A 288,358-nucleotide genomic window follows, 5' to 3' on the forward strand; every position below is an offset into this window, starting at 1 on the left:
ACATAAACACGTGACATACTAAAACAGTGGAAATGAGAACACCTGTCAACTGAAAAACGTGAGTTAAAAGTGGGAGGAGCAATAAATTGATCCCATAGAGTGTTAAGTAACCAAAAAGTATATAAACCACACCCGTGGGATAATTACGTTCATTTCAAAGAATCAATACAGGCGTAGAAACTATGAGCAAGGTAATGATTCGGGACTGAAGAAGCATCTTGAAAATATCTTTCATTTCCTCAGAAGAAACATATTGTCAATGTATATTTAAAAATACATTAAACATTATCTTCCTTCCAGAGGAGTTGGATGAATTTCGACAGAGGAAGGAAAGAATATCGAAGAGAGGTAAATTTTCTGAATGGGTATATGTTTGATATTTTTAAAAAAGAACGCAAAATAATTTAAATGATTATAGAATGTGGTAGGATTAAGTTTAAATGGAATATAATAACAAGTTGACGAAAGAACCTTTACAAGAAATATAAGTTAATTAAGGAATTACTACGTACAAAGTAATAATTAGAAGCAACGCCATCATCTTGAACTTATCTTCCATTTCCACAGAGGGATCATATTGTTAATGTATATTTTAATTTATATATAACTTTATGATCCTTCAACTGGACTTGGATGTCTTTCAACAGAGGATTTCAAAACATAATAAATAATATTTTTATTAGTATGCAAGTATTTCTTAATGAAAAAATTAGTATAAATAAACTATCGACGAAAAAACGTCTTGTTAAATGTAATATTGAAATGAAATGTACATAAAAAAGAAAGATGAATTAGTGAGGGAGTGTTTGTCGTAGCACTTCTATTCTACTTTATCTGAAAGTAAAAAAAGGCCAAACATTTAAATAAAAATGATGGGAGCAACCCTTTTATAATGTAAACATAAGGAATGAGTGCTTATGATAAAATAAAATAAATGTGGTCCAACGCGTGATACCAATGAATGAAAAAAAGATTTTGCATTTCACCCATGTGATGAATATAAAAGACTCAATAACAAATATTTTAAAAACTTGTGCATTTTTCTTTCTAGGATGGTTTGAAGAATTATACATTTAATGAAAGGACAAAGTACTCCACGCTAAATGAGAAAAGTCAGCACAATTATGATAGAATAGAAAATAAAATAATATTTTTAAATACCTTCACAGTCAACAAACTCGTAAGCACAGTAGACAGTTTAAATTAAAAACACCCTACCACAACTGGGGGCATATTATCATGAAGGGTTTGAAATGCATTGTAAAATAAAGTGCGTCACAAAATGGGCTACATACATGGTGAGGGTATCGTAACGTCACATAGAAAAAACAAGCCAACCAACATTAGGAGCAGGAAGTTAGAGTTAACCACACAACAGCCAATCAACTGTTTTTCAAAATCTATGCAAGGAAAGGGATTGGTTGGTAATACATCTTCTTACAATGCTTCACAAGCAATGAAAAAGAGGTGTAGAAAGTTTCTGTTTTTAACATACAAACAAATAAGATGACCTTGCAAGTACAGCCAGCGAGAGGCAATTATTAAAGATGACTTGCTTTCGCAAGACCCCGAAAGGCTTCTTGCAGAATAAGTACTTATCTGCCAGACCCCATTGAATGACTAACCAGGTTCTCAAGCCGAAACACGTCGGAAATCATCTCTCATCACTTTCTCTTCTTCCAGGTTCACCGTTAAAGTGTGTGTCTCCTTCTCATTTAACTCCTTTCTTTTTCATAGTAATTGATACTCATACACCTTCCAACAAATACCCCATAGATGCAACCCCCTGGATTTGCAATACTAATTGTTACTCATACAGTATCCAACACATACCCTACAGATGCACCCTCCTGGAGTTAGAATAGTAATTGTTACCCCTACACTAACATGCACTTACCCTACAGATGCACCCCCCTGGACTTAGAATAGTAATTGTTACCCCTACACTAACCTGCACTTACCCTGCACATGCACCCAGCTCTCTCTTTCAAAATCCAAACCAAATTTACAACACCCTTGCACCACTTTCACGTCACTTTTCCCATCTTAAAAGTAATGCAATAGTAATGCAATGAACTTGTAAACCTGCCCTTATCCACATTACGAGCAAAACAAGTACACAACTCATTCACTTCTTTATCGATCACAATTAGACAGTGTTGTTTCACGAATCACAATGCCCTTCAATAAATACTTTGTGCCTATTTAAATCGAAGACGAGATTGTCCACATTACAAAACTTAGTGGCATATTTACAAAGACAGAGTTAAAATTGCCGTCGCTTTAACACCTGGAAATAACAACAAAAACACTGAAAATGAACTTTAAATTATTTTGTTATCTTACCGGATGATTTTCTCAGCATTGCTGTTTCCTAAACAAAACTGAGAGCCAACCCCCGGGGCTATAAAACGAATAGTTTTGGGGGCTTCAAGCCCACCCCCTGCAAGACTAGAAGTGTAGGGACCTCAACGACCTTCCTCAAGCCCCAGGAACCGCCATCCCTGGGACTTTGTGTATTGTGGGAGGCAGACTGCGTGGCCCTCCGCCTGGAGCCCTCGAGGGCCCTGGGGACCACTACACCCCAGGGCCGACTCCTGCACTCTCCCGGGGTGCATGCCCCCAAGACATTTTTGTTTGCTATGATAGGGTGGGAGTCTGCGTCTCCCGCCCTCCCATACCAAAATTACTTTGGATTTTGAAAGACACAGCAGTGAAATCTATTCTCACTCTCAAAATCCGAACCAGATTGCTTTTCCACATGCAACTTAGCATCTCCCCATGTGGAAAAGCAATACCAGCTCCCGAGGACGCGAGGAGCCGGCGGGACCGTGGGGACATTGTGGCTCCCCCCACGGTCGAGTATGTTGAAAAGAAGAGAAAAATTGAGCGACAGCCCAGAATAATACTGTTACAACTATGGCATGTTCATATACGTAATCAGTAAACATTAAAGTTTACATGCCCAGAGGAGGTAGCGAGGGTTGGTTATTTCTGGTTTGATAATTGTGGGGCTAACACTGACACCTGTTAGATTACCAGAAGGAGTTTAATGTAAAGCAACGTTAGTGTTGTTCTGCGCCCAATTGTCCAGATAACAATTTATGAACTGAGTCTTGTTACTTTTTTTATATTTATAGTGACCCCTGAAGAAGTGCAACTATGCTCGAAATGCATTGGGTTTTTAAACAAATAAACACTGTCCTGAACAAAGAATGCTTCATTCGTGTTTTCACTGAAAGGTCTGGATGGACATGGTGGGAACATTAGAAACCTGGATAAATGGCATGATCAGTCCAAGTGAGGAATATGCTAATATGTGGAAAAACCAATATTGGAAGAAGGATGACTAATTGGAATAAAAAATGGTATACGTGATGGATAATGTGCCAGTAGGCATTGTGATGCTGTGCGACGGATTGGCGCGAAATGTCGTTCCATAATGGTGTTGTGTTCACAAAGTGCATTTGGACATTGCACTTAAGAAGTCTGCACGCTTAAAAAACAGAAAAAGAGATAATGATGGTCTAAAAATGATGATAATGTTTAGCATGGGTGTGCATCCCGTCTTTACCTATGTTGAAACACAAGAATGTCCTACCCGGGACTGCACCCACTTGAATTGAGAGACTACCAAAACATACGAAAAGATTGCAGTATTCACTCATTTTGGTCGTAAAACATCGTGATTCAGGAAGGACAGAGACTATTTGATTTATATGATAATAATTTTATACTACAAGTTAAAACTTGGAGGTCACAGAGTTTGCAGATTGGTTGTACATGCTTTATGTGGAATTGTGGGATATGTAGTCTTTGATTTCAATGGAATAGGTAGCCAGTAACTGCAACCCAGGAAGAACGTTTTTTTAAACTGAAGTGAACAGTGGGAGGGCTTAAGGCGGGAAGATCCAGGGAGGGCGATCGTTAAAGTATTTCAGCCGTCGAAGAGACGGGAGGTGTTTTGTAAAAGTTCAGCGCAGGTACGTGAAACAGCATGTAATGTTCTCAGGATCTAAGTTGATGAATTAGCTTAGAGGCTTGTCAATGCACGATAAATAATGAACTCTGCATGTTTTTTTAAATGTTCCGGTGAAAAATATGTGGGTTTGAGAAAATAACAGAGGGCAAGCAAACGTGAGTTAGTTATCAGCAGCTAGGCAGACGTATGAAGGTCAAAGGCTAGGTAGATGCGTGATACATTTAAATGTTTAAAAAAACGTGTTCATTAGCAAGAGAAGTTTAAAAGTAAATCCCTCGAGTATGTTGAAAAGAAGAGAAAAATTGAGCGACAGCCCAGAATAATACTGTTACAACTATGGCATGTTCATATACGTAATCAGTAAACACTAAAGTTTACATGCCCAGAGGAGGTAGCGAGGGTTGGTTATTTCTGGTTTGATAATTGTGGGGCTAACACTGACACCTGTTAGATTACCAGAAGGAGTTTAATGTAAAGCTACGTTAGTGTTGTTCTGCGCCCAATTGTCCAGATAACAATTTATGAACTGAGTCTTGTTACTGTTTTTATATTTATAGTGACCCCTGAAGAAGTGCAACTATGCACGAAATGCATTGGGTTTTTAAACAAATAAACACTGTCCTGAATGAAGAATGCTTCATTCGTGTTTTCACTGAAAGGTCTGGATGGACAAGGTGGGAACATTAGAAACCTGGATAAATGGCATGATCAGTCCAAGTGAGGAATATGCTAATATGTGGAAAAAACAATATTGGAAGAAGGATGACTAATTGGAATAAAAAATGGTATACGTGATGGATAATGTGCCAGTAGGCATTGTGATGCTGTGCGACGGATTGGCGCGAAATGTCGTCCATAATGGTGTTGTTGTCCGCCCACGGTCCCCAACATTTTTTATAAGACCCGGGGGATAGGGTCCCCGGGGATATTAGAAATTACTGATAGGGGCTATTTTTATGTTAAAATTAAAAGTTACGCACCCAGCACAGCGCGGCCCCCTGGTATACAGGCGCTGGATGCACAACTCATAATCTGTAGGGTGCACGACGCCAGCGCCTTTGGTGCACAACTTCTACATGTTTGGGAGCCGGCATTTCTTTTCTACATGTGGAGCTACTAACATGCAGCTCCTGATGTGGAAAAGCAATCTCATTTACATTTTGAAAGAGAGAACACATTTCCCTGCTATGGGAGGGCGGGATGGACACCCCAGAACACTGCAGGAACCGGACCTCCCACAATACATAAAGCCCCGGGGAGTGGTGGTCCCCGAGGCTTTGGAGACCTTGCAGCCCCCCACAACCGTTTTTTTTTTGTAGCTGTGGGGGGTAATGGGGCCCTCGAGTTCTCCAGGAGGGGGGCCACGTAGTCCCACTCCCACAATACATAAAGCTCCGGGGTATAGTGGTCTCTGTGGCTTTGGGGACCTTGGACACCTCCCCCCACCATTTTTTTTTTAGGTCCAGGGGGTGCCGATTCCCAGGGCTGGGGGGCCCGGTATTTACCCCCCGTGGGCTAATTATAAAAAAAGCTCTGTTTTATTTTATTTGTTTTACGGCACCCTACACACACCTGCCACGTTTAAAAAAAAAAAGTGGGCCCTCGGGGTTCTTCTGGGACCCCCTTCACAGGTCTAGAGGGTAAAATTATTTCTACCCAGCCCCCTTTCTCCGTTTTGCACACATGTTTCACTGACTTACTCAGCCTCTCTTCTACCAAGGCGTGTGATCGGAAGGGTGTGCTTATGGTACGATGACAATCCTCGCGCACTCACCGGATCCACCTCGCCCATAGATAAAAAAAAACTTTAACTGTAATTTTCTCAGGAACTACTGACCAGAATGACACCATATAAGCAAAAGGCACAAGCCTGAACTGAGGGCTACCTCTTTGCCAAATTTGGTGAAATTCCGTTTAGCCGTTCGGGCTGTAGCTGTGGCTAAAGGTCCTATGGGAAATTGAATGGGGAAAACACGTTTTGGGACCCCTCTTTTTTCTCGGCCCCCACTTGACGAATCACCCCAAAACTTTCAGGATCGGAGCGGACCAGAGCTGGCCAACAGTTTGGAAAATTTCGCAAAGATTCATCATCGGTGCCAAAGATATTGGGAATAGAATGTTGCGGATTTCCTATGCATAATAAGTCCTAACTATAACAGGATATATATATGTCCACCTTTGAGTAGCACATGAGCAGCAGCTTGATTTATGTGTAGGTGAGGACGGGGATCCGCTTGTAGATGCCGCTCCGTAATGGATCTGCCCGACGCGTTTCGAAGCTCCATCTGCTTCTCTTCAGGGGCTTTAACGGAAGCGGTGTGCGCAACCGCTAACCCACTTCTCCATTTTCAATATGACACACCCACCGATGGGAGGCTCAAATGAGACTGTGTATTATGGGAAGTGTGGTGCGGAAAGCACATAATCAAGTCCTGTATGGACCCCGCAAGTGGGCCCGTCCTCGATCCCATGTACGGCAGCTGTTTCACTTCCATGACCCCCAAGGATAACGGGGTGGTGCATACTCCGCGGCTGGACTGCTGCATGTAAGTTGTCGCTCCAGGTTGTCCACTTTTGAGTAGCACACGAGCTGCAGCTTGATTTATGTGTAGGTGAGGACGCGGATCCGCTTGTAGATGCCGCTCCATAATGGATCTGCCTGATGCGTTTCGAAGCTCTATCTGCTTCTCTTCAGGGGCTTTAACGGAAGCGGTGTGCGCAACTACTAACCCAAGTGGGCCAGTCCTCGATCCCATGTACAATCATGTACAATGTAAGACCTTAATGATCTTCTTTTTACCAACGATTATCGGCACTTGACTTTCCAACATGGCGGCCGTTTTTCCCAAATTGGTATCTCTCTAGTAGCTGCATGTACTGCCAGGTGTGCCTTGTTTCATCGCATCACATGACTGGGTCCTCGGTCCTCAAAAGATCGGTTTGTGAATACCATGGTGCTTGGCGTTTTTCGCGGGGGCCGGTTCGTCTGTCGTCATAACGTGAGGTAAGCCTTTCGTGTGGGATGTTGTTAATTCTGGACTGACTTTTCGGTTTTCGTGATTAGATTTAGATATAACCCTTTTTAACATCAAAGTTGGGGGTTCTTTAATCCAAAAGCTTGGCAAACTTGGAGTGTGACTTTCTACCTCCTAACTTACTCGTTGTTCGATAACTTGGAGTGTGACTTTCTACCTCCGAATTTACTTGTTTTTAGATATATTGGTGTGCTTGTCTGATTTAAACGGAACATTTTCGATACTGAAGTCGGGGCTTTTTCAAATACCCATATGTCTAGTAGATTCGATGTGGAATGTCTTACCTGCTGACCTATTTGTTTTTCGTTATTTTTATTTTCATTTCGAGCACTGTGTTTTAAATAAGGTTGAGGTTCCTGTTTGTGTACTTGAAACACAATTAGAATGGAAGGGGTACGGGTGATTTCTCCACCTTTTTTTAATCTCAAATTACTTCTGCACACATGCTGGGTTTTGGACATCTACCCTTGATTACATTTCGGGGATGGCATCTGTGTATGCTAAATCTTGTAGTGACTACCCAGACCGAAGTATGGAGCTTTTTTGCAAATATTGCCCCCCTTTTCCTTTGTCATTTCCCATTTCCCATTGAGCTTTCTGTTCAATTGACGGTTTGAAATATGTCTCTTGCAGCTAACTGACGCATGTAGTATGTTAGTTTGTGACATTTTTCCAATGGTGTTTTCTGTTTCAGACCCACTAAACTGTGCAGCTTATCAAGGACAGCTTATCTCCGTGACATTCTGTATATTAGTCGATATGAATATGAAATATATGTAAGTTATAAAGATGTTCTGAAAACATATTCCTAAATTGATTCTCAATAATTCTTTATGAATTGTAGCATGTAACCTTTAAACTTAGTTTACTCTGACTTCTCTTCGACCGTGATTCTCTACTGTTTCTCTGGGATTTATTATTTTCTCAAATGGCGTGAGGTTTGCCTGTTCTTTCAAACTGTGATGTCCTGACTGTTCTTTGAGAGACTACATCATGGGTTATGGGCACACTTTACATGTCCTTTTTGGTTAGCTGCATAGTTCTTTAATTCAGCCATGTTCTTCAATACCAAGGTGTGGGCCCTTAGCACGTCTCCTTTATTTTTCAGGTGACATCCATAGGAACTTGCATACTATTGCATTCTGACTGTCATTTACTACGGCCTCCGTTTGGACTTACAAGTGGAGAAATTAGTCATTTCTTCCTTTGTTTCCCTGGTGAGGTTTTGTAACGTATGGTATATATTGTGTCTTTCATTAATTATTATGGAACAGTCCCTAATATCTGTATATGTCTTTTCTGTGTTTTTTCAATTTTAAGAGCAATACCTTTGTTCAACTGGATTCTGTTCAATTCAAAATATTGATTTTGCGCCTATCAAGCCATACTATTTGACCTAAAAAATCACATAGGTTTCAGTTCACTTGACCTTGGTGAGACTTTTTTTCTTCTTCGTCCTCTTTTTGTCACTTGTTGTAACGTCTTGCCAAATTCGTAATAGGATTTGTCTTTTTTTCTGTTTTTCATCTCTCTTCCTTCACCTTGACTACCTCCTCTTGCCATTTTTTCTCTTTCTTTTTCTTTTTTTTATTCTGGCCTATTTTTCCAAATGTTTGACTTATGTAGTTATGTTATGTGATAGTAGGATGTCATTTCTTATGATTGTTCTATTTTTATATTTGTATGTAATGTTCTCTGATGTTTATCCCGAGTGCCATCTCTCTCCGCATTTGCTGCACTAAGTATTATTTTTAATGTTGTTTTTTATGTCTTGTAATTTTATATATGTTTTGTATGTATTATTAATGTTTTTATATGTTTCACATTGGTTTCAGCCCTGACGAAGCTCCCAAGTTTGGGGAGCGAAACGCGTTGGCTGTCTTGTGCACCTTCAAAAAGAAAAAATCAATAAAGAAAAATATATTTTTTATATGATTCATTGCCTCTGGAAATTACTTTGATTTTGGTGCTGCCTCCACGTGTCTTCGAACTGTTCTCTGGGAACCCAGTGGGACCCAACCACAGCACGTCTCGGAGGTTGAACAGCACAAGAGACTTAATATTATATGGGATTTTGAAGTTTGAGGTGCTTTCTTGGTTGGTCCGCTGTGGAAAATTGTTTCTCTGTGCATAAACTTTCTTTAAGTGGTGACTCAAAGGGTAACAAAAGAACTTTGGACTGTCCTACCACTTTATATTTATGGACTACCTGTAACGTGTGCCATTCTCAAGGAAGCTTTATCATGTGTAAAGAAACATTTGTTGGACGAATTTTTGTGTAAATGTTTTTTGTGATTTATATAAATACATGTTGTAGTCAGGTGGCAGTATGAAATATTTTCACATATTGATATACAAGGTGCATAGATACTCAGTGAAGAATGAGGAGATTAGGGCATGATAAACAAAGTATTGATTTGTTAACACTGAGTAGAATAGAATTCACAATGGCATCTTAAAAGTCATTAGCGCATTGTTGATATTTACTGTGGGAAACCAATCATATGTGATTGTCTATGACCCAGGGTTAATTAGAGTTATCAGGAAGCCCCTTTATTATTCAACTGAAGTTAGAGTAAGGCAACAAAAACTCAGTGACTATTTTTTACACTCTTAGTCAGGAACAAATTCATAAAATGACGAATGTAAAAATGGAATCAGCACATCTGCAGTTGTTATGAGCCCCAAAGTACTCCAATCTAAGTCTAGGTAGTTGCCCGACCTTTTACCTACATTTGACATACCTTGATCAACATAATGGCTCTGGTGCTGACCTTTAGCCTAGTTAGGTGCTGAATAAATGTTGTCTGCTTTTCTTCGAAAACTAGCCTAATTTATTATGCATGAAGATTCTTAGTATCACAGCATGATTACCATCTTCTGCATAATAACTCTGTACAAAAGTCTACACTATCGTCATCCTTGGGGAACAGGCCCACAGTACCACAACACATCTAGGTAGAACCCCTGAGAGTACATTTTGGGTATATAAGTATCACATCTTCACTGGGCAAACCAGAGGAGAAGCTTCTATGCTGACAGGAGACTCTGAAGTCCCTGCACGCAGACACACCAGCACGCAGTGGGCTGACATCCCTTGCGGGGTGTCCAACTCGAGACCAAGAAGGGGCTTTCATTCTCTCCCATCAGGTAATGAGGTTGGCTCTTCCCAGGTTCAAGGCTGATTTGCATATGGCCATGTCTGAACTGGGGTGATGTGGAGTGCAAGAAAAGATGGATTTAGGCCCAGATCTCTTTCCTGGGGTGAATGTATGACATTGTTCTGCATTCTGTCCATCAACTGTTATTTTTGCATTTGTCACCCCGAGTGGGATGGATATGCTCAGACGTGAGTCCCATGCTCTCCACACCACTGGAGTCAAGCTATCCTGGCTGAAGACGGCTGATAGCCAGAAACCGGTCCTAGGATGCTTGATTCCGGTCCAGGAAAGACATGGCTTGGCAGTTCGGGCTGGACTGTTCCAATGAGGCACAAGGTCAAGGCTGATTAACATATGGCCATGTCTGAACTGGGGTGGTGTGGAGTGCAAAAAAATGATGGATTTAGGCCCAGATCTCTGTACTGGGGTGAATGTATGACATTGTTCTGCATTCTGTCCATCAATTGTTGTTTTTGCATTTGTTAAGCGAGTGGGATGGGTATGCTCAGATGTGAGTCCCATACTCTCCACACCACTGGAGTCAAGCTATCCTGGCTGATGACGGCTGATAGCCAGAAACCGGTCCTAGGATGCTTGATTCCAGTACAGGAGAGAAATGGCTTGGCAGTTCGGGCTTGACTGTTCTCATGAGGCACAGGGTCAAGGCTGATTTACATATGGCCATGTCTGAACTGGGGTGGTGTCGAGTGTTAAAAAAACCATGGATTTAGGCCCAAATCTCTGTACTGGGATGAATGCATGACATTGTTCTGCATTCTGTCGATCAATTGTTGTTTTTGCTGAGTTCTTGGAACAGCACATCACATAGGACACTGTCAAATGAGAGTAAACTATCTGAATGAGAACAAAAAAAAGTTGATGGAAGGAATTCGTAAATAATCTTAGTCACTGACGATTCCTGATCTGCATTCCATGTATTGGTTTTTACCCACCGTGTGACTCTAGGCAGAGACCTGACATGTGCAAATCAACTTGGCCTTGATCCAATGGGAACAGTCCAGCCCGAACTTCCAGGCTAGGTCCCATCCAAATGGGAACACAAGTAATACCAGACCTGTCCTTCCCATCACCTTTTGTGTGTTATCTGAACGAGAAGTGCTTTAGTGGAGATGCACCAATTGGTGTAACTAGTTTCCCTGCAGAGATCTGTGCTTGTAATGCCCTATTCACAAATCTATTTGGAGGTGTAGTTTAAAATTACACATACTTATGGCTTGCTATGCAATTGCAACCGTCACTTTTGAAATTCACAATATGTGTATTGCCACTCTCAATGAGATGTACCCATGCACAATATTACCTCCGTAATGTCTACCATTAGGCCTGTTGAGGGACAGGAGTGGGAACGTTTATGCCAAAAGGGTTTCCCCGACCTGTCACACCCAGGTCAGGAAACAGGGAGCGATTTACTTCTGTTTAGAACAGAAGAAGTTCAGTTTCTAGAGTGGGAATGTAAATGGAGGATTTTCTTCGGGAGAAAATAAAATGTCTGTGACCAAAAAGAAACGCCATTTGACAGAGGTATTTTCACATGCACAATTGTACATTTACTCATACAGAGCTGGCTACATATAGGTATAATGGGCAAAAAAATCACAAATATTGCCCTTCAACACTCTTGGAAAACTACGATTGTCGCATTTTTCCAGGAGTACTGTTGAAAAATCCTTGAAAACCTGTTTGAATTCTAAAAATTTTAAACGTGCAGTACACCCAAACTTACCTAGTGATGTAGATTCAGATTTTTCACGACCTGGGTCGTAATTGTAACTTTACATTAATCATAACAATTTCCTTTTTAGTGCAGTCTGCTTTCTAAGATTTTAAGGCTATAATATTTTCCTTCATTACATTTTTTCAGCCGCTGAGAATACTTTATTTTATTTTCTTCTAATTATGGAAAAGGTAGTGGTGTGTATCGACAGCAGCTGCTTAGAAGTAATTGTTTCTTCTGGTTATGATTACATTAGTAAAGCATTTACAAGAATGCAGAGACCATGGAGACTGCTTCTGGGTTTCTAATGCAGCCTGTATAATAACAGAACTTGAGCCGATTTTTATTGCTAAGCATTAGCTGTTAAAATGCATACACCGTTTTTCAACTTTGGTTTGTTTTGAGATGTTGTTGTTCTAGATCAATCATTTTTCAATGTCATACACTGAAGTTCATTTTGGTAATTATCTGGCTGACAAGGGTATGCATTGCCACCCATTTTTCTCACTACAAGGTGCCTCATTTATGCAAATGAGTAGGCTTTCACAGTGTAAGACAAACCTTTACACTATTGTTCATTATCCGTGTTGTCCTTTGTTTTAAGTTCATATTACCGTTTGTCCTTAATATAAATCGTTTTTCATTGCAAACTCAGAGTTTTCGCTTTAATGTTGACCAATCTTCATTAATAATTTTAATCAACTATTATTCACGTAAGTTATTGAAATTCGGTCAAATCTCTTTCAAAAGAATCTGATGTATTTAGGGCTCAGGTCTGCCTGCAGTTCAGGATAAAAGCACTCTGCAAATCTTGCTCTCTACATATATATCACTTCTTTTTTATGTTCAACATTTTTTATTGGCATTTAGATTACTATAGTACAGCACGAAGATGCATAGGCCTTGTGCCATACAGAATGCATAACATAGTACAAAATAATTCATTGAATTACAATACATAGAAAAACGTAAGAGCATAAATATAGCATATTACCAAAAATAGCATAGTACAAATAATATAGGACAAGTACAAGTTGCAGCCCTATATAGAATTAGATAATTGGTACCGATATTGAAGAGCATGGTATTGGGAGACGGTAGAGTTGTGCAAAGGCGTATACATGAAATCTCCATAAAGCAATAAGGTATAATGTTACGTGCCTTTAACAAAACCTTTTAATAGAGCTACTTAAGGAGGAAAAATCTGAGGACATGGACAGAGGTGGTATGAGGTCTAGCACCAGACCTTGTAAAGATAAAAATGTGTGAGGTGAAGAGGGAGGAGGAGAAGGGGGGAGTGCATAGCTAAATCCCATATGTATTGTCTGGATCAAGGCAAGTGGATAACCCATAATGTTTTAATTTTCCTTTTGATGAAGCAAATTTGTCTAAGGTGACCCAGACAGCAGGGGATATCTGGGGGAAGAATCATCTTTTTGAATGTGAATCATGAGAACTTCTCACGTATGAGACCCACACCCACCAAGAATGATAAATAATGTGGTTAAATGATTTCCATTCAGGCAGAATAACCATCACATGAACCGAAAGAAGTAGGTCCAGCCGAGCCACATCAGTACAGCTTAAAGCAGTCATAGATTTGGATGTCCAATGAGCCAATATTACTGTAGGGTAATCTAGAAATATCAGGAAGTGGAAAATTGCTGACGATTAGACATTGACTTGGTCCCAGTAAGATTTGAGAAGTCAGCAGTGATAGAAAATATGCTGGTGGGAATCAATATCCTCTTTGCAATTCCAACATTTACCATCCTCAAGAAGCTCCAGTGTACGTAGTTTACCAGGTATCCAGTGCAGAAGGTTCATACTTCAAGTATTTTGCCTGGAAAATAGATGGGGCAATTTTGTCCCTCAAGGCAAGCTTTTTAATGTTTTGCCATCCTTCTCCTGAAATGTGTCCAAATGTTTCTGTATCGAAATGACTGGCCCATTTATTAGCAAGAGACAACTGTGGGGATGGGCGAGAGCTAGAGAGTGTCCTGTATATTTTAGAAGTGATGTAACCTAAGCCGGATGTACCATGTTACTCCGCATACTTTTACTCCGCATACCGTTACAACGCGACTTTTACAACGCATACCATTACAACGCATAGCGCTTTGGGGTGCTGGATAGTGGTAAGTATAATTTACTATTCTAACTCCAGTCCCCGTGGACCCTAGGGAAGGTGTTGGATAGTAAATTATACTTATTCCCTATCCTAGAGCGCCCCCCAGCGCAATGCGTTGTAATGGTATGCGGAGTAAAAGTCGCGTTGTAATGGTAGTGCGGAGTAAAAGATGCGTTGTAACGGGTGTATACCCCTAAGCCAGCTCAATCTCAAAATCTCAAAACTATAGAGGTCTAGTGCAGAAAGATTATAAGTTTGAGCTAAGCTAGAGAAGGGTAGGAGTGCTTATCCAGCCTTTGAAGAGCCCCTATAGTGTTGGAAAAGATCGTCTGCAACTGAAGAGGTTTAAATTTAGGCATTGTGATGGTTGCAGTAATATTAAATGGAGCGCACAAAGAAGTCTCTATTTCTACCCATCGTGGCGGGCATAGGGAATGAGGAGTGAACCAGAGAGCTCCTTGATCAACTAAAAATGATGACTGATATAAACTCCAGTTGGGAAGTTTGCAGCCCCTTGAAGAGATATAATTCCTAAGGACTTTGTATGAGATCCGGAATCTCTTATCTCTCTAGAGAAATTTAGAGGTTAATCTATCAATATCTTGGAAGACATATTACAGGGGATCATGCCCGAAACAAAGTTTGCAATAGGTGTGATCATCATTTTGAGGTTTTTTGGATTCTCCCCCACTACCAGATTAACTTAGGAGACCATGAAGTTAATAAGTCTTTGATTTTAGAGATGGTATTTGTTTCATTCAATGCATGGGTATCAGCTGAGTCTTTATCAAACCAGATTCCCAGATATTTAAGTTGATTTAAGACAGGATTCACCAAAATGGGAGGAGAAGCAAAGTGGGTTTAGTGGAAAAACTTCTGTCTAGTCCTTGTTTAAGCACGAGCTTGAGATTTGAGAGAACTCCTGGATAATGCCTGAGATGCAAGGGATTTCCCTTTCAATATCCTAGCTGAAAATTAGATTAACATCCATATACGCTGTGGTTTTGTACGATTTCTACCCAAATTTCTCCCACCTTATCTCTTGTGATGAATTCAACAAGGTAGAATAGGTTCAATGGCGAGAAGAAATAACAGAGAGAGAGGGTAACCATGTTACATGCCTTGATGGAGATAAAAAAGGAGGAGGTGTCAATATTGTTCCTAATCGTAGCTTTGGGGTTCACGTATGGGACCATGATCATAGTGTTGAATGACTTACCCAGATGATGTGATCCAAGTACTGCATGAAGAAAGGGCCAAGATACCTTATCGAAAGCCTTTTCGGCATCCAGTGCAATGGGGAGAGATGGCGTAGTGGAGAGAGGGTCTTTATTAATTACATGGCAAATGGTTCATATATCAGCCCTAGTGAGTCGCCCCTTTACAAACCCAGTTCGTGATTCATGCATTAGAGATGATATAATAGGCTCCAATCTCTTGACAAGAATTTTTGCAAAAATGGTTGCCTCTATTTTCAATAACGATATGGGCCAATAATTTTGTGGATCAGCGTGATCCTTATTCACATTCGGGATAACCACTATTGTGGCTTCGTTTGCCATACCTCCGGGTGCCTCCCAAGGGAGGGCAAAGTGGTCCAGTGCATTTTCAAACGCACCACAAGTGTGTGTTGAAATGTTAATCAATGGTGAACCCTTCAGGGCCCGGAGCTTTACCTGACCAAATTGATTTTACTGCGCTAGTAATTTCATCTAAGGAAATAGGATCATTCAGCAATCTCGCTCAAGCTCAATGACGGAACACATAGGAATGGATTTGGGATGGGCAGATTTATCTAAAGGGTTCTGGGTGCATATAGTTCCTCGTTAAATTTCTAAAGATCTTTGGAATTTAATTAGTTTTAAAATTGTGTGATCTATTAGTATCTTTAATTGATGACATTTGATTGCTGCTAGTTTTACATTTCAGTGCATTAGCTATCATTCTACCAGCTCTGTTTCTGAAGAGGAGATTTTTAGATTGTTGTGCCTGAACTTGAATATGAGCCCTTTTTCTGATGAAAGAGTTAAACGTTTATTTAAGTTGTTAAATTTCTTGTAGTAAAGTTTTGTCTTTGGATAGTTTAAAATTGTTTTCTTTTTGTTTTATTTCTGACTCCAGGGCTTGTAGTTGGTTTTTAATATCACAGTTCATTGTTGTCATAAGCTTGATAATTTACTCCGATCAAACCTTTAAACGAATCCCAGAGGATAACCGAGGATGAGACCAATGCCTCATTTCCTTAAAAAATAAGTTTAATCTCATTTTTAATATCTGACACATCAGGCTCACTCTCCAGAATCTCCAAGTTTGATCGCCATACTCAAGGTCCTGAGTTATTTGGTCCTCTTTACATCAAAAAGGAGATGGCAGTATGATCTGAGATAAGAATGGGAAGGATCTTAGGATCAGCAGTAGATTTGAGAAGATCTGCATCTACAAGAAGATAATCAATGCGAGAAACAATTGCTTGTGAGTTCTAGATGGTCTGAAGTTGAAGGCAGATCAAGAATTGAGACCGGATCCCAATCACACATTCCCAACAGGTGACAAACGTGACTCAGCCGTTAAGGTACAAGGTCTTCCTTACTTTTTTCTCAACTCAAAAGGAAGGTGCAAGTGGTAGGCAGTCCACATCTATTGATCCTACTTTGAAAAGAAAGACCTATCTTGGTAGCAACAAAGACAAAAGCACTAAGTGTACTTAGAGTTAATCCAGAAAATCTGAGATAATTCTGCAGATCTAAGAGATACCTCTTAAGTATGTGCATCACTGAGGAGATTCGATACAAACAAAATCAAGGGTTAATTGTAGCCCAAATATAACACAAAGTAAAGTCATAACAAGTATCCAGACGGATATTAGTGTGGAGTAAGGAGAGAACACTAAACCTGTACCCCTTTTAAGAGCAAAAAGGAGTGTGTCAGCAGTAACAAGCAAAACATCACAACATTGTGAATAAAACATATTCAATTTTCCGATAAAGATCAAACAGATGCACCAAATGTGTCAAACAGGGGATATATATCCACAGCATCTTGAACCTGGAGTGATTGGCATTTCAACCACATGTATAAACTTAAGGCACAACTCTCAAAATTGGACCCACTCCTCAAGCAGCAAGCTGTTAAAGTACAAATGGTTGACGTAAGAAGTATAGAATCCCTTTATGAAACATTAGGAGGAGAGCCAGAGTCCATTAGAGTTTAAGTTTTATTACCTAAAATGTGGAAAGATCATTATGCTCTGCAAAGACGTGCTGTTGACTCATGAAGGTGATTCTTGGGATGGACCTGAGAATGAAAAAATAATCTGTATCTCTGTGAGTCTTTGTAGAAGAGCCAAAAATCCATTGGGGACAAATTACAGTATCTCATGCGAAGTCCTGTGAAATTGCGATTCTAAGGCACCTCCACGTGCTGAATCTGATCTTTCTCATTCGCTCCATAATTTGTACAGTATGTTGGTGGCATAGCGAATGAGAGGTAGAGGAACCATCACGTTCTTGTTTCTGAATGCTGGTATCCTATGAGCTCTCTCGATCTCAAAGTCTTTAACAAATGTTATTTGGAGGACTTCTGGGATTCAGTATATTAGGTAGTCAGCGAATGAACTATTACAATTTTCCCTGTCTTCAGGCAGCCCAAAAACGCCCTCATTACTGTGCCTATTGCAGTCTTCCTGGTTGGTGAGATCTCTTATTAATGCCAAGAGAAAGTGTTCTAGGTAATGCATCCTTTCTGTGTCCGGGCCAGGTGAGGTTTCCCGTGTTGGCTCGGAAAGGATTAACAGATTGATAGCAGTTTCTCGATTCTGTGGGTGGTGGTGCATGGCTGTTCTTAGTTGGTGGAGCGATTTGTCTGGTTAATTCCGATAACAAACGAGATTTCTCCATGCTAACCAGTTACACGACCCCCAGCGACATTAACAGAGGAGAGAGCTTGAATGAATCATTTTCCATTGCATACAGTTCACCCTTTGGATATTTACCAATAACCTGTTCTCAGCACTCACCAAGATAGGTTATGGTCACTTCACTGGGGCTCACATTTCACTTATAAAGTGCCACTAATTTAAACATTCGAATTTGCCCCTGTATAAGGAAATACATACGTGGTAAAATTGTGATTGCAGAATAAAATTCCATTTACTTCGGATGAAATAAGCGTTAACTGTTGTGTTGGGCTTTTTAAGAATCCATGTAAAGTATTGTGTGCAGATATTCTTAGGTATCTTTACTATAACCCCTTTAGGAAGGTCGTAATAAAAATGTATGATTAACATTAAATCTAAGCAAGTAAACTTCAGCTTGCATATAGTAGAGTGCTTTGATAAATGAGTTCCTTGTGAACATTGTTCTCTTGCATAAGTCAACTAACCTATCACATATATTAAATGTTTTCTAACTTTTGATTTTCATTATTGCCATCATTCCTTGTAACAATCGGAAATTTATGATATAATATCTAATATTTGATTGCAAGGCCTTGCAAATTAGATGCTCATTACGTAGTACAAATAATGGGGTGTGCACAATTGTGAAGATTTCCACATGCAGACCATATGCAAATGTTTTCATGACTATGTAATCTTTGGCTCATAAGTGAAATATGTCTCTTCCCTTGCACTGAATTAAGACAATTGTACATTTTGCAGAAATGCAGAACCTAACAAGTTAATAACAAGTCGTGTTTTCCCATGAGAAACACACCAAAGGGATGCACAGGTAAATATCACAAATATCAAATTCTCCGATTGGGGAGTGCCTTCTTCATTGAATGCACAAGTTTGTGCATCAAAGACTCCAAAGGAGGTTTACTATTTGACTTCTTAATTACTTAATTTGCTTGGATAATTCACATGCCAATGAGGGAATCCCTGATTTCCTTTGTGCATATAATTCTTATGGATCATTCCCAGTGGGTTTCCTCGCTAAACATAGTCACAGAGCGGCCTGTGATTGAGAGAGCAAGGATTAGTCATCAGAAGGAAGGAGAACGATGTATCAAAATACAGAGCTTAGTGATTAATAGGAAAATAATAATCTAAAAATACAAAGCTATAAAATGTAATCAATGGCAAAATGTAAAGAGTTAACAAAAATTCATTTCTAACTGTAATCAATTTTATACAAAAAGGAGAGAGAAGAAAGAGAGAGGAGAGGAATAAAAAGAAAAAGAAGGTGGAAAGAAAGAAAAGAGTGAGGTGCTGAAATAAGAATAGAAATTAGTGCAAAGACAAAAAGGTAGTGAAAGGTAATCAGAGTAAATCAGATTTAATTTTCTAAGATTACGATGTAGAAAAAACAGTAGATATTCTGTGCTTTTCACAAATAAGATTCCACTATGTTAACGAACATAGTTTAGAATGATCTTTCCAGTAAGTAAGTATAACTTTAAAAGTGAGTGCAATAAAACGATCGAATAACAATGGTTTTGGATAATGGTCATAAAAATAATCAATGCAAAAATAACAATTGATGGACAGAATGCAAAACAATGTCATACATTCACCCCAGTGCAGAGATCTGGGCCTAAATCCATCGTGGGGTGGAACGGTGAGCAAAAGAATGATGGATTTAACCCAGATCTCTTGACTGGGGGTGAATGTTTTGATTTGTTCTGCATTCCGTCCATCAATTGTGTGTCTTTTGCTTTCTCGCCCTAAGTGCATCGGGTATGCCCAGACGTGGGTCCCGGGCTCACTGTGCCATTGGAATTAAGCTATCCTGGTTGATGAGGGGTGAAACCCCGAAACTGGTCCTAGGATGCTTATTTCCGGTCCAGGGAGGACCTGGCTTGGCAGTTCGGGCTGGACTGTTCCCATGAGGCACAGGGTCAAGACTGATTTGCATATGGCCATGTCTCAACTGGGGGGGCAGAGTGAGCAAAAGAATAATGGATTTAACCCAGATCTCTTGACTGGCGGTGAATGTTTTGATTTGTTCTGCATTCTGTCCATCAATTGTGTGTCTTTTGCTTTCTTGCCATAAGTGCGCCGGGTATGCCCAGACGTGAGTCCTGGCCTCACTGTGCCACTGGGATCAAGCTATCCTGGCTGATGAGGGGTGAAACTCCAAAACCGGTCCTAGGATGCTTGTTACCGGTCCTGGGAGGACCTGGCTTGGCAGCTCGGGCTGGACTGTTCCAATGAGACACAGGATCAAGACTCATTTGCATATGGCCGGGTCTTAACTGGGGTGGCACAGTGAGCAGAAGAATGATGGATTTAACCCAGATCTCTTGACTGGGGGTGAATGTTTTGATTTGTTCTGCATACCTTCCATCAATTGTGTGTCTTTTGCAGAAAAATAATCAACCATAGTTCCAAGGAAACAAAGACACATAAGTAAGGCCTGGGGAGGTTTAAAGACCAGCAGGGTGTGACTCCCCTCTACCACAAAGAGAAAACACAAAAATGAGCCCCTGGGTCTGACAATCAAAAGGAGTGCGGAAGTCCATTTTAAAGGATGGTTTCCCTTCATCAGGTGGCATGCTTCATCATCGGGTAACCTCCTCGCACTGCTTCACCTAGTAACAGTGCGAGCTACAATCTCCTCTCTGAGAGGGAGGAGCTCAGGGATGTTTTGAATATGACAAAGAGGTATCCTAAAACCTTGAGATGAGCATCTTCCCTGAGCAGAGACGAGATGTTAGCACAACATTGTATAATACATTTCATTGCGCACTCCCATTCGAAGCACCACGCGTGCATGCTTAAAGAGGTGCAGCCGTAAGTGGAGTAGAGTAAGGAGGAAAGTTATCGGTCAGTAAAAAAGATTGAAGTACAATAGAAAGTGTAGAATATTGGGAAAGCAAGAATTGGGTAAACTATAACACTCTTGTAATAAAGTGTGGAGGGAGTTTAGTGAAAAAATGAAAGTGAGCTAAAAATTAGGTTATTGTGTGCCGAACAAACCTTAATGAGACAACCAGAAGTCAGGATTAAAAGCGTTGAGCTATGGCAGGCAAATTAAACCTTTCATAGGCTAATGGTCGACATGTTTCAGCCAAGTACCCTCCGTGGAGGTGTTTCAGCTTTCTACAGGACCAAAACATGGACAGGTGAAATAACCACACATACCAAATTGAGTAGGTGGTAAGAAAGATATACAACCAGCTTTGGATATATTAATCACTCAAATAAGTCGCTGGTCAGCATCTTCCCTGAAAAGAGACAAGATGTTAGCACAGCATTGTATAATACATCTCACTGCACACTCCTATTCGAACCACCACGCGTGCATGCTTAAAGAGGTGCAGCCGTAAGTGGAGTAGAGTAAGGAGGAAAGTTATCGGTCAGTAAAAAAGATTGAAGTACAATAGAAAGTGTAGAATATTGGGAAAGCAAGAATTGGGTAAACTATAACACTCTTGTAATAAAGCAAAAGGGAGAACAGAATTGTGGGAAATTAATTGATGAACATATAGGATTCCCCTTTATTTCCAGTGTTTAAAATAGAATAACTTATGACGAAACTTAATGAATTTGTTATACCAAATAGAGGACGCAAGAAAAGAATGGCGTACATCAACTTAATTTTTGGGTCTAATTAATTTAGTTAAAGCAATACAAGCATTTTTGTTATTCCAGAGAAATTTTGTACAAATGGGTTCATTTTGTTGAAGTAATAATTAGGAATTTTGAAGGGTACCATAGAAAGTAGAAAAAGGACATGAGGTGCAATCATCATTTTATTAGTGTAAAAATCTACTCCACCAGGATAAGTGAAGAGTGGACCAAGAAGATAATAGGTTTTGGATTTTTAGTGTTAGAGCATTAGAATTATGAGGGAGAGTGTGCGAGATAGTGGAGGAGAACCAGACACTCAAATATTTGCTGTGACACTCTTTGGGGGCAAGCTCCTACACCTGCTGACTCCCGAGACCGGTGCAGGATCTCTCTGTGTCCCGCACTCCCGCCGCCGCAGTTCAGGTCTAGCAGCGGCCGCAGCGTGGAGGGTGGACCGGCTCTGCACCACAAGCCCCAGACGCCCCAGTGGCGGAACCAGCCGCTACTCGTCATCTTCTCGCCAGGAGGCGCACAAAAGGGAACGTAGCCCCGGTGGAGCGGGAGACTGTGACACTCTTTGGGGGCAAGCTCCTACGCCTGCTGACTCCCGAGACCGGTGCAGGATCTCTCTGTGTCCCGCACTCCCGCCGCCGCAGTTCAGGTCTAGCAGCGGCCGCAGCGTGGAGGGCGGACCTGCTCTGCACCACAAGCCCCAGACACCCCAGTGGGGGAACCAGCCGCTACTCGTCATCTTCGCGCCAGGAGGCGCACAAAAGGGAACGTAGCCCTGGTGGAGCGGGGGACTGTGACACTCTTTGGGGGCAAGCTCCTACACCTGCTGACTCCCGAGACCGGTGCAGGATCTCTCTGTGTCCCACAATCCTGCCGCCGCACTTCAGGTCTAGCAGTGGCCACAGCGTGGAGGGCGGACCTGCTCTGCACCACAAGCCCCAGACGCCCCAGCGGCGGAACAAGCCGCTACTCGTAATCTGCGCGCCAGGAGGCGCACAAAAGGGGACGCAGCCCCGGTGGAGCGGGGGACTGTGACACTCTTTGGGGGCATGCTCCTACACCTGCTGACTCCCGAGACCGGTGCAGGATCTCTCTGTGTCCCACAATCCCGCCGCCGCAGTTCAGGTCTAGCAGCGGCTGCAGCGTGGAGGGCGGACCTGCTCTGCACCACAAGCCCCAGACGCCCCAGACGCAGATCCAGCCGCTACTCGTCATCTTCGCGCCAGGAGGCGCACAAAAGGGAATGTAGCCCCCGCGTCGCGGGACGCCGAGCGAAGCCCAGGCAAAGGGCGGGCCCTCTGTGGCCCTCAGAGGCTGGAAGAGGCTGGGCTGGGCCACGAACTTTGGCCCTGCATCAAATGACCTATATACCCAAGTGAGACCTTTTGTTATCAGGGTAAAGTGCTTTTGAAGTTTGTTCTGTCTTCCCATCCAGTACCTAAGTGCAAAAGCAAGTTTGGACGATGTCTAAATCCAAAATTGATAAAACTGCATCTGGGTTGGGCACCATGGACAATTATTTGGTTAAAATGGTGATCAAATTAATAACGATCGAAGGGTCTCGCTAGGTCGAGGGACCAATCCTGTTTTACACGAAGACATGCCTACTCCACTGATGGTTTCAGCTGTGGTTGATATTCTTGATGTGAGCAATAGGGCTGTCATAACTGCTGAAGCGCAGGTTCATGCCGAGTTGAATGAAAATGTACCTGATATACCTATCGAGGCAATAGAGCAGCCACCGCCTGCCCCTAGACCAGTGAGAACTTGCAGAAAGTTACAAATCAAACGCGGGGGGAAGTACAGTAAAAAAAGAGTAGAAACAGTCCAATTAGTTCCAAACGGCTCTGCTATTGGAACTGATTTACATGAAGGTAAAAGTGTAGCTGGTACAAATATAAACCCGGAGCAATTTGCCCTATTGATCCGCACTATAGAAGCTAAAATAGAGGCAAAGATAGAAGAGCTGATGAAACCCTTGACATCTAAATTGGATACTGTGGCCCTAGAAGTTAACAGATTAGGTGGATTGATAGCAACACACTTGGCCTCAGCCTCGGCTGAAAGATCTAAGGCTGGTCCTGCTGGAGAGGGGCAGGGAACTGGTAGAGTGATCTCACAGCAAACTAGCCAGCAAATCACTGTAATCGAAACTGCCTCACCTGATCTCACACCACCAATCGGCCAGAATAAACAGTCTACAGAAGACACAGAGGGTAACCCGGATACTAGACAAGTAAAGAAATGTCGCAATATTAAACTTCCTCCTGATTGTGCACCTTATGTGGCTGTTCTAACAAATGTCCCGCCTATTGATTGTCACTCTGCTCAGTCCTTTGAGAAATCCCATGATTCACTAAAAAATAAAACAGTATCATGGTTGAATAAAAGATGTGGCTTTCCAATCACATACTCCGATCAAATATTGTCAACGAGAAGGGTGAACTGGATTGGCCCGTCCAGAAAGACAACTAGTGGGGATTGTATCATTGTTAATTTCAAGTATCCCCAACACGTTGCGACAGTCTTATTAAGAGCGGCCTCCTTAGTTTACAATGTGAACAGTGTATGTGTACGCCCACTTGGTTATTTCTACGCCCATCTAATTGAAGACCCTCTTAATCCTAGGAACGTTAGACCATTTATTCCTATTCAGCCTCCGGCCCCTGTAGTAACATATCTGTATAATGTTTATAGACAATGTATGAATGGGCTCAATGTTGCAACGCAGAATAGATTTGATTTACTCTTGGGTCTGGAAGCGTGCGATTGACGTGAGGAATCCGAGAGACAGAGAAAGGAGAGACTGGCTGAAGTGGGATGTACGGAGATCACACGGGTAAAAATGAGTCAAAACAATGTAATCTCTTGGAATATTGCGGGATTGGGTGCTAAAATGGAGGATTGCAATTGGATTAGGTATATCAAGCAGTATCAGATTATCTGTTTGCCGGAGACTTGGTCAGTTGAATGTGACCATTTCCTTGAAGGGTAAAAGGCATTCTATGTCCCTGCAATAGCAACTATCAGGGGAAGACCTAAGGGGGGAATGGTCACGTTCATTTCTGTTGCATTATCTTGTAAAGTACGCAGAGTCTTAACAAACAATTCTGGAATCATTGGTTTAATTTTAACTGGAGAAAACTGTATGGCCGGTTTGATCAATTTTTATAATTCTGTCAATCCGTGCTCAGTTTCCAGTCAGATATTAGCACTGAATGTCTTTATTAGTATTTCAATGAAGGTTTGCCTCAACAATCTTATGATCATGGGTTATTTTAATGTTCACCCTTGTGGTGACCCTCTTTTGAAAAGTATTTCGGATTTGCATTGTGCATGGTCCGAGGGTTTGCATTTGGAACACACGACTGAGGGGGAACTCTTTAATGATCTACTGAATGATCTGGATTTGACGCTGACCATGGCATTGATGGATCCTACCAAGTGTTTTGTGACCCCGACTTTTAAAGGGCATGGGAGGGGAACTTTCATTGATTATGTATTACTTACATCTCCAATGCAGTCCTTTGTGGATTCTTTCATTATCGAAGACAGTGAATTTAGTGATCATAACCCGCTCACTGTTCACTTGAGGGGTCCATGGATAGCTAAAGAAGGACTGAATCATATCACTGGCAGGGTGAGTACAACTGATGGGAGACGCCGACTAAGATGGTATAATATCACCCCAGATCTGCTGTACAAAGACATTAGTGCCATTGGTGCAGATGAAATCATAGTTTGTACTCAAGAAGGATCACAGCTGAGTAAGGTCCTCAGTGCCTTCCAAAGTCTATCGGACAAGGTCTCCCATCTGCTGTCGGCTTCAGCAAAGAATTTAGAGAATGTGGGACCAAAATGGTTTAACCATGATTGCTCTAAAGCAGCAAGAAATTTAAGGTGGGCACTGGTAGCTAAACCAAGAATAAAGGCGACAGTTCAACTGTGCCGGAAAGAATACAAATCTACCATTGCCAAACATAAGGAATCCTTAAGAGAAGAGGCATGGAGTGAGATTCTTGATCCCACTATTTTGCGGTGTAGCTCCAGATTCTGGGCGGTAATGAAAAAACCTTTCCTGGTCCAAGAGCCGGGTGACGGTTTGGAATGCTACATACTAAAGGAGGAGTGGGAAGCACACTACAAGCAACTATATTGCTGCTCAAAGGATGAAATTTCCAATCCCGCCCCTTGTAATAATGGTGAAATAATTAGTTTCGATAGAAGTAAGGTTATTGAGGGTATTGTAGGACCAACAGCCGGGAAAGCTCCCGGTCCCAATGGGATTCCTCCAGACTTATTTAAGTCTGAGACAAATTTTTGGGCACCCATATTAGAGTCTGTTTTTAATGCTGCTGTGAAAAATGGTTGTCCACAATCATGGGGGGTTTCTACGATTGTTCCGGTTTTCAAGAAGGGGGACAAAGGTAGCCCACATTTTTATAGACCTATTTCATTAATAGACTCTATGGTTAAAATAGTAGGAAGAATCCTACTGCAGAGACTTTCAGACTGGGCACTGGAAAACAACATCATGTCCATCTCCCAGTATGGTTTCTGCAGTGGCCGCTCAACAGTAACTCAGTGCCTTAACCTCTTTTTAATATTAAGTAAGTACACTGTTGCTCAAAGGGGTACCATCCACCTCGCCTTCATGGACTTGTCCTCAGCTTTCAACTGTGTAAAGAGAGGAAAGTTGTGGCAGTCCATGAGGGTGAAGGGTGTAGATAGTGGAATTGTTAACTTTCTTGTTGATCTACATAGCAATACTAGAGCAAATGTGAGATATTCTCAAGATCTGAGTACAACAAATAATTTTGACATCAGAAAGGGTGTCCGCCAAGGATGTATCTTGGCCCCCTTACTTTTTAATTTTTATATTAATGAGCTAGATAGCGTGTTGCAGAACGTACCGGCTGACTGCCCCAGAGTCGGCAGGCGGGGAATTCCTGTACTTTTATACGCAGATGATGCGGTTTTAATTTCCAGAACTGAGAGGGGTCTTCAAGCTCTATTAAATGCTTTCAAACTGTTCATGACGGAAAGAGGCCTTTTGGTCAACAACTCAAAATCATTTGTTATGCAAGTAGGCCAAAAACCAAGAAGGAACTTTTCATTTAAAATTGATGAAGTAGTAATCCCCATATCAAAAACGTTCTCGTATCTTGGGATTCTTTTTGATACTAAACTTAAATGGGGTCCTCATCTTGCAAAAAAGAAAGGGGAACTGGTCAGGGTTAATGCTTCCATTTTTAATTTTGCATCGAAACTGGGGAAAAAACCTACCAGTGCTATGTTGAAACTTTATAATGCAAAGTCAGTGGCAACTGCTATATATGGTAGTGAAATTTGGGGGTATATTGCCGGGGAGCAGCTGCAGATTGCTGAAAACTTATTCATGAAGCGTCTCCTGTGTTCCCTGCAGGTACGTCATATCTTGCAGTACACAAAGAACTAGGGACGCAATATCTAAGTGACACTTTTTCCTTACGCCCATTGACCTGTTGGTTAAAACTGTGGTTAAATCAGGATATACCACTGACACATCTGATTGTGAGGGATTATTTGATCCAGGACAAGGCAATGGGCACCCTATGGATAAAAAACTGAAATCCAGCTTTGCTAGGCTTGGCCGTCTGGATCTGTTTGAACAGCCAAGTCAGATTGTAAAGGGGGATCTGGAGTTAACTAAACCGGCCTTCCTTATGGACAGGAAGACCCAGAGGGAAGGAGTGGAGCTCCAGAAACAAAGTGTGAGAAAATTTGTCATGCTGAAAACGTGTGAAACTACTGAGCCGTATTTGTTCGGCTCACTGACCTCTCATGAAAAGTTCCTGCTAACAAGGTTTAGGTTAAATCTCTTTCATCATTTGCTGATTAGGCCAAAAACTGACATTTTTAATAAATTTGCAGCACCCCGCGGCTGCGACGGAAAGTCTCCGCAGGATATACTGCATTTTATATTTTTATGTAGGTTTTATGAATACCCACGCAAGCGCTATCTGGTAACCCTTTTAAAAAAAACTTAATTTTACTCAGACCGACATTAATGTATTTACAACTTTTACATAGTGATAGTATTCTCCTAATTACTGAATTTTTAAAATTGACTGTGAAGCTGAGAAATTATATGGACCGGTAATGGTCCCCTGTGATGAATTATTTTTTTCCTGATTCATCTGTACGGAAGATAGCACATTCCTGCACCTCAGGCACTTTATCTGATATGTGTTTACAATTAATGTGTTTTAAATTGTTTTATTACTGCACTTTTATGGTTTGTACAAAAACCGAAATAAAGTCTTTTATTCATATATATATTGATACAAAGGGATTCATTTTGTTGAAGTAATAATTAGGAATGTTGAAGGGTACCATAGAAAGTAGAAAAATGACATGAGGTGCAATCATCATTTTATTAGTGTAAAAATCTACTCCAACAGGATAAGTGAGGAGTGGACCAAGAAGATAATAGGTTTTGGAATTTTAGTGTTAGAGCATTAGAATTATGAGGGAGAGTGTGCGAGATAGTGGAGGAGAACCAGACACCCAAATATTTAATCTTGGAAGGACACCACAGAATTCTGATATCAGAAAACATAAACTGATAACATGAGGAATTTAATGGTAATATTTCAGTTTTAGAGAAATTTAATCTATAACCAGATATTTTAGAATATGAATCACTCTCTTGTAAAAAGGGAGGTAGGGAGGACAAGAGGTTAGATGAATAAATCAAAATATCGTCTGCATAAGAGAGTTCTGTTCAAAACCTGATATAGAAGGATTACAATGAATACAATCAAGGAAAGATTCTAGACAAAGGAGAAATAGTAGGAGTGAAAGGGGACAAACCTTGTCTAGTGCCTCTATGTAAGTTGAAATAAGGAGAAAAGCATCCATTGACAAAAACACAAGGATGTGGTTGAGAATATAGTAGTCTGATAAATGAAATAAACTTAGGGCCAAAACCAAACCAATGGGGAGTGTTAAACATAAATTGCCAAATTATGTGGTAAAATGAATTTTCAGCATTAAGAGATAGCGCAGCAAGAGGAAAAGGGTATATATAAGGATACTAGAAAACCTAGCATTATCAGAGGTGAGTCTGCCTTTTATAAAACCAGATTGATTAGGTTTAAAAAGATGGGAGATAACTTCTTCTAATCTAGAGGAAAGAATGTTTGCAACCATTTTTCAATCATAATTAATTAATGAGATTGGACTATAATTTTTACAAAGGGTATGGTCTTTATCTGATTTAGAAAGTATAACAATAAGTGCATCTAAAAAAGAGCCTTCAGGTTTTAATTTTGATAGAAAATAAGTAAAGAGTTCAAGTAAGTTAGGAGAAAGAATAGATGAAAAATAGTTCAATAGAAAAACCATCAGGGCAGGGAGCTTTGGCTTTCTTTAAAGATGTAATAGCATCCAAAAGCTCCTGGATAGTTATGTCCTCTTCAAGGGTAGCCAGAATGTTGGGTATTGAAGGAGGATTAGGATGATCATTAAGAAATGAATGAATATTATATTCAGAAGAATGAGTATCATCTATATATAATAATTCATAATAGGCTTGAAAGGTATTAACAGTATCAGATTCGGAGTGCAATATAGTGTTTGTGTGGTCATTTCGAATATGTTCAATATTTTTCTTTTCCAATTTAACTTTTAGATAATTAGGCAACATTTTACCAGCTTTATTTTGACCCCCTTGGTATTTAGATTTAAATTTGAGGAGGCTGTTACATGCATCAGTAGTAGCCAATTTAAAAAGGGAGGAATTGGCTTTGATAATATCCCGCAAATGGGAGGGGGATTTAGAAGTGGGGTAAGTATGTTCAAGAGTCTTAATATGTTGTAGAGTGGATTGGTATTGGGAGTTCAATAATTCTCTCTTTTTGGCAGTGTAAGCAATAGTAAAGGATCTAAATGAAGCTTTAAAGGTGTCCCAATGTTATGAACGGAATTGTCAATTGACTTATTAAATTTAAAAAAAAATCTTTGATAAAAGAGGTGTCTTCCAAAATAAATGTTTGAAGGATAACAAATAGTTGTTAAATCTCCAATGAGCATGTTTGGTATTGTTAAGAGATAAGTCAAAAGAGGATAAAACAGGAACGTGATCAGAAATAAAAATAGAGCCAATTTCTGATGATTGAATAGAGGGGAGTAAAGATTTAGAAACTAAAACATAAACAATTCTAGACATCGTACGGTGAACATTTAAAAAAAAAAATGTAAATTCATATGTATCAGGGTTACAACTTTTCCAAACATCATAAAATGGACTAGAGCCAATAGCGGATTGGAAGGCTTTATGTGATTTATAATATTTATATTTTCATTTAGATTTCCTATCAGAAAATGGATCTAAGCAATCATTGAAGTCACCAGCAACTATAATTAGGATTAGTAATTGAGGATAGTTTTCATTTAATATTATGCTTATATTATGCCAGAATTCAGGGTCAGATTTGACAGGGCCATAAATATTGAAAAAAGTTACTTCTTTCTTAAAGATAGTGGCATTAAGCATTACCCATCATCCATTCGTATCACATTCAATTGATAAAACTTGGATATTTAACGATTAATGACATAAGATAGCTATGCCACCTTTACGATTGACAGCAGTAGAAAACTTGACCCACCCATTGACGCTTATGCTTGAATCATTCAGCATGATTACAGTGGGTTTCTTGTAAAAAAGCGATGTGACTATTAAGTTTTTACAAATGTGAGAGTACCTTTTGACGTTTGACGGGATGACCTACACCACGAAATGACATTAAACATGTTGCTGGGTACAGGAACTGTGATGACATGCTGCAAAAACAATAAAGGAAACAGAAAGACACCATACATCAACATTCGGATAATATGGAGATACTGCCAAAAAAAATAGAGAAGAGAAACAAATAAACAGTCATACAATTATAGAGTAGGAAGGAGAAGTAAAAACAAATGTGGAATAGGATAGAAAATATAAGAAGAAAAAAGAATGTGGTATTAGAATAAGAAAAAAATTAAAAGACAGATCAAGGACATAAAGCCAGATCTGAAGTAAAAAAGAAGGAGAATGAGTACAAGGTCACCGAAAGCAAATTAGAATAAATTATTTCATATAAACTAAATTAAGGTGGAAACCCGTGAGAAGCCATGTATAACTAACAGTTTAGGTGTATTGCATATTGGTGTCCATGGGTTGCTTCACAATATTTTCTAGAAACATTTTTATTTTGACCAGATGTTCAAAAGATCGAGAAATTCTACTGTAGGTGATTTTACAAAGACAGGGATGCAAGATGCCATAGCGAATGTTCAAATGTCTCAGTTGTGGACAAAGATCTAAGAATTCTTTATATCTACCACTGGTTGCATTGGAGATATCTTGAGAGATGAAGATGTTGTGACCAGAAAATGCAAGACGACGTTTTCTCTGGGGGCTTTCAAGACACTCATCAGCTCAGTAAATTCCAAAAAGAGCATTATGATGCCAAGAGTAAGTTGAGGTTTGAGATGACACATACGAAGTGCTCATTGAATATATAAGGGAGAAAGAGATTGAATGTCTAGAAGATCAGGTAGAAATTTCTGCAAGAAAGTCAGAAGATCAGAGCACTCAGGAAGACCATAAATGCAAAAAATATTTCTTCTATTGCAGTTTTTCAAGATCTTCAGTGTGAATTTGAGTTTGTTCCAACATGGGGGTCTTGGCAGCCATATCCTGAAAGTGGCCAACACATTGTTCCATATCGAGCATTTTACCTTCCATAACAATCCAACGATCTTCAATTTGTAGTAGTTTTTCATTAGTAGTGTTCATGAAAGGGTTAAGGGCACGTACCTCATCCAAGATCGTATCTAAAACAAGTTTATGAGAAGACTGGATCGTGATGGAGGATACTTTTTGGCTCACTTAGGTTGAGTGCCAGAATGTGATGGCTTAGTGGTAGTTTGGGAGTCACTAGCCATTTTGATAAAATACACTGATCGCTGAGTGAGCTTATGATGGGTCGAAGTCGACCCATACAAGAAGAAGTGGCAAATGAAATCTGTTGTGATGGTAAAGAACAAACTTATGCAAGCTGTGTTCTAAGGAAATGTGAAAATTGGTTAGCTACACATCAGCAGGTTAGAAAGAGGGAGTTTAATAGTTCCCACTGGTTTGCGAGTGCGTAAGGAAACACGGGAATGAAGACCCCTAAGAAGCTGCTTCACAATTTATAGCACCAGTCATTGAATCACTGTGTCTGCATTGGGAGTGTACACCTATTTATCAAGATGAAGGACAGGACCCTCAAAGTCAATAAGTGTGATGGGTGCCAAATTGTGAAGTCAACATTTTCCTTCAGGCACATAGAACTTCATTTCACATCCGTATCGCAGTGCCTCTAAATGTAATTATCTTTTATTCAGCATGTTTTGTCAGGAGCCACAATATTAGGGCAGTTTGAAATTATTTGGGGTAATAATCAGATCATTGCAGGCATTTTCATAGCATATTTAAAGCTACAAAGGTCTCCAGTTGACCAGAAAGTTGGAAAAGGAAGGACTAAGGGCCAGATGTAGGTACGTTCCATTTACCGATTCTAAAATACCGAATTCTACCGATTCGGTATTTTAGAATCGGTAAATGGTATGTAGGTAAGTATTCGGTAAAGTTTACCGAATCGGTAATATTTGGTAATTACCGAATCGGTAAGCCTAAAGGCCCATAGGAATGAATGGGAATTACCGATTCGGTATTTACTGATTCGGTAATGGGAGAACACATTCAAGGGTGGCAGGATGTCACATTGACACCCTGTTGCACCCCTGAATAGTGCATGGGTGCATGCCCTAAGGGCATGTATGTCTGCTACATGGCACTTTTGAAAAAGGCACAAATTTGCTTTTTCAAAGGTTTTCGATATTTACCACCAACTTTTATTTGGTGGTAAGTACCGAATCCTTAACCATGCAATGCACTCATTTGAGTGCTCCCTACATTTCAGATTTGGTAATTTACTGATTCGGTATTTTAAGGAATCGGTAATTTACTGATTCCTTAAATTACAGATTCAGTAAATTACCGAATCTGAAATGTAGCCACCTACATCTCAATAGCCTAACACCAGTCGGTAACGGCTGAAATTCCGTAATTTCGGCTGTTACCGACCGGTATTGGGCTACCTACATCTGGCCCTAAGACTTCCATAAGTGAATAAAAGGCTCACCCAGTCCATTTAGGAAAACCTCCTGAGGTTAGGATTTGGAGCGCGAGCAGCACTCAGCATGCTTAGGAAACGGCGGCAGCACACGTGTAAATTCATTTTACCAGGACAACGGGGAAGGGTCTCACAAGGTTCCCATGGCTTGCAGGAATGAAGAGAAACAAGGGAACAGGAGACAATCAGAGGTGACATGAAGTATGGCCATAAAAGGCAAGAAAAAGGAAATGTTAGCTCTGTGAAACATAAGAGCTCAGTGGTCCACCGACATCTTGCTTCAGCACGAAGCCACCCTCCCATGCACTAATTATTTTTATAGAGCTGGGAAGACCAAACACACCACAATTCACTGAGCTCCCACCTCACCACCAGGGGCATAACACAGGCCCACGCAGCCTCGCAGTGCAGGGGGCCCTCATGCTCAAGGGGGGCCCCCTCAGCATTGCACTTTGGCCTGAGAGCTCCTAATAGAGTCCGGTGGGGGCCCCTCCACATACCTGGCAGGGGGGCCCACTCAATTATCGTTACGCCGCTGCTCACCACCGCTTGTGGAGGAAGCCAACTCATGATGAGCTGTAGAGGAAGCATAGTAGAGCTGCTTCCAGCATAACTGCTGGCCTTGCAAGTGGATGAGATACAGAGATAAGCAATGCAATGCCTGATGAATGAAGTGTAAATCTGCTCTTTTTATTGGTAACACGGTCAGCCTCCTAAAATGCATGAAATCTGTTTGAAAGTGGGAAGGCAAAGAAATTGCTTTAAACTTGCAATGAATGCTTAGTAAAGGGAAATACTTGAAATGAATGTGTGTTGCAGTTAGTTTTTACATTCTGTTGTTAGATGTCAAGACAAACAGATTTTTTTAATGTAAGCAATATGAATAAAAGTGAACATTATTAGCACCAATTCTATGTTTTTTTGTGCTAAATGAAACTCACTACAGCGAAAGGCTGATCTGGCACGAATACCAGGCACCAAGGGGCATATGTATAAGGAAGCACTGCAGCACTTTTTGCAGAGCTGTGCTGTTTCCAAAATGCATAGATGTACTGTATTAACAAGAATATGGCACACCTCTGTGTTTTACCTAGCGCCGATGCTAAAAACAGCTGCCTAGGGCCAACACAGACACCCTTGAGCCGCAGCGCAAGGGTGCCTGCGTTGCAGGTATGATTGTTTATGTGCAGGAAGGTATTCCTTCCTGCACATAAACAATCAATAATGGTGTTTTGCTTGTTCTATGTGTACTACAGAATTGAGCACACATAGAAAAAGCATAAACAAAGAGAAGTAAAAGTTGTACGAATCTAATGCCTGCTTTTGAATGGCATTAGTTTAGGGCGCTGCCTCAGATTTACAATTCCTTGTAAATATGGGGCAGCATCAAAAAGCAATGGATGTTGCAGTAGAATGCCCATTGTATGCCCCTTTCATGCAGATATGGGCGTGAAAGGGTACCATATTTACAAAGCGGCGTTAAGCCATGCAAAGTGGTGCAGGGGATTGTGCCACCGGAAGGTCGAAAAAGTGACATTCCGGTGGTGCAATCCCCTTGTACGTGAAAGGGCGTGGGCCTATTAGTTCAGTTGTCATCCAATGTCGATCCTTTGATGGTTCTTTTTAGCAGAATGAAAGTGTAAAGGGGAGCAAGATTTTGTAAATCAATTTAATATACAGTGTGACTCAATATGGCTGCACAATAACCCAGGTCGACAACCAAATGAAAGCTAGTCAAGTTTTATTACAAGTTTAAAAATAGTTAGACATTTACGAATCTCAGCATAAGGGTATAACAAATACAAAGAAAATAGAAGAAATCTAAATCTCCCAAAGTGATTTACTCAGTGCAACAAGAAAAGAATAACAAGTTTTATGACTGTAATGCATGTAATCAGAAAGTTTAGGTTCCCCTGCATCGGCACCTTGTTGGAGAAAAACATTTAATTCTATCCATTCCTACTCTAACTCTACAAATGCCATCCCTAAAGTAGCATATAAGGAAGAGGTTCGAAAGGGAAAAGGTGTCAGCAGTAAGATTCTTCCTAAGACGTAACTCAAAAATCAGATGGGTCAAACAGCATAAAATATCCTGTGGGGTGTGGCACACTATATAAGTGTAAACCAATTTTGTTGTTCGTTGTGAATTCTTGTTCACTTTGGTGCTAGTGGGTTTCTCCCTCTGACCCACGGGAGTGAAACCTTGAACCTAATGTGAAGTGTGCTGTTAACTCAACAACAGTGTGCCCATCCAGCACTCCCTACAAGATGTAGTCTTCTTTGTTTTCTCTGATTTAGATCAAACGTTCTCAAATAAACGCAATATACTAACTTTGACTTGAACGTTTTTGTATTAATCTTTTCATTTTTTTATCTTCATTGTTTCATCACAATAATTCAATTCAATGCGGATGATGCCGCTTATATTTCTCATGAAGTCACAGTTTGTGTATTGGAATCCATTTAACACTGTGAATCCGTATGCTTTTGGGGACTGAGCCCTTCTTCAGGATAAAAATTAGAAGATTAATACAAAAACATCAAGTCAAGTTAGTTTATTGTGTTTATTGAGAACGTTTGATCCAAATCAGAGAAAAATGCGAGCCACAGCAGCCTCAATCATGTCCTGGACCTCAGAAGCTGACAGCAGGGCCGCAGAATCCCTAGGACCCTCGGACCGAGTCCGGCGAGCCGGAATCGGCTCATCAGAGGAGGAGGAGGATTAAACATGACTGCATTTGAAAGCACACTTAGCCATAATGACACAACAACCAGAAGCATAGTTGAGAGATGGTTAAATAGGGAGCAGCTCAACTTGCACGAAAAACCGGGAGGTAACCCCAGAAAACCAATCAGAAATGAGAGAGAGCGGATCCCCCTGCGAACATACAGAAACCAATCAAAAAACACACATGAAAGGTTAAAAAACGGCCACACACGTGGCCCTTACTGTAAGGAGGAGCAGAAACAGCCAGCTGAGGATTCCAGTCGACCCCACTGCTTCCCTTTCCGACTTCCAACCCGGAAAGACAGCCCTAGCCACACCGGGTCGGTGACTCTGTCAGGCGGACCCGTCCGTTCCACTGTCAAGGGTGCACCGCACACCAGACATGGTGAGGGAAGGCACAGCGCTGCCCAGGCTGGCTCCGCCAGGCCCCGCAGGCAGAAAGAAAGGAGGGAGAGGACCTCCCACGAAGAAACAATGAAGAATGAAGAAGAAGACTGCAGCACCTCAAACGGCCAGTGCGTGGTATGCGCGTCTCAACAGGTGAGACAAGAAGAAAAGAGGAGGTTTGAGGGGTGTGTGGGCTACTTATAGCTCCGTTGTGATAAATCACGTGGTATGGGTGTCTGGTGAGACAGGGATGCCTCAAATGTGTAAGTAATGGAAGTGAGGGAGTAGGTCTCAGAGTAATACAATTACCGGTAAGTAATTGAAGCATTAGTACATCTATTTCAACTACATCATTGGCCTAAAAAACATTAAAAATACATTTAATGTGTCAATGAGTCACATCACTAATGACCTTATTTAAGTATGTTACATCGTTTATACTCAGCCAGAACAATTCTATGAATCATTTGTTAAGCTTCACATTGAATTGTGTTAATTTCAAAAGAACATGTTACTTGGTTTACATTTCCTCTAACATCTAGTTTCACCAATAATGCTGAATAATATGTGAGTGCATACTGCAGGAGGTTACATTGCACTCCTAACAGGTATCCCATGTAGGATATGAATTTCCACTGTATCATACATATGCCTTCAAGTATTTGGTCCTTGGTTCTGATTTAACAACTCACTTCATTCTGGAGATGCACTCTTTAATTGTTGTATTTTGAACCAATGCATGTGATAACAAGGGCTTGTATCTGGAAAATGCAAGACTGGAAACAGAATGTTTAGTGTACGTGGAGCAGTATGGGAAACCTAAACTTATCTTATGTCAGTAACTATGGAAAGGAAGGTACTGCACTGCAGAGCTTCATTCATAACAATGCAACACTGCAGTGCAGATTATCAGCACAGAAGGAGAAGTAGAGTTAAAAATAAATGACTCATCTTTGACCTAGAAATAAACACTTTTTTAGGAAATAAGGATCCATATTAATTGAGGAAGAGGCAAAAAATGAGTGCTCCTGAAGGCAAAGAAAAAAGGGCTGAGTTCTGCTATGCCGGTCCTTTCTATTTAGTTGCGGGGTTCTCCACCCTGGCTTCGGAATCTCAGTAGTTGTAAAGTTACTATAAAATCGTAGTTGGTGAACACTGAAAAAGAGTTAACTTCCACAAAAGTTTAAGTTTATCTTTGTGAATCATGTCCGGTATCTTTCAGGCTATTATCGAATCCTGACCGTGCTTCCAGTTCAGACTTTTGTGGGATAAACTAATGCATTTTGGGTGTTGTAGTCTTGTTTTACTTCTATTGAACTTAATAAACTAAACTAGCAGGTGCCCAAGCTCCCCACTTACATGGACTGCTCCTCTGACCAATCATGGCCCTTTTGAACCCTATTCTCCGCTGTGCAACCGCTGCTCCTCTTCGTGAGCCCCTCCCTCCTCCTCATTTCCACTTCTGCTCCTCCTGTTCTCAACCTCCTTGTCATTTCACTCCTCACTTCTGCATTTCTTTTTGTAGTGCTCTTTTTCATTTCGTACTCACACCCTTTGTTGCTTTCTATATTGTTCTTTTTTCATTTCTCACTCACACCCTTTGTTGTCTTCTATATTGCTCTTGTTTCATTCCTCACTCACACCCTTTGTTGTTTTCTATATTGCTCTTTTTTCATTTTTTACTTACACCCTTTGTTTCCTTCTGTATTGCAATTTTTCAGTTTCTCACTCACAACCTTTTTCCTTTGCATTGCTCTCTTTCCTTTTGTCACTCGGACTTTTTTGCCTTCTGCATTGCTTCTGTTGCTCACTCGCAACTTTTTGCCTTCTGTATTGCTACTCTCTTTGTTTCTCACTTGCATTCTTTGTGCTCCTCCATCTTTTGTTTGCACTTTTTCTGACCCCCTCCATTCCCCTTAGCTGCTCCCTCTGCTGTTCACCCACTTCGCCCTATAAGCCTCACTCCTTACCTGCTCTCCTGCAAATCTTCCCACCTCTTCTTCCTGCCTTCTGCAACCATGACCCTGTGCCACTCCCATCTCCCAGGACCTACTTAATGGAAGTCGCACACAGTGGATGCACTGCTGGTGTGCCAAATGCAAGCCTATCTGCACCCATCCATACCCGTCTGTGCCTGGACTGCATCCAGTGCCACAAACACTGGTCCTTCTGCCTGCCACAGCTATACCACTGCCTACCTCTATGCCCGCTACAACGGACGCCACAATGAACGCTGCTGCCTTGCTGATCCACACTCCACTGTAGCACCATTTACCTGTACCCACTGCTGTTTCACCTGCAACAACATGCATGCCAGCACGCTGCCCAGCCCTTTCCTGACAACTCTGGGGTCCGAACCTGCATGTGCAGACCAGCTCTCATGCGCCCTTCGTAATACACCTCACTATGCAAACAAGACACCCAGATTTTCAGAGAGCCTCATCCCCACCATCGCACCTGACGTCCTCTTCCTCACAGAGACCTAGCTCAACCCCACATCATCGACCGACATTGTCACTGTAATACCAGAAGGATATATGATCACCCTCCACTACTGCATTGACAAGCAAGGTGGAGGAGTAGACAACATACACAGGGAATCCATCCACTGCACCACCATGACAGATGAAAACGCCCCAGCTAAGGAACACCTGAACTTCTGGCTTCAGGTAGATGGCAAAACCACTATTAGGGCCACTCTCTCCTACCTCCCCTAGGACCACAACCACGTTTCTGCAACTTCCTTGCCAAATTCATTGTCCCCCCTTGTCATAGACTCCAATAACTACATAATCCTTGGTGACCTCAACTTCCATCTATTAATGGCCACAACAATATCACCAACCTCCTTAACAGCATGAACACCCTCACCTCACCCAACTTGTCCATGACCCCATGCACACCGCAGGACACAAGCCCAAAGACTTCCTTTACCAGTCTGCCCAACATCTCCACCGCAGATGAAGCAAAGTCTCAGAAGATCAATGTCCTCTACACCTCCCACCCCATGCGCACCAACAACCTAGACCAGAACGTCAGAAACATCAACATATCGATCACTAACTGTGCCAACAATGTTGCTCCTGGCAGCAACAATAACACATACAGAAGATCCAGCAAGCAGGAAACCTGGTACACCGAAGACCTCAGAATTGCTAAAGGCTACTGTAAACATCTGGAGTGAAAAGGAGCATAGGCAAAGATACCATCGACAAGACCTTCTTCAGGACAGCCCTCAACTTCAAAAACTGACAGATAAGAGATTAGAAGAAAAAAGCCATAGTCTCACGCAACAAAAGAAAGGAACTCTTCAACACTCGTCAAGGAATTCTGCCACCCATCAGCTGCAGAAAACAAGATCAGTCCCTCACAGGAACTCTGCAACCAGCCCACAATCTTTTTCCATAACAAGATTGCCAGAATCTACAGGAACTTCATCCCCCAGTCCAAGGCCACTGACTTTTTCAACCAACATAATGGCCCACTACCACCACAGACAACTGACTGACTAACAGGAACCAGCTCGCCCCACAGTACACCACCTCCATCATGAGCTCCATACACTCAGGGGACCAGTGTCCACTCCACATCTTCAAACTAGGCGGAGCCAGAATCAGCAATGAAATCACCATCCTGTTTAACACTTCAATAGACACAGCCACCTTCCCTAAAGACTATATACATGTAGTGGTCAACACCCTCCTAAAGAAACCTTCAGTGAACTCAACAACTATCACCCAATTTCCCTGCTTTCATTCCCAGACAAAGTACTAGCAAAAACGCCATCAACCAACAACGCTGCTCAAATCTGGAATGAAGCCACCTGCTCAATACCTACCAATCTTGATTCTACACCACAACACTAAGATATCCTTCATTGTGGCCACTGAGGACACCCAAGCCCTACTCAACCGAGAAGAGACAGTTGCACTGATTTTCCAAGACCTCTTGGCAGTACTGGACCTGGTCTCTCACCACACACTCATGACAAGACAGGACAACATCAGTATCCAGGGTGCCGCTCTCAGATGGGTCGCCTCCTTCCACACTAGAAGAACCCAATAAGTCTGCCTACCACCATTCACCTTTGAGCCCAAATAAGTCACCTGTGCAATACTGAAAAGATCCTCTCTCATACACTATTTTTAACACGCACATGACAGTACTGGTCAGATTACAGCAACACTGTGTGAGATGGATTTATCCAGGGACATAAACCTCCAATTGTGAATACTCTTTTATATTATAAGAAAGAAACTTGGAACTTAATATACTACCAATAGACTGTATGATATCTGAATATTACAAACTAGCTTTGAGAAATCCGAGGCTTGATTTGCCACATAGGGCGAAACACGTGTCGGCTGTCCTCTTTTGTTAAACATCCTACCATTAAACATGGTTAAAAAAGAGCAGAATGGCTTCAAAAGGTGATAAATGGAAATAGAATATCTTCCTTCATTTAATTTTAACTGGACTACTGTGTTGTGTTACAAAACAAAGGAATGAACCTAATGAAATAACTGGCCAGCATTGTCAAAACCCATGGACTCGACACAATATCCTATGCCACTGACACTGAACTTATTCTCTACGAAGACAACACCAACACCAAGAGCAACTTCTGCAACTGCATGACAGGCGTTGTGAACTGTGAGTTGGACAACTGCCTGAAATTCAACATGGACAAGACAGAGGTACTGATCTTCGGTGACCAAGGCTCCCCATGGGATGCCTCCTAGTGGCCCATGGAGTTCAGACTCATGCCGACCCTGAACGACCACACCAGAAATCTAGGCATCATCCTGGACAACATGTTAATCATGATGGCCCATTTCAACTCTGTTTCCTTCTCCTGCTTCATCATCCGTTGCATGCTTTGCAAGATCTTCAAATGGCTACCCCAAACCTTCAAACACCATCACTCAGGCCCTCATTTCCAGCTGACTGGACTACAGGAATGCTCTCTACACAGGGATCATAGCCCAACACCTCCGAAGACAACAGATCATACAGAACACTTAAGCTAGACTCATCCTCGACCTCCCACGACGAACCCACATCACCCAATCAATCAATCAATCAATCAGGTGAATTGTAAGCACACTACTCACCAGTGAGGGTCTCAAGGCGCTGGAGGTGCAGGGGTCTGCAGATCTCTTTAGCCGAAGAGCGATGTCTTCAGGGTTTCCCTGAAGGTGTTCAGGGAGGGAGTGTGTCTGATGTCTGCAGAAAGTTCGTTACAGGTCTTGGCTGCAATGTGAGATAAGGAGCTTCTGCCTGCTCTGGCTCTGAGGATGCGCAGAGTTTCCGCCAGTGCGAGGTTGGTGGATTGGAGGTTTCTTTTGGGTGTGTGGAAATTGATTCTGCTGTTGGGGTATTTGGGTCAGAAGTTGTGTAGGCAGTTGTAGGTGTGAGTGAGGATTTTGAAGGTGACTCTTTTCTCCACGGGGATCCCCCCACCTCAGGCAACTTCACTGGCTCCTTAGTCAGAAAAGATGCAGGTTCAGGCTCTTGACCCACGCATTCAAGGCCCTATACAAGTGTGGACCTGCCTACATGAACCACCACCTCAACTTTCACCAGACCACCGGACACCTTCACACTGCCTCCCTCTCGCTGGCCCACAGCCCCGCATCTGATGAAGCAGGAGTGGAAGACCCTCTTTTTCCTACCTGGCAGCGAAAACATGGAACAAACTACCTCTACATCTCCGGAACTCCCCACCTCTTCTGCAGTTCTGTAAGGCTCTGAAGTTCTGGCTCTTCAGCTGATCACCTGGACCCTGAGACCACCTGGATACCCTCAAAGCTGTGGTCTACAGATCGAATGTTTGATTGATTGAAAACACTTGATTGTAGGTAAACACTTTCAGGACTGAAGACAGTTGTCATAATAACCTTCAATGAGGTAGTCACCCCAAGTGAAAGTGAGATCCAAGATGTAGTTTTCTGGGTGGAGGATATTTGAAATCTGAAGGGTTCGATCAATAGAGATTTTTGAATATAATCTTACTCCGTCAAAGATGGGAGGCAGATTGAAAAGGACAGAAGAGTTGGTATTGTAATTTTTTTAAAAACATTTTAATTACATTTTAAAACAATAAAAGAAAACAATAAAAGAAAACAGACAAGAAGTAAATGGAGTTCATTGGTTTTGCAAAAGTGTATGAGTAGACATTAAAAATTCATGTTAGGCAGTGTGAAGACATTGCTGAGCAAAACATTAAAATTATAATATGAGAGGCACGTAAAAACATTTGTATTATATATATAATAAGATTTGCGTCACAAATCAGCAAAGTTGTCAGATCATCGAAATTCATTAGATGTTACACCATTTGTGGGAAGCTCGCATATTCAGAAATTAACAGAATACTTCTTGTGTGAGGAAAAAGTACAAAGGAGAGGAAAGTATAGGTTAAAGAGAGTAGTAGTAAGTCAGAAAAGAAGAGAGAAAGGGTGCAGGAGGAAGGTGGATATCCAAAGAGCCTAATCGTGGGGAGAGAGTTGTCGGGTAGGAATTGCCTAAGGTCCCTTATATAGGAGCTGGTAGTCTGTATGTAATCATCAAGGGGTAGCCATAGGAGCCTGGATTAACTGTGATTTAAATTTTGGTTAAGAATATTGTTGTCCAAGCTTCTGAGGAAGCATACCAAGGTCCACCAAGTTGGTAATAAATAGATTTGAAGTCTTTCCAACCACAGAGGATTGTTTTGACTCCTAACATGAGTAGTAAGCCAAATAGTAAGAGCTCTGTCTTGTTAAGTGATGGGGGATCTAAATGAATCCAGGGACCTAAGCATGTGAGGACTGGAGCTAGAGTTACAATACAGTGGAAGATATTGTTTATGGTTTTGTTCATATCTTCCAAGTATGAACGAAGCAAAGGACAAGAAAAAGGCATATGTTCGAAGTCACCAAACTCAGTTAAGCAATTCCAGCATTTGGCCGAGCTTATTAGCCCTAGTCTAAAGACTTTGTCCAGGGTCCAAAAGTACCTATGTAGAAGTCAGATTCATAACCTATGGGTAAAAGGGGGTGTTCAGTTCCTCAAGACTTGAAAACGTGGGAGAGATTAGAGTTCCAATAGGAGCAAGGGCCCTCACACACCCAGAAGGGTGTCATGCCTCATCATTTGGCTAGCTCCTTGTCGGGCAGGTGCTGCAATGCCTGACAGGCACCACCTAGGGGGCTCTGTGCCCGAGATATTTTTATAGCCATACGGTGAAGTGGTGGTGTGTCGGCTCAAGTGGTGTGTGTAGACTGATATAAAAGAGTGGGTTAAAATAGGTTTGGTGATGCTCAGTGTCAAAATATTTAATGATTGAGCTCAATAGCCTAATTAAAAATATAGTGCTCAAATAGGATATAATAGTCCTAAATAGCATGGAGAGTTAGTTGGTCCAAAATAAGGTCAATATGTTTCTCACTTATGTATGTACAAACAAATCAAGTGGTGATTCTTCCGTGCCTAACATAAGAAACCTATATCACATTCTGACTGGATTGAATAAATGATAAATTGTATTAGAGTAATCATTCACACAACAGGTCAAGCAGTAATATTGTACCTTAACCTGGATGAAATAACCAGGAACACAAAGAGGGGAAATCACAAGTAAATGGTACACACATTTAGACTTATAAATCTTCATTTGAGCCCAATGACATGGGTGTAGAGGTCTGGCTGCATCTCCTAAGTGTGCAGCTCCTAAGTGATACATAAAAACACACAAATTCGCCAACATCCATACTATGGTGCCAGAGCCTTACTAATGGAACAATTTAGATTTAAGAAAGTTTTAAAACTCACCATAATAGGGTTTCAGTCAGACACTATGAGATGATAGCAGAGAAAACGCCTTTTAGCATTCTACATGAGGTAAGGAAAATGCTTAGTCATAAGGAAAGAGTCTTACCATGGCCCCGATATGGTATGGAAGACTTAGCTTCATACTTACTCGGACACGTAGGGTCTACCGTGAGACCTACCCCAGCTCTGTTTCCTTTAAGGGAAGCGTGGTCGGCAGGAGGGGGCTATTTCAACTTGGCTAAAATGTGCCTGTGTTCTAGTGCGACTGAGGGAGACTTATGGAATGTTAATCTCAGTCGCCATTTAAGGAGATGGAAATTTGTATCGGGGGAAATTGTCTTTGAAGCCTTATGGCTGTAAAACAGATAAACATTTGAAAAGAATGATTTGCTTTTAACCTTAAAATGCTAACGAGGTCACACCATGGTAGAGGGGAGCAGGGAGCAACAAATAATGCGGGTAATACAATACAACCCAGGCTTGTGTAATGTCCAGAATGCTCGTATCTATAATAAAGTTGGACACTCGAGGAAACTCGAGTAATTCTTGTGGTGATCAGGTGCATGTGGTGGCTCAGTCGTGTTTGGTTCGCAATAGTCAAAGTATTTGATTGCACCTGTGTAGCCCACTGGAACCCCTAAGGAGTCAAAGGAGACATTGTTAGTGTAAAAGTATCTCATCTTACAAATGGCAGCGGAGGTCAAATCATGTATATTTACCTGTTATTATAGTTTTCAGTGAAACCTGGTACAGTGTAGTAATATTCTCTCATCGTCTCACATTGGAAGTTTATAAGTTCAAATCTACCCAAAGAATGTCATCATTCATGCCCTCCCCATGTGTAACTAAGCGGAAATTCCAGTTCTGTTCTTTAAAAAAAAAAGATTCTTGTCTCATATGAGGGTGGGTTTTGAGGACAGTCCATCTCAAGTCATCTGAGGTATTCCCAGCTGTGAGAAGGTGTTTTATTCATTTACTCATTTCGGTGTTAGATTTTTTACACCTTATATTACTGTGATGTTTTTTGATTCTCACCTTACCTCTAGTGGTCATCCCTATATACTACTTCTGATAGGGACAGGTGCTCATATATATGCAATTCTTTGAATTAGAATTAGTGTGCTTTTTCTGTGTCCACATGAGGGTGTCATTGAACTGGATATTCTTTTTGGCTTCAGTTAAGGCACACACACTGGGAAGAGTCCCACTACTGGGGGCATATGCCATAGTGGCTTCTGTGAGGCGACTGAGAGTCTCTTGGGCCTAGTGGGGATGAGAGTATCCTTTAAGTTGGCCGTTCTTTTAAATGCACACCTTGAGGGAGATAACATTTGGTTACCAGTTTGCAGGATTTTCCACTGTTTCTTGAAGATTTTCTGAAAGATGTTGGACTCTGGGGTAAAAGTTGTGATGCAAATTAGTACATCAGCGCTTAGTCTCTCACGGGGTTCAACTTCTAGTAAAGCCTCTCTGTTGTTGTTGTGTGCACGTATTTGTGCAGTGTTTTACACTTTGCAGGATAATGGCAATTCTCCAACTGGCTTGCTAGTTCTTTGGCTTGTTCATTGTAGTTGCTTGAATGAAAATGTTGGTATGCAATCTACCATCAGTCAAGGGGATCACCAAGTCCCAAAAAAGGTAGTTCGGATTCAGACATATAAAGACATGCCAGACTAGGGGCCAAAGTACTGCCCATCCAAGTCCCCTGAGTTTGGTGGAATAGTTTGTCCCTATACCGGAAAAAGTTTTCTGTAAGAACCAGAGATGCACACTCCATATTGAAACTTATTGGAGCAGGCAAGGTCCAGTCATTGGACTGCAAATTCTCTTCAATAACCTCAAGGGTAGCCGCCTGAGGAATTTTGGTATCCAAGGTCTCCACATCGAGGGTGACCAGGAGGTTGATATGTGGTCTGTCATTGGTGGTCAACTCTATTAGGTTCAGTATATCTCTTGTGTCTTGAATAAAGAATGGTGTCTTTTGGACCAAGGGTTTTAAAAAAAGGTCACAAACTTTGAGAGTGGTTATAGTAAAGAACTTATCCCAGACTCAATCGTTCTTTCAGGAGGGCGCAAGATACCCTTATGAATTCCAACTTCAGCACATAGCCAGCATTTTGCATGTACCTCACAGTGTTCAGATTCAGCCACTCTCATCATGGTAGTTTGGTAAATAAAATTGCACCACAAAAGATCAGTCATTCCGAGACAGAAGTGCCATGCCTCAGCCATCTGGGGGAAAAGTGTCAGTGATCAGTAATCTTCTGCAAACGGGTGGCACAGTCGCTCCCTTAAAAGAAATCAGATATATAATTATGCAGCTCACTCACGAGCTGTGTACTGACAGCTTGATGATATCTCTTTCCTATGCATGCTCTGATAATTAAGAAGAAGCACATTCCAACAAACACAATAGAGCAGCACAGAAACAGGACGTGCTGTGGCTGTCTGGCTGCAGCCACGGCATCTGTAAATGCTTTGAAGTTTAACTGCAGTAGTGGCGGGTGTGTTGCTAGAGCAGAGAGGCGGGGGTGTGGGGATGCTGGGGGTGGACAGACGGACCAGACAAATAAAGACAAGCATTTACAATGCAACGGTCTCGCCTTTGCTAAAGTTAGAGCTATTGGCATTGTAAATGACAAAAATGTTATTTATGTGTTGGTTTTGAAAACAGATAAATAAATGGCATTGTCATTTACAATGTCAATAGCTTAATCTCTTGCAAATGCAAAACCTATTGCACACACACACACAAACACACACAGAGCCACACACACACACACACAGAGCCACACACACACACACAGAGACTCAGACACACACAGAGCCACACACACACAGAGCCACACTCACACACACACACACACACACACACACACACACACACACACAGAGCCCCCCCCCAAACACACAGAGCCCCCACACACACACACAGCCCCCCCACACACACAGAGCCCCACACACACACACAGAGCCCCACACACAAAGCCCCACACACACATAGGGAGCCCCTAAATTAAAGGTATGTGTGTAGCATGTAGACTTGAATGCTAGTAACAAGAATCACAATTCCTAGAGCTAAAGAATAGAAATAGAACAGAGAAACATCATTTAAGGTGGAGACTGAAGAGGTGAGTCTGATGCTCCTTTGAGGTGGGTTGCACCTTGGGGTAGTGTCATTTTTTTTTTGGTAAGCTATTCTGGTTTTACAAACGTAGTTGTAAAGACACAGTTTTCATAGTTTGGAATATCCGGGAATCATACTTTGCAATCAGTGATGAATCCGAGCAGTTTGGCGTTCGGATCGCTGAAGGAGATATTCTGATTTGCGGTAGTATCTCAAGCTATTTTGGTACTGGAAGTAGAGGAATCATTGAAGTAGTGAAGGTGGCGTTCTTTCTTAGATGGATTCAACTTAAGGAAGAAGGAGCTCATCTATTCAGTTAGTTTTTGAGGAAGTTTATTAGAGTTGAGAAGCTGGATGTCTTGAATATGTCATACACCATTCTCTTTACTGCTGGCTCCCATTCCCAGTGTGTCATAGGTCTCCCTCCATCACTGCCCCATCCGAATATGTTCCACACCTCTATCGTTGCTGCCACCTCCCTCCATCATGGCTACCCCAGTAAGGGGTACCTTGTCTGGTCTGAATGGGGCACCAAGTTTGGCTAATCTGGGTGCTGACGCTGGAGAATGTGTAACACCTGGTCTGCAGGGATTCCTTTCTCTGGCCTGTTCTTGGTCTCGCAGGGTGTCCCACAAGTACCATGCACAGGATGCTGTGCCAGCAGGGTATCCCTTCCCTCCTCACATCAATTGGCCTTCTCAGGGCGCTGTGCCAGCAGGGTGTTGTCCCTTTGTTCTAACATCACTTAGCCTTCTCAGGACGCTGTCTCCTGTGGCTGCCCCTTGCTGGGTCTGCACAGGGCTCTGCGTTTCAAGGGAAATTCAAGCCATGGGCAGCAACAGTGCCAGATACATACGGTCCTAAGCCTGATCTGCAGGGGGCTCTACATGGTCTCCCACACCCGGCACTGGGCATGGGAGTGTTCGATGCCTGCCAGGCACCAGGCGCTACCTGGCTTGAATCAGGAAATCAGACAGCAGAGTGCCCTGCTTCATGTGGAGACTACCCTGTCCCTGGCCTGCACCGGAGGGACTTTCACAGTAGAATGTCCCACTCCACTCCTGGTCGGTACATGGCTGCAAGGCCCCACGGCTAGGCAGCGCTGAGTCTGCAGGGTGTCCCGTGCCTAGCATGCTAGGCATCTGCAAGATGCCCTAGGTCTGGCTTGCACTAAGCCAAGGAGCCACATGGTATCCCACGCCTGCAGCTTCAGGTTACTCCAGGCCTGGGCATCACACAGGGCAGATAGTTTGAGGGGTGCCCCGTACCGCTTTCAAAGTCTGCAGTGATGGCGAACACACTGGCATTTACATGACGGTCTATCCGCAGGGTGTCCCACCCAGGTGTGACAGGTGCTGGACGGCAGCAGCCCTGTGTCTTAACGTTAGTGTCTGTGCAACAGATCCTTGCTCGGCCTGTAGACATTGCTGGGTCTTTGGGATACCCACATCTGCATTATTCAAAGAGTGCTGAAGAGCGGCTCTATGTTCTTCCACGCCAGACCTACAGCGGGCCCTCCACATGGCCTGTCTGGGCCCTGGGTCTTTCTGTGTGCTCCTCCGAGGCACTTGGTCTGCAGGTTCTCCTACGCCTGGCCTGCGCCGGGGCTGGACCTGCTATGTCTCCTATGCCTGACCTGCATCAAGGTCACTCCCACGCCTGGCCGGCACAGTACCAGTGTCTGCAGGGCTCCCTTCCTGGGTCTCGTCTAGCGCTGGGTGTACAGGCTGCCTCTTGTCTGGACTGCACAGGGCGCCCTGCCTGGGTCTCACCGAGTGCTTGGTTTACAGGCTGTCTCTCGCCTGGACTGCACAGGGCGCCCTGCCTGGGTCTTACCGAGCGCTGGGTGTACAGGCTGCCACTCGTCTGGACTGCACTGGGCGCCTATCTTCAGCGAGGGAAAAAGCCAGAGGATTGATGGGGAGGTGGACGCACAGACGGCGAGGGCCTGCCTGCTTCCAATGGCTGGGCCTAGAATAGCTCCCGCCCGGGCCGGCTCCCGTTAAAGCTGACTGCAATAACACCCATTGTCTGGAGCTGCAGACGGTTACTGGGGGGCTAAAGGTGAAGGCAGGAATCTACAATCTGAGACCAGGAGCAAGGACTAGGGGGTGGGGAGGGTGAGGCGGCCGGAGGAGGTTCCGGGAGTGAGGATAGAATGTGCAGTGTGACTTGCACAAGTACAGACTGGGACACTTTTCATTACATTTCTAAGCTAAGACACATTCGGGACGCCACTCCCCATAGTTGCAGAGAAAAAGTAAGTCTTAGCTAGTAAAATTGAAGAAAAGCGTTCATCATACTAGAATTGTCAGAAACGCACGGGTCCAGGCAGCAAAATATGTCAATGCACGTCATCAAAATACACACCTCACCTAAAACTTGGTCTTCAGACCAGCCTAGAAACTGAATTCCTCTTGCTCGACAGACTGATAGTTAATATTTCTACATATTACTTTACCAGCGCTTTTCTGACTTCGACTGTCCAGACTTTGAAAACCAAAAACCGTAACATTCCACCAACTTAAAGTAGGACTACACTTTTCCGTCGACAGAGAGGCACAGACGTAAACAAGCCGTCAGGAGGGCAGTTGAACACCACCACGTTTCTCCGAGGCGAGGCAGAAATGCCTCGGAGAAACCACTACCATTTTCGTGATTGGGGGGCGTGTTTTCGTTCTCTCCTCTTCCCATTCGCTGGAAGGTAAAATTCCAGCCAATGGGAAGAGGATAGAAAGAAAACAGAAAGAAACTAAAAAACACACCCCTCAATCCCGTCCTAAATGGACGGACAACCCTGTTCTCCAATGACTGGCCTCCGTTTAGGAAGCCAACCAATGGAAAGGAGGGGCGGGTTCAAGCCCCATACTGAAAACATCAGTTTTCTCCCAGCGAGAGCTACGCAAGCGCAGCCTTTGCTAGGCGAAACCTAAAAACACTTACCTGCCACATCGCTGCATCCTCACATTGTGCCCTTCTCCAATCCAAGGTGACTCTCTTCTTGGCGTAACTATGAACGACGTGGGAGCTTGCCTGTCCGTTTCCCTTGCTGACGACTGCTCGCCGCTCCCGCTGTGCGGGAGCCGCTTCGCTTGTGGGAGGAACAATCGACCCACCAACGCGGTTTGCACCTGACTGGTTGCCGAGGGAGACTAACACCAGAGGAGGCTGCCGGGGTAAGCGCGGCAGGGACTCACTATCCCAGGAGTCCCTGCATGACCACGTGACATCGGTCAGCGCCCCCCTGCGTGCCCTGCCCCACCGGCAAACCGTTAAGAGCGAAGCTTGAACTTGCCTGTTTGTGACCCTTTTCTTGGCGTAACTGTGAACGACGTGGGAGCTTGCCTGTCCGTTTCCCTTGCTGACGACTGCTCGCCGCTCCCGCTGCGCGGGAGCCGCTTCGCTTGTGGGAGGAACAATCGACCCACCAACGCGGTTTGCACCTGACTGGTTGCCGAGGGGGACTAACACCAGAGGAGGCTGCCGGGGTAAGCGCGGCAGGGACTCACTATCCCAGGAGTCCCTGCATGACCACGTGACATCGGTCAGTGCCCCCCTGCGTGCCCCGCCCCACCGGCAAACCGTTAAGAGCGAAGCTTGAACTTGCCTGTTTGCGACCCTTTTCTTGGCGTAACTGTGAACGACGTGGGAGCTTGCCTGTCCGTTTCCCTTGCTGACGACTGCTCGCCACTCCCGCTGCGCGGGAGCCGCTTCGCTTGTGGGAGGAACAATCGACCCACCAACGCGGTTTGCACCTGACTGGTTGCCGAGGGAGACTAACACTAGAGGAGGCTGCCGGGGTAAGCGCGGCAGGGACTCACTATCCCAGGAGTCCCTGCATGACCACGTGACATCGGTCAGCGCCCCCCTGCGTGCCCCGCCCCACCGGCAAACCGTTAAGAGCGAAGCTTGAACTTGCCTGTTTGTGACCCTTTTCTTGGCGTAACTGTGAACGACGTGGGAGCTTGCCTGTCCGTTTCCCTTGCTGACGACTGCTCGCCGCTCCCGCGGCGCGGAAGCCGCTTCGCTTGTGGGAGGAACAATCGACCCACCAACGCGGTTTGCACCTGACTGGTTGCCGAGGGAGACTAACACCAGAGGAGGCTGCCGGGGTAAGCGCGGCAGGGACTCACTAACCCAGGAGTCCCTGCATGACCACGTGACATCGGTCAGCGCCCCCCTGCGTGCCCCGCCCCACCGGCAAACCGTTAAGAGCGAAGCTTGAACTTGCCTGTTTGTGACCCTTTTCTTGGCGTAACTGTGAACGACGTGGGAGCTTGCCTGTCCGTTTCCCTTGCTGACGACTGCTCGCCGCTCCCGCTGCGCGGGAGCCGCTTCGCTTGTGGGAGGAACAATCGACCCACCAACGCGGTTTGCACCTGACTGGTTGCCGAGGGAGACTAACACCAGAGGAGGCTGCCGGGGTAAGCGTGGCAGGGACTCACTATCCCAGGAGTCCCTGCATGACCACGTGACATCGGTCAGCGCCCCCCTGCGTGCTTGAACTTGCCTGTTTGTGACCCTTTTCTTGGCGTAACTGTGAACAACGTGGGAGCTTGCCTGTCCGTTTCCCTTGCTGACGACTGCTCGCCGCTCCCGCTCCCTAATGCTGGAACTAGAAACGTTGCAAACTTTCCAGGGCCCTCATCACCATCTTCGCCTCTAATAACGATACACGACATTCCCGCAGATTGCATTGTTCAATCACCTCCACAGAAAACCGGCAGGGCTGCCGTAAAACGGAAAAGATTAGTTACCCCACGCAAAGCCTATAGACTAAAGGCCTTAAAAAGAATTCGCAAAAATTACATGAATGTGGGAGTACCCTGTAAAGCAGTAGTTAATGACTCCACGAACAATGGGATAAATCGTAGTGAACCTGCGGAGTGTGACCAACCGCATGTCTCTGTTGGCACCGCTATGGCCATTGATTTAGCAAACAATTCTGAAGAATTACCAGCATCAGAATTGCTGATGGAACGGATCCAATCCCTTATGACATCCTTATTGCTGCCAGTAACCGAAAAACTGAAAGGGCTACTAGACCGCTTGGACAAATTCGAGCAAACATCCTTGGACAATTTCTTTGCCCTAAAAACACTGGTAAAACTCCACTCAAAGATTGGCCAAGACACTGTAAGGATGGAGAAGAGTTCAATGACCCCTAAACCAACGCAACCATCTTGCCCACCCAGGAATGATAGGGTAGTAGATCTAAGTAGGACCAACGCCGTATTGGGAGGATTAAGTACGGAGCCTCCGAAAGATCCACCGCCTAACGGCGGAATACAACTGGTTGCCCCTCCAAAGCCTGCACCAAGTAAAACAAAACAACCATCAAATACTACCACTCCTCAAACTTCGGTACCCACAAAACCAACTGATGGAATGGGACCTACAGCCAATATTAATAACATCGATGTTCAAACATCTGACTGTAACACAGGATCACAGGTGCTAAGGAAGACTCCAAATGCACATCTTCCGCCAGGGTGCCAACCATATGTGGTTGTTCTCACTGGGGTTCCCCCACTGAAATCCAATAAAAGGGAGTCTTATGATGAATTAAAAAACAAGACCTTGTACTAGCTAAGGGAAAACAGACCCCTACCCTATACTATCAATTGTCAAGTTATTCAAGTCCGAAGAGTCAGTTGGCTGGGCACTAGGACTAAAGATATTGAAGGCGATTGTATTTTGGTCAACTTCAAAGATCCATCGGTAGCACAACTTGTATACAGCCAACAACCAAGAAGAGGTAACCATGGAATTGGAACCTGCGATCTCAGCTACTTCTACCCAATGCAATGGAAGCAAGATAGCAGAGTTCCTCAACAGCCAGGTCTGATGGCCAATAGATATTCTTTTTTTGATCCCCCAACCCCAATTGAAAGAATACACTCGATAAACCAGGGTTTGGACAATAATTGGTCATGGTGGGGTCACTGACAAACAAATGAAGACTATGAACTCAACGGATTGCCCTTGCTTAACTTTAGTGCGGACCAGCATGAACCAAGCAAAATATCAAAGTCATGTATTGGGGTATTGACCTCTGAAATAGAAATGATTAAGTCAAAACAGACTGGGAGATTGTCCGGAAGAAAACTGGTAGGCGACCAAGAGCTGGTCTCAATCGTTGAGAGTAGCGTCCAGGCCCACGACTTATCACCATTGTCTAATAGAGTAGCCCGGAACCAGGTGTGTGGAAAAGAACCCAAGGATCTACTATATGAGGGGGAAACTTTGATCACATGCGATAGCCACCCAGCTAACCAAGTTCATCGTAAGCCCAATCGTGATTTAAAAATAATGTCATGGAACATCGCAGGATTATCTAGAAACCTCTGTGATAGAAATTGGAGCTCCTTCATGGAGGAGTATGACATTATATTCCTGCAGGAAACATGGGCTATTAATATCGTACATAGACTTGGCTATAAATCATTTTACTGTGGGGCAATTGCATCAGTGAGAGGTAGACCCTCAGGGGGTCTAATAATTTGGATAAGTATATCCCTGGATGTTGTTGTATCGCCTCTGTATCTTGCTTCCAATGATTTACTTGGTGTTAAGTTAACCATGAAAGATCTGGGTGATAAATGTCTATAATAGACCTTCCCCGCAAAATAAGGAATCGATGGTTATAGAACAACTTAGCTCTTATTTGTGTAATCTAGAGCCCGATTCTAAAATATTCATAGGCGGGGATTTCAACTGCCAGTTCGAGCCCATAATAGGGCTCGAAAATCTATTGGAAAATGAAGACAGGGCGCTTGACATCCCTCCCCTATATAATGTAAAGCCGGTAAAATGCACTGTGGCTGCTATGCAGATATATGAATTGACTGTATCCCATGGTTTGAGGGCATGCAACGGGCGACTAGATCCGGATAGACCAGCGAACAACACATTCAGTAAGGGGTTGTCTAAATCACTGATTGATTTTATGTTGATCTCAACCAACCTCTGGTATTTACTGCTGGCCCTTAAGGTCGTGAATAGACCAGAAAGTGACCACCTTCCACTACAACTAGGGCTGCTATCGGATCCTTTCTTGTCATATGACAGTATGGAGGAAAGTGAGAGGGAGGTGGCCGAGGTTGTTGTTTCGAACAACAGAAAAGCTATCAAATGGTCTCATGTTCTAGCAAAAGAGGAGACGCTATTGGGAATCTATAATATCTTCTCAGATATCATCCCCTTATATGAAAACCTAAGGCTGGGATCCCCTGAGGTCCTGAAAATGCATTATCACTTAGTGGAATCACTAACTCCCCTCCTGAGTAAAAGTTGTACAAACAAAAAAGATAACACAAGAAGGCAATTGAAACTAGAGACACCTTGGTATAACAAACAGTGTCATCTAGCTAAAACTAATTTAATCACTGCCGTGAAATCTAAAGACCAGTTGAGGGTTAGAGAATGTAGACAAGAATACAAAAGACTCCTGCATAATGCAAAAAGGGAATGGGATGACTCAATCTGGGAAGATCTCCTGAGTGCCGCTAGGAAGCACGACCAATGCACCTTCTGGAACCTGATAGCTACAAATAATAAAACAGGCAACTCCAACAGGGACTTCTTTTTGGATGAAAATGTCTGGTTTGATCACTTTGTGGTTTTGTTTGACCAGGCAGGGTCATTCCCCGATCAGGAAGGGTCAGCTTCTGAGTACAATGACCTCGATTTTTTAACCCAGCGCACTAGCATAGTGCAATTCAGTACTAAAGAAACTTTGTGTGCAATAAAAGCAATAAAGGCAGGTAAGGCCCCAGGCCCGGATAAATTACCTGGTGATTTATTTACCCATAACATTGATGTATGGTGCCCCTATATAAACTATTTGTGCAACTCCATTCTGTTGGGTACCCCGATCCCAGAAACTTGGAAAGGGGCAGAAATAGTAACCATCTATAAAAAAGGGGACCGTTACAATCCAGGCAATTACAGACCAATTAGTTTAATAGACATTTTACAAAAAATCTTTGCCAGACACATTTTATATCGGCTTTTAAATTGGATCGAGGAATCCGAAATCCTCTCTAAATTCCAAGCAGGTTTTAGAATTAAGGCAAGCACTGTGGATCAGGTGTATAGATTTATGTGTATATGCTGGAAATACATTAAGATAAAGAAGTGTAGTATATATGTTGCATTTGTGGACTTACGCTCAGCGTTTGATCTTGTTCCCCGCCATCTATTATGGGAATGTTTGAGGAAGATGGGTGTCCCGAATGAACTGTTGGTCAATCTTATAAGACTCCATACTGATAACTTTGCCAAGGTAAGGTGGGGAAGAAACGGTGAACTTACCCGAGCCATTCCAGTAAAAAAGGGGGGTAAGACAAGGGTGTGTTATGGCCCCAACCCTTTTTTCCCTATTTGTAAACGATATTCCCCATTACCTAGCACAATGTAATCACGATTCTCCCAAATTGTGCAATGAGGCAGTCACAGCATTGTTATTTGCGGATGACACCATCCTAATATCCCAACCACCAAAAGGCTTGCGAAACCTAATAAATAAATTCAACAGTTATTGCGAGTCAAAGGGGTTAGAAATTAATTCATCTAAAACCAAGTATATGGCCATTAATCCCCCCAAAACATTTAAGAAGAACTTGGCCTTAAATAATACCAAACTTGACTATGTGGACTCCTTTGATTATCTTGGTATCAGGCTGGACAGCAGATTGTCTTGGACAAATCAATTAGAGAAAAGCAGGTTAATACTAAAACAGAACTCCCTTCCTATTCTAAAAATTCATGGTGGGAGTACATCAAAAGCAATAACCCCTGCGATTGAGGTGTTCAAAGCTAAAGCTCAATCTGCCACCCTGTATGGGGCTGAGATCTGGGGGCCCTACACAAAAAAATCATTTGACATCGGTGAAAATATGTTTTTTAGACGTCTACTAAGACTGCTAGTAAGAACACCTTTAGTGCCGGTCTATCTAGACATTAATCTAAAACGTACAGATTATTTGTGTTGGTTGAGGCCCTTGCTTTATTGGGTGAGATTATGGTCAACCCCGGAACTTGCTGATTATAGAGCAGGATTATTGGAAGTCAGGGAGTTGGACTCTTTTAATTCAATCAAGTGGCTGAGACATATATCCCAATGGTTTAAAAAAATAGGCTTAACACACTTCTGGGAAACACTAGCATTGTCAATTACCTCGCCAAACATTTGTAAGGAACAAGTAAAATCTGCCTATTGGAACATTGTGAATATTAATGTATATGAACGTGCTACTGGTACCCTAACGCATAAATTTCTGCAATTTAAGGATCATCCCTCGTTTGAACATTTCATGGATGAAATTGAGCCACCACTGGCCAAATCTGTTTACCTCCAAATTAGATATGGGGTTTTACAGTTAAATGCTAATACCTGCCGGTGGGGAGGGGCAAACAAAGACCCAAATTGCAAATTATGTAAATCATGTGACCTAAAACTTAAAGAAGATGAGGCACATATCCTCTTTTTCTGCCCGTCATATGTATCTTTGCGTAAGAAATGGATCATACCCCTTTGTAAAAACCTGGGCACACGATCATTCAAAGAGGCAGAGCGTATACTTAGATCTTCAACTACCAAGCTAATAACATTTGGTTTGAGCAGGTATCTCCATGGTGTTTGTATAACTAGAAAGAAACTTGGAATGCTAATGTAAGATAAAATAGTTTTTAATGCTGGCATTTTTAACTATTTATAACTGTATTCACTTGTTTTTAAATACTTGGTCCTGTAAGATGGCCGGATTGTAGATTCTGTATTAATGTTTGAGTAGTAAATCACTTCACAGCTTTTGTAATGATGGTCCTGGACCTGTACCGTATGCACTTTGCACTATTGTATTCGCACACTATGAATGTTTATCATTGTCGTATTAATTTTAAACCAAATTTTTAAATGATGATCATGTTATATGTATTTTATGTGTGTGTTGGCTTTATGACAAAGTGTCGAATAAAAGCTTTTACAACAACAACAACAATGCAGGCACAGGCTCTCAGAGTGGCGTCAGGATTGGCTTGAGTGCTGATGATTTTAGACTGGGGGGCCTGTGCCTGATCTCTTCAACCTCGCAACACAGCTCAGGTTGGAGAGAGCTTCAGTGCACATGACGGTTTGGCTGGCCTTAGACAGCTGGCCAGACCATCATGTGCAATAAACACTCCACTACAGCACCATGTACCTGTACCCACTGCCACTTCACCAGCACTAACATGCATGCCAGCACGCTGCCCAGCCCTTCCCTGACTACACAGCAGTCCACACTGTTACTGTGTATTTCCATATTTTTTAATCACACCATGCGCATAAGTGTCACCAGATAAACAAGTATTTTTAATTCCGGCAACCACGTGTACTTAAATGAGGCACTTTGCCTCTATACCTGAATACCATTACTTATAGGTGCGGCTTACTTGTAACGCGTCATTTACTAGATAACACCATGTAATAGCATCCTTGTAACCATGCTAGGTTTACTTAAAAAACATTACTTTGTGCTCTTGCGGCACATTGTAGCCACGCATGGTCAGCGACTGGATAGTCATCATGCATGCTCACGCCTGTTCACATGCATTATGTTTCTAGTTCACAGCCTTATAATTTACAGGGCAACGCTGCGCACAATGGAGCACAGAAGTACGAGACACGCGTGAAAAGAATAACATGTCTACAATTATGTGTGTCCGTTATATTCTTTCTTTACAGATACTCACCGTGAAGGATCAGTAAGTAAACGATCCCACCACACTCACAGCACACTTTAGGACATGCACTGATAAGTACACTTCTGAAGTTTTTGGCCACGCTCACACTCTTGGTCCTGAAGAAAGCCTCACAAATAACGTAGAAGGCTGAAACTGGTCAACCTACACTTGGTAGGGATATTGAGGCACAACCTTTCACCTCTAATACATCCCCCTCATGTTTTAAATCATGTCCTAAAACCCTTCCATTAAAACTTATTACAAGGGCATTTCTTAGAGACATTTTTATAATTTATCACTTATTCACATCTCACCTAGCACTTCACAATATCACAAAAACCCTGCTCCGCGGTAAATCAGGAGTTGAAGCACAGCTGGATTGCATTCGGCAATCCAGCTGGGACCCGGATGATGAAGCATGCCAACTACTAGGTAGGTGGATGAAGTGTCTTCTAAAACAACCACTAGTTGTCTGTGCTCCCCCCAAAAAGGGTACAGGTCACTAACTATGACTATAACCCTCTAGGGACTTGTCCATGTTGTTTATTGCAAGTAGTGAGTAGTCATTTTAGTTGTTGCGCGTTGGCATCTCAGGTTTCTCCGGTGCTCGCATATGCGTGATTTTATTTTTCTCGATGTCATTCCCACGTAATGAAGGTCACATGGGCAGGTGGTCATGTATATGACGTTCTATGATTTGCAGTTTGTAAATGTTCGCTGTTCCCACGTTGTTCTGTCATTAAAGGTAATCTTTTTGCTGGTCTGTGTCATATGGCACACGCTACAGGTGCCGCAAGGATGATGGCAACTAATTGGTGCTTTGAATCCCTGATTGGGTGGGTTTTCATGGGATTGGCGTGGGTGTATATGGACCAACATTTCCTTCAAGTTGTGGTTCCTTTTATGTGAGAACATAGGTTTGGTCAAAATGATTTTATTTGTTTAGCCATATGATGAATGACTTTGCCGTGTTCTCGTCTCTGTTCAAGAAAACAAACACCTCATCTATATATCTCTCCCAGAGCCCAATGCTATTCAAATGTGGGTTGTTGGGTGAAAGGATCTTCTTTTGCTCGATGTGATGGACATATAAACCTTTTCCTATAGGAGCAAATGTGCTTCCCATGCTAGTACTGCGCTTCTGTAGGAACAGTTGGTCCTCAAATGCGAAGGAATTCTTAGTCAAGGCCAGATGGCAGCATTCCATTGCCAAACTGCGTGGGTTCTTGTAATTCTATTCCATGTTGAAAAGAACTGCCTCTAATGTCTGTTCATCAAACAGTAGATTATTCAGGATGTGTAGAATGTCTTTGGTATCCTTGACATACATTTCTGTTCCTTGGATGATGGGTCGCAAACACGTGTCCGCAAACTTGGAGGGATGTTCCAATATGGACCCTATCCCTGAAACAATGGGACATCCCAGTGCTTTATTTAGATTTTTATGTATCTTCGGGATAGTATAAAAATAAGGGGTACTGGGTGTTTGTTTATAAGGAAATCCCCTTCGTTATTACATAGCCAGACGTGGGCAAGGGCCTCCTTGACCATGCTCCCCACTTGTATTCTGATCCTCTCTGTGCAGTCGTTATCCAGGGCTTCGTAGTCCCGCCTGTCGTGTAATAAGCGCAGACATTCTGTTCGATAAGCCTCCTTCATCTGGATTACAATCGCACCCCCCTTTTCCGCTGGTTTTATTACCAGATTATCATTCTGTGAAAGAAAGATCCTTAATAGCTTGTAATTCCCGTTTGGAGGTTTTGTGGAAGACCTTGATGTCCTTAGGGTTCAGTTCTTCTATTTCCTTCAGAACTGCCTTTTCAAAAGCTAGGATCTCTACTGGTATGCTGGTCGCTGGGGGGTGAAAGTTGATTTGCTCCTCCGTCCAGTGTCATCGTTTTGTTCATCGATGTTTTGTTTATCCGAGAAGAAGCTCTCAGTTTCAGTTTCCTTTTAAACTTGTTAACTTCACAACTAACTTTGAATTTCTCCACATTAGAGGTGGGAACAAAACCAAGGCCCTTTTCCAGGATACCCTGTTAGATGGAAGTAAGAACAGTATCTGTCAGATTCACAACAACGCTGGTTGGTTGCTCGGTCCTGCTTGGTTGCACAGGGAGCCCGTCATGCTCCGACTTTCCCTTCGGAAGGTTTGTTGATTTGCATCCCAGTGTACCCAGTTCTATTTCCTCGTCCTCCCTCTCTGGTTGCCTGATCCTAAAAAAGACTCATAATGGTTGTCTTGTTGTAGTCTTGTGTGTCCATCGGGTGCTTGACCCTGGTTTAAAAAGGGTTGGTGCATACGCATTTGTGGTGGTGGGCCATAGAAAAATGGTGATGGATACATTGGGGGCTTGTTGATATATACCCTATTGGCCTTGAGGGCCTCTATTGTAGTTCCTCCAGGATTATTGCCTGCCTCGTTGGTTGTCCTGTTGCTTGAGCTGGAGTTTGAGTGATCTGACCCAATATCAGATGCATCACTGTCTGTGTTGTAGCCAGTGTTCTTCCTTGAGGATATATAATCCTCTCTGATATACGGATATACTTTCTCATGGCTAAAGCTGTCTGTGTTCTTTTTCAATTTGATGAATTTGCTTTGCTTAAGAGACAAATCAAAGTCATTCAGTGATTTGTTGTGCTCCTCAAGATTCTTTTTTAGAGCGCTTGTTGAATGGTATGATTTCAGACATACCTCTAGGTCTTGAATTTGGGTTTTCATTTCCTGTGCTAATTGTGTTGCAGTTTTTATGATAAGGATAAGTCAGTCTCTCGTACAGTGTAACAAGATGAGCGATCAATCCCTCTTTAAAACCTTGTCTTGTTGGAAGATGAAAGGCTCAATCCTAGCAATCAGACCCTGTGGTGACGCATTGGCACATAAATATTTGGTCATCATAATACCATGAATCATGGTCTTTATTTGATTCCGCTTTATAGTGCTAAGTTCGTCCCAATCGTTGTTTCCAGTGCCCAGAATAGAATCACCAGTTCCCGCAAAAGGGATGCTTGCTGCCAGGATGCGTTCCACTTCCTCAGCTGAAAAAATTAGACCTGTGATCTTAGCCATGTTGGGTGTGTAGTGTGTGAAGCAACATGACGTGTGTGAGTGACCTCTGTGGGTAGTGTCCACTAGGCCACGAAATGAGAAAGAGGGAATGTAAACTCCTGCAGCTGTTTGCTGCCTGTGAATATCATAACACAAGGGGAGAGTAGAGGTAGGAAAAGTAGGGGCTCATCCTCCACACGACTTTGCAAAAAAACAAAAAGGGTTCCTTCTGTGTCAGAGAAGGAGGAAAAATTACCCTGGCAGGAAGTTAAAGAAAGAAAAAAAGAAAATGCTTTCAAATAACCCTCACCCACCTTGGTTCCCCCTTGGTTCCATCCGTGCCTCTGAGAAGTGTAAGTCTGGAGGGAACTTGTCAAAACAAAGCCTTGTAAGTTGAGCCCAGAGTTACTACTGAGTCAGGTATTTCCGAAACGAAAGGATACAGACAGCAGACTCCTGGCAGATGGATTCCTGGTGGGTCATTTGGACAATACCTATTTTTCAGAGGCATGAGGTTGGGTTTGGGAGAATATGTCTACTGGTCTGTGGCTTACTTCACACTGTGTGCTATATTACCATGAATCTTGGGAAACAGAGTTTAGGTTGTGGACGTTGTAATGTGGTTGTGGTCCTTATTCAAGTGTGTGATTTGGCCTTCATCTATAAGATAATTTTATTTCTCTCACTGTCGATCTATGAGCTGTGGGTTGATTTTATTTCATCTCTAGTCTCCAGACTAGGCTGAACATTAGCATTTGTCCAGAACAGATGACTTGAACATTCCCAGACACTCCCAGCTAGGTTTAGAGTTATAAGGTAGAGGGTGAAGTCCTCCCAAATTGGGAGTCCCGTCTGGTAGAGGATTTTTCAATTGGTTAAACATGTAGAGCAGTTTGTTTCATGGTGGAACCATGCTTAGCACCGTCCTTTGCTGATATAAGGAGATATGCATCATTTTAGAAGCTTGTTGGATCTCTTGACTAATTTCATGTTGCGGACAATCCACTGCTAGATTATGAGATTATTATCTCGGTCAGGCTTTTTTACCCTGACTAACAGTCCCGGGACATTCTCTAATACTGGCATGATGTTGTTGGGGATTTTGGCCTATTAGGATATGGTCTGGATCGACCATGATTCTATTACGAAAATGTGGTTTGGTACCAGAGTGGAAAGTCTAGATTTGTTAGAATAGTATTTCTTAAACTCTGCGCAGACTCCATTCAGTGTTGTTGATACCCTGCCTAGTTATTTAGATTTCTGTTCTCCTTTTCAGAGTTTTTGGAACTTGTGGTCCATTGTTTTGGCTCAGACAAGGTGCATTGCTTATCTAGGTGTACTTATTTATTCCTTTATTCATGAGTGTGCAGTCCTTTTGGGTCCTGCACATTTTGTGTCCCTTCTGTTATCTCCTTTGGTAATTCTGTCTTTTTGGGAAGGTAGTTTGGTAATGCTTTGGTCACAACATTACTGCTCTGGCATATCCACAATTTGCAACTCCTGGCAAGAGTAAGGATTGACTATATAATGCGCCAGTTTCTTACCGGTAACCTCTTTACTTTTGCAAGAATCTCTCTCCCATGTTCACGACCTCGATCTCTGGTGTTTGCGGATGGCAAATAGATCTGGTGGTTTCCACCCACTGAATGCCCCTCATTTGAAGAGGGTAAAAGGGTGTGATGCAGAAGCAAGTGGATGGAGGGCATATGTTTTTTCAAATGTTGCAGGGTCGCATAGTGCCTAGGAGAAGGTTGACAAACCTCAATTAGTAATTACTGGGACAAGGAAGTAAAATCTGAGCAATGAAGATTACCAGTAGTGCATTTTGACTCCCACTCCATCTCCTCTATGTTCCAGAGGCAGCTCCCAGCAATAGCCCTAGTGTAACTCAGTTTGGAGAGTCTGTATTCACTGAGTCCCAAGAAAAGCCCAAGTGGTTTCCGAGAGCCAGATGTTGTACAGAGATCTGATTCATTGGTGAGCAAGATGTACTATTAGAAGAGGAAATATCAACAACCTCTCACTCAACACAATGAAGAGGAGGACTCTTGTCTGATCGCCTTTCCTCCAGGAGAGCTAGGTATTTCACTAGTTTCCATTAAACCATTACTCTTGTTGCAGAGTGACAGTGCACCTTATAGAAATTATTATAGGTTGCAACTTCCTTTATTGCAGTAAGGCACTCTGCTAGAAATACTAGGAGGAGTCAGTTCTGCATTTAAATCCCCTGCGATGCCCAATAGAAATGAATGGCTACTGTCCGAAGCATGATAACACCCAAACACGTGTACTACTTAGTTTCAGATTCAAAATGACTTTCGCCACTCCACACTCCATCTACTCCAGTCCTTTCACGATCCCAAACTCTCCACCTCTCACTCATGAACAGTGATCTTTCACACATACATACAAGCACCTAACATCCTCTACAGCCACAGTCCATTTATAAGTTAATCAGCTCTATGCTTCAACTTTTACCCTTCAACCTATTTTGATGTACACGTTACCACAATATTTTTAAACAAGCATGTGTTAATCCGACTCTGTCTTGTAGCCTGGAAATATTATACACAGCTGATGAGTCTGGGTGAGTTTTTACAGTCAAAATCCATGTTTGGTCGTGGTTGTCAGTTTTCTTACATTGCTGTCCCACACCTTCGTTCCTGAATCCGAATGTAAGGAATTCATCATAGCTGATTTTCCAGGGTGTCTCTCTATGCAGTCCTCCTTCTTCCCCTTTTCTTGGATTCCATATCAACCCCTATCACGACCACTGTTACTACCACAAGGGTAGGTAGAATTATGCATATAGTTGTATCACTTCTTCTCACACACATCATCTATGGTCTAGCATTTAAAAGATCGAGCCTGCAGACAGTGCACTTGTGCTGTCGCTTGGCGATCTATTGTGTATTAAAAGAAACTCTAAAAGGGGGCTTTTAGCCTGCCCATTACTTACCATTCGTTGGTATCATTATCAGTCGTCTTTGCTGCCTTCTAATTCGGCAGCGCGTGTGAGGCATCATTTTTTGCATCATTTCCTTTACTATCTGTGATTTGCCCAGAAACACTTCCAACTGTTATTGAGTGAGTCAGCAAACAAGTAAATCTGTAATATTTTGGAGAAAATATACAGAAGATGAGAGCAGGCCCTTCATCCGAAAAACCCCAAAGGGAGTGTTTGGATTGCTTCAGATATAATTTATTTTTTTAAACCTTACTTTTGAGTCTTACAATCATAACAAATTACAGGAATAACAAAATCAGGAATAAATACACAAGTAATCGAGAAAGATACAAATGGTAATCAGTATGTACACCTCTAAATATAAGTCCAGTAATGGGGATGGGGATGGAAATGAGAGAATCAACACCAATGACATCCATACGAATATAATAAAGAGAGAGCCCAAACCTTTGAGGCGGGTAATCTCAGGAACCACAGCACCAATCAAAACACCCAATACAGCGTTGACAAGGGCAGTTGCAGCAGAAGGACATAGGCTATGCAGACGCCCACCATATACATTTAAAAGGTAAAAGAACCTTGCCAGCAAAGTAGTCCCTTGTGGGCGTGTCTGCGTTGTGCTGTGGGCGTGTGCTGGGGGCGTGACAAACGCTGGGGGTGTGTGGTACGTTCCGCCCTTCATGCCATGTCTCATATCGTGTGCTAATCCCACCCTGCTCCCTTTAAATACCCCTGCACCCCATAATCATAACCCTCTCTTACTCCTTAAAATACCCCAACCCCCTTAAACACTAACCCATCTTAACCCTATAAATATACCCTGTACCCCAAAACCCAAACCTATCCCTAAACCCTAAAAATACCCCTGTACCCCAAAACCCAAACCTATCCCTAAACCCTAAAAATACCCCTGTACCCCAAAACCCAAACCTAGCCCTGAACCCTATAAATACCCCTGCACCTCAAAACCCAAGCCTACCCCATAGCACTAAAAATGCCCCTGTACCCCAAAACCCAAACCTAGCCCTGAACCCTAAACATACCACTCTACCCCAAAACCCAAACCTACCCCTGAACCCTAAAATACCCCTGTACCCCAAAACCCAAACCTAGCCCTGAACCCTTAAAATACCCCTGTACCCCAAAACCCAAACCTACTCCTGAACTCTCAAAATACCCCTGTACCCCAAAACCCAAACCTAGCCCTAAACCCTAAAAATAACCCTGTACCCCAAAACCCAAACCTAGCCTGAACCTTAAAATACCCCTGTACCCCAAAACCCAAACCTAGCCCTGAACCCTAAAAATACCCCTGTACCCAAAAACCCAAACCTTGCCCTGAACCCCTAAAATACCCACCTACCCCAAAACCCAAACCTACCCCATAACCCTAAAAATACCCCTATACCCCAAAACTCTAGCCTAGCCCTGAACCCTAAAAGTACTCCTGTACCCCAAAACCCATACCTATCCCTAAACCCTAAAACTACCCCTGTACCCCATCACCCAAAACTATATATGAACCCTTAAAATACTCAAATACCCCGAAACATATACCTCAGTACCCCAAAACATATACCCCTATACCCATACTAACCGTATCCAAACATTAAAAAAAAACATGCTTTTACCATTCGTGGTACAAGCATATAAAATGTAATGCCATGCGTTATAATGGCATTGCGGAGTCATGGTACTTTCGTAATGAAAGTATGCAGAGTGATGGTATTCGGAAAGAAAGTTGCGGAATAATGGGTGTTTACCCTCCCCCGGTAAGTACATTGGTGGCACGGCGGCCCACATCTCCAGCAACATGCTCATATTTTTTTCACCACCCATTTGAAAAATGTACAGGTCTCTCTCATTGATGAATAAACAAGAAGAATCCTACTACCAGTGTGTAAAAAAGGGAAAGAGGGGGGAACACTCAGTGTTGTGTAAAATACCCCTCACACACCAACAGGCCCCTTGGTGTCATGCTTCATCATCGGGGTCTTCGCACCCCGCTAAAGGGATGCGGCACGCTTCGACCTGCGACTACGCGGGAGCGTTGACAAATTAGACTATGTGTGGTGTGTGTTGAGTGTAAGTGAAAGAGGGATAGATGTGAGTGGGAGGTGTGGTGAAAAATTTAAAAAGTACCTGGCTAGTGGGTAAAATGAAAAAAACTTTATTTCGTACCCCTGGCTGGTGCTGTTAAAAAGTGTGCAAAAGAACGAGGTTTTTTGTCTTAATTAGGGACAGAACCTCTGGTGTGCGTCGACATGTTTCGGTACTGGTGTACCTTCTTCAGGACGGGGCACAACTTCCCAACCCTACTCACGTTTTTCTAAGAAAAATCGGGGTTATTTTAATTTTTCTAAAAAGTGATAACACTCATTAAAGACGGCTACAATGTGCCTACAGCGGTTATTTGGATCATGTAATCACATGTCTCATGGTCTTTGCTGTCTATTGCATCATGAGCAAGTCCTGAGCATCAAGGTAGGTAGGTGGATCCACAATGAAATCCGCCTATATTGGCCTCCTTCTACCACTTTGTGCTGCTCCGCCGTGAATGACAAGGTGGTAGAAGGAGGCCAATATAGGCGGATTTCATTGTGGATCCACCTACCTACAAATTAAAATAACCCCGATTTTTCTTAGAAAAACGTGAGTAGGGTTGGGAAGTTGTGCCCCGTCCTGAAGAAGGTACACCAGTACCGAAACATGTCGACGCACACCAGAGGTTCTGTCCCTAATTAAGACAAAAAACCTCGTTCTTTTGCACACTTTTGAACAGCACCAGCCAGGGGTACGAAATAAAGTTTTTTTCATTTTACCCACTAGCCAGGTACTTTTTAAATTTTTCACCACACCTCCCACTCACATCTATCCCTCTTTCACTTACACTCAACACACACCACACATAGTCTAATTTGTCAACTCTCCCGCGTAGTCGCAGGTCGCAGCGTGCCGCATCCCTTTAGCGGGGTGCGAAGACCCCGATGATGAAGCATGACACCAAGGGGCCTGTTGATGTGTGACGGGTATTTTACACAACACTGAGTGTTCCCCCCTCTTTCCCTTTTTTACACACTGGTAGTAGGATTCTTCTTGTTTATTTATCAGTGCCCGTGGAGTAGGAATCCTACGTTGTACTCTACCTCCCTTCTTTGTTAAATATACTCTCTCATTGATGGCCAGCACCAACATATACTTTTAGACACACCTCCCTCCACAAGTTCTAGAATTGCGAACTTTAGAGCTGGGGAGCTACGTTCGAATCTCGGCATCAGCTCAACATCCTGTGATTCCAGGCGAAGCGCTTTATCTCCCCATGCCTACCACAAATGAATGTGTTCTTCTGTAATGTAAATTGTGCTCATGCCATGTTGTCGAGTTCGCGCTATATAATATTGCAAGGAAAAATAAAGTAGGGAAACTCGAGTTCACACACTACTGAAGTCACACTCTTAAGTGCATCAGCAGTGCACTGTGAATCGGAGCGTTTCACAGGCCTGTCAAAGATAAGAAATGCTATCAAAACGAAATCCTACAAAAGAATATACTACTGGCCGGCAGCAATTCATACCCGGACAACGTCGGGACGGGCTCCTAGTGATAGTATAAAAGAAGGATATAAGACGAGAGGGAGAGAGAATATGAAATGCTATAGGGGTACCAACAAGTAGCAGGACTGTAATCCACTCCGCAGGACACACCAATAGTAGCTGTCATGATATATGCAATGCGGTCAGTAGGAAACACCCATGTGTGCTAACAAGCGCTCGCAAACATGATGATGTGAGCATCAATCTCGCCCAGGTCCCACCCCTTCTATCGGTAAAAGCAACAAGCATTGTCATAGTGGATGCCATATATTTTTGAGTCTAGAAGTTGATGGTTGTGGTATAGCATAAACATCACTTGTGGGGTCGCAGCATATTAAGTCACAGATCCTTGCCGCCACCGTTGGGGTGGTCATGCCGCCCCAATGCAAAGACACATGGCGTTTAGCCAATACCAGTGCAATAGCGGCATGACGTCCAATTCCAGGAGACAGTGGTGGAAAATAATCCCATAGCACTTTAATGGAGTTGGGGTAAGGTCAGTCTCAATCATTTGTGATAAAAGGAGAAAAAAGTCCTCCCAGTAGGCGAGTATAGGCGCACAATTCCAAACCAAATGCATGAAATCAGCATGTTCTGCAGAGCATGTGATGTAGTCGGGCTGATTTTAGCTAGGAGATGTGCAGTAGCATATGCACGATGCAGGTATTTAAAGTGCAGTAATTTATGCTGATGATTGTGGGATACAAAACAAGTCTGCTGACAACAGTAATACCAAGTAGCATCTGGCAAGGGGTTCCCCAGGTCCCTCCCAAATGATGTTCAAGATCCCCCTCCCCCAGTAGTTCTCAATAGAATAGCCGAGTAGTATAATCATGAAATCAGATGAGTGCTGTCTGGGGTCGTGGTGAGCATGGTAAGTGGGGGAAGTCTAAAGGTTCAGATGCAAAGGACGGGAGCACTGTACGAAGGGTACTGTATAGTCAATGTAAGATGAACCTGTCCCTATAAGACCCCTTCACGTCCTACCGCTAGGGAAGCTACAGATCGCAACACAGAATCCTCAAAGACGTTGCATAGTCTATGGAGTCGGTATGCATTCAAGGTTCACTTAGTCAATGCCTCTGTCGTCGTTGGGAGACAGGGGTTATCCAGGAGAGGAATCTGTGGAGAGCACAAATGGTTAAAGCCTAGGTATTTTCGGAGTTTGGTCCATGCCCAATAGATGGTTGGGCAGCGTCTGTATTTCTGTAGGAGCTCTGGATAAGCCATGTGGCATCATGCTAGAAAGGGAATATGGGTGGTCTGAGTCTCCTCTGGCTTTAGAAATTGGAGGCGTGCATCAGGATGAGACCAATAGTATGTGAAATGTGCCTGTGCTACAAGATAGTAAAGATAGAAATTGGGGACCCCGAACTCCCCACGTGTATAGGGCATAGTTAATATTTGCCAGCTGATTCTGGGCAGCCTGTCGGCCCATACCACTTGTGTGAGCAAGCTGCGCAAAGTGTCGAAGAAGTTATTTGTCAGTGTTATTGGGATGTTAAGAAATAGACATAAAAACTGGGTTGTACCACTATTTTGATGATGACAATCCAGCCAGCAAAGGATGGCGGCAGATAGATCCAATGATTGATTCGGGAAGATAGCATATTAATTGCGGTCCATAACTTAGGCATATGACCTCTTCACTGGAACGATGGAGATAAATACCAAGATATTTGGGGGGATCCGTGCATCACTTCAAAAGAAACTCAAGGGGGAAGGAGATAGTGGCGTCAGGCAGAGGGAAAATTTTAGATTTACTCCAGTTAATAAAAAGCTCAAAAGTGGACAACCTTGCGAAGTAGAGGGGAAAGGTTGGTTTTGGGTTCTCTGACAAACAGCATCACGTCATCAGCATATACAGAATCGAAAAGGGGGCCGAGGTGGAAACGTAGCCTGCGTGCCAGATGGCGCTTCTGAAAATACTCAATATACAAAAAAGCAGACCAGGTCTAGGAACAATGTGTGGCTCTACCAGTCCCCGTGGTCACATGTAGAGTGTATGCAAGTGAGGATTGTTGTCCGTGTAGATTCATTGAGAACACATTATAACAACAATTACTGAACAAAGACTAAAGCGATTCCCATCAGACCACCCTTCTTGGTGGATTTTGCGTCATGTGGGGATCGCTGAACATTCCATCCGACCATATAGTGCCGGTGTGGGAATGAGGTAACAAGGATGTAGTCATAATAAACATACCAGAAAAGTGTTGGTGAAAGAGTGCAGTGCTACAGTGATGGTGATTAATAAAAATGACTACACAGACTCAGAACATGGTTTAAACAAAAGTCCGTGTGCCAGAAGTTAAGAAAGCGCCGAGTAGTAGGGCTGCCTACTGGCGCAGTGCAGAGCGGTCGACATGTTTCAGCCGTAGGGGACAGTGCCCCGGCTTTCTTCAGGACCTAGTAACATAAAATGGCTACTGCACCTACATCAAAGTGAAAAAAATGTACTACAAACACAATATATAAATTATTGTCTACCAGGAACTCCAATACTTATGTGTCCACTGGAGGGAGATCAATGTGTTTTCTACCTATCAAAAAACATGAAAACATTTCATCAGACAACACTGGACTATACATACACAACCACATGTTTTCACAGAGACCGATTGGCCACAACTGCAAGAATAATTTGCATTCTGCATTTTTAACATTTATAACAATTATAAACAAGCATACTAGCTTCATCCCCATGAGGCATTTCCCCATGGTGATACTCACCCAGCTTTGTGTGGGTGAAGACCTCACCTCACCCGGCGACCGCTCGGGAGTATGAGGCCCCGCTCTGTAGTGTAGAAAAAGGGGGGGGGGGGGCGGTAAGTGCATAGCTTTACAGTACCCGCTCAAATTACTCTACACTCATATCCCAACAGACGTGTGCAAGCGATCCCTTCTGAAAATACCTCACAAGGGGGTCCATAGCAAGGATGAACATTAGTGGTGCAGGGGGAACCCCTGTGGCGCACCTCGAGATAGTGCAAATTGATCCGATATGATGCCCTTCACTTTCAATCGAGCCACTGGGGCAGAATACAATAAACGAACAAGGACCTGAAATCTCTTCAGCATCCCCAGTTTCCACAGCATAGCATGTACAAAGGGCCACTCCAACGAATCAAACGCCTTCCCAGCTGTCCAGTAAAACCGTTGCAGCAGGGAGACCCGGAGATATCTGATTAAGAATGGCAAATACCATTCTAAGGTTAATCGACATGGAGCGGCCCGGGACAAATTCATATTGCAATGGGGAAACAATTCTGTCCACATTTAGGGAAAGGCGGGTAGTCAGGACCTAAGCCAGAATCTTGCTGCCATGGTTTGACAATGACAGGGGTCTGTACGAAGAGGTTTTGGGTGGGGACTTGCCCGGTTTAAGTAGAAGGGTAATCACTGCCTCGCACATAGTGGCGGGAAGGTTATTACGTTCCAGGGACTCCACATAGACTTCCAATAGGTGGGGGATAACCAGCGACTTGTAAGTTTTATAAAATATGCCCGTAAAGCTATCTACACTAGGGGCTTGTGTGCCGCTTAGGTCATCTATGGCCTGTGAGATCTTGTAGCTAGAGATAGGCGAAGCAAGAAACTATTGCTGTCCCTCATTGAGCCAAACTATAGCCACCTCTTTATTTATTTATTTGCGAGTTTGTACCGCGCTAGACTCGACTCCCGGAGGAGTATCTCCGCGCCTTTGACAGCCACAGCATAAATAGGGGAGCAACCAGCTAAGAAGCATTCTAACTTTGAAATAAGAAAGTTTTAAGTTGCTTTCTGAAAGGGAAGTGCTTTCTGCATTGTCTGAGAGACTTGGGGAGGCTGTTCCATAAGGAGGGTCCCGCCACAGATAAAGCTCTGGTCCCATGTTGGCCTTTCTTAGCCCTGGGTACACAGAGCAGGCCTTGCTCACTTGACCTAAGGGAGCGGGTAGGGACATGGGGATGAATTTATTTGCCAAGTATGCTGGCCCAAGTCCATTTAGGCTTTTGTGTATTATGCAGCATATTTTGAATTTGGCCCTCTGTTTGACTGATAGCCAATGTAATTTCGCCAGCAGGGGTTTAGAAGGGGTTCGAGGAGGGGCGTTCAATACTAGGCAGGCAGCGGTGTTCTGAACCACCTGGAGTCTTGCCATTACTCCTTCATTTGCAGACAGTAGCAGGCCATTACAGTAATCTAATCGGCTCAGGACCAGTGCCTGTACCAGAGTCCTTCTAGTAGAGTCAGGAAGCAATGGGAACACTTTCCGTAGCAGGCCAATGATGTGGAAGCAGGAACCCACCACGTGGTTGCTATGTTGTTTCAATGAGAGCTCCTGATGTAATCGCACTCCCAGGTTTTTTACTACCTGTTTGGGCTCAGGGACTGGGCCAAGATCTAGTGGCCACCAGTCCGGAGTCCACAGGAGTTTGGCTTCACCGAACAGCATGACTTCAGTCTTTCCAACATTGCATTGCAAGTAGTTAGACAACATCCAATGTGCCACCGCTTTCATTCCCTGGGAAAAGGAGTTCTTAACCTCGGTAGTAAGAGCTTTAAAAGGAAAGAGGAGTTGGGTATCATCCACGTATGATACCGGGATGAAACCATAGGTTCTCATGATGTTGGCCAGGGGTGCCACATAGATGTTAAAAAGCGTGGGGCTCAAACAGGAGCCCTGTGGCATGTTGCAGCATCTCTATATGATTGTCAACATATTTGTGCCTGTGACTTTTTTCCTCTGCCAGACTGTCAGCCAGTGCATCATCACTGGCCATGCCACACAATGTGTACAAGTGAGTAAGTAAGCAAGAAAGGCAGCAATGATGTTTTCATTGCGCGAGACAGAAGAATGGGCATCCTGCTGAAGGTGTGTGATGAAAGAAGCCCGCTATATAGGGCAAAGCAGTCTGGCCAACATACGGCCAGGTCTCTCACCCTCACCAAAAACTCACTTTCATACCTATTTTTCCAGGTAGTTCACCACCTGGAGGGCAAGGTCTCGAAATTCTTGCATGAGTGTCACGCACTGGTGCAGTGGCATAGGGGGGTCACTAGACAGAGAATGTGTGTTGAAATTTTTCAATGCCCGTTCCACACTCACCAGGTATCCACCAATAGAGCAAAGTACCCCTGAGTATTTAGCAATGCACACTCCTCTGATGTACGCCTTAAATGCTTCCCAGATTATGGAATATTGTGATACGGTCCCAGTGTTAAGCCGAGGATTGCATCCCGAACCTCATCTCGAAAAACATCATCCAGCAACACATTTGTCAGAAAGCGCCAGGGCACACAAGGCAATATGATATTGGGTAGCTGTAGGGTCAGCAGTACCAGAGAGTGATCCAACAATGTCTGGGGGAGGTGTCATGAGTATTAAATTTGAAGTGAGATGCCAATGGTCAATACATGACCATGATCCATGGAGGGCAGAATAAAAGGTGTAGTCTTTGTGTAATGGGTACTTGGAGCACTAGACATCAGCGAGGAAAAGGATCAAATGAGGGACAGCAGCGCTTGTGTGGAGCGGGTTTTGGTCACCAGTCCAGGGCCAGTTGTGTCCAAGGATGGACATAGCATGAGATTAAAATTACCCCCCATTAATATGGAGTCAACATGTAGTCGGGTGAGGTGTGTGGAAATATCTACAAAGAATTTAGAGGCATCTATGTTAGGGGTGTAAGTATTGACCATTACAATGGGCGTGGTAGCCAACATGCCAAATACCAAAGGATAACGACTCTCAGGGTCAGTAACCACCTCTCACACTCTGAAAGGAATCAACCAGGAAGTAGAATGCAGACGCCCCTTGAAAACATTCTGTAATTAGCGAAAAATGGATTATACCCCCAATTTGAAGCATAACGATTAAGGGAGTTCCTAGCATAATGGGTCTCCGGTAGAAACGCTATCTGGGTGTCATACCTTGTCAAGTAGGACAAACACCTAGCACCCCTTATGGGGGTTAGTCATTTGTCTCATATTCCATGTCATACATCTCTGTGTTGGTATCTCAGGGTCCCTGATAGTCGAGATCAGACAATAAGTAGCCGGAATGTCGATACATGATAATCACACAGTGTACTTATTGTAGTGCAGTCAATTTGCTGTCTGAAGCAAACAGCAACTAATAAAGCAAATAATGAAACTAACCCTAAACCCCCTCCCACAGCGTATAGCAAACAACCAGCATCCGGTGAATCCCATTAGGATCCCAAACAACAAGGAAAAAGAAGAACAGTCTGGTGGAGTAATCGTTGGGGGGGAGGCAATGCCCAGAAGAGTGCGTCTATCGATTACTAGGTTGGAGGTGGAGTGATCAGCCTTATCTGGAACATGAGTAATATCGATAGGCAGTATTTGGAGCAACATAGTCTGAAAGCACCCAGTCACAAACAGGAGATGGCAGGTAGTTGTGACAGTGTGCCAGTAAACATATGTGGAGCAGAGGAGAAGAGTTGAGTATCATTTGTCCATTGGGTTATGAGAGGGGGATAAAGTGGAATCCCCCTGTTAGGAGAGCTGGCCACAACATGGTGCTATTTGCAAAAGTACCGGAGCATCTGTACCATACGGGCCTGAGGCTTCTCCTAGGGAGCCTTCGTCATCCCTGCTTTGGGAAGTCTTGGTGGTGTCGAAGGAAAGCAGGCTCTGCTTGGGGTTGTTGCACCCCATTTCTGACAGAGGCAGCAAAACTCTAGTAGGAACGCACAGCAGAAAATGGGAGATACAGGCTATCAGGTGGGCAGAGCAGAGGTGCACACCAGCCCGTCGCCACAAATAGAGATAAGTAGTCAGCAGGGAGAGTGCCCAGGACATGCGCGGATTCACGCTGCAACTATATATGCCACAGTAACAGGGAGAGTCACCCAAAGAATAAATTGCCGCATGGTAGGGATCACAATCCACCTACAGTCCTGAAGGGCCAGTTGGGTAGCTGCGCTCATGGAAGCAGAAAGAGCTCCAACGCCTGTCTTGCTGTTAATGGCTTTGCTGCAATACTGACAGTCCCACTCGGTGTTGCGAGTATGTGCACAGGACTGAAATAGAATGACGTTATTCTTATTAACAAGGGACAACCAATCAGGAAAGGATAACTTGGAATTAATCCCGACAATTTTCCAGCTCGTAAGTAATTTCAACTGCAGTAAGAGTTGTAATGCTTCATAATGTGATAAATTAGGTTGTTGGTTGACTGGGTTGTAAGCCTTGGTCAAGCAACAGACCAATCCCTGGTCACGCAATACAACCACAAAAAGTCTCTAAATTAACCTGTGCCTAACCCTGGGCAGTTTGGTACAAAAAAGCAGTCAGGTTTATCTTAGTGGCAATGTTTAAGGTATTTATGCCGCAAATAAACAGCAACAAAGTAAAAACACAGGAAAAGAAAAAGCCCACACCAATTTAGAAAAATAAGGTACGTTTTAATAAACTATTTGACATCAAAACAGCAAAAATCCAATCTGTAGAACTGGAGTTCGGATTTTTCAACGTTTTTAGTAAAAACAAATGTCTAAAAGATCAAAGTGCCAACCGGAGGTATCTAGAACTGAGAGACCGGGTTGAGTTGAAAAATATAGCCAGCTGCGATGAAGGGTGGTTCGGGTACAAAAAGTGGATTGGGACTAGTCAGCGCTTACCTTTGGACTTAAAATACATTTTGAGAAAAAATTATCTGAGAAGGTAATGTTCAGTGGGGCAAGGATGCGGGTAGTGTCTGAGGAGGAAGCATTGTCAGAGAGCCTTAGCTCAAAGCTATAGTGAAGATTTCTACATTCTGACTTAGTCCCTTTTTATGAAGTTGAAAATCTCTAGCGGAATGAGGTAGGGCCCTATAGCCAAAGATAGTTCCACGAAGCTTCATACCCTTTTGGCAAAGGACCACAGGTCAGGATTTGCTGCTGCAGAGAAGAACGTAATGGGCGAAGCCTCAAAGACAATCTGCCCGTTGATGCTCCTCAGGCGGATAGATGAGCGAGGGTTTTCCAAGTCTCCTCCTGGTTTTCAGAACAGTTTTTGGCGAAAAATATTTTAACTCCTCACATTTAAGATTTGGCCATTTGGGAACCTTTAACCTTTAGCACCCCAACCAAGAAGTCAGGACTGGTGGGACACCACTTGGAATTTGGGGCTCACTTAGGCTGGGTAAAGGAGCGGGTTCAAGATGGTGTGTGCCTGTGGCTCTCAACAGGAGCCCAGCAGGCCAGCCCTTTTAGTCACTCTGGTAGTCCTAGGTTCAGGTGAAGATGCAAGGCTCAACAGCTGCGCTGGCTTCTGAGGGTACAAACCAGGTTCAAGGTTGCAAAGCAGTCCTTCTAGGACAGCGAAGCAGTCTTGCAGAGTGCACAGCAGGACACAGCAGTAGGCAGCCCTCTAACAGTCCTTTCCGCAGGTCCACAAAATAAACTGAAGAAAGGGTTTAAAGGTCCTATTTTTATACCCTAGTGCCCTTCCTCTAGAAGGAGGGAGAAGATTCTAGAAAGGTTCTTTGAACTGCATGACACTTCCTGACTCCCCTGCCCCGGCTCCAAGCCGGCTGCAGTGAAAATGTGTAGTTGATAGGTCCATGTGTGAAGGCAGAGCACACCCTATTCAGTTGCAAGTGGGACTGTGCTTAGTCTGCCTGCAGATGGTCCATTCAGGAACACCTAATCCCTCTATTGTTTGACTATCTGGGAGGTATTCACAAAGTCTGTCAGTTACATCCAGTCATATGACCCAAGACAGGCTGCAGCCACATAAGGGCTGCGGGCAGGGTAATGCCAACTTTCTAAAAGTTAAGAAGTAAAGGTGCCTACACAGGATTCATAAAAAAAATTGTAATTACAATAACTTTCTCTTGAATCTAGGGACATCTAATGACACGTGTTGCAGGAGCCTAAATTAATCCAGAAAAAAATCAAATAAGAAAATCAATTTCAACAACCAGGTGTATCAAAAGATAGATAATTGTTTATCCAAAGAAAGGGGGTACAAAAATAACAACTAAGCATGGGCGAATGTTGCGAATTCGCGGTTAGCAAATTTGCGTATTCACGAATTTGCAATCCGCAAAATCCGTGAACTTTCGCGAATTTGCGATTTTTTCTTTTTTTTGTGTTCGCAAGGGTTTCTGCCAGTTCGCGAGGGCTTTATACCAGTTCGCAAACTCGAACTCACTTGTCGGGTGGCAACGGTCGCGACCATGTTGTTTCTATGTCAGGTTCATCACAGCACCCTCTGTTTCACCACTGCCACCCTCTGGTTCTCCCATGCCACCCTCTGGTACATCACTGCCACCCTCTGGTTCATCACTGCAGATTATGGGGGGAAAAGTGCACCTGCCCTTCCTCAACTAATTAATTTGGGGCTGATTAATGTGTCACTGAATTTGAGCTGGCACCTGCTTCCTTAGCTGTAAGTGCTTCCTGATTAATGATGAGCTTGAACTTTTGCACCTGCTAAGTGCTTTCAGTTTTGCAAAATTCGTTAACACACCTGCCCTGCCTCAACTGACATGAATGAATTAGGGGTTGATTAATGTGTCACTGAATTTGAACTTCCAGTCTGGCACCTGCTTCCTTATCTGTAATTGCTTTCTGTTGCAGTGTAATTTTTTTTAACAGGACCTTTGTGGCATACTTGTAGCTATTCTCTGAGCCTGCTGTGAGGGTCAGAGCAGGGTCATAGAATAGTTGCAAGTAGGCAACTGAACTCTGGAGGGGCCCCTCAGGAAGCACTACAGGGAATGGCTACTAATGATGAGCTTGAACTTTTGCACCTGCTGAGTGCTTTCAGTTTTGCAAAAATCGTTTTTCTGCAATTTCACGGGATTCGCGGGGTGCGAATTTGCACGAGATCGAATTTGGAAGCCGCGAATTTGTGCGAATATGCGATTTGTTTTTTTGCGGCATGTTAGTTTGTGTGGTTTTTTGCGTTTTCGCAAGCCACTGGTAGCAAAACGACGCGACGTTACCCTAGCGGTAGTACATGGGCGCAGCCATCTTGTTTGTGTGACGTATTTCCGTTTCCGGGCGCTATGTGTAATCTCGCAAAGTGTGCGGCTCGCTAGTACAAGTTTGCATGTGATCGCGGGGGAAATCTCGTGCGAACTTACCCATGAGGTCGTGAATGGGCCCGGCCATCTTGTTTTTCATTCATTGCTATGGTTCTGGGCATGCTTTCTGTATCCTCTCTCAATCTCTGCCATCCTTTGCTTGTTTGAAGTTTTTTTTTATCTATTTTACTTATTACCTATCCCTCTATTATTTTAGCTCTATATTTCTGGGTTTTCTGCTACTTTTGGTTAATTTTAAACTACTTTTTTAAACTCTTTTCTTTTCTTCTTCCCTATTGTATTTCTTATTTATTATTTACCTTCCTTTCTGCCCAGACCATGGTAAAGGGAGCCAGGAAGCAGCCCGAGAAGGGGAAGAGTCCCACACCCCGTGCCCGGCTCCCATGCAGGCGTTTGAGGGGGGGCTAGTGATGCCACGGGAGATCTTTAGCTCAGAGGAGGTGGCCGCACTAGTGTTCTATGTACAGCGCCGCCTCCCCACGACCATCATGGCACGTGGCAGGATCGCAAGCGGCTACGGGCTCCTGGAATGCCGGAAGCGGTGGGAGAAGGTGTGCCGGGCCATGTATTCTCACTCTCGGGTCCGGTGCACCTACAACCAGGCCACCCACCGTTGGACGGATCTCCTGCACCGGGAACGCGACCTGCTTTACCTGCTCGGCATCGAGATCCCCGGGCTTAGTGAGTAGTCGTAGCTATTTCATCACTGCTCTGTTTTCTCCTGCTTTGTGTGTGTTATTATATTGCAAATTTTTGTTTTTTCCCAAGAGCAATAATGCTGCCAATTACATTGTAGATAAATTATATTTAAAAATCTTCTGTGCATTTCAGGTGCGTTGCTACTATGCTTATTTGTTTTTGATTTTGTGTTCATTTCATTGGTCTGAGAAACTATGTATGTAGTTAACAGAACTGCGTAATGCTAGATACTAAGGGGCAGATTTGCAATTACCGGCGCATCCCAGCAAAGTAGCGGGGATGCGCCAGTAATTGTGCGCCACGCCACCACCACCGATGGTGCGCCGTATATAAAATGCGGCCTACCATGGGCCCAAAACGTCACCGAAGCATTACGCATCTGTGCCGTGAATTTGGCGCATTGCTGGAGTTGCGTCGCAACGATGGCGCAGCTCCAGCAATGCTCTGGGGTTCCCTATCTCCCCAATGCTGCGTCAAGCCGTACGTCTGCTTCAAGCAGGCTCAGGGTTTGAGTGACGCATCATTGTCCTAAAAGTGACTGATTGAAATCTTGTAGATTTCCCTCAGCCACTTTTAGGATGCGTTCCTGCGCAGGAATGCCCTCCCTTGCGCCAGAACTCCCCCTGATGGTGCAGGGCTTTACAACGTGAGGCATCTCCCATATCCTTGGTCACTCCGTCCTAGTGATGATGATCTGATCTTGCTCTTGTTCTTAGAAGTGAAGCTTCTGTCTGTTATGAGAAAAATGGTGCGTGTTAAAAAGCAAGCATTCATCAGTTGTGCCAAAAAGTGCAGCAAGACAACACCCTTCCCTGGAAAAAGGGACATTTTTACTTTAGAGTAGACAGTGACAAATTATTAGATTGGTTTCTGTATTCACATTTCTTCATTCCTAGACAAAATACTAGTGAGTGGTGTATGTCTATGACATCTAACATTCTTAAATGTACTTTGTAGGTGGAACACCTGGTGCCGGGGCCAGCGCGTAGGTGGCGGAGGATACTTCTGGGGAGGAGGCGGTGCAGGTGCCGGAGGAAACTGCTGTGCGGGTTGCCACGGTAGTGGTGGGCAGTGGTAAGCTCCTATATTCCTTACTTATTGAGATTGCAGACTGCAGAGTGTGCTCTCTGCATGGGTGTAGTATATATGTTCTATAGTTAAGTTACTATACTGTTAATTAGACTTTCAAATTTAGAACAAAGTTTTTATCAACCAGGTAGTAGCCTCCTCTAAATTTACTTCAACTCAGCAGTGAATTTTTTTTCGAGAATCCAAATCAGATCTGAGATAACTTGATGGATGGGATGAACGAAAAGCGAAAGAAGGGTGTAAGTAAGTGTGGAAGGACGAGCAAGTTAAAAGTAATGATGACTGACAAAGAAGAATGATACGTGTTTGATTGGTGCCCGAGGTGGCTGGGAAGGAATATGATGCATGGCTGGGTGAAGGATGAAGCAAGGATGGGTGGAAGGAGACCTACCTGGGTGGGTGAAATAGAAACTGTATGTGAGCTCAATATATGCTTTGGTTGAAATTCAAATGCAAGTCAAGCACGGATGTATGGCTTGCGGTTTCCCAAATAAAATGAAAAGGTTGTTTTCCCGTGAGAAAACGTAAGGTTTGTCCAGATGAGAGACATGAAGAAGAATGATTGACAAATAGTTTGAATGGATGGATGCCTGGATCATGGTACTATCTGACTCCTAGATAGCATATGTGTATCTAGAGAGAGTAGACGGTCACTGGATGAACTAAGTGTTACTTTGAAGAGCATGTAACACCGCACCCGCGCGTCCGTCCCAGTGTAGGAAAGGCAAGGAAAAGAAGTTGTAATTTTGTCCGAATACTACCATGAATAATAGCACTAATTTGTATTGCAAGCACAGCATATATCCGGCTATTACGATGGCCACTCACTACCTCTGTTAATAAGTTTAGTAGAACTCGGTCATTCATGTGTGGATGTGTCACTGTTCACTCAATAAAAAGCAAAGCACCTAAAGTCATCCCATATGTAAGCAAATACATACCATGTGCAGTGATAGATAATCAGATTATTTATCTTCTTCATTTTCCTTTTCTAGTATTCATTGGCACTGTAGGGTGAAAGTTAAAATTAATTAAGCAGTAGCCCTTGTAACAGAGTATTCTCAGTGCCACCCGTAATAGAAAAGTAAGAGCATCACCACCGGCATGTATTGGACTGGTACAGTAACGCAAGTCTGTCTCACTCATCATGGCGGGCGTCTGTTTTTCTCAGGTGCAAGTTGACTGCGCTGGCATTATGCCGGCTTGCAGAAGTTAATGTACCAATTTTGGTAAACAAGAGAGAAGAAGAAGAATAAGACTGGTGTACTGTCATAGTCGACTCTAATGGAATGAGTCCATAGTGCTCATAGAATTGATTCCTTAAACTCCCACTAATGTTAGAGCAAGGATGAAGAAGTGGGAGGTTAGATAGATACTGGCCACATTAGTTATGTACTGCGCTTGCAAGTTGATAGTTCTACTGTGACACAACTTTCTGCTGAATCATTTTGTGTTAATCTTAAAGAGCATTGGTTACAGACTATGTCTTTCTTTCTTTATATAGATGCTCCTTCCAAAACCAACACGGAAGGAGCTGGCTAAAAGGGCCTGGCAACGGAGGCTGGAGGCGACTGTCACCGAATATCGGCGGCTGGTGGCCCAGGAGGAGGGGGACACGCAATCGACCACAACATCGACCGGGACAGCTGCATCCTCCTCCAAGCTCCCTGGGTCAGCCAGTCAGCGCAGCAGGTCTCCAGCTGTACGGAGCCGGGGTACCGCAGCCACCTGCCACCGCCGAGCAGCAAACAGATCAGCTGCCCCCCACAGCAGTACCAAAAAAAGGTTGCACTAGGGTGTCCTACCTCGAGCAGGAGCTGTTGAACACCAAAACCCTGCTCGAGACCCTCCGCAAGGAGCATGCTGACCTGGCCCTAAAAGTGAACTGCAGCCAGCAGTAGGAGGAGACTGTCCCTTGCCCCTTTTTTAAAGAATTCTGGGGGTGGGAATTGGGAGTTGGGTTTTTTGGGCTTTTCACGGACATTCGTTGGGGTTAGGGATGGGCGGTGGGTTGGGTCTTGCGGTAGATTATTTATATTAGGGATATAAATATACTTCAAACTTTATCTTAGCATACATGTTTTTACTGCTTTTGAGGCTGGTGGGTGGGGGTTTAACAGTAAGTTTGTTTTCCTGAAACGTAAGTGGCATCTTGATTCAAGTTGTGTAAGTAATTACTAATTGCCCAAATGTTTTCAAAACTAAGTGCCTCTCACAGAGTAAGTGAATTCAATAGTCCTAGGACTTTACCAGTACTACCGTCAGTCTCTCGTCTTTCCTAATACTCTATTATACTACCTCCCCCCAAACGCTTATCTTACCTGTAATTTGTGTTTGGCAATAGGGCTAGGCACAGGGCTGGCTGCACGGGAAATGGCGATTAAGGTTGGCAATCCTGGGCGGATGAAATGTCATCATTGCGGTGGTACTAGTAGTGTTACACAGTGGCAGTTGCAGCATATGAAAAAAAAGAAAATGAAACCTTGTTTGTCCTTACTGTAGCATAAGAACGGTACGATAGAGAATATAGCAGGTGACAGTACACTAAAACAGTGCCACAATGTAGCCTAACAAATGGTAAAGTATTGAAAGTATAACTAGTACTTGCGTTGAATTTCTTTGACATTGGCTACTACTACAGGAAATAGTACTGAAGGTGAAGAACACAGCAGCGTAATAATTTGCCACGTCTAGGAGGATGATGTTCTTGATGCCCAATCAAGTTGATGGCGCACATGAAAATCTGCTTTCATTTGCCAATAGTGACTCTGTGTCAAGCTGAGTAAGAATATATCCTCGGATTCCTTCACCAGCCTGTTGCTATGACCTTATCCTCCCCAGCAAGTGTGTGGAATTTTTGCTGTCATTTAGTCACACATCAATCAAAACCACACAGCCCGGGGGAAGAGGGTTAGGGTTTGGAAAATGGATGGGAATGGGGTTTTTTGGGAAAGTTATGTTGAGAGAAGAAAAAAAAAGCACAGCATTGACAAACAATAATTGAAGATAAACAAATCTTTGGGCACAAAGCTATCCATAAATCTTTTAAGTGTTATAAAGGAAGTGCATGCACTACTGCATGCATGGTTACTGAAAAGTAAGTAGTACTTTCGACAACCGTGAATGAAAGAATGCGACAGTACAGGGCTGCAGTAATAATTATGCATTTTCACTTGCCTATCTCTGCACTCAGAGAAACACTTCTTACATTAAATTAGGTTTGAAAAATAGCAGAAGTAAAACCTATACAATGGCTGTAGGGATGAATTTAGAAGCAGGGATCAAAGAAATGCAGAGTCACACTCATAGAAGTTCACAGCAATAACATTACTTAAAAGATAATTAGAAAAGAACGGATACTGTATCTGTATGTTGTTGTAGTTGTCCTGTTGAATTTGGTAAGTTGCATGCATCCAACCATTCCTCTTATTAGCGGGACTCCTCCATTCCATCTGACGCTCCGTCCATCAATGTTGGTGACCAGAAGACACCCTGTCCACTGCCTGCCTGGCGGATGCTGAATTGCGGCTCGCTAATGTGAAGCCTGACTTCATCCTTTTTTTACCATTGCACAGGCTGAAACCCGGCCCGTAATTATTGATGGAAAAACAGGAAGTGATATTAGAACACCACTGACAAATATATATAAGGTATGTACGCTGTGTAGTGCAAAAAGTCACACTTTGAGTTTCCTAATAGACTGTACAATATTTTTGAAAGTGCGTACTCTGTCTGAGTCTCCTTTTGAAGGATAAATAAGTATGGGCGAATTAATTTAGCGGATCTTTCCCCTCAAGCTAGGTGTACTGTAAACTGTGTTTTAGAACAAAATTAGACCTTCCCAGCAGTGCTCCCAGACCCTTACTAAACCCAGTCGCAAAAATGTAGAAGACCCCCAATCAGATCTCCAAAAACAAGGCCTAGTAGAAAATGGTGACAAAACGTACTTTGAAAGTAAAGTTGGCCCAAATCCCCCCTTACCCACCATGGATTGTTTTCAAACCACTTGCAAGCAAGCAAAAGTATCCATACCCAGCATTGCTCCAAGACTCGCGAACCCCCCCCCACAAACACCAGGTACCCCCACAAACAGCCCCCCTAAAACGGTAGAGGGAGCGAAATCTCAGAAAATGCAAAAACTTTTTCCCCAGGGATTGTCTCCAAAACACTTCTTTCGGGTATTAGACCTTCCCAGCAATGGCCCCAGAACTGTCAACCCGGGCGAAAACAAATTTAACACCCCCAACAAGCCAAAAGGCAAAACCCGGGAAAAGCCACACTTTGGGCCTACCTGAAATGCAGTCCAAATGCGCTCTGCAGCTAGGCCCCAACTCCCCTTTTCCACCATTGATTTCCTGTAAAAAAAATGCAATCAACATTAGACTGTGCCAGCAGTGCTCCCAGACCCCAAAACCCACCTACAAAAACCTGGAAGCCCCCCAAGCAGCACCCCAAAGACAGGCAAGTGAGCAAAAACGCAAAAACTTTTTCACCATGGATTTGGTCCAAAACACTTGATTCCGATATTAGACCTTCCGAGCTATGCCCCCAGACCCCTGCAGCCACCCGCAAAAAAGCAGAACACCCCCAAACAGGCAAAAAGCAAAAATGGGCCTACCTTCAATTCAGTCCAAATACGCTGTGCAGCTAGGCCCCGACTCCCCTTTTCCACCATGGATTTCCTGAAAAACAAATGCAATCCCAGACCCCAAAACCCACCCACAAAAACCTGGAAGCCCCCCAAACAGCACCCCAAAGACAGGCAATTTTCTCTGTATAGAAAGGTTGCCACATTAACCAGGTTAATGTGGCAACCTTTCTATACAGAGAAAATTGAGTAGCTAACTCTACTCCCCACGCACTCGAGTGCAGATCCCCTCTGGATGGGGTTGTACCGAATAGCTTACCCCTCTGGATGGGGTTGTACCGAATAGCTTACTTGACGCCCACAGGAAACCCACTCGACGCCTCAATCACAACTCACTCAGTCACTTAGTAAATAATGAAAAAATGTTTATTATATATCCACAACTAAATGTATGTATGCCTTCTCTTTTCCTCCCTTCCTTAAGCATTAGAGGCTTACAACCTTGAGGCATTTATTAAATGTCCTGATGATGGTTCCCATGATTAATTAGTGGGACCGAAGCGCCGTCGACCTGTTGTGCACCTTATACAAAAACTTGATTTATATGTTATGTATATGTAATGGTGCTTGCCTGATTTTTCTGTACACCTGCATTTTTACAGGAATCGCGGCTTCTGCCTTAAAAAGCCCTGCTTTGTCTTCTGTCCACCTTCTGTTCTGATCCGATCATGTTTGGGTACAGGCTTGTGCCCCACACTGGTGATTTGCTGAAGGTCATTCTTTTGTGTAAATTTTCAATTGAAGACCTCTGTCTGGCTGGATATGTGGCTCCAAATATAGAATTGATTTTGTCTATATTCATTTGCATCACATATTCCTCTTATGTATGGGACCGTTGTTGTTTTACAAAAGAGGAGCTGCGGGCAACTTTTTTTGGGGCCATCTTCTTCAGATGTCAGAACAGCAGGCCGCAGTTGCACAAGTTGCATAGTTGTCTGTGGCCACACGTGACGTTGTGCTGCACACACCGCAGCAGGACTTATTCCTGGCACTGATGAGGAACGATGAGGCTGATGATTGGTCTTTCTGCACCTAAAAGCAAACGAAGCCAGAGGAACATCAGTTAAATAAATGTTGCATATGTAGCGCTTCAATTAATAGTTTGCAAGTAAGCATTTTTATTATAACCACCCCCAAAATGGAAAGACCAATAAAATGCACCACTGACAGAGTACCCCTGGGCGTAATGGATGAAAGCATGGCAGACTGGGTGCAGGCCTATGGCACAACAAAGCACACTGCCTGGCTTTAAAATGGCCCCTAGACCCCCACCCACATGGCCAGGCCCTGCCTTAACCAGGCCTCAAAATGGCCCCCACCCACATGGCCATGCCACATCAACACCCCAGAAAATCAAAAAACACAAAAATCTCCACAATCCAATGCCATCCATGCCCTCCATGATGTTTACATTAAAGAGACCCCACAGAACGACTCAGTCCATGTACCACTGAGTACCCCTGGGCAAAAGGCCCCAACAACAGCCAAAAAATCGAAAAACACACAAAAATCACCACAATCCAATGCAATCCATGCCCTCAATCATGTTCAAATTCAAGACACCCCACAGAAAGACTCGGCCCATGCACCACTGAGTACCCCTGGGCATAATGGATGAAAGCATGGCAGACTGGGTGCAGGCCTATGGAACAACAAAGCATACTGCCTGGCTTCAAAATGGCCCCTAGACCCCCACCACATAGCCAGACCCTGCCTGTACCAGTCCTCAAAATGGCCCCCACCCACATGGCCATGCCCCATCAACACCCCAAAAAATCAAAAAACACACACAAATCACCACAATCCAATGACATCTATGCCCACAATCAGGTTCAAATTCAAGACACCCCACAGAAAGACTAGGCCCATGCACCACTGAGTAACCCTGGGCATAATGGATGAAAGCATGGCAGACTGGGTGCAGGCCTATGGCACAACAAAGCGCACTGCCTGGCTTCAAAATGGTACCTAGACCCCCACCACATGGCCAGGCCCTGCCTGTACCAGCCCTCAAAATGGCCCCCACCCACATGATCATGCCCCATCAACACCCTAAAAAATCGAAAAACACACAAAAATCACTACAATCCAATGCCATCCATGCCCTCCATGATGTTTACATTAAGGAGACCCCACAGAAAGACTCAGTCCATGCACCACTGAGTACCCCTGGGCAAAAGGCCCCAACAACAGCCAAAAAATTGAAAAACACACAAAAATCACCACAATCCAATGCCATCCATGCCCTCCATGATGTTTTCGTTAAAGAGACCCCACAGAGCGACTCAGTCCATGCACCACTGAGTACCCCTGGGCAAAAAGCCCCAACAACAGCCAAAAAATCGAAAAACACACAAAAATCACCACAATCCAATGCAATCCATGCCCTCAATCATGTTCAAATTCAAGACACCCCACAGAAAGACTCGGCCCATGCACCACTGAGTACCCCTGGGCATAATGGATGAAAGCATGGCAGACTGGGTGCAGGCTTATGGCCCAACAAAGCACACTGCCTGGCTTCAAAATGGCCCCTAGACCCCCACCACATGGCCAGGCCCTGCCTGTACCAGTCCTCAAAATGGCCACCACCCACATGACCATGCCCCATCAACACCCCAAAAAATCGAAAAACACACAAAAATCACCACAATCCGATGACATCCATGCCCACAATCAGATTCAAATTTAAGACACCCCACAGAAAGACTAGGCCCATGCACCACTGAGTAACCTTGGCATAATGGATGAAAGCATGGCAGACTGGGTGCAGGCCTATTGCACAACAAAGCACACTGCCTGGCTTCAAAATGGCCCCTAGACCCCCACCCACATGGCTAGGCCCTGCCTGGACCAGGCCTCAAAATGGCCCCCACCCACATGGACAGGCCCCAACACCACCCCCAAAAATCGAAAACACATAAAAATCGTCACAATCCAATGTCAACCATGCCCTCATTGATGTTTACATTCAAGACACCCCATAGAAAGACTAGGCCCATGCACCACTGAGTACCTCTGGGTATAATAGATGAAAGCATGGCAGACTGGGTGCGGGCCTATGGCACAACAAAGCACACTGCCTGGCTTCAAAATGGCTCCTAGACCCCCACCACATGGCCAGGCCCTGCCTGTACCAGTCCTCAAAATGGCCCCCACCCACATGACCATGCCCCATCAACACCCCAAAAAATCGAAAAACACACAAAAATCACCACAATCCAATGCCATCCATGCCCTCCATGATTTTTACATTAAAGAGACCCCACAGAAAGACTCAGTCCATGCACCACTGAGAACCCCTGGGCAAAAGGCCCCAACAACAGCCAAAAAATTGAAAAACACACAAAAATCACCACAATCCAATGCCATCCATGCCCTCCATGATGTTTACATTAAAGAGACCCCACGGAAAGACTCAGTCCATGCACCACTGAGTACACCTGGGCAAAAGGCCCCAACAACAGCCAAGAAATCGAAAAACACACAGAAATCACCACAATCCAATGCCATCCATGCCCTCCATGATGTTTACATTAGAGAGACCCCACAGAAAGACTCAGTCCATGCACCACTGAGTACCCCTGGGCAAAAGGCCCCAACAACAGCCAAAAAATCGAAAAACACACAAAAATCACCACAATCCAATGCCATCCATGCCCTCCATGATGTTTACATTAAAGAGACCCCACGGAAAGACTCAGTCCATGCACCACTGAGTACACCTGGGCAAAAGGCCCCAACAACAGCCAAGAAATCGAAAAACACACAGAAATCACCACAATCCAATGCCATCCATGCCCTCCATGATGTTTACATTAGAGAGACCCCACAGAAAGACTCAGTCCATGCACCACTGAGTACCCCTGGGCAAAAGGCCCCAACAACAGCCAAAAAATCGAAAAACACACAAAAATCACCACAATCCAATGCCATCCATGCCCTAAATCATGTTGAAATTCAACAAAACAGTTGTATCATGCACCCATAACTAACCCCGGTCCTACTGGATACTGTGGCTACCCACAATATATTTTATTTAATGTTCTGAAAAAGTTCCAAAATTGTAGTTGCAGCAACTGTAATGCCCCAAACAAACTTACTTGTGAAATATCTAATCCAAAAGTGATCCAAAGAAAGTCAAAAAGGCCTCAAATCCAAATATCCAGCAGCATCCACAAAAAGTAATCCTTCCAGGTCAAGATCCAACTCAAAGTGACCAGGACATGAACAAAGCACTGGGAGGAGCCTGCTGGACAGGAAGAGGAAGTTGGAGACTGTGGGGCACTTCCTTCCTCCCCCCCCCCAAAATGGACTCCTTGCAAAAAAAAGTGCAGGCAAATGTCAACCTGAGGAGTTATTCTGATAAAAATCATCATTTTCAGAAGGTTTATGCTGCCTGCTGGGGAATTTCTTGTGCAGAATTGCAAATTTTGCAATTTCGCGAGCGCGAGATTGTTGCTGCCCTCCGCATCTACGTGTTTGCAATTGTTTACTCCCGCGATGCGTGATCACGGGCCTTTATGACGTACTCGAGTTGACAAACTCTCGCTGTGCAAGGTGGCAAGCCGCAATGACGTAATCGCGGTTGACAAACTCCCGCGGGATCCCGCAGCAAGATCCAAAATGGCGCAGCACACGCAAAACCTGGAGAAAAACAACTCTGCAAACGCTGAATGACGGTAAGTGAACGCAGCGCGCCCCAATATTGTATCACCAAGCAAAAAAAATCCGCTGCGTGCGAATTTGCGAATTTTCTGGACATTTGCGAGAATTCACGGATCGCGAATTGGACGAAAATCCGCAAATTCCGCAAGCGGAACGGATTTTACGCCCATACTTAATAACAACAATGAAATCAAAACAAACATTGGCAACAGGGAAAATATATGCTAAACATACAAAATGTTATGGTTCTCAATGTGTAAAAACCATCTTGAAAGTGAGTATGTCCTATACATAGGATTCAAGACTCAAGGCAATTCAATTAACAAAAGTTAAAGTCAGAGGAATGGTTTAAGCCTCAACGTTATAGTCTCTGCTGTTTCAAATCAGTGAGACCATCTCACTTTCTAAAAGTGACATTTTCAAAATAGTAATTAAAAATCCAATTTCCGATTAAAGGTGATTTTTTATTATAATTTCATGAATGAAATAGCTACCTGTCCCAACCAAAGGTTAACACTTATTAAATGTAATAAGGCAACCCAAGGTTCTTCCATAGGACCGGTAGGCCTCACAGTAGTGAAAAACGAATTAAGGAGGTTTTCTCTACCAGGACATGTAAAACTTAAAAGGACATGTTCAACATTTTTATTACAATGTAGCCTGCCCTGTGGGATACCTAGGGCCTATCTTAGAGGTGACATATATGCAATAAAAGGGGAGTTTAAGGCTTGGCAAGGGGGTTATACTACCAGCTTGATTTGGCAGTTTAAAACTGCATTCAGGCTGCAATGTCAGGCCTGGGACATGTTTTAATGTGATACTTAAGTGGGTGGCACAACAAGTACTGCAGGCCCACTAGTAGCATTTCATTTTCAGGCCCTGGGTATATGGTATACCACCCTACAATGGACTTATAAGTAACATAAATATGCCAATCAGGTGTAAGCCAATCCATGTTCAGTGCAGTGAGTACAAGCAATTAAGCACTGGTTAGCAGTGGTAAAGAGTCCTGAGGCCAACAAAAACGAATATCAGCACAAAAATGGAGGTAAGTAGGCAAACAATTTTGGGGGACGACCACCCAGAGGCTGACAGGTGTGACACAATGTATTGCATAAAGGCAAATCCTTTTCTAGGATAAGGCACTCACAATCTATTTTCCTGGGCAATATTCTGCGTGAATCAGCCTGCTGTGAAGGTTTATAGAAGTAGCCCAATGGTAAGGGAATAATGCCACCTTGCATTTTGCCGAATTAATTTTAAAATGTGAGTACATTTCTTACATAGATTGGGTTTCTAAACTTAGCAACAATACAATCACTGGCCAAACTTTTACAGGAAGATTCCACCCAATCCACCCTTATTGCCATAAGGAACTCGCTGTGTTCAAAAGCATTGAATTCTATGTTCTGAGATAACCAGTGCAATATTTTAAGAGTTAGCTGCTCCTCATCTTCCCCTGACCAACCGTATGTGTGAGAACTATAGCCAAGGTTTTTGGACAGCAGGACCGAAGCAAAGGAAAGGAGGTAAAACTACAAGAGAATTGGGAAAATACAAACCAGGGAAGGAGCAAAACAAAAAATGCGAAAGATCCAATGTGGTGATGAACTAAGTGAAAGTAGGAGCCATACAAAAAAAAGTTGCCAGGTGTCACTTTGCTAGTTCACAGCCCTTTTTAGGAACTATAGAGTAGTGTGCACACACTACTCGCCCTGACCTGGAACTGTCTGTTCTTGACCCTCTGTGTTTTTGTTTGAACCAGACGCCGAAATCTGGTCCTCCACAGTCTCTAATCCTTCCCTGATTTTTAGTGTTTCTAAAACGGAATTTAACAGTCTTGTAAGTGTGTCTCTTTACCTGTGTGTCACTCAATGACATCCTGACACCCTGTTCCTCTCATGTTCTACCCCATGTCTCTTGCACAATCTCCTTCTCTATATATTTCTTTCTTTTTTTCCTCTCTTGTTCTTTCTTTCACTCTCACTTTATCCCTTCCTCGGTAGCTCTCTTGTTAACTATATTTCATTACTTCTCTCTCACAATGTATCAGTCTTTCCAACGTTCGTCTCTGTCTTTTCATCTTTTCTGCCACATTCTCTGTCGCTCTCTCTTGCACGCTATGTATTTCTTCCTGACTCTTATTCTCCCCTCCCCTCTTTATAACACTCTCCTTCTGCCTCCCTCTTACTGTATTTATTTTTTGCTTTTCCTCTTATCTTCTTAGCTCTCTCTTTTTCTGATAAAGGACTCCTGTTATGTATGGCTGAGATACCCGCCACCCCCTCTCAACACAACCCCCAAAGGAGGGAAACCGGAAACAGTTCTTGAAGTTTTTGGAAGTGGGAGGGAGTGACCCTCCCGGCCGTATTTATTAAAACAAAAATTAAAACATGAAACAGTTCATATTATGTACAATTTCATTACCACATTGCGATGTTTGGCTAACCTTAACAGATTCTCTAATACAGAGGTTCTCCTAGCCGAACTAACATCCTACAAAACATTTTCTTGAAATATTGAAATTGTACATCCTAACGTTTAAGGGCCAACGGCAAGGTCGTAACCGGTGTCAAGATCCCTAACCAGACATACCCCCCCCACTTGGGAGGGGCGACAGCACGGAGGCGTACCTCAAGTGCAACTACTACCAATTTCCCTTGACTTGACGGGGGCACCTATAAACTCGACGCCAGTTAAAGGTCGTTCGAAGACTCGTGTGAGGTATCTAGAAGGTATCGTAGACCTCCCCCCAACCCCACACAACTTACCACATCTGCCGTCGCAGACGTCACTGGCCCCGGGAAATTCCCCAGGAGGGGGCTGTAACCCCTCCTACACAGGAAGGGGCCTTGACCGCCTTTCCTTTACTTTCGGCGACCCATCCTTAGAAGGGACCGCCTCCCCGTTGAGGGGCCAAAGGCCACCTCTCCCGAGCGCTCCCATCCGTGTTGGGTGACGCCCACTCATAGGGATCTTCCAATTAGTGCTCACCGATCATGACCTTACCGCCCGACCAAAATAAATACGACAATGCTAACTAAACCAGAAAATACACTGGCCACTATGACCAAAAAGCATGCTTATAGATGGACACTAAATCCGAATTTCTTTAATCACAAAACTTACATAAAATAGACCATTCTTTATTACACATTTAACATCAACACGATACTACCACAACCTGTAAACGAAATAGAATTATTGATCAATTTTATTACAAACAACTGGCTGTCTTCGGGGGCTGGTGGGTGGGTCAAAATTGGCTCTTCCATCCGTCTCGAGCTCACGTGCAGCGAGGAGGTGCAGCTTCAGAGCACAGGAACAAGAGGATGTCTTCTGGTCTTGCGTCCCTTTTTATCCGTCTTCAGGGCGGGCGTAAACCCGCCCCTGCCTGCCCCGAGGGCGTGGCCAGCCGCGTCAGTGTCTAGGCCAGCCCACTCTAGGGCGGGAAAAAGCGCGCCCCGGCTACGCCGCTTCGGGCATACCAGCCGAGACGCGCCTCCCGCCCCAAAATGGCTTCCCGGGGGGATCGAGGTACTCTGCCATACGTTCGGGGGGACCGAGTGGTCGCCCCTTTCCATATGGCTGAGATACCCGCCACCCCCTCTCAACACAATCCCCAAAGGAGGGAAACCGGAAACAGTTCTTGAAGTTTTTGGAAGTGGGAGGGAGTGACCCTCCCGGCCGTATTTATTAAAACAAAAATTAAAACATTAAACAGTTCATATTATGTACAATTTCATTACCACATTGCGATGTTTGGCTAACCTTAACAGATTCTCTAATACAGAGGTTCTCCTAGCCGAACTAACATCCTACAAAACATTTTCTTGAAATATTGAAATTGTACATCCTAACGTTTAAGGGCCAACGGCAAGGTCGTAACCGGTGTCAAGATCCCTAACCAGACATACCCCCCCCCACTTGGGAGGGGCGACAGCACGGAGGCGTACCTCAAGTGCAACTACTACCAATTTCCCTTGACTTGACGGGGGCACCTATAAACTCGACGCCAGTTAAAGGTCGTTCGAAGACTCGTGTGAGGTATCTAGAAGGTATCGTAGACCTCCCCCCAACCCCACACAACTTACCACATCTGCCGTCGCAGACGTCACTGGCCCCGGGAAATTCCCCAGGAGGGGGCTGTAACCCCTCCTACACAGGAAGGGGCCTTGACCGCCTTTCCTTTACTTTCGGCGACCCATCCTTAGAAGGGACCGCCTCCCCGTTGAGGGGCCAAAGGCCACCTCTCCCGAGCGCTCCCATCCGTGTTGGGTGACGCCCACTCATAGGGATCTTCCAATTAGTGCTCACCGATCATGACCTTACCGCCACAGGCCGGATAGTTGACCGGCTATCCGGACCCCCCACAAAACTCCTACCTAAAGGTCATGTTTCAACGTTTTTAACCACGCTAAGAAGTCTCCTATGAGTAACTCATTACCCACCCGAGACAAATGCACACCATCCCCCAAATACATACTGTCATCATTAATACAACCATGCGAGATAGAATGCAATGTCCTGGAACGGAACAACCTACTCACTTTGTTATTAAGCTTTCTAACAGAATGGTTCAAAGCAGGAATAGAAATAGCCCCTCGCCACACCTTTCGTGGGATCATATGGGACCACGCAATTGTGCACCCCGGAACTCTCCTCGCCAACCAACTTACAGTGGAAAGCATTGCCTCCAGGAGAAGTCGTCTACCGGTGGTGACCAAATCATTGCCCCCTAAATGTACTATAACTATAGACGGCGGTGACCTCGTCCGCCCTAACAAACCCTCAAAAAATGTTTGAAACTGGTCAATACAGAGACCGCCTCTTCCGTAGAAGGACACCCTGTACCCGTATTCCCCAGCTACGTGAATCATGTCACCTGCTTCGAATACGTCTGCGGCACGCCTCACGTATGAGTGGCCCACGACCCACACCTCCTTTCTCACAGCCGGTGATGTCTGACCGCTGGCCCGGTGTTGGGTCGACTGCATAGTCCGCCCCGCCTCGTAGGCTTGCGCAACTGAAAACCAAACAAAAAACAAGAAGCGTGAGTACATTATTACAGCTTCACAACATGTGCAACCGCACATATCTCTTATAACAATTGGAGGACCAACGCCCCACTCGTTTCACTTGTTCAACATTAAGACCCCTGGCTGTAGCTTCCGTGGCAGCCCCTATACGAAAGGAATGGGTCCCAAACTCGCCCGGGTTCAAGCCCGCTGCGGCAATTGACATCGCAAGCACCCGCTGAAACTGAAATCTCGTCAGTGGGGTGGCGTCCGCGTGTCTCAACAAGGTCCCCCCCCATGATGCCACCCTTCGTGCTAGGTAGTCTTCTAAACACTTAACCGGACACATGGAGGACCCGGGAATCCTGCGTATGATTATGCAGTCACCCATCCCTTCCTGATCGGTCTTGGACCTGACAAAGGAGACAGTCATCGTCTCTCCCCTGATCTGAACGTGTTCCTGGCACAAACCCCCCGCCACATCCAGTTTGTTCCTTGCCACCAGCTCGCTTACCCTCATCGCCCCGTGAAATGCAAGCATAAAAGCAGCTCGGAACAATACCGTCTCAAACTGAGACGAGCATGTGGCAGGGAGTGTGGCCAACAACTGGGACAACCTATCCAAACCTATCGGGCGCCTCTCGTCTACTCTGCGACCCTCAAGGCGTTGCCACCCACGCAGCGCTTTCTGTACTACGAAAGACGCTGTCGGGTCCTGGATATTATGAGCCCTGGCAACAAAGGAAATGGCGGCACGATGCCTCTGGGCCGTAGCCACCGACTTCCCAGCCCTACGCAAGGACATCAGAAAATGCACTACCCATTCCTCGTGGCCCCAAAGCCCCTCTCTGTCAGTCCCCAAAAAGGCTAAATAGGCCCGAAACGCCCCTTCATATGCCTTCCTCGTCCTTGGTGCTATACTCTCTCCCACGAGGTGACGAAGTTCGGGGCACCGAGAGACCAGAGAGCTTCGGGAAAGGGTGCCGGCTCTGGGTCCGCTGAGGGAAGGAAACCCGAGAAAGCCTGCATTTGAAAACGAGACAGTGCGTCAGCCGCCTGATTCATCACCCCTGGGACATGTTTTGCTCTGAATATCACGTTCAGTTGCATACACAGTAAAACAATTTCTTTGAGCAGTCTTAAAATCAGTTTACAACGTGCTGCCTGACTATTGATGCATTCTACCACGGTCATATTGTCAGACCAAAATATGACAGAGTGATCTTTGAACCCTTCGGGCCAGGTTCTGAGGGCCACCAAAATGGGAAAAAATTCCAGGAAAGCAATATTACTCGTCAGACCATTATCATGCCACCATGTCGGCCACCTTTGTGCCGACCATTTTGTGCCGAAGATGGCGCCAAAACCTAAGCTTCCTGCTGAATCTGTCCATAGCCCCAGCTCTTCAGAGGACACGGCTGGTTTGTTCCAGACGACTCGACCATTAAAGTCCGCCAAAAATGCTAACCAAATACGCATGTCCTGGCGGACCTCAGCCGATAGTCTCGTGCGATGATGACCCTCCTTTAGGCCGACCATCGCTTGGGCAATTGAACGGGAGAAGGGGCGGGCCATTGGTATCACCCTCAGGGCAAAATTCAATTTCCCCACCAACTGCTGTAATCGATGCAGCGTAACTTTAGATGCATTTATACACACTTGCAGGGCTGCCCTGAATTTCAACACTTTGGCAGCTGGCAAACGAAAACAACCCGCACTGGAATCCAACTCGATCCCCAGAAACTCGAGGCAAGTCGTAGGACCCACTGTTTTACCCGGTGCCAATGGCACACCAAACTGGTTCATTAATACACAAAATTCGGCCAAGGCCCGGACACATTCGAGATCCCCGGCTGCCCCAAGAAACAGAAAATCATCAAGGTAATGCATTACATTTTGGAAACCCGTCTTCTTTGTGAAGACCCATTGTAGAAAACTACTGAATTTCTCGAAATAGGCACATGATATAGAGCACCCCATCGGCATACACTTATCCATGTAATAACAACCCTGAAACATGAATCCCAGGAGACGCTGGTCGTCTGGGTGTACCGGGAGCAATCGGAACGCTGACTCGATATCTGATTTCGCCATCAGCGCCCCGGGCCCCAGGCGATTCAAAATGGCTACGGCTTCATCGAAGGATGCGTACCGCACCGAACACACTTCTGGATCGATTGCATCATTTACAGAAATACCACGTGGAGCTGACAAATTATGAATCAGTCGAAACTCACCTGGGTCCTTCTTGGGGACCACCCCTAAAGGAGAACAAACAAAATTCTGCACCGGGGGTACACTAAACGGGCCGGCGACCCAACCTCGAATAACCTCTTTCCGGATCTTATCCTGTACTACGGTCGTATGCTGCAGGACGGAAAGCTGATTTTTGCACTTCCAAACACCCTGAAAGTCCCCTACCGGGATGCGGAAACCATACGAAAATCCGTTCCGCAGCACCCCAGCAGAAGTACGATCCGGGTATTCACTGAGCCAGGGAATCATCGCCAAGGTATCAATCGGGGTTGGTAAAGGCGCCCCTCGGACTACATTAGACCTGTTTGGCGCCTCCTCTACCCCCATTCTCGCCCGTTCTGGCTCTGCACGTGGACTCAGGATGGGACGACCCGCAACCACTACATTCATGTTTGAATTTACACGATCCCTGGGGCCTAGTACATTTACCTCTGTTGAAATTAAAGCAGAAACCCCTTTTTCCTGTATTGCCGGCAGGTCTCGAGTAATCGTCGGTACCCGTACCTGACCGAAAGGGCGTCCCCGCATATTGGCGGGAGGATTCGCCAACATTGCTCCCCACCAACGGCATTTTCAACATTCCTGACTCCTTCATTTTATCCCATGTCAAAGAGTCATAACAATCCCAGGTTAAACTTTTGTTATGCTCCTTCGCCTTTCTGAAAAGATTATCATAACAGAACCAATGGTTACCCTGGTGCGATGTCGAGTACCCCATGATTCGTGACTGATAGATTGGAAACTCGGGAAGCAACTCGGGCCTACGTTCCCCCAAGATTGACGTAAAAATTCCCCATGCATTGCCCCAATTTCCAATATTCTCATTCACTTTAAAGGCGGCCATTTTTGCGCGCCAAACACTCGGATGCATGAGATCCTTCTGACCCTTAACATGCTCCACCTCATAATGATCGACAAGCAATGAGAAGATGTTCACATATTCCCCCGCCCAAATCTTTTCCTTAATTGCCAAAGGAACATGTTGCCCCAATTTTTCTCTACGAGAGGGTACTGACTCATCCCTCGCGATCGGCAATGGCCGCTTACCTGCACCGGACGCTGCCTCTGCGGTCGCAATCGTCCCTTGTGGCTTGTCTACTACCGCAGCCGGCGCGGACACCTTGGCTGCATCCCGTTTCTCGCGCAATTGTTTCATCAGCGCCTGTGCCTCGGCAGCCGTGGCGCCCTCGCTACTGTCGCCCAACCACGCTGCAAGCTATGCTGCCAGCTCGGGCGGCATATCCTCATTGGACATCGGGGTGACCACCACGGGAATCGGATTCCCCTCCGCCGGTACTGGGGTTGGCGCCTCGAGCGGGGTACAGGGAACCGGGACGTCTCCCCCGGCTGGTCCCCTCCTTGGCCTCTTGGCCTTCCCTCCTGGAGCTGCTCCAGCCGCCGGACGCTCCGGTCCCCCTTCCCCGTCTCGCTCCGCCACCCGCTTCTTCAGCTCGGTCATCTCTTTCATGAGGACCCGAACCATCTGTTCAGTCGTCATTCTCTTCCCGCCTTTCTTGGGCATTTCTCCGACAAAGTATCTGAAAGACAAAAGAAAGATTACAACGCTCAAAATTGGCTCTTCGTTCCGTCTCGAGCTCACGTGCAGCGAGGAGGTGCAGCTTCAGAGCACAGGAACAAGAGGATGTCTTCTGGTCTTGCGTCCCTTTTTATCCGTCTTCAGGGCGGGCGTAAACCCGCCCCTGCCTGCCCCGAGGGCGTGGCCAGCCGCGTCAGTGTCTAGGCCAGCCCACTCTAGGGCGGGAAAAAGCGCGCCCCGGCTACGCCGCTTCGGGCATACCAGCCGAGACGCGCCTCCCGCCCCAAAATGGCTTCCCGGGGGGATCGAGGTACTCTGCCATACGTTCGGGGGGACCGAGTGGTCGCCCCTTTCCATTCTCCCTCACATAAATGACTCGCATGGTAGCTACCTATTTGTGAACTGACTATTGACAACTATAGTAAATTCTCAAAAGGTTTTCCATTCCTTTCTCTCTACTTTTCATCTAAATCAGATCACATAACTCTCAAAGGGCTCCCAAGCTGAATATTAACAAGAGCTACATTAAAACTGAAAGTGTTGCTACTTTGATCCAAATAACGTTAGTAAATACAGCAGGGGACTCTTAATAGATACAAATGTCAATCCATCAAATAAAACAAGAAGTCGAAGCGACTCTGCATTAAGCGTGGGCGGAAAATCCGTTCCGCTCGCGGATTTTGCGGATTTTCGGGAAATCCGCAATCCGCGAGATTTGCGGATTTCCCGCAAAATCCGCAAATTCGCACGCAGCGGATTTTTTTGGCGGCGCGCGGCGTTGGTGATACAATTTTTGCGGCGCGCGGCGTTTATCATCGTTTGCCGAGTTGTTTTTTTCGATAGTTTGCGAGTGCTGCGCCATTTTGGATCTTGCTGTGTGATCCCGCGGGAATTTGCGAGCGCGATTACGTCATCGCGGCTTGCCAGCGATAGTTTGTCAACGCGAGTACGGCGAGATCACGTCTCGCGGTACTTCGCAATTGCGAGATTTGAGATGCGGCGAGCGAAAATATAAATTTGCAATTCTGCACAAGAAATCCACCAGCAAGCAGCATAAACCTTCTAGAAATGATGATTTTTATGTGAATAACTCCTTAGTTTGACATTTGCCTGCACTTTTTTAGCGAGGAGTCCATTTTGGGGAGGGGGGCAGGGGGGTGGGAGGAAGGAAGTGCCCCATAGTCTTCAACTTCCTGTTCCTGTTCAGCAGGCTCCTCCCAGTGCTTTGTCCATCTCCTGGTCACTTTTCATTCGGATGTGGACCTGGAAGGATTACTTTTTGTGGATGCTGCTGGATCTTTGGATTTGAGGCCTTTTTGACTTTCTTTGGATCACTGTTGGATTAGAAATTTTACAAGTAAGTTTGTTTGGGGCATTACAGTTGCTGCAACTAAAATTTTGGGATTTTCGATTTTTGGGCTGTTTTGGGGCCTTTTCCCCAGGGGTACTCAGTGGTGGGTGGACTGATTCTTTCTGTGGGTTGTCTTGAACTTAAACATCATGGAGGCCATAGATGAATTGGGATTGTGCTGATTTTTCTGTGTTTTTCGATTTTTTTTTTTTGTAAAATTTTGTGTTTTTCGATTTTTGACCTGTTGTTGGGGCCTTGACCAGGGGTAGTGAGTGGTGCATGGGCCTAGTCTTTCTGTGGGCTGTCTTGAATTTAAACATCATGGAGGCCATGGATGGAATGGGATTGTGCTGATTTTGCAGTGTTTTTCGATTTTTGGGCCTGTACTTGTGGCCTTTTCACCAGGGGTATTTGAGTCTAGCATGGGCCTAGTCTTTCTGTGGGCTGTCTTGAATTTAAACATCATGGAGGCCATGGATGGAATGGGATTGTGCTGATTTTGCAGTGTTTTTCGATTTTTGGGCCTGTACTTGTGGCCTTTTCACCAGGGGTATTTGAGTCTAGCATGGGCCTAGTCTTTCTGTGGGCTGTCTTGAATTTAAACATCATGGAGGCCATGGATGGAATGGGATTGTGCTGATTTTGCAGTGTTTTTCGATTTTTGGGGTTGTTCATGGGGAGGGACATGCCATGTGGCTGGTGGCCATTTTGAGTGCAGCTACAGGCACTGGCCATGTGCTGGCAGGCAAGTGGCCATTTTGAATGCAGGCTTTGTTGTTAGGCCTCCAACCATTTTGCCTACTTTTCAACCTTTATTTATGCCCAGGGGTAGTGAGTCTTGCATGGGCCTAGTATTTCTGTGGGTTGTCTTGAATTTAAACATCATGGAGGCCATGGATTGAATGGGATTGTGCTGATTTTGCAGTGTTTTTCGATTTTTGGGCCTGTACTTGTGGCCTTTTCACCAGGGGTATTTGAGTCTAGCATGGGCCTAGTCTTTCTGTGGGCTGTCTTGAATTTAAACATCATGGAGGCCATGGATGGAATGGGATTGTGCTGATTTTGCAGTGTTTTTCGATTTTTGGGCCTGTACTTGTGGCCTTTTCACCAGGGGTATTTGAGTCTAGCATGGGCCTAGTCTTTCTGTGGGCTGTCTTGAATTTAAACATCATGGAGGCCATGGATGGAATGGGATTGTGCTGATTTTGCAGTGTTTTTCGATTTTTGGGGGTGTTCATGGGGAGGGACATGCCATGTGGCTGGTGGCCATTTTGAGTGCAGCTACAGGCACTGGCCATGTGCTGGCAGGCAAGTGGCCATTTTGAATGCAGGCTTTGTTGTTAGGCCTCCAACCATTTTGCCTACTTTTCAACCTTTATTTATGCCCAGGGGTAGTGAGTCTTGCATGGGCCTAGTATTTCTGTGGGTTGTCTTGAATTTAAACATCATGGAGGCCATGGATTGAATGGGATTGTGCTGATTTTGCAGTGTTTTTCGATTTTTGGGCCTGTACTTGTGGCCTTTTCACCAGGGGTATTTGAGTCTAGCATGGGCCTAGTCTTTCTGTGGGCTGTCTTGAATTTAAACATCATGGAGGCCATGGATGGAATGGGATTGTGCTGATTTTGCAGTGTTTTTCGATTTTTGGGCCTGTACTTGTGGCCTTTTCACCAGGGGTATTTGAGTCTAGCATGGGCCTAGTCTTTCTGTGGGCTGTCTTGAATTTAAACATCATGGAGGCCATGGATGGAATGGGATTGTGCTGATTTTGCAGTGTTTTTCGATTTTTGGGGGTGTTCATGGGGAGGGACATGCCATGTGGCTGGTGGCCATTTTGAGTGCAGCTACAGGCACTGGCCATGTGCTGGCAGGCAAGTGGCCATTTTGAATGCAGGCTTTGTTGTTAGGCCTCCAACCATTTTGCCTACTTTTCAACCTTTATTTATGCCCAGGGGTAGTGAGTCTTGCATGGGCCTAGTATTTCTGTGGGTTGTCTTGAATTTAAACATCATGGAGGCCATGGATTGAATGGGATTGTGCTGATTTTGCAGTGTTTTTCGATTTTTGGGCCTGTACTTGTGGCCTTTTCACCAGGGGTATTTGAGTCTAGCATGGGCCTAGTCTTTCTGTGGGCTGTCTTGAATTTAAACATCATGGAGGCCATGGATGGAATGGGATTGTGCTGATTTTGCAGTGTTTTTCGATTTTTGGGCCTGTACTTGTGGCCTTTTCACCAGGGGTATTTGAGTCTAGCATGGGCCTAGTCTTTCTGTGGGCTGTCTTGAATTTAAACATCATGGAGGCCATGGATGGAATGGGATTGTGCTGATTTTGCAGTGTTTTTCGATTTTTGGGCCTGTACTTGTGGCCTTTTCACCAGGGGTATTTGAGTCTAGCATGGGCCTAGTCTTTCTGTGGGCTGTCTTGAATTTAAACATCATGGAGGCCATGGATGGAATGGGATTGTGCTGATTTTGCAGTGTTTTTCGATTTTTGGGGGTGTTCATGGGGAGGGACATGCCATGTGGCTGGTGGCCATTTTGAGTGCAGCTACAGGCACTGGCCATGTGCTGGCAGGCAAGTGGCCATTTTGAATGCAGGCTTTGTTGTTAGGCCTCCAACCATTTTGCCTACTTTTCAACCTTTATTTATGCCCAGGGGTAGTGAGTCTTGCATGGGCCTAGTATTTCTGTGGGTTGTCTTGAATTTAAACATCATGGAGGCCATGGATTGAATGGGATTGTGCTGATTTTGCAGTGTTTTTCGATTTTTGGGCCTGTACTTGTGGCCTTTTCACCAGGGGTATTTCAGTCTAGCATGGGCCTAGTCTTTCTGTGGGCTGTCTTGAATTTAAACATCATGGAGGCCATGGATGGAATAGGATTGTGCTGATTTTGCAGTGTTTTTCGATTTTTGGGCCTGTACTTGTGGCCTTTTCACCAGGGGTATTTGAGTCTAGCATGGGCCTAGTCTTTCTGTGGGCTGTCTTGAATTTAAACATCATGGAGGCCATGGATGGAATAGGATTGTGCTGATTTTGCACTGTTTTTCGATTTTTGGGGGTGTTCATGGGGAGGGACATGCCATGTGGCTGGTGGCCATTTTGAGTGCAGCTACAGGCACTGGCCATGTGCTGGCAGGCAAGTGGCCATTTTGAATGCAGGCTTTGTTGTTAGGCCTCCAACCATTTTGCCTACTTTTCAACCTTTATTTATGCCCAGGGGTAGTGAGTCTTGCATGGGCCTAGTATTTCTGTGGGTTGTCTTGAATTTAAACATCATGGAGGCCATGGATTGAATGGGATTGTGCTGATTTTGCAGTGTTTTTCGATTTTTGGGCCTGTACTTGTGGCCTTTTCACCAGGGGTATTTGAGTCTAGCATGGGCCTAGTCTTTCTGTGGGTTGTCTTGAATTTAAACATTATGGAGGGCATGGATGGATTGGGATTGTGCTGATTTTGCAGTGTTTTTCGATTTTTTTGTGCTCTATAACTGAACTGATGTTCCTCTGTCTTCCATTTTTTTTAGGTGCACAAGACTCAAGAGAACCACCAGTGCCAGGAAGAAGTCCTGCAGCGGTGTGTGTGTGCAGCATAACGTCACGCGACGTCACGTCTGGCCTCAGACAACTCTACAATTCGTGCAACTGCGGCCTGCTGTCTGACCTGCTCTGAAGAAGATGGCCCCGCCCCCAAAGAAAGTTCTCCGTAGCTCCTCTAGCAAGAAAGTTGCTAGTAAGGAGCAGAAGAAGCAAGTTACCAAGGAGGCTGGTGTGCCACCCGCCACTTTTTTTGGGAGCAAAAAAAAAAGTACGCCTGCAGCAGCAGGATCTGCTGGGGACCAACCTGAGAGCAGCACCCCTGCTCCATTGGGTTCAGTGCCTCCACCACCACGCCAACTTAAGTCAAAGCCCTTGAGTGCTTCAGAGGCAGTCAGTGTACTTCTCCAATCACCATCGACCAGTGATGTTGGCTCATCGCAAGAAAGTAGCAGCAATGTCCCTGAATCAACACAGGTTGTTGTAACTCATCTGACAAGTGTTGAACAACCACAGCCGCAACAACAACACCATGTGCAAGTACACGCCCAAGTACATGTGGAAGGAGAGGCAGCAAAAGGAGATGCGCAAGCAAAGGTGCATGGACGTTCACAAGTGCCCACAATAGTTGTTCCTCCCGAAGTAGGGGCACATTTGGAAATCGACAATGAAGCTGAGGTATCATTGGAAGCCACTCCTCCTGATGATCATTCATTGTCTTCCACATCCCTAGCAAGGAAAAGATCAAGGGGGGTGTCTACATCTTCTTCAAGCCCACCTCGTTCTGGTGCAAGTGATCTGTCTTGGGAACCACAACTGCGGTCTGACAGTGAGGCAGAGGCACACCATGATCTGACACCGGTACCTAAGCGTAAAAGGAAGGTCGTCCAAAAACTCAAACCTATGGAGTGTGATGAGGCTCAACAAGAAGTGACAGATACTGCTGGTGATGAAGCCTCTCACGATGACGACGAGCCAGTCATCACAAAGGTCACTGCAGCCCCACCGGGCATGCAGCAAAGAGACATTTTGACCCTATCCCGAGAAGCTGCTGAGCGTGATGATGATGTCGGCGAGGAGGCAATGGAAATGGAATCATTAGATTTGGAGTTAAGTAGTACACCAAAACCTACCGCTTCCATATTTCTTCGCAAGAAGGTACCCACCTCGTCCTCGACCTCAATTCGTGGTGGTGAAAGTGCAAAACGTACTGAAGTTCGGCAATCCACATCCTCCACTTCATCTGTCATTAGCAGCAGGACCACCACCACCAGTATCGCCGCCTCCTCCGGCCCCCGAAGACATTTCAAGTCTCCAGTTTGGGACTTCTTTAGTGTTTGCCCAAAAAAGGAAAACGTAGCCATTTGTAGCCTTTGTAAGCTTCGATTTAGTCGTGGTAAGCTTGGTTCTAACTATGGTACCGGAGGCCAGAGAGGTCATCTTGAGAGAAGGCACGCTGTCGAATGGTTTCCGCACCTAGAGGCGGTCAAGAAAGCCGGAATTGCACGTAATGAAAACGTTGATTTGTCATCTGCTGATGACGAGGAGGTAGAAGAAGACGATTCAAACACTTCACTTACACCCAGTTCCCATGTCAGCAGCACACCCCATGGGAGCCACACTAAGAGTGTGGGAGAGAGTGAGACATCAATGCGGAAAAGTTCATCAGCGAGCGTAACTGGGTCGAAGAGATCATCATCATCCCGTAAATCATTGGTCCAGGGCAACATTAAAAAGATGTTGTTTACAGAAGCGCAATATGAACGCAACCACCCAATGACCCGTCTGTATAACACTAAGCTGGCTAAAATGCTAGCTCTGGACCTTCTCCCTTTTTCTTTTGTAGAAGGGGTTGGTTTTCTAGAATTAGTGACAGCGCTCTGCCCTAAATGGAAGGTTCCTAGCCGGTTCTATTTTGCCCGAGTTGCGGTTCCAGCACTACATGAAGATGTTCTGAAGGTGATTGGGGCAGCTTTGCAGAAGAGTGCTGTTCACACTATACATCTGACAACAGACATGTGGACCAGTGGCGCAGGCGCTGATTACATGTGCATCACTGCACACTGGGTCTCTTTTTCAGGGGCTAAAGCAAAGCTAAACTCAGGTGTTGACACTAACATTGTTTTTAAAGGTGCTCGGAAACATGCAACACTAGCCATGTTTGGTTTGGAGAAACGTCACACAGCAGAAAACATTTTGGATGTCTTTAACACAAAGGTCCTTAACTGTCTGTCCCCACTAAAACGCAAGGTTGGTTATGTTTCCACGGACAATGGCTCCAATATAGTTAAGGCCATGAGGGACGGTTACTATTTCAGAGTGCCGTGTTTGGCGCACTGTATAAACCTGGTTGTCCAAAAATTCTTGGGTAATAAATGCAGTGCAGCGTACAGTGTATTGGAGAACTGCCGAAAAATTTGCAAGCATTTCAGGCATTCTTTTAAGGCCCGCAAGCAGCTGAGGAGCATGCTATATCAATGTCAAATGCCAGTGAAAGCACTCATCCAGGAGGTGGTAACACGTTGGAACTCAACCTTCTACATGCTTGAGCGTCTGTATGAGCAGTATACGCAACTCGATCAATATTTCTTGAAAGAGGGTATAGAGGAGCTGAGGATGGGTGGGCCGCAATGGAACATAGTTGAAAGCCTAACACGCATGCTTCGTCCTTTTGAGGTCTTCACACGTGCAGTCAGCAAGGAGGACTCTAATTTGGGAAAAGCTATCCCATTGTTGTACATGCTGGAGGACCAACTGAAGGAGGTGTGTTCTGTGTTTCGAAAAGATGACAAAAAGAAAGACTCTTTGCTTCTGGCTGAGCAATTATTAGAGCTCCTACAAGGTGATGAACGTCTTAAAAAGATCCACTCAGAACAGCATTACATTTGTGCTACTATTCTGGATCCACGCTACAAAAAGGCGCTGGCAGGCAGAGCATTCTTTCCTTTTGCTGATGAAGATGTTACAAAGTACAAACGTTGGCTAGCCTTGTCAGCCAAGAAGTTTGAAACAGAACGGCTGGAAATTGAAGGAAATGGCAGTACATCAGCAGGCCATCCCCAGTCAAAACAATCCACTTCTGCACCTGTGGCTGTGGCACAAGTGACCTCTCAGCCGTTAAAGACACCGGCAACCGGATCATCTGCACGAAAGACAACAGAAACATTGGAGGCTGAAGAGGATTGGCTAGCTCTGCGTGGGTTTGGTTCTCAAAAGGTCAGAGGCACAGCAAGAGCTACGCAAAGTGGAGGAACCTTGGAGGAGGACCTTGAGTCGATGGTGAAGGACTATCTGAATGACTCCACAGAGGTCTATGTTAATTCTGACCCATTGGCGTATTGGCATGGGAAAAAAGAATTGTGGCCACAGCTCACCAACCTGGCTTTAAACTACTTGTCTTGCCCACTCGCAAGTGTGTCTTCTGAACGGGTTTTCAGTGCGGCTGGTGGGATTGTAACTCCCAAACGGAGCCGCCTCTCGCCCAAAAATGTGGAGAGGTTAACAATGATCAAGATGAATCAGCACCTCATACCACCAGATATAAGAGTACGAGAGAGCGTGCCGGATGAAGAGGAGGTGGCCAGCACCATAGATGAGGGAATTTCTACTCTGTCAGGTGGCACTGACCTCACCCTGGCTGAATTCGCAGAGTATGATGACGAAGCCTTATTCTTATTCCTGGACCGTGATACCGACTTCGAGCCCTGAAAATGAGACAACGAATCAATAACTTTCTTTTTCATCCTTATTCACTTTTATTCCTGTGTGTCTGTCTTTCTTTGTTGTGCACAGTTAATATAATTCAAACTTTAATCAGATAATCACAAAAACAAGCCCATCAGCAGAACTGTCTTCACTTGTTTGCTAATTTATTTGAAGGTGCCGCAGTCTGCATTCCTCAGGTTCACAAGTTCAGAAGAACATGCTCCTCTATCCTCCTCCTCCAGACTCCTATTTCCATCAAAGCAGAGGGCTGGTTTACGCCCAATGAAGAAAGACTCAGCACTTGTGGGGGTGTTGTTCTACCTCTTTGCAGGTGAGTTGACGGGTCTGGGGCCATTGCTGGGAAGCACTAAAAGTGGTTTGTGCCAAATCCGAGGCGGAAAATTTTTTGTGTTTTTGATGACTTGCTTGCCTTTGAGGTGCTCTTAGGGGGGGTTCCGTCTGTTTGTGGGTGAGTTTCGTGGTCTGAGAGCATTGCTGGGACACTCTAATCTTGATTGCATTTGCTTTTCAGGAAATCCGTCGTGCCAACCCCGACTTATGGCCTAGCTACGCAGCGCGTTTGGACCGAAGGCCCAGAAATATTGCAAGTATGAGATTTTGCTTTTGGCCTGTTTGGGGGTGTTATGCTTCTTGGCGGGTGGGTTGCCGGGTCTTGGGGCATTCCTGGGAAGGTCTAATACCGGGTAGAAGTGGTTGGGACAAAATCCGCGCGGAAAAGCCTTTAGTTTTGGCACTTTTTGTAACTTAGGGTTCGTTAGGGTTAGCCCTAGCAGCAGGATTGCATGTGTTTCGGGGTGTTCTAGATTTTTCAAACTGAGTTCTGGGGTCTTAGAGCACTCGTGAGAATGTGTAATTTTGGTTGCAAGTCATTTGAAGAAAATCCATGGTGGGAAAGGGGGGATTTGGCATAGTTAAAGAAAGCCTTTGCCACTATTCTTAACTTAGGGTTCGTTAGGGTTAGCAGTATTTCTATTGCATGTGTTTGAGTGGGGGGGATTTCGAGTCTTGGAGCGATGCTGGCTATGGCTACTTTTGCTTGGTTGCTTGCAAGTGGTTTGAATGCAATCCACGGTGGGTAATGGGTAATTAGGGTACTTCGGCCTACTTTTACTTTCAAAGTAAGTTTTGTCACCAGTTTTCTGCTAGGCCTCGTTTTTTGAGATTTGATTGGGGGTCTTCTACATTTTTGCGACTGGCTTTAGTAAGGGTCTGGGTGGGAGCACTGCTAGGAAGATCTAATTTTGTTCTAAAACACAGTTTACAGTACACCTAGCTTGAGGGGCAAGATCCGATACATTAATTTGCCCATACTTATTTATCCTTCAAAAGGTGACTCAGAGTACGCACTTTCAAAAACATTGTACTGTCTACTAGGAAAAACAAATTGTGACTTTTTGCACTCCACAGCCTACATACCTTATATTTATTTATCAGTGGTGTTGTAATATTATATCACTTCCTGTTTTTCGTTGAATAATTACAGGCCGGGTTTCAGTCTCTGCAATGGGGAAAAAAGGATGGAGTCAGGCTTCACAGTAGCGAGCCACAATTCAGCATCAGGCAGGCAGTGGACAGGGTGTCTTCTGGTGACCAACATCGATGGACGAAGCGTCGGCTGCAATGGAGGAGTGCCGCTAATAGGAGGATTTTTTTTCTGCGGGCAACTTACTTACCACTTCCAACAGGACCACTACAACCACATAGATACAGTATCCCTTGCCTTTTTCTCTGACTGTGACTGCATTTCTTGGCTCTCTCTCTGCTTCTACATTGATCCCTTAACACATCACTTAGTCCACTCCACTATCATATCTGCACCACACATAGTCATTTGTAAGTGCTCCTACGTAATTCGCAAGTCGCAGCACGCCCCAGGCCGTAGAGGACTGGGATGGCCCCAATGATGAAGCATGTCACCAAGGGGCAACCCTGGTGAGTGAGGGGACACCTAGAAAAAAAGCAATTTCTCCTTTTCTATCTACTATACCTTCTGTCAGGTTACGCAGCCCCTAAGCGCCTACCGTACTATGAAACTACATTTCCCATGAGTAGGCGGGAGACTTGCAGACTATTTAGTGAGACTATATGAGAGTACCCTTGTATGTTAGGACAGCACTTCACTGATGCCTGTCTTGTCTTCTGTTACAGGTATCCTTTCCCTGCTGACCCTACCTTTACCCATCCCACATTTTTTATTTTAGTTTGTTATTTTTCTCCCCCCGCCTAATGCCTCGAACACCCTGTGTTTACACTTCTGGGTGTTGGTGACATTTGGAGGTGGAACCATATTTGCATCGACTGGATCACGGGGAGTAAACCTGACACCTTCCAGACCAACCCCATTGAGTGTTGTTGTGAATGGATTTATAGTGACCAGCAAGGCTCTCAGGTATCTGGCTACAGAGACCTTATGTTGAATATAGTTATCAATATTTCCACCCACGCCCTGTACTGTCGCATTCTTTCTTCCACAGTTGTCGAAAGTACTAATTACTTTTAACTGACATGCATGCAGTTACAGTAGTGTATGCACTTTCAAAGATTGATGGATAGGTTTGTACCCAAAGATTTGTTTATGTTCACAATTGTTCGTCCATGCTGTGCTACTTTTTCTTGTCTCCCAAAACCTTTCCCAAAAACCCCCGTACCCATCCATTTTTCAAACCCTAACCCTCTTCCCCCGGGCTGTGTGGTTTTGATTGATGTGTGACTAAATTACAGCAATAAATCCACACACTTGCTGGGGAGGATAAGGTGATAGCGACAGGCTGGTGAAGAAATCCGCGGATATAATCTTACTCTGCTTGACAAAGACCCATGGCTAATGTCAAAGAACTTCAACCGAATTAGTTATACTTTAACATTTGTTAGGCTACAACGTGGCACTGTTCTAGTGTACTTCTGTCACCTGCTATATTCTGTATTGTACCTTTGTATTGCTCAGGAGGACAAACCAGATTTCATTTTCTTTTTTTCATAGGCAAGCAACTGCCACTGTGTCACACCACTAGTACCACCGCTATGAGGAAATTTTATCCGCCCAGGATTGCCAACCTTATTTGCTGTTTCCCGTGGAGCCAGCCCTGGGCCTAGCCCTACTTGCAAACAGAAATTACAGGTAAGATAGGCGTTTGGTTGGAGGTAGTATAATGGAGTATTAGGAGAGACGAGAGATTTGATTGACGGTAGTACTACTAAAGTCCTAGGACTATTCAGGAAAACAAACTTACTGTTATGTTAAACCCCCACCCACCAGACTCAAAAGCAGTAAAAAACAGGTATGGTCAGATAAAGTTTCAAAAAGTATATTTTTATAGCCCTAACAAAAGAATCTCCCGCAAGACCCTCCCTAACCCCAACGATTGTCCTTCAAAAGTCCCCAAAAATCACAACTCCCAATTCCCACCCCCCAAAAGTCTCTAAAAAAGGGGCAAGGGACACTATGGCAGGGTGCTGTTGGAATTAGCAGCCAGGGCATCATGCTCCTTGCGGAGGGTGGCAAGTTCGAAGCGGAGGCCCTCCACCACGTTCTTATAATTATGGACCTCCTGCTCCAGGTAGGACAGTCTGAGGGATAAGCGGCGCCGGTGTGCCTTGCAAATCCTGTGAGGGGCAGCTGCTTTCTTTGCTGCTGGGCGGTGGCGTTTGGCTTTGGTAGCCCGGCTCCGTACCGCTGGAGCACTGCGCTGGCTGGCAGCCCGCACGGAGGAGGAGGCAGCTGTCCCAGTGGACGTTGTTGTTGTTCCAGACTGCGTCTCCTCCTCCTCCAGGGCCACCAGCCGCCGATATTCAGCAACAGTGGCATCCAGCCTCCGTTGCCGGGCCATTCGAGCCAGCTCCTTCCTCCTTGATGGTGTCTTGGATTTGGAAGGAGCAACTACATGAAAAAAGAAAGACATAGTCTGTAACCAATGCTCCTTAAGATTAACACAAAATGATTGAGCAGAAAGTTGTCACAGTACAAGTAGCAAATTGAAAGCACAGTGCATAACTATTGAGGACAGTATCTATGTAACCTCCGACTTCTTCATCCTTGCTCTAACATTAGTGGGAGTTTAAGGAACAAATTCTACGAGCACTATGGACTTCTATTACAGTCGACTATGACAGTACACCACTCTTATTCTTCTTCTTCTCTCTTGTTTAGGAAAATTGGTACGTTATCTTATGCAAGCCGGCATAATGCCAGCGCAGTGAACTTGCACCCGAGAAAAACAGACGCACACCATGGTGAGTGAGACAGACTTGCGTTACTGTACCGGTCCAGTACATGCAGGTGGTGAAGCTCTTACTTTTCTATTACGGGTGGCACTGAGAATACTCTGTTAAAAGGGCTACTGCTTAATTAATTTAGCTTTCACCCTACTGTGCAAATGAGTATTAGAAAAGGAAAATGAAGAAGCTAAATTATCTGATTATCTATCACTTCACATGGGATGTATTTGATGACATATGGGATGACTTTAGGTGCTTTGCTTATTATTGAGTGAACAGTGATACCCCCACACATGAATGACGTACTACTACTAAACTAAAGTTATTAAGGGAGGTAGGGAGTGCCCACCGTAATAACTGGATATATGCTGTGCTTGCAGTTGCAATACAAACTACTGCTACTATTCATGGTAGTCTTTGGACAACGTTACAACTTCTTTTCCTTGCCTTTCCTACACTGGAACGGACGTGCGGGTGCGGTGTTACATGCTCTTCAAAGTAACACTTAGTTCATCCAGTGACCGTCTACTCTCTCTAGATTCACATATGCTATCTAAGAGTCAGATAGTACCATGAATGATCCAGGCATCCATCCATTCAAAGTATATTGCACACATACAGTTTCTGTCTCACCCACCCAGGCTGTTCTCCTTCCACCCATCCTTGCTTCATCATTCACCCAGCCATGCACCATACCATTTTCTTACCTTCCCAGCCACCTCGGGGACCAAGCAAACACATATCATTCTTCTTTGCCAGTCATCATTACATTTCTCGTGCTTCCACACTTACTTACACCCTTCTTTCGCTTTTCGTTCATCCCATCCATCAAGTTCACCTCAGATCTGATTGGGATTCTTCTCGCCAAAAACTTCACAGCTAAGTCGAAGTACATTTAGAGGAGGCTACTACCTGCTTTTTTTATAATACACCCGTGCAGAAAGCACACTCTGCAGTCTTCAATCTCAATGACTAAGGAATGTATAGCTTACCTCTGCCCGCCACCACCGTGTGAACCCTCACAGGCATGTCCTTTTCCGGCACTTGCACCGCCTCCTCCCCAGAGTTGTCCTCCTCGTCCAATGCCACCACCTCCGCGCTGGCCCCGTCTCCAGATGTTCCACCTACAAAGTACATTTAATAATGTTAGAATACACCACTCACTACTATATAATATTTGGTCTAGGAGGAAGAAAGAAATGTGAAAAAAAGTGTACAATTTAATAATTTTTGACTGTGTACTCTAGAGTAAAAATGTCCCTTTTTCCAGGGAAGGCTGTTGTCTTGCTGCACTTTTTGGCACAACTGATGAATGTTTGCTTTTTACTTTTTAACACGCACCACTTTTTCTCCTAACAGACAGAACCTTGACTTCTAAGAACACGAGCAGGATCAAGTTCAAACCAGGTGAGAGCTCGGCTCGACCACAAGAAATGTGTCCAATTAATCGTCAGCACTAAGCACTTTTCCATTTTCAGTTACACGTTCACTTTTATGACAAACTTGAATTTAATAAATGTGTTTACTTTTAATAAAGCTTTTAAACTTAAATAGACTCTGTGGTTTTTGGTCCTCCAGACTAGAGTGGATGAGCTAAAGGTTTTCGAATTTTTGCAAGCATGAGTCCGTGCCTCTGCCATCGGTGACTTTGGGAGCTAAATGACTCTGCCACACTATCTAGTCAGTAAGGAGATTGGGGGTTCAACTACAAAGTCTGTTATCACTGAGGTATGTGGAAAGTCTAACAGTTACAGCACCTATTATAATTGATAAGCTAAGCGATGCATTATTTAGTGTCCATAGTTCTGTTTGTGCAGATTTGTCCCTGCAACAGTAGTAGAATGGATTGTCCTATCCAAACCAAAAGTAAAGTAGTATCTTATTATTTCTTGGTGGTGGTCATTCACCTTTTTATTGTTGGCAATGGTCAAAGCATAAACATTTAGAATACTTGAAAAGACATTATGGACAATCCCAGAGGACTACACTCAGTGCATAGAGCTATTGCTGACTAGAATGGGAGTCCAATGGAAATGCCAAATGTGCAATCTTAGTTAGCTACACAGACAGACTAATAAGAATAATCTAGTAATACCACACGGAGTCATAGGGATAAGAATTTAGATCCTGTCTACAAGAAGATCAAAGACGATTTAGAAAAAATCGAATGAGGAACGCTAGGAAAAAATAAGTACTCTATATTAAAATTAAAACTTACTGGGGCCAGCAAAGGAGCCCTCGACTGCCCGGTCCTGGCCTGCATCGACAACAGCACCCTCCTCCTCCTCCTCCTGTGTCCTCCTCTTGCCCCTGGGGGAAGCTGATGTACAACATGAAAGAAAGAAAAACAGAAAACATGGATGATATTTATTTCTCAACCAAATCAAACATTTAAAAAAGAACTAACAAAGTAACAAAATATTTTTGCGAAATAGCAAATAGGGAACGACTCCACGGGATATATTATTGACCAATCTCATGTGGTCGACTACGTCATTACTTTAGTATTGCTTGATTTGCGGACCGTCGAATTGGAAACTACCCTATGTAACTCACTAAACAAAGTACTAAAAAGGTTTGCCTAGGATTGGCAGGCAGCAGTCCGCAGCACGCAAAGTGACAGCCAAAGTCCATCGTGATTGAAGATCAGCGACAACACTAAAGTTTCCTACTACATTCACCAGTCATTAAAATACTCAAACTATTAATCCACCACCACTATTTCTTCTTATCGCCATGTGTACAAAGGAAGGACTGGACTTGAGTCTGTAGGGGCTGATTTATAAGGCCCTTGCGGCTCTTTTGCTCCATTGTTGCGTGACTTTTGTGACGCAGCGACAGCACAAAAGAGGCGCAATGGTGCGGCGTATATTAACAACGTGACGCATCTGGGAGATGCATCACGTTGTAAAGCCCTGCGCCAATAGGGGTGTTCCGGCGCAAGGGAGGGCGTTCCTGCGCAGGAACGCATCCTAAAAGTGGCTGAGGGAAATCTACAAGATTTCAATCAGTCACTTTGAGGACAATGATGCGTGACTCAAACCCTGCGCCTGCTTGAAGCAGACGTACGGCTTGACGCAGCATTGGGGAGATAGGGCACCCCAGAGAATTGATGGAGCTGCACCATCGTTGCGACGCAACTCCAGCAATGCGCCACCTTTACGGCACAGATGCGTAACGCTTTGGTGACGTTTTGGGCCCATGGCGCGCCGCATTGTAATACGGCGCACCATGGGTGATGGTGGCGTGACGCACAATTACTGGCGCATCCCTGCAACTTTGCAGGGATGCGCCGGTAATTAAAAATCTGAACCTTAGTGTGTAGCATTGCGCAGTTCTTTCAACTACACTCATACATAATTTCACAGGCCAATGAAATGAACACAAAATCTAAAACAAATAAGCATAGTAGCAACACTACTGAGAAGGAGAGCAGTGTACCTGAAATGCACAGAAGATTTTGAAATAAAATGTACCTACAATGTAATGAGCAGCATTATTGCTCTTGGTAAAAAACAAAAATTTGCAATATAATAACACAGCAGGAGAAAACATAGTAGTAAAGACATAGCTACTACTACTCACCAAGCCCGGGGATCTCAAGGCCAAGGAGGTCGAGCAGATCTCGCTCACGGGTCAGGACATCCGTCCAGCGGTGGGTGGCCTGGTTGTAGGTGCGCCAGACCCGAGAGTGGTGGTCAATGGCCTGGCACACCTTCTCCCACCGCTTCCGGCGCTCCCGGGCCCCGTACCCGGCACTGATCTTGCCGCCTCCCATGATGGTCCTGGGGAGGCGGCGCTGAACATAAAAAATGAGTTGGGCCACCTCCTCCGGGGTAAAGATCTCCCGTGGCATCACTAGCTCCCCCCTCAAACGCCCGCACGGGAGCCGGACACGGGGTGCGGGACCCTTCCCCTTCTCGGGATGCTTCCCGGCTCCCTTCACCATGGTCTGGGCGGAAAGGAATAAAGAAAATAGAATAGGGAAGAGAAGAAAAGAAAAGAGTTTACAAAAGTAGTTTAAAATTAACCAAAAGTAGCAGTAAACACAAAAATATAGGGCTAGAAAAATAGAGGGATAGATAATAAGTAAAATAGATAAAAAAAAACTTCAAACAAGCAAAGGATGGCAGAGATTGACAGAGGATACAAAGACCATGCCCAGAACCATAGCAATGAATGAGAAACAAGATGGCCGCGCCCGTTCACGACCGCGCGGGTAAGTTCGCGCGAGATTTTCCTTGCGAACACGCGCGAGACTGTACTGGCAAACCGCGGACTTTGCGAGATTACACTTCGCGCCCGGAAACGGAAATACGTCAGGCAAACAAGATGGCTGCGCCCTTGAACGACCGCGAGGGTAACTTCGCGTCTTGCGCTACGAGCGGCTCGCAAAAACGCACAAAACCTTGCCAACTAACACGCCGCAAAAAAAACAAATTGCATATTCGCACGAATTTGCGGCTTCCGAATCCGATCTTGCGCGTGTTCGCACCCCGCGAACCCCGCGAAATTGCAGAAAAACGAGTTTTTCTAAAGTGAAAGCACTCGGCAGGGGCAAGAGTTCAAACTCATCATTAGTAACAATTCCCGGTAGTGCTTCCTGACTGGGGCCCCTCCAGAATTCAGTTGCTAGTTGCAACAATTGTATGACCCTGCTCTGACCCTCACAGCAGGCTCATACAATAGCTACAAGTAGGCCACAAAGAAGGTCCTGGGGAAAAAAAATGCACTGCAACAGAAAGCAAAATTACAGATAAGGAAGCAGGTGCCAGACTGGAATTTTAAAACAGTGACACATTAATAAACTAACCCCAAATTAATTCATCTGAGTTGAAGCAGGGATGGTGTGCTTGCTTTTCCCCCCCATAATCTACAGTAATGATGAACCAGAGGGTGGCATTGATGTAACAGAGGGTTGCAGTGGTGAAACAGAGGGTGCTGGGAACCTGTGATGATGAACCAGACGTAGAAACAACATAATTCGCGACCGTTGCGCGACGAAATGTAAGTTCGCAATTGCGAACTGGTACGAAACCAAATCCGCAAATTCGCGAACGCGAGATCCGCAAAATTCGCCCATGCTTACTCTGCATCCTCTTCCTAATGGTACACAGCAAACTAATGTTGCAAATTAAGCTCTGCTCTATATCTTTACTGGTGATCTCTTTTATGAAAATGTGTTGCACCTATCTCTCGTGCTTATTATTTACTTATTTATTTGTATGTGCTTAGGTCTTTATTGAAACATTTAACTCAGTGTTTTATATGACACAAAATGAAGCCTTATTCCCACTGAGGAACACCATCCAATGAAACAATAGTAGTTGTGACTGGCAGGTGTGTGATGCTTATGAACAATCATATATTAAGATTGTTTATTCTGCTGCTGTCATTTACTAAATCAGTGGAAGCAATACAGTTGTAGTAGATGAAAGGTCGTTAGTAGTATTATGGGGCAAGCATCTTCAATAATTGATGGCCACCCTTCACCAGAGCCCTGATATTTGGAATTATTCGTTTCTGTATTTAGGAAACTAGGGGCCATAAGTATAGTTTACTGTCAGCAATTACCAACCGTTATTTTTGAAACCAGTAAAGAATTATAAGAACTCAACCATGCACTAATAGGCGGGTTCTTAAAAGTCTGAAACATACTGGGTCGGAATCAGTGAGGTAACAAAGGCCCCTGCAGTGCGGGGCCCCAGAGCTCCAGGGGGCCCCATCGGCACTGTGCCCTGGCCTTAGAGCTCCCAAGTGAGTTCAGAGGGGGGGGGCCTTCATTTACATTGCCGGAAATGATGGCTTGTTGGGGTCAGCCGACCACCAAGTCTGGTATTGCTTTCTAATAAGGCAAACTTTTTTTAAAACATTTTTCTCAAAGGGATCGAGACTACATTTTTTTGTTTTAAAAAAGCTTCTTTCTTAAGCTTTTAAAGTTTGTTAAAACACTTTATCAATGAGGACCATTGCCTCCTTTTTGCATTCACAAAATGGAAGTGGTCCCGAGGGCCCCCCCTTCACATCTGTGAATGGGTTACTGCCTCCTTTGAAGAGCTGGTAAAAAAAATTAATGATTTGAAACCAGATTTCCGTCGCAGGACACGCCCCTTACAGAAACTAAATTTGTATCCATTTGGAACCCCATTTTAAGACTCAGAGAAACCTTTTGGACTCCTAAAATGAGATTAGTAAATAAAGAAAAGCATTTCAGCTGCCACAAACCCTGAATTGGGGGGTTTGTGACCATTAGAATGTTTAGCATATCTGGCCCAAGATTCTTAGTCGTTTGATTGTCCGAACAGTTAGTTTTTAGCAGTTTCCTGAATGTTAAGTTGTCTGTGCTCTTGTGGCTGCACGATAATACAGCCGAGTTTACGGCCTTGTGAAAGCGTCCAGGGGCAAGATGGTGCACTGCGCAGAATTACATAAACCAAAGGAGGCTCTTTAAAAGGGTCACAGCTATGATGATGGACCCATACGGAGGAAAACTCCTTTAGTGTAGATTGTCACCAGCACAATTTCACCTGATGACAAAGATAGCGTTCGTGAGAATCAGCAAGCATCATACTCCCCCTGACATCAGGAGAGAAAACATCCAAGCAGGATAACAGTTCCAGAGTCAGATGATCTACAAGGAAGTTGGTCCGGAGCAGCTATAACAACAAAAATAGCAAAAGCTGCTCTAAGCAACCGAAAATGCAAAATTCACAAATAATAATCCAAATGTGTTGAGAAAACTCTAGCACAACAAAACATAAAAATAATCAGGGAATGAAATGTGTTGTGATGTATCCACCATTCCCAGGGGTTCCCTCTTATTAGCCAAAACCTCAGAGCAAGGAAGCATGTCAAACCTTAGTTTGTGTCGTCCTACGATTCCCAACGCAGAGATCATTCTGTTGTATTGGGCACTTTATACAGTCGAGCCCACCTCACACTGGGAGATCCTGACATCTATGATCCCACTAAGCAGAAACCCTAGTTTGAAGTACATGAATATGGATGCCCTACTCCACCACTTGCATCCCACACTATCCGCTACCTAGGAGAACGCCTCTGGGACGCTCCAGGCCCAGAAACTCCTTAGCAACTCCCGCAAACAGAAGGACACGCTTGGAATGTGGGACGGTGAACTATTATATGTGGAGTAGGAATACGCCCAAGACTCCTTCCTCTCAGAAACTTGCACACATTTTTAGCAACTTCTAGTTCTTTGTTAAACTCTAGGAACAAATGTGAGGTGGTCGTGATGCCTTTCCACTAAGTTGTTTAAACAGGAGCTTGCATTTCACCATATTATATGCTGCAGGTGTGTAGCTTCAGGGTGGGGCAGGTGTTTGGGGTGTGACACCCGCCAAATAAATGCATTCTTAGCCTGAGAGTTGGGTCTGGGGGCCCTGAGTCCAGTCTCATATGCCTTTGTTGGTTTTTCGCTTGATCCATATTTGGCTAAAAACTTGTAAAAAAAAATATCACGAACTTAGGGGCCCACCTAAGACAAATCAGTACTGAAACTCTTTCACATGGGAACAGTTTATACCAAGCCTTGGTCATCTGATCCCTTTCACCATTCTGGATTCTGTTTTTCAGTCGGGAAATTTGAGGTTCACACCCCTCGAATCTCACTAATTTAGCTACCACCCTGACTGTAGATACAGGAAATCAGAGCTGCCTGATGGAGACCTTCTTGGAAGATGAGAAAGTGGTATCTAATGTCAGCAACTGTGAAGTCCAGCAATTTTTTAGGTTGAGCCTAGATTCAGTGCGCAAGTGCTGCTCTGCAAGGAGTGATGTATCTACATAATGTGCTTTAAAACCTTAGCAGCTATGGAACGTCCAGCTCCAGTGCTGAACGTTCCATTGCGCAGGTGCAGTTGGAACGTCCAACGGCCGACTGCAGCACTCCCGAGGTAGTGGTGCCGTCGGCCGTTGGAATAGGCGCAGCACTTAAGGTGTTAACACCTTGACTGCTAAGGCAGTTCCCGCTGGGTGCTGAGCTTATATGAATACCATTGTTTCATGACGAGCTAAGCTCGTCATAAGCACACAACCAGTGTATTGCATGACGAGCTGAGCTCGTCATGAGCAGCGAAGGGGTTAATCAAGCCCATCGATTGCCATTCCTTCTTTTTTGCGCCTTTCAGAAATGCTGCCTTTGCCTTTTAGTGGTGCATGGCTTGTAATTGTCCCGCCTTTGGGTGTTTGATTCACGCCCAGATAATTTCGCTCATTGTTCCTTCAGATTGGCCATCACGCGTTCATGGTTCCTCCTGGTCTGCCATGGCAATGCAGCAGCACTTCCTCTGTTAATTCCCGCTTTTTGTGCCTATTATGTGTATTATTGTTTTCTATTCTGCAAGGAAACTACGCAGGGCAGCTTGTTGTTGTGTTCTCTCTCTCTCTCTCTCTTGAGCCTGTCTAAACTGTCTAGGAACGGCTATGAGACAATTGGTTGGGCTTGCTTTAGTTATTAATTTCACAAGATGCTGTGAATATGTTCTTAAATAAATAGAGACAAAGCACCGCACCAGTGCACGTCTAATTGGCTATTAAGTAATACTGTTTGAACAAATTGTTAGAATTACCTAAATGAATAAATCAATATGCCATGTTACTGCCCCTCCCATCTGTAAACTGATGTAATATGGAATTAGATAAGAATGAATGAATGGTTAGAATAGACTGATGGTCCCTTATTTGACCTTTAAGGGGAACTATATGTGGGTAGTTTTGTTCCAAATTCCCAGATGGCAACACCATTATTGTTGATGTTTTTACAGCACTACATAAGTCGCAGAGGCATAAAAATTCCCTCATTAGTTAGTTCATACAATTGAGCTGACAACCCTTGCAATAGCTTGTAACTAGGTTTCTCCCCTGAATATGATATTACATGGCCCAGATCATGAAAAGTATGATACATATGTGTCACAATGCTAGGAAAGAACCCATATGCCCTTAGGACACATATTTAAGAACAAAATGTTCTTTGCTTGTTTTTTGTCTGCCACAAACATGTTCTCTGGAGAGATTTATGTACTTATTATGTTAGGATTAATTTTTCAGTTATTCATGTAATACAGATCTCTGTTACATTCACAGTTTTAGAGTTTCCCATTACACCTATTGAATGAGACCATGGTCGTAAAGGGCAAAACATGGCTGTTCTTACGTAAAGAAAATAATTCTAGAAGTGTCCACAGTCCTGTACAGTAGTGGGAAAAAAATCACAAGTAGAAGAAGTGTTGTGAACTATATGATTTATGGAACACAAGCTTGCTAACAAAATAAACACCAAAGAATAGTTGTTTTGAAATTCCTTTTCTTTGAGGTTCTTCAGAAAAATAATATAGGGGCCTTTTGTTTTAAAATAGAATATCCTCTTTTGATTGATTATCTGTATGCCTTGTCTAAAGATCTCCGTTCTGTTAACCAATAGATATCTGCTGCCTTACAACCATTGCCAGAAGGGCCCGGACATCAGATCCAGCCTGAGGATTCAGTGCAAGTCCAGCTTGGAGCCGAGGTAAAGGGAACCAGCACAGGCGTTGCTGGCAACTATAACAGCAGTGAAGGTGGAAGACCGGAAGAACAGTGTACCCCTTCCACTGCCATACGACTCTTTGGCGAAGGACGGGGTTATAAATCAGGATGGAGCACTGATCATTCGCTTTGTTCCAGTTTTTTTATGCCTAGCTGAGAGAGACACAGACCGATAACAAGAGCAAGGAGGTTTTTGCTTAAGGTGACCATCTCTGAAACAAGGGTTGCTTCAGATGCTCCAGCATCAGGCCTCTGAGTTCTGGTTCCCAAGTGAAAGCAGGTCTGCACCTTTGTTTGTTGATAAGGAGGTGTCTCGGCACACTGGGTACAATCTGCGGCCCAGACGAAAGAGCAGTGTGCCAGCGGAGCAACAGAGGAGTTAGGGAAGGACTTGAGTTCAGGGTACAGGTGCCTTGTCTTTGGTGCCTGTTAGATTAGAATGGAGAATACTGGTGCACTGCCTGAGACACTGGACAGGATTGTTGCGGGTATTCGCCCCGGAGGGTGATTGCCCTATCCTGAAAGAAAGTTTTCCCTCAGCCTGGGCCATGATTGTTTTTCCTGAGTTGCAAGTTGTGCAGCTCCACCATGGGAGAAGTGAACATTTTATGAATGATGGGTGCCTACCTGTGAGGCTCAGACAGACACAGTGAGAAGACTCCCCTCCAGGACTGGACTGGTACCGGGCATTTTGGAATGCTGCTGAGCTGGGGGCTGATTTTGTTGATGGGGACCTGCGTGTGCTGAACGAAATTAGTTTTGCTTTGTTTATTTCAAAACGAACTCAGGTCTCCATCAACGAAATCAGCCCCCAAAGCAGTGACATCAGCCCCCAGCTAGGCAGCATTCCAAAACACCTGGTAGTCAGTCCGGCCCTGCTCCCCTCTGGCTGGTTATACAGCGGCTTCAATTCCCCAAGTACTTTTTAGCAATGTAACCCTTTGGTCATCCCATTTTTTAGGAGGAGCGCCCTTTGCGGCTCCATGTCCTAATTCCCATGGCCCCTTTTGGCCCTCCTGGTCTCACAATACAAAGATTGCTTTTGTGACAATTATTGCATTCATATTCGGAATATTGTTGTTTCTGCAAGAAAAATATTTTGTGCAGTCTTTGATAAATACTACTCTGCTCGCCCCGAACATATCACTGGTACCCTAGCCCTCATAAAGAAGAACACCGGAAGGTCTATCAATAAATGTTTTTATTTAGACATAGTATCAGACATATGCTGTTGCCTATTTCCAAATTAAATTAAATTACCACTGAAATCAACTAGAACTCAGGGACATGGACTTGGACTGGTTGGGTTTGGACACTGTTTTCCTTTTGGGGCTGAAAGCTATTATCAGCCCTATATATCATTGTTGCAATCCTTTTTTCCCACTGCCTTTGCATTTAATGTGACCCAATGCTCTATTACCTATGTATTTCTACTTGTATCTCACCAGTTAAACGAAATGTTCAAAATGTAAATGCCCACCTAGCAATGGATCAGGATAATAATGAATTTATGACGATAGATGTGCAGGAAAACTTCCATGCTTCTATTAATTCATAGCGGATGTCTCCAGCTAATGCCAAAACGGCCATCTGTGGAAATCGCAGAAATGACCGTTAGCATAAGCTGAAGCCGTTTTGTTTGTGGCATCCATTTCAGTTAGCCATGTGTTAGAAATGTGCTTCTTCCGTCTTCACTGTTGCCTGCTTTTCTATTCTGCTTGAGTCATCAACTATAGTTAACTCTTTCAGTACTCAGCAAGAGCACTGCACATGCCCAGAAAGTCCTGTGGCTGCTAGAATGCACCTGTCTTAGATTGTAACTGTCAGGTTGTTTTAACTGATGTCAGCAGAAATGTCTCCCCTTCCACTTTGCTGACCAAGACATGTTTGTATGCCTATGTTAGTCAATAACTGTTCCTGTATATGCGTGTACCTCCTCTTTGAGTCTCCATGCTTACTCAGCTGTAAACTGAGTTTATAAGGCCCATGGCCTCTGTATTCTATGGACTACCTCCTACAGTGCCCGAAGGTATTGTATAGATGTAGTCCCACTCATGAGAGGTTAATAAATAAATTAGTTTGATATTACAGCTTCCGTGCCAATATCTCCTTTGTTGGTTTAAGAACCAGTGGACTGATAAGGGTAAACCCCTGCACCAGTGAGCCCCTAACAAGGCTCATTTCCACAGTATAGTAAATGCATCAATTACATATTGTCACCCTGGACAGTGGCATTTTCGATTGGTGGGTTGCATTTGGATGAAAGTCTGTTTGACTTCCGGGAAATTGGCACTGCTACAATGCTTTAGGTAACTTTGGTCCGAGTGGCAGTGAGAGGTGGTGTTTCTCGTTCAGCTGATAATTTAAAGGTTTGTTCTGTGCAGGATTTATGTGCCCCTATATTTTTACAGAGAGGGATCATGACGCATGAAGAGTCTGAGCAGGTTGTCTGCTGTAAGCGGAATTGATTTCGAGTTATATTCATGGAGGATGGGATCCAAATTTGTGTTTTGATACCTCTAAAATGAAGGCAGTACAGGAAGCATTACATGTTCACATGTGCAATATTCATGCCATACGCCAGTAGGTAGTTATAGTTAGGACCTAGTTACCATAGGAAAATTGCAACATTCTATTCCCAATAACTTTGGCGCCGATCGACGAAACTTCGCCAAATTTTCAAAACTCGTGGCCCGCTCTGGTCTGCTCCTATCTTGAAAGTTTTGTGGGGATTCGTCAAGGGGTGGGCCGAGAAAAAAGGAGGGTCCCAAAACATGTTTTCCCCATGCAATTTCCCATAGGAAACTTTAGACACGGCTACAGCCCGAACTGCTGAACGGAATTACACCAATTTTGGCAAAAAGGTAGCTCTTGGTGTAGAAAGATCCCTTTTTGTTGAATGATGTGAATCTGTTCAATAGTTACTGGGAAAATGATACTTAAAAAAGTTTAGATATCTATGGCCGCGCAGGATCCGTGCACCCTCCCAATCACGAGCTTTATGCTAATTGGCTGTCAACACTCCAAACCAGGAAGTGTTGGCAGCCATCTTGTGCCTCGGTCGAACCGAGGTGCAAGAAATCAGTAAAACAAATGCGCAAACACGAAAAGGGGGCAGGGTAGAAACACCCTGACCCCCTAGGCCTGCTTAGGGGGTCCCAAAATTATTTTAATTTTATTTAAATCCACAACCGGCCGGAAAAAAAAAACAATGTGCAGACTCCCGCAATTTGTTAATATTTAGCTCCCGGGATGGCGAAATCCCGGGGGCAATATTTGTATTGTGATGGGGGGCCCACCGGGGCTTTGATTATTAACATGGGGGGCACCCAAGCCGAGGGGACCGCCACCCCAGGGCTTTAATTAATTATTTGGTAGCGGGGCACACAGCCCCCTGCTGCCCTGGGGACCGCCACCCCCTGGGGTTTTTTAAAAATATATATATTCCTGTGTGGGGAGGGCTTGAGCCCCCACCATGCTCTGGGGACCTCCACCTCCCCCGGGCACTAACATTCTAATTTGGGGGTCCGTTACGGACCCCGAGCCCCGGGGACCACCACCCCCTGGGGCTTTGTCACTGATGGGAGGGCGCCGCGCGGCCCTCTCCTGGAGCCTGTGATGGCCTTGGGGACTGCCACCCCCAGGGCCGGCTCCTGCAGTGTCCCAGGGTGCCCACCCCAGGGACACTGCTGTTTGCTATGGCAGTGCCCCTTTTGACACCTCTCTGCAACACAGCTCTGTGGCGCTTACTGTAGATACCTAGTGGGCTAGTTGGACCCAAGTTACCCTCAGGATTCAAGGAGACTTAATCTCTCAACTTAAAATGGCCACAGGGTGTGCTTACACAGTGGTGAAGGGAGGGGACTGGGCCTGAGGTGACATGTGTGCAAACACGCCCTGTGGCACGTTTTAAGTTGGGGAAATAATTCCTCTTCAAACCTGACGGCAACTGGGAGCCAACTAGCCCACCAAGTGCTTCCAGTAAGCGCATCTGCGCTGCGTTGCAGAGAGGTGGTCCAGGCCATGCCCCTTTTTACACCTCTCTGCAGCGCAGCTCTGTGGTGCTTACTGGAGGTACCTAGTGGGCTAGCTTGACCCTAGGGACCCTCAGGATTCAAGGGGACATAATCTCTCAACTACAACAGCCACAGGGCATGTTTACACAGTGGTGAAGGGAGGGGACCGGGCTTAAGGTGACGTATGCAAACACGCCCTGTGGCGCGTTTTAAGTTGGGGAAATAATATCCCTTCAATCCTGAGGGCCACTGGGAGCCAACTAGCCCACCAGGTGCTTCCAGTAAGCGCTGCTGCGTTGCAGAGAGGTGGTCCAGGCCGTGCCCCTTTTTACACCTCTCTACAACGCAGTTCTGTGGCTCTTACTGGAGGTACCTAGTGGGCTAGTTGGACCCTAGGGACCCTCGGGTTCAAGGGGGCTTAATCTCTCAACTAAAATGGCCACAGGGCATGTTTACACAGTGGTGAAGGGAAGGGACCGGGCCTGAGGTGACATGTGTTCAAACACGCCCTGTGGCACGTTTTAAGTTGGGGAAATAATTCCTCTTCAAACCTGACGGCCACTGGGAGCCAACTACCCCACCAGGTGCTTCCAGTAAGCGCCACTGCGCTGCATTGCAGAGAGGTGGTCCAGGCCATGCCCCTTTTTACACCTCTCTGCAACGCAGCTCTGTGGTGTTTACTGGAGGTACCTAGTGGGCTAGTTGGACCCTAGAGACCCCCAGGATTTAAGGGGACCTAATCTCACAATTTAAAAGGGAGGAGACTGGGCCTTACGTGACATGTGCAAATACGCCCTGTGGCGTATTTTACGTTGGGGAATTAAGTCCCCTTTAATCCTGAAAGTCCCTAGGTCCAACTTGCCCACCATGTACCTCCAGTAAGCACCACAGAGCTGTGTTGCAGAGGGGTGGTCCGAGACCATGCCCCATTTTACACCTCTCTGCAATGCAACTCTGTGGCACTTACTGGACATACCTGGTGAGTTAGTTAGCCCCCAGGGACCCTCAGGATTCAAGGGGACTTAATCCCCCAACTTAAAACGCCCACAGGGCGAGTTTGGACACATGTCACCTGAGGCCCCCCCTCCCTTTACCATTGTGCAAACGCACCCGTGGTGCATTTTAAGAGGTACTTTTAATATATATTATTATTTATATAATATGTTAAAATCATGTAGAAAAATATATATATATATATACAATTTATACATTCCGTGCAAATTCGCTCTGTGATGTGCAAATTCCGCAAAAGGAAAACATCATTGATTAAATGGGAACGCATAGTTTGGATCAATTTTTCAAAATTGTGTATATATGTATATATATATTACCTACTGGCGGTAGCCAGTAGGTATATATAGTTAGGACCTAGTTTTCATAGGAAATCCCCAACATTCTATTGGGAATAACTTTGGCGCTGGTTGATGAATCTTCGCAAATTTCTCAAAGAAGATGGCTCGCTCCGCTCCGCTCCTTCCCTGAAAGTTTGGGGGGGATTCGTTAAGTGGGGGCTGAGAAAAAAGGGGGGTCCCACAACGTGTTTTCCTCATGTTAATTTCCATAGGACCTTTAGACACGGCTACAGCTTGAACCGCTGAAGGGAATTACACCAAACTTGTCAAAATGGTAGTGTCTGGTACGCAGATCACGCTTTTGGTAAAATAGTGTAAATCCCTCCAGTGGTTCCTGAGAAAAGTAAAAGAGAAACAAATTATATATCTATAAGCGCGCACCCGTGCCAGCACCCCCGCGAATTTATGGAAATTTTTTTTGGGGGGGTGGGCTTGGGGGGCTTCTCTCTTTTATTTTTATGTGTTTTATTTTAATTTCGAGGGTGCCCACCCCTCGTTTTGCCCCCCGAGATCACCGCCGCGGCCCGAGCTGCCTTAAGATGGCCGCCGCCTGGTTGTGGGCGGGGCCGGGAGGTTGTGGTTTCCGCTTCCCCCTGCCTGGGGGAAGCCTTCGATGTCCAGTCTCCCGTACCGAGGGGGAGACCGGGTGATGCTGGCCTGAGTAGCTGGCTCGGGGCTCCCGTGTGCTGAGGGAGCCCCGGGAGCAGAGGAGACGCCGTGTTGTTTGAGAGAGTTCAAGGCGACGTTGAGGTAAACAGCGGCCCGGCTGCGAGTGGGGTGTCTCGTGTCTGCGGTTACCGTGCTCGGGGACGCAGGAGCTAGAGGGGCGCATTGTAAGACCTGCCTGCAAGAAAACCAAGGTCGTGGAACATTTGTATGCGGGGGACAGGGTGGGAGTGAGTGAGGCAGGATCGGTGTGTAGATAAGAGAAAGAGGGGTTTGTGAGAAGAGCCGGCGTATGCGCAGGTTTTATGTATAGGTTTAATAATGTTACTTATGTCTTACACCTCGATGCGTGTGCATGTGTACAGAAAGGATTTGAGTGTGTGAATTACTAATAAACATTTAACTGGGCTAATGCCTGTTAGAGCCTGTAGTTCTATATTGCTACATATTTTTGCTGTTCGCGTTGTAATAGGCAGACAAGCTGGAAGTCTGTGCTGAGATTGACCTTGTCCAAGTTCCATCCTGGCAGAATCAAAAATATTGAAGGATTATCTGCGTAAGTAATAAAGTGTAATAAAGATCCAGATGAAAAAGAGCACCCACATGCACAATGCACAGCAGAGGCAGTGCGAAAGAGAGCTCCCACATGCACAATGCACAGAAGAGGCTAACAAACTGACCAGTTGCTGTTACTGTTTGAGTGCTGCTGGCAAGCATAGGTGCGGTGGCTTTCCATTGACTCAGTAAATATGATAAAGTAACAAACCAAGCTATGGGTCAGCAAAGTATAACATTGTTATGCATTTATACTTGTCTGTTAGGGATGTATGATTAATGACATTTTGGTTTTGTATCTAGCGTTCAACCTTAGCTGCTGATATGTTTGTTATTATGGTGATAATTCGTATCCACTTGATTTAAACCAGGAAAGCACATGATGCATTCCAATATACTAGCATTTCTTTGAAGTAGAAACAATCCAAATAATTAACTTGATTTGGTAGTATGCAATGTATGTTGACACGTTTTCATATGTTGCTTGTGGAAAAAAATACATTCACACTAAAAATGCAATGAAGCCTTTACTTTTCATGGTTTGTGTTGCAATATTCCTGTAAGTTTTCAATTGAATATTCTGTCCCAAAAAAAACCTACCATTGTCTACGTCTACACTGAACAGCGTGAAAACAATTATGAAGCTAATCCGTGACTGTGTGAGTATGCATGTGTGCAGTTGTGTGTTTGAGTTTCAGTGCGTTGAGGCATGTCTGCATGTTCATGTTTGTGTGTGCATGTGTGTCTCAGCGTTTTTGTAAATCGATGCCTGTGTATGTGTGGCAGACTTGCGGCTGCATGCCGCCCTCCAGAGTGTGTTTGCAAGTTTGTATCTACTCGTACGTGAATTCAAAGGCCATCTACACTCAAAATGAGTTACATGGATTTAAGAAAAGCTGAAAATGACTCTTCGCTGATTGGTTTTGATAGTCAGTTTGACATGTAGCGCTTGGATGCTTCCCAAGTCTACTGCGCTACATTCTATTTAACGCTGATGGTGATGTATGTACTCCATGCCTGCCTGTCGGAAATTCTATATGTATCAGTGCTAAGTCGAAGCCTGTGTGTATGACTGCACTCCTGTCTGTGATCGCATGCCTCTGGGCGAGAGTACTGCTGTGTGCTGCTACTCTCCACTGCAATTTAATGTGTGTACACTCACACTCGTGCATATCCTGTTTGCTGGGTACACTGTAACGGGAGCCGGATGCCACCAGGCTGTACCCTGCCTCTCTGAGGAGACTGCGTGAAAAAACTGGCCACACAAGTTTGCATGATTGACACAGTTGTCTGATTGGGGTTGTTAAACACTCACTGAAGCCATTTCTGCATGCATGCTATTGGCACGTTTTCTGGCCAAACACGTGGGCTCTTTGCCCTATGCAGCAAATGGCCGCGGAATACTAAAACCTTTAAAATGTGGCACAATCAGAGAGTATCTTGCTCCGGTCCAAAAATCGGATCCCTAGGGCTGCTCAGGTGGTCCCACAAGGATATTAACATATTTAAACGTTATCCGCTAATAGAATTTGCATTTTCAAAACCTTGCAAATTCATTGAAAAAACCATAGGTTTCAGGCCTTATTCAGGTAGGAATTGGCATTTAAAAAACCTTTGAAATTCACTGAAAAAAATCTAGATGTAAGCATAGAAGAGACGGAGGTATCTACCTCAGAACAGGGATCCGAGACAGATACTGAGTCCGAGATAGGTCAGACAGGCCACACCCAATCCTCCACGGACGATAGTGTTCAGAAACAAACAGTCGTAAGAAGGAAGCAACAGAATATCAGGAAAACGCAAAGAAGGTTTAGTCCCAGACCACCGAGAGGCCGAATAAACTGATGTGGGATTACTCAGCTACCTCGAGGATGTACCAGGATGTAGGGGGAGCTAGGTCTCGGCATAATGGACCCTCAGGCTCTCAATCTCAATTTCAAGGTCAGGGCCCCACCATGGAGATGCTTTACACCACCCTTAGGCAAATGCAGGAAGAGGTGAGGGCCGAAGCTAAAAGAGCAAAACGGACAAGTAAGAAAATCGAGGGGTCATTGTGTAAAGTAAACAAGTTATATGCAGAGATGGCTGGTAGAATGACAGAAGTGGAGGAGAGAACTGGCCAATTGGAGGATGAGGTCTCACAGTGGAAAGAGTTTAAGACGGCGCAGGAGAAATTCAATGAGGATCTACAATGGAAAGCAGAGGATGCGGAAAATAGGCAGAGGAGGAACAATATAACACTTCTAGGGATTCCAGAGGGGGTGGAGGAGCAGAAACCCAGGGCCTATGTGGTTACACTGTTAAGAGAAACATTTCCAGAGCTCACCACTTGGAATTGGGACGTCGAGGTACAACGGGCGCATAGATCCCCGCTGACAACCAAGAAGTCCTATGGTGACTCTCAGAGTGAGACACCAAGAGCTATGTTGGTATACATAGGGAACTTTTTGGCAAGACAAGCCATTATGGATAATGCTAGACCACAAGATCGTCGGGTTTTCAAAGGAAACTCTTTCTTCGCCCGTCCGGATTTCTGTCATGCCACGGTGGAGAGGAGATGGAGATTGCGACAGATGATAGATCCATTCCAGAAAGCTGGATGTGAGGCATACCTCCTGTACCCCGCAAGGCTGAAAGTAATAATAGAGGGCCATACGAGAATGTTCTTTTCGGAGATTAAAGCACAGAACTTCCTGACTGAGTTAAAGGAGAAAAGAAGGAAATAAACAATACACACACAAAAAAAAGGGCGGGATAAGGCTGACGGCCGCAACTGATATGGATTGATATGGATTGTACATTTGTCTGAATGGGTATTGAATAGGGTTAAATAGAACCTAAAGAGGTGAAGGGCTAGATCACTTTGTATCGTTTTGTATAGGCTCAGCAGGATACAGCTTTATGAGGGATACTGTTATGTATTAAGTAAGGAGCTCCTAGAGGGGATCAGGTGGAGCACGGAGGGATTTCTTTTTCTTTTTCAAAAAGGCATATTTTCCTTCTCTTTGTAGTTCTTATTTTTTCTTTTTATTTCTGCATTTGCATCTATTATATAGGTAGGGAGGGGCGGGGCAGCTCCACTCAAGGGGATCGGAAACCAGTCATACATAGGTCAGGATTGACCTAGTTGCCTGTGGACAGTGGAAGGGGGAGGGGAGGGGGAAGGGGGCACCAATAAGGGAGAGATAAAGACAAAATATGCAACACAGATGGTACAAGTAGCACAGCAAGTTGATGTAGCACAGGTAGAAGGAGTAGAAGGAGTAAACACATACCAAATACAGTGGGAAGAGTTGAAACAAGCGAAAGTGCATAACGACTTTAACATTCGCAAAGAAAATATAATAGGAGCAAGAGGTTGTAGGGAAAGCTTACACAGCCCTCCATGAGCGGGAGTATTAAAATTATCACCATGAATGTGTGTGGGTTGAACAACAGATTAAAAAGGCAGCGACTGGCATTGCTGTTAAAGAATACTGGGGCTGATTTTGTCTGTCTACAAGAGACACACGTAGAAGGGAACAGGTCGTTCTTGCTGGAACAATTGGGGTTAAGGGTCTTAGCACGTTCAAAACAAGGGGCGAGAATTAGAGGAGTGGCTGTACTAACCAAACATGCAGATATTAAAACGAGGAAGAAGCTTGAGGTTGAGTGGGGGAGATGTGCTCTGATTGAGTGTTTTATAGGAGAGGAGTGGGTTACCATAGGCTCTGTTTACGGATCAACCGAGGATGACCCAGAGTTATTTCTCTTTTTGGATACTGAGCTACCATCTTGGGCGTCACGGGTTATCTTGGCAGGAGATTTTAATATCGACGGGGTCAAGGGGCTAGATATAGATACAACAGGGCAATACAAGGGAAGAAAGAAGAGAGTCTGCAGGGCAATACAGAGTTTAGCAAGAAACAATGGAATGTATGATGTATGGGGGGCCAAGAAACCGTCAGATCCTGGATATACATTCTATTCAGCGCCTCACCGCAAATGCGTTAGACTAGATTATTTTTTTATTTCCCGGGTATTACTAAACAATGCAGCAATTGAGAGATTACTGCGTATATTGTCAGACCATAACCCTCTAAAATTAACAATAGAAGGAGAAGGGTTTAAGAAGGTGGTGGGATCATGGACGTTCGAAAGGGGTTTGTTGAAAGATGATGATTATATTACATACATGCATGCATGGATTAAACAATTCTGGGATATTAATAGAGGGAGCACTAACATCGGGAACGCTTGGGACGCATTCAAGGCCTGTGTTAGAGGGGAGACGCTTAGCTATTCCATTGCTAAACAGAGGAGGGAAAAAACAGAGAGAGATCGTTTGAACAATGCCCTGATTTTGGCAGAAACACGCCTTGAGCTAGCTACCATAGAACAGCAGGGACTCACTGAACGACTATTAGAAGTAGCAGCAGCTAGGGCTGCAGCTCTGGAAGAGGTGGCGATCAAAGCCGCCAGATTGTACGATACGCAGAGAGAGAGGAGTTACGAATTCAGCGAAAGAATAGGACGCACGCTAGCTGCACGAACAAGACAAAGAGTAGCTAAAGGCGAAATCAAGGAAATTAAAGATGGAACAGGCCAGATAATCACTGATGATAAGGGAATCGCTGAGGTATTCAGGGTTTACTACAGCATGTTATATAAGGAGGAGTTAGACCGAGATAGGGGGGAAATAGAGCTTTATCTAGAGAACATCCCGGGTAAAGTACTTAGCGAAGAGGACAGAGAGTATCTAGATAACGACATAAGCGACGAGGAGATAAATGATGCTATATTGTGGTTACCAAATGGGAAAGCAGCTGGACCCGATCAGATTCCAGGAGAATTTTATAAAATATTCTTATCTTCAATATTCAAAGAAATAGCAAGAACTTTCAAAGGAGTACAGCAAGGGCAGGCAATCCCAGGCCGTTGGACGGGAGCAGACATTGTAATTTTACTAAAAAAAGGGAAGGACCCGACAGAACCTGGATCATATCGACCCATTACATTAATCGACGCTGATACAAAAATATTCTCAAAAATACAGGCAGCCAGATTCGCCAGGGTAATCACTCAATTGGTGAGTGTCAATCAACACGGGTTTATACCTCACAGAGATACCACAACACATGTAAGGAAAATGATAACACTGTTTGATATTCAGGAAGGGGAAGGGAACCCAATGGCCACCTTGTTACTCGACACTGAGAAAGCATTTGACAGGGTGGCATGGGAGTACTTATGGGCTGTTTTGAGAAGAGGGGGAGTGGGCGAAACGTTTATTAAAGTAATACAAGCACTTTATACAAACCCAACAGCATGTGTCAGGATAAATACAGGTCGCACGAAACCCTTCAACATTACCAGGGGCCAAGACAGGGGTGTCCCTGTTCACCATTGTTGTTTGCAATGTATATAGACCCATTAATACATAAATTAGAACAAAACGCACAAATTGAACCACTAATTACTAAGAGGGGAGATATAAAGGTTCTAGCATATGCAGACGACATAGCGGTTATAACACCCAACCCAATGGACGCGATAAGGGAAATAGAATCAGAGGCAGAGCAGTTTGGACGAATAGCGGGATATGCATTGAACAAAAATAAGACACAAATTATCAAAAATACACACACAGATTGCACAGACACACGGGTGGTTAACGAAGGGAAATATTTGGGTATTACTATTACATCAGATTTAGGAAAATTGGTGGAAATTAATATCAGTCCTATCATTACAAAAACGGAAAAAGACTTGGATAGGATACACAATCTGCACATGACACTTGTCGGAAGGGTCAATTATGTGAAAATTAACCTGTTGCCCAAAATGCTATACTTGTTTAGAACAATTCCGCTATTCTTTAGTCTGATCTGGTTTAAGAAATTAGAAAATATGGTAAATCGCTTCGTATGGGCGCAAGGGAAGACGAGAAGGGCACTGAAATACATGTCATTACCATATGACAACGGAGGATGGACTCTACCAGACCTCAGGATGTATTATTGGGCTGCGGCTTTGCAGCGAATGACCTGTTTACTGGGAGGGATGGAAGGAGAGGAGGAATTACATATAGGGTCTTTAGAAGTGTATGGTTTAATTTTGGGAGATGAAACCAATAATGCTTTCCTAAGATACACGGAGCCAAGTTACTTCAAGCGAACTAGGTTTAAGACATTGGAAGCCGCCGATAAAATCTGGAAGGCATTTAAGAAAAGTTTTGGTTTGGGGAGACTTCATGGACATACAAGACTAGCAGGGGACTCAACATTACCTTCGGATATTTTCTCTGATGTAATCTTTAAAGAATGGGTCAGACAAGGTATTGGAAATATGGGAGACTTAATGGGGGAATAAGGGGTACGCCAATTCACGGAGCTTCAACAGGACTTCGGGGTTAGCAATAGGACTTTCTTTAAGTATCTACAGGTAAGAAGCTTTCTAGGTAATAAACGTGGTGGTCAGGCGGGATTTAAGGAGAACCCAATATTACAGATGATCGAAGCAGAGCGGCCATGTACAATTAAACGGCTGTACGCAGCATTGATAGAACATAGAGGGGACGATTTAGGGAAGTATGAGACTAAATGGATGGAAGCATTAGGAATTTCAGAAGGGATATTTACAAAATCACTAACCTTTGGACATGAGATCTTATGTCTGGCATCACTACAAGCACAACATTACAAAAACTCTGTATAGACTTTACTATACCCCAGGTAGGATTGCTCAGTGGGGAGGAACACAGGGGGTAAGGTGCCCGAGATGTGACAGCTCGGAGGCGGACATAATTCATATGTTCGCAGGGTGCCCAATCCTTTCACCACTCATAAATAGTGTCGAAATGTTCTGTGATAAATCATTGGCCTTCAAAGTGAAATTGACACCTGATGTAATAATACTAGGCCTAGAGGATTGTAATGCACAACAACATACTGCAGATGGTTTCATATTTGTGGCAATGGCCGTATTACGTCTTTGCATAGCAGCTGTATGGAAAGATAAATTGGCTCCCCCTTTCCAGCAGTGGTTGGCTAGGCTATTGCATATGCATAACCTTGAGAAGGCTATCTACGCTAGAAAGGGGAAAAAAGGGAGAGCATTTGGGTTACAGCTGTGGAAGCCGATTGCCGACTGGAAAGATAGGATGTTAAATGTATAAGGGGGCAACGCAAGGTAGCAGGTCCTGAAGAAGTGCTTACTGGACCCCTCTTTTTTCTTTTTTTTTTTTTTCTTTTTTCTTTTTCCTTGCTGGGTGGTCGAGGTCTTGGGTTTAAGGACTGTCATACATAATGTTAAGCCTAACGTTTCTCTTCTTTCCCTTCTACTTTAAATACCGTATGTTTTAGTTGGTAGGTCCAATCAGGATCTCTTTGTCGATTCTGTTATTTTATACCATATTTTGTAAGAAATGAAATTAATGCAATATGTACCATCTGTAAACGAGAAATGATAAATCTTTGTCTGGCGCGGGGTGGGGGGGTAAAACTGTTGTAAAATGTCAATAAAAATATATATTAAAAAAAAATGAAATTCACTGAAAAAACCATAGGTTTTAGGCCTTATATAGTTAGGAATTAGCATATAAAAAACCTTGAAAATTCACTTGAAAAACCATAGGTTTCAGGCCTTATTCAGGTAGGAATTGGCATTTAAAAAACCTTTGAAATTCACTGAAAAAACCATAGGTTTTAGGCCTTATATAGTTAGGAATTAGCATTTTAAAAACCTTTGAAATTCACTGAAAAAAACATAGGTTTTAGGCCTTATATAGTTAGGAATTAACATATAAAAAACCATTGAAATTCCTCCTATATAGTTACCTGGACATTTTATTGATATAAAACCAATGAAATTCCACATATAGTTAGTTGCACTAACTATATATTTTGCGCATCCGCAATCCAATGCTGATGATGTCACATATTACATCATTCATGACATGGTCAGTGACATCACTGATGACATCACTGATGACAGCTCATTTAACATCAATGATCACACCGCTGATGATATACTTCATGTGATAATACAATGCACCTCCTTACACTCTAATATAACCTCTGTTACACCTAGTGTAAAATACAGAGTATCATTTTTGAAACTATTGACACACCAATACCATTTACTACATACGCACTCAATTATTGCTACGTCTACATGCACATTCATTCATTCACCCATAAGGTCACTCGTACATACAGTCACTCATCATTACAACACTATCATATGCACTCATACACCTATGCAGACACTCACACACTGCCACTCATCCATGGAGTTACTCACACACCTAGTCAGTCCTGTAAAGAATCAATCACACTTTGATTTCTTCATCTATACAGTTAAACACAGAACAGCTTACATTTTCACAGATATACTAACACATACTTACTCATTTATACAATCAAATCCTTCATCCATACTCTTATACATCCACTCATTCTTCAATATGTAAAACATATTTAAACTTTACAAAAACACACAGACACTGGATGATGTCATCAGTGATGTCATTTTTGATGTCATCAGTGATGTCATCAGTGATGTCACTGACCATGTCATGAATGATGTAATATGTGACATCATCAGCATTGGATTGCGGATGCGCGAAATATATAGTTAGTGCAACTAACTATATGTGGAATTTCATTGGTTTTATATCAATAAAATGTCCAGGTAACTATATAGGAGGAATTTCAATGGTTTTTTATATGTTAATTCCTAACTATATAAGGCCTAAAACCTATGGTTTTTTCAGTGAATTTCAAAGGTTTTTAAAATGCTAATTCCTAACTATATAAGGCCTAAAAGCTATGGTTTTTTCAGTGAATATATATATATATATATATATATATATATATATATATATATATATATATATATATATATATATATTCAATGAAAAAACCATTGGTTTTAGGCCATATATAGTTAGGAATTAGCATTTACAAAACCTTATTTTACTCGCATAAAACCATTGAAATTCCATATATAGTTAGAAGCGCTAACTATATATCGCGCACCCGCAATCCACTGCTGATGATGTCACATATTACATCATTCATGACATGGTCAGTGACATCACTGATGACATCACTGATGACATCTCAAATGACATCACTGATGACATCACTGATCACAACATCCAGTGATTGTATGTGTCTGTAAAGTTTAAATATGTTTCACATATTGAAGAATGAGTGGATGTATAAGTGTCTGGATGAAGAATTTAGTAGGTGCATGACTGACTGTATGAGTGAGTGATTAAATGTGTCTCACTGAGTCCATGGGTTAGTGACTAAACTGTCTTAATTTGTGCATCAGTATGTTTGTTGTTGTGTAAGCTGCTGCATGTGTTGATCAGTAGCTATAAGAGTGGCCATATGGGTTATTGATTGGTTGCCCAAGTATTTGAATGGGAGGCTGAGTGTGTGTGTGGGTGGCTGGGAGGTGCGTGACTCTGTGCATAGATGTGTAAGCAGTTGATTCACTAGGAGTATGAGTTCAAGAGTGCATGTGGAAACAGCTATATGGGCGGTTGACTATGCATGGGTGTGTTGGTGAGTGAATGGATTTCTCATTGCTACATGTGCAAGTAAGTACGTATGTAAAACACAATACATGTGAGAGTTGAGATATATAAATAACTGAACATAAGAGCCAGTGAATGTGTGAGTGGCTGTATCGATCACTGTGAGCTTGTATCAGGGATTATATAAGAGAATAAATATGTGTTATTATATGTTTGAATAAGTAAGATGTGTATAACTTTATAGTTGAGGAAATGGAGGTGTGATTGATTCTTTGCATGACTGACTAGGTGTGTGAGTAACTCCATGGATGAGTGACAGTCTGTGAGTGTCTGTTTATACTGAGTGTATGTAAGGTTATATTAGAGTCTGAAGAGGTTCATTGTATTATCACATGAGTGATGTGATCAGTGATGACAAATGAGATGTCATCAGTGATGTCATTTGAGTTGTCATCAGTGATGTCATCAGTGATGTCATTTGAGATGTCATCAGTGATGTCATTTGAGTTGTCATCAGTGATGTCATTTGAGATGTCATCAGTGATGTCATCAGTGATGTCACTGACCATGTCATGAATGATGTAATATGTGACATCATCAGCAGTGGATTGCGGGTGCGCGATATATAGTTAGCGCTTCTAACTATATATGGAATTTCAATGGTTTTATGCGAGTAAAATAAGGTTTTGTAAATGCTAATTCCTAACTATATATGGCCTAAAACCAATGGTTTTTTCATTGAATTTTCAAGGTTTTGTAAATGCAAATTCCTAACTATATATCCACTATAACCTATGGTTTTTTCTGTGAATTTCATTGGTTTTTTAATAGCAAATATGAAAAGCTTTAAAATGTCAAGTACGTGATAGATAAAAACATTTTCGTATTTATGCACGCTGATGTGCTTTGAACGCTGCACCCCCCCCCCTCCCCTCTTTTGTCTTAGTAGTACTCTCTCTTTGCAGATACTGAAGGGTAGTTAACGCAGGCCTTTACCCCCGTTGTAATCCGTCGTGCCTCCTTGTCTCTCCATTTGATTGATTGTTGTCCAAGCATTTACTGTTTTAGAATTGGTTCTCTTTGGATCATTCTCTATTTACAAACAAGCACAAAGTCGCAATACTCTGTTTAGTCTTTGCAGATAGTGAAAAATCGTGTAAAAAAATAAAAGTAATCGAGCAAAATCAGTAGGTCACTAATTGGATCTCTTTTTGACCTCGCTAAAATAGAAATATTAGGAACAACCCTTCATGAGAAATACGAAAATAGTGAGATGAACTGAGCTCCACACCATGAGGGCTGCAAGACAGCTCGGCTCCATCACCCATCCCGCACAAAATAACGACAAACCCTATACAAATATTAAAAATATAGACAACACACCAGCAAAGAAACAGGGTAAAACATTTTATTAAAAAACTATTTACATAACGTTGGTTTATAAGATGATGTCAGTAGTGGACCGATGTGTGAATAGATCGAAAACAGCACAAGGCTCCAAGATCCGGATGACAAGCTCCTGGATGTTGGGTGCCATAGTTTAGAGTTCTGAATTTCAGCCTTTTTCAATGCCTGTGCTTTGTTGAATCAAAATGGCGGCTTGACACAAAGCTGACTCAAGCGTTGCTACTGATGCTATGCAGACCAAAACTGGTTTTCAGTTTGTACATTTTTCTAGATTTTTCAATCCAAGTTTGGTTGACTTTGTAGAACGATGGCTTCAGATTTTCAACATACGGTGTGGTGGCGCTGACTGGGAGGGGGCGCTTCGCTCCTGCCCCCTCCCCAAGTAAGATTTTCATACGTGAAAGTACGTTAATGGTTTTGGTCCCTGAGATGCTTCGATGTCACTACCATTCTCAAATAGCATAAGTTCTGGATGTTGGGTGCCATAGTTAAGAGTTCTGAGCAGTGCTTGTAACACTGTCTGAAGCTTATTTCCACCTACTGCAGCTTCACTATTCTCAAAGTAAGTGAGTGTCGTTTGTGGACCTGACTGCATTAGAAAACAATGTGATATGTTACCTTCCTAAACAGCTTGACGGAGGCCCCTGAGGGGCGGTGTGATGGCCATGGACTCGGAGAAGACGCTTGGCTCCGACACCCTCCCCAAGTCTTATAGCACTGGTGTAGCCTGAGATCGCCCCCGACATAGGCGGCCGGCTCCCGGGGTCCGGCGGAACTTTTTGCCTTTTGATGACTCTTCAATTCTGGACCTTGTCCCACAATCCGTTTGACCTGAAGACAAGCTGTAGTGGGGCGCCCCTTTATCGTTTTAGTTGCCATTCCGCCCGCTTTTGCTACACTGTGCCTCTTCCGCCATTCAGCTGTTTACCGCCCGCTCTTGCGACTACAGCGTCTCGCTCACCATGTAGTTGAGATGCGCCCGCTCTTGCGGTGCAGCGATAGGCGGCTGCCACAGGACTCTCAAAATGGCGGCCGGCTCTTCGGTTTTGGGCCTGGTCCACTAAAATGGCCCTGGGACACCTTGGAACTCGGACGCTTGTCTGCTAGGGCTTGGGTCCCATTCTCGAAAAGCGTCCCCTCAGCCGTGAAGATTCTACAAAAGTCTTGGGGGCCTCCGACTCCCGCAGGCTTCTGGTGGGGAGCGGCTGCCATGATTGCTCGTGGAATGGCCACGACGGAGCTACGAGATGGTAGTGGTCTCATGCTGACGCCAGCTTTAGTCTGAAACATCCAGAAAAACTATAGACTACCAATTCGATCAGTTCCGGTAGCGCCCCAACATGACCCGGAAGAGAAGAACTTGCCCTCCCCTCTTTGACTGATGGTTCTTGTTGCCTGTCCCCTCTGTTGTCATTTAACAGAACTTTTTGGACTGCTGAAAGGGGTTGTGTTCTGAACGCTGGTTGGTGGAGACATTTAGACTATATTCTTGACCTACGTTGTCGCGTAATGCGTTTTATGACACGCCGCGTTAGCGCACCCGGAAGTGATCCGAGGCGCGGCGCGCAGCGCGTAACGTAAGCATAACAGGTCATGTGACTTGTTAATAAAACTTTTCATTGGTTCATTTTACTTTTGTTAATTTAATGATGAAAAGCTTGGTCATATGACCTAAAAATTACGCTTTTTATTATTTTCGAACAATATTTTTTTTTCAAACATATGTTATAATATTCCAGGCTAATGTACTTTCCCGGAAAATTTACAACTGTCTTGCAAGTAAAATATATTCCTTTTTCGAGAAAAAGGGCGTTTCTTCCTTCCATGACGGAGCCGTTGAGTAAAAGAGATTCGGCCTGCTGTCTTAGTCGCCGATACGCCTGATTATCAGATTCTTATCGATCACTTTATGTTGCAGACATGAAAAACACAACTGCCCTTGACCATTTATCTTTACTGCGTTCCTACATATTATACCTTTTATCCGTCATGTAATTGGACTGCTTTATTTCACTTGCCTTTTACTGATTCGAAAACAGTCACTAAAAGTAAAAACTTTACAAATGTAAATACTACTACCGTGTTTTGTTTTAAAAACCTTTATTGTGAAAATGTCAGTATACAAATACGGGCCTATAACCACGTGGGCCGGCCACGGAGCAAACTGAAATCGTATATGATGAGGAGACATTTACACTGTAGAAGAACGTAACGAGCGGGCCATTAGGTGACAAGAACAAAGGTGTCTAACAGTTGCGGAATCGGTGGACGTACATTTTGTAATTAAAATACGACAGGGCCACTTACAATAACATTTTCTAGATATACATTTGCGGGCAAGGAGTTACGAGTCCCATTTATACCGGCGCCATTTTGGGCGAGGCCGGGCAGGTCCAAGATATAGTCAAAATGTCTCCACCAACCATCGGCCAGACCAGAACCCCTTTCGGCCCTTTATGCTACAAGATGGTGTCTTCCATTCAGAAAATATTGGTGGCAGCATTTTGAAAGGAAACAGAAACAGCCGTTCTCCTAGTGAGTTTCACATTGTTACATTTAGGAAGAATGTTGAAGAGTAGTATGTGGAAAATCTGAAGCCATTTTTCTACAAACTCTCAATCAGACTTGGATGGAAAAAAAAAACCTGAAGAATGTACAAACTGAAAACCAATTTTTGTCTGTATAGCACCAACAGTAACGCTTGAGTCAGCTTTGTGTCAAGCCGCCATTTTCATTCAATCAATAGCGTCCCCCTGCACACATTCAGGGACCTGGTCGTGTCTTCAGATGAAACGCATTGTAGGAAAAGAAGCAGAAAGGAAAAGGAAAAAAGTTCCGCCGGACCTAGTGAAGCTGCAGCAGGTGCAAATAAGCTTCAGACAGTCTTACAAGCACTGCTCAGAACTCTCAACTGAGGCACTCAACATCCAGGACTTGCCATTCGGATCTTGGTGCCTTGTGCTGGTTCCGACCTATTCACACATCGGTCCACTACTGACATCACCTCATAAGCCAATGGGGCACCCCACGCCGACTTTCGGCGCAGCATTGTAGGATGGCCACACCGGCAACTTGCTGGACACAACATCGGGGCCATCCAGATCTCGGCGCGTTCGACTCACTGTACCGCAACAGTGACCGCAACTCAGCTGGACACGCCGTCTTTCGGCGCAGCATTGTAGGATGGCCACACCAGTGCGGCACTTTGCTGGACACCACCTCGGTGCCATCCGGATCTCGGCGCGTTCGAGTCACTGTACCGCAACAGTGACCGCAATTCAGCTGGACACGCCGTCTTTCGGCGCAGCATTGTAGGATGGCCACACCAGTGCGGCAATTTGCTGGACACCACCTCGGTGCCATCCGGATCTCGGCGCGTTCGAGTCACTGTACCGCAACAGTGACCGCAATTCAGCTGGACACGCCGTCTTTCGGCGCAGCATTGTAGGATGGCCACACCAGTGCGGCAATTTGCTGGACACCACCTCGGTGCCATCCGGATCTCGGCGCGTTCGAGTCACTGTACCGCAACAGTGACCGCAACTCAGCTGGACACGCCGTCTTTCGGCGCAGCATTGTAGGATGGCCACACCAGTGCGGCAATTTGCTGGACACCACCTCGGTACCATCCGGATCTCGGCCCGTTGTGCTGCCTTCGGCCTATTCGCACATCGGTCCGCTACTGACGCCGCCTCACGTGCCAACGGATTTTCTACGCTTTTTGTAGCCCTATGCCGCATAACAGGTCATGTGACTTGTTTATAAAACTTTTCATTGGTTCATTTTACTTTTGGTTTCCTAAAGATGGAAGGCTTGGTCATATGACCTAAAAATAACACTTTTCATTGGTTTAGAACATTTTTTTTTCCCAAACGATGAAAGCCCCACCTTGTTTCTGGATCATTCAGACTGAAGCTGGCGTCAGCATGAGAGCACCACCATCTCGTGGCTCCGTCGTGGTCATTCCGCGAGCAATCATGGCAGCCGCTCCCCACCGGAAGCCTGCGGGAGTCGGGGGCCCCCAAGACTTTTATACAATCTTCACGGCTGAGGGGACGCTTTTCGAGAATGGAACCCAAGCCCTAGCAGGCAAGCGTCCGAGTTCCAAAGTGTCCCAGGACCATTTCAGTGGACCAGGCCTAAAACCGAGGAGCTGTCCGCCATTTTAAGAGCCATGTGGCAGCCGCCTATCGCTGCACTGCAAGAGTGGGAGCAACTCAACAACATGGTGAGCGAGACGCTGTGGCCGCAAGAGCGAGCGCAACTCAGCTAGATGGCCGCCACCTGGGGAGGCCCGTTCACGCCGGCTCCCCCACGCCCCCCCCGGGCCGCCGCACGCCAATTTTCGGAGCAGCATTGTAGGATACCAAAACCAGTGCGGCAGTTTACTGGACATCACCTGGGTGCCTGTCGTACATGTTGTGTCAGCCATGTGACACTGGACACAGACCGCTACTGACGAGGCCTCCCCCCGCACCACCCGGGACGCCCCACGCTGTTTTTCTGTGCTGCATTGTAGGATCCCTAAACCAGTGCGGCACCCAGGCGACATCACCTGGGTGCCGTCCAGAACTCTGCACGTTGTGCTGCCTTGGGACTATTCGCACAACAGACCGCTACTGACGAGGCCTCCCCCCGCCCCACCCGGGACGCCCCACGCCAATTTTCGGAGCAGCATTGTAGGATCCCTAAACCAGTGCGGCACCCAGGCGACATCACCTGGGTGCCGTCCAGAACTCTGCACGTTGTGCTGCCTTGGGACTATTCGCACAAAAGACAGCTTCTAACCATTGTTGCTTTTTGTGTTGAGAAATGTTTAAATGTTTTTAGTTTTTGTTCCGTTCGTTAAAGTTAGTAGTTAATAAAGTTTTATAACCTTACTTTGTTGGAGTGTTATCTATTTTTTTAAAAACGGGTGAATGGGGCCTTGAATCGGGTTATTGTCATGTGTGGGCTTTGGAAGTGTGCTGCTGCAGGATCGGACATTTCAAACTCAAATGCACGTTCTTTTTCTTACCTTTCCGAAGCATGGAGCGCAATAGCAGGCAGAGAAAGGGTGATGCACGTGTTGAACACTACCTGACCTGGCAAGTTGCTGGCAGTGCCCCCCCGCCTGCTCCTGAAAGAGGGCACACACACACCGCCGCCCCGAGCACTTCACAAATCTTTAAAAGACCATGCGCTTGTTCATGAGGCTTAAATGGTTTATCACCTCTTCTAGAACCCCTGCATCGACCCTCTGACGTTTCATGGAAAAATTACCATGTAACACAATACCAAGCCCTGTCAGCTGAAACCCCCAAGGAATCGTGGGGCATATTATCAAGGGGGTTTATCTCCGCTTTTTTGGCTTTAAAAGCCATGAAAGCGGAGATAAAATTATTTCCCTATTACCAAGCTGTCGCTAACACCAGTTAGTGACAGCTAAAAGGAGATAGCGACCATCTTGGGCCCCGCTTTGCATGTCAGTGATACTTATCACTAATGACATGCAAAGTGGCGTGCCAAGATGTTAGCGACTGGAAACAGTCCCTAACATCGCGACCTTCTATTACCAACTTTTGGAGATATTCGCGCTAAGCGCGAATATCTCCAAAATCTAACACCTGCCCTGAGCAGTTCTTAGCCATGTTATCCAATGGGAGGTGGATAACATGGCTAAGAGCATTAGATCGATAATACATGAATATCGCTGACTTTTCTGCGATAATAGCAAGGTTTATCTGCGATAAAAATCGCCGATGTGCGGCGATAATTTTTGTCTCTAAACAAGTTAGAGACAAAAATTATCGCTAGTTGTTCGTAATATGCCCCCGGGTTTTTGCTTGCAGAAATCGGGAGGCGGGAGACTAGCACTGAAATCAGTACTCACACGCCTGAATCAGGAGGATTGGCATGTCTGAATTCTCTACAGCTGGGGCCATAAACTACATCCGCAGGGTTAGGTGATAGCCTGGGACCAGCCTGGCATCTAAAATGGCTGCCGTGCACGACAAAATTGTGGCATTCGAAAAAAGGCAAGATGGCGCAGCCGCTGGAAGAGATGTATCAACATATATCAGCCTCCTCAGCCACCCTCAGGAAACATAGGGGATTAGGATACGTCTCCCGCACCCCCTTATACCTAGTACTTTAATTAACGAAGCACAAAATGGCGAATTCCCGTTTCGCTACCAGTTTGCGGCCCAGTTCGCGGCCCGTGAAGCGCTTCTACCGTGAAAAATCATTTTTTTTTTATTTTCCCCACGGGACCCTTTAATAACCCCAACAACATTCCTAGGGGGTCAAGAGGGGGATACCTTGCCCCCTTTCATTAAATTCCCCCTTAGTTTTTCACCTTTTCTTCTCTCTCGATCCTACCGAGAGACAAGATGGCGGCCGCTCCGGACTGTCACGCAGCAAAAAAAAAAAAAAGCTCACGCACAGCCGCTGGAAGAGATGTATCAACATATATCAGCCTCCTCAGCCACCCTCAGGAAACATAGGGGATTAGGATACGTCTCCCGCACCCACTTATAACTAGTAATTTAATTAACGAAGCACAAAATGGCGAATTCCCGTTTCGCTACCAGTTCGCGGCCGCGCTTCTACCGTGAAAAATCATTTTTTTTTATTTTCCCCACGGGACCCTTTAATAACCCCAACAACATTCCTAGGGGGTCAAGAGGGGGATACCTTGCCCCCTTTCATTAAATTCCCCTTTCGTTTTCCACCTCTTCTTCTCTCTCGATCCTACCGAGAGACAAGATGGCGTCCGCTCTGGACTGTTTAGAATGTTGACAGACACCGGAGAGCCAATCAGCTTTCTGCGCGCAAAGTTCCGATAAGCGAAAAGTAAGCGGACCGGATCGCTGCCCAGAGCGCTGTTACAGATATATATCTTGGTTTGAACGTTAATTTCTCAAAAACTACTGGAGCACATATATTGAGACCTAGCAAAGGCACATCGGGCTAACAGTCCCTACAATTTTGCCAAGTTTCGTGCAAATCCATTCAGCCGTTCGAGCTAAAAGTGAGTCCAACCGCCCTATGGAAAAATGAATGGAAAAAACGCGTTTTGGGACCCCCCTTTTTTCTCAGCCCCCCCTTGACGAAACCCCCCTAAATTTTCAGGGGCTGCTCAGAATCAAAATGTGCCATTTTCCTGAAAGTTTCAGCCGATTCCGTCCACAAACGCCAAAGTTATTAGACATAGAATTTTCAAAAGTCCCATAGAGAAAAAATTCTAACTATATATACCTACTGGCTATCGCCAGTAGGTAATATATATATATATATATATATATATATATATATATATATATATAAATAAATATATCTTGCACAGAATCCAGTTAAAGGTAGGGGCCGTCTGCAGGGCGGTCCGCGTGCAGGGTACCGGGACCCTATAACATCCAGTTTCAAAGAACTTTCCCCCTCCAGAAAGTTTCACCGACATCGTAGATATGCAGCAAAACGTTGTTTATTGCAGAAAAGTGAAACAACGCGTTTCAGCTTTCGCCTTGATTACGCTTGGTGATAGGTGTACATTTGCACACGTCTAATAACACAAAATAGTGAAAATAAACAACAGACCATAACACCAAAGTGGTAAAGTGAGCATAATATGGCGGCCATCTTAGCATCGTTATTTACAAACAGTCTCTGTGGGCTTTTGCATTACATATTGAAATTAAATACATGCTGCTCGCTACCGTTTTTTTCATTATTTCATGGAAATTTGATTACATTTCTTAAATTTATTCCATCATGTTAATTTATATACATTTTTATCAAAATATGATTAAGCAAATATGTACAGTTGAAAATTATAATTAACCCCAGCTTTGAGCTCGCGCACTTTCTGCTACCAAAAAACACAACAATGCCAATAACCTCGCTTGTTGTTTGTTAAAGTTGGTTTTTAAATAAAGTTGTCCATTAACACAACGCATACAAGAACCCAAGTATCACGCCCAAGTGGGCAGGCGCTAAACGTGTGAGGTGTAAAACCCGCCAAATGCCACATAATGCCAAAAAGTAATGACTACATGTCGATAAAGAGCCATTACATATACATCATGCCCCCAAGGGTTTGAAAATGATTTTTTAAATATATGCGGCTATTGGACATTGCAATTTAGATTTACATCATTTTCGTCCGAAAGTACAGTCATACTGTTCTTATTCGCGCAAGTGGGCATAGCATGAAGATGTTACTGCGCATATTGCTTAAAATCCGTATGTTCGGGCTCAACATATATATATATATATATATATATATATATATATATATATATATATATATATATATATATATATATATATATATATATATATATATATATATATATATTACCTACTGGCGATAGCCAGTAGGTATATATAGTTAGGATTATTTCTCTATGGAACTTTTGAAAATTCTATGTCTAATAACTTTGGCGTTTGTGGACGGAATCGGCTGAAATTTTCAGGAAAATGGCACATTTTGTTTCTGAGCAGCCCCTGATAATTTGGGGGGGTTCGTCAAGGGGGGGCCGAGAAAAAAGGGGGGTCCCAAAACGCGTTTTTCCCATGTTAATTTCCATAGGGCGTTTGGCCTCACTTTTAGCTCGAACGGCTGAATGGATTTGCACGAAACTTGGCAAAATTGTAGGGACTGTTAGCCCAATGTGCCTTTGCTGGGTCTCAATATATGTGCTCCAGTGGATTTAGAGAAATTAACGTTTTAAAAAATGTATATATCTGTGACAGCGTCCCAGATAGCGCTCCAGATCGCGTACTTTTCGCGTCACGGAGCTTTGCGAAGCGATGCTGATTGGCTCTCCGGTGTCTGTCAACATTCTAAACAGTCCGGAGCGGCCGCCACCTTGTCTCTCGGTAGGATCGAGAGACAAGAAGAGGTGAAAAACGAAGGGGGAATTTAATGAAAGGGGGCAAGGTAGACCCCTCTTGACCCCCTAGGAATGATGTTGGGGTTATTAAAGGGTCCCGTGGGGAAAATTAAAAAAATTTGATTTTTCACGGTAGAAGCGCTTCTCGGTTCGCAAATTAACGGCTGAATGGATTTGCACGAAACTTGGCAAAATTATAGGGACTGTTAGCCCGATGTGCCTTTGCTGGGTCTCAATATATGTGCTCCAGTGGATTTTGAGAAATTAACGTTTAAAAAACAGGTATATCTGTGACAGCGTCCCAGATAGCGCTCCAGATCGCGTACTTTTCGCGTAACGGAGCTTTGCGTAGCGAAGCTGATTGCCTCTCCGGTGTCTGTCAACATTCTAAACAGTCCGGTGCGGCCGCCATCTTGTCTGTCGGTAGGATCGAGAGACAAGAGGAGGAGAAAAACGAAGGGGGAATTTAATGAAAGGGGGCTAGGTAGACCTCTCTTGACCCCCTAGGAATGATGTTGGGGTTATTAAAGGGTCCCGTGGGGCAAATAATAAAAATTAGATTTTTCGCGGTAGAAGCGCTTCTCGGTTCGCGAACCGGGTCGCAAACTGGTAGCGAAACGTGAATTCGCCATTTTGTGTTTCGATTTCATTAAATTACTAGGTATAAGGGGGTACGGGAGACGTATCCTGACCCCTTTTGTTTTCTGAGGGTGGCTGAAGAGGCTCATATATGTTGATACATGTCTTCCAGCGGCTGTGCGTGAGCGTTTTTTTTTTTGTTGCGTGACGTCTGTTAACGTTCGATTCGATGGAAATCAGGAACTGTTGACCGCCATTTTGTCACTGCGAGTAAATATTTTGTTTTAAATAATTGTTATAAATTAATCCTTATTGATAAACATTGTCTGCGCCATCTTGTCTTTTTTGCAATGCCACACTTTTGTTGAGCACGGCAGCCATTTTAGATGCCTTGACCAGACCCACTCTCTGCACGCCGCCGATCCTCAGCATGGCCCCCCACCCTCGCAAGCATCTCCCCCACGCACTGGTCACCCCCGCTCTCTCTCTCATGCATGGGCCAGAAACCTCCTCCCATGTGCGCCGCTCTTCCCTGAGAATCACACCCTGTGCCCGCCCGACACCACCCTTTCACCCTATTCACTACCGCACCCTCTGACACTCCTCTTCCTCTGTGTCCGATTGTTCAGGCCGGTCCCAGGCTATCACCTAGCCCTGCAGATGTAGTTTATGGCCCCAGCTGTAGAGAATCACCCCTCTTCAAAGGAGTTACAGTAGATCAAGGCCCCCACCCGATGAGATCCGTCACACCACACACGTTCCTACTATCTGATAACCATCCTGTATTGTGCTTGGGGAGGGGATTCTCACTGTGAGGGTGTGTGGGATCGAGCCTGAAGCAGAAGATTCCAGGGATGCCTCTTTGTACATCAAAGTTTTTACAATTATGTGTCACATTATAAATATATAGCACTCCAACAAAGTAGGATTATAACACTTTAATAACTTTTAAATATATAGAACGCAACAAAAACAGTAAATACATTTAAACATTTTTTTGAAAAAAGAAGCAACAATGGTCAGTAGCTGTGTTTTGTGCGAAAAGTCCCAAGGCAGCACAACGTGCTGAGTTTTGGACGGCACCCAGGTGATGTTACCTGGGTGCCGCACTGGTTTTTGGTATCCTACAATGCAGCTCCGAGAAACGGCGTGGGGCGTCCCGGGGGGTGCGCGGGGAGGCCTCGTCAGTAGCGGTCTGTTGTGCGAATAGTCCCAAGTCAGCAGAACGCGCTGAGATGTGGATGGCACCCAGGTGATGTCCAGTAAGTTGTCGCACTGGTTTTGGCATCCTACAATGCTGCTCCGAAAAACGTTGTGGGGCGCCCCGGGGGGGGGGGGGAGGCGGCGTGAACGGGTCTCCCCAGGTGGAGGCTCGTCAGCTGTACTGGGGCGCCCCTTTACCGTTTCAGTTGCCATTCCGCCCGCTTTTGCTACACTGTGCCTCATCCTCCATTCAGCTGTTTATCGCCCGCCCTTGCGGCTACAGCGTCTCGCTCACCATGTAGTTGAGTTGCGCCCACTCTTGCGGTGCAGCGATAGGCGGCTGCCACAGGACTCTTAAAATGGCGGACGGCTCTTCGGATTTGGGCCTGGTCCACTAAAATGGTCCTGGGACACCTTGGAACTCGGACGTCCCCTGAGCCTTGAAGATTTTACAAAAGTCTTGGGGGCTCCCGACTCCTGCAGGCTTCCGGTGGGGAGCGGCTGCCATGATTGCTCGCGGAATGACCACGACGGAGCCACGAGATGGTGGTGCTCTCAGGCTGACGCCAGCTTCAGTCTGAAACATCTAGAAACAAGGTGGGGCTTTCATCGTTTGGGAAAAAAAAATGTTTTAATCCAATGAAAAGTGTTATTTTTAGGTATTATGATCAAGCCTTCCATCATTAGGAAACCAAAAGTAAAATGAACCAATGAAAAGTTTTATAAAGAAGTCACATGACCTGTTATGCTTACGTTACGCGCTGCTATAAAAAGCGTAGAAAATCCGTTGGCACGTGAGGCGGCGTCAGTAGCGGACCGATGTGCGAATAGGCCGAAGGCAGCACAACGCGCCGAGATCCGGATGGCACCGAGGTGGTGTCCAGCAAGTTGCCGCACTGGTGTGGCCATCCTACAATGCTGCGCCGAAAGTCGGCGTGGGGCGCCCCATTGGCCTGTGAGGTCGCGTCAGTCAGTGGGGGCTGTTTGAGAAAGCAATGTGATGCTGTGCGTCGCCCCCAAGATGGAGGCTCCTCGGCTGCAGTGGGGCGCCCCTTGGTGTTTCACTCGCTATCCAGCTGAGTTGCGTCCGCACTTGCGGCTACAGTAGGCCGAAGGAAGCACAACGCGCCGAGATCTGGATGGCACCGAGGTGGTGTCTAGCAAGTTGCCGCACTGGTGTGGCCATCCTACAATGCTGCGCCGAAAGTCCCATGGTCCGGCGGAACTTTTTTCCTTTTCCTTTCTGCATCTTGTCCCACAATCCGTTTGACCTTTAGACACGACCAGGTCCCTGAATGTGTGCAGTGGGACGCTATTGATTGAATCAAAATGGCGGCTTCACACAAAGCTGACTCAAGCGTTGCTTGTGATGCTATACAGACAAAAAATGGTTTTCAGTTTGTATATTCTTCAGGATTTTTCCATCCAAGTCTGCTTGAGAGTTTGTAGAACAATGGCTTTAGATCTTGCCCTCCCCTCTTTTGACTGTTGGTCTTGTTGCCTATCTCTTCTGTTGTCATTTAACTGAACCTTTTTTGACTGTCGAAAGGGGTTCTGGTCCGACCGCTGGTTGGTGGAGACATTTTGACTATATCCTGGACCTGCCCGGCCTCGCCCAAAATGGCGCCGGTATAAATGGGACTCGTAACTTCTTGTTGTGTACTGGTTGCCCAGCCTTGATATCACGAGATACGTATGCAGTTTTGAAGCACATGGCGGGCGGGAATGAGAATTGATTGAATATTTCGACATCCCTATTGATATTAAGTTCTGATGTGTTATTGATTACTGTACTATTGAAAGTTCAAATTAACGTCACCCATGGTACTTGCCCGCAAATGTATATCTAGATAATTTTATTGTAAGTGGCCCTGTCGTATTTTAATTACAAAATGTACGTCCACCGATTCCGCAACTGTTAGACACCTTAGTTCTTGCAACCTAATGGCCCGCTCGTTGCGTTCCTCTACAGTGTAAATGTCTCCTCATCATATACGATTCCAGTTTGCTCCGTGGCCGGCCCACGTGGTTATAGGCCCGTATTTGTATACTGACATTTTCACAATAAAGGTTTTTAAAACAAAACATGGTAGTAGTATTTACATTGGTAAAGTTTTTAATTTTAGTCACTGTTTTCGAATCAGTAAAAGGCAAGTGAAATAAAGCAGTCCAATTACATGACGGATAAAAGGTATAAAACGCAGGAACGCAGTAAAGATAAATGGTCAAGGGCTGTTGTGTTTTTTACTCCTGCAACATAAAGTGATCGATAAGAATCTGATATTCAGGCATATCGGCGACTAAGACAGCAGGCCGAGCATCTTTTGCTCAACGGCTCCGTCATGGGACGAAGAAACGCCCTTTTTCTAGAAAAAGGAATATATTTTACTTGCAGGACAGTTGTAAATTTTCCGGGAAAATACATTAGCCTGGAACATTATAACATATATGTTTAAGAAAAAATAATGTTCGAAAGCAATAAAAAGCGTAACTTTTAGGTCATATGACCAAGCCTTTCATCATTAGAATAACAAAAGTAAAATGAACCAATGAAAAGTTTTATTAACAAGTCACATGACCTGTTTTGCTTACGTTACGCGCTGCGCGCCGCGCCCCGGATCCCTTCCGGGAAGCTGCGCTTCGCGCACTGGAGTACTTCCGGGTGCGCTAACGCGGCGTGTCATATAACGCATTACGCGACAACGTAGGTCCAGAATATAGTCAAAATGTCTCCACCAACCAGCGGTCGGAACACAACCCCTTTCAGCAGTCTAAAAAGTTCTGTTAAATGACAACAGAAGGGACAGGCAACAAGAACCATCAGTCAAAGAGGGGAGGGCAAGTTCTTCCCTACCGGGTCACGTTGGGGCGCTACCGGAACTGATCGAATTGGTAGTCTACAGTGTTTCTGGATGTTTCAGACTGAAGCTGGCGTTAGCATGAGAGCACCACCATCTCGTATCTCAGTCTTGGCCCTTCCACGAGCAATCATGGCAGCCGCTCCCCACCAGAAGCCTGCGGGAGTAGGGGGCCCCCAAGACTTTTGTAGAATCTTCAAGGCTCAGTGGATGCTTTCGAGAATGGGGCCCAAGCCCTAGCAGACAAGCGTCCGAGTTCCAAGGTGTCCCATGGCCATTTTAGTGGACCACGCCCAAATCTGAAGAGGCGGCCGCCATTTTGAGAGTCCTGTGGCAGCCGCCTATAGTTGCATCGCAAGAGCGGGAGCAACTCAACTACATGGTGAGCGAGACACTGTAGTCGCAAGAGCGGGTGGTAAACAGCTGAAAGGCGGAAGAGGCACAGTGTAGCAAAAGCGGGCGGAATGGCAACTGAAACGGTAAAGGGGCGCCCCACTACAGCGTGTCTTCAGGTCAAACGGATTGTGGGATAAGGTCCAGAATGGAAGAGTCATCAAAAGGCAAAAAGTTCCGCCGGACCCCGGGAGCCGGCCGCCTATGTCGGGGGCGATCTTAGGCCACGCCAGGGCAACAGGACTTGGGGAGGGGGCAGAAGTCAAGCGCACCCTCCCAGTCCGCGCCACCACACCGTATGTTGAAAATCTGAAGCCATCGTTCTATAAACTCTCAACCAGCCTTGGATGAAAAATCTTGAAGAATGTACAAACTGAAAACCAGTTTTTGTTTGCATAGCATCAGCAGCAACGCTTGCTATCAGAATGCATGAGTTTCATGCTCGATCGATTGAGCTAGCCGGATCAGGCAACAAAAAGTATAAAATAGTTATGTAAATAGTTATTTAATAAAATGTTTTACCCTGTTACTTTGCTGGTGTGTTGTATATATTTATAATATTTGCATAGAGTTTATCGTTATTTTGGGCGGGGTGGGTGGCGGAGCCGAGCTGTCTTGCAGCCATCATGGTGTGGAGCTCAGTTCATCTCACTAGTTTCGTATTTCTCATGAAGGGTTGTTCCTAATGTTTCTATTTTAGCGAGGTCAAAAAGAGATCCCATTAGTGGCCTACTGATTTTGCTCGATTATTTTTTTTTTTTACACGATTTTTCACTATCTGCAAAGACTAAACAGAGTATTGCGGCTTTGTGCTTGTTAGTAAATAGAGAATGAACCAAAGAGAATAAATTCTAAAATAGTAAATGCTTGGATAACAATCAATCAAATGGAGAGACAAGCAGGCACGACGGATTACAACGGGGGCAAAGGCCTGCGTTAACTACCCTTCACTATCTGCAAAGAGAGAGTACTTCTAAGAGAAAAGAGGGGGGGGGCAGCGTTTAAAGCACATCAGCGTGCATAAACACGAAAATGTTTTTACCTATCACGTACTTGACATTTGACAGCTTTTGATATTTGTTATTAAAAAACCATTGAAATTCAATGAAAAAACCGTAAGTTTTAGCCCATATATAGTTAGGGATTAGCATTTACAAAACCTTATTTTACTCGCATAAAACCATTGAAATTTGCATATATAGTTAGTTGCGCTAACTATATATCGCGCACCCGCAATCCACTGCTGATGATGTCACATATTGCATCATTCATGACATGGTCAGTGACATCACTGATGACATCACTGATGACATCTCAAATGACATCACTGATGACATCACTGATGACATCTCAAAGGACATCACTGATGACATCAATGATGACATCTTAAATGACATCTCTGATGACATCTCATTTGACATTACTGATCACATCACTGATGACATCATTCATGTGATTATACGATGAACCTCTTCAGACTCTGATATAACCTTAGATACACTCAGTGTAAACAGAGACTCACAGACTGTCACTCATCCATGGAGTTACTCACACACCTAGTCAGTCATGCAAAGAATCAATCACACCTCCATTTCCTCAACTATACAGTTATACACATCTTACTTATTCAAACATATACTAACACATATTTACTCCCTTATACAATCCCTGATACAAGTTCACAATGATCCATACAGCCACTCACACATTCACTGGCTCTTATGCACAGTTATTTATATATGTCAACTCTCACATGTACTGTGTGTTACATATGTTCTTACTTTGACATGTAGCACTGAGAAACCAATCATTCACCAATACACTCATGCACACAGTCAACCACCCATACAGCTGTTTCCACATGCAGTTTTGAACCCATACATCTAGTGAATCAACTGTTCACACATCTATGCACAGAGTCACACACCTCCCAGCCACCCACACACACACACTCACTCTCCCATACAAATACTTGGGCAACCAATCAATAACCCATATAGTTACTCATATAGCTACTGATCAATACATGCAGCAGTTTTCAGAACAACAGATATAATAATGCACAAATTAAGACAGTTTAGTCACTAACCCATGCACTCATTGAGACACATTTAATCACTCTCTCATACAGTCAGTCATGCACCTACTAAATCCTTCATCCAGACACTTATACATCCACTCATTCTTCAATATGTAAGACATATTTTAACTTTACAGAAACACACAGTCACTGGATGATGTCATCAGTGATGTCATCAGTGATGTCACTGACCATGTCATGAATGATGTAATAGGTGACATCATCAGCAGTGGATTGCGGGTGCGCGATACATAGTTAGCGCAACTAACTATATATGCGAATTTCAATGGTTTTATGCGAGTAAAATAAGGTTTTGTAAATGCTAATCCCTAACTATATATGGGCTAAAACCTATGGTTTTTTCATTGAATATATATATATATATATATATATATATATATATATATATATATATATATATATATATATATATATATATATATATATATATATATATATATATATATATATATATATATATATATATATATATATATATATATATATATATATATTACCCACTACTGGCGGTCGCCAGTAGGTAGTTATATATAGGACCTATTTTCCATAGAAAATCTGCAACATTCTATTTGGAATAACTTTGGCGCTGGTTGGCGAATCTTCGTGAAATTTTTTACGGGCGCTCTAGTCCGCTCCTATCCTGCAAATCTTGGGGTGATTCGTGAAGCGGGGGCTGAGAAATAAGTTGTGTTCCAAAACATGTTTTCCCCATGCAATTTCCCATAGGTACCGTTCATTGTGGCTACAGCCCGAACAGCTGAACGGAATTACACCAAATTTGGCAAAGTTGTAGTCCTTGGTCCAGACTCGTACCTTTTGCTTATATGGTGTAAATCTGTTCCGTAGTTCCTGAGAAAATTACAATTAAAAAAGTACATATATATCTATGGCCTTGGTGTATCCGCGTATCTTGCACGGATTATAAGCGCACCGCCTCGATCATGCGCTGAATGCTGATTTGCTGTCAAGTGGTTGTCAACATTCGAAACCAGGAAGTGTTGGCAGCCATTTTGTGCCTCGGTAGAAGCAAAGATCTAGAAATTAGTGGAACAAGTGTTCAAAATCTATAAAGGGGGCAGGTAAGAAACATTTTGACCCTCTAGACCTGCTTAGGGGGTCCCACAAGGACCCCTAGGGTCCCCCCAAAATGTCTTTCTTTTTTTTGAAAAAACAGAGAAATGTGCGGTGGGTGCATCGATCCGCCGTAAAAAAAATAAAAAAGAAGCACGGGCTCCTGTGCTTGTTTAAAAATTAGCTACCTGGGAATGATAAATCCCGGGGTCTAAAATATTACATTTGAAGTGGGGGCAGAGAAAAAATAGGGTCCCAAAAAGTGTTTTCCCCATGCAATTTTCCATAGAAACCGTTCATTGCGGTTACAGCCCGAGCAGCTGAACGGAATTATGCCAAATTTGGCAAAGAGGTAGTCCTCGTTTCAGACTTGTGCCTTTTGCATGGTGTAAATCCGTTCAGTAGTTTCTGAGAAAATTACAATTAAAATTACATATATATCTATGGCACTCTAAGCGCACCGTCCAGATCACACGCTGAATGCTGATTGGCTGTCAAGTGGTTGTCAACATTCGAAACCAGGAAGTGTTTGCAGCCATTTTGTGCCTTGGTAGAAGCGAGTATCTAGAAATTAGTGGAAAAAGTGTTCAAAAGGTATAAAGGTGGCAGGTAAGAAATATTTGACCCTCTAGACCTGCTTAGGGGGTCCCACACGGACCCCTAGGGCACCAAAAAAAAAACATTTTTTTTTAAACTGAGAAATGTGCGCTTGGTGCATGGATCCGCCGTAAAAAAAAAAAAAAAGAAGCGCGGGCTCCTGTGCTTGTTTAAAAATTAGCTATCTGGGATGGTCAAATCCCGGGGTCTAAAATATTACATTTGATGGTGGTTCAGAGGGTCCCTGTAGCCCAGGGAACGCAATAAATGGGTGAGGTATCTCAAAGGTCTGTCTAAGCCCCGTGGATTATCACCCTCCGGGTCTTTTTATATTTTGGAAGGGGGCCCCGTGGTGTCCATTCTGGAATAGTCAAAAGCCTTGGGGAACACCACCCCCCAGGAGCTGCTACTGATGTGTCTTGGGGTGCCTACCCCCGGGACACTGCTGTTTGCTATGGCAGGGTGGGAGTCGAGGTTCCCGCTGTGTCATAGCAAACTTGAGGGCATATTAACAAGTGCTATTTCGGTGCAATTTTTTTTAAAAGGCCAAAAATGCAGTGAAAATTATATCGCCCTATTTGCTAGGCAACGCTAAGATGCATTAACGCATGTTAGCAGCCGGTTTGCTAACGGCTCACCTCGTATCTCTAAAGAGTTGCAATGTATGCGTTCCCAGTGGCAAGGTAGGTGTTCCTATGACAATATAATATGGAAGAGACTCCTATAAAGAGAGAGTAGGTTTTCGTGTTCTTTCTTTCAAAATGCAAATCAAGTTCGCTTTGGCAGGACTTGAGCCTCGGCTTTCACCCTGCCATAGGAAACAGCAGTGTTGAAAAAATCTTCTTGTAAAACCACAAAGGATTTTGAAGTCCATTATCGCCGTTTTAGTTGTAGTTTGCTGACTAAAGACTCTGGTAAAGAGCTGGTAAAGAGTTAGCCTCAGTATTATACTTCTAGTTATAAACATCATTTCTACTTTCATTTTTAAATCTTCTCTACGTTTATGATTATCACACTAAATAATTGTGAAATGTCAGAAAAAGAAGACGTATTTACTTTTTTTTAATTAACTTTTATTACAACAAAAATAAAGAACTAGAAACGTAACTTTAAGATAACAATATATTAAATAACTGGAAACTTAACTTTAACATAACAATAATATAAACAAAATGTGAGATGGACTTCAATGGAAGGAGGGTAGGTAACCTGCAAAACAAACATTAAAATAAGTGTTTAAAATTAGATCGATGTGACTGAATAAGGTCAAATATCACGAATTAAGATAACACTTGGCAATATTGGTTATTTGCGCGTGTGCAGTGTGCCTGATACATCCCACCCCTCTCATAGGCCCGCGTTGAAGTGGTATCTGTAGGGAAGTGCCTACTGCGTCAGATGTATAGAATGCTTCAGTAGGTCTTTAAAATGATTCAGAGATGAGACAGAATTAGGTGAGAGATCACGTCATTATGCAGGACAATATCATTTATTTGCAATGCATTTAATTGGAGGCATTGTGTATCTAGTTCACTGTGCTTACCTTTTGTAAACACTGAGTTCATCAGCGCTCACAACTTGAGTTCTGCTTTGTTTCTACATTACAGACTGTATTAAATTCAGCCTTCATTTATTTATCTGCAGAGTGGAAAGCAGCGTCCATAACTTGAAAAGAGAAAGAGAAACAATGTGCGAGAGAGGGAGAGAGAGAAAGAGAGAAAAAACAAGATTGAAAGTGTTAGAGAGAGAAAGTAATAGATGGAGCAGGAGAGGTAGTGTTAATACTGGAAAAAATCTTCGTAGCTCACATTTTTGCCTACGTTGTGTGTCCAAGCATGTGCTGGTTCATAGTGCACCCTCAAATTTAGTGATCTGAAAGATAGTATAGAGTTAGTAATAGCAGACTACATACAACTGCATAAGTATATTTCTGCTTTATGCCTTTGGACACTCAGGATGCTGTATTACGTCAACTTCCGCTGCAAGGTGGTATCTGTGCGCTCTTTTTGTCTCAGAGTACTATACCCTATGCACTCCCACTGCATAGCAGTGAGTTCTTATTACTATGTACCCAGTCTGTGTAACCCCATTGACTCCCAGTGTCCGGAGGTGAGTGCCTTTTCTTGCGCACCCAGACTGTTTAAACCTATCCATTCTCTCTGCCCGGAGGTAATTGTACATTCCTACACAGTCAAGCTGCTGCACACTATCCACTCTCTCCTCCCACAGGTGACTTCTCGTTGCTTCAGAAACAAGCTTCTTTGCTCACCTTGTGCCATTGGCATGATTCAAAGAGGTTCCACCACGTGTCGAAGCAACCTTCTCAGGCGTTGTTACGATGGCCATGCATCATCGCAGAATCCTTAAACATTGAGCTTTGAAGGTGTTGGGGGAACGCCAATTTGTGAAACACAACCTGTTACATAAAAAAAGGAAGATAGGATTGTGCGTCATTTGTTTATCAAAGGAGAGAGGAAGTGAGAGAGTGACTGAAAAGAATATTCGCAGCTCACATTTCTGTCAACGGTGTGTCTTCCACCACGTGCCGGGACATAGTGCACCCTGAAGATCTACATCTAAAAGATAGTAAAAGAAAGATGTTATGGTTGGTAATTGTCACTATGTTAATGTGGAGTAGAATAACATCGCCCTTTCGCACACCTTCCCTTCCGTACTAAAAATACAACTATTTGTACAGTTCTAACTTGTTTAATGGGCTTTGATTTATGAAGAATTATTAGTAGTAATGTTTTCTAATCGGTTGTGAAAACAAGTGGTGCTCATTGATACACGTGGTTTCAATCATCACGAGCGATGGACTTTTGACCGACTATAAAAACTTTCCTGCTATAGGAAGAAAAAATACAAATGCAATAAGATACGGTGTATAAGACTTTGTACACCTAAATCGCTGAGTCGCCTTTTTGTATCCAGTCTGCTGCACCCCATCTACTTCCTCCATTGCGCACCCAGGACTCACTGCTCACCTTTTTTGCGGACAGGGTATGTTCTACATCATGCACTCCTGCTCTGTCACCAAGAAGTCTCACACTTGGTGCTGAGTCTTGAAATCACTATGGCAAAGGACATACTTGTGCACCTATCTTCATCGCAGGTTCCACACCCGCTCAATGCTTGCGGTACCACTAACTCAGTGACCAAAGAGGCCACGAACGTAGTGGTGGGCCCCCCTGCTCGGTGGTACGGGCCTACATGAGGGGTCCGAACCACTAGGACCAGCCATCACATCGCTTGTGATGGGAGCAACTCTAAAATGGCGTGGAGCACGTGCGCCTCATCTTTTTTATTGGTAGGGTCACGTGTGTTGTGACGTATGTGCTGGATGGGTGTGGTGTGGGTGTTTACCAGCCATGAGGGAGTGAGTGTGTGTACCGTTCTGACAACTAGACCTGGAACTAACAAATCACTACAATGGAAATCTCGGGCATGTAGCGATGTTGTGTTTTTCTGGAAATGTAGTACAAAAGGGGGTGGTGATGGACGGAGCATCTGAATCAATCAAACACTCACAACCAGTCGAAAGATCTGGGTTTAATCCATCACCGTTCTTTAGCGCACTCTGCCACCCTAGTTCAGACATGGCTATATGCAAATCAGTCTGACCCTGTGCCTCATGGGAACAGTCCAGCCCGAACTGCCAAGCCTTGTCTTCCCTGGACCGTAAACAAGCTTCCGAGGACCGGTTTCTGGCATTCCAGCCATCTTCAGCCCGGCTTGCTTGAATCCAGTGGCAAAGTGAGCAAGGGACTCACGTCTGAGCATACCCTGCCACACTTATGGCGGCCAAAAGCGGTACAAAAGGGGGTGGTGATGGACGGAGCATCTGAATCAATCAAACACTCATACCCAGTCGAAAGATCTGGGTTTAATCCATCACCGTTCTTTAGCCCACTCTGCCACCCCAGTTCAGACATGGCTATATGCAAATCAGTCTGACCCTGTACTAGCGTATGCCAGTGCTGCGCGAGGCTGTGAACGATGATTCCGGAGCCATGGGCATGGTTCAGTCATGAGCTATATGAGAAATCAAGTGATTTGGGTGTTCGTGTTGCAGTGCTGACTTCACCCGGGTCTTAAACGCAAATGTGTCATTATATCTGTAAAGTACCACAACATGGCCAAGATAGAAGGTACTGGGGATCACTGACCCTATATTCATTCATAGTTGCACACATAAAAGATGGTGGACATGACGCATTTCTGCGAATATGAATGTTTGTTGTACATTCAGTAGAGTGTTGTAGCTGCAGTAATACAGGACTATGAACGCTTTAGGATGTAGTTTTTGGCACATGATGGGCAGCTAATATATATATGTATGTGGTTATTCAGGTATACTGTTGAACTTGGTGCTGGAAATCAGTGTTCGAGGTTCAGAGTCGGGTCCACATCTTGTTATTGTAGAGAAATGACGTAATCTACGCGTGCCTGAAAATGTACAGTAAATACGTTGCTCCTGTAAACTGCTAATATAGTTTTGAGTTGACTTCGCGCTATATAAATATGCTAAAGAAAAGGGAAGAATAGCCCACACTTAGTGTCAAATGTAAGATGGTTGTATACGCTATTTATAGCACAATATAATGTGGTAGGGTGCAGTAGCAGCATTTTACAGACATAATAAATACACAGACACAGATAGATAGTTAAAGTGGGTACGGGCACTTGTGCTCGACTTCATTTTATTACGTTGCTGTTGGTAACAAGTAGAATAGTAATTATGATATCATACACAGATATTCAATCGTAAACGCTTTATGACTTCTGCTGTACAAAGTTAGGAGCACTGTAGGTAAAATAATACACAGAAGAGTCTATCGTAAAGGGTTCATGAGTTGTGATGCACTGAGGTAGGGGCGGTTTGTGTGGAGCCTGCGATTATGCGTGGTTCAGACAGACTGCACTGGTAAAAATGTGTTTTGACTATTGAATTTTGTCTTAACAAGGGCACGTCGTGATTATTTACGGTGTACTGAGTTAGTGGTGCATCTGGTGTTTAGCGTGTGCTCACCCTGCGATGACGCGTGGCCTGAACGGGCTGCACTCAAACCATTGACTGTTGCATACTGGACTGTATGAAATTTGAGGGGGAAAAAAAACCTAGGATTGATGGTTATTAACTGCTGTGCAAACTAGGTCTACTGATTGCTCCACAAATTAAATGATTGCACTTCCCGCAGTGCATTCTAACTTTCTCAAATTGGGGATGTATGTCTGGTGGCCATGTTGAAGGTGATATCCCAGAGGTACTTGGTATTGCCGGTGGTGGAGGAACATTTTGGCGCAGTCTTCTACATTCTTTGTGAACATAGTTCACAGGATGCAGTGATTGAAGGTGCTTGCGCATACTAATAGTGCAACAGCAATATTTTTCGTCTCTGCCTTAAATAAATTGAGGCTGAATTTAATGCTGTCTATAGTGTAGATCCAAAGCTGAATTCAAGTTGTGAATCCTACTGTCCGCAGTGTACATCGAAGCCACTAGTCAGCACAGTTGTAGAAGAATTCTTTTTTTCACTTATTTTAACAAAATCTGAATACATAGAGTATAATTGTCTCTGCATTAAGTAAATCAAGGCTAAATTCCCTACTGTTTATAGTGTAAATGCAAAGCTGAATTCAAGTTGTAAATCCTGCTGTCCGCAGTGTAGATCTTAGGGTGGACTGCATCATCTGCCATCATGATTGAAATGAAAGATAGAACATGTATGGAATATATTGTCAAAATATTTATGTTTCAGGGACATTATAGTTTAAATTGTGACATGTGCTGTCCACAGTGTAGACTAACATTAAGTGTGTCTTTGCATTCACAGCCCGAATTTTATTATTCAACTACATCTATAAGTGATATAAAAGAAGTTTTTGAAGGAAGCATACTAAAGGGATATTGTATGGGTTTGATAGGTGTTATACTTAATTTGGTTTGCACTGAGTTAGGGGTACCTGAAACAACAAGGTTCTGCGGAGCTTGCGATGATGCGTGTTCCGGGTAGGCTGTACTGATAGAAATGTTTTTGTCTTGTGCATTCTGTCTTAGTAACGCCACGTGACAATGATTTTGGTGCACTGAGTTACTAGTACCTTTGGCACTTAGCTTGCACATATCCTGTGATGATGCGTGGTTGGGGGGCATAGTAATTGGAGTAATGTGTTTTGTCAATTGAATTCTGCATGAATTCCATTTATAAGGGACAGTATGTCTCACTGTGACATAAAACTGTTCACTCTTCTTTGCGATGATTTATGGTGCATTGAGTTAGTAGTATTTTTGGTGCTGAGCTTGTACGTATCCTGCGATAATTCGTAGTGCAGGGGGGGCCGTACTGGGAGCAATGTTTTTTGCTTAGTGAATTCTGCCTTAATAAGGCAACGGGGAGATGACTTGTGGTGCAGTGAGTTAGTGGTACCGAAATAACTCAGCGTGCGCGCACCCTGCGATGATTCGTGGTTCGGGGGGGTCGCAGTGGTATAATGTCTCTTGCCTACTGGAATGCATTATGTGCAATCGCCATTCTACCAGAATCGTGAGCCCTCACAATGTAGATCGAAGGCAGTTGTCATCACTGACATCAAGAAATTCTTTTTCGTCATAACCTTTAACAAAATCTGAGGACATAAAGTACAATTATCTGTACCTTAAAAAAATCAAGGCTAAATTTCATGCTGTTCGTAATATAGATTCAAAACTGAATTCAAGTTGTGAACCCTGCTGTAGATCGAAGGCAGCAGTCAGCAGAGATATCAACGAATGATTTTTGTCACTTATTTTAACAAAATCAGAACACATACAGTATATTTGTCTCTGCATTAAATACATCAAGGTTGAATTCCCTACTGTCCGTAGTGTACATGCAAAGCTGAATTCAAGCTGTGAACGCTGCTGTCCGCACTGTAGATGGAAAGCAGTAGTCGGCCCAGATATCGACGAATGATTATTGTCACTTATTTTAACAAAGTTTAAATACATACAGTACAATTGTCTTTGCCTTAAATGAATCAAGGCTGAATTTCCCACTGTCCGTAGTGTAGATGCAAAGCTGAATTCAAGTTGTGAACCCTGCTGTCCACAGTGTAGATCGAAGGCAGTAGTTAACACAGACATCGAGGAATGCTTTTTTTGTCACATACTTTAACAAAATCTGAGGACACAGTACAATTGTCTAACAGGTACTGTGCACACGTGTAAGGATAAAAAGTAAAGGAGGCCCCCTTATCTTTCAAATCTGGGACAGGGGAGTAGTATTGAGAAACAGAGAAGTCCCACTGATTAACCACAAGGGTGGTTATGGTTATTCTGGTGGTACCCAGAATCTTGTTATTTAGCAATACCAATCACACAGAAATATTCAAAACATTTTACAAAGCTTATTCAACTAGACGTAGGCCAACCATTATAGAAGAGATGTCAAATAACATATATACATGTATATCACACATGTTACTCATTTTCAGTCAAAATTTAGAAAAAAACAGGAGAATTGTTTAAAAAAATATATCATTTGTGTATTTATTCAAGATCACAAAATTATCGCAATGGTAACAGGTAATTTATAAAAATAGATACAGTATTTTATACAGTCAATTAAAAACATGTAGGTTCAAAGCCATAAACAAAAACAATTTATACAATATAAATTAAAAATGTTCACAAGAATTTTGACTGAAAATAAGTAACATGTGTATTTGACATCTCTTCTATAATGGTTGGCCTACGTCTAGTTGAATAAGCTTTGTAAAACGTTTTGAATATTTCTGTGTGATTGGTATTGCTAAATAACAAGATTCTGGGTACCACCAGAATAACCATAACCACCCTTGTGGTTAATCAGTGGGACTTCTCTGTTTCTCAACACGTGTAAGAATAAACAGTAATGGTACAGGGCAATTTGCAGAAAACACAAGATGACACCGGTAGTGTGATATGCAAGTTGTTTATGTGAACGTTTTCTTCATGAACATATATCGCCAGCCGACATGTGTTTCGTCAACAGGAGGATACCTGTGACTCTTCAGGGCTGTGAAACATTATGTTAACAACAACAGTATGAGTATTTATACAGACAATATATATTAAATTGGTGAAACATAATCCACTAGGGTGGGGTATGTGAAGCTAAAACACCTAGATGGTACGTGAAATACCCCTGGACCAAAACATTAAGACTGAAGAGGAGATGCAAACCTTGTGAAATAAAGGGAAGGTGAGTGTCTAGTGATCGTCAGAATTAATATTATGGAATTGGTATCTAAATTCCTAATTCACCCTGAGCCAAAAAAATATAAAGAATAAATGTAATAGTATGGAGAGCGTTTAGTCATAAGGGAAGCAGATATTTCCGGCTTAATATTGGACAAGGATACTTTAAATCAGAAGCTGAATACTGTTTAAGGAAAACAATCAGTTTGTCATTCTTCAGTGATGTCATTGACCATGTCATAAATGATGTAATATGGGACATCATCACCAGTGGATTGCGGGTGCGAGAGTTACAGTTAGTACAACTAACTATAACGGAGAAATTTCAATGGTTTTGTAAGGGTGAAATGTCAAGCTAACTATAACACCCCTGAAACCTATGGTTTTTTCAATGAATATAGATATAGATATAGATATATGTTGTTGTGTTTTTACCACACCCCAGTAATTTTGGGGCCACCCTAGCCAAGCATTTAAACATACTAAGTTTACACAAAATATACGATTTTCTTTTGTTTATACTTTGCTCCTGACATGTTCCCATTTCAAATCTTTTCTTCTCAGAAAAGCCATTATGGCCTTTCTAGGGATATAACTTGTTAATAACATTTTGCTTTTTCTTTAAATCCGTACACTCGTTTGTTTTTATGTACATCTTCAGTAGGAGCCTGATTTATTAAAGTAGTTCAGCATCACAAATAGATTAACCCATTGTTAGATCTTGCCTAGCAGCCAGCGCAAGGTGCTTACTTGTGATTGGCTTTATTGTCATTGTCACTTCATTGCTTCTTATTCGATCGTATTCCATTTCACTTATTACATGAAAGCACACACTTTGACACACAAATGCTTTTATGGTGGTGGGGAAAGGGCCATCCGCTGCACTCAGTTGGTGTCTGAGGCAGAAAGTGTACTTAGCATTGCACTTTTCTTGGAGGCCCATAAAGGTGCTGCTTTAGTTACTACAGGGGACTAAATGGCTGAGTCCTGTGGAACATAACTTAGGCCTTGGCAAGTGTTTCCCTTTCCATTCTAACACATTTTGTAAAGTGTTTCCTGAGAAAAAAGTATTTGAAAAATAAACCATGTCACTGATAAATATTGAAAACATTGAATTCAATACAATTTTGAGATACCATAAGATATGTATTTGCTTTTCCTCCAGTAGTTTTTAAATGTCTCTTCTTTTACTTTTTGCAAACAATGCTTTACAGACAAACATTGACAAAGCCAACAGCTGGTTATACATATTTCAGCACACCTATGGGCGAAGGCATAACACTTCAGTGGGTCAAAAGAAATACACCATCTTGAACTTAAGTGCAGGTGCTTCTGTGATGTTTGTTGCATGATACTATGTGGAATATGTTATAGGTGCATAAAGTGAGCAGAGCCCTAGGTGCTGATCCGACAGTATAATGGATGGACCATTTTTGACTAGTTTTGGTCCAGTTTAGCTATTATTGCTCTGATATGAAACAAACGTGCCCATTCCCCTCCCTTAAAGTAACCCTTGTTTGTCAATAAGGGCAGTTTGAAGTGATAATGCATAATTATAAAGACAGGACTGACTACATGCAATTGAAGCCCAATACCATCTGGCCTTGATTCTACACCATTCATTTTTTTTTCTACCACTTTATACATCCTCTCTCTTCATCTCAGGCTTGCACGTTCTTTTTTTATCAATGCTTTTCCCTTTCTTGCTGTTTTCCTATTCTTTCTCGTCCTTTCTTCCTTTTCGCCTATTCTCTCTCTTGGTTTGAAACATAGACTGGTGATGAAAAAGAAGTCAGTCCCTGCGGCCACAAATATCTGAACTCGCTTACCTGATTCTGTGGTTCATGACAGACAGCTCAGGCGCTTATCCAGAAAGCTGCAAACCAATCATTTACGACAGTCAGTGCTCAGGCGCAGACGCCAGCGCTGCTACAGCTGATATAGCGATCCTGCACCACATCCAGCGTTTGTGCTTCACCAACAGCACTTTGACACCACATTCAGGGCTCCCACATTCATCACAGTCAATGTTATGGTACTGCACCCCGTCAGTGCTCTCCTTTGCCACAGCCATGGCTCCTGCGTCGCGTCTTATACCATAACCAGCAGTGTTTCACCACAGCTGTTACTCCTGCACCGCTGCTTGTACATCAGCCTGCGCTCTGCGTGCCTGTGACAGTTAGCCCCCCAATTACGCGGCCGGTGTTATTGCACCACACACCGCACCAGAGTGCAGAAGGTGCAGTGGCACTAGGCTCATATGTTTTGGGGGATCCGCTACACCATACTCAGTGGATTTTGTTACTCAAAAGGGTCCCATTTTCATTGCTCACTTCATAACTCAATGTGCACTTGGGAAAGTCAAACCAGAAAACCTGGATGCATTGTGGCTTCTTTGCTTAAATTGTGTTATCGGGCAAATTAATTATTTCACTAAACTCTTTTTTTTGCTTCTTTATCTCGTATGAAAGCACTTCCAGATTTGTGAGTTCAGACTACCAGTTGTAAAAAATGACATGTTAAATACGTACTTCTCAATGCAGTGCTATCATGTACCTATTAGTGTCAAAGCTTCCACGTTGAAAAACAGTAGATGTTGTAGCACCCAGGATAATGTGCTGCATGACTAAATAGTTATAAGTTCCCAAAGACGAGACCCATTGGCTATGCCAATGCTTGTTTTATTTTGATAATTACTTTCTGACTTCTCTTTCCAGTATTTTGCTTCGGTAAGGGAGATTGACCTTTAATTGACTCTAACCTCGGGGTCAATTTCTTGCTTCTTTAGGAGCGGAGTGATTATGGTCTTTTTCCAGCCCTCAGGCGCTGTAACCTTCCGCAGCAATGCATAGATGCAGGCTGTGAAAGCAGGGATCGATGGTCTGACAATATTATTGACGCATGAAGCGAGGAGAGGCTGCTCTCCACTGTTACGTTTGAGGCTTTGATTTTTTTTCTTTCAGTTTCTCTGTCTCCTCTCTACGGATTTCAATGTGTAAAAGGAGCTAATCAAGTACATTGGAGGAACAGCTAGTTAGGAAGGCGCTATGGTGGGGTGTGTTATGTGTTATAACGTTAATTATTTTCGATCCGCAGAATGCCCTTTTTATATTGTTGTGGGAGAAGCGCTTGATGAGATTTTCATAGCTTCTGTGTTGGGTTTCTAGCAGAAGATTTTGAATATCGGACTCGGTTGGTTGGCTGCTTCATTGTGGCTGTTCGTGTAATAGTTGTAGCGCTTGCATTACATTTTGTCTGCATTCCTGTGGGAGCGCTGGTATATTCATTCCAAATTCAATTGCATTGCACAATAAACAATGACGTTACAGTGCTTGGTTCTGCGCCCCATACATACGGTGTGTGTGTGTGCATGAGTGGCCATTGCAGAGAGCATCGTTCAATGAACACACGGGAGGCCATCGACAAAGAAAATTGAAATTGTATGAAATGCGGCGGGCGCAAATTGGCACTTAAACAAGCGTGTAAAATGCTCCATGTGGGTGATTCACAATCTTTGATTAGCACAAAGTGCAAAGCAAATGTGGAGTGAGCTAGTTCTCATTATTATCGTCCCATAATACCCACAATGTGTGTACAAATGCCTGTTACAATATGGAAAGGTGCTCACAGGGCCGGCTCTAGGCTCATGGTGGCCCTGGGCAGGGAGCGTAGGTAGGGGGCCCTCGGAAGAACGCAGATGCGGAGGCCAGTGAAGAGGGGGGGTGTCAGGGTGTTTGGAAGAGGAACAGAGCCGGAGGCCGCCAAAGCTGCCACGCAAATATGTATCCATCCTCAGAGGATTATTATATTAAGGATATTTTTTGGCGTGGTGGCCCCTGGGGTTTGGTGGCCCTGTGCAGGTGCTCAGCTTGCACATGCCTAAGGCCGGCCCTGGTGCTCATATTTCTTATTCCGTTTTCTCACTCCTCCCTTGTATCCGAGTAAACCGCGTTTGATTATAAAATGTGATGATGGCAGACAAACCGAGTCTGTTATGTTCTCTGGCCTGATTTCCTGTACCCTTTGGCTTTGGTATGTCCGCCTAGTTTAAGAAAAAAAACATACGTTGTTGTCAATCACTTCCATCAGTTGGCCAGCGGAGAAGGAACATTACTATTCCAATAACCAGTGCAGTTTCACGAGTCTTTATTGAACTAGTCAAGAAAAGGTGCAGATGTTCAATGGGTATTGTGGGGTTCACATGCAACATACATATGATTTGAGTCAATATATTGTACAAATCAGAAAGGACTGGTAATGGAATAAGATGACTACTGACTATTTGTCCACAAAAAAGGACTAATTTTACTTTGTGTTTCTACTTGGAGATTGTAAGATTAGCTTTTTTTAAATGCATTTTTTTTACCAAAAAAAGATATCCTTCTCTGTGTTGGTTCAACCTATATCGCTTGCCTTCCCTCTGACTCTTCAGATTTCCACAAGCCCACGACTTGTTCATGTAGTCCACCTCATATTGCCATTCTGAGTACATTTACACCATCTCTCCGAGATTCTACAGAGTTCTGCAATAGAGAGGGATTCAGCAAGTTGCGCTCCTCGTGCTGATTTTTAGTGCCAAGAGCTAGTTCCGCGCTGTGAAATCAGTGCAAATGGTACAGCGCATAGAGTCAGAGGCCGCAGCTTCCTTTGCCTGAATAGATATTCTACTGAACAAGAAGCTTTCTCAACACGAAGTCATGACCTGCCGCCACTCTCTGAGCTGAGAAATATCACACGGAGGTGTTCTAGCATTCAAAAACCGCGCTAGGGGACACACATTCTCGTTCCTGCTCGTCAATTTAATGCCAGCAAGCCGTACGTGAGAAAAAACTCCACAACGCGGCAGTTGGCGGAGCGTTGGCGCAAACTCCGCCAGCGGAGCGGAATTGTTTGCCCACCCGTAGGAGTGGATCAAGCCTGGGCTACAATAGCAGCCTAAAAAATTGTAATCCAGGTGCAGAAAGAATGGATTATTTGTGATCTGGCCAAGTGGTAGCAATCTCCAAACCTGACTTGAAATCAATGCCTTTGTATGCATAATTAGGCCTGTGTATTCATTCATGTGGGTGTGTGAGGGTGTCAATAATGTAAACGAAGCGTGAAATAAGTTGGATTCCACTTCAGTGTTTCATTTTCAGTAATTATGTATCAGTAAATATAACATATGTAAATATGACTTTCAGTTTATTTTAACTAGATTTTGAAATATTATTTTTTAAAACAGAAAATCCATTAGACAAGGAGTAACAGAATTGCAGGACTGGACTGGCTTTTCAGACAGACTGGCAATACCAGATGGACCCGCTTGAAAGGGCTAGTGTGTGGGCTGACGTTTTAGGTCCAGTCCTTTCAAGCGGGTCTATCTGGCAGTGCCAGACTGCATGAAGAGCCAGTCCAACTCTGCAGAATAGGCATGAGTGTGTGCATACTCCTTTCTATTGTACAGTGCGCCACATTCCCATTCCAAAATGGTACACATAAACTCCAGCTTGCACGTGCATATACAATGTTCCTTCCAGTGAATTTGGTAGTGCATGTAAATGAGCACTGACATGTCCAAATTTCATTCAAATGGTGATGGTGATGTAGTATCCAAAAGTGTTTCCTTGGCAATGTGCGAAACATCTTGCTGGCACTGCATGACCAATTGAAGTGGATTGAGTTATACAGTCCATGTAGCCTATGCATTAACATTGTTACCCATGACCTCATGAACATTGCTTTGGTCCCAGGTATTTGGGAGATGTAAGGGATCATTATTGCTGTGGTACTCCTTTGTGGAATAGCCATAGAAAGGACACACAGCTCTGATGCATAATAGTGGAAGCAGTGCTTGTTTGTCCTGTCGCACTTGTGCGTCTGCTTGTTTGTCCTCTTTCAGCTGCCATACAAAATGAAAGGGGAACCAAATTACCCTATTAAGCTTTAAAACTGGCCTTATTGGCGAAGATGGGGGTTAGGTGGAGGAAAGGACACATTTACTCCTTGCTAGTGCAATCTAGTTCCCCTTTCATGTTGGATGGCAACTGAGGGTGAAAAAAATCTCCTAGGGGTGGCTCGGTTCAGCATCATTGTGTTTGTGTGATAAGTAACCTTGTTCCTTGTCCTAATAAACTGAACATATACGTATTCTCAGTTTCATCATTATGATTTGAGTTATTATGATTAGAGGTTGCTGTAACATTTCCTCTTTTTTGGGCAGTTTGCAAATTGACCCTCAAATCAACTGCCAATTGACAGTAACCTTCACCTGTTACTCACTGATACACTACCCCCTATCAAAAGTACTGGTATGGTGATCATCACTCCCTAGTCATTTATTTATTATGCATTTTTATATTGCGCAGACAGTACCCAAAGGTGCTAGAGTGCTTTACAATGAACAAGGTTATTTACAAAGATACCTGATTACAAAGACATATGATTACAACTCATTCAAAAGGCACAGATAAGATATTACTGAGATGTATGTACATTATTTGAGGAAGCTGCTTGCCCAAAGATGCCCAAATTAAGAACAGTAGTTCAATCCATGATAAGGGTTATTGATGAAACTACACAAAATGTCTTTGAATGAAGAGAGCTTTCAATTCTGAATTGAAGACAGCTGTCAAAGTAGTGGTGATTAGGTTCGGAGGTACGGAGTTTCGTATCCTGGTGCACTTCCTGAGAATAAATATGCCATGAGTCATTCCTTTTTAAAGGCTGGGGGTTCAAGTAGTGGTCTTGTTTCAGCATTTTGTGATGGAATATTGCTACCAGAGATCTTGAGTTTGTCGTCCAGGTAGTGTGGAGTGGACGTATGTAGGGTCTTGTGTGTGTGATACAAGCATTCTTGAGTAAGGCTCTGGTTTCAATGGGCAGCCAATGTAGAGTTAGCAGCATCAGTGTGATGTGATCATTTCTTTTGGCTCCATACATGAAGTGTGCTGCAAAATGTAGGATAGATTTAAGCAGAGAGTGATGGGTCTTGGGGAGACCTGTTGAGGTTCTTCGATTTCTGACTTCGTTCCGTATCCAGCAGCCATTTTGTGTCTCGCCGCCATTTTGTGTTGCCCTCACTCAAGCAGCACGACGGATGGCGTGTTTTCTGCTTTTCCCAGCTGCTGCGTGTCCTTTCAGTTAAAGAGTAACTCCATTGCCCTTGTTTACGAAACCCGATGTCAGGGTCTGGCTGAGTTCGTTAATCCATGTCTAGCTTGATTGATCCCTGTCTCAACCGACTATTTGCCTTCTCCTTTTCTTTCCTTATATTATCTTATCCGACTGGCCTTCGCTATTCTCTCCTTGCATTCTCCTATTACACAACTATCTTTTGAGGCACACAAATACGTCCTGCCACCTGCAAAAAGGGATTGTTGATGCCACCACTGATTAATTTGTTGGAGGGGTAATACACGGGGTCTGAGAGAGGGGCGTATTTGAGACACCTGATAGCTTGTTTTCCAACTTTTCTCATTGGTTCGTTTTGTATGTGTAAGGAGTGAAACGCTGTCAATATGTCCCTATAAAAGATTGTGCGCCACGGATTGAAGTGGCACTCTCCTTAGAACCCACTTGTGTGTAACTTCTGGGACAACTGTGCTTAGCTGCAGCTAATAAACCGGGCTTCCACTCACAACGGAGTGTCTCGTGTCTCTGTTTTACAAGGCAGGTGAACTCAGGGATTTAAGGCGTGCCCTGCGCCGCCAGGCCCATAAGGCCCGGTTCTCCACTGTCAGGAGAGAGTTGCAGTAGTTGAGTCGTGAGAGCACCAATTAATGGAACAGAGTTTTAAAATCTTGCTTTGGAATAAAGCAGAGGATTCACCAGAGAAGGCACAGCTGATATTGAGAATTTTTGCCCATGGTTTTAATTTGCAATAGAAAATGTAATCTTTTATCTAGGATTACTCTTAGGGATTTTGCGCTGTCTACAATGGTAGGGTTACTGTTTAGGATGTTGAGTGTGTCCAACCTGGATTGTAATGGAGGTTGGGGTTGCGGTGAAGAAATGAAGAGGAATTCAGTTTAGAAGGGTTTAGTTTTCAGTGGTGTGAAATCATCCAGTCTAGTCTTGAACAGTAGTTAAGGTTATATAGCAAGATGTTTTGAGAAATTGAATGACTTGACCTGTCTTCGGGCAGTCAGACATTTTCTTTGAATGAGTGATAGAGTCATCAGTTTTATCCAGTAGGGGAAAATGTGTGTGTGTGTAAAGGTTTTTGGCTATCTTACCTGGGAAAGAGTCCATAAAGTTGTTTGATGGGTTTATTTGCATGATAGTCTTCGGCAAGTCTTCCTCTCTAATTGTTTCAAATAGCTGTCAGATGTTCTTGGATTTGCATAGAGTAGAGTGATAACGACATTCGTCTCAACACAGAAGTTATTTTGTTTTGGTGTCAAAGAATTGTATGAATTCCTCTGCTTTGGGGGTTGGGTCAACAAATGTGGTTGACATGGACATAGAGGGAGAATTGGCGGCTATGATTAGTTCAAAGAGTTGTTTTGGTCTGTTTTTGGCTGAGTCAAGGAGGGATCTGAAGTTATAAGGTTTTCCATAGAAAATATGCTTGTTGTAGAGTGATCTTGCATTGCGGACACATGCAAGGTTAAAGATGGAGGGTGATTGTCTCCATTTTTTCTTCAGAGTTCTCAGGGCTCTTCTTTCTTCCTATAAAGTTTTATTAAGCCAGGGAGCCGGAGGCTTGAGTCTTTTCTTTTTGCACTGGAGTGGAGCATCCTCATCAAGAAGATCTGAAAGGCAGGTAAAGCAATGTGCAGATTTCACATTGATATTCGAACCTAGGCTGATCTATAACTATGAAGGTAGTTGGCATGACCACTCAAAGTTCTACAAACATGGCTTCATTTTCATAGGACTGTCTGTATGAGCATCACATTATTTGCATGTATGCCCTACACCATGGAAGGACTAGGAAATGTTCTACGTGTAGGCCTTTGAGTAAATGCCACATTTTATAATTTTATTTTCAGCTCTCTGTATATACTAGCCTTGTGGAACAGTTGGGAATATGAAATATTATTGATGAAACTGCTCTTGGGCAAATACTATGCTCCAGGGGGTTCCTCCTCAAAACCTTAGCTGAACATAATTGCTTACTATTTTGGGACCAGATCGCCAAACAGCATTTCAGTCATAGCCCTAGTCTCTGTGTCTTTTAGACCATGGTGTCCATTGAAAAAGTCCTTGTGAACTTCTTCTAAGCAAATCGTTCAATTGATAGTATTCTGAGCACTGTGGCTGAGTCGGGAACACAATTAATAATGTGTTTTCTTTTATCAAGGTTCTGCCAAGACGTAGATCTGCTGAAGGTTCCAGCACTTCCCTAAATCTCTCTCGACGTACAGACAGAGTAAAACTCAAGGGGGGAAGGGGGAGAGAAGACAAAGGAGATCTTGCTGTTGCACATAGATATTGGCCGAACCCAGCATGGAGGATCATCTGCTTGTGGATTTTCAAAGCACTCATTCTGAGATGATAAGGAGAGCAAAGACTAAATTTGTAAAACAACAGGTAGAGATCAGCAGGCATGTAGAATTGTTTTTATAATAAAGATAGTGAGATCTAAACCCCAACAGTAACTTCCAGGTTACCTAAATTCTGGAAGGACTATATAGTCATGAGAGCAAAAGCCGACCAGGATAGAGTTGTTGTTCCCTAGGACATCCAGGCATCTGAGATAAACAGCAGATGGAGGTACTTCAAAATACAAAAAAGACAAACAAAGAGGACAACTTAAAGGAGGAATCTGGGAGGGAAAACTATGTGAGGGAACTGGCAAATGGCAGAAATAACAAAGGTGAGGTGTGCAGAACCAGATGGATGTACTGAATGAAGCGGAGAGCCAATACAACTATAAATCATTGCCAGGAACGGGGCTCTATGTGTAGGGAGATTATAAATGCTCAGCCACTAGTGACACAGATCTGTACTACACTTGAACGATCTCACCACCACATTGGTTAGCGGTAAAGCTTTCTGATCCTCCATGGCCTAGCCTTCCATAACTTCCATTATTACCCTGAGTCTGGTAATTCTGCAACTGACCCATCGGACAACGTCCTTTGCACTGAAAACCTTTCCCTGTGCCCTTTGGGACTGAAATCTTGACAGTGTCTCTTCCTCGCCACTACTACTACTAAAAAATCATGAACAAAAGAGGCTGGCATCCAGGACCTTCCAGAAACATCATACTAATTTCAGCCATCAAATCAAGCAACTGACCTTGATTCCAGGTGCAGCCAGCACAGGTAACACTGGTGGGGCAGAGGGATGGGGCGGTGGGGGGTTGAGTGGACAGACAACGGGATAGGGAAAGTAAAATAAAAAAAATGATAAAACCAGTTGCCTTGCATTCGCGGCATAGTCTATTCGGCAATGTGGCAAGCGCAAAGTTAGTGTTTTTTTATTTTTTTTATTTTACTTTCCCTATCTTGTCATCTGTACACTCCCCCCACCCACTCCCGCCCTAGCCCCGCCTCACCGCTGTTACTTGTGCCGGCCACACCGGCTTGATTCCACCTTATATTCTGAAGGCCCATCTATCAACAGGGCAGGTGGAGGACTTCCTACTTCTGTGGTTGTAGGTCTGTATTACTCAATTGGTTTTGACATAAAAAAAGATTGTAAGTCCAGTTGGTGAATGTAAGAAATGGGTTATTTGTTGGAGGATGACCTACTTCAAGAAACAATCCCAATCCTTGTCAGGATAAACCACAAAAGTCACTAAAGAAACCTGTCCTTAACCCTCTGTAGCATGACACAAAATAAGTCAGGCTTAACACAGAGGCAATGTGTAAAGTAGTTGAGTGCAGTATGCAAAGTGCCAACTGCAGGTATTTGGTTGCGCCGAACCGGGAATAAGTTCAAGGTTGAGGTCAACCATGATGGAGAGAGTGCTGGGTACTGGACCAGGTTCCGCCCACTGCAAGTTGTACATTCTGTTCTTTTTTTTAATAATAATTTTGTTAACTTTAAATTTGTCACATGCAGGATAGCAAAAAAATACATTCCTTTACGGAAAAACTAAGAAATTCACAATTTCCGTGCACAGCATTTCAATCCAACATTACAGTTGTGTGGCCCCCTTTTTGACATTTCCATTTCTACCGTTGGTGAAACACACAAGTCTCCTCAATATGCATTCCAGGCACCCCATTTTTTGTCCCACTTTGTAGGACAGCCCCTAGATTTGCGGACCTCTTTTTTAGCTACCATACATTTGTCCATTTCTGCCACCCATCCTATTGTCAGTGGACGGTCTGCTGCCCCCCATTTCATAGCAATTGCCCTTTTCATCAATGTATAACCCAGGGTGGCTAATTGTTGCTCTATGTCTGTTAGATCGGTTGCGTCCCATACATTCAGAATCTCCAGTAAAGGTGTTAGAGTGATTTGTTTCCCTAGCGCATCTTGTAGATTCTCTGTGGCCCTCTCCCATAGGTGTGAAATCAGGGGGCAGTCCCATAGTATATGATAAAATGTGGCCATTTGGTTTCATCCACGCAGACAGAGTGCATCCCACCTTGTTCGTATTTTAGCTAAGGTCACACCGGTGAGGTATGTCCTGTGTAGACCTTTTACTTGGATCAATCAAAAACGATGATTTATGGCCGCCTCTCTTGGGGACATCAAGGCAGTTTGACATTCATCATCCTCGATCTGTCCCAAATCCGCCTGCCATCTGTCTCTGAGAGTGTGAAAGGGGTCTGATATGTTGTTGCATAATTACGATATGTAAGGGATAGGTTCTGATAAAAGTCGATCCTCCAAGGGGGATGACTCTGGTATGGTTGTTAAGTCTGGGAGAGTTGTCTTAAGCGTGTGGCGAATCTGTAGATACCGAAATATCTCCCCTTGCGCCAGTGCGTGCTTTGCTTGTAAGTCTTTGAATGTAAGAATCTTGCCCTTCTGTAGGAGATCGCCAACGGTATAGATTCCGATGGTGTCCCATTTATCAAACCCCACGTAGTGACAGAGCAGCCCCATTTGGTGAGAGGACCATAGGGGTGTAGCTTTCATCAATTGTCCCGTCCAGCCCAGGCGTTTGGTTGCCTTGTGCCAGATGGATACAGTTTGAGCTGTCGGACCTAGATATCTCCCTTTGCGGGGCTTGGTGTATATGGCCCAAAGATACCCCTCTCATGCCGTCTGATATCTTTCTAGCATGTATGCTGCGTTCATCAGGATACTGTACAGCCAATGATTAACAGCTAACAATTGTGATGCCCAATAATAAAGCTGTATGTCTGGGAGTGGTGAACACCCATCACAACGCCGGCATCACTACGCATGGCTTTACGTCACATGTGTTACAACGCAAGCAACGTTACCACGCGTACCATTATATTGCATGCACTTTTAAAACGCATGCGCTTTTAAAAAGCATGTGATGTAATGGTGCCGGAGCAGAGACAGCAATGGTGGAACCGGGAGCAGAGACTGCGATGCTGGAGAGGAACCACGAGGAAAGAGAGGTACGGGTGATTGTGCTTAGGGTTTAGGGTAGTGTCAGGGGGTCATAGTGAATGGTAGTGTTTTAGGGTTTAGGGCTTAGTGTTTAAGGTAGTGTCAGGGGGTTGTAGTGTATGGTAGTATTTTAAGGTTTAGGGCTTAGGGTTTAGGGTAGTGTCAGTGGGTCGTAGTTTATGGTAATGTTTTAGGGCTTAGGGCTTAGGGTTTAGGGTATTGTCAGGTGGTCGTAGTGTATGGTAATGTTTTAGGATTTAGGGTTTAGGGTGGTGATTGTAATGTAGGATAGTCTACTGTTTTGTACTGTAGGGTAGTGCTGTGGAGTGTGTGTTATTTGGGATACTGTGTTAGTGTTTGGGGGTTATTTTGCATTGTAAATACATGTGGGGAAATGAGGTCCATTGTAAAGGCATTTAGTATGCATTTCAAAGGAAATGCGAACTAATGCCATCCGTTGTAAAAACATGTGTTGTGACAGTACATGCAAACTAAAAACCGCGTTGTAAAGGCACGCACTCTTTTGGTTTGCAATGTATCGTCATACATCCCTGGGAGTGCTATGCCTCCGTCGTACCACCCCTTCGTCAATTTCTCGAAGGCGATTTGCAGTGTGTACTTCCATCCCACAATAGTGTTCGGACCTCTGCCTCGACGCTATTAAAGTAGAAGTCTGGGACATGATATGGGCAATTCTGGAGTAGGTAAAGGAATCGTGGTAGTAACAGCATTTTAAATAGGGCCACTCGACCTAACAGTGACAGTGACAGCAGCCTGTACATTTTGTTCTAAGTACTGAGGTTGTGCGGTACTGTAATGTGGGATTCTGCATTGCTCTGTGCTCTGCACTGGATCCGGTGGGAAGCTCTGTGTTTCTCTGCAGGGGATCTAGTTAAACAACCGATAAGCAGCTGCGAGATGCTGTTGAAGCAGCGATCTGCTTCGCTCTGCACCCCTCTGCGCTGGATCCAGTGAAACCTTCAGTTAAGCAGGGTGAAGTACACTGTCTCCAGCCAAGGGTCCAGGACCTTGAGGACAGCACTTGGGGTCAGGAATCAATTTCACAGAGGCCATAGAGGGGACAAGGTCAAGTTCAGTAGGATCTGGTCAGCTTGAAAGCAGTAAAGGCCTCTGGAAGCTTGCTGAGTCGCTGTAGCTCAAACAGGAGGTCAGCCCACAGACCATTGGAACCACTTCTGAGCTCCTGGGTTCAAGGCAAGCAGGTCAAGTCTTTCTTCTTTGAACAGTAGGGCAGTCTTTCTAAATCTTCTCAAGAGTGTTCTAAGTTCAGGTTTTGGGTAAACCACTTTTATGCCCAGTGCTACACCTGGGGTGGGGGGACACTAAAACTGGTTCTTGTCAGTTCTTTCTCTTCTCCAGAGTATGGTTCCAGTCTGTCTAGTGATACAAAGGCAGGCAAACCTAGGTGTGAGTTAATTTGCCAGAGACAGAGTATGCATCTTCTGAAGTCACAAAGGGGTTAAGTAAAGCTCTCCAGCTACCCTTTGGAGCTTAGGAAGGGAGTGGATGCACCCCCTCCTCCCCAGCCCCCCCCCCAGTCGCCCTGCTCAGCAGAGGAATACACTTCCTCTCACACAAGACCCCTTTCTTCAATGTCTGGAAGAAATACACATCACATCACGGGAGAAACGTTAACAGTCAGGTGACCCTGGACACTAGCACAAAGTAACATTTGGCTTAGGAAGGAAACTTTCTAAAAGTGGCATTATCAAAGTAGTAATTCAAAATCCAACTTCACCACTAAAGAGAATTTTAAATTACAATTACAATGAGTGGAATAAGTATTTCTCTAGCTGTTCCCAAACTGAATTTAACACGTATTAATTGTAATAAGGTAAACCAATGTTAGTCTATGGTAGGCCAGTCATACCACAGTAAAGAACGACCTTCAGGATTTTTTAAAGCCAGAACATGTAAATCTTTAAATATACATATCCTGTTGTTTAAATACCATGCACCCTGCCCTATGAGTATTTATGGCCTATCTTAGAGGTGACTTATAAGTATGAAAAGGTAATGTTCATGTCTGGCAAAAGGTTTGTTTTGCCAGTCGAAAAGGCATTTTTAATTCTGCACCCACTTGTGTTTTAAAGGGCTACTTTAGTGAGTGGCAAAATAAGTGCCGCAACCTACTAGTAACAATTAATTTACAAGGCCATATGTACATGCAGTACCTTATACAAGGGGCTTAAAAGTAAATTAAATGTGCCAATAATGTGGAGGCCAATTATGTAAAGTTTAAACTTTACCACTGGTTGGCAGGGGTGAAGTGCACAGTCACAATGTCAACAAAAACACACAGGTTCAGCTACAGCAGGTAAACGTCTGGGGTGATCCTGCAAAAAGGGCACATTTCAAACAGTGATGTTGAACACTCAATGAATATTTGTTGAGATGTTGGATATAATCTTTTCTCCAGGGACCCGAATCTATGGCACAGCTATTGTTGTGATGAGGTGGCAAGTTGTCAGCTCCTGTTTTTCAATTAAAATATATGCACATTCCCTATATGGCTGCGGGAAACGCATCTTTATTGAACTTGGGTTTTCCTTATCAAGGGCCACCAGTCTTTGAAGGCAAAACACTTTAATTCCTGAGTTGGTGAATTTGTTACTGTTTTGTACCACTTCTTTAAACAATAAGGTACAGAAAAGAAAACAGATGGAACCTGACAGTCAATGACTGGGTTATGGAGATTGTGCCAAGTAATTCCCTTTATGATAAGAAAGGTAAGAGAGTCAACAGACTGTACTCGTAAGTATCGGTTTGGTTTCTTATTGCACTACTCCAGGCAGGCGTTAAGTACCATACACTTGATTGATGTTTCTATGGTCATCCTTGCTGGCAGTGGATATGATGCACCGCAGCTGCAAAGCATGATTCATAAATCAACCAGATGCACCAGAATCAACTAATATATGGAGGGTAATGGGAGCTCCTCGCATCGTGATGGGTACTTTAAGGAAAAAGTAGAACTTCGAAAGGACAGACTGATCATTATTTGAGGTGCTCACCCTAGGTGTGTCTTCAAGAGACAAATAGGCCAATTTTTCGATGGACACTCTTAGACTATAAACATAATGGCCTGCAGTATCACAATAAGTCCTTTTTACGTTGATGCTCTAGTTCCTCCAAGGTAAGTCTTCCTGACACCTCATAGCTGGACTGGCTTCGCAGACATATTTCTCTTCATAAATTTCTGTGGTGGACAAATAACTGGTACAGCTCGAAAGCCTTCTCTTCTACTTTTTCCTTTCTTTGTTTTGTTCTCCGGCTTATAGAGTCAGATCTATGCGGGCTGCATTAGTATTGGGAGATTCAACCTCTCCCATGTTATGTCATGTTATGTTAAAAGTTTTCTAAAGCGCGCAGCTGCCCCAGCAAAGAGGCGTCCCGGCTCTAACAAATCTAACTGGAACAGGATCCCCTGAGAGCTAGCCCAACAATGTCCAGAAGACTATATCAAAGGGAAAAGGAGGGTTTTAATTGCTTTCCTGAAGCCTAACATGTCCTCCATTCCACGGATATGGGCCGGCATAGAGTTCCACAGCTTAGCTGCCATGAACCGAAACGAACGACCACCAATGCGGCAGAATTTAATTTGTGGTACAGTCACCAGGTGTTGTCCCAGCGAGCGCAGGTTACGGTGAGGGTCATATGGGGTCAGAAGGGTACATAGAAGTTCCGGGCTCCCAAATTTAATGATCTTAAACACCAGACACAGAGCTTTAAACTGAATCCGGGCATAAATTGGAAGCCAATGTAACCCTTTGATCGTAGCTCTGACCAAACAACGGCGGGGAAGTCCCACCAAAATCCTAGCTTCCAAATTTTGGACTCGTTGAAGTCGTTGAATCTCGGCTTTATTGGCCCCCAGGAGTAGCACACTAGCATAGTCCAATCGGGATAAGATGGTAGATTGAACAATGAGCTGTCGTACTGCTGGTTCAAATAACTTCAGAAGAGGATTAAGGCCTCTTAGCAAGCCCATACATGTGGCAGCCACTCGCTTAGTATGGGTCTGAAAACTGAGCGAGGAGTCTATCCAAACTCCCAAGTTCTTAACTAAGGTCTTAGATGTTGGCATAGTCCCTAAGGATGCCGGCCACCAATTCTCATTCCAAACGGCTGTATTTTTCCCCACCAGCAGGACCTCAGTCTTGGTTGCATTAAGCTGAAGACAATTATCTGCCATCCATTGGGCCACTGCTGCCAGCCCGTCTCTGAACCTAGTGGCCGATGTAGATGGCCCCTCAGCTAGAGTGATCACAAGCTGGGTATCATCAGCATATGATACCATTGTTAGGTCCCAGTTCTTTGCCACAGCCGACAATGGCTGGACATAAAGATTGAATAGAGACGGGCTTAGTGCTGAGCCGTGAGGAACCCTCTGGCCTATAGAATGGGCTTGGGAAAGAAACGGCGGGGCCGATAGCCGGAAGGATCTATCCCTCAGAAATGACCTGAACTATTCTAAGGCGGTTCCGGTAATCCCTATGGCCTGTAAGCGATGTAAAAGAATGGCATTTGATACTGTATCAAAGGCAGCGCTGAGATCCAGCAGGATCAGCGCTGCACTCTGACCGGCATCTAAGATCTATCGCAGATGTTCAGACGTGGCTAGCAAGGCAGATTCGGTGCTATGGCCAGGTCTAAAGCCATTCTGTGATGGGTCCAGAATATTATGGAGGCTCATGTATTGGGAAAGAACATTATTCACATGGGCCTCAGCAATCTTCGCCACCCAAGGGAGGAGAGAGACAGGTCTAAAATTCTCCGGTTTTGAAGGGTCCAACGTGGGTTTCTTAATGATGGGGGATACCCAGGCCTGCTTCCAGGTCTCCGGAACAATGGCCCTGGAGAAGGACAGGTTGATTATCTCGCCTAACGGCTGTTGGAGGAGCATAAAAGTCTCCATGAATTGTGCCGGTCTCATAGGATCTAACGGGGACCCAGATTTAATTTTGCCACATAACTTAAGGAGATCTTTACTAGACAGCTCCGGGATTAAAGCCAGAGTGGGGCCCTTAGCCTTTTCCCCAGCAAAGGTAAATGAAGATTGGGGAAGCTGCGGGAAAGATTGATAAATATTTTGTACTTTTTCAATGAAAAAGATAACAAGTTCCTCGCACTGCTGTGCAGATGTTATAATAGTAGAGGTGGCTTTATCACTCTTAAGTTCATTTACAATTTTAAAAATACATTTGGTAGGGTTAGAGCTGTTTTTAATTTCTTCCGCGTAAAATGCAGCACGTGAAGAACAAATAGCTTTATGGTACCGCTTTATTTTAGTCAAGTATATCATTTTGTCTCCGCCATTGTACTCCCTTCTCCATACCCGCTCTGCCCTCTTACAATTTTTCCTCAGGGCTCTCAATGACTCACTATACCACGGGCTTGAGTTAGATGTACGCCCCTTTGTCCATGTGGCCGGTATGAGAGTATCCAGACCTTCCAAAATCCATTTACAAAAGGCAGTGTAGGCCAACTCAGGATCAACCAGATTTATTAAGGGAAAAGTGCCCAGGGCCGCCTGAAGATCTTCTGATTTAAATTTGTGCCAGGGCCTCTTTAGGACCAGACTCTCCCTATCTGGCCTGAAAGGCTCAATGATGTCCTGCTTGATTTCAATTAGATAATGATCTGTCCATCCCATGGGCTTAGGCGGAGTTATACTCACAGCTGGTAGATTGGAAAAGACCGGATCTAGTATATGTCCGGCAATATGAGTAGCCTCTGGTATTAGTTGTTCGAGCTGTAAGGCAGCCAGATCTACCAGCAAGTTATAAATAGTCGAGTCTTGGGTTTGATCAAAATGGAGGTTCAAGTCACCCAGAATCAAAAAATTGGCGGATCCCGCCACCAAGGAACTGACTGTCTCTAATAGTGCCTCGATAAACTTGGCCGCCTGCCCTGGAGGACGGTAAACATACAATCCTGAGAAGGTAAAATGTGCACTTATTTCAATCCTGAAACGGGCACATTCACACCCCCAGATGTCTTCCTTAGTAAAGGAACAGGGATACTGAGCTTTATAAATTATGGCTATGCCACCACCCCTGGAGTCCCTGTTAATGGTGTTAATCAGGTACCCAGCGGGAAGGGTAAGGCTGAGAATCCCAGCCATATCGTCCCGTGCCATGTTTCACAAAGAAAAAGAACATCTGGCTGTTCCTCAGTAAGAAACAACTGCACCTCCATATGGTGCTTAACAAGAGACCTAACATTTAATTGGAATACCTTGAGCAGCATTTGTTGACCTCCTCTTCTATCATGTCCCACCCGACACGGTGCTGGGGTAGAAAACCCACATATCCTACAATTCAAGCCGGTCTCACCCAGCTGAGTTAGAGGGGCCCCACAGCTCTTATAGCTTCGATTTAACGCAATAAGTGTCTCCCTATCGTAGCGCATGGGTTCTGAACTGGCTGGGCCAGGGATTCTGGCGAGAGGCGATGTCTTGGCGATGACGGGCGCAGACGGGCTTGCCTTTGGCGTGCCGCCGGCCCGCCTGCTGCGCTTGCGCCGTCGTTTGATGGTTGCCATTTATAGGAGCAGGAAGAGGTCGGGAGTCTACAATCAACTATACCGCCACCCCACAATCCTTCTAAGATGGCGCCCACGTCTATGCCCAGTCAGCACCTCATCGGCTGCAAGGGATCGCGGTGGCACTGTGGGTGAGGGAAAACACAGCGCGTGTTGCAGAAGGTGTTAGAAATCAAATAAGTGAGTTTTAGAATCAAAACACTTTAAAAGTTAAACAGCCCGACTTTCCCGGTAGAGCCTCAGGAAAGCAACACACAATATTCACTGATTTTAGAGCGAACAGCTAAAGGTCATAGCACGCCTAACTTTCCCGGCTGAGCCTCAGGAAAGTGCCAAAAAGATCGAAAGCCTTGAAAAAAGCCAGCAGCAACTGACTCATTTGTCCAAGCAGCATCAGGCATTAACTGATTAAATGAATTGATATAAGACACAAGCTCTCGGTTGCCTTGTCTTAGCACAAGAAGCCCCTTATGGGTCATCTGAAAGGCTTGTTTCTTCCCAAACATTGCTGTAGAGTGAGACATGAATTGTTCATAATGAACTTGCCATTGACTCTTATTTGTGATCAATGGAGTCACCCTAGTCAACACTTCCTTTTTAAGGTAGAACAACATTAAAGTAACTTTAACTGTGTACCTGGAAAAATACTGGGGCATTGACAAAAGTGTAATTGACACTGGGTCAAAAATCACTTTGGAAGGGTTTGCTAGAGTATTTTTCAGGTGCCGCTAAAGGAGTGAGGGATGACCTTCTTGTTGCCGATGAGCCCCCAGTTAAACTATCTCCTCCCCACTGCTGATAAGAACAGTAAAAGAATCCATTATCCGACTAGGGATTATAGGGGGGGGGAGTCGATTATGAAGATTCAACAGAAAGGCAATTTCCTGGCTATCCATTTCCAAATCTCCCCAAATTTTAACAATGGCTTGAGCCATTCCCTGAAGTAGACTCCTGACAGGATCCGGTCTGATGAGGCGGTATGGAAATCTACTCTGACTGAAGGCAAAGATCTTCTAAAAGTCCCAGGTGTCCCCGACGCTCTCTCTCCTGTGGCACTGACAGTGCGATACCTCAGCAGAGAAGGAGGGGGGAAACAGGGAAGGGAGAGGGAAGACACAGGAGTGCTTGCTGTTGCAAGTCAGTATTGGCAAAACATGGGGTGCAGTAGTGTCTGCTTGTGGACTTTCCCCCACATTCACTCACAGATATTATGTGGAGAAAAGGCTAAATAAATATGTGAAGAGGTAGAGATCAGCAGGCAGTTAGGGTTAATATATAGTACAGCTAGTGAGACCTGAACCCCAACAGTAATCACAAACTTACCTGAACCCTGGGAGAACAACGTGTTCTTGAAAACAGATGTCTACCAGGATAAAGGCATTGCTACCCAGCATGCCCAGACACTGAAGAATCAGCAGCAGACCGTTGGGCTACAAAATACATGTGAACAAAAGATACAACAATAAAAATAATTGCGTCACAGAAGGGCTATGAGAGGGAAACAGTAAAGGGGAAAAATAAAATTGTGAGGGATGCAGAACCAGTTTGAACCGGTTTGAACTATGGGATCTGACTGAAGTGGTGAGCCAACACAACTACGAATCGTTGCCAGGCAAAGATATATGTGTGCAATGAGATTATATGTGCTCTGACACTAGTGAGCCGGAAGTGTACTGCAACTAAAAGCACACATCATGCAGTGATTAGTGGTCTAGCTTTCTGATTATCCATTCCCAAGTCTTCCACAACTTCACTTTTCTCCACTGTCAGTACTTTTGTGTTGTGCAATTAGCATGCAGGGCAACATCCTTACGGGCCGCTCCTCCATTGGGGCAGAGAAGCGTCACCCCACTGCTTTCTCGCAGTGCGAGAAGCAGAAGCATAAAATGGTAAAACTACAATTTTATGTTTTTGCTTTTTGCAGTGCGAGAAAGCAGAAGGGTGTTTGCCTGGTTGGGGGCGGGCGGGATGGGGAGGAGTGGCTCTCCCAATGTTGCGGGACCTGACTGTTTGGTCGGCCCCAGAGGGCCGACCAAACCAGTCATTACCACTCTCCCTTTACTCCATGTAGGCTGCATGCAGCCTACATGGAGAAAATAGTCTCCCCAAAGGTGCCCGGCTGGGCGCCGTCCCCACCAATCACAATGCTGCCATTGCAGCATTGCGATTGACTGATGGTAGGGGAGGGAGGCTGCTTGCCTCCTGTTCAGCAGGGGAGCAGGAAAATAGGACCTGGCCAGGAGCTGCAACGTTGCAGGACCCGGAAAGGTAAGTTTCTTTAAAAACAATATTATTTAACCCCTTGCGCGAACCGCCCACCAACCCCCTTACCCGCGAGTTATGCCGGCCGCGACTGCATCCTTAGCACCTAACACCTTTGGAATCAAGCCCTGTCACTCTTATTCTCTCATCTTCTCAAATCACAAAATAGATTTATGCAAGAAATGATATATGAAGTTGGCACAATTAACAACAACAAAGTACTTAATTTGCGAAAAAACACAAATTAATACTAAGTGCAAGGGCACAAATCTTTTGTTAGGAGCCCGCCCCGGAGCTACTAAATGCTGGGGTGGTCGAACATCAAGGCTGCCTAGTCTTTGTTCCATCTCACACTGTTTCCTTCCACCATCCTTCGCTTCATGAGTCTTTATGTCACGCTTTCAGGTTCTTTTCATCGCTGATCTCTACATGTGTCACTGTTTTCTTACCTTTTTCATCCTTTGTCTTTTTACCTTTTCTCTTTAGCTCTCTCTAACTCTGGGTTAAAATTTGATGATGGTAGATACATCTTAGTCCCCAAAAATGAGGGTAGTTGTCTCAACACCTGCAACAACAGGCACAACTTAATCACTGCAACTACACTATGGGCCTGATTACGATGTCGGGCGGAACGCAACCGACTGACCGTCGGTTGTGGTCCGCCCAAGATCTTGCCCTGAAGTCCAGAAGCCGCATTATGATGCGGCGGGCCGAGGCATCGGGTGAAGTGACCATCCGCTGCTGCATCAGAAAGAATCACAATCCCACAATCCCATAATCCCATAATGATAGCGAAGCCAGCCTCGGTTCCACAGTCGGGATTATGATGTCACCTTCTGACAGCCTTTTCATGGCGACCTTTCCAACAGCCAGCATGTCGACTGTCAGAAAGTGACTTTGGTGGCCCCTAGCAGAACCCCCGCCCCTCTGCAGCCTCCGCTATGGGGCCTAGAGGGCACCCATGGACCCCCCCGTAAATATCCCTGCACCGTCTGGCAGGCACCACATGGTGCAGGGATGTTTACAAACATCAATTTTTCAATGGCAGCTTGTGCTGCAGGATTTCTTTGCCCGCTGCAGAAGCTGCCATTGAAGAATTCATGTTTCTGACTGCTCATACGGCGGTTGCATCCAAATTGTTCAGTCAGAACGGCCGTACTATGGTCGGGCAGTCCCAAACCGCAACGGTTTGGGTCCGCCCAAAATCGTAATCAGGTCCTATGTCTGATTGCAATTTAGAAATAATTTTTTACAGTGAGTCTCACCATATAAATGGTCTAAGCTCGGACCTCAGAGAGTGAAGTGCTGAACAAGTCTTCTCCATATTTTATCCATGTTGGAAAGGGGGCAAATGTAGGTCTGCCACTGGCAATAAGGCCACTAACACATGGTGGGACTCAGCATAGGTCTCAGAAAATTATTCCTATGCTCAACCCTTGGTAACGTGGCTGCGAGCAGACAGGCTTAACTTCAAAGGCAGGTACGTAAAGCATTAAAAACACCATTTCAGTAAATAGTTAAGACACAACACAAATCCAACACCAACTTATAGAAATAGGAAATATTGTTATCTTTAAAATGATACCAAAATGACAACAATCCAATGTAGGGAACCGGAGATATGAATGTTCAAAGATTTTTATAAAATATAGCACTTTATAGCACCATATTGTGATACCTGCTCGTGATAGACTGGGCCAAAGACAAAGTTTCAGGCTGGGCGCAATGAAACCCTGAGCGGCTACAGCTCGCCGCAGGTCCCAGTCTCAATTTCCACCTTCACACTTAGGGGTCTATTACTATGTTGGGAGGATCGCCACCGCCCGCATGGCGGTGGGGATCCACCCGACATAATAGCCCGCCCGCCTCGCCTTTACCCCCGTCATATTATGATGGCAGGGGTACCGCGGTGGGAAGACCGCCTGCCGCTTTTCCGACCAGTCGACCGGGCGGAAAAGGGTTGAATATAGTGGGGGGGGGGGGTCTGCTAGACTCCGCCATCCATATTATAATGTATGAGGAAAGCAACCTTTCGTGGCAGCGTTGCCGCCACGGAAAGGCGTGCGGTTTTCTCAGTTGGGGGCCCGTTGCTAAGTGTGCAGCCCCAGCATTGTGGCGGGCGGTGCTGTGTGCACCACCCGCCACAATGATGTGGATGGGAGATGCCACAGTGGTGGTGTCATCCTAATTGCCCACCACTGGCAGCCAGTCACAGCACTGCTAGGGTGGTGGGTGGACGTAAATCTGCCTGCCATCCTAATAGGCCCCTTAGAAACTTTTCTGGAGCTTTTCTCCTCGAGGCCCCTTGAAGCTCCCAGCCAGTCCAGATTCAGTGAGGGTTCGCCGGCTTGACTTGTGATGAGGTTTCGGTCAATTTCCCTAGAGTGGGCTTAGAAAATTTCTCAAGATCACTTCAGCAGGGCAACCCAGGAATCCAGGCCAGCACACGATGGAAGGCAGGCGGCTTGGCTCTCACGGTTGCTCCCGGTCACCTTTTCTACGAGTGGACTTAGAAACTTTTCTGGAGCTTTTTCTCTCAGGGTCTCTCGATGCTCCTCATGTAGCCGGATCCGGTGAGTGTTTGCCGGCTTCAGATTTTCTCTAGTCCCGGTCAAACTCTGGAAGTTGGAGCTATGGAGCTTTTAGTGGGACAAACCTGGTTGGCTTGGCTGGCTCGCGGTTGAAGGCAGGTGGCCTGGCGGCCAGGTTCAGTTGGTCCCTCTATGGACCTTTTTTTCAAAGTTGGTCCAAAGTTCTCCAAACTTCTTGAACTTCCTGAAGTTCCTCAAGGGGTCCCAAAGTGTCTCAAACTCACTCCAAAGGTCTGGAAGCTCCAAGATGGTCCTTTAAAGTTGAGGGCTTCAGTTCCCACAATCCACTGGTGCAAAGCCCTTACAAATCCACTGATGGTTCTCCAAGGTGTAGATTTAGTTGGTGATGTTCCAGATGAGCTCTTTTAACCTGTAGTTTTCAGGGAGTCCACTCTTTTGTTCTTTTTCAGCAAGATAATCCGCAGGGCTGTAGTTTTAGATGGTGCAGTCTTCAGAGGTCAGGCCTTAGAAATATTTGCACTGCAAAACTTGAACAGGGCACTTCTTGCTTAGGTAAGTTTCAAGCAGCAGATCTGGAGGGCTCTGCCCCTCTCAGATACTTATTCCTAGTTCTCTGGGTCAAGCAGGAGGTCACTTTGGACCAATGGGAGCAGGGTAACTCCTCCAAGATATAAGCACATCCTGTAAAGTGTGGCATTATTTTGTCCCAGAGTGCATCAAATCTTCCAAATCCATAATGGCTGATTATCCAGCAAGGAGGTAAGAGCTGGCTACACACACCCCTGGGATGGCTAATTTACTTATACTCTCCCCCCTGCATCTGCTCATACCTTCCTTAATCCTACCATCTGCCTAAGGTGGGAAGTTCAGAGCTGTAAATGACAATGGTGTCTACTCTCCCTTTTAAAGAGCATAGTTTACGACTCCTCCCCCTGGCCTGGCATTCCTATGGATCAGCACACTGCCCTGCCAGCAGAGCTGGTTAACCCCAGGGGCTCTTTATCACCTCTTCAAGGCAGCCTGGCTAATCCACTTAACACTGACAAATCAGGGCAGACCACTGGAAGGCTTCATTTGGACTTACAAACAACAAAGTCTTATAACTTCTTGTATGTACACTTTAGGATAATTTCAACAATATGATATTGTTGGATTTATTAATACCATTCTGGGAAGTCTTTGAATTGTATTTCTATCCCTCTTCTATCAAGAGTTATTAATCAATAACGTCCTTCCATGTTAACCTATATAACAGGGGATTTGCAATGGGGAAAAATGACGTGGACCACTTTTCCAGCACCAGGACTTACAAAAACATATTTTATAAGTACTTGCCTTATATCTTTAGGAACTCCACCCCATGTGCAACTAGGGGAGACTTTAGGGGTTCTGAATCTGTAGACATATTTCAGATTCTCCCTCCAGAGTGCTCCTAGCATCAAAGTCGAATTTGAGCAGCACTTTAAAACAATGTGGGGAGTGAAATGTGAAATGTCACTTTACTCAGGCATATCAAAACTCATTTTATAAGGGTGTACCTTATAAAAACCTGATTCCCCCACTCCGGGATACCTAGGGGAGACAGACTCTGGGGGTCCCTAATATGCCAAAACATTGTAGGTTATCCAGTTTTAAGTGCCCCAAACACCAAAGTCGAGTTTGGGCACAATTAACTTTTTTAAAGCAGTCCTGGCACCCAGGGCTGTTTTCAAACTGACCTGAGGCTTCAGCAGTGCACACATGCAAGTGTAGAAAAAGGCTGCTGGCCTCTAAACTGCCATGCCCCATGGTACTTGGGACTTCTAAGTAGTTTCAATCCCCCTGCCCCATTATATACTAGGTGCCTATAGAGTAGGTCATGCCAATCACAGGGTTACTCCACCATACCATTGTGTACCCTAGTGTATGTAGGTGTTTTAACCGTATTCTAAGGTGTCTCTTTCAGCATAGCACTTGCCCTGGGTCTGGTTAGGCAGGGCCCAGGGTCAGTCAAAATCAGTTACCACCAGTACCATTTAGCAAAAATGTTGGGGGGTGCCCAGGGCACAGGATGACTTTGCAACAGACCAGGACATGGTTCAATGGTTCTCCTTGGAGGGAAAGCCTAAATGCTTGGTAATGTACCACTCTACATAGAAGCAGAGATGTACTGTTCAAGTGCTTCTCATTGCCAGCAGACCCTGATAATGCAGTTTCACGCCCGCTACGTAGTCACTCCGGAACATTGTTTAAGTTACTATTTTAGAAGGGAGAGCTTGAATAATTGAATAATTGACCCATCTGAGTCAAAGCCAGGCAACATTGTTGAAGCTCGGAGGCAGACTGAAAGATTGGTTACCTGCCTGTTTTCCAAGAAACAATATATAAAACTGGTTGGATTTACATCTGGGCAGAAGCAGTGGCTCACCTTGGAGATAGAAACAATAATAAGCAATGGCAAAGCCAATTTTTTCCATCTATGGCTTTGACAGTGACTTGTAGCCATGCTATACGGCAGCTTCATTGTTGTGCATAATGGCTTAATTTAACTAAAAAGTAGTGCTCTGGCACGGCCGGAGCTATTGGTGTTTTGTTTTTTTAAGCACATCAGTGTGACTGCATCATGGCACCATCCCCTCTCACTTGCTCTCTTCCTACACCTCTGTCCTTCTTTCCCGGTCTCCTTTCTCTGTGTTGCCTTGTCCCGCAATGTACCCCCTCATTTGTTGAAAATAACAAACAAATATGGTATTGACTGGCGAAGAGGCAACACAAAGATAGGAAGGGTGGTAGAGTATGATGCAGGTGGTGGGAAAAGCCTGGCATGAGGAGATGGGGAGCACACCGGCAGCGGACAGTGGGCAGGAAGAACTAGGGTAAGCACACAAACAACAGAAGGTAGGCTGAAGATTCTGGGGCAAGCACATAGGCAATGGAAACTAGGCGGAAGTTACTGGGCCAAGCACATGGACAATGGAAGGAGGGGCAAGCACAAGGACAATGAAGGATGGGCAGGACGGGTTGGGGCAAGCACATGGATAACAAAGACCGGGTGAAAGGGAATGGGGAAGCACACAGACAATGGTGGGTGAGTGGGAGGGAAAGGGGGAAGCACACAAACAACAAAGTGGGGTGGGAGGGTCTGGAAGAAGCACACAGATAACAGAGGGGGTAGGAGGGACTGGGGAAAGCACACACACATCAGAGAGGGGACAGGAGGCACACGAAGGAGAGAAATGCACTAGGACGACAGCTTAAAAACACATGCATTCTTGTAGAGTACATAAACAAAGAGGAAAAAATTAGGCCTGAAAAAGTGAGCATTGGATGGAAAAAGCTCCTGTGGAGGGACAAACACAAGAAAAGGAAGGAAAGACTTTGGAACCTGATGAATAAGAAGTAAGAAAATAACAATGACAATGAGGCCAACCAATAGTAAGCAATGGGCGCCCTTACAGCCCATTGTAAGTTAACAAAGGGACTTATAAAGGACAGTACATGCACTGTCTTAAGTGAGACCTAAAAAGAGCACTGATGATCCAGGAAAGACCAGAGGACGATTGTTCATGTGCAAATGTCTACTACGGCTCAGTCCTTTCACTTATGCTTAAACTGAGCTACTTCTGCTGCTATCTCAGGGCCTGATTCCGAGTATGGCAGTCTGTGGATTGCCAAACCTGAGGTGGTCCAGCAGTGACAGTGTGCACCGGCAGTCCGACCGCCATATTACAAACCTCAACAGCCACCCGGGATCCGCTCTCCCTGTCGCTGCAGTCTTGACACCGCAGTCATGTTTACTGTAGTGTTGAGCACAATCTGAAACAAATTATGTGTAAATAATTGTCTTTTTAACTTGTTTTTAAAATCCACCTACTGTTTAATACTGTTTTAACTGTTTTTTTTTAAAAACATATGAATGTACGATATTCGCTATAGAATACTTTTATGATTTTAATTAATCGAATAAAGTGGACTTTGACTTGACTTGACTTGACTTGACACCGCAATATGCTTGGCAGTGCTGCTACGGCATTGCCAAGCATATTATGAGTTTGGCGTTGAAAAGGATGGTGATGAGGAAACAAAGGGGGTCCTACAGGGCTCCCTCTTTCTTCAGGCCCATGGGATGCATGCAGGAGGGCACATTGTGCACCCCCTGCCTGCATGCACCCCTTTTCCTGCATGCCATGGATTTTACAGTCCATGCATGTGCAGGAACAGGCTTTGACGCCCCTATTCCAGTGCCTTTTTGAAAGGCACTGCCATGGGAATGCCAAAAGACTGCCCGTCACACTCCAAGGGAAGTCATAATCTGGCAGGCGGCCGGTGGGCCTGTTTGGTGTTGTAGGAACGGGGTGGTGGTGTGGCAGCCCGCCCCCACACCGCAAAACTCTTAATCAGGCGCTTTGACGTTAACATCATCCCAAATCCCTGATGCCTCCCCCATCCCTTACCCCCGGTACCACTAGAAAAGAAGTCTTCATGCACAGAATTTGAGAAAGCTACTCTGTCCTGCTCCCTTGGGATGCACACACACTTGTCGTGCCACAATCCACTGGGATATAGTATGCGTTTGTTTTTCCGTAAATCGGCTGCGAAACATAACATGTCTGTATTAGGAGGAAATCCCAGCAGCAGTTCCCCTACCAGCTATTGAGCCTCTGGCTAACCAGCTAGTTTATGATGCTGATTTTGGCTCATATTCAGCCCAAATATGTGAATTTAAAAGATATCCATACTCATCTGAGCGTTCCCTTGGTACACAATCATCTGGCATGCAACACATGCAAGCCATTCTTTATGGTACTGTAGGATTGTGATCTTCATGGTCTGCAGTAAGGGCTGGTGCAGCTACTACTGATTCTGGCATTTCTGGTATGAACTGCCTGCCTGTTCTGACAGCCGTTTTTGCTTTTTAAGTAGGGTTCTGAAATACAGAATACACACTATTGGGTTATGGAAATTGCATTGGGCAGGCAAACACATTCAATTTATGTGTGATTCTGTGAATCAATTTGTGAGCTTTGCTTACCCAAGTGTTCTTCCTTTGGGTCAATATGGTTGGATTCTGGACCACGTGATGATGTAGAACATGGCTTTCATTCTGGTTCTAGGAGAAGGAGCATAGGATGAGATCAAGGTCTTCATCAACATTAGAATCAATGCCCTCGGACCAGACAATGAGGAATTTCCAGTTTGTATTGTCATCTGTCCATCATTCATTTGTTGAAATTACACCTGTTGGCAAATGTGCAATCCCCCACACAGCACTACAATCAGTGCCCTATGGTCCGGCCATACGATGTCATGATCGGCTTTGGCACCACTCATCCTTGGTTCAGTGGTTCCTGGAAACTCCCATAACCCAGTCCAGGTGGTGGAAATAAAGTCTAAGGTGTAATTTCGGTATGTTTCAACATTAAATTACATTGTTTTAAACAATGCAATCTCTCTTTGACTATGTAAATATCATGTACTTGGTATGGTGGTGATGTTGCATCTGGGATAATGGGGACAAATGGGATTTTCTCACTGAGAGATTTTGCAGTATAATGGCATTTCAACTTGGGCTGGATTGAGAGCGACCTCGGCACGCCAATCTGCAAATGTTAGTCAAAAGGCACACATATTTGTTGATATTTTCTATACAGTTGCCCTGGTCGAAAATGCTTGTAGTCACTTCTACCAAAAGACAGAGTGAATTTGTTGTTTGTGATGTAGAAAGAACACCCCCAAAACTGATGGAGTGTGGAGAAAAGGTTTTCTCAACAAGAAGATATTTTTCAAGTTGTGTGTGACAACCTAAACCTGCACATTGCCAACTAACACTTTGCTTCTGGCAATTCTGTACATCATCCCTCGCATGTGTGCAGGTGTCTTGAAATGTTATAGATAAGCATTGGCCATGCCAATAGTTGTGGCTTTAAAGGAATGTTGTATGTGAAGCATTACACTTAAATAGCATTGGAACAGATATGTATTTGTGGGGAAGGAAAGAACTGTATAATAATATTATGTGGAATAAAAGATTAATCAACAATTGCCAGACAACCCAAACCTAAAAATTCATGTAGATTAATTACTGCCTTCCTCCCATCTGCACTACTGCTAGAGAAAAACAGTTTCTAATGGCCACATGCATCATTGCACCCGTTTGCGATTCCTAAATTGCGAAAATTAAGGAATCGCAATTTAGAAATCGCAAACTGCAATGCATGAACAATTCGCATTTATTTTTGCGATTTGGTATGTTTCCTTAATTGCAATTCACAATTTGCGAATCGCAATTAAGGAAAACCCTTCACATTGATTCCTATGGGCCAAAAGGCCCATAGGAATGAATGGGAAGGCATTCACATTTTGCGAATTTCAAATTGCGATTCGCAAAATGTGAATGCAATTTCAAGGGTGCAGGGGGGTCCAAAGAACCCCTCCCTGCACCCCTGAAATGTAAGTTTTAATGCAATTTACACACACACATGCCCCAAGGGCATATGTGTGTGTAAATTAAAACTTTCAAAAATGCAATTTGTGCATATTTGTAAGTTTTCGGTAAATTAGCATGAAGTTCAACTTCATGCTAATTTATACTTCCAAATTGCGAATTCGCAGTTAAAAAATGATCATGCATTGCATTTAAGAAATCTGAAATTGCGATTTCTTAAATGCAATCGCAATTTTAGAAATCACAACATGGTTGCGATTCCTAAAATTGCGAAATGCATGATGCATTCCAAATTAGTCAATTGCATTCGCAAACGGCCGAAAATTGTGATTCGCACCGTTTGCGAATGCAATTGACTTTGATGCATGTGGGCATAAGAAACTGCACCTGCATTACAATGTCATGTGTGTTCCCCTGAAAGTTCAAGATCAGCCAGCTGTATAAATAAACTAAATGATCACAAATGCCAGTAGGACAAGCACTTTTTTAGTAGCACACAACTTCTGCCCAATCAAAACATGCAACTTCTGACTCCCAACATGTGATTGGAGCCAGCGCCCCTCTCCAGTGATGCTCACATATGGCTAACACTGTCTTCTCTAGCCAGACCATAAACATGGCTGTAGGCACCGTTTTTTCCTGAGAAGCATTCTGGCATGTACAGTATGTCATATTATAGTTATGTGTGAGCCTTTTTTAGCATTGTGGGCATTTTTGAAGCCGCGCCATGTAGCGTCAATAAATAATAGTAGATATATGGATGCGTGAGCCGTTTCCCTTCCCGGTTCGTATAATAAATCCGCCTGCACTATTTCATCACCACCAAAGCTTCTCCGCCGGTTCGAGTAAGAATTAAAATTTGAAAATGTAACGTGAATCCTGCGAAGACGTAGATAGCAGTTCCAGGATCTACATTAAGCCGACAAATCAACGCCTAATCTTCTTTAAAGCTTTATTTTTACTCTTTGATGTGAAATCCAGCCGTATACGTACCATTCCGGCTTCCGTTTTAACAGAGGAATGAGAAATTGCAGCAGGTTGCCCCCAGCTGTGACTAACCATGTTTACAGACTGAGAGCGGTCGGACTTCCAAACTCCGAAGAGCGCCTCTGGCGCGGGCCCCACGGCACACCAGGCGACTCCCTCCCAGCAGCCTATTGGATTTTTTTCATCGACGTAAAAAATGAATCCTTTGCAAGCTTGAAAGCAGCAGGGTTCCTTTGGTGCGCTGGCTGTAATTCCTCACCCTAACCGAGCAGGCATCTCTCGCCTGTCAAAATGTATTTTCTGCACAGATAGCTGCATCAAGCAAGAAATGTCGACGGCAACACATTTTACTAGGAGATTAGTTTGCTAAACTATACCCTGCGTAGAGCACAGATAAAAAATATGACATGCTTGCCACACATGTACGGGTTTGGAAATAGCCCGCAGAAAGGCATTGTAAAACTCGGAGCCCTGGTGAGCTAATGTGACAATGCGGAACTCTTTTCAGTTCTTTCCACCGCAAACGGCAGCTTTCGCGCAATAACTACACTCCACGCTGTTACTTGAAGTGTAAAAGGCCATTTATTAGGACAAGGTTGCAATCATTTTAGACTTATTAACAGTACATCAATGCATGAAATATACATTTCCATAATCATTTAGACTTATTAACAGTACCTTAATGCATGAAATATACATTTCCATCCCATACCCACACATTCTCCTTTCTGCCTTTCCAAAACCATCTCACCTGTTTGACTCTTCACCCATTCACTCGATAACCTCCTTCCTTTCCCCATTCTCACCTTCACTTGCCCTCCAAGCATCCTCTGTTGACTTTGCCTTTATTGCTCATTGCCTCCCATGCCCCACTATCAGTCACCTGTGTACCGTTTTCCCCCCACCCGAGGGGTGGATCTGCCCGTATGTGACTCCCCACCCCTCCAAAGTACCGTACCGCCTCTGCTCTGCAACCTGCCCTAAACTGGCACCCCAACCCTTGAAACACCCCCGGTCCTTCCCTAAATCTGCAGGGTGGGCGGGTGGACAAAATTAACAACACCCTCCCGGTGGTGCTAAGGTGTCAGGAAGAGGCCGGATCTTCCTCTCCTGACCCTTATATGCCCTCCCCCATCCCACCCCTTCCTTTAACCCCAGTAGTCCCGCCCTCCACCTTGTCCTTCCGCATTGCGCGAAAACCCCGGGGGAAGACTGGTCTGCGACCTTCGCTTCCCCCGGGGGCCGCATCGCGCAATAACTACACTCCACGCTGTTACTTGAAGTGTAAAAGGCCATTTATTAGGACAAGGTTGCAATCATTTTAGACTTATTAACAGTACATCAATGCATGAAATATACATTTCCATAATCATTTAGACTTATTAACAGTACCTTAATGCATGAAATATACATTTCCATCCCATACCCACACATTCTCCTTTCTGCCTTTCCAAAACCATCTCACCTGTTTGACTCTTCACCCATTCACTCGATAACCTCCTTCCTTTCCCCATTCTCACCTTCACTTGCCCTCCAAGCATCCTCTGTTGACTTTGCCTTTATTGCTCATTGCCTCCCATGCCCCACTATCAGTCACCTGTGTACCGTTTTCCCCCCACCCGAGGGGTGGATCTGCCCGTATGTGACTCCCCACCCCTCCAAAGTACCGCCACCCAGGGAACCCCCGGAGGGCGGTTACCTGCCCCACCCCCCCCTGTCCTGCGCACCTTTCGCCTCCTGCCAGCGACCCGGCAGCCACCCAGTGGATGACAATCCACTACCTCCCCCTGCGTCCAGCAGCAAAGCACCACTCTCGTTGCCAACGTGAACCGCGAAAGGTGCCCTTTCCAGAAGGGGCCCACGCGCCCGTCCTTTCCTTGCCGAAAGGCAGCCTCCCACAGCAGCACCCGGTGAACGACCGTCCACCCAACATGCGTCCCCTGCAAGGCAGGAACGTCCCCAGGACAAAAAACCCCACCATGAATGTTGGTCGCAATGCAGTGAGATTCCATCACTCCCACCTGTGTCTGTGTGTCGGGCAAGCAAACCCCGCCTAGGGCCTTCCCCAGCCGGAAAAAACAGCACCCCCCACAACTCAGTGAACAGCCATCTACCACCTGGACCACCTCCCAAATAGACCAGCCACATGTCCGGTCACAATCCTGTGAACCGACTACTGTCCCCCCCCCCCCCCCCGTGGCGAACGGCCATCCACCACCAGGCCTGCTTCCATCACCTGTGCTCATGTCCAGCAGGACAAGCGACCGCCCCGGACCACTCATCGTTCATCCAATGCGCCCCCCTTTCTGAGGTGAACGACCATCCACCCCTGGCGCCACCATCCATTACCCCACCGGCAGCCAATAAACTATTCTGACCGCCCTTGGCCCATAAAAGGAGCCCCCCCAAAAGCCGAGGCACATGCCACCCCATATGTTCCCCCCCATATGTCAGTGCATCACTTCTAAACAGAAGGAGTAGCCCTAAAAGCTCATGGAGACAAAAAGCAGCCAAGAGTGTGACGCGAACATCAAATGCACAAGTGGTGCCAATGAAAACAACTGTGCACGTAGGTAAGCAGAAAAAAGGCCCGCCTGTTTCCCTCACGTCATCCAGTATATCTACGCGAGTCGTACATTCCCCCCCCGCGTGGTGAACGACCGTCCACCACGCGTCCTTGGCTCACAAAGACCACCACCGGTCCAGGCCATACAGTAGGCAACCAAGGTGCCCCCTCACATGTCCGAGGTGAACGACCATCCACCCCATACACCCCCACCTTTGCCTCCCTCGGCAAACCATAGCATCCGTAGACCGCTCGCGGTCCAAAAAGGAACCCCCCATCAAACCAAATCGATCATTGTTATAACCGAGATCCTGCACGGTCATGCACACCTCATTTCCCCATGCATCGGATACTTTACTGCGGCTCCCACCACACTCAGTGAACGGCCATTCACCAATCCGTGCCTGCATTCCAAACCCAAAATGAACTCAGGCCAATCCTGGCCATGGCAGGCGCCCCTCCCCCCCCCGTGGACGACCATCCACTGCCAGTACCATCACCCCCATGTACATGAGCAACAGTCCCCACCATTCTTGGACCATGACAGGCGGCTCCCTTTGACCAAAGGCCCGCATCATCGAGTCACACCGGACCGTCCCCATCACCCAAAGCGTCATGTCTTGGACCTCCAAATCCTCAGCCGACCAAACTGTCTCCCCCAAGCCCAAACCCTGCGCCCGACCAGGACGCCCCATGCTCCGTTCCTTGGAAACACCTCCCCTGCCAAGCACCTCAGGATATTGCCAGCTTGACACACCCCAGCAACCATCCCCCTGCACGTGTCCCCAAATCAACACAACCGCACATCCCCTGCGCCGTATGGCAAACCTAATGGCACCAACACCTACCCATGTCCCTCGCCCCAGTCTCCTACCGTCCACCACCCCATCATCGGGGAACCTGCCCCCAAAACGTCCACACCTCGCTAGCGCACCTCCTGTGTTGATCACCCGCTAGGAGAAACCCCCCCCCCCCCCCATCCCATCCAGGCATCAAACCTGGTGCCTATCTTACCTCCTGACCCCTTGGTAGAAAAGAAAAAGTAGTCCCATAAGAAATACACGGTGATCCCCCAGCCCCTTTACGGCCTAGTCACATAGAAGGAAGCAGGTAGGAAAATCGCTGCCTGCGTCAAACAGAGAGCAGACCCGGCAAGACTCCCATAATCGTGCAAGACACTCTTACCATTCGTACAGACTACTTCTATAGTCCCGAGATATGCAACCCTGGAGCCAGGTCTGGAATTAACAAAATAATCTACAAAGCAATCAACCGTGTGTATAGAATGAAATCCATTGAGCCCAATGCTAAATTGCGTACAGAAATGTGTTGCCTACTCCAACCCCTGTACCTACTGCCTTTACAAAGTGCATCGGCTCACTGCAAATAACTCCACTGAGACCTCCCGAATTGCGAACAGTATATGCTTGATACCAGCTGGGTCTAGAAAGAAAACAACTCTATTTCTGATACAAAAACAATTGGCCTGGAGTCCAGTCTGTATGCGAAACATTATGCTGACTGAGTGCGCACTACAAATGCGTACACCGTCCCCTGGCACCGCCTCACTGCTCGACCAAGCTACAACTTCAGAGATTAAGGTTACACCTGGCTTTAACCTCCGTCATACCTCTGGGATTTCCGGACTCTATTCACACTGCACCTTATCCTGGTCCAGCACACCCACCTAACTCCTGTCACAGACTATAGACTCACTTGGAATCCGAACGCGCGCTTTCCGATTTGTGAAACTTACATGAATGTAGTGCCACCGGAAACTGGGGCAGCAACTCCAAAAGAAACATGTCGGAGATCAGAAACTGAATGATCACTAAAGAGGCCATTATAATTTGGTCTTACCATGCCACAGTTGCTGTGTTTTGAAGGACAAAGGTGAAAATGCCCGGCTATGATAGAGGTCAAAATTCTCGCAGTTCGGTTGCTATCCTTTCAACAAGTACCCTTGCGTGTACATGTCAGTATCCCATAGCAAAGGTAGAGACGTTTAGAAAAGGTAATTCTCTTATAATCCTGCTAGACTGCACTGAGTCGAAAGGAAAGTTGCGGGATGTCAGTTTATATCTCAACCACAAAAGGAACTACATAAATATTCCAGAACACGTCAGCAGTTAGGCAAGCACAAATGCCATACCACCAAAAACCTGAAACGAAAACCTCTGAACCTCCGGCATAGCCCTGCACAACCATCCCCCTGCCCGTGCGTGAGCAGCCCCCCCCCCCCCCGGCCAGCCCCACCTTCGCGCATCCGCTAAGTCAAGATGTGCAGCAGTCCTCCACCTACATGGTACACCCAAACCTGGCCAACACCCCAGGAGCATCCAGGCCCCGCCTCCACCTTCTCCAGTCCACTCTGGCGCCCGCGTGACGCCGCCACGCCTGCCCGCCCGTCATGAGTAGGGCAGCGTTGTATCCCGCGGAGGACGCTCCGGGGTAGAAACATCCATCCCGGAGCCACTACCAACCCGAGCAACCAAATGCCATATCACCAAAAGACCACATGGGAGCCGACCGGCCATCCCCGTCAACCCTGCTGTTGCACTATCCACTGTGAAGCTCGCCACCAACCCGGGTCCCGTCAGTACTCCATCCAGCAGCCGTCCTGGCATCCCCCAGGGCACCCCCACTCCTGCAGCGCCCTGCAGCAGAAGCGCCATGGTCCCCCCGGATCATACCTTATCCCCAGGCCCCAGCCACAACGTGTACCTAAAGGTGCTCCAGCACAACGCCCCTCTGCTCCTGGGCGCCATCCCATCTCGGCTGTGCCCGCGGATCCTACCACGGCCGCCCATGACCCCCGCCACCACAAAGAAACCGCCCAGCCACCATTTTTCTCCCTGAAACAACCCAACGGCCCCCAGCCCCGCTCACACAAACTTCCAATCGACCCAACATCCCCACCACACAACTCCTACAGAGCCCACAACTCCTTACACCATCACACCCACCGACCCCCAGCACTGCTATCACGCCAAACACACCGACTCTCACACCGCACAAACCGAACAGGTCACACCATACATAAGTAAACATTGCTTGGACAAAGAAAAACGTTGCATTGGACGCTGCGCGAATCCCACGACGGAGGGCAGGCCGCCGCGGACCCCCCTACTACTTCGGACCAGCGTTAGGAAGCCGTAGTGCGCCCCACTGGTGTCACACCCGCTGCCGAGCCGGACCGCCATCCTCAGTTCGCCTCCTCCACCTGGTCGCCAGAACCAGGTGAGCCCCAACACCACCGGGCCTCGAGCCGTCATGGCCGTCCCTCACACGTGACCCCGCTACCCTACACAGTGCCGCCCACCAACTCACCAAGGGGCCCGGTCCCGGCCCCCCCCGCCCCCCGCCGAGAAATGCCCGCCACAAACTCAGGCCCGCCTGTCTGCCGAAGGAAGGAATGCTACTAAAGGCAAGGGGCAGCTCCGTACCAAACCCCCACCCCCCAGCCAAATTGGGGCCGTTCCCGCCCCCCAGGCACCCAGCAGGAATCACCCCCCAGAGGCCGCCGGCGACGCAAGCACGCACACCCCCCCCCCCCCCCCGCCCCCGCTGCGGGGCCCCCATCGGCCTCGCACCGGTCGCGCGCCACCCCCCACCCGTCCCCCGCCGAGCAAAGGCAGAGCACCCAAAACCCGGGAAAAACTCAGGGAAAGCCTAGTGAACGCCGAACCAGGCACACGCGGCGCAGGGCCCCCGCCCGCTCCCCGCCAGGAAAACCCCTCACTACCAGCCCCCACCGGCGCGCACAGTAGCAGGAAGGCCGCAGTCCCGACCCCCGCCTCCGCACCCGGCCACTCCCCCGCACGCGCACCACTTACTACTCGGGTAGACCCCCAGGCCAGGGGCCGTGCCCGAAGCTGCCTCTCCACTCGGCCAGCCCAAGCTCCGCAGTCTCCACGGGGTTGAAAACCCAGGTCACGCCGCAAAAATCCCCAGGGGCATCTCCACATAGCCGCAGGGCTAAAACCGCTAAGGCCAGCCACAAAGCCGATCGACAAATCGGCCCCCCCATCCCAAACTACCCTACGGCTACCACAAAATTAACAACACCCTCCCGGTGGTGCTAAGGTGTCAGGAAGAGGCCGGATCTTCCTCTCCTGACCCTTATATGCCCTCCCCCATCCCACCCCTTCCTTTAACCCCAGTAGTCCCGCCCTCCACCTTGTCCTTCCGCATTGCGCGAAAACCCCGGGGGAAGACTGGTCTGCGACCTTCGCTTCCCCCGGGGGCCGCATTCTATGGAAAAACGGTGTTGTGTCAAATTGGCATTATGAAGAGCCCACTGGTTGACAGTGAAAAGAAGGTGGGTTAGGGGTGGTGCCCTTTCATCGTGATTGGCAAGGAGGTGCACCAATGGTTTGCTACTGCGAAACATTGATTCCTATAGGGCAGATGTATCAAATGATTTTTTTCTCGCAAACGCTGCGATTCGGTAAAAAGCAGCGCTTGCAACAAAAAAAATCGGAAAATGCAATGTATCGTCTAAAACGCATCGCAATATTAAGGAATCGCAAATTTTGAGATCCCTTAAAATTGGGTAAGCATTTAAGGAATCGCAAATTGCGATTCCTTAAATGCTATCAGGCACATCCATCACAGGATTTTGCGATCGCAAACGGTGCAAATCGCAAAAATCGTCCGTTTGCGATCGCAAAATCTGGTTTTGGAATGCATGAAGGTTAAGGCCCACGCAATTTGAGAATTCGCAAATATTTGCGAATTCTTAAATTGCGATTGTATTTAAGGAATCGCATTTTGCGATTCCTTAAATGCAATGCACGAAACTTAAAAAAATTGTGATTTCGCAATTAGGGGGAGCAAATTACCATGAGTTGAACCTCATGGTAATTTGCGAAAACTTTGAAAAATGCACTTGTGTGCATTTTTTAAAGTTTCATGTTGTGCACACACATGCCCTTAGGGCATGTGTGTGCACAACATATGTGCACAGATTGATTTCAGGTGTGCAACAGGGTGTCCTTTGGACACCCCTGCACACTTGAAATCGCATTCTCAATTTGCGATTCATTAATTGCTAATCGCAAATTCAGAATGTCTTCCCATTCATTCCTATGGGCCTTTAGACCCATAGGAATGAATGGGGAGGTATTCCTTAATATTCCTTAATTGCGACTCACAATTTGCGAGTCGCAATTAAGGAATATTAAGAAATCGCAATTTATTTAGCGATTTCTTGATGCATTGCATTTTGCAATTCCTTATTCGCGATTCCTTATTTTTCGCAATTAAGGAATCGCAAAAAGCAATATTGATGCATGTGCCTGTTGTGCACACACATGCCCTTAGGGCATGTGTGTGCACAACATATGTGCACAGATTGATTTCAGGTGTGCAACAGGGTGTCCTTTGGACACCTCTGCACACTTGAAATCGCATTCTCAATTTGCGATTCGTTAATTGCTAATCGCAAATTCAGAATGTCTTCCCATTCATTCCTATGGGCCATTATGCCCATAGGAATGAATGGGGAGGTATTCCTTAATATTCCTTAATTGCGACTCGCAATTTGCGAGTCGCAATTAAGGAATATTAAGAAATCACAATTTATTTAGCCATTTCTTGATGCATTGCAATTTGCAATTCCTTAATCGCGATTCCTTATTTTTCGCAATTAAGGAATCGCAAAAAGCAATATTGATGCATGTGCCTGTTGTAAGATGCAATTAAGTTTTGCGAATTTACACTAAGAAATCGCAAATTACCACCAACTTATAGTTGGCGGTAATTTGCGAATTCTATTACAAATACACTTTTTGGCATTTGTAAAGGTGCCATGTGGCGCTCAGACATGCCCTTAGGGAATGTATGTGCGCCATATGCGCACACATGTAAATTTCAAGGGTGAAGCAGGGTGTCCTTAAGACAACCTTGCACCCTTGAAATTATTCTCAATTTGCGATAAGCAAAGTACGAATCGCAAATTGAGAATAACTTCCCATTCCTTCATATGGGCCTCCAGGCCCATAGAAATGAATGGGAAATTATTTCTTAATTGCGATTAGCAATTTGTTAATCGCAATTAAGGAATTTTACGAAATCGCTAAAAAATAGCGAATTTTTATATACATATCATTTTGCTATTCTCAAATAGCGATTCTCAAAAAATCGCTATTTGAGAATCGCAAATAGTTATTTTGATACATCTGCCCCCATGTCTGTATTTACAGCCATGTTCATGAAATCACAGAATATATTTTGCATCATGAATATTAAAGAAGCAGTATCTCTCCATATGTATGCAAATGCTCCATTTGGGCAATTCTAGACTGATGCAGTGAAAATTTGGCTGGGTTGCAGTTCAGATGCAGTGCATTAAGTGCTGCAATGAAGCCCGGTCAAGAATGTATGAGGCTTTAAACTGGCAAGGTTTGTAAAATGTGGACAAAAATTGAAGCATACAATCCAGGTCAAGTTCTTGTGCCACCTTTGGAGATTCTCTTGTAACGTAAATACACAATCTGGTCCTCTCCAATTTATTTAAGCTCTTTTGGTCATTTGAGCCCTTATGGCAGCCTCCATTCATTGTTTTTTAACTCTGTCAAGGGAACTACCACATTAAGCATAGTTTGGCATCCCATAGAGAGTTTAATTTTATGTTTTTCACTACACTTTCTGCACCCACTCCACGGCTCCACCCTACACATTCCACGTCCTCATTCACACATACATACATCTCCGATAAAGAGACCCTTCGTGGGGCTCTTAGGACATTACAGCACTGGCCCTACAAGGACCCTAGGATGAAGCATGACATCCTTTTGAATGGGTGAGGACACAAAGGAATTATTAGGATCCCCAAGGATTCTCCAACCACCACTCCTTCCCTCTTTTCCACTAAAGGAACAGTGCCTTCTTGTATTATTAATTAAGTAATTAATTAAGTACCTCGGGTCATGGGTACTGCATCTTCATCAGTGCCTAGTACCACCCCTTCTTTTGTATATATCAGAATATCATTGTCAGGCTACTGTATGACACAAGTATGGTGCTCTAAATATCATCTACAAAAATATCGCCCTGTTGGAATTAGTAACTGAAAATCTATGCCACTCGGTAGTTATAGGTAGGTATGCTTTTCCATAGAAAGTGTATTTGAATTTGAATTTGAATTTAAAAACATTTGTATAGCGCGCTTCTACCATACGGTTTCTTGGCGCTTTTGAATTGCGAGGAGACAACAGGAGCGGAGGGGATCTAGGCATTGTAGGCTCGGGAGAAGAGCAGAGTTTTAAGACCTTTCCGGAACTCGATATAAGAGGATGTTGTGCGGAGTTCCGTCGGAAGGGAGTTCCAGAACGTAGGAGCGAGAACTGCAAACTTTGTTCCGCCCGCCTTTTTCTTTCTGAAACGAGGGGTGGTTAGCAGTACCTGGTGGGTGGAGCGAAGCTCTCTGCCCGGAGTATAGGGTTTGATGGCGGAGAAAATGAACTCCGGGGCGGTGCCCATTTTTGCCTGAAAGGTGGTACAGCCGAGTTTGAACAAGGCTCGCTCTTTCACCGGTAGCCAGTGCAGTGCCTGCAGTGAGGGAGTAGCACGATGGAATTGGGGCAGGCCGTGGATCAGGCGGGCGGCCTGGTTCTGCACTAGCTGCAGACGGTGAATGGCGTAGGCTGGGGCCCCATTGTAAATGATGTTACCATAGTCAAGGCGCGAGAGCACCATAGCCATCACTATGATCTTTAGGGCAGGTAGAGAGAAAAAGCGAGAGATCTTCCTGATGGTTCTGAGGGAAAAAAAGCAGGAGGAGACAACCGAACTGACCTGTGAATGAACGGAAAGTGAAGAATTGAGGAAAATACCAAGGGTTTTAACCTTGGGGACGGGAAGCGGGGAAACACCAAGTGAAGGGGGCCAGTGGGAAGGGGACCAGGGACTGCAACCACCTCCGGTCAGGACTAGCTCCGTCTTGTCCGGGTTGAGTTTGAGGTGATTGCAGTTCATCCAATCCTGGATGAACAGCATGACGGATTGGACGTTCTGGAAAGAAGAGGAAGAGTGGGAAAGGTTAAAGATTAGCTGGAGGTCATCGGCGTAATTGAACACTGTGACCTCAAGCTGCTGTAACATAAAAATAAGAGGGTAGATGTATAAATTAAACAAAAGAAGGGAAAGTGAGGAACCTTGGGGGACTCCGTATACGACCTTATGAGAGGCAGCAGTGAATCCAGCTAGGTGGACCGCCTGAGCCCTATCACTCAGGAAGGACTCAAGCCAGGCGAGGGCCAGGCCCTCTATGCCCGCCGCCTTGACACGGGTGAGAAGGATGGAATGGTCCACCGTGTCAAAAGCGGCGGACAGGTCTAAAAGAATGAGGGCCTGCGGGAGGTTGGTGTCAATGCCCTCGCGTAGGCTGTCCATCACTGAGGTCACCACCTTCTCCGTGGAGTGGAGGGGGCGAAAGCCCGCCTGCCGGGGGGAGAGGCAGTCTTTAGTTTCCACATAGGTGCTCAGGGTGCTGGTTACATGGGTTTCTAGAACCTTGCCCAGGTAAGGCAGAAGGGAGATGGGACGGTAATTAGAAGGGGATGAAGGGTCGGCACCGGGCTTTTTTAAGATGGGGATAACAGCCGCAAATTTATGAGCAGTGGGGACCACTCCATTGCTGAGTGAGTCATTCAGAAGTGTGAGGGGAGGAGTAGGGCAGTTTAGGAAGATTTCTCTCAGGATGTGAGCAGGGGCAAAGTCTAGGGGAGAGCCTGACTTTACCTTTTGGAGCAGGGGGAAGAGCGTGGCCTTAGTCAGAGGGGGGATGGAGGTGAGTTTGGAAGTGACAGCAGGAGGGGAAGGGTTGGTGAATGCGGGGGAAGGGAGGGGGATGTTGGCCTTGATCTTTGCGACCTTGTCAACGAAAAAATCGTTGAGCGAGTCGCAGAGCGATTGGGAGGGGGGATCGAGGCCGTGGCTCTATTAGATGAGGCAAGCTCATGTACTGTGGCAAAGATTTCCTTGGTTTGGGATTCTGCTGCCAGTATCCTGTTAGAATAGAACAAGGTCTTGGCATCGAGGATGCCTTGCTTGTATGTCTTGAGCACGGAGAGGTAAGTGGGTTTTTTGGCGGGGCAGTATTCTTTTCTCCATGCGCGCTCTGCTCTGCGTGCGGCCAGTTTCTTCTCCTTGAGGTCAGGGGTGAACCAGCGGTTGGCAGCATGGACTCGCTTGACCGCGATCCGCCTCAAGGGGGCAAAAACGTCGCCTGTCTGGGTCAGCCAGCCATCAATCGTGGCCAGTTGGGCCGGGGCGGCGAGGCCGGAAAGGTCGGGCAGGAATTGGCTAGGGATGAGCAAAGGGATGGCATGTCTGCCTTACCCCATTTTCTGACCCAGGTGTTCTTGGGAAGAGGAGGTTTGGCCGCTGGGGCTAAGGCAAGGGAGAAAGAGATTAAAAAATGATCAGACCAGGAGCAGGGGTAGATGATAGGGGGAGTAGTGGGAATATTCAAGGTCCAGACCTGGTCAAGCGAGTGGCCGTGCACGTGGGTAGGGCTGTGGACATGGGGGGTGAAATTGAGACTGGTCATGAGGTCAGTGAATTCTTTGGAAACAGTGCAGGGCAGGGGGCACGGACTTGGTATGGCGATAGGAGGAATGGGCGGTGGTCTCGAGAGAAGATGTAGGTTTTGCAGCAAATCGAACACATACGAGCTGATGGTACCTGGGATCCAGCGAGAAAGAAGATCAAGGGAAGAATACGTCAGCGGTGGGACATAGGGAGGTGCCCCTTGCCCCGGCCTGCCGCGGACGGGCGCAGACGGGCTGCACTCTGGCGTGACTCCGGCGAGCCTACGGCGCGCCCGCTGCGCTCGTCCGCTGCGCTGACACATGGGGGACGTTTAAATGGAGGAGCAGCGTTGGGGGAGTGGTGTGGGTGGGGTTGGGCGAACCAGCCCAAACCAAGATGGCGGCCACTGCCGCTGGGAGCCTAGGACACTGTCAGCTGCCAGCCAGCCCCGCCGAGCCCCTAGGAAGCAAGGTAGGAGGTTAGATACCTGTGAATTTTCAGTGCAGGTTAGACACAGATTAAAGAGTAAAAACGCAATTTAAAAAAGCGTGTCGCCGCTTTTAATCAGCGTGACAGCGCGCTACAATTAAAATGCTCAGATGCAGCCCTCAGCTCCTGCAAGCAAGCCCACTGCCACCGGGCTGCTCGCAATCACTGGGGAGGCGTCAGGATCGCTCCTAAATGGAGGAGCAGCGTGGGGGGAGTGGCGTGGGTGGGGTTGGGCGAACCAGCCCAAACCAAGATGGCGGCCACTGCCGCTGGGAGCCTAGGATACTGTCAGCTGCCAGCCAGCCCCGCCGAGCCCCTAGGAAGCAAGGTAGGAGGTTAGATACCTGTGAACTTTCAGTGCAGGTTAGACACAGATTAAAGAGTAAAGACGCAATTTAAAAAAGCGTGTCGCCGCTTTTAATCAGTGTGACAGCGCGCTACAATTAAAATGCTCAGATGCAGCCCTCTTCTCCTGCAAGCAAGCCCACTGCCACCGGGCTGCTCGCAATCACTGGGGAGGCGTCAGGATCGCTCCTAAATGGAGGAGCAGCATGGGGGGAGTGGCGTGGGTGGGGTTGCGCAAACCAGCCCAAATCAAGATGGCGGCCACTGCCGCTGGGAGCCTAGGATACTATCAGCTGCCAGCCAGCCCCGCCGAGCCCCTAGGAAGCAAGGTAGGAGGTTAGATACCTGTGAATTTTCAGTGCAGGTTAGACACAGATTAAAGAGTAAAAACGCAATTTAAAAAAGCGTGTCGCCGCTTTTAATCAGCGTGACAGCGCGCTACAATTAAAATGCTCAGATGCAGCCCTCAGCTCCTGCAAGCAAGCCCACTGCCACCGGGCTGCTCGCAATCACTGGGGAGGCGTCAGGATCGCTCCTAAATGGAGGAGCAGCGTGGGGGGAGTGGCGTGGGTGGGGTTGGGCGAACCAGCCCAAACCAAGATGGTGGCCACTGCCGCTGGGAGCCTAGGATACTATCAGCTGCCAGCCAGCCCCGCCGAGCCCCTAGGAAGCAAGGTAGGAGGTTAGATACCTGTGAATTTTCAGTGCAGGTTAGACACAGATTAAAGAGTAAAGACGCAATTTAAAAAAGCGTGTCGCCGCTTTTAATCAGCGTGACAGCGCGCTACAATTAAAATGCTCAGATGCAGCCCTCAGCTCCTGCAAGCAAGCCCACTGCCACCGGGCTGCTCGCAATATTTTTGGGTGTTCTAATAGCTTTGGCCCTGTTTGACAAATCCTCACAAAACTCTCCCAAAAAAAAGTTCCTCCACCTCAGCTCCTTCCTGGAAAGTTTCAGTGGGGGGCAAGAAAAAAACGAGGGGCACCAAAAGGCAAAATCCCAACACATTTTACATAGACTTTTTTAGACAAGGTCACAGCAAAAACTGCTGAACGGAATTACACCACATTTGGCCGGAAGGTAGATCTTGTTCTGCCGATTGTGCATCAGATTGAGTTTTTTGTTATTTGGTGTAAATCAGTTCAGAATTTTTAGAGAAATTAAGGGACAAAAATAATTGTATATCTTTGTGGATGTGTCTGCAATAGTTGTAAGAGACTCTCGCAAAAGTGCCATTTTAAAAATAGAGTGTACTGATTAGCACACAGAGCTTTATTTCACTTGGGCCAACTCACTCCTACCGGAGTAAAACTCCTGTGGGAGCAAGTGCTCTGATTGGCTGCCAGCCACATCAGAAAAATGTTGCTGCCAGCCATTACAGGGCTGGGGGATTTAGTCGCCTGTCCTGAAGTTTAAAATTAAATAATATAAAGGGGCAGGGTAGGGATACCTTGATCTCTAGTCCCCATGGGGGAACCCAGATGGAAGCCACCTGTGGCCAAAAAGAAGAAAAAAAATCAGAAAACTTGCTGCGATCCAGCAAGACTCAGGAAAGGAAAGAAATTGCACCTGGCTGCATTTAATACCGTTATGCACCGGCGTTGTGTTGATAAAGGTGAGTGGGGCTGCTTGGTCCCCCTCCCGAACCTCGAGAGGCCCTGGGTAGCCCACCCACGGTGCCAAAATTCCTTTATGTGGGGAGGGAGACTGTGCAGCCCCCCTCCTCCAGCGTCCAAAGTCCCCGGGGGAGCCCACCCCCTGGCCTGAAATTTCTTTATATGGGGAGAGGGTTGCACACCCACCCTCCTCCAAGCCTCTAAAGGCCCCGGCCAGCCCACCCCAGATCCAAAATTTTATAACTTTATGTGCTCCCCTCCGCCCTGAGCTTCAAAATGCCCAGGGGAGCCCATTCTTGGGGCCCATTATTTAACGGAGGGGGCCCGCTCCATGAGCCATTATTGACCCTGGAGACCCCATCCCCCAGGCCTGCTCAGTCGCTATGTTCCCAGGGACATAGTGGTTTCCCTGCACGCACCAGTGCAGGCAGGGCAACCTGTGTTTACTCTCCCTCGGCATGAGCATTTTTGAGTTTCCCATCTGTAAGAAAGTACCCTTTTTGACAAGGTCACACCCACTTTTTGCCCTAGTATTGATGCTTTTTGATTGATGGTGCACTGGGTCTCTGTTAACCAGACCCCCAGGGCTCTTTCCCTTAGACCAAGGTAAATGTCTAATTGTAACCCAATTGGCAAGGACTTTAGCACCTTTGTAAACACCTAGTAAATGGTACCCTTGATACCTAGGGCATGGATACTTAAGAGGCTCTCTAAGGGCTGCTGCATGCATTTTGCCACCATAAGGGACCCCTGTACCAATTGCATGCAGACTGTCATAGCGGGCTGCGTTAAATAGTGCAAACCATTCTGAAAACGTAACATTGCACACTACCTGTGTTCCATGCCAATGTACATTGCATATACCATATGTAAGTCGCCCCTACAGCAGGCCTTAGAGCCCTAAGGAAGGGTGCATTATATTACACGTGAGGCTACCTCTGCATGAGCAGATGTGCCCCTGTGATGTCTAGTTCCATTGCTAGATATTGCAAGTGATTAGGCAACAATCTTAAGGAAATTTACTGGGGACTGGTCATTACGAGTTACCCAACTATATGATGGCTGCACTGAAAATACTGGTGTTTAGTATTAAACATCTTGTCTTAATTAAACTGTACTGATGCCAGTACTAGCTTTATTATGACATGCGCCCAGAGGGCACCTCAGAGGCAACCCCTGTAAATCTATTAGTCCTCTGGTGTGTTGGCTGACTGGTATCGTCAAGTCTACCACCACAGACAATTTTATTACCCCCTGTAGGTGAGGGCACGTGCTCTCAGAGGCCAGAAACAATGACTGCTCTGTAGGAAGGTGATAACACACCTCGAGCAGGATGGCTAATGATTTAGCATATCAAGACCAGATGCTTCAAAGCGTCTACAACCTTTAATATGTGACAATGGCTTTCCCCAGACCTGGGGTACACAACGCCCCTGGCGCCCATTTGACACCAGAGCAGGCAGAAAATTAGATAGTCAGTAGGTGTGTTGCACTTTCAAGCTAAGCACACCTCTAAGGTGGGCCACCTATAGTGAGCAGCCAAGAAAGGGTCATACCCTTTTGGATTTGATGAAACTAGGAACCCTGGGTCAGAATTATTGCCACTCTTCACAGGAAGTGGTCATATTGGGGCTCTAGTCACCCCAAGGATAAGAATATCTACTACCCTACACTCTCCTAAATGCTCCTAAATTCAGTATTTACGGCCCCCCTCCCGACACCAGGAATTCAGATTCCTCTACTTGGGAACCGAAGCAGGACTAAGAAGAGCCGACAATGCAAGAACTGTGGACCAGCTCTAAAATTGGTGCCAACTCCTGCCTGACCTCTGCTGTCCCAACAATTTGTGAGACCCAACTCATCCAGAAGCTGTGCTTCCTCCTAAAGTCTCCGAGGACTGTCCTGCGCTTTAACAACCTCACCGCACCTTCAGCCACAGTCACACTTGTCCAGTGCTCTCCAGTAAGTTTCAAGACGCTAAACCCTCCAGGAGCCTCCCAGCATCAATACCCTTGGTGCTGGAGTATTTGATTCGACCAAGGCTTGTGTAGTGTTCAAAATGGATACCACCGACGCCAAAGCTGACCTGTCGATGAGGGACATGAGGATCAACAAGGCCTACACTGATAGTGGCCCTGCTGTTCTGCTTCCTTCCCCTTCTCCAGGTCACCTATGTGAAGTGAGAGCTTCCAATGCAAGCAACCCAACTGCCAAAACACCTCTGCACCCTAGCTTACATAAACCAATGGTGTCCCACTTCCCCAGACACCCTAAGAGCCGAGCACCCCTTTGGGTTCTGCCGGACTTGTCTTCAAGTCCCCACTTTCAGCCTTTTTTTTTACAGGTACCCTCCCATTTACTTTAGAATGCAGCACTCGAGGCTACCAACAAGACCAGAACGTCTGCACCCGGACTCACCAGGGCAGGTAAAACCAAACTGCTGATGGTTTCTTGAACCTTGGCCCCTAAGCACCTCAATTCCCAAAAGGCACCCTCATGAAACGTTTGCAAGAATATGTATGCAGTGTATGTTTCTCCCATAGGATAACATTACTATGTTCAAGGCCCATCCCTCAAAAAATGCTATTTGTGCACTTTACTGTTTTACTGTAAAAGTCCCATCTCTGAAAGTACTTACCTGATTCTGATGATCTCGGGATCTTAAAATATATAAAAATCTGTATTATTTTTCAAATTTGGTTTTGGATTTAATTTTGAGTATGTGTCTCATTTATTGACTCTGTGTGTACAGCAAATGCCTTACCCTCTTATAAGCCTAAACTGCTCAATCACACTACCACAAATAGAGCACTGGTGATTATTAAAGTAAGCCCCCGGTAAATCAATAAAGGTCGTCTGGACTTTTTGCATGGTGTACCCCTACATTGGTACACTACATAAAAAGTCAGATTCCAACTCCCCAAAGCAGGAGCAAACACCAAGTCCGCTCCCATGGGACGGGAGTTTCACAGAGCGCCTGCCACCTGAGATCGAACTTTTGATCTGTTTCTCTGCCTGCACCAAATCAACAAATCCAACAAGACTTGTTAAGCACAGCTTATCACTCATGAGGCTATCCAGGTACTGGGGATTCTCATTGCGGAGGATCAGACGAACTGCCAGGTCTTGTGTCCTTTTCCTGAATACGACAACTTCAGCGAGCAGACTCCAGAAACCACCCTTCTCTCCAGTGATGACAGTCAGCCCACTTTCACCGAATGGATCCTGGTCACCACCGAAGATACCACCACAACCCTGATGAGCACTCACTCAGGAGCCCCCACAGACCCCTGCTCTCCGCACATCTTCCACAGAGCCGCCGCCACCCATGCACTCATAACAAGCAGACTGGACTACGGAAACACCCTCTATGCTGGAATCAACAAATCCTTGCTACGCAAACTCCAGACCATCCAGAACACTGTGGCCAGAATCGTCCTCTGACGACATGAGCACATCACTAAACACCTGCAAGACCACCACTGGCTCCTCTTTAAGAAGATAATAACCTTCAAGCTACTCACCAACCCCTACAAATCTCTCTACAATGTCGGACCCAAATACCTCAACAAAAGAGTCTCCTTCCATGTGCCCAAAAGGAACCTCCGCTCCGCCGACCTCGCCCTGGCAGAAACCCCACGCATTTGCAGAACCAGAGCGGGTGGAAGAGCCGTCTCCTACATCGCGACCAAAGCCTGGAACGAGCTCCCAGTCAACAGCAGATGCTCCCCTACTCTGCACACCTTCGGAAAGAGCCTCAAGACCTGGCTCTTCGGCTGAACCGAAGCCACACCACTCCCCCCCAGCACCATGAGACCCTCACATGTGAGCAGCAAGCTTTAAATCTCCTTATTGATTGAAGTCCAGCAGCAAGGGTGAGGTCTAGAAGTGTAGAGGGAGGTCGTTTCAGGCCCTTGACAAGCAGTAGGAGAAGTGTTGACCTCTGCTGTGTCCAGGGCCTTGCCTTGGATCCCTGCATCGTAGAGGCGCGTGCGTAGTGTGTGATGGCAGACGGTGTCGAAGGCAGCGGAGAGGTCCAGGAGGATGAGGGCTGCTGTCTTGCCGTTGTTGAGTAGGATTCTGATGTCGTTTGTGGCCCCGATGAGGGCAGTCTTGGTGCTGTGGTTCCTGCGGAAGCCTGACTGGGAGTGATCCTTGAGGAAATTTGCCCCATCACCCCCCTCTTCTGAGGTTGGCCAAAATGCTTTATGGTCCACGGGAATGTTTCACAATATCTGATGTGAGACACCTATAGTGCTCTGGAAGAGGTCTGATGCATTAGAGACAAAATTCATGTTGATGGAATAGAAAATCAGGGTCACTACTTGAAACTCATATTTTTAGTCTTATAGTAGGGGGATACCTGCGAAAAGATCTTTATGTCACCTACATGCAATTTTAATATAGGTCTGGAAGCTGGAAGTTCTAACAAATAGAGAACATACATGTAAACATAAGTGACATAACATCACACAAACGAGGGAACCTAAACTAGTAGACAGTAAAGCCGGTGAAGAATAGTACTCTTGGATGCTACCAGTGGTTGATGTGAAACACACTGATGAAGAATTCCACACTAGATAGGTGAGGGTTCACCGTCCTTTGAATACATGAATGCAGGGCTATTTCATAAGAGGTTTGTGTTTTTTCTTGCAGGAGTTTTGTACTTTCTGTTTCTGAAGAGTGTACCACAGTCCTTTAAAGTCTCACTCCCTCTTTAGTGTGTTATCCACCTGTACCCTCTCTCTATGTGCAAGAGAAGTGTGTGGCATTCTTCCTGCTACGGCCACCTGTACATTACCTTTTCTTTGAGTGTGTTGCTCGTGTCCATGTTGTACCTTTAGTGTGCTATAAAGCTGCATAAAAAATAATCACTACACAAAAAAACTATTTGTATGGCCTATGATTGTTTTAATGCATGATATGAATGAAAGTGAAAATTTGTGACTAGAGTTTACTTTTGGTTTTACATGTGAAACAAGCATATATTTGTATCCGCTGGTGGCCGCAGTGCTCAAAAACGAGAGGGAATTTTGACAATTACAGAGTCAGCTGAATATGAAATATAAAGATTTATGTGCCTGATAGGAAAACGGCACCAACCCTTAAAGAGGTAGTATGGCACTTATTTATTGATGATATTCACCATAACGCATTTCGCCCAATACACAAGCCCTTTATCACATATCAGAGTACCATATACTTCCTGAATAAACATGGACAAAATACTATGGTATTAGCACATATAGTGAATGTTGGCATTTGTGTATATCAAAACAAGGTAATGTTGTAAATGTATAAATATAAAAAATTAACTAATTTAAATTCGGAAAATTAACAATATAAAAATACACTTTTTGAAAAATTCATTCATTGAACATTAAACAATATGTAATTCTGCACTAAATATCCATCTCAGATTAAAAAATCGCCGGTTGAAATTCACGTAACCCAATAGCCATGCTCAAAATTCTGCCAATACATAATTGCCATTATTATCACATAACTAATGTATATATAAACCAACTAAATAAAAAAGATATGATTATTCCAACAAATCATTAGAGGTTGGAATCACCAATAGGTGTGTGAATCATCTATCAAAACCCAATCAGACTACAAAACAATTAAATGTAGTTTACATTAAAGTGATCACAAAATCATGCCCTATTGGTCAGAATCAGACCCCAATAATAATTCTGTATGGCTGGTATTAAAATAATTGCAAAATATTGTCCTAGAGGGGAAATTCCATCTGATTTAACTGGTCCCTATTCGATACTATGTGAATTGACACAAATTGTGAAGAAAGCCAACAATGCAGTGAGAATTAGTATATTGTTAGTGCAAGAGCAAATTTAGCCAGCACAAATACTTTGTCTTACAGATATCACCTACTGCGGTTAGCTTGATATTCACAATTCATTCAAGAAAAAAAGGGAACAACATGAGTTAACCAGCGCCTAATTGGAGAAATGGAAGAGATTATATAAATAAGAATTGAGTTCCTCCTCCATGTTTAGACCACCTGGTGCAGTCATGTTCAACTTTAATAAATAACAGGACTCTTATCTGCATTGCTTCTTTCTAATGCCCCCTCTCAAATTTCTTGGTAGAGAATCATTAAAAAAATACTTTAGGTCCCAATCATTGCTGTTGTGGACTTCTCGCGGGAGGGCCAATTTAAAAATAGAGTTGTCTGATTGATTGGCACAGGGAGCTTTATTTCCCTTGGGTCATCTCACTACCACAGGAGCTTGACTCTCACAGTACCAAGCACTCTGGTTGCCAGAAACATGAGAAAAATTTTGGTAGAAGCCATTACAGGACTTGGAAACATAGGCCCCTGTCCGGAAGTAAAAATAAATAATAATATAAGGAAGCAGGGTAGGGAACTCCCCTCCAAGCTGAAAACAATGTCTATGGTGAGCGGGACACGCAGTCCCCCCTCCCAAGCCTTCAGAGTCTCCTGGGACCCCACTCCTAGAGCCAAACATAAAATGTCTGAAGGGGGGACATGCAGCACCCTCCCCAATCCAATAGAGGCCTGCAGAGCCCACCCAGGCCAAAATCATTAAACAAGAAGAAGGAGACCATGCAGCCCCCACCCTCAGCTTTGGAAGGCCACAGGGAGCCTACCAAAGCTGAAATGTTCAAAATGGGGAGGCCACCTCCCAGAGCCTTTAAAGGCCTGGGGGACCCAACCCTGGGGCTGATTACTTTAAGGGACGGGGGTGCCCTTACTGTTTATCAGAGGAGGGCAGCGAGGCCCCCCTCCCCGAGCTTTGAGAAGAGCCCAGGGGGCCCACCTCTGTGGCTGATTACTTAAAGGGAGGGGGCTCAGCATCCCCCTCCCTGAGCCATTAATGGCCCCAGTGACCACATGAAAAAATTGATTCCTTTCTGTGGTTCTTGAATTTGAAGTACAATTTACTTTTAAAGGACTAAGACACCTACAACATTTCTGATCTCAATGATGTGTACCCAAGAGTTGTTCCACAATTATCTCTCAAAGAACATAATTTTCATTAAAATCAAATTTATTAAAAACTTCATCAGAATCAAAATACGGTATATACTCAGTAATTCTACAATTAAAAACAATCACAGTATATTAACATTCAACACAAAATCCAACTTCACAAAAATTCACAAAAAGTTAAAAAAGGTAGCCAACTTTTTGTGAATTTTTGTGAAGTTGGATTTTGTGTTGAATGTTAATATACTGTGATTGTTTTTAATTGTAGAATTACTGAGTATATACCGTATTTTGATTCTGATGAAGTTTTTAATAAATTTGATTTTAATGAAAATTATGTTCTTTGAGAGATAATTGTGGAACAACTCTTGGGTACACATCATTGAGATCAGAAATGTTGTAGGTGTCTTAGTCCTTAAAAAGTAAATTGTACTTCAAATTCAAGAACCACAGAAAGGAACCAATTTTTTCTTGTTTTGCTATTTTTCCCAGTCCTTTCTGGGTGTGTAAGGGAAAACTCTCTCTTTTGTCAAACCCAGTGACCACATTCCACGGGCCGGCTCAGATGCTTTGTCCCCAGGACATAGCAGTTTACCTGCCTGCAGCAGCGTGGGCAGGGAAACGTGTTAACTCTCGCTTGCAGGAGCATGTTCAAAACTCCTGCCAAGTGGGACAGAACACCAATACCTCTCCCAACAGGCAGGAGCTTCAAAAATCCATCCTTCCACCTGCTGGGAGTAGGCTTTTGATCTATCACTGCGGGTATGTCTACAGATCAAAATATTGCTCCCACCTGCAGGAAGTAGCATTAGTAGCTTCTCCCTGTGGGTAGGAGCACTACCAGCTACCACTGACTGCGGGGAGCTGGCTGCACCTGCAGGGGTTCTTGGAGTTCCCTCGTGGCCACCAACAAGACTATAGTGGGTGCCCTAGATAGACACCAGGGCACCCACCTTTTACTGTGCGTGAACCCCGGTGTAGGGGGTCCCCAGGTAGAAATCAGCCCAGAGTGGGGGACTGCATGCCCCCTCCCCCTAAAAATTAGAGGATGGGGACTTCGGGCCGTAATTGGCCCGGGGATGGTGTCGCATTCCCCCTCCCCCTAAAAAGTACACTGGGCACAAGGGGATGGGATTTCTTGTGCCAAATCCTGCTAATCACACCAGGTCCCGGGCGCTGGGGTCCCGGGGCATAAATCGGACAAGGAGAGGGGGGCACATGTTCCCCCTCTCCTTTAATAAAAAAACAACAGCCTTGGGGGATGGGGTCCCCAGTCCCTAATGAGGCTCGGGGAAGGAGCCTCATGGCCTCATCCCCTTTAAAAAAAAAGCCTATGGTCTGGTAGGCATTTGTTTTCTGTTGAACTCACTGATATTACTACAAACATTGCCTGCAGTCTGCACACATATGTGTAATCTCCCACACCTTGCAAAACACCTATACATCATGTCTTTACAAGTTCAAAACTACCCCGATTTGCCAATGTGGGTTACTTTTTTGGCTAGTTGATTCACTAATGGGTGCCACTTCTTAATTGGTGCCCAGGCCTATTTTCTGTCCCTTCCGACTCCTGTTTTACACAGTGGTTAATTTGAGCTGGTGGTTTCCAGTGCTCGGCATCAGCACTTTATTGTCAACACTGGTGCTTGTGACAGTCTGCCACAAGGTGGCACTGTCTGGCTAATTTAGAGATGACCACAACAACAGTTAATTACTAATTCAATACACATAAAAAAATACTATTACCTGCCCAGAAAGCCATTCTTACAGCTTTGGGGTTCTGAAATAGTCTGAATTGTCACACTTGGGGGAGTGTAATGATTAGTAGTAGTGTTGTTACTATCTTTGGCAGCCTGGCAGGGGCAATGTGTGGTGCAAGCTGCAGTGGCCTCCTGATAAGAGCCCTGGCACTTATGTTTTTTACAAATTTAGCACTGGTAGTACACCGGCAAAGCTGTACTAGGCACAGGTTTTCTGAAATACCAATTGGAATGTCCTGTGACATATTCCCCAAACACCTATTTCTCCAGTACATAAATCTACATAGTGTAGTGGAAATGGGACCTAATGGGCAAATGCACATTTGTCTTTTTATTTCTTCGCTGTGAAAATATTTTTCCCTGTGGAGAAACTCCTTGTGCTACTTCTCTTCCAAGTTTGAAGGTGATCCGTTCCCTTTCGCCTCGTTGAAGGGAAGTTACTCTAGCCCTTTAATGTGGTCAATCTCCGACCATTTTGAGTGTGGGGGTTGTGGGATCAGAGGATGTGAATTCCCACAAACATATGAGGTTTGTCGGCGCTCACAAACTTACAAAATTAAGCGCATCTTATTCTACCCACCCTTTGCATGGGAGTTACTACTGCACATTTCTTCACACTCATGCTGAACAAATATGCTGTAGTAAGTACATATACTCCTCTCAGGATTGCTTTTGTGATTTCCTGGTAGGTGTAAAAGAAGGCATTTTCAGCTGTAAATCTACATTCATGCCTGAAAATATATTTGTGAGTTGTCCCCAGAGATGTAGTGATGTAGCCAATGCTACCAAAGCTTGTTTACTGTTGTTGAGCAATGAGCATTAGATCTACTTTAACGTTTTTGCTGAGTGTAGCAGTGCTGGGTGGTAGGTGATGGGATGTCCTGTGTATTTACAGTGTCCCTCCAACCCTTGGCTAATTACTCTCATATGGCGTAAGACTGCTGGCATGGAGTCCAGAGGGTGGTATGTGGAAGGAAGTTCATTGGCACTGCTTTCATCTGTCTGTTACTACCTTTATTTTATAGGGCTGCACCCTAACCCACAACATGGGAACACAGACGCTTTTTAGATGACTTCAAGGGAAAACTAAGGGGCATATTTACAAGCCCCTTTTGCCACCTCAGCGTCACTTTTCAGGACATTTTAGTAGCGATAGGGGCTTCACATCATTTAAAATGCAGAGTTAAGCCACTTAGCGTGGCTTTACGCTGCCTTGTAAATAAGACACCCTTTCATACTATAACTAGCGTGAAAGGGGAGGGCAATGGGTGTTTGCGGTGGGTGTTCCATCGTTGCGATGATTTTGATGCTGCTCCCTATTTACAAGGGTGGGGTTGTGCAGCACACATTGAAACAGCAAAACACCATTGATTGTTTATGTGCAGGAAGGTGCACCTTCCTGCACATAAACAATCACTTTAAAAAAATGACGTTTTGCAATGTCTATGTGTGCTGCATTAAGCAGCATACATATAGAAGTTACAAAACGCTATTCAAAGATTGTTTATGTGCAAGATAGGAAACCTTGAACTATTGCGCATGGGTGTCTGCATTGGCACTAGGCTGCTAAATTTAGCGCCCGCGCAGGGGGGAACACAGGGCTGCACCATATTGTTGTAAAAATGGTGCAGCCCTGCTTTTCAGAAGTGGAGGAGCTCAGCGATAAGCCGAGAGGGCTAACGCTGCGCTCTGTCACTTCTTAATAAATATGCCCCCAAGTTCTTTAAAAAATATGCTATTTTGCAGTTTTCCTTTGACCTATACCAGTGCAATGATGTAGAAATCGTGAACCACAGATTAATAAATAGAAGGCTTTGTCCCCCAATCTAGTGTTTTCCAGATGTAATTTAGACAGCATTACAGCATATTTCCGGGCAGAGCCCTTCTAGGCCGCATCCATTAGAGAGATGCACACTTTTGGCTCTGCTCAGCTTGTATCATTTCCTGTCGAGAGTGCTTGCACTGCGGCATCTCTGTGCCTCGGGCGCCGAGGAGTTAATACACTCGGTACAGTCGGTTGTAGTAACTCCCCCTCCCCCTCCCAGTACTGAATTGCAGTATCACATATAAGTGGGAACAAAGACTACAGGGAAGGGAGTTTAATGGATTGTGATTACTGTTCTGGAACAGATTGAACCTCTTTATAGCTCATGAGAAGCTGATGTGAACTGAATTCAAACAAGCAGCTGATAATGGATTTTTCTGCAGGCTCTGGCATTAAAGAGGACGCTATCTTATAATTTAAAGGCACAGACACAAAATATTATCAACGCAATCACAGGTTTGTAGCTTTTCAATTAACACGGGGCTCTGCCTTTCCTGCTGCGCAATAAAGTCCTTTTATCCGATATGTGACGGACAGGTGTTGCCTGTAAGCAGTACAGTAATCCTCGCACTTGTTCCAGGAGTCCCCTGCTGGCCACCGTCCCCGCACAAATGTTTGCCGGGCGCTGCCGAGGTAAATCTTCATGAGGACTTTACCGAGTGCGCAACAATTTATTGTTTTGTCGCGTGCGCCAGCAATGCGAGACTTTGTCCTTCTCAGGGGTTTCAGCGGCATCTGTCACCTGCTGATGGTTCACTCAAGGCCGGCGTTGGCGGCTCACAGTGCGACAGTCTCTGTTGGCGCCCCCCAAAATCCTCCTTCTCCACGATTTCCCTCACTACACACGTTTCACAAGTACACCTCATCTCTCCATAGCCCCCCTCTCACATGCATTTCATTTGTTTTATAGCACTGCTCATACCAGTGTAGGGTGTCAGAGGACTTTACATCACATGCACATTATACAGAGCCAATGAATCATAGGTGTGTAAAACAGTCTATAGGAAATGTTACATAAGACAATGAGGACTACAAAATGTAAGAGTGACGTCACCGATAAGAGTAAACAGTATATTTAATCAGTGTGTTTTCTGGAGAAGCACAAACTCACGATTTAATAAGTATCATTGTGGTTGGCTTTACTAAATTTGAATGAACCCCTTTCTAGCACCATTCGAATAATGAAAGTCTGGTGAATAAAACATAAGGTTCTAACCTATACCATAAGGCTTGCATGCAGCCCTGTGAGGCCAGTTCATAGCTCAAAGTACTGTACTAGGATTGCAACTTATGAACTGGAAGTAACAAAAGGACCTCTGTGGCAAAAGCAGTTACCTACTGAGCTAGCCACATAAAATACAGTAAGGTGATTTGTGTGGTACACTTTCTTTGCAGCAGGCAAATTAACCCTGTATGATACATTATCATGAGTGGGAGCTGCCACTAGAAGAAATCTCTACACCTTTCCAGAAGATACATTAGTCACCAGTTATCTTGACATTTTTATTGTTTCTGTGCAAAACAGCAGGACTGACATGGAACTCTGCAGCATGTGCTTTTTAAACCTGTGTTATTTCTAAACACTGTGCTCCCTACAGTTAGCACCAGGTGTGACTGCACCAGTGGCACCACCCTAGAGCTGTCCCCGGGTTTACTGATGGTAGAACAGAAACATGCATTATTATGAGCACCATTTCTCCAACACAGGTAAATAATTTTTTTGTGATTCCCATAGCGTACCACTGGAATTTTTGTTCCTATCTGAGCATTCTGATATTGCATGCAAATATATAATACAATATATGACATACAGCTCAAACCGGCCAGGACTATTGGCTTTGTCAGTGGTTTTTAGCTGTTTAAGGTGAATGAGTAACAACAATGATTTCGTTGTAAATAATTAATATTTAAAAGGTTTCAATTCTGAAATTGTGAGAATGAAAATGAGATATTACTGAGCCCTGTGGAAGGATTAGTGAGTGGTCTTCTGTATATCTATTAAGCACACCTGTTATGTTCACTCTTCAGACATGTACACCTTTTTCTCTTCACAACTTTTCCCGCTGCATAACTTACACCTGATCTCTTTTCCCTTCAGCTCTCTGCAGAGACACCAAGGATTGGTTGACCATGTATTCCCAACACCTTGTTGAGCCACAGACTTCCGCCTGAACTCCAGAGCTCTCAACTGTGGCACGTTATGCACCTGGAAGTGACTTAGTTCAAAGTATGCACTATAAAAGAGTAATATGCAACAAAATAGGGAAATACAGAAGCACAACATTCTGGAAATAACTATCATTCTTAGGGAATGAAAGATTAAGTAAAACGTGAACTATAAACATGAATTAAAACGCTGACATGGATTGCCTTAACTTTTTTTTTTCAATCATTATTCAGAAATCGCTCTATGCTTTTGCCATTAAAGTTAAGTACAAGAACATAGGGTCCAATAAGTACCCGTTTCAATGTTCTTTTTTAATTACTACCGGGTCTGATAGTCCAAGGGACAAGGCCCACTTAAAGCCCTGGAGGGAAGACCTCACCATTACTTGTCCTTTTATGGCTTTCTACGTTTCCTTATATGCCCTCTCCGGTTTATGACTGTATGGATGTCACCACTATCCCTCAATAACATATAAACAGTTCCTGAGTGAGAAGAGGTGGGGAGCTCAAATCTCTTGTCGTATCAACTACCTGTGAGCAGCTCATTTGCTACTGAGGGTTGTTTGAAGGCTTGGAATATTCTATTGCTGATCTTGGTACAGTTTAAACTAATTAAGAGGTGTACAGAATAAGTTCAATAACCAAAGAAACCCTGAGACACTTTGGTTTATATAATTTTCTCTCCAGTCTTGTAGACATATATCTTACTAACCTAAAACTCAAAAACTCAGCTAGCATCGGTAAAGCTAATAGGTCTGACCTACGCAGGATCTATTTGCTTTGTCAGTGTTTTTTAGGTCGAGGACCTAAAGGCTGCGCTTGCGCAGTCTGGGGTCGGAGATTTAATGTCTCTTAGTAGTGCTGGTTAACCCACCTCCCTGCCCCGTCTCTCCTCCATTGGCTGGCTTCCTAAACGGAGGCCAGCCATTGGAGGGGAGATGCGTCACTCCAATTTAGCCCCGTCTTTTTTGGATTTGGGGGCGTAAGTTTTGCTGTTCTTTAGACAGTGACGTTGTCTGTCACTCAAAACCACAAAACCACGCCCGATTCCGAAAAATTCGGAAGCTTGCGGCCACCATTTTTTTCTCGTCTGCGGTGAGGATCGATCGTTCCTTTAGCCCTTCTTACTCACACACCCGGCTCTGCAATCCGCAGACACCCGGTTCTGCCGCCCTTAGTTGTGCCCTCTTACTGCCCTGTGCACACCCAGCTCTTCAGTGTCTGGTTTTAACCCCTCCCCTGCCTGGGCACTCTCGGCTCTTCACTCTGAGAGTTTGCAGCGCGGCCGCCATTTTTTTGCCAAACTTGTTTGGGATGTCGCCTCCACCCTGCAGCACGGTGGGTAAGTTGTGGTTAAAGGTCTCCTTAAATGTTGGTATGATGCACTTCCTTCTACTAGGCGATGTTAATGTGGACTGCAACTGTAACTGTAACTGGGGGCATAGTTTACTCTGTGTGTGTATTCTCCTCAAATCGCTGTGGGAATTTCATTTTGCATATTGGTATGTTTGTGTACTGCATTTGAACGTTCTAGTCCTTTAGGTGCTACTATTTGCTCCGCGGTGAGTGTGAGTGGGTGTTGGGGGGCGGGGGTACCCATTAATTTGCTTGCTTGGTCTTGGGTTATCATTGCGGTCTTAGTTCCCATGTTTTCAGCCTAAAATAAGGTTGCTCTTGCATGCGGGTGCAGCAGTGTACTGTGCTTGCAGCAGCCCGAGGCTGCCAGGCACTGGGAAGGTGCCCAAGAGCGAGGAAGTGGCCCCACCGACCCGCCATAGCCGGGGGGTGACGAGCTGGAGCTGGTACAGCTAACAGAGCGAGATGGCAGCCGTCGGGACGCAAGGGGTTAACGCCGTCACTTGGAAGCAGACGGCCGAGGCACCCCATCCCCAGCACTGTGGCGATGATCTCCCACCAGAGACATGAGGAGACCTTCATCAATCAAAACTAACCAGGACACCTCTGCTTGCTGGCCCTGCGAGGCGGCCCCAGCGGCAGCGTGACACGCCAGCCTCCCCGGGCTCCCAGACACTCCCCCATACCGGAAAATGAGGCATCCCGTGCACTGACTGCCTCTTCGGGCTCTCAGCACTCCCACCCACCATATAATGGGGGGCCCCTGCACTGACAGCCTTCTCGGGCTCCCACCGCCCACACACACCGGAAAATGGGGGACCCCATGCATTGAAAGCATTCTCGGGCTCAGTGCTCCCTCCCTCCCCTCACCGTAAAATGGGGGACCATGTGCATTGACTGACACCACCAATTTCCCTATAATGGGGGATCTCATGCACTGACAGCCGGCTCAGGCTCCCAGCACAGTGAACTCATTCACGCAAGCATCCCCCCCCCCTTCTCCCCCCCCACGCACACAGTCCTTCGTGTATTAACAGCTTCCTCGGGCTCCCAGAGAAACCCCCTTTTTGCATACTGCGGACCCCGTTATCTGAGAGACTACTTAGGCACCCAGAGCCGCACCCTCCCCTCATCACCCCCCACCGCCCCCGTGCCCGGACAGCTTCCCCAGGCTCCCTAACCCCGAAACCGGACACTGGGATATCCCGTGCACTGACAACGGGCAACCCTCGCAGCTTCTGTTTAAGTTAATAACCCGCCCCATATATGAAACCAATGGTCCGGTGGAAAAACATGAGGTGTGCATGTTCGAGGGCAGAACGATTGGGAGACAATTATGACAGGCGTTTAACCCCTCAAGTGGGTAGACTGGGTGGTCACTCCATCACCTAACTGTGCTACATTTCACTGTGTATACAACGGTCAGAACAAACATCAGTCATAAATTCATTACATGACTAGTATTGACAAAGTCAGAAAGTCTGGCCTTTTTGCTGAATGGAGTCATGGAAAAAAAGTATTTTCAGCTTGTTTAAATAAGCCCTGTGGTTCTTTCAGGGTTTTCACCAACATACTCAAAAGCAGCACTCTTTATCAGAGAATGGTAAATGGATGCGGTGGGGGGATATGTGGATGAATGAATAGATGGAATAAGTAAATGGGTGGATGCTTGTGTGGATAGTCTCTTAGGCAGGTGGATTTAATGGACGTTTAAGAAATTCAGCCAACTTTAAAAACTGGGGAAGGCAAAATTAAAGGCAAAAGCTTGGATTTGCTGTGACGGGTTACTGGGAAGTAGACATGGAAAGAGCAGGAGACACGTGCAGTAATTGCCAGGTGACTCGTTTTTCTTGCCTTTTGCCCCCTGATTGCACTCATTTTTCTTGCCTTCTGCCCCCTTCTGCCACCTGATTGCACTCGTTTCTCTTGCCTCTGCTCCCCTGATTTGTGCCATTTATCTTGCCTCTGCAAACCTGTTTGTGCCATTTTTCTTGCCTCTGCCAACCTGTTTGTGATGTGTTTCTTGCCTCTGCCAACCTGTTTGTGATGTTTTTCTTGCCTCTGCCACCCTGTTTGTGCCGTTTTTCTTGCCTCTGCTACCCTGTTTGTGCCATTTTTCTTGCCTCTGCTACCCTGATTGTGCCATTTTTCTTGCCTCTGCAAACCTGTTTGTGCCATTTTTCTTGCCTCTGCCAACCTGTTTGTGACTTTTTTCTTGCCTCTGCCAACCTGTTTGTGACGTTTTTCTTGCCTCTGCCACCCTGTTTGTGCCGTTTGTCTTGCCTCTGCCACCCTGTTTGTGCCGTTTTTCTTGCCTCTGCTACCCTGATTGTGCCATTTTTCTTGCCTCTGCACCCCTAATTGTGCTATTTTTCTTGCCTCTGCCCCCCTAATTGTGCTCTTTTTCTTGCCTTCTGCCCCTTGATTGCACTCGTTTTTCTTCTGCCCCCTGATTGCACTAGTTTTTCTTGTTTTTTCTGTTACTCAGGAGTGCATCTTCTGTGGCCCTCCACTGCCCGAGAGAGCAGAGGGTAGGGGGGCAAGCCCGTGCCTTGGGCATCCATAGCTACCCCGTGTGTGCTGACAGAGATGGGTGGTTGTCCTGCATAGAGGGATTTTTTGAGAAATGCTGTGTTTACGTGAATTTAAAAGACTTGCCGGGAATAGGACTATTGATTTGGGGGCATGATGAGCATTGAGCAGGCTAGGGTTTAATACCTATTATTAAGCCCTAAATTATTCGTCATATCACACAGAATGTTTTAGTAGGTGTCTGACAGCCTGCGCGGGCCCCCCGGACTTTTATCATCCTGTTTCCTCTGATCCGCAAGCCATGGTGGAGTTGGTAAACGACCTCCTGCAGCTGCAGGCCGTGGGTGCGTGGAGGGACCTGACGACCAGCGACCAGCTGCGGGCCGCCACCATGCTGCTCGACACCGTGGAGGAAGGGGCCTTCGTGCTGGCGACAATAGTCCCGGAGAACAACCGACAACCACCGTGAGTAGAACTTCCGTCCCCTTTTAGAGTCACACAGCACGACGGAGGGCACAAGCACACTCCTGTCTGGCAAAACTTAAACTGCACATTTTCTGACGAACTAAAAAGCAGCAGCTTTGTAGTTTTTGTGAAAAATCTATATTGTGTAGGTAGCAATAGCGTTTATTGGTCCCACAAATGAAGCAAAACGTTTCTTTTGGGGGTCTAAAGAAAGTTATCAAACCTCTTCCAAGTAGAATTCGTCCCTAAAACACTACAGCTAAAGGAGTTAAGTGAAACCCTCAACACATTCTTTAACTCACTTATGCAGTTAACAGCTAACACATACACACTGCATTTATGTTGTCTGTGTGTCTGTGCGTGGCTCTGTCTGTGCGTGGCTCTGTCTGTATGTGGCTCTGTCTGTGCGTGGCTCTGTCCGTGCGTGTGTTGTGTGGCTCTGTGTGGATAGCTTTTTTGTAGGTGCCTCTATGTGTGGGTGGCTCTGTCTGTGTGACGGTGGCACTGTGTAGGTGGCTCTATGTGAATGACTCTGTGTGGGTGGCTCTGTGTGGATGGCTCTGTATGTGTGTGTGGGTGGCTTTGTGTGTGGCTCTGTGTGGGTGTAAATGCAATAGGTCATGCATATGCGAGCAATTGAGCTCAATGCCATTTACTTAACGATTAAGCTATTGGCAATGTAAATGACAATACCATTTATGTATGATTAAAAAATAAAATAAAATGTCATGAGCAATGCCAATAGCTTTACCTTTAATAATGCCGAGACCATTGCATTGTAAATGCTTGTTTAGCCATGCTATACAGCAGCGCATCATAGCGCTTTTTTCATTATTATTACTTTCAGCCATCCTGCAGAACATCCACAATGCTGTACAACATGGCACAGAAAAAAAACATTGACAGAGCCAAATAGCTACGAGACCTATTGAGTATGTAAATTTTGTTTCTTTTTGCGAGAGGGGGAGGCAAGAAGCGCGGCACAAAGCATGAGGGGCAGAGGGGGCAAGCAACACCCCAGCAGGGCTCAGCATGATCATTAAAATAGAAAGAAAATAAAGTTAGAAACATTTTTTAGAAGAAAAGCACTATGATGCAGCTTGCGCAGAACGCATTGTAGCACATTTTTTGTTATAGCAGGTCAGGGCGGGGGGGGCAGCATCCCGAGGGACATTGGAAGGAGGGTGGGAGTGGGTGCAAATTTCTCTTGCTCTGAGCTTTCTCACCAAAAGTCAACTGCTTCACCAGGACTTTGTCCAACAGCTATCCGACCTCATGCAACCCATCTTGCTGCCTTGCCCCCTTAGGATCTCTGACTTTCAAAAAGTTTTTAAGTCAAAAGCTAAAACTTTCCTCAGGACTGAACTTGGTCCCTGTATCCGACCGACACTCCGTTACAGCAGCCATAACGTTTGATTTTGACCCAATCTAGCTTCACTACATACCCGTGGTTTGCACTTTGCATTGTTTGGTATGGAAACATCTACAAATTTAAGAAATCATATCTCCCATCCCCTTTATTATATTTATGTTGTTTTGGTGTCTATTTGTTCATTTCCATTTTTCTATTTTCATTATTTGGAGTGGGATTTTTAGTGCTTTGTATTTTCTACTTTTTAACTTTTGGTACTATAGGATATTTTTTCTACGTTAAGCCTGTCTCCTCTGTGCTAAGGCTCTCAAGGGTTGAGCTCATGTTTAAATGATTAAGACCTAACAGACCTAGTCAGGAAAAGTGTCATTATTACCTAAAGAGGTTACCAACCACTTCAACTAATAATCCACTTTCTCACACATGGACACACTAAAGATGAAGGGTAGTCGCATTCATTTTTTTAGACCTGCCATATGCATGAAAGCAATTATCCCTATTCGCACATAATTTATTAAATGTTAATTTATGCTAAATTCTTTACCCAACAAAATTGAATGTGGTGGCTAACAGCAATAGACGTTGCTTGTGAAACCAGGTGGATTCATGCCCAGTCCTTAACTTTCTGACGGTGGAATGCTTGCCGTCCTTTAGAGTAGTCTTTAATATCTAACTTTGATATCATTTTTGCTGCCAGGAGACAAAATAGCAGTTGGAAATGGGTTCCCCAATTTACTGCAATTGTGTCTTAAAATAGGACTTTGACTTCAAGGGATCCAATAGATATATAGGCGTGAGTGAATATGATGAATAAGTGATTTCATGCCCGAGCTCTGACCTCCACCAGGGGCCAAATTAGTCTCTCTCCTGTGGGGCACACTTCTCCTTCCACACTCTTGACCATCCACCCTCTTTACTCATCGATTATTTTTAACCACTTTCTTCTTCTTCTTCTACTCCAATCACTTTTATGTTACTTTCTCCTTGAAAGTTTGGGAACCACTGGAATGTCCTTTACTTTAGCGCCATGAAAGCTTTTTGGTATACGCGTCCTCTATAAATTTCCCCAACTTCAACTTCAACTTACTGGTATCACAAAAGAGCTCTTCCCTATTAAGGGTGTTGGATAGTGATTTGGGGAGGGGATTTACTTACATGCCACAATTTAGCACATGGGGTTAAAGACTGCGGACACAAATGGAACTACTGAGAAAATTTTATCAACTGCAGCTGAAATATCAGTAGATGCCCTCTTTGGAGATTTGCAAAAAAATGTTAAGATGTCTGTATGAGGCTACCATCACATTGTCATTTCAATTGTGAAATGCATATAAAATTCAAGTATGTAAAAAAGACCATGTAGCAATCTAATTCACCAAAGGCCAACCTGTGGGACTCAAACCAGGGATCAGCACCATAATAAAGGACACAAATTCTTTGGAGCAGGGAACAGAACATCAGTGCAGGAAGCAGCTTCTAAACACAAGAAGATGTGAGAAAACAAGAGACTTTGGTGCTCAGTCTGACGAGCCCTAACAGAAGCAAAACATATGCATCAAGGATCGGCCACCTGGAGGGAGCCACTAAATATAGCAGGGGTGACAGGGCCGGAAGAAAGGCGAGGGGGGCCGTTGGGAGCTTGGCCACTGCCGCATTGTCCCCGGAATCACATAATCTTTCTGGGTGTAGAGAAGGGATGCCATTTCTGGTCGGGTGGCGGTGCACAGTCTGCGCCTTAAAAGGGGCAGTGGGCGGGAAATGGGCTTCTTTGTTTCCTGCTTCCCACCACGGAAACCACACACCGCCCACCCTCGTCCTCATGCAGGACGACTGCTGCCAGTTGCTGGCTTTGCCAACTGCCTCCAGGAGCCATACAAGCAGAGATACTTTTTTACCATCTGACAAACAAGCTCACTCAGCTCTGGTGGAGCCTCTTGATGGCGTCGCGCAGCCCACTGCAGTGTTCACTCACATCAGGTTTTAGTGAGTAGGGGAGAGAGGGTGCTGGGGGAAGGCACATTTTGAACTCTTGTATTTGGTGGTAATTCAGTTGTAGAGCATTCAGCCCCCCCCCCCGACCCCCAGCGTTCAGCTGAATTTTGCAATTTTGTGGATATTTTGGGAGTTTAGTGCAAGTAAGGGGAAATAGATAAGTGAGATAGCATGGGCTTGACCAACAGGAGTCTTTTCATACCTGATTGCATATTATTGAAAAATGTCCTTGTGGGAGCAAAAGGCTGAGAGGATGGGGTAAGCGAGATCAAGTGGGGATATTTGTATGAGGCCTAATATGTGAGGCAATTGTTTCATGTGGAAAGGCAGCCTCAGGTGCAGTGAAGCAATTGTTATAAGTACTGGCATTTTAGGATTTGGGGGCTTCATATCAAGCTTTTTTATTGATAATTTGTAGATTTGTTGCAGCGTGTTGAGTGCTAATCCTTGAGTGGTGTGTCTTGTTTGGTTGAGATGGTTTGAGTAGGTACTGTTAATAAGTTTACATGCCTGGGGGAGAGGTGGGGAGGCCAAGAAGGGCACCAAGCGCATACATGTGGGAGTTGACATGGCTTTACTGATGCACAGGATGGATGCAATGGATGAATTGTTGGTGCTATTACGGTCACCTGCCCGGGGGGGGGGAAGCACCTGAGCCGGCATCACTCGTAGAGAGGCCTAGAAGACCAGGGGTCCCCCCAATGGTAGCATTCTCGCCAGTAAAAAAGTGGGGTCGGAAGCAGGTTATAGGTGGTGAGGGGCCACCGGTTATCCGGTTATTGTCCCGGATGGGTGAGTAGGCCCAGCTTAACTACAATAGGGCTCGGTAGCAGTGGTAGTACCTATGCATTGGTAAAAGTGGCAATGGTTGCATCACTATTGGGATGAACCCAGGAATGAGAACGGTGGCTAATCTAGCCAGTGGGTTATCTTGGTTGTCGAAAGTAGGGATGTTATCTATGCCTTTCATGGGGAGCACATTAACGGGTGTTGCGGAGAGCGATAATGTGGACAGGGACAATATGCTTGTGGTCCATTTAGACATTACTGGTGAACAGTATACCCTGGGGCAGCAAGCTGGGGCTGTTGTTGTACCCTCAGTATCTAGTGGGAGGGTCTATGGTAGCCACACTGGTGGCCCAGATACCAACAGCTGTTGGCTCACATAGCACAGTCAGTGTGGCACAGGTAGCAGTTGGTGCACCGCACACCCCCACAAACTCTTTGCCAGCAGGTACAGCTGCGCCTCTCCAGAGCATTGGGTTGTGGGATGTGCAGTCTGAGCATGACCAGTTGAGCAGGCATGTACTGGTTGAAGTGAAAGAAAAGATTTGGAAAGGAAGTTATGTGGAAATATGTGAGCTAATTTTTGATATTCCCGAAAGGGAGGAGAGTAAGCGTTGTAAGGAATGTTCACATTTAAGGGAATGTGCATTTGGGCATACAAGAAAAAGGTTGAGGAAACATTGAGGAATTGCGTCAAACGGTTCAATTGTTTCAGGCAATCATGGGGAAAAAGTCCCTACAATTGGGACACAACTGGCATGCTATCAGAACAGAATAGTGTGTGCACATGACAAATTTGGGGGCATGGCTGGAGAGATTTTGAAAAAGAATTTAGAACAATAATAGTACCAGACCCATTTTGGCATGGGATCAGATAAAGGTGAATACATGGTTGCGTAACTTGAGGGTAAAAAAGTCAAAAGCTGCCACGGTGCATCCCTTCCGTATGGCGTCGGGGGCAACCACCCAGGCAGGAGGAGTAGAGAGAAAGAGGTCATGTTGGGGGATTTTAATAAAACGACATGCTCTCGAGCCCCCGGTACGTGTAAGCTCAAACATTTAACATTGCTGCTACTTCTGCGGCCTCCCATCGCACCCAGAGTACAAATGTTTCAAAAAGACAGGGGTCTAAGAAACAGGAGTAAGCAGTCTCTTTGGGATAAGTCCCCCTCCCCGTTGAATTGGCAAGCAATGGTGGCTTGGATGAATGCTTACAACACAGCAGCAGCACAGGTGCTGTATGAAGGTTTTATGAATGGTCCAGAATCCCAGCACAAGGATGTGTAGGTGTGTCATTTTGTAAGAATCAGCAATCATTGTAGGATAATCTTAATGTAGCCAGAAAGAAAATCCTGAAAGAAAGGAGCTTGGGGAGGATAGCAGGCCTATTTAACTCCATCCTGCTGGAGAATTTTATGTGTTCCCCTTTAGGGTTGGTTCCGAAGAAAGATTCAGGAGTGTATCATTTGATCCATCATTTGTTGGCACCCAATGAACAGTCTGTCAATGAGGCCATATGTGGGGCATTGTCCTCTGACGAGTACACCTCGCTGGACCTGACCATTAGGATGCTCCAGTAGCTGGGGCCTGAGGCATTCCTGAAAAAGGCAGCTATAGACTCTGTATTTAGGTTGATACCACTCCATCATGAGGATTTCAATTTACTAGGTTTTCAATTTGAGGGCTCCTTCTACTTTGACAAATGAACACCCATGGGTTGCTCGGTCTCCTGCGGCTACTTCGAAAAGGTTTAACACTTTTAAGAGTGGGTTTTTTGCCAGGTTAGGGCACCCATGGGTGTTACATTCTTTGGATGATTTCCTGTTCCTGGCTCCTCCAGGCACAGCAAGGTGTGGTGAGGGTTTTGAGAATTTTCAAGAGCTAATGAAAGGTATTTGGAGTTCCGCTGACACAGGCCAAGACATGTGACAACAATTGAATTTCACATGTTATAACTAGATACAACGAGAAGTGTATCTAGGCTACCTCAGGATAAAGTCAAAACTTTTAAAAGGACATAAAAGAGTGACTAGAGATCAAGAAGGTGACATTACATCAGCTGAAGGTTGTGGTGGGTCAGCTGAATTTTGCATTGAGAATCATACCCATGGGCCGTCCTTTCTCAAGGTCTATTGCTCAGGCCATATTCAGCTTGGAGCAGAAGCACCCTCACACCAGGTTCTCATGCAAGGTGAGGCAGGACATGAGGATTGGGGAGACATTTTGAAAGGATTTCAATGGAAATGTTGTTTGGCCAAGCCCCGTAAAGGCCACTGGGGAGCTGGGTTTGCTTACAGGTTCTGCAAACATTGTAGATTTTGGCACCATCTTCGACTCCTCCTGGTGTGCACAACGATTGGCAGTGGATTGGGTGCAATCTGGGCTTGTAGGAAACATAGGTTTCTTTGAGATTTTCCCATCCTGCTGGCCCTCATGATTGGGTACAACCAGTTCGCAATCAGTCTGTCATATTCTGGTTTGACAACATGACGGTAGTGGGGTGCATTAAACAACAAGCTGCAAAGTGTAAGATGATCTTGAGGTTATTGAAGGAAATCATATTGCTATGTTTGAAACTCAATGTCATTTTTAAGTCTAAACACTTAGCTGGCGTATTGACCAATGCAGCAGATGCTCTGTCTCATTTTAAGATACAGGTTTTCAGATACCACCATCCAGAAGCATCGGAGTACCTTCCACCATTCCCAGACCAACTTTGCCGGCTTGGTACCCCAGCTTGTAAGACCACGTGGTTGCCAGTTTTTTGCCCAGGACAAGGCATGCCTTTGAGGGGGCATTTCACAAATACTCCATGTTTCAGAGGACGAAAAGAAGGGGGAATTGTTTTCACCTGATTCCATGGTAGCATTTCTGGCATCGTTAAGGGAGGAGTGGAGGCCAGCGGTGTAAGCTAGATGGCACATGGTAGCTATCTTCTTTTTCTCCAGAAGGGGTGGGCACAGAAACGGGACCAGGTAATCATAGTACAGAGAGCGCTGAGGGGCTGGCAGAGAGGGAGGGGACCAAGCATGGTGCTAGGTGCCCAATAGACCCACTAAAATTTGGAATGGGTCATGGCCAGCATAAGAGAGAGGTGTGCAGATCACCTGCCGAGGTACGCCTGTTCAAAGCTCTCTGCTTGGCATTTCATGGGGCATTGAGGGTAGGTTAGCTGCTGGCAAGCAATAAGAAGAACAGACAGGTTGATCTTCAGGTTGGAGATATTGGATGGCCAGATGACTCTCTGACAGTGTGTATTATTTGCTCAAAAAAACAACCAGTTAGGTAGGGAGAGCAGTGCTGCTTGACAGGGCTCCTCGCTTGCTTGTCCGCTATGGAATTTAGAGGACTATATGGCGCACCATCCCTAATGGGCTACGTGCACATTGTTTGTACACAAAGATTAGCCCTGGCTGCAGCAGGTTAGGCACCTGCAGATTACAGCTCTCATTCCTTCAGGATCGTGCAGCTACCACAGGGGTGGGCATAGGCTTGGGAGAGCAATTGGTCCGAAAGATAGGGAGATGGAAGTCAAATTGCTATAAGCGGTACGTCTTCCTTCTTTACTAAATCTCTGCGTAGTGTATGCATTTCTGCTGCAGTTAAATTTGCAGTGTTAGGATGTGGTGTATATGCAGCTAAGACCGATCATGTCACTCCATCTTTGCTGAGCGGACTAAGTCTCACTTTATCAGTAGTGTGGGGAGGGCGCCTTTAAACCAATATATATGTTCTTGGTAAGAGACAGGAATTTCTGTGGCTACATATGGAGTGTATTCCTTTGGTAATTCATCTTCAATGTAAGTATGAAACATTTGTGGTTAGGCATTTCTAGATGGGAATTTAACCCAGGAATAGAATACCTCTGTTCAGAATGCTTCTTGTGCCTTTACAACAAAGGTAACGTCGCCACCCGTTGACCGGGAGACCTTGCTGTAATAATTTTAGAGCAACCGCATGCCTTCCGTTTCCTGCTTTGTTTAAAGCTTCTTCATCTTCTTCAATATTTTCTCTGTTTACGGACCTTGTTTTGAAGAAAAAGGAAATTAAGTAAATGAATTTATGGAGCTAGTGTATGCACAATGTGGGAAGATTTTATCCTACAATCTTGAATAACCTACAGCCAATACATATGGTATACCTACTCAGCTGAAGCGGATTTCCCTACCACCTCGGAAGTCTCCAGTTTCGAGATCAGTAGGGGTCTAAGAGAAAGCACAACTGAAGTACTCAAGTGGACCGGTAAATAAGAACCCAACCAATGCTGTCTGCGCCATGTTACCACTAATCCGTAGGATCTGCGCATTTGCGGACAAAATAAACCTTGGGTGAGGTGCCTAGGCTGATGACAAGCGCCCCCGCAGGATATGTTGGCCACAGTGCCACCATAAACCCCCCAACCCAAAAAGAGAGCGAATGGTTTCTGGCAACAACTGAACATGACAACCCTGATCCCTATGGGATCAAGTTACCAGATCAGAACCCTTCCGCTGGGTGACTTGTGCTCCTTGCTCTCAGAGAAATACACAGAGAATACACAATGGGATGTTTCAATATATTTATTGAACTAATTTTATTCTTCTATAAAATACGTGCACTGTAATATCAGTAGACAGAAGCAGATGAAAGTGATCACATGCACCAAAAGAGTAAATAGTAGATATAGTTCCACCATGGTGCTAAGACAGTGTATATATGCAGGCATATAAAAAAAGGTAGTAATCAGAAGTACTCCTACTATACAAACACCCCTCGTTGTATGTCTAGAGTCTGCTGGTGTAGAACCAAGAAACCTCTCATGTCATGCACGGGCCGGCTTTAGTACTGTGGCGCCCGGTGCGACAATGTTTGTTCGCGCCCCCCCCCCCCATGACCACCTCGCCATGGATTCCCTCACTACCACCACTTGACAATGCCACCTCAAGTCTCAATAACCACTGTCTTAGATTGATTTAGTTTTATAGCGCCACTCATACCAGTTCAAGGAGTCAGAACACTTCAGATATACATTGCACAGGGACAATAATACATGTGTAAATCAGTGTATAGGAAATGGTACATAAGACAGAGTACTACAAGGTGTAGGAGTCACATGTCATCCTTACTGGTAAGCAGTATAGTTTAAGTGTCCTTGGTCTGGAAAAGCACAAATACAGAATTTAAAATGCATCACCATTGTAAGGGTTTTTCTCTAATAATAAGAATTGATTTATACCTAAATTAACCCTTTCACATTATTAGAATAAGGAAATACTGGCCACAAAACATGTAGCTGTAATATGTTCCTTGCAGTTTTCATGCAGCTCTTTGAGAAAGTTAATAGCTCCCTGCTCTATATTAGGATTTTAACTTTTAAACTTCAAGTAACAAAGGATATCTATGACAAAAGCGATAACCATATTTATAGTGTATGCATTTTGTGATCTGAATGGGACACGTTCTTTGCAGCAGGCATATTACCCTTCTGCACTAAGATGAGTCAAAACTTTTACTACCAGACAATGCTCCGGTCTTTCTCCAGGAAGAACATTACTCACTGGAGTTAAGATGAAGTTATCGTGACATTTTAATTGATGCTTGAAAATTCTGGGTCAAGGAACGTGGCATCTGGTGCTTTTAAAACAATAAACATGGCGCCCCACCCCTATTCAGCGCACGGTGCAGTGGCACCGATCGCAACGCCTTAGAGCCGGCCCTGGTCATGCAGTAGCATTTCATCCAAAAACAGCATAGTTTAACATGCTCAAGGAAATCAAGTTAGTGCTTATGTGGAAATGTGAGCAGTGTAGGAGTCAGGCTAGCAATAATTTTTGGCATTTACCTTTCCTTTACAGAAAAGAGGTTCTGTCTAGTGATCCTCTTGTTATCAATGTATTTGTGTGCAATATAAGGCTGCCCGCTGTCATATTTATGTATTCACATGTTCAAAATTGCTTCAATGGAATCTGAAAGGCAACATGGCCTTTAGGATAATTTATTTGTTTGGGTCAGAAACTGTACTATTGGTAACAACCATGTAGGCACATTGTTTCCAAATTTTATTTTGACCAACGCTATAAATTTAGCATAATTTCTTAGAAAGTTGCCATTGTCCATTTTCAATATTTATTAATAATGCCAGTGTGTTATTATATTATTTTATAAAAACTAAAAGATTTGGTACAATCTAACAGTGGTTTCTTGTGCGGTTGCGTTTCTGCATTTCAATTCAGCACTTTTTTATACTGATCTTGAGCACCATCACCATACTAAATCGGGCATTTGCAATAGTCAGGTGCATTTCTTGTTTGCCTTAACCCCTGTTCTGTTGTTTCCTTTTAAAATTGTGGGCATTTTTACACTGCTATTTGGCCTGTATAGTGTTTTGTGAGAATTATTGTTCAAAAAATGGATTTCAATGATAATCGTGAACAAATGTTTGATGAACTGTTCAATGATGAAAGTAAGAGCAGGCCAACGGTTCAAGAAACTATGAATGCTAAAAATGAGGGACTAAAATCAAAATTTATACGCCTAGAAAGTTGAAAAAGTCCGAGCTAACTAAATGGTGGGACGGGGCCACACTAAAAAAGTATATTGAATGCAAACGTATCCCCCGTGGCCTAAGGATTATGATTTTTCCTAGTTTTGAGGATCTTGACCAGGACCTTTTAGCTGATTGGGAGGAAGGCCTACATTCTGCATCCTACAAGATGATGGTGACACTTACCACCAACTTCGAAAGGAAAGTAATGAAAATTAAGGAAGAAATCATCATATTAGAAAGAGAAATTAATGAATCAGGTCTAAAGGATATCATTGCTCAGAACAATGAAATATTAAAGTAGGAATCAAACAATTATCAACTGTATCTGAAAGAAAAAAAGCATAGGAAAATTTTGAGGGATGAGGGCGACTATAAAAAAGGCCGCATCTTCACGTTTGCACGCAAATACTATGATGTCACGAATAAAGTACAAGTGACATCTGAAAGTAAAGACAACACAAGTGTATCATCAAGTAGCACTTCCTTGTCTTCAGTGGATAGCGATCCATGTGAGGGACCAAGCAATGTAAATACAGAGAGCACCCCATCAGCTTTTTTACAAGAGGTACAAAGGTACCGCTTGGGCAATCGGAAGAGAAACACAAACGAAGAACAAGGTGGGGTGGCGCGAAATACAAGATCAGGAACCAAGGCAAGGGAGCAAGGATCCAATTGGAGGAAATAGTTAGTACAACCCAACAAGAATAAGAGAGTAGTACTCATATACATGATTTGAATGTGATTAATCTAACTTCAAGAAATTTTGAGAAACATGAATTGGACGTATTGTCAAAAGGTCTGAATTATTGTCCCACAAACAGATGTGATTTTGATAAAGTTCATTTGGATTTGTTCAGATTTATTCGTAAACTGAAAATAAAGACACATTTTGCAGAACATCTGCGGTTGCCAAGTGTATCTTTATCAAATCGCTTGGAATGTGTACCTTCCACTGAGGATGTACATAGTTCACATCTTTTGGCTACTCTTTATGATGAAGACCAAGTAGGGAATGTCGTACAGTTTACAAATCTATTAGGGATCTATGAAGACTGTAGTGATGATAGTGGTCTACGCCCGACATCGAAATTCATGCCTCCTCAATCACATGATTCCATTATAGATGAGTTCTTTGACAAGGTTACCACTGATCTACATAGACTTGAGGATCAACATCTTACATCCAACAAATGTAAACACCATACCAACATGTCCCGAACAGATTGGACTTTACTGAACACTGTGAAAAATGACGTAAATCTCGTCACACGAGAGGCAGACAAAGGGTCAGTATTGTTTTGATGAATCGCAATGATTATCATAATGAGATACTTAGACAACTCTCAGAATCATCATGTTATGAGATACTCCATCACAATCCTATATCCTCTATTGAAACAGTCATCAATTCAAGACTTTATGAATGGCATGAGTCATGCCTGCTGTCGGATTTGGAACATCGATATCTATGGGCTCATTGTTCCAGATTTCCGTGCATATACATATTGCCTAAAGTCCACAAGGGAGGTCTTTCCCTCCCGGTAGACCTATTATTTCTGGTAACTTTGGACCTACAGAGCACATTGCAGAATATGTTGATTGCTATATCAAGCTCATTGTACAAAATCTTTCCTCTTATTTGAGGGACAGTGGTGACCTACTCTGCAAATTAGAAGACTTTACATGGACACGTTCAGAGTTACTATTTGTTACAATGGACTAGAAAGTCTTTATACTTGCATTCAACAAGAGCAAGGGATACGAGCTTTAAAACATTTCCTATGCAAATGAACTTGAACATACTCTGATGTTGTTAGATATGGCGGAATTGATCTTGATGAACAACGCCTTTCTACATGATGTAAATTGGTACGTGCAGAAGTGGGGCACTGCAACGGGCTCCAGGTTTGCTCCATCTTACGCAAACGTTTTTATGGGGTTGTTTGAGTTGGAGCATGCCTGGGGCCCACTTACAAAGAACTGGTGTGATCATATTATTTTCTATGCGAGATACATAGATGATATTATTATGATTTGGAATGGGTCATCTGATAGTCAAATTACTATTTTGAATATCTAAACAAGAATATATTCAATGTTAAATTGACCATAACATTTTAGGATACAGAGATCGACTTTTTGGAGCTCAGATTATTCGAATATGAAGGACACATACATAGTGAGGTCTACAAGAAAGCTACTGCGTGCAATAGTGTCTTGCATGCCACGAGTTCAGATCCCAGCTCTACCATAAAGGCAATCCCCTATGGGGAAATGGTTAGAGCTAGGAGGAATTGTAGTAGAGACATTGAATATCTTAAAAACATTAGTCAAATCAAAATAGATTTCACACGAAGAGGCTATGATAAGGACTGTCTTAAGAAAGCAGAAAATAGAGCACGTTCACTAGATCGCAAACAAATAATAAGACCTATCAAAAACCCAAAAGACAGTGCTGTTTCTAACATAAATGAGGTTGCATTCATTACTGAATACAACACGTACAGCAGTCACATTTATAATGTGTTATGAAAAAATTGGCATTTGTTAGGATCTAACTCTATTCCACAAGGAACTGTGTCAAAAAAGCCCAAAGTGGTATATAGAAGAGGTTCCACTCTTCGAGATACTCTATGCCCCAGCTATGTTAAATCTTTGTGTCTCCAAAAAACTTGGTTACCAGAAAGGCCTAAGGGTTTTTTATATGTGGCGGCTGCTACATATGCAAATATGGGATAAACAAAACAACTAAATTCTGTTACAACAGCTTTAAGGAATTTACAATTGATCATTTTATCAATTGCAATACTACTTTTGTTGTATATGTAATCAAATGTTTCTGTGGCAAAACATATGTTGGCAGTAGCATTCGTAGTTTGAAAACACGTATCCAGGAGCATATTAGAGCAATAAGAAATATGGATGCCAAATACCCAATGGCCAATCAAATTTGCAATGAACACCCATGTAATAAAGAGATTGAATTCCATGCCATTGATCATGTAAAACCAAATGAGAGAGGTGCAAATAGAGAGTTATCTCTGAGACAACTTAAAGCCTAATGGATTTGTCGCCTACGTAGTGTCAGATTTGGACTCAACTATAACAACGAATTCCATTATTTTTTGTAATAATCATGTTGGAATCAGTTACATCATTATATTTCAAATTCTGAATACCAAGTTTGTTTTCATATTTCTTTGAATTAAAGGTGCCTCAATGGTGAATATTAAAATAACTATAGTGCATTTAGTGATGTTTGCATGTATCTATTTTGGATAATTTTGTGCATTCAACTATGTCTTTATATTCAAGGTTGGAAGATTTCTCAGTTTGTTATTAATTTCATACTTACCTTTCTTGTTTGAACAGGTCATGTTGAATTTCATATTTTAACGATAATGATTTAATTCTGTATCTCATATTGTCATCTATTCAGTTTCTAATTGATTCTGTGTATTTGCCACTATCATTTTCTAAGGTGGTGAAACATTCGTGTAAGAAGAATGGTGCGAATAGCAGTCACATCTCTTTAACTAAAAATGGTTTATGAATCATAGAGATGTGAAAAATATTACAAATTTTCAATGTTATCCATCACGAATCGCTATTGATATGTAACATGGTTTCAATTTATGTGACGTATATTTTCTATAGGGACCTTTTATACAAAATCCTACAATTCTCTTTTTCCGTGTGATGTGATTTTTCTAAATTGGAGATTTGATCCACCAGTCTCTGGAATCATTAAAAATATATCTGGCCTTAAACTAATCGAGTGTTGCCAGTTAAGTTACGAATAAGATCGCGTTCAAAAACGACAAATACTATTTTTTCCTGTGTGCGTTGTAACAGTATGAACAAATTCAGTTGTTTACGTCTTTTAATATTTCTTTTAATCAATTTTTCTTCGACATTTTTTGCTATTCTTGGGATCTCTCATAATTTCTTCAAGAAGTTGTCCATTCAATCATGGCCGTCTAAACAGATTATTTAATACTGCTCCAAAATGGCCTCTTCGATTATTTAATACATTGGTCGACATTTTACTGTTTAGTATTGTCATTGAGGGAGCAAATTTATATTGCAGACATGTCTCACTGCTTATGAACATGCCATTTCTATCATTTTTTGTGATTGTGTCAAAACAATCCACCAAGCTTTTTAAATATATATATATATATATATATATATATATATGGAAAACCTCCGTTTCTCCTGCCACAATCACCTCTGACCTGATCGCGCTGGAAACAGACACGGACCACGCTTGGATGCTGGTTAGTTGCGTTTATTCAGCTGTCGTCGTATATATATATATATATATATACGATATTTGAGAAACAAATGCCAGAAATCCCTGATAAGATGGCGCTCATAATTTTGTGTTTGTATTACTCGGCAAAAACGTCATTTGTTTCTATGACCATCATAGTAACACAGGTGAAATCTTTTAAGGTGGAGGTTGTCTGTTTTAAAATGGCCAGGAACACAGTGTTCGATTCGATCTCTGCGAACAGGGGCGTTTCGAACTGCTCCTGGCTACCGTGCCATTTCTTGGTGAGTAGATATAGGGACTGGAAAGTTTTAGAGTCCTATATAGATATAGTTAGTTGCTATTAATAAGCATATGAGACACTCCGATGAAGAAGTCATATGTCTTCTTTTTATTATTTTTTCTTTATCCAGTTGCCCGGGCACATTACTTATGAAGCCAGGTAAAAACATCTTTCGTTTTGTTTTCTGGATGTAGCAATTTTATTCTACAGACAGGATTTAGCTTAAATTTATCTGAAGAATATACGTGTTTATCTACTGTTATACTGTTATACTTTACGACAGTTAAACTTAGGACTTAAATGTCTTTATGTGAGGACTCATGTTATTTTTCAATTTTTTTTATATTAATGACTGTATTGGAGGAATGCTGTGTCTATATATTACTCGGTCACACAGTCACCTCATGCCCTTGATTTTCTAAAAAAGGCCGGACTAATCAACCTGCATTCAGACATTCTTTATTTCTTATTAGCGGGAATGTCGCTCCAAAAACAGACGTTTTCTTAACCAAATTACGAAGTGAGCGAACAAGCTATACTTATTTTCTGGGCACCTACTTACATTAGGAGTTGTTAGCCAGAGTGATATGTTGTTTAGGGATATTACCATGTGTTTTTTCTACAGGATTGGACCTACTAAGGTATTTCTGGGCTGCAGTGGTAGTGTTGTTTTTGTTTTTATAACGTGCAATCAAAATTTCTGGCACTTGGACTCCATTGTAATATTGGCTGGTAATAACGCTATATCGATCAGTACTATGCATTCCATCTTTCTAGAGATTGCTTCATCGTATTATGACTTTTTAGATGAGGGCTTGCGATTTCAATAACAATGATGCATTATTTATTTTGCATCTGCATATTTAGATCCACTTTGGACCATGGACTGACTGTGATGATACAATCGATTTTTACTACTATTCTCTTTATACTTGAGAACAAGTTGAATATCACTTTCAGGTATGTCATACTAGTACTCTTTTCTCGAGGCATCTTTTTAAGAAAAATTCTGTCTGACTGGCACCTTATTTTTTAATTTGAGATTCGTCATCCATATTGTGCAGGGCAGGCCATTTACAACAAAGGCTTTCATGTCATAGGTTATAATATGGTTACCCTCTGTGTACAACCTATGAAACAGAAGGGATTTTTCTCAAATAGTGGGAATGTTTAACAGACAATATCTCCCAGTCTGATGGGGTCATCTTGTGAATGTGACAGCTAAGAATGATTCACCACCTTATCTCTATCTTATCAACAGATTGCCCTTTTCTTTACTACTTGAGTGGCCACTATCGTGAGATTAGATCTATATATATACTAGCAGAATCCATCTAAATCCTCTACATGTCGTCTTGAGGTATGTCATATAATTTCACACAATGTAGACACAATTAATGTATAATGGGAAGTTTCTTTTAGCCTTAAGAGTCATGAGATGGTAACAGAAGCTCTTTTGAAAGTATAATTGTATGAATGAATTCTTTTTCTTTTGTCCTTTAATACAACGAATTGAAAACACAATATGCCTTCCTCCCCTTGGTAAAAAATGGTACTGTTATTTACAACGAATGTCTCAGTAAGATGTTTAAAATACTAAAATATCAGCTAGCTAGTAAATCAGATAGGATATGAAATGTACTGATGAATAATAATGGTTTTAATAATTTATTTGGCCACATACATGTTATGTTATTTATATGCAAATGGCGATATTTGTGTGTATATATATGTAATGTGCATTGTTTTTAAAAATATTGTATATATTGTTTTGTCTTTAGCCCTGAAGAAGTCTCGACAGAGACAAAACGCGTTGGCTAAACATTTCTGAGGATTTGGATTTTAAAAGACGTTGTGGAAGCTTATCAATAAAGAAAAAATGTTCTACTAAGAGCAGACTTGGGACCTGCTCTTTCAAATCTTTTCTTTTTGGACATTTGTGCTAATTATCAAATGTTATAAATTTGATGGATGCTAATTCCATTGTGCTTCACTTTTTTATACTTATATAGTCTTGCAAATACAAAACCCATCGCCAATATTTGTAAATAACATGGATTTAATCCAATTGTTTAGGTATTGCTTATGCATAGAACTTTCAATGTGCTAACGAACATTGTGCTCCAAACAAACCACATACATACAATCCACACAACATAATTATACATCACACCACAAAATTAAACAGCAGACCACATTATTAACCCCTTCGCTGCGGGGCTAATTTCCCCGCGGTGCGGGGGGGAGGAGGCCGCGCACGGCGCCGCTGTGCTGATGACGAGCCCAGGCTCGTCATGCAGCACGGTGCTCGTGTGCTCATGACGAGCCTGGGCTCGTCATGAACCCGCCCGTGCAATGGAACGCTCAGCACAGCGGGGGAATTAGCCCCGCGTGTGAGCGTTCCACGGCTCATGACGAGCCCAGGCTCGTCATGAGCACACGAGCACCGTGCTGCATGACGAGCCTGGGCTCGTCATCAGCACTGAAGGGGTTAAACTCCACTACAGAACATTCCACAACACAAAACACAATACCACCTATTTTCTCTCCACAACACACAATCCCACTCCACATTATTCCTATACACTTAACCCCTTCGGTGCTCATGACCGAACGGTTCCGTCATGAGCGTCGGTTGGCCTGTGCTCATGACGGAACCGTTCCGTCATGGTTCCATAGGTTCTTTAGAACCTTCAGCACCGCAGCAGAATTCGCGCAGCACTGAAGGGGTTAATACCACATAATTTTTATCCACATAATTACACTGCACAATATACCACATAATTCCATTACACACCACCTGCACAGACTCCACTCCACTCCAAAACACGAGTAAAAGATATTTACATTTGCAATGCTGATAGCTCTGACTTCGTAAATGCAGACCGATTTCATTGAAAATGCTTGCTTACTGTTGATTTCCCTGCTGTTCAAACAAGCAGTGTGTCTTTACAAGTTCTTAACTGCCCCAATTTTGAAATGTGAGGCACTTATTAGCTTTCCAAATAACTAATGGAACCGCTATTATTTTGATGCAAAGGCCTATTTTCTATCCCAGTCTGACCCTGCATTCAGCACAACCTATAACAGGCACTGGTGGTCCCCGGGCGAAGCAAAGTCGCAGACTAGTCTTCCCCCGGGGTCTTTCGCGCAGGAGGGCCAGGTTGGGGATCAAGGGGTGGGGTATAAGAATGCAGGGGAGGAAGGCAACTTCCTTTTCCTGCATTCTGGCACCATCAGAGAGGTTAGGTTTAGGAGAGGGAGTTCGGCAGAGTTAGGAGCGTGGGCGGGCGACAGTCTGCGGCGGAGCCACTGGTCAGTGGTTTTGCGGTTTTGCGAGTGACGGAGGAGCGAGCAGGGTGTCTGGAGGACTGCGTGATGGCAACCGTGTCTGCGATGAGGTGTGGTAGGCCCTGCGTCTGTTGGGCCGTGCCTGCCGAGAGGACGCTCCCATTGACCTTTCACAGGGGGCCAAAGTAAACAGCATCAAGTCCCAGGGGGGTGCAGAGAAGGGGCTGGGGGTTGCTGGCCAGGTGGGTGACGGGGGGTCTCAAAGCTGGTTCTTTCTGGAGTGGGGCCCGGGGATCTAGAGCAGGGGATGAGGGCAGGGGGTATTTCCCCCCCACCCTTCCCTTTTGGGAAGGCATGTCACTGGCTGACAAGATCAGGGAGCAACGCCTGATTATCCAGGAAACTGAGGCGTGGTGGAAGGCGATGAATGCGGCCAGGGGTGGGGCTGTTTGGGACGAGGAGGCCGAGGGGCCCCCCATGCCCTCCGAGGAGGAGGAGCGGTGAGCAGAAGAGGAGGAGAGGGACAGGGAGACTAGGGGCAAGTGGGTGTGGGTAGGGGATAATGGGTGTTTTCAGGCAGGGGCAGGCACAGCCAAGATGGCTTTGAGGCCTGATGGTCCTAGGGCAAGCCCAGGTTGGAGCAACCTGGGGGTCAGGGGGGATCCTAGCCGGCAGAGTGTAGGGTGGCACGGCGGGGCACAAGACGGCCCCTGGACCCCGGCTTGAAGCAGTAGGAGGGTCCGCGGTGGCCTTACCTCTGGCGCAGGAGCTCGCAACGGGTTTGTGTGTGGCAGGTGGCAGTGGGATGAGTGCGAAGAAGAGCAAAGGTGTGCAAAGAGCGGTGTGAAAGGTGTTGTGGACGCCTGTTGAGGTGGAGCCTGAAGTGGAATTGGATTATGACACAGAGAGTCTGGAGCTGCAAGAGGGGGAGGTGATGGATGACGAGGACAGGAAAAGGGGGTGAAGAGCAACAGCAGACTTGCAGCCTGATTCATCAAGCCGAAATCGGCTCGCAAAGGGTCAGATTCTGAGAATCTGGCCCTTTGCGAGCGCAATTTTTGCATTTGGGATTCATCATCCCAAATGCAAAAATCGGTAATTGCTAATTCGCTAAATTGCGAGGAATTACATTTAAGGAATCTCTATTTGAGATTCCTTAAATGCAATTCATCAACCATTTTTAAATTGCTAATTCGCAATTTCGGGCCGCTATTTACCGAGAGGGCAGACCTCTCGGTAAATAGCAAAAACTTAGAAAAATGCTTTTAAAAGCATTTTTCTAAGTTGCATGTTGCACACACACATGTCCTTTGGATATGTGTGTGCGCAACACCTGTTTCAATTTGCATTTAAGGGGTGCTACAGGGTGTCCTTTGGACACCCCTGGCACCCTTTAAATCGCTATCTTATTTGCGAGTAGCAAATTGCTAATCGCAAATAAGGAATACTCCCCATTCATTCCTATGGGCCTTTTGGCCCATAGGAATGAATGGGGAGTTATTCCTTATTTGCGATTAGCAATTTGCTACTCGCAAATAAGGATTGTGTAGGAATCGCTATTTATTTAGCAATTCCAACATGAATCCCGTTTTGCAAGTCCTTAATAGCGATTCCTTATGAATCGCTATTAGGGGCTCGCAAAACGGGAGATTGATGAATCAGGCTGTTGGTGTTTTGCAGGTAGCGTAACAAACGAAGGGCAAGGCGATGGTGGATAACCCAAATCGAACAGCACAAATGGAAGGACTGGAGAGACACAGATGCCCTTGACAGGTGAGGGGGCATGGTGGGCAGCTTGGGATGGTGGGCCGAAGGAGGGGCGGAAGAAAGCTTGCCGGTCAGTAGGTGTGGGAGATGGGTCAGTGAGGTACGCTATAGTGATACCGCAGGGTGGAGAAGGTGGGGGTGCTAAGGCAGACGGGGAGGGCAAGAAGGTGTCCATAGTGGGAGTACAGACTGACAAGATGGATGGGACAGATGACAAAGGGAAGAAAGGCGTTGACAATCATCACAAAAAATTTACGTATATGGGACTGGCCATGCCTCTGGGGTCGCATTTGTCGGATAAGACTAAGAATAGAATATGGACACATGAATATGTGGACATGTTTAAGCTATTGCACAGGGAAATACAGGTGATGGAGGGCTCATAGGAGGAAGAATGGGAACTTACGAGATGGCCTAGGGTGCCAGTGAATATGAAAAACTGGACATCGGCCTTTCTCATTTATGCTAGTATCTATTGTGAGAAGCATCTGGACAGGGCTATAGCACTCCTGAAATATATAGATATCATTAGGAAATCCTAGATGCATTTTGGGGGTTTTGCCTGGCTGAGTTAAGACGAGGAATTCCGGGTGAGGGTTAGCGATAAGCCTTGGGGTGAAGTGGATCAGGAACTTTGGATGCAATGGATGTCATTCAGGCAATCATCGGCATCCACCCACAGGTCACTTACCAGTCTTTTCCGCCATGTCCCACCCACTGTGGGGCAGGAGGAACTAATGCCAGTTCAGGGAGTGCGGGGCCACCTTTCAAACCGGGAGGCAGCAATACAGGAGCGTGCTGGAGTACCAACAGGGGTTATGGTTCACGTTACCCCTGTAAATTCAAGCATGAGTGTTCCAGATTTGGAGGGCAACATGCACTTACACAATGCTTTATGTTGGCCACACCCTCAGACAATGGCGGGCCATGAAAGGGAGGGGACAAGCTGAGCAGATGGGGGCCTATACCAGTTAAGATTGAGGCAATGGGGTCTTGGCTCTCATGTTACCCCGACAGGGAGGCTGCATTGAAGATACAGTGGGGTTTCACGGAGGGCTTTCGGGTGAGGAATCAGGGTCCAAGAGAGAGAAGATGGGCAGACAACTTGAAATCAGCCAAGGAATTGCCAGAGGTGGTGGCTGCCAAGCTGAAGATAGAAGTGGACGAAGGTAGGAGAGCGGACCTGTTTGTTGACTGGCCCGTGGATGATTTGATCATCTTCCCACTGGGATTGGTACCCAAAAAGGAGCAGGGTGCATCACTGAAGCAGACCCGAGAGTGCTCTATGCCTCTGTGGAAGACGCGGTCCGCCTAGTGCGGGTGTGTAGGCCGGGGGCGGAACTGGCGAAGTGCAACCTGAAATCGGCCTTCCGCCTGCTGCCCATACACCCTGCAGATTTCTCCCTACTGAAGATGCAATTTGCAGGTGCCATATATGTGGAAAAGGTATTGCCTATGGGGTGTGTGATTTCCTGCGCGCTCTTCGAGATGTTTAGCACATTCCTACAATGGGCTTTTACACAGATCAGCGAGCATCGGGAAGTCTCTCACTACCTGGATTACTTTCTCGTTTTGGGAAAGGCACATTCGGGGGACTGTGGCAGGGCGCTGTCACAGTGTCAGGGGTCATTAGGAGTGTACACAAGCAGGGTACTCAAGGGTTGGGCAGGGAGAGGGGGGAGAAAAGGGGTGCTACGGGAAGCGATTACTTTTGAATTGTTGGTCAGGCTGGTTGAGGCATTGCCTTTGTGTTGTTACGCCAGTTTCGAGGTTGCGGTTTCCGTTTATGTATGGTGTGAATGTTTTTTGGGGCTTTCAGGGTGTCTGAGTTGTTGGGTACGAAGGGGGTAGGTAAGAGGAGGTATGGGGAGATCAGGTTGGATGGGGGTCACCTGGGTATTTGGCTGGGGCAGTCCAAGACGGATCAGATGGAACATGGCTAATGGGTTTCATTGAGCAAGAGTGGTTGTGTGGGAGCATGTCCAGCATGGCAGAGGCTTCTACAGGCGACAGAGGTTCAGATGGGGGAAATTTGTTCTGGGGCGAGGATGGCGACGTCAAACTATTTGCAGTTTTGTGCATGGCTTTGCGACGGTTGGGGATGAATCTGGCTGGTTTTGGGACTCACTCTTTCCATATTGGGGCAGCAGCAGCGTGTCTGGGGTGGTCCTGGGACAGGATTCACCAGATTGGGCGGTGGAAGTCTAGGTGCTGCGAGCGCAATGTATGTTGTGCAGCCTGGTCCTAATAAATGGCCTTTTACGCTTAACATCAGTGTGGACTGGTTATTGCGCGATGGTGGGCCCCGGGGGAAGCAAAGTCGCAGACTAGTCTTCCCCCAGGGTCTTTAGCGCAGGAGGGCCAGGCTGGGGGTCAAGGTGTGGGGTTTGGGGTTATGTATAAGAATGCAGGGGAGGAAGGTAACTTCCTCTTCCTGCATTCTGGCACCATCGGGAGAGTTAGGTTTAGGAAAGTCCACCCATCCACCCAGTTCGCTAGGGTTCAGGAGCTGTGTAGGCTGAGCGTGCCAGTTTAGGACAGGTTGCAGGGTTTAGCGGTATTTGGGAGGGGTGGGGGAGTCACTGACGGGCGCACCCATCCCTTGGGGAGGAAAGATTGAATGATGGGGGGGCTGGAGGCAAGAGCATAATGCCAGGTGATACAGGGGAGGATGCTAGAAGAGAAGTGAAGAAGTGGAGGAAGAACTGATCGTGTGATGGATTGGAATGCGAGGTGAGTTCAGAGTTGTGTGAAGGGAGTGAGTGGATGGAAAGGTTGATGTTGGGGGTTTGTTATTGGTTATTTGATGTTATTGGTTTATGTAATATGTTGTGCAGCCTGGTCCTAATAAATGGCCTTTTACGCTTAACATCAGCGTAGGCTATTGGTTATTGCGCGAATCAATACCATGGACCAGCCACTAACGTGAATATTATTGGTATGGAAAGTAGTAACTAGAACTGTACTTAGTAGTAGCTGTGTGAGACTATACAGATATGAAGCAGTGCTGTTTTATGTATTCAGCTTTCTTCGCTGTGAGTCACAGAGAAGATAGCCCCATTGAGAGCGAGCTAGGGCCCGGGCTTGTTCGGTGGGCTCGTCCTGCGCCATTAGGCAAGCAAGCCTCAGGCATTGGACGTGCCTGTTACGCATGCACCACCAACGACAGAAGGCACCTGGCAATGGAACATGAAAACGCATGCGCAGTTGTGATTAGATTCCGCGAGATTCTGCCCACGTCTCATAAATCATAGTACATCATTTTAAAGAAAAACTGGCACACCATCTGTGAATAACAGGCAAGGATTAGTCTAACCAATGGTGTTTATTCTGAAAGGATTGTGCCATAGCAATAATATGGGAGACATCTGTTTCCAACCCAGTATGATAATAGCATACATGACATTAAAGTGGGACATTTTAAAAAACATAATCTAGAGAGAGTATTTCTCCCATTGACTTCTATTGAAGCAGAGGCAATTTCAAACAGGAGGCTTGCCAATGTATATGCCACTTTATTTTTCAATAAAAATATTTTTCAAATCAAAAAAAAAGAAAATCGAGGGGTTCCCACTTGAATTGGGTCTATTGGCATGTATGTAATGACAAGTAGGGGGAATTTAGCCTCCATCTGTAATATTCGGTGCAGTAGTTACATTTACACAAGCTGCTTAAAATTTTAGAGGCCTATTTACTATTCAGGGATAATAACGAGGAGCAACTACATCCAAATGGTATTTGAGCAACTTTTAATGGTTGTTTTGGCAAGTTTTTTTCAAGATTTTGGCACAGATTTAACTGCGAACAGAAATTATAAATGCTCGTCTCTTAATAAATGCTAGTAAAAAACAGCGCAAATGCACCTTGCGCCCCATTAGTATTAGTGCGCAAGTCTAAATGACCAAATGAATGCACCTGTGGTACTGAATGCAAGTATCAAAACAGACATACTGAGCTGCGCGACATTGATCAGGGGTCATGGGTTCAAAATCCATGCCGCTCTTTGCTGGGCAGTTATGTCACATATGGACTGGGATATGGCTGGTCTATCCGAGAATTACATAACAGATTTTTTGCAAAATGATCTGACTAGAAAAGTACGGTAGTCACTAGTAAGAGTGTATCATCAGTGTGGCAATTCACTATATGGGCATTTGTGCAAAATTGATGTGAGGGTGTTTTACACTAATATGCATCCCCAAAGCAAATATTCAGAGCTGCCAATCTTGTCCACTGCTTCCACAAATAGATTCTTCAATATGCAGAGCATAAGGGATGCACGGTACATTAATTAGTTGGAAATAGATACCCTGGTGTCCATTAGAATTATGAGGATGATTTTTTTTTATGCCTTTTCTCAAAGTTTTAGTTTATTAGATTGGAAAAATGGAAGCCCTCAATTTCAAGGTCTACCCTGTAGAATGTGGCAGGGGCCCCCAAAAATGTCACTTAGGTTGGCCGACTAACAAATGTAGATATGGGCATGGGCGTAAGTTGTAGTTTTTGAGATGTGTGAAGCCACTGCACGGTGTGGGCTGCGTTCAGGGGCCTGTGGTCAGTCACTCTGGCCTGCTGTCCTCATCCGCATCTATCCTTGTTACATACAGTCTGTAAATGCAGCACCAATTAATACAGAAGATTCTGAGAGCCCACTCCCTCTATTCGACCTTTGAGGAGACCATTCAGCTAGGGTCTAGCTACCCCTTAGCACAGTCAGCACCTTTAGCTGCCCCCAAGTTGGTCAAACATAGGAGTGCCAATTTGCTATGAAACTTCAAACACAGAAGAAGATTGCAGCTCTTTATTCTGCATGGTACTCTGCCGGCATGATCAGTCCACTACCCAGCACTACCCACTGAAGACAACAGACCTCCCATAACACCTATATGATCTCACTCATGTACTGTCTCACACAACAGACCTTATCCACTATTACCCAGCATATTACAGCTCAAAAGCGAGAAACAATGTCTAGGACAAAGATGGTGGACACGTGGCAGCTATTTATAATGTGTGGGACAAATCTTCACAATGTGCACACACTTCTGTCTTTATTCCAGTCCCTTGAGATGATCATGCGAAAGAAGAGTGTATCAGTGATAGTCATAAGGGAAATAAAGGAAACAGCTTAGATGAACCAGGGAAGGACTCTTGACCTTAGTTCAGATTATGCAACATACAAAGAAGGATCTGGGGAAAACAGGCTACTCTTAACCTGCTCAATAACAATAAAGTAGTATACATAATTCAATCATGCAAGTATATTAAGCTAAAAAAGACTAAGTTAATGTGCATGCTTCAATAGCATGCTCTCTTCAATAGGGTCCTACGCCTCTACTTGGTATTGTATGATGTTTCATGGAATTAAATTTGTCAAGTAAAAGGTTAAGTAAGGGCACAGCTCTGTAGCACACACATCATTTTTGCTTACTACTATTCCTGCCCAGCTATAGCTAAAGTGGCCCTACAAACTGACTCCGGATACATATCACCAAGGTCATCACAGCTTTGCAGTAATGCACAAGGAACTCATCTATATAGTGCTCTGCTGCATATAGATTTGTTCTTATATGATCAAATACACCCATTGAACAGATATGCTCTGAAGTCCTGTTTGCCGTGTGACATGGCGGCTATTTAAGAGGGGCAAAGACAAAAGATGACAGCTCAGGAGGCTCAGGAGGTTGTAGAAGCCAGACATCACCCCGTGGAAGCAGCCCCACGTCCTGAGGTAGGAGACTACAGGAGGACCCAGGGTAGTGCACCTAGGCATCGATTGAGGCAATGCCCTAACTGCAAATACTGGCAGGACTGTTGGAATGGGAGACCAAATTCTTCACTGAGCGCTGCCAAAGATTTTAGGGTACTCTGTTCAAGGACTTGATGGAGACTGCAGATGCCCGCAGAACAGCCGCGGCCTGTGGAGGGAGTTACGGTGGGGCAGTAATGCGGGGCGGGGCGGGGGTGGGGAAGGGTGGGTGATGCTAAAAACTTGAATATGGATAATTGGAGGTAAGTAAACAATTTAATAAATAAAACGAATTTCGTAGCGCGCCCTGCATCGCAAAATACAGAAAGGCCATGCCTTTCTGCCCCACCGGAATTCCCTCCACGGGCGTGGCTGCCGCAGAATGCCATGTTTTCCAGTTGAAGATCTCCCCACCTATGCAAAGGCCAGAGGTGCCCCATAACAACGCGTGGTCATGCAGCATTTGGTTGGTGGGACTCGGCATAGGCACGCCACTCTTGTAGTATACTGTCCTTTGAGTTTTATCTCATGTGAAAATCGTAAATGTTCACATCACATCGATAAGTTTGTGGTGACATGTAGCACAATTTTTTCCATTTTATCTTAACAACTTGGTAATGTACATCATAAATAATCATTGCAAAATTACATCCAAGTTTGATTTTATGTTTACATTGCCCATAATTAGTGATTCTGGCAATATTATTTAACCATAGCTAGGGTGTGTTCACATTAAAATATCCATAGTTGGTGTAAAATTCAGTCTGGACATTTTTGCTGATATTGAAACTGTACTATTAATGGGTCTAACTCTTTATGCTCGTGTCAGGAGCCAAGCTGCCTTCAAAAGTTTGAATAATAATTGTTTGAGGTCCTTCAATCTGCATTGGAATGTATTGTTAATAGTTTCCGTGTAACATTTCAATTGATTTCATGCACGTTAGTCCAGGACAGTCAGCTAGTACGAAATATAGTCTGAAGGCCATGCAACTGTTAGCTTTCTTTGTGTGATACCTGAGAAGGAGAGCACAGACAGTTTATCATCAAATGTTAGATTGTGATTGGTTCCAGCCTCTTGGGTACCATAATGAGTGGTATTTCTCTTTGGACAAGTATACGTTTAAAGATGCTTTTTTGAGACAGAAATTGCCAGATTGTTCCTGTCCACCTTTGAAGGCAGATTCCTCTCTACCTCTCTTGAGACCTTATGCATATCCTATTTCTTCCAATAGAGTTAAACTCTCAAGCAATTACATTTCTTCTTTGTTGGATTGGAACCTTTATGGTTCTTCCTTAGAAACATCATTTGCTTTCCCGACTTCACTTGAAAGCTTATTTAAAATGAGGGAGTTTGCTATTCTGACTTGCTTTGGGTTATACCGAATCATGCTGTAAACAGGTTATGATTGATTTATCATTAATTTGACTGATTTGAATGTATAACTTTGTTAATCGCTAATAAACTTTTGTGGTTTTGAAATCTCCTGCTCTCTGTCATTCTCGTGGTGTAAAATGTTTCACTTTTATTGTTATGCTATTGAACTGTTTAAGACAAAGGTCAATCTGTTTGAGTACAGTTAGGATTCGCAATTTGCACAAAGGTTTTGCATGTGCAGACATAATTCCCTTCTGCATGCTCTTTGTCCTTCACTACTCACTTTCAAACCCATTTTATAAAATATTTGGAGTTGGGTGGTAATGCTCTGATTCACAAAATGTGGACTCAACATACTAAGACCAGGTGGCAAATCAGTCGATGCTTCTTGTGCTCCAACTAGTTTACAAACATTAAGCTACATTTTTTAATATGACTGATGTACTAATCAGTTGCATTGCAACATATTCGTCACAGTAGGATGCAAACGTTCTTCCTTAATTAATATGGCAGGACGCTTTTAGTAGTATTCAGCAAATGGCCCTGGATGCGGCAATTGAGGCCTAAGATGGACAGTAGACCTTACATGTAAACTATTTAATAAAAGCATGTGTCTCTTAACGAGATGGGGAGTGTTTTATGAAAAATGTTTACATATAAGCTATGGGGGAACAGCCAATGTTTCCATGAATCACTGTGTGATCCTCTCAAACCACATGGCAGCATTAACAAAGAAAAAGCTTCCACTTTGCAAATTAGTTATCTCCTCAGTCTGGTGGCGGCATCCTTTTAATAGTTTGAAATATGATTTTCCATCCTATTTACGAGTCAAAATGTATTGCAAAGTTACCTTGCAAATCTGAAAGAATGTTCCAGTTCTCACAATTGCTTTTGTACATTGCTATCTGTGATTCTGCAGTTGCAAACTAGAGGTGGGCACAACTTGCAGAGTTACATAAAAACTCAGTAAGATTCCGTGGAGTTCAGTGAGGGGACAGAATTCGTCACGTTGCACTGCTCATGGTGTTTTTTAGCAAAGGGAGTTTGTTCCTCACTGTAAAATCAGTGTGAATGGCACCACCTGGGACGGAAGTTCTTGCTCACCAACGGGAGCCTTGCGTGAGAAAAAACTTTACCGCATGGCATTTGGGGGAGTTTAACCGAAACTTCCCATTCCAAACGGAACACAGGGTGGGCAAAACTCCATGGACTCTGTCGGCGGAGTGGAATTTTCACAAACCCCTATCACAAACAATATGATTTTGCGAATCACACACATTTCAACCGAATGAACACTTAATACATCAGGCCATAGACACATTACATCAATCAACAGCAATTTCAAAAGACATCTAGACCAAAAGAGCACATTTATAACTCGCATTTAAGTTATAGTTTGACACATCTCGGGAGCAAACCAGAGTAGAGGGAATAAAGGAAACATGTCAATAGCAATGATAAAATCTTATTTCATATAACTTTTCTTGTGGCTGAAATGTTGGCCATGGAGGTAGTCAAACAAAATATCGAGTTAAAAATATTGAGTTGCAGAAATATCAGGTTTAATATTGTGACACAGAATATCGTGTGCAAAAACATAGATTTTGTAAGGCAGGAAATATTGCTTTTTAATTTTCATTTGTGTTTAAATAATATTTTAATTGTATATGTTTTATATTGTTTGTGTAATTATTGTTAATGTTTTTAAATATAGTTTGTAATCTTAAGTTATTTATATTTTTTATTTGATTGTAAAATAGTCATGTATGGTGTCATAACGGGTTGTGAGGTTTGTAGGGGTACCGGGTGAGAAGTGAATTAAGTATAATTAATGTACATATATTTTTAAATTAATATTATTATTTATTTGATTATTAAAGGCTTGATTTAGATTTTGGCAGACGGGTTACTCCGTCACAACAGTGACGGATATCCCGTCCACCGAAATATAAATCCTATAGTATATTATGGGATTTATATTTCAGCAGACAGGATATCCATCACCGCTGTGACAGAGTAACCTGTCCACCAAAATGTAAATGAGGTCCTAAGTATGTACATTTTGTAAATATTATTTCATAAGCTATATTTTAGGTGCGTTCTGTTGGTTTTGTAGGGGCATAAGGTGGGAAGTTTATGAATAAATAATAATTAAGTATAAATTATTTATCATTAATCAATTATTAGTTAATTATGTAAATGATTTACTTATTATAATTTTTTTATTCCGATATATTTAAATGTGTGTTGCTAGATATGTGGGACTATAATGTGGGAATTTAAAGAAATAATTATAAGATACAATTTTTCATATATTATTTTTAAAAAATGTATAATTATTCTAATTTTTTTTAATGTATATATTTAATTTTAAGTTAATAGTTTTATAATGTTATTAAATTAATACTTGAATTAAAATAAGGTATGCGTTTGAAGTACAGTGAAGTACTCTGTTGCACAGACTAGAGGTAAATGTTACCCCTCCTGAGTCCAACGCTTTCACTACTGTTGCACCGAATGGAGTGGGAATGGTAAATTTTACCCCTCCTGAGTCCACTGCTTTCCCTACTGTTGCACTGGCTGGAGTGGGAATAGTAAATGTTATCTCTCCTGATTCCAATGCTTTTCCTATTATTGCACAGACCGGAGTGGGAATAGTGAAATTTACCTCTCCTGAGTCCAATGCTTTTCCTACTGTTGCACAGACTGGATTTGCAATAGTAAATATTAGCCATTCAGGGTCCAACGCTTTCCCTACTGTTGCACCAACTGGAGTGAGAATAGTAAACCTTACCCCTCCTGGATCTAACACTTTCCCAACTATTGCACAGACTGGAGTGGGAATAGTACATTTTACCCTCCTGAGTCCAACACTTTGAGTCCAATGCTTTCCTTACTGTTGCACAGACTGAAGTGGGAATAGTATACATATTATTCCTAGAATTGTATGTTTTGTTTATAGTGTTTCAAATGATATTATTATTGTGATTATATGTATTTAAAATTATATTGTTTTAATTAGTAATGTTTGTAATATATAATATATTTGTAGTAAAATGTATATTATTTCGTATTGCTTACTTGTTTATATGTAATTAAATTTGTATGTTTCAAAAACAAAATCCAGTTCAGTTGTTACAGTTTTTAATATATTGTGTGTATGTAAAGGTGAGCAAGGGAATATGGGAGGGAAATCTCTCCTCTCAACGATTTTGGACTAATAATGTTTCAAAGATTGAACACCAAATTGGTTGTGGCAGTATTGGAGGAGTGAGGATTTTACATGAACTGCACATAAAATGCATTTTATAAGACAATAAGTGGGGCCGATTCCAACCTCTCTAGGGAGGGCTATGGACCGCATCTATCAAGAGCGAGTCCGGTTCGAAGCCCTGTTTCCGAAAGTCTCGTACCGCTGTACGAGCGAGCAAGCACAATGCGTAGATAGTCTCACGCTCCGACCAACTCGTATCCGTCAGAGTTGCCATCCGGATGACTCTAACATGGCCAACTCGCACTACGCCATGGGTCTGATTTCCAATCGAGCAAGTACTATGACCGCGTCTGACAGCAAGACAGACTCGGTCCTGACGAGACGTCACCTGTAACCATACGAATCGGTCTCTGGAGGGGCACAAGGGTCCCCCCTATATATGCATGTACAGGGTGGGGGGCACCGAGGCGTCCCCTTGACAGGGGGCACCCTTTTCCACAACCTACCTTTTTTCCCTATAGGAGCCTATGTATGCGACGTACAACAGGCTCCCATAGACTTAAACGGGACTGCAAGCGACCCGAGTCATTCAGCACGCGGGAGCCCCGGAGCCCGAGTCGTTCGGCGAGGTCTACAGGACCGAGTCGGCTGTAGGGCTTTCCGAGCGAGATCGGAATAGGGACCATAGTATTTACTTTGAATATCCCTCAATGCATTTTTATTCGCACTTTCCCTGAATTAATATAGTTTGGAGTGGGAATAGTAAATTATATATGTTTAGGGTCCAGCACCTTCCATGAATTAATATAGTTTGGAGCGGGAATAGTAAATTATATATGTTTAGTGTCCAGCACCTTCCCTACCTTTTTCTAGTTTGGATTGGGAATAGTAAATTATATATGTTTAGTGTCCAGCACTTTTCCTGGGTTATTATAGTTTGGAGTGGAAATAGTAAATTATATATGTTTAGTGTCCAGCACTTTCCCTGACTTTTTCTAGTTTGGAATGGGAATAGTAAATTATATATGTTTAATGTTCAGCACGTTCCGTGAGCAAATATAGTTTGGAGTGTGAATAGTAAATTATATATGTTTAGTGTCCATCAATTTCCCTTAGTTAATATATTTTGGAATGGGAATAGTAAATTATATATGTTTAGTGTCCAGCACCTTCCCTGACTTTTTCTAGTTTGGAGTGGGATAGTAAATTATGTTTAGTGTCCAGCACCTTCCCTGACTTTTTGTACTTTGGAGTGGGAATAGTAAATTATGTATGTTTAATGTCCAGCACTTTCCCTGAGTTAATATAGTTTGGGGTGGGTATAGTACATTATATATGTTTAGTGTCTAGCACCTTCCCTGACTTTGTTCTAGTTTGGAGTGGGAATAGTGAATGATATATATTTAGTGTCCAATGTAAAAAAAACAGTTGATGGACAGAATGCAGAACAATGTCATACATTCACCCCAGTACAGAGATCTGGGCCTAAATCCATCGTTTTTTTGCACTCCACACCACCCCAGTTCAGACATGGACATATGCAAATCAGCCTTGACCCTGTGCTTCATGGGAACAGTCCAGCCCGAACTGCCAAGCCATGTCTTTCCTGGACTGGAATCAAGCATCCTAGGACCGGTTTCTGGCTATCAGCCCTCTTCAGCCAGGATATCTTGACTCCAGTGGTGTGGAGAGCATGGGACTCACGTCTGAGCACACCCATCCCACTCGGGGTGACAAATGCAAAAACAACAGTTAATGGACAGAATGCAGAACAATGTCATACATTCACCCCAGTACAGAGATCCGGGCCTAAATCCATCGTTTTTTTGCACTCTACACCACCCCAGTTCAGACATGGCCATATGCAAATCAGCCTTGACCCTGTGCCTCATGAGAACAGTCCAGCCCGAACTGCCAAGCCATGTCTTTCCTGGACCGGAATCAAGCATCCTAGGACCGGTTTCTGGCTATCAGCCGTCTTCAGCCAGGATAGCTTGACTCCAGTGGTGTGGAGAGCATGGGACTCACGTCTGAGCATACCCATCCCACTCGGGGTGACAAATGCAAAAACAACAGTTGATGGACAGAATGCAGAACAATGTCATACATTCTCCCCAGTACAGAGATCTGGGCCTAAATCCATCGTTTTTTTGCACTCCACACCACCCCAGTTCAGACATGGCCATATGCAAATCAGCCTTGACCCTGTGCCTCACGGGAACAGTGCAGCCCGAACTGCCAAGCCATGTCTTTCCTGGACCGGAATCAAGCATCCTAAGACCAGTTTCTGGCTATCAGCTGTCTTCAGCCAGCATAGCTTGACTCCAGTGGTGTGGAGAGCATGGGACTCACGTCTGAGCATACCCATCCCACTCGGGTGACAAATGCAAAAACAACAGTTGATGGACAGAATGCAGAACAATGTCATACATTCACCCCAGTACAGAGATCTAGGCCTAAATCAATCGTTTTTTTGCACTCCACACCAACCCAGTTCAGACATGGCCATGTGCAAATCAGCCTTGACCCTGTGCCTCATGGGAACAGTCCAGCCCGAACTGCCAAGCCATGTCTTTCCTGGAGCGGAATCAAGCATCCTAGGACCGGTTTCTGGCTATCAGCCGTCTTCAGCCAGGATAGCTTGACTCCAGTGGTGGGGAAAGTATGGGACTCACGTCTGAGCGTACCCATCCCACTCGGGGTGACAAATGCAAAAAAAAACAGTTGATGGACAGAATTAAGAACAATGTCATACATTCACCCCAGTTGGAGTCAAGCTATCCTGGCTGAAGACGGCTGATAGCCAGAAACCGGTTCTAGGAAGCTTGATTCCGGTCCTGGAAAAACATGACTTGGCAGTTCGGTCTGGACTGTACCCTTGAGGCACAGGGTCAAGACTGATTTGCATATGGCCATGTCTGAACTGGGGTGGCTTGGTGAGCAAAATAACGATGGATTAAACCCAGATCTGTGACTGGGGGTGAATGTTTGGCCATTGTGCAACATTCCGTCCGTCATATTGTGTGTTTTGCTGTTCACCACAAATGGACTCCACACAAGTTTTATAAAAAAACAAGTATATGTTGATATAAAAAGATATACGATGAGACTACACAATAACAATTCAACATATGCGTATTTGCAATATTTCACCTGGCTGGTTGTTAGGCCAGCAAGCCCTTGTAGGTTCTTGCAGTATTAATGAGCAATTCTAGATGATCCAATGCAGTCCTAATGCAATGATATGCAGTTTGTAATGCAAGAATCAGGCACTTCGCAATGTAAAAATAATGCAGTTCGTTATGCAACAATCAGGCAGGTCGTTATGCAAAAAAAATGTAATGCGTAATGCAACAATCAGGCAGTTCGTTATTCAAAATAATACACTGTGTAAAGCAAAAATCAGGTAGTCAGTTATGCAGAAATAATGCAATGCGTAATGCAACAATCAGGCAGTTCGTTATGCAGAAATAATACAATGCGTACTGCCCAATCAGGCAGTTTGTAATACCAAAATGATGTAATGTGTAATGCACAATCAGGCAGTTCATAATACCAAAATGATTTAATGCGTTATGCAACAATCAGGCAGTTCGTAATACCAAAATAATGTACTTCGGCAACGGTCACGGTGCCCTGGGCAGTTTTTATGCCACACCAGCTGACTCGTGGTCAGCTGCTGCCAAAATATGCCCCCAACACGGGTATGGTGTAAAACAAAGTGTAGCTCCACACTCCAGCCCTGGTACTGCCACTCCTCGGCATGTACGGGCCGCAATACCGACTTCCGCGGAGGCTGGTGCTGCAATGTGAAGAAAGGCCGAGAGTGTTTCTCTCGTAGCCCGCACTGCGCCCCAGGCACGATACACACACACTCATTGAGCGTTACCTGGGGTGCGATCTCACGCTCCTATCCTCGCGACTTGGGCCTCTGATGTGTCTTTGTTGATCTTGGGCAGTGGAACACAGGCCCACTCCTCCCCCAACGGGGTTGGTTTGAGGGCCCTCCTTGGCAAAGACAGGCTCAGACTGGCGGTACAGCTCCTCTGGGAATGCCGGTCCGGGCCAATGGCAATGACGCAGGTCTAAGGCTGCAACAGGGCACACACACACATAGCGTCGCTGAGACTCAAGTTAAGCTCCGGGTGCCCACGATTACAGGGCAATCTGCACAAAGGTCTCAGGCTGCACAAAAAACATGCACACAGCGTCGCTGGACTCACTTGGACTCCGGGTGTACACAATCACAGGACAATCCTCACCAAGGTCTCAGGCTGCACGAAGCACATGCACACAGCGTCGCTGAGACTCACTTGGACTCCAGGGGCCCACGATCACAGGGCAATCCTCACGAAGGTCTCAGGCTGCATGAAGCACACACACACACAGCGTCTATGAGACTCACTTGGACTCCAGGTGCCCACAATCACAGGGCAATCCTCATGAAGGTCTCAGGCTGCACGATGCACACGCACACAGTGTCGCTGAGACTCACTTGGATTCTGGGTGCACACGATCATGGGGCAGTTCTTACAAAGTTCTCAGGCTGCAAAAAAACACACACACACAGCGTCGCTGAGACACCTCTGGAAACTTTCAAGTTCCTGAGTTTCCACAACAGGGAGCCAGCTCTCCTCGGGCCCTTGGGAACAAGTTACTTCAGGGCATGGCACACAGAAAAGTCCTTTCAAGTAGGGGGACACAGCACAATCAAAGTCCCTTAGCCTCTCCTTGGTTAAAACAGCAAACTGCAGGCCAGCCCCAGAACACACAGCAAGGGTCAGTACTTTCCTTCAGTCTCTTCAGCTGTTTCTTCCTTGGCAGAGGTTCCTCTTGACCATGAAGTAGTTTCAATCCTTTTCAGTCTTGATCAATCCATTCCAACGTTCAAGGGCTTCAGAACTCATAGTTACATCCCTAAACGTCTTTGAAGTCTTTGTGTTCAGGGAAGCACTGACCCTTGTCCAAACCAGTTCTGGGTGTCTCCCTGCCAGTGATACCTTCTTCCTTTGATGAGTGGGAGTCTGAATCCTCTATCACTCAGCAGGAGATGGAGCCATTGTTTTATTGTGGCAGCCCAGGCCCCTTCACCTGCAGGGGCTACTACTCCCCCCTACACTCCAGATGCAGTTCAGCCTGTTGCTGTCTCACCTCCTCCCCTGGGTCAAGACATTTCCCAGAGCCTATCACATTCAAATCCAGAAAGTCAATCCACAACCAGGAAAAGACACACAGAAATGTTAGAACACAAAAAAACAGCCACTTCTAAAAGAGTGGTTTCTAAACACGCAATGCAAAAACCACCTTCACAAAAAGATGTGTTATTAAATTGTGAGTTCAGACAAACTAAACTTCACCTCTCCATCTTACGCCTATGGGAAGATAGGCTGGAAACATATTGCACAGCCTCCCCATTCTGTTCTATGGGCAAGATGGCCTTTCAACAGTGAGAAACGAAATGGAGAGTATTTCACTGTCAGGATATGGTACACCTCAGTACATGTCCTACCTTTCACATACACTGCACCCTGCCCAGGGGGGTACCCTGGACCTGCCATAGGGGATTCTGATGTGCATAAAAAGGGAAGGGTAAGGTCTGGCAAGTGGGTGCACTTGTCAGGACAACAAGGCTGTTTAACAAACTGTGCGCAGGCACTGCAATGGCAAGCCTGAGTTCTCTCTTTAAGGCTACTGGTGTGGGTGGCACAATTAGTGCAACTGGCCCACTAGTAGCATTTGCATTACCAGCGCTGGCACACATAGTGCACTTTACTAGGGACTTTACTAGTAAAACAAATATACCAATTATGGACAGCCAATTACCATTACACTTTACACAGGGAGCACTTGCACTTTGACACTGGTCAGCAGTGGCAAAGTGCCCAAAGCATCTACGTTGGCAACACCATGTTAGAAACAAGCATTTGCAATGCAATAGGTCTCGCATTTACAAGAGCTTGAGCAATTGTCATTGTAAATGATAATGCCTTTTACTTATGTGTTTACAAAACATGCAAGCAGTGTTTACGGACCGCTTGCAGATTTTGTAAACATATAAATAAAAGGCATATCATTTACAATGCTAATAGCTCAAACTCTCACAAATGCGAGACCTATTGCATTGTAAATGCTTGTTTTTTTAATGGGGAAGAGAGGTCATGTAAGATCTGAGAAGCCTTCATCTTTGATCTTTTTCTTTATTTTTTTTTAATATTCAAACACAGGTGTTTAAGTTTCACTTATGCACACAAAAGATGCAATGCAAGGTTGTCTCAACCAAATATAAACTTATTTTGACATGTACTTGTGTTGGTTGTCTATTTACTTATGTAATATTGCACAACCTCCTCTGTGGTGTATGTTAAACATTCCTTTTGCCCAGAATATTTGTCCTGCATCCTGACCTTCCGTCCTGAATTTTTGTCCTACATTTTACCCTTAGTCCTGAATTTTTACACACAATGTCCCAAATTTGCACCAATGCCAGTTGGTCAGCCTACTTTGTAACACGGTGGCAGGCAAAGTTTAACGCATGAGTGCAAAGAGGCATGTGAGGCCACAGAGATCAAAATTGCCAGATGCATGACTAGAAGTGGTACCTGCCAATGCTTCTGAAGCTGCTGGTGTTGTTGGGGACTCTGCTGGCGAAGTCACTGTGAAAGGGAGTACCGGAACAGCCCTGATGCTGCTGGTGCTGGAGTGTGGTGTTAGCTGGGCCCGGGCGGTCTGCAGCGAAATGAAGATGAAGAGCTGCATTGAGCGGAGAGATATGAGACCACCTGTCTGGCAGCAGACAGCCGTGACCGCCTGCAGAGCTGAACCACTCTGCTTTCACTATTATTTGCCCTGAGAAGAAGTGCGAAGCTAAGCATGTGCGCATAGCAGCAACTGGCAGCTGGGAGCAATTACACCAACGAACGCGAGTAGGATGGCCCTACACATGGTATGTGGCAGTGTTGTGCGACATATTTGACGAGAAGACAACGTAGGCCAGTGGACCGCCGAAGGCCCTCGCTGTATGCTGCTAAGTAAGAGCGATACCTATCAACATGAAAACCAAGCGTGTTCCTCGCGCTAAAACGAGGCAGCAGAGGGGGGGACGAGAGAAGGGGGCGAGTGCTGGATAAAAAAAGTGAAAGTGTTTCACTTGCGAGAGTGAGCAGTGCCAGGAGCGATAATTGCTACCATATGTCGCCGCGCGCTCCCGCAAGTGAATCGCCACACGTGCACGCGTGGCCATTGTAGGCAATGGAACTCGTGCACGTTTTTGGCTGAAAAGTCAAAGCAATCCCTAAAGGTCTTTTTACCTATGCATGCTCGCTGCATAGGCGGGACCTAAAAAGATCTAGGGGGAAGGCAAAAGTTTAGGGAACTTTAGCCAAAAAGGGCCAAGTCCAACATGTGTCATTTCAGCTTTGAGTTTTACATTAATCATTGCACATATAGCTGCATGTATTAAATTCCGTTATTGAGATTCTCAAATAGCGATTTTTAGAGAATCGTTATTTGAGAATCGCAAAACGGGATGTAATCAAAAATTCGCAAATATTTTGCAATTCCTTGGCATTCCTTAATTGCGATTCGCAAATTGCGAATCGCAATTAAGGAATACCTTCCCATTCATTACTATGGGCTAGGAGTCCCATAGGAATGAATGGGAAGACATTCATAATTTGCGATTCGCAATTTGAGAATCGCAAATTGAGAATGCAATTTCAAGGGTACCAGGGTGTCAAAAGCACACCCTGTTGCACCCTTTAAATAGGTATGTGTACACATGTGGCGCACATACATGCCCAAAGGGCATGTATGTGCGTCACATGGCACTTTGAAAAATGCAAAAAAGTGAATTTTTCAAAGAAATCGCAAATTATCACTAACTTTAAGTTGGTGGTAATTTGCGATTCTTAAGGCCAAATTGCACTTTTTCTGTGCTTCATACATTGCATTTAAGGAATCGCAATTTGCGATTCCTTAAATGCAATCGCAAAATAGAGAATCGCAAATTTTGCGATTCTCTAATTTGTGATGCCCTTTTAAGATGAAACATCCCAAAAGGCCTTTTCCCGTTCGCAAACGGCCCGATTCTGAGAATCGGCCCGTTTGCGAACAGGAAAAGGGCTTGATACATATGCCCCTTTATCACTAGCAAGATAGGCTAGCTAATCAGATTGCGGACCGAAGAGCTAGATCTTACATTAAATTAATTAAAGGAGTAGATGGTCTCCCCTACACTCGACCGGCAGATATAGTGGAACAATATAGGCTCTTTTACGCTGACTTTTATAGTGAATCAACACCCTTTAGCCAACAAACAGCTTTGGAATGTATACAGGAGAGTGCAATGCCTGTCTTAAAATCATTGGACTGCAAGTCCCTGCAAAAAGACGTTGATTTTGGGGAGGTTGAGAAAGCGATTAGCACTCTGCCAGCAGGCAAGAATGTTGGCGAAGACACTATTCCGCTGGAATTTTATAAAATCTTTGGAGATGTTCTGGTACTTGCCTTACTTGGATTTTTTAATAACATTATCAAAGGGGAAGATGCCCCTTCATCTTGGAATATTACCAACATTATAGTTTTTCCGAAACAGGGGAAAATGGTAGAGGACATGAGCTCATACTATCCTGTATCACTGATTACCGCCGATGAAATAATCTTCTCTAAAATTCTTGCCTCTTGCCTGGCTCCTGTTATTCACCACTTAGGGCCTCATTTATAAGCCCCTGCGTCACTTTTACGCCGCCGGTGCGTCTCTTTTTGTGACGCACCACTGGCGTAACAAATGCGCCGTGTTGCGCCATATTTATAAAGTGACGCATCTAGGTAGATGCGTCACTTTGTAAACCCCTGCGCCACATTATACCTGCGCCAGGTATAATGTATGCAAGGGGGGCGTATTGACCCAAGAAAGGGTCGTAGAAGTGACGCAGTGAAATCTATGAGATTTAACTGTGTCACTTCTAGGACGCCGTTGCATCAAAATCTTGTGCCTGCCTCACAGCAGGCGTAAGACTGATGCAGGCCCTTTCACATGGGGCTTGCTCCATGTGAAAGGACGCATTGCTGAAGTTGCATCACTTTTGTGACACACTCCAGCAATGCGTCACTTTTGCGCTCACAGATACGTCAGAAATACTGACGTATCTGTAACACTGTGCGCAATGATGCGTCATAATGTAAATATGACGCATCATTGGTGTCGCAAGGAGGGTGCAATGAAAAGGGACGCATCGCTGTTTTCACTCATCGATGCGAAATTTTTCATAAATGAGGCCCTAAGTCTCGAAATAACAACATGGCTTTGTCCCAGGTAGAGATACGGCAGCTCATATTAATACAGCTATTGCTGCATTTGATGTTTCTGGCGAATTAAATCAGCATATAGGGATGCTGATGCTGGACGCTGAGCAGGCCTTTGATTGAGTGGTATAAGGAGCATTATGGCTGACCATGACATAATTTGGCCTTGGTCAGAGGTTCAGTTCAGTGCTTCAGAAATTGTACAGCAATCCGACAGCTGCAGTTAAGCTTAATGGCCTCTCTTCATCCTACTTTGCAGTTCGAAGGGGTGCACGGCAGGGTTGCCCGCTATCTCCTTTATTGTTCGCTTTTTATATTGAGCCTTTTATAAAGCACCTGTTGCAAAATTCTAGGATTTCCCTAGTGTCTTTTAGTGGTATGGAATTAAAACTAACCGCATACGTGGATGACATTGCTATTTTCTCCACTAGACCAGTAGGTGCTATAGCTTAAATTACACAGGAGGCCCAATATTTTGGCACCTTCTCTGGCTACAAATTAAATCTGAACAAGACCCAGACAATCTTAAATTTCCAACCTGAAACGGACCCATCAACATTAGGCATTACAAGAACGGCAACCTATCTTGGAGTCTGTCTCAGTAGCCGCGTTGAAGATGTGATCACTTTGAACTATGAACCACTGCTACAAAAGGTTGTGGGGCAAAATTGCATAGTTGGCACCGGCTTCCAATTAGTATATTTGGGAGGTGCAATGTTTTAAAAAATGATTATTCTCCAAGAAATGTTGTATTTATATCGCACTATTCCACTAAGGGTGCCGTGGATGTTCTTTAAGTGTCTAGACAGTGCCGTAGGTAGCTTTATATGGGGCTTTTATAACCGTGCAAGGAGAGCTCTTCGGTACATAAAGCTACCATATAAACAAGGTGGCTTTAAGCTCCCAGACTTCAAACTTTATTTTTGGCCTGCATTTGTCAGTCGAATTCGAAGTTTACTTAATGGGCCTAATACTGGTCCTACGTGGCTTTCATACCAACTGGCCTATGGACCAAACATGGGGTTCTTGCTGTACAAAATGGCAGACCCTAACTATTACAGGCAGGTCCGATTTAAAGTTAAAGTCCGAGTTAAAAAACAAGGCAAATTGGGAATCATTCGAACTGTACGACCAACACATGATTGCCAAGACGCTCTCTGAAATCAAACCTAACAACCACTACCAAGACCCCCTGCCTGCAAAATGCGTAAAAGAAATCAATCACATCTTGATTCCAATATGGACCGAAATAATAAATGCTTCACTTTCACAAGGGATCCTTCTCGACTGCCTAAAAACTGGTCAAGTCGTGCCCATAATCAAAAAACCCACAGCGGATGCATCAGATCCAAATAACTTTCGCCCAGTGACCAACATCCCTCTACTGGCCAAGCTGACTGAGAAATGTGTGCAGAACCAACTGAGCCAACACATCACCAAGTTCTCCTTGCTAGATGAATGCCAATCAGGATTCAGAGCAGGGCACAGCACGGAAACAGCGATCCTACATATTATTGATGCCGCGCTACAGGCCCTTGACCAAAATCAAGCATGCTTACTGATTCTCCTTGACCTGTCATCGGCATTTGATACGGTAAATCATGACCAGGCTACGGGACAGGATGGGATTGTCGGGAACTGTGCTGAAATGGTTCGACTCCTTTTTACAGAACAGAACGCAGCGCTTCCTGGTTAACCAATCAATCTCACTTCCGTGCCCTATCTCAGTTGGAGTCCCTCAAGGATCGACACTATCCCCAGATCTGTTTAACCTATACGTCGAACCACTCACAGAAATTCGCCAAAAATCTCAAATATCCTATCACATGTATGCTGACGACACGCAAATATACTTAAAGATCGCATCCCTAAAAGAATTGGAACTAATGAATGAGACACTAAAAATGGCACTTCAATGGTTAACCACAAACCACCTGAAGCTGAATGCACATAAAACAGAGTTCCTACTGATTTCACCACCAAGGAGCCATACAGAAATAAAGGAATGGACGAAAGTCGTGACTGCGCTAAACTGCACCCCAACCCTTGTCAACTCAGCTAAATCTCTAGGAATCACCTTAGACGAGAATCTAGACATGAAAGCCCACATCAACTCAATGGCGAAAAGTGCCCGCTTTCACTTGAACTACTTAAGAAAATTGAAACCATTCATCTCAGAGACAGACCTCAAATTGGCAATCCAATCCTTAGTTATCACGAGGATTGAATATGGTTGCACCACCTTGGCTGGATTACCAAAAATGTCCACAGCACCACTGAAAGCCTGCCTTAATGCTGCGGCAAGACTTATCACCGGAACCAGGAAATATTATCATATATCCCCGCACATGAAAGTACTAAACTGGCTACCTTATGAAGCAAGAATCCAAATGAAGATAGCATGTATCACACACAAAGCACTACACGACAGCACCCCAAGATATCTAGCCAAGAAAATTCAGTTGTCCGGTGGCAACCGACCAGCTAGGAGTGCTGAGGAGTTGCTGCTACGGCCAGCCTTCTTCCGAAAGAAAAAAACCTATGACAGAGCGTTCTCAGGAGCTGCCCCCAGAATATGGAACTCACTCCCTCCAAACATCAGGAAGATCCAGAATCTGGTAACATTCAAGCGGGAAGTGAAGAGCCTGCTGATGAATAGATACATTACTTAGTGAAGAGCACGGTTCATGGTTCTGATATACTACTGCCTTAGTACAGATCATGTACGCCATGAGAAAGGGAAGCATAGTCAATACTATAAGGAACACGTATCCTATGATATGAGAAGAACCTAAAGGCCACTAGTAATGGTTATTTTGACTGAACATGAGAACAGCATCTCTCATGAACCTATACTGAGCTACCTCATATTTGTTATATATACATGTTTTTGTTATTAATTTAGTCATAGCATATTATTTACGCTAACGACACATGTGTTACGAATATATATATCATCTACCTCACAGCGGTTGTTCTTTAACTGTTTATATATATGTTAACCCTTTTCCTCTCTTATGTTAAGCGCTCTGATACCCACGGGTCTTGTTCGCGCTATACAGAACTTTATAATAAATAAATAATAAATAATAAATAAATAAGATAATTAGAGATATTACCAGGATATGGCAAGATATTTATAAGGACAATTCTCCTCCAGTGCTGTACACATGTACAATACTGTGGGGAAATCCTATATTGCCCGACATATTTCATCATCACTCTGGTAGATGTTGGTAGCGGAAGGGAATTTCACTGCTCGGTCAGCTTTACGATGAACAAGGGTTTCGTTCTTTTTTAGCCCTGAAAGAAGATGTTTGGGCTGCCACCGACTACATTTTTTAAGTACTTGCAAGTAAGAGGTCACTTTATACGTGGTCAGAGCATTTTAGAGATGTTGAGCCCTTCTGAAGTACTATCTGTACTCTTTCAGACTTTAGGACGAGGAACTATTGGCATAGTCTATCAGAAACTATTAGTAGCTGTTAGCAACGATTGCATACAGGTAGAATCAATGCTAAGCTGGATATTAAAAACTGATATAACAAACGAGGAAATACAGGATTCATTGGAAACCATAGACTCAGCAGTGACATCAGTTAATTTGAAACTTTAGCAATGTAGGACTATCTTTATGCTGTACTATACTCCTGTACTGGGGTGAATGTATGACATTGTTCTACATTCTGTCCATCAACTGTGTTTTTTGCAATTTTCACCCCGAGTGTGCTGGGTATACTCAGACGTGAGTCCCAGGCTCTCCACACCACTGGAATCAAGCTATCCAGGCTGAAGAAGGCTGATAGCCAGAAACCGGTCCTAGGATGCTTGATTCCGGTCTGGGAAAGGCATGGCTTGGTAGTTCGGACTGGACTGTTCCCATGAGGCACAGGGTCAGAGCTGATTTGCATATAGCCATTGTCTAACCCAGGGTGGTGTGGAGTGCAAAAAAACGATGGATTTAGGCCCAGATCCTTGTACTGGGGTGAATGTATGACTGTTCTACATTCTGTCCATCAACTGTGTTTTTTGCAATTTCACCCCGAGTGTGCTGGGTATACTCAGACGTGAGTCCCAGGCTCTCCACACCACTGGAATCAAGCTATCCAGGCTGAAGAAGGCTGATAGCCAGAAACCGGTCCTTGGATGCTTGATTCCGGTCTGGGAAAGACATGGCTTGGTAGTTCGGACTGGACTGTTCCCATGAGGCACAGGGTCAGAGCTTATTTGCATATAGCCATTGTCTAACCCAGGGTGGTGTGGAGTGCAAAAAAATGATGGATTTAGGCCCAGATCCTTGTACTGGGGTGAATGTATGACATTGTTCTACATTCTGTCCATCAACTGTGTTTTTTGCAATTTTCACCCCGAGTGTGCTGGGTATACTCAGACGTGAGTCCCAGGCTCTCCACACCACTGGAATCAAGCTATCCAGGCTGAAGAAGGCTGATAGCCAGAAACCGGTCCTTGGATGCTTGATTCCGGTCTGGGAAAGACATGGCTTGGTAGTTCGGACTGGACTGTTCCCATGAGGCACAGGGTCAGAGCTGATTTGCATATAGCCATTGTCTACCCCAGGGTGGTGTGGAGTGCAAAAAACGATGGATTTAGGCCCAGATCCTTGTACTGGGGTGAATGTATGACATTGTTCTACATTCTGTCCATCAACTGTGTTTTTTGCAATTTTCACCCCAAGTGTGCTGGGTATACTCAGACGTGAGTCCCAGGCTCTCCACACCACTGGAATCAAGCTATCCAGGCTGAAGAAGGCTGATAGCCAGAAACCGGTCCTTGGATGCTTGATTCCGGTCTGGGAAAGACATGGCTTGGTAGTTCGGACTGGACTGTTCCCATGAGGCACAGGGTCAGAGCTGATTTGCATATAGCCATTGTCTAACCCAGGGTGGTGTGGAGTGCAAAAAAACGATGGATTTAGGCTCAGATCCTTGTACTGGGGTGAATGTATGACATTGTTCTACATTCTGTCCATCAACTGTGTTTTTTGCAATTTTCACCCCGAGTGTGCTGGGTATACTCAGACGTGAGTCCCAGGCTCTCCACACCACTGGAATCAAGCTATCCAGGCTGAAGAAGGCTGATAGCCAGAAACCGGTCCTTGGATGCTTAATTCCGGTCTGGGAAAGACATGGCTTGGTAGTTCGGACTGGACTGTTCCCATGAGGCACAGGGTCAGAGCTGATTTGCATATAGCCATTGTCTAACCCAGGGTGGTGTGGAGTGCAAACAAACGATGGATTTAGGCTCAGATCCTTGTACTGGGGTGAATGTATGACATTGTTCTACATTCTGTCCATCAACTGTGTTTTTTGCAATTTTCACCCCGAGTGTGCTGGGTATACTCAGACGTGAGTCCCAGGCTCTCCACACCACTGGAATCAAGCTATCCAGGCTGAAGAAGGCTGATAGCCAGAAACCGGTCCTTGGATGCTTAATTCCGGTCTGGGAAAGACATGGCTTGGTAGTTCGGACTGGACTGTTCCCATGAGGCACAGGGTCAGAGCTGATTTGCATATAGCCATTGTCTAACCCAGGGTGGTGTGGAGTGCAAAAAAACGATGGATTTAGGCTCAGATCCTTGTACTGGGGTGAATGTATGACATTGTTCTACATTCTGTCCATCAACTGTGTTTTTTGCAATTTTCACCCCGAGTGTGCTGGGTATACTCAGACGTGAGTCCCAGGCTCTCCACACCACTGGAATCAAGCTATCCAGGCTGAAGAAGGCTGATAGCCAGAAACCGGTCCTTGGATGCTTGATTCCGGTCTGGGAAAGACATGGCTTGGTAGTTCGGACTGGACTGTTCCCATGAGGCACAGGGTCAGAGCTGATTTGCATATAGCCATTGTCTAACCCAGGGTGGTGTGGAGTGCAAAAAAACGATGGATTTAGGCCTAGATCCTTGTACTGGGGTGAATGTATGACATTCTTCTACATTCTGTCTATCAACTGTGTTTTTTGTACTATACTCCTGAGCTTATTACTAAGTGGGCTACAACGCAATCATCAGCTAAATCATCTTGCTCAAAAGGTCAGGAGTATGCTGCAGACCTACGCCATATGGTCTTTAATTGTCCAAGGTGAATATATTCTGGTCAGATGTAACCAATGCGCTTACAATATTGGCGGGTCAGGATGTCCAGATCGCAGAGAAGGAAATTGTATTAGGAGTAATACCAGACTTGGGTAGCCATATGAGATTAATAGTTCCAATCATTATAGGATGTGCTCGTTTATGTATAGCTCGAGTAAGGATTAAATAGACGAGTCCAAGTATCAATGAATTTTGGGTCTTACTTAGACAAATATACGAAATGGAATTAGCACTAGCTAAAGCTAGAGGTCCGCGCTCTTGGTCAAACTTTAAAAGGGTGTGGTCTGGCCTTCAATGGGATTAATAATTTGCAGTTCATTTGGATTTTTGTATCAGACTTTCTATGACTTATTTTTAAAAAAAAGTGGTATTAACGCTGTTGTCGTCTCTCTCTGTTAATGTGTGGTAATTGTAATTAGTCCTGATTGATGTAATTCTTTTATATTTTCCCTTTGTGTGCTATGTGTGCTCTACCTTCTGTGTTTCGATATTGGTTTCAAGTATTTTTTTCTCTTTCTCTGTGTAATGTATTTTTTTTAAAAAAGACAGTGGTCATACGGCGCATCGGACGAATAGATGCGAGCAGAAACTATGGGGAGGGGGCAGGGGGGTGTATCACAAGAGGGAGAGCAACATTGGTGCGTGGAGAGAAGCACACAAGCGAGAAAGCAACATGGAGAACAGTTGAGGGAGGGAGTTGGAAGGGGAGAAGGACATGAAAGAGACTTTGCAACATAATGGATTCAGCAATACAATGGTGTGGTTATTAGATGGGAAAAGCACTCAAAGGAGAAAGCTGGAAAACACATGCAGTATTTAGGCAAAAAAAGTAGTTACCTAAAGGTTAGCAATGGAAGGACAGAAGCCAGCCAGTCAGGTAATGGGGGTATGCCCCAGGGAAGGGCCAAACACAAGATGGACAAACTGGAACAAGAAAAGCCATCAGATAAGAAAATGAGTGATGTTAAAGGCAATCAATGGCGGCATGTAAGCACCTGCCAGGTTTTTTGAAAACAGACAGCTTGAGCTGTCTGGTAGGTGTGACTGACAAATGGCCCTGAGCCTCTTAAGGAAACTAGGTAAGTGGGTACTGGCAATGCCCACTCACGTTTGTCGTACATTTCCAGTACTTACACATACTGTGAAATAATTCACCAGAAGCATTTGTAGATTCTTCTCTGCCAAGGGGCTCTTCTGTTGGCTGGAACTGGCCTTGTAGAGAATTATAAATATGATGCGTTTTTTTCTGCCACTTTACCAGAGGAGGAACATGCATTTCAATGGTGGACAGAATCATCTCCACCTATTCTGAAATGTGTCCTCTAAGTGGTTTCAACATGGTCATGGGTTTTTCGAAGCTCAGGTGTTACATGATTCTCAAAACTTCAGAAACTGCTGTTACAAGTGTCTGAAATATGATGTCTCAAATATTTTACCAAAAGTTTCTCACATTTCAAGTGACTTCACTAAAAAATTCTCTATTGTAGTATGAGAGTTGGTCTGGAGACTGTTTTTATTTTATGAACTGGTATCATTTTTATAAAACGTTTGGTACTTATTTAAAACGAATATAGGGAGATTTCACACCTTTTCAGAATATACATTTCTGGTTAATTTCTTTGAGTGTATTCCCTTCCTACACTGTTTAAAAACGTCCTTTCCTCCGAAAATGCGGTACCTAAGAGGGCTGGAGGACCTGCTCCTCATGGTCGCACTACTTCATCTCCTCCCAAAGCACCTTGTCCACTGTCGCTGTGAGTCACATAATATTATCAACATTGTGAACTCCAATGGCTGGACAGAAAACAGACAACTCACGTATGAGGGTAAGGGTTGAGTGATCGCAGATCTCCCCCTGTAAATACCGATAATAATGTGAAGTGGTGGTTTTGCGCACATCAGCTTGCCTCGTCTTTCTTCATTAAAACCTGTTCCTTTATACATCCTTTTATATACATATTAATTACCTGAAACTGGGCCTGTCATACCCGAATCTCACGGCTAACCCACAGCCATCACATTGCCAACCACTCGAGTTACTCACTTTAGTCCCCTCACAGTCTACCTTGAAGCAATTTGAAGTACTTTAAAAGGAGCGTAAAACGGTACACAGACAAAATATCGAGTTTGAAATTTCGATATACAATTATATCGAAGTTTAAATATCAATGGGACAAAATATCGAAGGTAAGTAATATCGACAGTCTTAATATCGATATTAGTATGATATCAGTAATATCGAAGTTTTAAATATCGATGTCAATAATATCGAAATAAATAATTTCGATGTTACTAATATCAATTTTTAAATAAATGTAGTGTATATTATATTGTATTTATTATGTTGTATTATTTATTTTTAATGTAATGTAATTAAATATTGTCTTTTACTACTGTAGCGGGTTGTGGGTTTATAGGGGAATAGGGTGGGAAGTAATTTAATTATGTTAAATTAATTATTATTAGTAGGAATTATTAATTAATTAATTGAGAATTAATTTTAATTAATTTTAATTAATTGATTAATTGATAAATATGTTCTGTAGCGGGTTATGGGTTTATAGGGGAATAGGGTGGGAAGTAATTTAATAATAATTAATTAATATATGTTTGTAAATATTTTAATTAATAATTAATTGGTAATTAATTTATATTAATTAGTTAATTAATTAATATAATTTTGTACATATTTTAAATTATTAATTAGCTGGTAATTAATTAATATTAATTAGTTAATTACATTAATTAGAGTAATTTTTTTATATATAATTGTTTGTTATTCTTAATTAATTAATTGGGAAAAAATAATATTAATTATTAAATTAAATTAATTACAGCTAATGTGCTAATATATTTACTTTTTGTTATTGTTAATTAATAATTAATTGGTAATTAAATAATATTAATTAATTTTGGGTAAAGGAGTATTTTTAGGGTTCAGGGTCAGTTTTCAGTTTTTGGGTAAAGGGGTATTTTTAGGGTTCAGGGTCAGTTTTCAGTTCTTGGGTAAAGGGGTATTTTTAGGGTTCAGGGTCAGTTTTCAGTTTTTGGGTAAAGGGGTATTTTTAGGGTTCAGGGTCAGTTTTCAGTTTTTGGGTAAAGGGGTATTTTTAGTGTTCAGGGTCAGTTTTCAGTTCTTGGGTAAAGGGGTATTTTTAGGGTTCAGGGTCAGTTTTCAGTTTTTGGGTAAAGGGGTATTTTTAGGGTTCAGGGTCAGTTTTCAGTTTTTGGGTAAAGGGGTATTTTTAGGGTTCAGGGTCAGTTTTCAGTTTTTGGGTAAAGGGGTATTTTTAGGGTTCAGGGTCAGTTTTGGGTTTTTGGGGTACAGGGATATTTTTAGGGTTCAGGGTCAGTTTTGGGTTTTTGGGGTACAGGGATATTTTTAGGGTTCAGGGTCAGTTTTGGGTTTTTGGGGTACAAGCGTACAGGGTAAAAATAAAAGAAAATTACATTAAATCAATTAAATGAAATTAAAAAAAAGAAAATTACATTAAATTATTAAGTGTTTTATTTATTTTAAATGTATATGTATTAGTTTTAATTTTGTTTTAATATTTTTATTTAATATTTGTAAAATTATATGTATTTTAAAATTATTTTGACATTCTTATTAATACATTTAAAAAAACGATATTTTTAATTTCGATATTTTTGTACTACAATATTATTTTTTCGATATTTTTGTACTTACCTTTATGAAGATATGACTCCGATATTTTTGATGTCGATATTTTTGTGCCGATATTTTTGTATTTCGATATTCTGTCTGTCGATATTATGTCAGACATTCATTCTAAATACCCCTATACCATGCATCACAATACTGCACAAGTAGCATAATAGATTAGACTGACCAGAGGTACAGAGCTCGCATCACTGTTTGTTGATTAAGCATCCAGCCAGTAAAAGATGTCACAGTCGGTCTCAAAACCGAAGCAGGCATCATCAAACAAGTTCACAGTCTATAACTTCTTTTATGGGTGGTATGGGTCGTATTACAGTTAGGGCAGACTTTCCCAGTTTGTGGCGCAGGGCACCTTGATATGGGTGCACCAGGTGCAAACAGGGACAGCACCCTAGTCCTGATAATGCACGGTTGCCAGGGCAGCGGCACATTTGCCCTGCTCTGGGGACAGCGCCTTAGTGAAAGAATGACCAGCTGATTAAAGCAGCGGGTCTGCGTTTCACAGTTCAGGCAGAACCCAGTCTGTACACTGGGGGGCGATAGAGATCGCCCTCCAGGCAGGTGCAGCGAGTGACTGCACTTGCCTGCAGGGGTATGTATTTACGGATCTATAGTTCTCTCTTTAAGGGGACACTTTCGGGGAGCACTGGCTGCATGCTGCCTCTCTCCTGAGCACAGTCAGTCTGCTTCCTGATATCTGCTTTGCCTGTCCGCCCACATCCATAATATGGCACAGGCACTGAGGCAAAGTGATTTCCTCATTTAAATAGAGCTACACCTTGGTGCTAATGAAGAAACACCCCTGCAAGATCGCACCAGTTAAATATGTGCACCAGCGCTATCCCTACTGCAGAAGGGGCCATGCAAGCATCTATAGCCCATTTTATAAAACCAAATTGCCCAGCGGCTGCAACAAGTGGCTAAACATGCACAATGCACCTCTGGGGCACTGTATGTAATATGGCTTCAGGAGTGGCCTGGTATTATTCTTTTGACGGTAAGGCCTCCCTAAAGCAGGATGGGTGACATCTGTCACATGAAGTGAGAGACTGCTCTCATACCAATAGCGTCCAGTCATCAGGAATTGGCATCTGAGATGTTATGCTAAAGTTTGACACTCTCTGCCCTTTGGATTGGCAAACTTTATTAAGCTATTGTTCAATTGAAGTGCATGCCCGAGAAATCGGAGATTATCTTTTTTGGTGCACCTCCCTCTGAAGAGTGGAGACTCTGGTGGCCTTTGGACATGTCTCCACGCTTTGCTCAAAACACAGTTAAAGATCTGGGCATCTCTATCGATAGCTCTCTCTTGATAAACATCAAATCCAAATGGTAGTAGGCACCTGTTTTAGTCTACTGCGAATGCTGAGGAAAATCTTACCTCTGCTATTAATGAACACTAGGAAAACTGTAGTCTAGGCACTGGTCACTTCCAGACTAGATTACGCAAAGGCCTTGTACCTGGGTCTGCCTGTTTATCTTCTCAACCGTCTGCAGGTATTTAAAAATGCAGCTGCGAGACTGGTTCTTATTTTAAATCCCAGGACACATATGTCCCCTCACCTCAGTGCCCTTCATTGGTTACCAGTGAGAAAGAGGATCAAATTTAAGAATTTGATGCTTACTTTTAAAGATTCACATGGCATGGGTGCCGGCTACCTCAGAAAGAGAGTGTCCCATTACACGCAATCCAGAACTCTGAGGTCTTCATTGAATCGCCTGGCCTCTTTACATAGGATACAACTGGCTCGATCTGGAGGGAGATCCTATGTTTCTGGGAGCCCAAACCTGGAACCATAACGGATCTGGCTGTTTTTAGGAAACAGCTTAAAACTTGGCTATTTTGCAAGTAAGGGGACAGGGGAAAGTAGTTAGATACTTATTAGCGCCAGGACACTCTTGCTGAGTAGCCGTGCGCTCTACAAATTCGAGTTCATTCATTCATTATTTTTTTAAAAATTTTATCCTCATTCTTCAATATTATGTATGCAGAGTTGTCAGGGACCCGCCTCTCCGATCACTATTCCGTCACTGCCCCTTCTTTTTCCGGAAATTTGGTTTTGGGGAGTTTCCCTGTATGCGTATTCCGAGGGGTTCCCCTTATTTCTGTTACAAATTTCAATAAATGTCACTGTCCTGGGGGAGCTGACCATCCTGGCCACTCGAACAGGCACTTTGCCTGTTTATTTATTGCCATCGCATAATCATTGTATTTTGCGCTATTTGTAAGCAGGGCCGGACTGGCTACCGGGCACTTTGGAATGCTGCTGAGCTAGGGGCTGATTTCGTTCATGGAGACCTGCGTTTCCCTCTCCTAACCATCTTATTTATTCTAATTACTGAGGCCAACCATTCCCGGTGTGTAGGGAGTGCCGGGCTTACCACTTAATACAGATTTTCCTCATTGCCAGCAAGATTAACATGAACAAAAGGTTCTCTTCCTTTTTCGTTAATTTATCAAGACAGTCATATCTAGTCACCCCAAAAATAACAAGATCCATACTTACATCTACAGATCTACTTAATGCTGTGTCTAAGGTCTTATCCACTTCCTGCCAGAATACGTCGAGCTGGGGGCACTGCCGAAAAACATATGCAGGTTGTTTGCTTTCTCCAATCCACATTTGGGGCAGCTCGTCATTCTTGTCCTGCTGAATTTGGATAGCCTGTTCGGGGTCCAATAAGCTCTATGATTGGTAAATAAATGGTTTCTCCTTAAGGCCGCGGATTTCACGATTGACCAACATTTTTCCATAGATACTTGCCAAGATTTTTGGATATCCAGCGTTGGCAGCTCTTTCCCCCAGGTCGCCTCCGGAATCAGAAAGTTCTCCTCCCCCGCTAAAATGAGAACTCAATACCAGCAAGATATTTCTTTCTCTATGGGAGTGTTCTTTATCATCTCGGTCTCAATGGCAGTATTTCCTTTTTTGTTCTCTTTCAATGCTTTTGTCCAACTGGAGAGCTGATAAAACTTGAATTTTGCAAGAGACGCATTTGTCCATGCTGTCAGGTTTTCCCAGTCGACTAAGATGTTCTCGGACATTAACTGGCCCCATTCCAGGATACCTGCTGTTTTCAATGGAGTTGCCAAGCTGTCTTTGAGACACTCTGATGTGCAGGGGGAGTCCCATATTGGTGCAAACTCACTATAGTAGGGTATATTCAGGATACTTCTTATTTGATAACATAGTTTCGCTGCAGATTTGAGAATCTTTAGTTTCACCATTTTAAACTATTTTGGGCGACCGAATTTATACAGAAAGTGACCAACCTTTCCCACCATTACTTGAAGGTATTCCGGGTACTGGTCGTAACTTTTCAATAGGATCCTTATATGTTTAAATTGGAAGGCTCGATAATATTCCAGTAAGTCTGGGCTTGCTATTCCTCCTTGTGCTTTTTTTCTCCTTAGTTTGCTCCAGGATATTCTTGTGCCTTTTGCTGACCAAATGAAACTTGTATCTCCTTCAGTGACTCCCTCTTGAATACTTGTGGAATAGCGCTAAAAATGTACGTGAATTTGGGTAGAATGGACGTTTTGATTATGTTTGATTTTCCGAGAAAGGTCAAGGGGAGACCTCCCCAGGCTTTTAACAATTTTCTGGCCTCAGCTGTGATTCTATTAAGATTTATCTGAGTCACTTTATCCAGGTCCTTAATTAGATCTATGCCTAGGTACCTAATTTTGTCCCTGGCATAAGTGTTGTTAACCCTAGTGTTCCAACTCATGATTTCTGTTTTTGCTTGATTAGTTTGGTAGCCAGATACCCTCCCGAATTTAGACAAGGTTTCTTTTATTGAGTTGATGGACCCTCCGTAGTTGTTAGTAAAAATCATCAGGTCGTTGGCATATGAAGCGACCTTCTTTTCCCACCCTTGGTGTGTGAATGGAATTATGTTAGGGTGGATTTTAAGACTTTTGGCCAAGGGCGCAATATATAAGTTAAAAAGTAGTGGGGACAGGGGGCATCCCTGTCTTGTTCCGCTCTTAATCTCTATGTTTTCTGTTAAGCTTCCATTGATTAAGACCTTGGCCCTAGGGGCTCTGTACAGCTCCTTAACCATCCCCTGGAAATTCTCTCCCAGGTTACATTTGTTTAGTGCTTTATTTAGGAAGTCCCAGTTCACCCTGTCGAAGGCTTTGGCTGAGTTGAGGGTAATTATGGTCAAGGGAATTTTTTCTTTCACTGCTATGTCTATAGCCCCGAAAAGCTTGTGTGTTAAGTCATACAGTTGCCTACCCTTCACAAACCCTTTCTGATCGGCTTTCATCAAGATTTCGGCTATTTTCCCTAACTTTTTTGCCATGATTTGTCTGAATATTTTGTAGTCGCAATTTAGTAAAGAGATGGGGCGGTAAGACTCACATTTTACAGGATTTTTCCCCGGCTTTAATAAGATATTAATTGTTGCGTCATTACAGGAGTCGTGGAGTTTCCCTCTCCCTAGATAGATTGTGTTTAGCAAGTCTGTGAGAGGGGAAGCCAGAACCTCCCTTAGCTTGATGTATAGCTCGTTAGGAAGTGCATCAGGACCTGCCGCTTTCCCTCTCTTTAGACCTTTCATCACATCTTCTACTTCCTCCTTTGTAATTTCCAAATGTAGCTCTTCTTTTCCCTCAGTTGTTAACATCAGGAGTTCCTGGGCTTCAAGGTACTCCTTGAGTTGCTTGTTTGTTGGATTAATATCCTCTGTGTATGTCTGTGAAAACATTTGTGAATTCTTTCATTATCACAGAGTCCTCTGAGCTAAGTTCTGTAGCGCCTTGGGGCACGATGCTGACCATCTTGTTCCTAATTAGGTAAGTTTTGTTTTCCATGCCAACATCTTGCCGCTCCCTTCTCCATACTCCTAGTGGGCCAATTTACTGACTTCCCTTCACTCTCTAACCTTACTCTCTAGGACTCCTGTTAGAGTTTCTTTTTGATTCAGCCTGTCCGCTTCTAGTTTCCTTTTTTATCTATTTCTTCCTCTGCTTCTATCTATAACTCCAGGGTATTTATGATATTTTCTCTTGTTTTGTTGTTTTTGTTTTGTGTACCGCAGTTTCCCCCTGATTACTGCCTTGTATGCGTCCCAGGTGACTTTGGTGAGGCTCCCTCTCTATTATTTTCAAAACAAGCGACCAACTCGGTTTTGAGTTCTTCTATGTTTTGTGGATCAGCTAAGATGGTGCGATTGATGGTCCATCTTGAGGTATTGTTATCTTTTCCTATTTGTATTTTTAATAGAACCGCAGAGTGGTCGGACAGGTGGGCTGGCAGGTGTTCAACCTTTTGCGTGCTGTCCACTAGAGCTCTATCTACTAGGAAGTTATCAATTCTGGACTGAAGACCTAATTTTTTATTTATTTATATAACGTGAATGCATGTTTTTTGTCCCCTTTTTCTTCCAAATGTCCACCAAGCCTAAGTCTTTTATGCAGAGCCCCAGTCTGTCCCTCATTTTAGGCAGATTTACTTGTTTCATCGGTGGGAGACGGTCCACTTTAGGGTCTATGATTAAATTAAAGTCTCCCCCTAGTATTACAGGGGAAGTGGCTGATATTAGCTGCTAATACAGTTTTTGTAATGGAGCTTGGTCATCCATATTAGGCCCATAATAGCCCGCAATGGTATAGGGGTTGTTGTGAATTCTTACCCTGGTGACCGCCCAACTGCCTTTTTTATCTAGTTCTACAGCCTCAATTCTGACTTTCAGTGATTTTTTAAAAAGTATGTCCATTCCTTTAATGACGCACTCTTGGTTTGTGCAGACAAAAGATTCTACCCAGTTTAGTTTCTTTATAATTTCTTCCCATTCCTTTTTTAGAAGGTGCGTTTCGTGTAGAATTATGATTTAGCTGTCTATTACCTTCAGATATTCCAGTATCCGACGCCTTCTAGTAGGAGTTCTAAGCCCGTTAACATTCCATGAAATTATGTTAACTTTTTTTTGGTCTTTATTCACCATTTTCCCTTTTTCCTCTTATTCGCCATATCTTCCTGCAGATCTTTTAGCGATATTTGGCGGTTCCTAAATTGTCGCATTTTGAGGACTTTTTTATCCCCCCTATTTTGCTCCCCACCCTTGTGTGTATTTTTTGTGTTGTTTTATTTTTTTTGTGGTTTAAAATGACCCTCCCTGGAGAAGCCTCCTTGTTGTCTTCTTTGGGCTGTATTGTTGGGCCATTTTGAGCTCTGTGCTAGCCTTTTTTGTATGTAACGTCCTTTATTTTCCTGTCACTGTTTTCTTTTTTTTAACTTATTTTCTTTTTTATTTACAGACTTCATTGACTATTCTCCGACTGTCCTCTCATTTGATCCTTCATCTGTTCAAGAAAGTGAGCAACTTCCCTTGGCTCTCTTAAGTTGTGCATTTTGTTTCTCCACATGATTCTGAGTGCTGCTGGGAGGTTCATCTGTACAGTAGCTCCAAGGGATCTTAGTTCTTGCAAGTGTTGCCCTAGCTCCCATTGTCTGTCCTGAGTTGCTTTAGAAATATCCGACCAGATTCTGAATGACCAACCCCCCTTGTCCTGAGAACCATTTTTTAGGGCCTCGCTCAAGATTCTCTCCTTGAGGGTGTAGGTTTTGAAGTTTATTAGTATTTTCCTTGGGTTTTTTCTCTCCTTATTTCTCCCAAAAGGGTCACGATGTGCCCTTTGTATATCTTCTTCTAACTCTGCTGTTTTTGTCCAGGGAAAATGTTCCTCTAGGAGTTCCACTATAAACCTTTAATATCTGTCCCTTCTTGGCCTTCCGGTACATTTAGAATTCTTAAATTGTTCTTTCTTGCCTGATTTTCCATAGATTCCAGTTTTTCGTTGATACTTTTATCACTTTCTCTCGGAACCCTTATTTCCTTTTGGTTTATTTCCACTCTTTTACTCAGCGCCCCTACTACTGCTTCTACTGCAGTAACTCGATCGCCCAGAGCATTTAGTTTGGTGTCTAGTGTTTCACAAACCTCTTGAATTTTGCTCTGATTTATTTCTGAAACTGCAAATTTTGCTCTCATTTCCTCCAGCAATTTTTTCTAGAAACTGGTCTGTTGAATTTTGTGTGAGGGTGGTGTTTTGAGTAGGGTTACCCAGGCCTTCGCTATCCTGTGTTGTGTGCTGAGGAGGTTGTGCGGGTTGTGAGGCGGGTGGTTCCTCAACTGTACTATAAGGTGCCTTGTAGGGTACTGAATCTATGGGACTGCATTGGGAGTTTTCCATCCTATATTCAGCACCCGCTCTTATGACAGTGATAGTACTGTTTAATGTGAATGCGGAGTCCTGATTTTGTACTGGAACGGTCTGTATTATTTGCTTCACCTGTTTGGCCTGTTCCTGTTCCTGCGCCTGTGCCTGTACCTTGAAAAAGGATCTGAGGGAAGGGGTGATTCTCATGGTTTGTTCTGGCAGGCCCCCGATTCCCCCTATTTCCTTCAAAAATGTCCTCTTAGTCCCAAGAGTATGCATGTCTATCTTAGCCTGTTTCTTGGTCTTCCTCTTAGTGCTGCAAGGAGGATAGACTGCTTGGAAGCTACTGGAAGGGTGTGTTTGAAGAACTGTCTGTTTCTCAAGGAGTAGCTTGATCTTTCTCTTTCTTGCTCCTTATCCCCCTCCCTGTCTAACCTGTCTTCCCCTGTTTTTGCTTCCTCAGATTATCCTGTGGCCCCCACTTCTCCCCTGCTGTTGCACAGGCCACCACTTTGTTTAGTTCTTACTCTATTATCCCCTGAATACTGCACCCCTTTAAGACCCTACCTCCATCGCCCTTATTACCCTCGAACCCGCTTACCTTTTTCATCCGCTGCGGTTCTTTGGTAGCCACTGTTTTTCCGGCCTTTGAGTCCTCCGACCTCCTTTCCACCTCTCTGGGCATTGTCAGTTTTACATCTGGAGTTGGGGGTGAAGAAAGTGCCAGAAACTCTCCTGATACAGCCCCTAGTGCTGCCCTTGATGCCGGGGGATCTGTATCCGCGTCTTCAGGGCTTGTGCGATGTTCTCTACGCCTGCCTTTACCTACCTCTCTGCCTCATGTGCCTCATGTACCGGGGGTTCCTGAGGTTCGTGATCTGCGTTGTTTATGTGGCCGGTCCTGTCTATCGATCGAGGCTCCACCGGTGCTGCACTTCGGGGGGTGATTGCTATACCTGCTCCGCTCTCTACCTTCCTCAGGGCTCCCGAGAATGTGTTGCTCTCTGACCTTCACAGTGCTCCCAAGATTGTACAGGGTTTGCCTTGGGGACTCAGGCACTCAGCGCTCCCAACTGCACCTCTACGAACTCCGCTGGCGCTGCCCTCGCTCCCCCGGAAGAGGAAGGGGATCCTGCGGGCGGCCCTCAGGCAGTTCTTCCGTGCTTCCTGAGCAGAAGCCCACAGACCCGCGTAGGAGACGAGTGACTCTCTCAGCGCTCTTCAGAGAGAGGACTCCCCTCTTGAATGTTGGTAAGTGAGCCCGTTTTTGCTCATTGTAGGACAATGCGGGACAATACAGGACCCTTGCAGTGATTTCCGTGATTTATATGTGCCCCCGAGTTCAACGACTTCGTCGATACTGTGCCTGTTTCGTTCAGGATTGAGATTTGAAGGAGATAGTGGTGGCACACTTCTAGAGCATGTGGCCTTTAAAGGGCAGAGGTATGTAGCCAGTGAGTCAGGGGTACACATGGGTGGTTAAGTCTTGTCTTCAATGAGAAGCGGAGATAAGACTGGTAGAGAATATAGGTTCTTTAATGTAGATCCTTCACAGCATACACGAAGCACGTCAGCTAGGAACAGAGGTCAGGCAATAACTGACACCAGATAGAACACGAACCATAGAACACAAAAGGCATTCTAAGCAATAGAGCAACATAGGGAATATAGACAACCCAAAACTCTAAACCATAGATACCACACATCTCCCTTCCCCCAAAAAAAAAACAAGAAAGAAAAACAAAAAAAACATTAAAGATAAAAATCTTTGAGATAAGCAGGAGCACAGGTGTTGCGACTACTCCGCCTAAGAACAGGTGGAACATCATTTGGAGCAGAAACAGAGCAATCAGGTGAAGAATTGAAAGAAACATCATTTGGAGCAGAAAGAGAACGATCAGGTAAGGAGTTGGAGGCACAAAAATCATCAGTTACATCAGGAAGCGAACAATGCTCCGACAGAACGGAAGAAGGACCGGGACGTGCCGAATCATCAGCTCCAGACAGAGAGGAAGAATCCCCTTGAAGAAAAGATGAGGAGGGCAGCAAGTCCGGAGTTAGGCTGACCGAAAAGTTGCTGTCCTTCAGGCTTTTGCAGTCTCTGAAAACAGGAGGATTAACAACCACAATATTTCTTTTGCTCCACCATTTCCCATTTGAAAGTAACACAGCATTCTTAGAAACCCTGATAACTTTTGAAGCAGGATAGAATTTGGATTTCTGACTACTGTTTTTTAAAGGTCTTTTGACCTTGACGGAATCACCCACATTGAAAAGAACATCTTTAGTTTTGAACTTGTCATCATAAGCAACTTTCATTTTGTTTTGCACAGAAACAACTCTGTCACGAACTTGATCAACATTGGGTAATTTTCCATCAACTTTTGTCTTGTCAAGGACCCAGAGAGGACTAAGCTTGGAAGAACCAAAACGTTTCTTTAACAAGACAAAAGGGGTAACACCAGTTGTGGAATGAGGCGTATTATGATAACTCCACAACCTTTCTTTGACAGCTTTTGAAACATCCAGATTTTGCATGCAAGCTAATTGGATAGTGTCTTTTAACATCTTGTTGACCCTTTCGACCATGCCATTTCCTTGTGGACTGTACAGGGCAACAGTCAAATGTTTGATATCAAGATTAGATAAAAACTTTTGAGTGACATGGGACTTGAACTGGACACCATTATCAGAAACCAGGTACTTGGGAATGCCTTCTCTATGAAAAAGGTCATCCAAAAAATCAATAACACCAACAGTGGAAGGATCAGACATGAATCTACACTCAACCCACTTTGAAAAGTAATCCACCAGGACTAAGGCAAATCTTAAATGAGGCTTTAAGTTATACATGGGACCGATAAAGTCAATGCCCAGTTTTTCCCAGGGGCCCTGCGGATAAGGAACAGGAAGAAGGGGAGTATTCCTCAGCTTGAGAGATTTATCTGCTTCAAAACAACTAGAACACCTCCCAACAAAATTTTCTACATCAACATCTAAATTTGGCCACCAGTAATAGAGCCTTAACCTTTTCTTGGTGCCAGTGATCCCCAAATGACCAAGATGAGCCAAATTCAACAATTTCACTTTGAGTTTGTTAGGAGGAATTAACAAGGAGCCCCTCATCAAAAAATCATCCTCTACAGTGAGTTCATCTTTGACTTTAGAAAACAAACGTAACCCAGAATCAAGATTCCTATCATCGGGCCAACCCTTGATAACATGACCCTTGACTATGTCTTGGACCTTGTCCAATTTGACACAATCCAGCCATTCATCCTTACTGATGATACTCTCAGAAAACATCAAACCATCCACAATACCCACAACACACTCAGAATCCTCACAAAGAGAGGAAGAACCTTCTGAATTGCTCAGAGGACATCTAGAAAGGAAGTCAGCACAAGTATTTTTACCTCCAGGGATATGTGTAATGGAGAAATTAAACTCATACATCCTGGAGAGTAACCTGACTAATCGAGGACTGAGATTATTGTGATCTTTGTTTGACAACAGGAACACTAAGGGCTTATGATCAGTCACCAAAATAAATCTTCTACCCCAAAGGTAAGTTTCGAAATGCTTGGTGGCCCAAAGACAAGCCAGGGCTTCCCTCTCAATGGTGCTGTATCTGCGTTCCGCAGGAGAAAGGGATCTGGAAGCAAAACCAACAGTCTGTTCCACGCCATCAACTAACTGAGACAAAACAGCCCCTAACCCGAGGCCACTTGCATCCACCGTGACAACTGATTGAATGTCATCTCTAAAAGAATGAAGAGAAGGGGCCTGTACAATGAGTTTCTTTAAATGTACAAAAGTCTTATTAACTGAATCATCCCAAGTAAACTTTTCACCTTTCCTGAGCAATTTTCTTAAAGGTTCAGTTTGCAAGGCAAAACAATCCACAAATCTTGAATAATATTCACAAACACCGAGGAAAGACCTAAGTTGATCCTTGTTCTCTGGACTAGGACTATCAACGATGGCCTTAATGAGGTCTTGTTTGGGAGAGATGCCATTACTGGAAATGTGGTGACCAAGATAATCAATGCTGTCAACCATAAACTTACACTTCTCTTTTTTTTACAGTAAAACCATTGGTTTCAAGAATGTTCAACACTTCAGATAGTTTCTTCAAATGATCATCGTTACACTTGGAATAAATCAAAATGTCATCTTGGTAAGCTAACACATTGCTACAATTCCCAAACAATTTGTACATGAGCTTCTGGAAGACTGAGGCAGCAGATGCAAGCCCAAAAGGCATGCGTAGGAATCTATAGGGACCAAAAGGTGTATTAAAAGATGTCAAATCACGGGAGTCCTCACAGAGTTCAACCTGGTGATAGGCAGATCTTAAGTCCAGACACGAAAAAACTTTGGAATCACCAAGTTGAGCTAACATGTCTTGGATTTTAGGAAGAGGAAAGCAGTCAATTAAAATGTTTTTATTTAAGGATCTTAAATCAATGCATAATCTTATGTCTTTGCTACCCTTTTCCTTCGCGATAACAATGGGGGCAACCCATTCTGACGAATTTATAGGCTCAATAACCTTGTCAAGACATAACTGTTCTAAGTGTAGCTTGAGTTGAGACCTAACAGACAGAGGGACATTCCTTACTTTATGGACAACAGGAATGGCATCCTTTTTGAGGACAATGCGATGCTCAAAGTCATGAACAAGACCCAGCTTGTCCTTGAAGAGAGCACCATGTTTGACAAGAAGTTGGTGTAATGCAAAATTAGAGGAAGAAGAAACATCAACCAAGGAGATCGGACAAGAAGTCCCTGGTCTTAAAACCATACCAAACTTGCCTTGATCTTTCCATCCTAAAATGTTGGACCCATTTTTAGCTACATATATTTTAGTAGCAATGCATCTGTCCTCAAACTTAATGGTGTCATTGAAAAATCCTAACATGTCAATGGAATGACCACCAAATGAAATGGTGTGAATATCAGGAGGAAATAATTGGGAGGATTTCCAATGCGAATTAAATAAATTGTCTGTGACAAAGGTGATTGGAGATCCAGAATCCACCGTCACTTGAATTACTGTATCACCAATGGTGACATCACAGATAGAACCCCCATCATCCAACTCAGCATCAATGTACAAAACAATCTTTTTAGAGGAGACTACTGTACATACATTCTCAGGCTCAGAGAGATCAATATTTTCAATCGTGTTAACTTTTACAGGATTTCTGTTACACACCCTAGTGAAGTGTCCGGTTCGTTTACAATTAAGGCAGGTTTTGGTAAGAGCTGGACAACTTTTTGAATTGGCTAAGTGTGAAGAGGAACCACACCTGAAACACGCAAAACTTTTCCTAGGCTCTTTAGAATCTTTGTTTTTAAATTGGAAAGGCTTTGGTTTAATGCTTAATGCATTGACAGCTTCAGCCACTGCTTCACTTTTATTTTTGTTCAAAACCCTTTGAGAAGAGACAGATCTCTCAATTCCTCTCGCAAGCTCAAGAGTTTCTTTGAGGGATGGGTCCCTGCAACATAGCAATCTCTCTTGAACCTTTTTGTTATAACAATTAACAACTATTTGATCTCTGAGGTAGGAATCAATGTTACCATTAAACTCGCAAGTTGCGATCAAAACTC

The sequence above is a fragment of the Lissotriton vulgaris genome, chromosome 3_1, assembly GCF_964263255.1.
Source record: "Lissotriton vulgaris chromosome 3_1, aLisVul1.2, whole genome shotgun sequence".
NCBI lineage: Eukaryota > Metazoa > Chordata > Amphibia > Caudata > Salamandridae > Lissotriton > Lissotriton vulgaris.